This window comes from Pempheris klunzingeri, chromosome 4 (genome assembly GCF_042242105.1).
Source record: "Pempheris klunzingeri isolate RE-2024b chromosome 4, fPemKlu1.hap1, whole genome shotgun sequence".
Taxonomy (NCBI): Eukaryota; Metazoa; Chordata; class Actinopteri; order Acropomatiformes; family Pempheridae; genus Pempheris; species Pempheris klunzingeri.
Window position 1 is genome coordinate 10,912,984 of NC_092015.1, and position 243,613 is coordinate 11,156,596.

Below are 243,613 nucleotides of genomic sequence, written 5' to 3' on the forward strand. Positions count from 1 at the left end.
CTGATTGTGTTATCCTGACAGCCAACCAATAGATGGCATCAACAGCTCTAATCAGTGTGCTGTATCTGCTCAGTCATTTAAACAACTCAGATAATTAGATAACATTCAGGATTCAAATACAAAAAAAAACCTTTCCTTGTTGAGGAAACAGAAACAGACATAAGCGGTGTCACTCTGTTAAACTTTTAAACAGACTCACAGGTTTAGTTTTACACCAAGTGCTGCAGTGAAATCATTTTACATGACATCATTTAGACCACCTGCTGCGGCCTGTCTGTGTGAACTAAATGTCTTTACAGCACCTAGCAACCTCAGATACCACGATGACATCACAGGAAAAACAGACCATTATGGCTCTTAGTTTACTGGTTGCTACTGAAGTCATGTTTGCTTCTCTAGTTTCTATAGACATTCCCTAAAAAACACTTCTCAAGCATCACATCATTTTATGACATTGCTTTTTATCCCGTGTCCAAAGCAGGCAAGGAAACTGTTTAGATGGCTTTGTTTCAAGAAGCACATACATGTGTTTTCTATGTTTGACCAGGCCCTTGAAACGTCTTAGTAACTAAGACTCAGTTAGTTGTTCCCTGTATATCACTAGGCCTTGAAATGTCTTAGGACTTTTTAGAATTTAAAGGGGATTAGGCCTTACTTTGCACATAAAGAAAGTGTGTTTCGGGTTTCTTCTGTCCTAGTTTCTTCTTCCTTAGTCTGAATGTGACATTGACCTTTTTGCACATGTATTCCCCACCACTGTGGTTAACAGCTGAAGCTGACACTCTCTGCCCTGTCCCTTGGCCTATCTGCTGCCCTCTGTGTGCACACAGGTCTATGCTGTGCACACAGAGACACCCTGTCAAATATGCCTGGTATCCCAGGCTGGCCAGTCTCTCAAAGGGAGCTGTTGTCTTCTTTATTTTTTCCAATTCCTAAACCACAGCTCTGCATCCTGCTTCTTCAGGCGTGGGCTGAGGGATTATCAGACAAACATCAACACTGGATGAGAATTTATTTGAAAGAAGAATGCTACTGCTGACAGGTGCCAGAGGCACTTAAAAAGTGTCGGCAGTACCAAGCTGCCGTGTTACTGCCTCACCTGTGTAGTGGTGCTTTGCGTTGATTTCTTGAAAATGAGTTGTTGTGGTGAGTTTGTTAGCTGACAGTTATCTATCAAACCGACACAGAGAAACGTTATCACTATTAACATTCATTTTGAGTCAAGTCTCTGACCATGTGACAACTTTAAGTCCAATATTCACTCTACTTTGTGCTCTGTTTTGGTCTTCACCAACTCTCTAGGGAAATATTTTTGGCTGCTAAATGCTCCACTATGTTCAACAATTGCTAAGTAATTGCTAATGTTCAGTGGGTTTAATCAAACCTTTTCGGCTGAGAATAACTTTCTGCAATGGCCAAAAATGGAACTGATGACATCAGTGAGAGTAAACCAAAATAGTCAAAGTTATGGGCAGTTAAACCAAGACTATGAGACACTCCCGAGAGGAAGTGCAATATTAGGTGAGTGTTGTGGATTTCATAATACACATAGTCATTTCATCTATAGCTGATATAAAAATACTGGTTCTTCTTTACAAAATTGCAAAAAATGTGTATTAAACTTGGATGCACATACAAGGTAAATAAAATGATCGATAAATCTTGACATAAACTTGTGCTAGTCTAAATGGATGCATTTTCTGAAAAGATCAGTTGTGTAAGCTAGGTTTTGTTTAGTAGGTCATTCACTGATGCAAATGCCAGACTCAAGAGATGAGCAGTGATTTGTAACGATGGCCAAACAAAAACAGTTGCTAGGAGGACGGCTATGTGAGCAACAAACTGGGGTTCAGGATGGAATCAACAACATCATTCACCGGTAGAAACTGAAGCCCAGGAGCCAGTTGGACCCACTGATGTTCTTGTGTGTGTGTGTGTGTGTGTGTGTGTGTCGGTGTGTGTGTAGTTTTGATGCAGACAGTCCACACACCCACACTGGACACATGGGGCTCATGAGAAATGAAGGAATGTTCTTAAGTCAGCAGTTGCCAATGTACAGCCCTCACAAAGCTCATAAGGAAATAATACTAGAAGCTATAGTAGGACAAATAGACCATTTAAAAACATTCTATCATCAGCATGGAATGATACTTCACACCTTAATGGCACATGACAGCAAATGTGGTTTCATCCTCAATAAAAGCTAGAAATACTGTAGCTCACAGTATTCTTTATTTATATCCGTCTCCCCCTTCAGCTCCATATGAGCTGCCGTAGATTAGTCGGTGTGGATAACCATATGGGACGCAGACCCAGTGGAACCTACGCTGAACAGCACTGCAGCAGTAGCTGAAGAAACCTTACACTGTCAAAACAAAGCGTGGCCCACACATTTAAAAAATGCGAGTAGAAGCAAATTTGAAAGCCTGCCAACGGAAATGTATACACATAAACATGCATACATAAAGACAAAGACAGTCACAAACAAACCACAAGCAAGGACCACCCTGAATGTTTTTCTCTCTGTCTCTCTCTCACTCTATGTGGCAGGAAGGTCCCTCCTTACGTCTTTCTGCTTGTCACAATGACAAGATGATCAACCGTTTCGTTTGTAAGGGTCAGGGACCACAGTTCAGACCACAGCTGTTACAGCTCAGTGTCTGTTATTAGCTCGACGTTTGCCCTCAAACACCAGAGTTTCTTTCCATTACCTTTTCCCTAACCTCATACTCACTGTTGGGATGAAAGACTCTCCAAAGATTACGTAAAGACGTGCTACCTTTGCTCAAAGAAGGGCTGCCAAAGCCAATCCTCCCCCCAGAGGAAATTAAGTTTTTCTCCCTCCTTTCTCCGGCTTCATTATCGCCACAGGGTGGAAAAAAGTGCAAGACGGTAGCTGTGTTAAAGTGGGATTGTGGTCTGGAATTGGTATAAAGTGAAAGTGATGAGTAGTGACTTAAAGGTCAAAGGCTGACATGAGAGGTGAGGAAAACGGAGGGAAACGCGTGTGTGTTTGTGTGTGTCTAAAGTGGGGGGGGTGTCGAGGAGACTCAGAGGGGTTTAAATGGAAAGTCAGTCAAGTTTTGTGTTACGTTCTTTTTATTTCCTCTCCTCATTCCCTTCTTCCTGTCTGTCTGAGAAGGAGCTGACAAGGATTACAGTGTGTGTGAATATAGAGCTGCTGTGCCTGTTTCAGCATGCACGTCTATGACTGTTCGTTCGGACATTATTTGATTATGCCTTTGTGTAGATGATTCATGCAAATGTAAAGCATCAACACAAGAGTTCAGATTACACAGTGACCCGGAGAACTCAAGTGATTTTAGAGCTTGATCACCAAAAGAAACACAAAAAAGTGATCGACATTTGACCCACTTGTTAGGTGAAGCCCAAGACATTCAAAAAAGAATAGAGGTTAAAGAAAGGAAGCAAAGTAAAAACATTGAAGCAGAAAAACACACAGACAGACTAGTGTTCAAATGAGAAGCAGCAAGTGTAGTGGTTGAGTCCTCTCCAGGAGAATGAATGCTTGATGCAGTTCTGATCAGACCCAGATGTGCAAGAGATCACAGCTGCGAGAAATTTGACTGCATGTAAATATGGAGGGTTGGGAAACTGACCTCACGCACAGTATGTATGACTAAATTTAGGTCGAGCTTTATGTGTGTGTGGCAACAACCACAAGAGCAACACAGAGAGACCTTTAGATAAGCATTTGCTGAGGAAGTGAATGCTGCTGACTATATCCCAATCTTGCCCCAGACACAGGAAGTTGCAGCATTGCCATGCTAGCTGCTGGCACTCAACAAAATAAGGAGGAGAATGTGATAATGGCAGAAGTAGATACCGATGTGCATAAATTGGTCTAAATTATTCTGAAATAATAACAATAAAAGCTTGTGTGACACCTCTAAGTATGAAGTAAAACAAAACCAGAGTCAAATCTTTACTACCACCATGTAGTATAATGTCACACATGTGACATTTTAATGGTTAAGAGTCATTTATTAATTGTGTTGTAATTGCTGTCATCATTAAAGCAGATAGAGACTGTAGATATGTAGTTGCTGTTTTGACACCAGTGAAACAAAAGAGTCTGGAGAATGCTACTTGCATAGTTCTGCACTTTTCAGTGCCTTATTCATAATCAGTTAATTAGCTTTTGAAAACATCATAAAAATGAGAAATTACATTTATATTTAAGTGATGATAGAAAAAAAAAGGTTATAGAACCATAAATTGATGTACAAATGAATAATTCTATCCCGTGACACACTCATAGAGTATCATCAGTCCTCCATTCTGCAGTAGTACTGCCAGATGATTCTTTTGTGAGGTTTTGTTGCACCGCGCCTGCATTAGTGCACGGAACTGCCGTCAGGAAATGACCAAAATTGAAGCATTACAAAATTAAACAGAGTGACAAGCTTACTCGAGTACCGTGGAACAAAGTTTAGCTTGCTTTAAACAGTGGCTTAAATTTCACAGGTTGTCTGCTTTAGTGTATGCATCCAACAGCTTAATATTTTAATGGGATAATTAAACATTTACCTGCACATTATGACCACATATCCTGTATTCTTGTGGCCTGAATGATCAATTCACAATTTTTTTTTCTCGCAATTTTCATAATTTTCAAGGCTCAAAGCTGATCCGATACAACAAAACACTCAAACTTCCTAGCAACTATAAAAAATATTAAAGCCAAACATTTTTGTGAGGAAAATTAATTAGTCTTATGTGTCTTAACAAACTAGATCATACAGTAAATTGCGGATGACTTTACATCAGACCCTGAAAATGACTACTGCATTTGCTCTGTCTTTAAGTTGGGTTTTTGTGGAGGACTTTTGGGCAGGACTGTGTCTGCTATATGTTACAGCAGACAACAATTTGGGGAAGTTTCTTCATGCTGAGTGGGATGTTGGGGGGTGAAACAAAAGTCTCTTTCACAACATGGACTATGTCTGGACAGGGACTAGAAAACATATGACCTAGTAAGGTAGTGAGTTATGAATCTGAATGGGACTGCGAGCAATTGGAGTGGAGCATCTGCCAAAATTCAGCTTCATATTTTTTCCTCCTTGGAACAGAGGGTTTCACTGCCATATGCTTCCAAGCTGTTTGTTTTTAAAGGACTTATATTGTATCAAAGACGTCGCTATGCTATAAATAGTTGTCACAATACAGAAATGTGTGCTTAAGTGCTGAATGCTTAACTGTGCTGGTCACTTGAGACTTTGTAGAGTGGGCTCTTGCTTTTTGCAAAGTGCATGCTGGGACAGGCTGAAGTTCCCCCACCCGGCAGAGAAACATGCTGGCACTGAAAATGTGAGAAAAGGATGTGTTTAGTGACTCATGATGTGACAAAATCAGTTTTGCCTTACATAACCCTGACTGTTGGTAGTTCTCCTGTTTTTGAATATTTAGGCTCAGCACACCACTGTACAATTAAGCAGATTTAAAGTGATTGGTGATTATTATTGGTTAGTATGACGTGTATAGTGTGCTGTAGAGTATTGGAATACATATTGTAAGTCATACATATTTAGCCACAATATAAAATAAAGCGGAAGCAGTGGAGATTACTCAAGAATGGTTGCCATGAGTAAAAGAAGTAGACAAGAGGACACACATGAATCATATTTCTAAAGGACAATGAGGAGTCACATATTTATAGTATCTTAACACTTTAGTCCAAAACAATTAAATATTAGAGAATCCAGCAAAGCAACATGTCTGCAGCATAAGCTCAGAGGATGATGATGATCTGTAAATGATTTATCAGCTGAACACTGTGGTTTTGTGTCTTTTTATCGTGCATTTCTGCTATACTTCTTTTTATTACGTGTTTATCTGCTGCAAATCAGTTCCCCTTCAGGGCCACACACTGGACTCTTCAGTGTCCGTTTCATCGTGTCTGTTCAAAGAGATCTAGAAATGTTGACTACACCCTGTCCTCATGACAGGAAGGAGAAAGGAGAAGGAAAAGAGAAAGTAACTTTTGTATCACCAAACTACTCTCTCTCTCACAAACACACACAGTTGACAGATGGACAGTGTCAGATCACATTGGTACAGATTACAGGACAGAGGGACCAGAAACCGCGATAAGAACTTCACTGAGAACTCTGTGGGACTCCACTGACACATATCAGGAACATTACCAGGTCAGTTACGAAACATTGCATTGTCATTATTACTCTAAATCAGGGTACATGAGCAGATTGTGCAGATGTTGAAATTTACTTTGACTTTAAGCCTCCTGCAGATTTCATTGAAGGCAGTTTACACATGGAAAATAATCATATTCTGTTTTTATACTATGACACATCTCTGCAGCAACAATATGTCTGCAAAATTGTTTGGCTCTTATACTGGACTACTTTACATTGCACAGGCTTTTATATTATTTTGCTGACCTTCAGTAAATGTAGTAGGCTCACTTTTTCATGAAAAAGTAATTCTAGGAGAGCCTCAAACTTAGCTTCAAAGTTCAAGGTTTTTTGCTTGTTCGTCATTTGTTTTTTGAGCAAATTTAGGAATATATTCAAAGCAAATTTCTCTTGTTTTTTTTTTATTTTTTAGATAACACTCATGGAGCGATACACAACTTTCCCCCCGTTCCCCGGCAATCACAGCCACACCAACAGCACTTGTTCCCGCGACAACGTTTTGAAGACAGTGGTTTTTCCTGTTCTCTACTCCATTCTCTTCCTGGTGGGGCTGTCGCTCAATGCCGTGGCTGTGTTAGTGTTTTTTCGCATCCCCTCAAAGTCCCACTTCATTATATACCTGAAGAATATTGTGGTTGCAGATGTCATCATGACCTTCACGTTCCCTTTCAAGGTTTGGCTTAACATTTTGTCGCCATTTACTTCTAAGATACACTTTATAAAAAGTTGTATTTGTAACTAATGGCTTTATTTATGTTTATGAAGGCTTTTCTATTGGTTTTTATTATAGGTCATTCATAAGAACGGCATTTGGTTTGCCAGATTATGAAAACTCTCTCTTGCTGGTGAATTCAATTTCATGATTTTCTCGCTGTCTATCACATCATCACATATGCAGTTATAAATAATAATAAGTTATGAGTAATGGTTATTATAGCATCATTTTTATGTTACTTACAATTTAGACACTCTTTATGAAGAGAGGCGAATTAGATGAGAGGAACCATTAACTTTCTACTACACTGTATTTTAGTGTTTAACAGTAAAATGCAACACTGAACTGAACACTGTCTTTCTGCAGGTGTTATCAGACTCCAACATGGCTTCCACTGGGCTGCGTATATTTGTGTGTCGAGTTTCCTCGGTGCTCTTTTACCTCACCATGTACATCAGCATCCTGTTCTTCGGCCTCATCAGCATCGATCGCTGCAGAAAGACCCTCAAGCCATTCAGGGGGACGAATGCTGCCCGTCTGGCCCGTCGCAAAGTCCTTTCAGGAGCCATCTGGATCTTTCTGCTGGTTCTCTGTCTGCCCAATGTGATCCTGACACGTAAAACCCCGACTTCTAAATATTTCAAGTGCAGTGACCTGAAGACAAAGGCTGGACTGCACTGGCATGAGGTGGTAAATCATGTCTGTCAAGTTATTTTCTGGGGCAACCTGGTGACTGTGATAGTATGCTACACTCTAATCACCAGAGAGCTCTACAGATCCTACTCCCGCACTAAGTCCCGCAGCACATTAGGGACTATGTGTCAAGCATCAAGTGGGGCAACAACTCGGAAGCCCAACCAGGCCAAGAGAAAAATGAACGCAAATGTGTTCCTGGTTCTGGCAGTGTTCTTTGTGTGCTTTGTGCCGTTTCACTTTGCCCGTGTGCCCTACACTATGAGCCAGACCAGAGGGGTTCTCTTTGACTGTAAACTCAAACTCTTCTTTTTTCAGCTGAAGGAAAGTACACTCTTCCTCTCGTCCTTGAACTCTCTTCTGGACCCTCTCATCTACTTCTTCCTCTGTAAGTCCTTCAGGACCACTCTGTTCAAGACCCTGCAGCTGCCTCCTGGTACCTGTAGTTGGCTAATAGGAAGGGGGTCAGACACGGATACAGGTAGCACCCCTCTCAGGGACTCTGGCACTACATAAAACCACTGGACATGATAAAGACTTTCGAAATGTGGAATCTGAATGTGCTTCTCCTGTTGCAAGATTAGGTAGTATCTAATTCTAAATACAGTAGGCGACAGACACAGTGATTTATTTTGTGTTGTTTGCTGTAATCAACAGGTTGACTAGGACCTCTGTCTGTTCTAGAGATAGAATTTAAGTGTGTATGCCACATATTTGTATTCATGATCACCACAAAATTATTATGATTCCTTTAAAAATCTGCAGGTTCAAAACTGCAACTTAATGTAATCAATTTTGTATTTTTGCGTTGTCTGTGTCAAACAGACAATGACATTATTGTCTATAAGAACGTATGCAATAATAATGTCATCACACATGTCGCTGATGTTTACTTACTTGGGTCAGACCTGAAAAACCAACACTGGCATGTTTTCTTTGTTTTACTCTCTGTTCTCTATTCAACAACAAAATACAATAAGTTCCTCCGCCATGTTGTCATACCCACTAATCCTGAGAAAAGAGGCCACATGCATTCACTTAAAAACTGAAAATAAATTGTAAATAGCGTGCTTGTATGATAAGCCTCAAGTGTTGTCAATATTCTGTAATGTTTCATTGTTTCAAGTGCATGGAGGTATTGCTGTTAAGTTTGGTTTCACTGATTGATACTCCAGGATAATTAAACTATATAATGGGTAAATGTGTCAAAATATTCCATCTTTATACATTTGTGCTTCCTTTTCAGTTTTGCTGCTAACAATCCTCATCAATCTAAGTAAGCGATAGTAAAGTACTCAGGACAGAATATAGGGGACTTTCCAATAGACTGGGTTGTGTTTACTGTTACTGCCTTCTGTTAAAACCGCATAGCCAAAGAATTTTGGCCTCCCTGTTTTACAGAAATGAACAACGAAAGAACAATAAGGGAAGTAATGACAACTCAAGGCCCTGTGTTTCATGCCCTGTTATGAAATTGGCAATTTTCACATTGCCAAATATTGAACCCCATATGGCTCTCTAAGTTGTATGTACTTCTTCTAAGAATGTACTTGGAGAAAGAATTACACTTTATTAGCCCTAATCATTGGTATAATTAGTCACAATAATAATAATTATAATAAAAACAATAATGTTTTTTCTCTTAGATTTAAAGGAAAAAAAGAAAATGAACAATTATTTCATATCTTTCGATGCTTAAGACAAGAGAAGCAGACGGAGATTACTCATCCCTTCAGTGTGGCCTGAAAACACATGGCTTTGCATAATGTATGTTATTTGAATAGCTCGCCGACCCCAACACCCAACAAACGATGGATTTGCATCTTTCTGGCTGAATAAGTGGACACGCTTTGGCCATACATCTTGTGAAGGTGTTAATCTCTGTGCACACTCACACACTGTGGAGTTAAGAAGATAACAGCTGTTGGTAAGTGATTTAACATTATGTTTTGTTTCATAATGTTGTGGGGAATTTTTTTTTCCTTTCAGTTCAAATTAAAGGTTCAAGAGAGGTGGCCCTAACCCTAAATTATATATTGGTTAGACTTTGTGATTTGAGAACATCATTACATCTCTTAAAAATAGTGTAGTTATCTGATTTACATCAGCCCATGGCTGAGAAACTATACTTGGGCTGGTCAGAAAAATCTCTTAAAATGAAATGGCACGAGTAAACTGAACTTTGTGAGAGGGGTGAGAAATATCTTAAAATTAATCAATTTTGTTTTTTAACATGTTAAGAAGAAACACAGTCACACATTTCATTGCGCTCAAATTCAGTTCAAATTCAGAAGCTTTAATTTGGCCTTCCTGCTCAGATTCATTAAAATCGAACAACTTTTCTCTTACTGCTGTTATAGCTGGTAGTTATTGCTATCATTGCCAGCTCTCCATACAGTAAATTCACTCCTTATCAATTAAAGTTTAACTGTATGAATGAACACACTGAATACACTGATTAGGTGAATCCTGGTAGAACACTAAAACTGTGACTCTAAATGCTGTGTAGTGTCTTAAGCAAGTCCCTATGTGATAGAAAATAATATTATCCACTCTTTTGTTTGTGTATGTAGTGTGCTGAAAACAAATCCAACAGCTGCATAACTTCAGTGCTTCATTGTCAAAAGGGGAAGCATCAGGTTCCACATCCAGGAAACATTCAAATGCTCTGGTTCGACATTCAAAACCAAATCATAGTAAAAAATGTTTCAAACTAATGATAAATGCAAATCAGGTCCAAATGGGAAGCAAACAAGAGACATTTAAAGCAGTTGTTGTTCTCGGCCTCAAGCAAATCCAATTCCAGTACAATTCAATTCTCATTCTAGTAACTATTTTCATTTATTTCTATTTTTGCCATGGTGTCTTTCTAAATCCTTTTTAAACCAACTCAAATGCAATGTTTTACTGTTTAAAAAAAAAAAAAAAGTTAAATACTTAAAATAAACAGATAAATGAATAAATTCAGCCCCCTGGATTTGACCTCAGCTCAGTCATCTACTTTAAAAACCCTGTGCCTTAAAGCTGGATATTATCAATCTTCCTCCAGTGCAGATTCATGCCAATGCCTCTGATCAAATCTGCTCGCTTCCCTTCCAGATTTGTTGAAACACAGTTCAAAAAATATGACTCGAAAGCAAAAGCTCTGGATGTAAATCAGTGCAGGATTAGAAGGGTTCTGCTGATAATCAACAGATTAAAAAGCTCGTTGGGTTTTTCTTTAATAACTGTTTGTTTGCTTTGTTTTTTCAGATTTTATAATGGTGTCCAACAACACAGAACTCTTCTCCCCCGATTGTGCTTTTTTCAGCCTTGCGACCGTAAATGTGGCTGCCTCGTGCCTCTACTTCTTCTCGTTCCCCATTGCGTTACTGCTGAATGGGGTGGCAGCGTGGGTGTCTTTGCACCTTCCTTCCACCTCTACCTTCATAGTGTATCTGAAGAACATGATGGCCGCTGACCTGCTCCTCACACTGACATTGCCGGCAATAGCGGCTAGCATGCTACCTGGAGCAACAGTTGAGTTAAAAGTGTTCAACTGCCGTTACGCTTCTGTAATTTTCTACAGCTGTTTGTACACAAGTATCGCCTTGATGGGTCTTATCAGCCTTGACCGCTTCTTCAAAATTGTTAGGCCACGGGGAAAGCTGTTGGGACAAAACGTGGTCTTCAGTCATGTCATGTCCACCCTGGTTTGGGTGGTGTTATTCGGCAGTACAGTTATCCCAACCATCATTCTAACCGACCAGGCTCCTGTTGACATAACAAGTGATTTCTGTATGTCCCTGAAGGGTCCAGCTGGCCTGGCTCTTCACAAGTACGTGGTTCTTTCTATGGAGATTCTTTTCTGGCTTGTCAGCATACTGATCGTGTTTTGTTACGTCTGCATCACCCTAAAAGTCCTGCAGTCCTTCAAAAACTCTGGGAGTAACAACAGCCATGGAAAAAACAAGACCAAGCTACGAGTCTTCCTCATCCTCCTTGTGTTTTTTGTGTGTTTTGTGCCTCTTCACCTGATGCGTATTCCATTCACAATACATGAAGTCTTTAACGCTAATGACTGCGCTCAAATGTGGATGGTAATAGTCCATCAATTAGTCCTGTGGGTCACGACCACTAATGCCTGCCTGGACCCTCTTCTCTACATCTACCTGTGTAGGGAGTTCAGAGATAAACTGGTTGCCATGATGAAAGCTAGAGGGGTCTGTGTCAAGTTATATTCAGGTGAAAAAGAGGAGACTTGACAGTAGTAAGAAGTCATTTATTATGATTATGATTATTATGATTATTATTATTATTATTATAGAGACAAGTAAGATGTCTGCAGTTACAAATTAGGCTGCTTTTTTATTTCATAGAACATGACTAATGTGGGAAGCAAGAGAGGATTACTAGTCTTACAGTAACTTTTTATTTTATGTTGCACTGCCCTCTAGTTGCGCAATGAGGATTGGCATCTATTTAGACTAAAGGGCCCCTAAGAGAAACAAGGTAGAAACACGACAGACTACTGACGTGCTTTTAATTGCTTGTTTGTAAGTCCGATAAGGGTCCCCTCCAAAATGTGACTCAGGTTCAGTCGTTGAAACACTAACTCCATGTTTAATTTCAGAAGTCATGTCTCAGAGCTATGTGTCTTTGTACTGTTTGTGTGTGTGTGTATATATATATATATATATATACACACACACACATATATATACACACACACACACACACATATATATATGTGTGTGTGTGTGTGTGTGAGTGCATCCTGTCTTAAGTTTTCATAACTCAACACTATGTTGTAATCCAATATCGAGGTGTTATTGTGAGACCTACATCATTAGATTTGAGTTAGAAGTGGTCTTTTGTATTGTTTTTGTGTGATGGGTTCACCACAGATACAGTCTTACTATTAACCATTTGTCTGACCAATAGTGTAACTAAATCTTGTCTCCAATGGGCTTTTAAGGGAGTATGTTCAGTATCATAAACAATATAATAGGAAGGTTTTTGTGAACTTCCCCCTCATCTTGATTACTTCTGTTGCCTGCGACATTACAAAAGAGTGGAAATGGATACTTCTTATTTTTCTGCTACACAAAAGACCTCAAATCCTCATAAATCCTGTATCCAGTGTAATAACTTCCCTGCAAAGGAGCCTTTTTTTTATTTTATTTGAATGAATTTGTTTTATTCAGCTTTTAATGGCCTCATTGATTTCATTATCTTTAATTACTCTCTAAGTAATAAACTATGTCTATATGCAATGAGGTCTGCAGTGCCAAGCAGTGAAATTACAAATGAAAATGCAATACAGATCACTACAATACACTGCAGCAATAATTGTGCTCAGTAATAGACACTGACATAGATGCCAAGTATTCAAATGCGACTGAAACCCCGTATATAGTAGATTTTCTTTTTGCATTTCCTTTGTTTGATGAGACAATAAGCTCCAGTGTAGCCTGCAGGACTTTTTGGTTGGCTTTACTGTTTCTCTCAGTAGATTTGGCTTATTATTTGAAGCTCTGTTAACATTCTCAAAACTCGAGGTGCATTTGTCAAAACAGTTTATGTGGTAACAGCACGGCACCAAAACACACCTGCAAAATGTCACAACTCATCCAACACTGACACTGAATGTTTACTGTACATAATGTTATTTTTGTCTACCTAACTGAATGCTATTGTGTATCACACTGTGTCTACATCACACATTGCATTCGCAATTTCATGGAATTTGTCGCTGTATTTTTACTTATGTAAAGTAACTGTCTTACACCACAGTAAACAGCACGGTGTAATACAAAAATATACCAAAACAAAACAGGAAAATAACGTATAGCCTGAGACTGTAACACATTAAAGGCTGGAGAGCCATATTGAAGACCCGTCTCACTGGATATCCTGTCGTCCCCGTCTGTCTGGCCACAGATTTTCATCAACATCACACTTGATATGTTTCCCCTTGTGATGTTATGGGGGAAAATTCTGCTTGCCTGCCTAAACCAAGCTGTGTTCAGCTGTGATGCCATCACACGCAGCATCCATTGCAGCAAACAGAGACATTTTGTCTCATCATATACCTTCCACCTCCACGGAGAAAATAATTCCTCACTTGGATTCAGGAATGGAGAATATGGTGGAAGGAACACCACCAATTATTTTACATTATCTCACATAATTACAAAATTTGGCAAGTCATGTCTTACAAAACCTCTGTTATTCTCAGTGATGTCTGTAGGGGGTGCCCAAGAATGTCTGGAGTTTTCTCAGACATTATTGGAAATATGAATACTCACACACTTTTCCCAGATATTGCAGCACACATAGTGATGTTGGCCTGGCACATCCACTGTGGTTTGTGGCCTATAGTGTTTCAGCCATCGGCCAAATTGAAAAAAATTCATCTACAAACAGGGCGTTATGGGATTTCACTTCTTTCCAGCTCCATTATTCTCTATAATACAATATGCAAACTATCAAATCAGTTTTTTTCTGTAGAATCATACAGTTACAGGGCAGTAAGTTTTCTTCTCCTCAACTTCAATATGTAGATACAGGCTTACTGTAAATATATACAAGCTACAGTGACACCAACTTCACCTCTACATACTGGTGCTGCTGCTCCTTCACACAGTCACAGTTTGGCTCAAATGGTTTCAGCAGTTTCAAGGCCATCTGATGTCAGTCTATCCATTGTAGAGATGATGACAGAGTTGACATTTTGAAAGATGCCATCGACTAAGGTTGCACCCTTGATTTCTCTCAGTTTAATGGCATTATTTATCATCTATTTATTTTCTACTTTGGAAAAGTAGTAGGTTTGCGCTCCTTAAAAATATTCTGTATCATGTGAGAATTGTGCTGAGGCCACCCTCTGGTCAGATGATGCCACTGCACCAGTTGCTGCAGAAGTAAAGTAGCTCTTCAGTTCTTGCAGTCAATCAATCAATCAATAAGCAGAGAAAATGACTCATTTATTTTATGTATTTTTTTATGCCAGCAGTCAACAAGTCAATGATGATGAGTAGGGAAAAAATGATGTGTATTTACCATTCCAAATGGTGCACAGCACTAAAGGCACATCAGCATGAGGAATGTCTGCTTCTGACTCAGAGGATGAACACCAGCATCAAACATGCAGGAGAGTTCTGGTCAAGGGTTTCTGTCTGTAAACAACCACAAATGCTTACTTTGATCAGCTCCAACTTCAAGATGAGACAGAAATGGTGATGGCTGGGGTTCTCGCGTAGAGGATCTGGCCAACATCCAGTCTCTGCTCTTAGGGATGTTTACATAATGGGCTGAGTGTATGACATCTGTTTTGCTTTTGGAGAAGAACCAATACGTTTTTCCTATCTTTGCATAGGCCCAGACAAATTATCACAGATGAAATGTTGATTTGTTTGCTAGGAAAATCAACAGTGTTTCTCACCTATTGTGTCAGTGCTTTGTCACACAGGTCCATCTCGCAGCTTTGAGAAGAGGGAGGCAAGTCATCAAATGTAAGTTGTCATCAGCATTTATCTTATTTACATTTATTTTACTTCACTTCAAAACGTAGTATCTGTATCTTAATATGCAATGACAAAGTTCAAGTTCATCTGCTGTTCAAGAAGGGTCTTAAAATACCTACACACACATACACACACGCAGGATACAGGAAACGTGTTCACACAGTGTTGCAAAAACAACAAATGTTGTAGTTAAAATGGTCACAACTGAGAGAGAAAAAGCATGCTGCAAAAAAAACTACATCCATCTGTAAAGTCTTAATAGATAATTATCTATTAGTATGGATTTTTGTTTTAATTGAAACTAAGTCACAGCTGTTTAAATAGCTAACAATGACTGTAAGTTAATGGCTTTGATTTGAGTTTCTGTGAAGTTTGTGAACTCTGTGCTCTACAAATCTAAGTAGTGGAATGAGATTGTGCTATAAGAAATTAGTTGTTCTTCTATAAAAAAAAATAATATCAGTCTTTGACCTAATGGCCAATATATGGTTTTTAAAGTTTAAAGTATCACAAAAAAAGAAGAAATCTATAAACTCCACTTACTTAATTCTGAATGTATTTATTCACACAATTTACTTAATTACTATTTGGTCAGGATTAGAAAATTAGAGGCACAGGAGTATATATATGAGACTGAATAAAAGAGTTGGAAGATTGCACATACATATTATATATGATATATAATCAAAAGATTGCTTAAAAAACAAATTTATTCCGACAGCTATGTAGTAAACAACACGCTGCTCCCTTTGCTTTGTGCTTCCATCCCTGACTCAGATAATGGATGGATCTTTTCCTTCACATTAACCAGCAAAGTGAAGGGAAAACGCCCTGATCTCATTTAAGTTAAAAGAAAACAAATTAACAAGTTAACCAGACAAATTATCTGCTGTTGACTGATTGCTCCCTGACAATGGGGCACTATTAGAAACCTCAGTCCAAATCAAATATCAACACAAATTCTTAACGACAATTTGTTTAAAATACACGATTTATAACCTTAAATAATGATGATGGATGTTTCTTAACAAGATGTATTGTGGGTTCTAAAATGTATTCTAATTTTCCTCAGGTCCAGCGATGCCACTGAATCAAACATCTAACAATGATTCCAAGTGTGACGGTTTCATTTACGACCCATATTTTGTCTCAGCTCTCTACTTTCTGATGTTCCCCTTTGCTTTGCTGCTGAATGGTGTGGCAGCCTGGGTCTCTCTGCATCTCAAGTCCACCTCCACCTTCGTGGTGTACTTGAAAAACCTTGTTGCCGCTGATACAATCATGACCTTGATCGTCCCGCTCAAAGCTGCAAGCGACTTGCCGGAGGCGTCGAACATCGTGTTCATAATTTCCTGTTATTTCAGCTCCATTTTCTACAGCACACAGTACACTTGTATCACTCTGCTGGGCATAATAAGTCTGGACCGTTTCTTCAAGATCATGACACCTCGCAGCAAGTTCTTTGCTCAGAATCTGACCTTAAGCAAACTGATATCAGGCTTTGTCTGGGTGGTACTGCTTGGAAGCACAGCCTTACCGAATATCATTTTGAACAACAAATCAGTAGCCAATATGACAGAGATTAGTTCTTGTATGAAGCTGAAAGGAACGGTTGGACTTGATTTCCACAAGAAGACAGTGATTTACTTGAATGTTTTCTTCTGGCTCGTCAGTGTGGTCATTGCGGTTTGCTATATTTGCATCACAAACAAGGTTATTCAGTCTTTTAGAAACTCTGGCAGCAATAACAACCAAGGGAAACAGAGGATCAAGCTACGTGTTTTTCTAGTTGTCATTGTGTTTTTTGTGTCGTTCGGGCCGTACCACATCGTCAGGATCCCATACACTTTTCAACAAGTCAGCCATTCTTCCTTTACCAGCTGCTCTTACTTAGAGGGCAGGTTTGCCAAGGAGCTCAGCCTCTGGTTTGCCACAACAAACATCTGCATGAACCCACTTCTCTACATCTTTCTGTGTCGGGAGTTCAAGGAGAAACTGATGTCCATGCTGGAAAATGTGTTCGCCTCATTCCAAGTAGCCTCAGCGGGCAAAGCAGAAGATGCTTCATCCACGGAGTAAATTCTGACTGAATTCTAAGTCATGAACATGTTATGCCATGGACTGAGCTCAGATGTTGCTGAAGACTTTGTAGACTAAATGTCAGATCATTGTCTCACATTTATGTTAACATTTGACCATTTCTTGAATTTACTTTTTACACTCATGTTGAAGTTGTGCTGTGCTGTTTTTCTCTTGTGCAACTGTCGCTTTAAATAGCTTGAAAACCATTAACAGGAAGTACAATACAAATGGAAGAGATATGTATACAGTATGAGACAAGGGGGTGATATTATCATGCTGTTTTAATGTCAAGAAAACACTGTTTTATGCCAGCTCTGGAAATTCAAAACTGGAAAGCAAAGAGTTGTCGGGGTGAGAATGTAAATTAGGCTACCATGCAAAGCAAGTTAAGTTAAAGCTAGTTGACATTTGCATCTTACACTGAAGATGTGTATTGTTTGTTTTTTGATCATGCCTTTGATAAGGTTCTGCGCATACGTCTGCACTGCACAGCATCTAAAAAGGGGGTTACAGTGAAGAAGAAGGATGTGGGCGAACAGGACCAAGTCAGTTGCCTCTATCAAGAATGTACTAAGTTGTAAAACTTGTAAAATGTACTGTTACTCTTCATATTGATGTACAATCCAGAAAAACTGAGGCAATACTCTGCTCAGTGTTGTGTAAGTTTCAAAAGTACTTTTACTTTAAGGATATTGGATATTCCAGCTCAGCTGAGCAAACTCAGCTATTTTTAATCACTGAACAATCTCTGAAGGATTTGTTAACTTTGGGGTTCCACAACAGAAAATGTATCCCCCTCTCTGTGTCATTTGCAATAAAACAGATTCTGTCTCAATAACAGCAAGTTATTGTCACATAAGTTTAAAGTTCACTTAGGGGGTAGTAGTGATCATGTGCATGTCACTTCTCAGCAACTTTTTCCCCATATGTCACAATTCCTGGCACAGATCCGAGCAAAATCACACAGGAAATCATGTTGTAATGTTCCTAGTATGTACTATTTTTATCAAGACAGCACAAACATGGAATTAAACTCTAGGAAAACTTAACTTAAATTAATCAGATATGAGTGTAAGGGAATGTTCAACCACTATAGTACTTGTAGAGTGCTGCCCCTCACAGCACATGCTATGTAAAACATACACTCACAGAGTGGGCCTGTATGTGGTCTAACAATACAAAACTACATTTTGCACAAACTGCTTTGTTAAGTAACTTGCCTCCTCTTCTTCTTTCATAACATAGCTTGTATTTATGGTGAAGGAGTTGAGGGGAACCACAAAAACATTTATGATGAGAAGTCAGTGGACCTGTTGACGTGCACTTCTCGCCTTCTAAAACCACAGCTTGTGCTTCTCTGTGTATGGTGCAGCTAAGATTGAGCCACATGATGAGAGACAGATAGAGGTGGAGTAAATAAGCTGCAGGATGGAGGGAGGGGCGGTGGGGAGGGAGATCTGTAGATGTAGGTCGAGAAATGAGTCCATGGCTTTGGTGTTCGCCTGTCAACGGCTACTGAGACTGACGCAAGCTAGCGGAGGCAGGGGGACTGGCACGGAGCAGAACAAGCCTCTCGGTAGACAATTGGAACAGGAAGCAAGGAAGGAAAGGGTCTTTCACCCGGAGGAAGACTGGCAAACTCATTGGGATTGTGACAAGACAGCCACACAGTAGCTCCAGAGACCACCCATTGTAAGAGCATCAAACACACACACACACACACACACACACACACACACACACACACATTTAAAGAGAGAGAGAGGGAGAGAGAAATACTGAGAAAGACAGAGAGGCTGGAACCTCTCTGTGTCAGAAGTAGTAGCCTATGTCTTGATTGTGTAAAGAACGATAGTGACACTAAGGGCTTTTCAATTTTTGCTTTTCACTTGTTTCATTCACTTCCTGTAGGTAGGAAGGGGAAAGAGGAATTAGATATTTCACTTCTTCCTTTTTTTGGAAATACTGTAGTTTTACATTGCTTTACTCATTTTTCTTCTCCTGCCCGGCAGTAACACACGACAAGGATACAATAAGAAGGTAAGAGTCAATTCTTTACCTCACAAGTAAAAAATATAAAAAGTAAAATAAGCTGGATAAAAATAAGTCTAAACTGGACGCAAAGAAAAGAATGTGTGTAATAATGGTTGTAACAGACAACTAATTAACATTAGTTTGCACACTAAAACAAAAAGTATTGTACATCTAGGTTGCCATAGCACCTGCTCCTGGCTTCAGTGTTATTCTTTCTATGCTGTTGAGGTTTTCACTGTAAAGACAGCACACCAGGCAGATATACTGTCAGACAGAAGGAGAATTCAGCGCCAACAAAGGCAAGAGCTGATTGTTGGATACTTTCATCAGCGTATAGTAAATGTACATCTGCATTAAATGGAGGTTATATCAATATAAACCGACTGTTAGAACAGTTACTTTAACCAAGTGACTCCTTTTCTAAAAGCGGTGAAATAGAGGGGTTACACTGTCTTTACTGTTTGTATAAAAATAGGATTTTTAGATTCCTGAAAGTGGCAGAGCACTTCCTGACTTGACTTTTTTGACAAAATGATATAATCTTTGCATATGTACGGGCTCTGAAAACTTTACATTACAGTTTTCCCTCTTTACATGATCTCGTTATATCTTTGTGTGACTTGACTTTCTATTTTCCCTACATCTGCTTTATCTATTCATCAGTCTCACTCTCATCTTGTCATCTCCCCTCTCTCTCACCCGTCTGAAGGGCCGCCGAAGATCAGAAGATGAACATCACTCTGTCAAACACTTCCATCAAGTGTGTTCGGGACACCAGTGTGACAGCTGTGGTTTTCCCCTTTCTGTACAGCATCCTCTTCATATTCGCCATCATACTGAATTCCCTAGCTGCATGGATCTTCTTCAACATCCCCAGCACCTCAACGTTTGTGGTCTTTCTAAAAAATGTGGTAAGACCTGATGGCTTTTGCTTTATACAATTTTGTTGTAAGAGCAGAACAAAAACTATATAATAATTATATATAATTCATTATTATCATTAAAAACAGGTGGTGGCTGACTTGCTGATGACCCTGACCATCCCTCTGAGAGTTTTAAGTGATGCAGGAGTGGGTTCCTGGCAACTACGTGCCTTCCACTGCCGATACTCTGCGGTTCTTTTCTACATCACCATGTACATCAGCATCCTCTTGCTCGGCCTCATCAGCCTCGACCGCTACCTGAAGATTGTCCGGCCCTTTGGGAAGGTTGCCCCACAGCGGGTTCGTGCTGGTCAGTTGCTGAGTGCAGGTGTCTGGGTGGTGATGCTATCTTTAGCATTGCCCAACGTTATTCTCAGTGACCAGCCACCGCGGCTCTCCGGAGGCAGAGTGAAGTGCACCTCCATGAAGAGCAAAGCTGGCCTCCTCTGGCATGAAGGATTCAACTACTTCTGTCAGGTAACTATTAGACAATAAATAGATAAATAAGTTAATACAATTGTTTACTTTCTTTCCAAGAGTTAAGAGGGAGATAGAGAGGGAGAAAGAGATCACTGCTATCCTGTATGTACAATTCATGAAGTTAGAGCCATTAGCTGTGCTAGGGTTAAAATAAAGACTGAAAACAGGCTTTGATCTGCCACAAGGTAACAAAATCAGCCTACCAGCACTTGTAAAGCTCACTAATAAACACGTTGCATGAGGTTTGTTTGATTCATAAAAAACACATCAGTTGGTTTTTTACGTATGTGTCACACTATATCTTGGCCATGAGCTGTGAAAAAAGCCATAACATGTTGTTTTACACTTCGACTTTTGCACAGGTTAAATAAGATACCTTAACATGTTAACTTAACAATAACATGTTAATTGGTGAACGCTAGAGGTGCTGCTATCTGGATTTAAATTGACAGAACCAGATCACCTGTTTCCCCGCTGTTTCCCGTCTTTATGTGAACCTAAGCGAGCAGTTGCTTCATATTTACTGTACTGACATGTGAGTGGGATCGATCTTCTCATCTAACTCCTCATCTAACAGGAAAGCAAATAAGCGTATTTCACAAAATGCAAAACAATTTTTTTAATATTTCTGCAAATATCAGCAAATAGACATGCAGCTCACTATTCACGACATAATTCATGTTGATAGAACAACTTTCATTTGATTTACTCAGTTACAACAGATTTAAATTATTTGTTAGAATTTCTTTAGAGGTCACTGCTTGCGCTTAATGTTTTGTTGATGTGTACTTCCAGGTGGTTTTCTGGGGCACGCTGGCCTTGATGGTGGTTTGCTACACGTTCATCAGCAAGAAGGTTTATGAGTCATACAAAGCCTCAAAGAGCAGATCTCAAGCAGCCAGTCGTAGAACCAAGGCAAAAGTGTTTGTCGTGGTGGGGGTGTTTTTCATCTGCTTTGCCCCCTTTCACTTCGCCCGCGTTCCCTACACTCTGACCCAAACCCGCAGCACATTAAGTCATTGCAAGGCACAGAACGCACTCTATATTGCCAAGGAAACCACCCTGTGGCTGTCGGCCACTAATGTTTGTCTCGACCCGCTTATCTACGTGTTCCTGTGTAAGGTGTTCAGGAAAAGACTGACAGCCACACTTTGCCGTAAGCCGCTTCACAAAGGAGCCATGGAGTCTCCCACAGCAACATCAACTCAGCTGGAGATGTCACAGATACCCCAAAGTACCTCTGTCATATAATGGGATGCTGCAGTAACACACTGGACAATGTGCAGTGGGACACAATTAATAACTGTGGCAGTCCAGGCGGGATGAGACACTGCCAGAAAGAATGTCTTATTTTATTCTAAATAGCATTTTACCACGATGAAAGGTTGTAAAAATTCAAAACTTAATGCAATATGATCAAAATGTGTTGCCTGCACAAAACTCTGTAAAGAAAAACTGTCAAATACGTCTGGAAGTTAAAGCTAGTTGACTGCTAGTTGACGTCTGAAGTTTCATACCAATGATGACGACTGTTTTAGATACAGTCCTGACCAAGCATGTTTGCTAAATGCAACTCATTTCCTTAATTGTGCTTTCTGTCATTTTCTACTTCCTTCATTCTAATCTCGCTCAAACTGCACTTTCCTTTCATAAAACTAAAGGGCAAACATCTTGACAGCACATATTCTCCAGTGATTACACCACTCACAATGTAACCAGGGACTAAATGATAACAAAATGAGTTACTGCAATAGACATTGCTTACAGCTATAACTTCTGTGTAAATATAAATAACAATGATCATTATAATAAAGTTCATATTTTTAATACTACAATTGCATGGTTCAACCTTTATGCTGGCTTTCACTAAGAGTTCGCATAAGTCACCAAAAAAGCAAGCCTCAGTCTGCACTAAAAAGGCAGCCAATAGGCATGAGGGGTGTAACCACCTAAATCAAGCCACCACAGTACTGGAGACTCAGATTGTCATTATATGATTCCCAGTTCACAATATGCTCAAGCTAATGTAACCATCACAGAGGAAATGACAAGATAGTTAATAGATTTTTGTTTAAAATGTGAGCTATTTGTGGTGGCCTCCTTTTATGGTAAAGACTGATTAGAGATTAGAGAGATTATGTTAAATCTTCTTAATTGCCGCTTGTGGTGATCAGTATCTGGAGCACTTGTGATAATTATTGAGCAACTGAGCAGCATGAACCGCAGACTCATATTGCTCTGCTGGAGATTAGTGTTTGATACCAGTGAGTGTAAACTAAATCTAACAACACCCAGCAAGGCTGCAAGCATTTGCAAGTAGGGCATCTAGGCTAGTCTTTCTTAATAGTGCAGTAGTGTCATTAAGATTTAAATTGAAACCGTGGAGAAAAAATATAGAACACAAATTGGCTTTTTCCAACACTGCAACACCCCGAAGACAGGTTACAGGACATCCACAAACTGGTTCTGCAAGATTAATGTTACCTCCCACCTGATTTACAATCAAGTCTGCATGTGGGTCTGATTAATGTAATAATGAAATATGATCTTCCTCCATCCCATCCTCTGTTGGCTACGACAGAAGCTGATATTTGGGCAGGAAATTAATGAGTTACAGAGCGGTCGGAGCGGCGACTGCAGCCGGGGGAAGGACCGTTCGTCACCCTCAGATTAAATCCTCTGACAGATGACCCCGCAGTAGTGAATTATGAGAAATTCTAAATGACATTCATGGAAATTAAATAAACCCTGGAGATAGAGTTGCCTAGCAGTATGCACAGACACAAGTTGGGGACAGAAAAGAGCCAGATAAATAGGGGGCAGGTAGAGGTGGGGGCTGACAGTTTCAAATAACCGGTGGAGGACCTAATGAAACAAGGTGGTACAGCTTGCATGTCAGAGAAACCTGTCAAGTCCGTCTGCTAGTGGTGCCAATCAGCAGAGGTTTATAAACAGTTTCATGTCAAGACGCCCCAGAGGGCTTATGAGCACCTTATCAGAGCTTAAACTTAAGCTTTAGGTCAGAAAAGTTATTCTGGCACATTGTTCATCTGTTCAAATTTACAGTGGGTGAAAAAAAAAATCATTTCAACAGGCTTACCTCACTTTTCTTGGGGATTTGTGGATGTACATTTTAGGTTATCACAGATACACACATTTACATTAACTCAACTCACAAACTGAACCACAGCACCCTGTGATCACCTTTCAACAGGAAAGGTTGAGACAGAAATGCATTTCCTCCCACAATCTAAAACATTTAATGACATAAGGAACATTTACTTTAACACATTCAGCTCTCTAATTGCAGTTTTCAAAGATCTTAATTAGCTCTTCAAATTAAAAATATTCCGAGGTGAAAGAGACTATAGAGGCTATATCTTGCTGCTATGTTCCAACATGCCCCAACCTCAGGGAGAGCGAAGAACCTAGACACACACGCACACGCGCACACACACACACACACACACACACACACACACACACACACACATACACAGTCACGTTTTGCAGTCAATGTGAGTAAATCCACTAGGTCATGTGTTGGTTTTTGCTGGCAAAAACTGCACAATTTCTGTGCTGTGTTTGCATGAGCTAGCATGAGCCACATAGCAACGGATCATTAGCCTACTGAAGGGCTACAGGAGGTCACAAAGTAGGACTAAATCTAAATGGAGCATTTTCACAAACATGGATGATCCTTGTAGTTTGAGGGTATTTGTATTTATGAATTTAAAAAAAAACATGAATAAGCATAATAAAAATAAAACTGCATAATATGTCCAATTTAATATGTAATTTACCTCTAGGCCATTGAGCTTCATTGTCATGAAGAAAAACCCATTAATTAGCCTAGACACAAGGTCGTCCTGTCCTTAGGCATTTATCATCTATTTTACTCTAAATGGGACCGTAATTTACTAAATGTACATCATGCTGTATTGAGGAAGACTCAAAACTAGTGACTGACACCATGAACTCATTAGGAAAGTGTTTAATGAGGTCACAAATCAAGTGAGAATTAGGGTAATTTTCTCATAGACTTCCGGACTACTTTTTTATGCAGAGTCGCCCCCTGCTGGCCATTAGGAGATGTGCAGGTTAAAGGCACTTTCGCATTGGCCTCAGTTTTCAGACCTGGGAGCTGTGTCCACTTCTTTAATACAGTCTGAGCGTGCAGTTTTATTTCCTCTCTCCTTAACCTCCACATAAGCTCAGCCCTCTCCTGAGCCCAGTCGCTGCTGCGAAGGGGAGCCACATTAGATGTTCAACAGGCAACTTGCCAAATAAGATAGATAGATAGATAGATAGATAGATAGATAGATAGATAGATAGATAGATAGATAGATAGACAGATAGACAGATAGATAGATAGATAGATAGATAGATAGATAGATAGATGTTATTGCTTTGGGCAGGAATGACTTCCTGTATCTGTCCTTGTGACAGCGGAGCTGCTCCAGTCTGTTGGAGAAGGTGCTCCGCTGTCTGTCCAGCTGGTGGTACAGAGGGTGGTCAGGGTTGTCCATGATGGTTCACAGTTTGTTCAGAGTCCTCCTCTCTGCAACCTCAGTAAATTAGTCCAGTAGTTCAGCAGTCCAGGGCAAAAGTTCCAGCTTCCACGTCTGAAATCGGATCACACAGACAGCTTGCATCCTTGAGTTCCGTTCACAGCCTTATTAAGAGAGCAGCAGCATGAAATGTGTTACACACACACATACACACACACACACACACACATACAAACACACATAAACGTATACAAACAGTGTGTTTGGTGAAAAAATTTAATTAGACAATATAGATATAGGATATGCATCATATACAGTATATAGGAATAAACTATTTCAATGTCATACTAATGTTCATATTGTACTGTATACTATCCAAACTATTGAACAAAGTGCATTAATTTATTTACTTAGATTTACTTATTCACACACACACACACACACACACACACACACACACACACAGAGAGACACATTTACATACTTGACATTTCTTTCATGCCAATAAAGGTAACTGAACTAAACTGAGAAGGGAACAAAGGCGGCCTGAACTTTGACAGTCACTAAGTAAATAGAAAAGCCATCAAGCCAAACTCAGTTTATTTGATAATCAGTAAAGGATGTCCCCCTAAACGCTGGCAGACACACGGACACAGTGACACACTGACACTGGGCGCGCCGACATGTTCAAAGAATGACGACAAGGCTACAAGCTACGAGGCTAACGTCACGTGACACGTCTGCCGGGTCATGTGATCGATCCGCCGTCTTCCTCGCTGCCGTCAACTTTTCCCCCAGCAAATCCCAAACAAACGAACATGGCGGACTACGAGGAGCGGCGGAGCCTGCTGGGAGACGAAGACGAGGGGTCTGTCCCGGGCAGACCCATGCCGGCCATCTGCGACCCCAGCCACCTCCTGCACCGCGTGGTTATCCTGTTCTTCATGTGTTTCCTGGGATTCGGTGAGCAGCTATAAGACCTCATAACTCCCCTCAGCATCTCGAGTGGCTACTGTGGAGATCTGGGACTAAGTTCGACAAGTTGCATTTTAAATATTGTTGTAGTTTTTGCTGCTGGACGTCATGTAACGTTAAAGAAAAGCAGCATCAGGATACATGTGGTCTGTTAATGAAGTTAATTTGTTCCAGGGAGCTACTTCTGTTATGACAACCCTGCTGCGCTCCAGACTCAAGTCATCCAGGTAATTCTGATGCCACTTGCACCCGAGTATTGCACCACAAATACAACAATTCATCTCAGGCAGAGACGCAGTCCCCCGTTAGTGAAGGGTTTTTACAGATCAGGCTTCTGCATCCAGGGACAAGAGTGAAATCTGCACAACACCCCGACCAGAACAGTCAAATGAACCTGCTCTTCATTGCCACAATTACATGGTTTTATTCCACACAGTCCACACACTATATCCTTCAATGTGTGTAAATGTGATGTGCTTTCTCCCTGATCACACCAGAGTATGAACCTGAACACTGCACAGTTCATGCAGCTCTATGCCTGGTACTCTTGGCCCAATGTGATCCTCTGCTTCTTTGGAGGATTTCTGCTCGACAGGGTTTTTGGCATCAGGTAAAAGGACCAATAAGTCACATCAGTTTTGAGTTCGTTGTGTATTCATGTATAGTCCCTAAAGTAAAGTGAAAGTGAAGCTTTTGTGCTTGTCATCTTCAGTGAGTGTTATCTTTTGGTGTTTTTTTTTTTCTTTTTTAAAGGCTGGGAACCATTATCTTTTCCCTCTTTGTCTGCATCGGACAGGTAGGTTTCTAAACGTGAATCGATGGCCACTGGATCATTTTTATTTGCTGTATTTTAACGTTTCCACACTGTTTCCACACTGCACAGGTAGTATTTGCCACTGGAGCTTTGGTGAATCGTTTCTGGCTGATGGAGGTTGGACGTTTCATATTTGGGTGAGAAAATAATTCTGCCATTTTGTTAAAACCTAATTATTTTACAAACATCTATCTGTCCATACATTGTCTATACCCGCTTTAGGATCACTGGGAGGCTATTGGAATAAAACCATCCCATCGTAGCACTTAGCTTAACTTAACACTTAACTCAGGTTAATTTGACTGGTTGCCCATCAATCACAGGGCCAACACATAGACACAGACAACCGTTCACTCTCACATTCACACCTGCAGGCAGTTTAGAGTCACCAGTTAACCTTACATGCGTGTCTTTGGCGTGTGGGAGGAAGCTGGGGTATGCGGAGAGAAGCGCTGAATCACCGTGCTGCCCTATTTTTACAAACACTGCCTAACAAATTCACATAGCAGCGGCCATTTTTCTGCATTCTTACATATGCATGATATCACCACACACCCTGTCTGCGAAACATTCACCCCAGAAAATGTATAATACACCTGATGTGTCACAGGCCTTCTGCTGTGAAAAGGAAATCTTGAGCTTGGGTTAGTCTTGTACTATCACAAAGCTTACACGCTCCCCCTCCCTGTTTTTCTTTTCACTGAGTAGCATTGGAGGAGAGTCCTTGGCTGTGGCCCAGAACACCTATGCGGTCAACTGGTTCAAAGGAAAGGAGCTCAATCTGGTGTTTGGCCTTCAGCTGAGCATGGCTCGACTGGTATGGACACTGCCAACAGAACACACAGTTCCCAAGTAAAGAGCCTGCTATGCAAAGCACTTGTCAAGGATTCCTTAAGTCCATTCACTCTCCTCTCCATTCGTCTCAAGGGCAGCACAGTGAACATGAACATCATGGGCTGGGTGTACAGCAAAGTGGCGAAACTTGTTGGCTCCACTGGACACACCACACTGGGCGCATCACTCATGATCGGTAAATAGTATACGCTTTTGCTTTATCTGGGGGTCTGTGCTTCACTCAAGAAGAGAGCTTGACATTGGCAAGTGTTAAACATTAAGACTCAGGTTACACGTGCTTTATCTCAGTCTCTGCTAGAGATACTAGATCCTGTTTTCTGTAGCTAATGGTCTCAGATAACACAGCCAGCAGAGACAGAGAGAAGTGGTATGGAGAACTAAAAGTGCAGCTGGCTGCTTCAGATGAGTCACATGTGTTAGAAGATGTGTCAGCTTTTCTAATTTTTCTACTGTTACTCCGTAGTCGTGCTTACTGCTCTGCAGTTGTTTCCCAGCCGCCGCTCAACTTAAATCTGACCATTTTAGATAAATTCACATAATCAATAGAATCAATCAGCAGGCGTCAGGCACCCTGATTTGAACTCTCTGACTCCTTGATAATCTTATCACCAAAGTTTAACTGGAACTTAAATTTCCTCACCCTCTTTTTTTTTTTGTCTCCTCTGTTTGTATTTATGTCTTTAATTTCTTTTTTTTTGTGCCTTAGCTGGTGTAACCTGCCTGCTGTCATTAATCTGTGCCTTGGTGTTGGGGTTCCTTGACAAAAGAGCTGAGAAGATCCTCCACAAGGAAGAAGGCAAAATAGGTACTGATTCTAAGTCTTTTTTTATCTTTTGGCTTCAGCTGTCAATAAGCCCTAGAATGCTTTTCACGGCCGGTGTGAACCATGACAGGGTCATGTTTTGCATTTGGTGTCAACCTAAAATTGACTCTGTGGCTTGACAGGCCTCATTGTCTTCAGCACGTCCTCTGTTTAGTTGTGGCTTCTTTGTAACGGCGGGAACAGTTCATGTTCAATGTGTCTTATAAGTTTTACTTTAGTGCTAATTGTCTGTTTTGTCAGACAAGCTGAAGTTCTTATTTTACAGCTGTTGAAAGCAAATAATGCTCTCAAGCTGATCTGCGTGTATGTTAATCTTGCTTATCAGGTGAGGTGATAAAGCTGACAGACGTGAAAGACTTCCCCTTCCCCCTGTGGCTCATCTTCATCATATGTGTGTGCTACTATGTCGCCATTTTCCCCTTTATTGGACTGGGACAGTGAGTATTTGCACCAAGCACCGAGATTCTTGGTCAAAGTTGACCAAAAATTTTGTTCAATTATTCCTCCTAAGAAGGCGCGTAGATTTGAAACATTTGAATATCTGTTTTTGCCCATTGGAAAACCAATACAAGAAGAGACACAACTACTTGTTTAGGTATATTTATTTCAACATAAACGTGTCTTTTAAAAGCTCTACCTACCTTCACGTTACAAGATAGATAAAGTAAGTATGTCACAGTGTATAGAATGGATATTCAGCGCTCCGAGCCAGCTGTTCTGTGATAAGCATGGAACAGCATTTATCTTTTCCTTGACATGAAAAAGGGAAATGATAATCAAACCATTGGTCAATTACAGTGCATGAAGCTCCTGTCTGTAGCCTATTCATTATATGATACCTACTCAGTCAATACAGTATCTCGGGGCTCCATCGTTTTGCTGTCTGCTCACCAAATTCGATGTATTTCCAAACAAGGCTTTTTAGATTTCTCTGAGTGCAAATCACTCTCTCTGCGAGTTGGGTTGTGAACTCCCTAAAACACCTCTCAATATAATGTAGTCAAGTGACACCACCTTAAACTATAACCTCAATAATAAACATATAATATAATAAATAGCATCACATATAATCGAATTTACTCATTACAACATTATGAGCTATGTAAAGAAGACGAATGCTATGGCAGGACTGTTGTGTTGGATTACATAAGCCTCTGCAGGTGTACCTAATAAACTGGCAACTAAGTGTTTAGTTTTTATAATGTCAACATTATCATACAATAAAACATTAACCACCAATTGTTTTATGAATTCCACACATTGTCTCTACATAATTTCATTAGTAAAAGGCTAAAACAGCTTGGCCCTGTAGTTTACAGCAAACACAGCTTAGAGAGGAGTAAACACTGTGGAGTACTACACATGTCGTGCTCTAGTGAGTATACTACGTGTGGTAGCAGGACAGCCTATGTAGGAGTGACTCAAAACACAACAGTGCCCACGTTGATTGTAATGATGGAAAATGTCACCCAGTGTAATGATTCACTGTTGTGTTTTTATATTTTTGGTCTGGCAAAGGCTAATATGAACCTTTGGATATGCAGACAATGCTTGTTAATAAGATCAATTAACTGATCAAACAGAGAAAAATGAGAAATGCTGTAATTATGTACCAATTTTGAAAATAGAATTGTTATGAAATTTAATGATGGGGCAGCATAAATTGGTTTTGCGCTCGACAAAAATATCTTGGTCATTACTCGTCCTTGAGTAAAGAAAAATGGAATTCGCTTTACAAACAAAATTATATGATGGTAAAATTGCGTGGCATGAATTAAACAGAGGACCAACATTAAATAGGTACAATGCCCGCGTGTGAGAAAAGACTGAACAGTGCAACCTCACAATGCTGTGTTGTCACAGAACCACAAAGGGAGGGCGAGGGACTCAAAAATAGAAAGCAGTTTGACAAATGGGTTTGCAGAGAAAGAAACCAATTGAAGCTATCACAACCTGCATTTCCTTCACTGAAAGGCACTCAGAAATCACTTAGCAACTGACATGGTTTTTCCACAGAGGGCCAGTGCTTACAGAGCATATAGCTGTTATGCAAATGGTCAGGAAAACCATGTATGGAAGTCTGGGAGCTACCTGCTGCAGGAATCCGCTCCATTTCTCCTCCTCCTCTTGCAGCCACATCAATGTAAAGGCTGAGCAGCACTCTATACTGTGAGCCCACAACCTTCTGTTTTATTTACAGGGTGTTCTTCATTGAAAAATTCAACTTCTCCCCTGCTGAAGCCAGAGCTGTCAACAGGTAACTGAGATCAGGTGTAATCCACCTTAGGGCTCTAACACCATTATAGTCTGCTGTTGCTGCTGTTTCTTGCAGTACCTTTGTGGGATACATGTCTCTTATTCTGTTATTACATCTGGTAAACTGGTAAAATTACTTTTCCAGCGTGGATACAGCAGAGTTTGAGCTGAGAGTTGTATAGTATGGGGAGTTAATGGTGGAATTTTCCTTTTCAAATATTTATGCTCAGTACATATGTCTTCAGCGTTCACCTCTCATGCCATTCTCTATTTTCCCCAGTATTGTGTACGTCATCTCGGCCCCTGCATCTCCGGTTCTGGGTTTTATGGTTGATAAGACGGGGAGGAATGTGGTTTGGGTAATAATTGCCGTCATCACCACACTCGCTGCTCACATGATGCTGGCCTTCACCTTCTGGAACCCATGGATCGCCATGGTAATGCCCCTGGCAACCTTTTTTATTTTGTACATCCATAAACAGCTGAAGGATGAACTGAATGAAGGACTTACACTACTAGTAAATGTGAACGTATTCACTGGGACTGAAGGTTAATGATGTCCCAGCTCGATGCCAGGCCTGCCGGTTATAGAGGGTGTAGATACAAGTTCCTCAACACACAAACTGACTTTAAATTCATTATTATTGTCTTACAGTTGTAAATTTAGTGATATGCTATGTAGACGCATAATTTGTTTAAATGTGAAGTACACTTCCAGCCTTAGTTAGATGGGATAATAGAAGTTTGATTATAACGTGAAAGTTTCTGTTTAGTGCAAACAGCAGGAAAGCAGTTTACTTTACAATATTTAACTACAGCACCTCCTCAGTGTCCACAATAAAGCGTTCAGTGCCTATTCTCACACCATTTTATCGTAAAATATACAAGCAGTTTTGGCATCATACCCTGGAATTCTGTGCACAGCTGTGCAATATATAACATAATGATACTTGTGTGTTCTGGCTTGTTTCCCAGTCCGTGCTGGGTGTGTCCTACTCCTTACTGGCCTGTGCACTGTGGCCCATGGTGGCCTTTGTGGTACCTGAGCACCAGCTGGGGACGGCCTATGGCTTGTACGTACCTTACTGATCTCATAAAATGAACACAGTTGTGACTTGATGCTCATTACTTTATTTTTTTTTTTCACCGACGCTGATGTTGATCTTTCGGCCTTCGTCCACCAGCATGCAGTCGATCCAGAACTTGGGACTTGCTCTCATTGCCATGGCAGCAGGAGCCATCCTAGACAACAGAGGATACCTGGTTTTGGAAGTGTTTTTCTGCACATGCATCTGTGGTCAGTATTTTCTGTCCGTCTGTGTGTATGTTTATGAGATTATAGTCTTTCAAGCTCCCGTTAGACACTTTTGAGTGACACTGTTTGTGATTTTCCACGTTGTTTCCCCCCCTTTCTTTCTCGCAGTTGCGTTGATGGCAGTTGTGATGCTGTATTTTGTGGATTATCTCAGAGGTAAGAGACGACTGGAGCCTTGAACTCACCCACTGCTTTACTTTTCTCTTGCTCCTCTCTGCTTTCCCCCCAACTCACTCCTTCCACTTCTTCCTTTTTCTCAGGTGACATGTCTTCACTTTACTCTGCCAGCACGCCCCTCTCCTTACCACCGGACTCACTCACTTCTTAATCTCTCTGTCTCTCTCTCTCTCTCTCCAGGAGGAGGTTTAAACCAATCGGCTGCAGCCAGAGCCAAACTCCAGAAAGAAGCCACTTCAGATGCAGAGTGAGTAGCTTTGACCCTTCACCCTTATCATTGCTTTTCCACACACTTACCCAACAAATAGACAAGCATCTCGGAAACATAATGAACAACCCACTCATATAATCAAGTGGCACCGGGATGTTTTGGATAGGAGCACTTGTAAGAGCTCCTGTACTAATCTACTACAGATGTGTCCTTAGCTCAACTCACTGCAGTATCACTATCTCACTATACTGAAATCAGTATATTTTCTATTCCATCCTAGTGTGAGTGTCCAGTGAGATACAGTTAAAAGATTTAACAGATTGAGCACAATTTTCAATATGATAGTTACAGTCAGTAAAAATGTTCTCCTCCATAAGTGACTCTCAAGTGATGAGTGTATGGATTTGCTCTTTGATCCCATGTTCTGCACTCCAGCCACATGATTCGCATGCAGAGTTGCAGAATCGTGCATCATGTTATTGTACGTCTGTGTAAGCTCCTAGTTTTATTACTTCACAAGGTTCAGGGGTTTAAAGAGGTGAGTGGTTGTTACAGCAAAACTGCTATAGTGTGTCACTTATCACTGTCAATTTGAATTTACTTCCAAGTATTCAAATTTAGTCGAAACTGCAGGTGTGAACACAGCCGGTATTTGAAATAGATATTAGAATTTAAATAATAAATTCATTGTTGCGCTTTTGTTCTGGACATTTTATAGTTTTCCCTGTCTTAGAGGTTATCAGTGCTACATGTACAGTATACAAAAGTAATAAAAATGGAAAAAGTTTAATGCTGTGACTGAAAGTTAGCCGCACCGGCACTGTGCCTTTCTTAAAGACTTCACTTGTCTTCCTAGTTGGTGGCAAAGAGCTCATGCAAAAGAGACTAACGAGACCACATCTGCCATAGATATGACAGAAAGACAGGAAAATGAAGAGTTAATGAAAAAAGAGATCCTTTACCACAACAGGATGGAGGAGACGGTTGCTGTATCAGCACACCAAATGGTACATTCACTTGGGGTTTGGTTTTCGAAATTGGAATATTTTGACCGTCACATGTCAGTAACACACCAACTGTGGTTGGTTTCTATTGTGTTTGAAACAAAAAATTCTCTTGGTGAGTCAGACTTCCTGCTCTTATTCTTGGCTCGACAACGGTCACAGTGAGCAGCATTGAGATTACACCTGTTTGTTTCTCTCTCTCTCTCTCTCTCTCTCTCTCTCTCTCTCTCTCTATCATCATATGTCCTATATTATCTATAGCTCTTGTTGTGTGGAAATACAGACTAATGCTTTTTTGGTCCGTGCTGTAACTGATTTTCCAGATGATGATGATGATGATGGGAAGACGCATAGTCCTGGGCTTCAGAGCCAGCAGGCTGTACTGTCCACCCCAGAGCTGTCAATCAACTGCCATGGGGTGGGACTGAGCTACTGACTCCGCCATCTGTGGCTCTTCCCACCAGAACTGACTGTCTGGCCCTGGCCATTACATAACCAAGCCTGCATTAATAGCTTATTATGTCCTTATCAGGACACTGACAAATGACACGTCTCAGTTTGGACTCCACAGTTACTCTCTGGCTTGTCGTACTGACTTCATCTCCACCAATATTCACTCTCCACTGAATTGTGTGTGTGTGTGTGTGAGTGTTTCTGTGTGTGTGTGTGTGTGTGTGTGTGTCAGCATGAAGTTACATAACTTACTGAAGAAAGTTAAGATACTTGGAGAGTGTTTTAACCATTTTAAATGTTCAGCAAAAGATGAGACTCATACCCTGTGGAAAAGGTGCCTATATCCTTGATAACTAGTGTTTGATTTTATTATGTGCTAATGCAAATCACAATATAGGATATCTATAATAATTCTTTTGTTTTATATGTATATAGGGGTATCTCTGTTTTATCTTTTTACAATGTGTTTTTTATGTTTCTTTTTACAAACTGTTCTCAGCAGGACTGTTGTACTTGCCCAACTCAGCAGTTTATTCACACACATATCATTTGTCAGCATTCACAATATATGCCAACCAAAATCTTCCTTACTGGACTCTCTGAAGGCAGAGTAAGCTCAGATTCAATTCTAATCATATGCATCATCGACCTTTTTATGGTGGATAATGTGAAAAAGAGCTTAGCCATTTACTGTTTATATCTTCACTACTCAATTCTTTTATTTCTTAATTCATTTATCTGCTCTTCACTGGTTTCGGGGGATCATAAAAGTTTATTTTCCGTTATATCATCAAATGGTAGATTACTATAATGGTAGGAAAGATGAGAAAAAGAGCTTTTGAATGCCTTTATCCGTCTCATGATATTGACAAATTCAACTTTTTTACAAACTGTTTTATGAGTGTGGCCGTTTTAAAGAATCACTTTTCAAGCTCAGGTAATTAACTTCTCATAGGTACTGCCCCAAAATGTTGCTAGCTTCATCTGATCGGTGAGACAGAATATTCATGCGCTCTGTTTGACTCTCACCATTCCAGTAATGTAAGATTTGTCTCCCTGTGTTGTTATGGGGTTGAAAGCTGTGGATGATAAACTTTCACTACCTCAGTTGGGCAAATAAGTAATCAAAATATTCAAAGTAACTTGATGCCTCCTGACAATCTTGTTTCCGCCGGCCTCACACGGTTTAACTTCCCGCTTGGCTGCAGTGATGTAGAAGTGTACTCTAGGGTGCGTCGGTACGCCGTGACATCACTGATGTGCTCACAGGTGCAGACGAGCACACCTCTGTGCACACATCAGTGAAGCAGACTAAACTTTCAGCCAGAGAGGGCAGTGAAACACTTCTCAGTCTGGTGTTAAGTTACTCTGGAAGGAAAAAGCCCAACGCGTGTAAGACGGCAGTTGGTACTATTTAAGTTCAAATGTTGTGATTGCACATTAAAATGACCAGTGTCACTCAGCCAGAAACATGCTGCTCTCCTCACCTGCCGCTCATTTGCACTATTGTGTTGTGACAGCAGTGCAGTCTTAACTCAAATTATTTGTGTTAAACAGTGTCAAGTGTTTTAGTGTCATTGAGCTGTGTACAAGAAAAGATATGAGTGAGTCATGACAGAAGATCCCTTGTAAATGCAAAGACTGAGATTGGAAGGAAAGTCACTCAAAAAATCTCGTTCTGTAGAACCAAGTTACATTCGATGCCAGATTGTTCATGCAACAATGACATTTAATTAAACCATTTTTGAAACCATTTGAGTTCTTTTCTTTCTGCAGTCACCCCCCTCCCCCAGCACCTATGGTAATGGATTATTTTCTCAGCCTTTACCAACAGACTATGGATGATTAATCCTTCCTGTTGGTAGTATTAATGTAATTGTGCTCATGTTAGTGTTTGCTGTAGAGATGATAAAGATGGCGACATTATTCCTGCAGGAATAAAAGGCGACCCAGTAAATTGACAGAGCGTGAGCTTGCTAGACTAGCACCCATGTCTGCTTTTGGCTTACGCAACCGATACCTCTCCAGGCTGGGCGCACAGGTATGCGCACACACACACACACACACACACACACACCACTAATGATTAGACACAAATCAAACAGAAATCCATTTATTGATTCATTCAGCCTCTAATTCTGACACTGGAAATACATTCTTTTTTTTTATAGATTCAGGAGGGTTGGTTTTTACATCTCCATTGTATGATTTCACACAAGCAGCTCTTCCAGTTCAACTGTGGTCTTTTTTTCCCCTTTTATCTTCATTCCTGTTTGCTCTCAGCTCCCAGACCACTGCTCTACCCATCTGTCATCACTTGCCTACAGGAGTGTTCTGAAATGATGCCCTTCATTCATCTGTCTGCAACTCCAACACTGTAGCTCTGTGGCTCCAGACAAGTATGCACTAAAACAAAGGGGATGCTTAGAAAGAGTTCCTTTTTGAACAAGATACTGTAGCACTTTTTTTTTTTTTTTTTTACCTTAGAGATATTTTTAACCCTCACATGACTGACTGTTCTGGGTGTTTGTTGTTGGGTGTCTGTTTTCTATCACCATAGACGTTATTTTTGGACCTATTTTCTATTTGCCATGCACTTGAGGTGTTTCACCTTCTTATAGAGACCACACAATATTTTTTGTATCATAAAACTGAACGGATGCTTTATGGTGCCCCGATGCTGCTTTAAAGACTCAACCTTCTGCAAACGACAGAGGGCACCAATTCCCTCAGATGTTAAATCTCACCTGTGACTTACAGCTCCATTGCTTTTTAATAACCGCCTTTAGCAGGCTCAGTGTTTGCACAATCAGTTCCTTCTTTTTGCTGATCATTTAATGTTTTATAGATTGCAATCAGTCAGAAGAAGTCAGCGTACAGAAGGCATACCTCACAAGTCAGCATACAGCCTTCTGTGACCTGTTGAATGTTGGCGAATACATTTATAATAATAAAAAAAGTGTTATTAAACAGCTTGGAGACGGTGTTGGTACAGTCCCAGTGTTATTGCTGCCCACTAGCTCACCATTAAAGTCACTTAATGAGAAATCTGATGGATGCTGTCTACCCTCCGGACCTGTTCGTGCTGCCTCCATCCACCAGACACGCGCTGGGCTGCACTCTCTTCCTCCTCCACAGCCAGGCCCGGAGCTTCTGGCGGTGCCGACCGGAGCCCCAGAAATAGAGGAGAGGGTTTGCGCAGCAGTTGAAGCTGACCACGGGCTTCCAGACCTTGAAGGAGATCACGACCACGTTGAGGAGATCACAGTCCCAGGGGATGTAGACCCTCACGACCAAGTAGACGGTCCGAGCGATGTGATAAGGCACAAAACACACCACGAACATGAGGCACACAACTAAGAGGGTGTACAGGGACTTGCTGCGCACACGAGCTGCCCTGGCGTTGGAGATTCTGTCCGCGGCCCTACAGTAAAGCACCTTCATCATGGAGCAGTAACAGGTGATAACGACGAGGAATGGGATCAGAAAACCCACTATGGCTAAAAACAGCCCATAGGGGAAGTAAACCCTAAACTGCCCCGGGTTTGTCATTTCAAAGCATACTGTCATGTTGTTGATCACACCCGTGTGCGCAAAGAACAGTGTTGGTAAGATCTCTGCGGTGGCCAGGACCCAAACCGAGCCCGACGCAAAGAGGGCGCGTTTTCTGGTCCTGAGGCGCACGGCGGCGATGGGGAAGCACACTCCGAGGAAACGGTGCACGCTGACGCAGGTGAGGAACATCATGCTGCAGTGGAGGTTGACAAAAAAGAAAAATCTGACGCTTTTGCAGATGACGTTGCCGAAGGGCCACAGGCCTCCCATGGCATTGCTGATGATCAGGGGGGGCAAGGCCAGCACGTAGAGCAGGTCCGCCACGGCCAGGTTGGTCAGGTAGATGACCGTGCTGCTCCAGCGGCGCGTCCGACAGCTCACACACCACAACAGGGCACCGTTCAGACTCAAGCCCAGCAGGAACACAACGCTGTAGGACACTGGTAGAAGGATCCTTTTGTAGTAGTTGGTTAATGGACAGATTTTGAAATCCTCCATTCATAAGATCAGCTGGTGGGATTTCTAATTTGCAGGCTTGGTTACTTTAAACCTTCATTGATATATGGAGTCCTGCTTAGAGCTCACCTAACTAACCTGCTGTGTAAGGGTGACGTGTGCCATATTGCAGGTGTTTGTTCAACTTGTGCGTCCCTCCTGTTCTCAGCAAACACCCGTGTGATGTAAACCATTATAACACCATATCTGGGGAATGAGCAAATAGATTGGCACACCGTGAGACCATTCAAAAGCCTGGCAAAATAGATACTGTAGTATGCGATTACCCCTCCCCAGAGAGAAGGCGCGCAGAATGATTAATGCTGTGATTAAAGCCGATTGCCAAGTTAAATGACACAGTGGGCACACACACACACACACACACACACACACACGCACACACACACGCGCGCCCGCGGTGTGCGCCGTATAAAAACGCGCGCACGCTCAGCGTCCCATTGGCTGCGAGATTTCTCCAAGTCTGGTTTCTCTCCGGCTGCTCCCGACTCAAAGTGTCCACTTCATCTCTGTCTGATCGCAGAGAGAGAGAGAGAGGGAGAGAGCTCGTCATGCTGAGGAACGGCACGTACAGGTTAGTGGCACATCCACCGACTGATCCTGGCCAGAAATGTGTTCAAACACTGTTTATATAGGATAAACGAGAAGCTCCTGTCACACGCTGCTTCGACATGCATTGAGGAGTGATAAAATCCTGCATAACGGCACTCTGCAGCTGGACAGGGATGAGTACAGGCTGTTCACATACTGAGGGCTTGTAGTATATTTCATATTTTGGAGAGTTATTTTTTTTTTTTTTGCGTCTTAACTTGAGCGGTGTCTTTCCAGAAGCATGTACCAGGGAGAGGAGGCGAGGCTGCGCAGCGGGAGTCTGGCCGTGGCTCGGGAGAGGAAACACCTTGCTCTGTGCATTAATAACCAGGTAAGAGGCATTCAGAGGAGGATCGCAGTGGGCAGTCAGTGAGAGTATGTATGACATAACTGTAAAATGGATTTCATGTATGTCTCTGCCTGTCTGGGGAAAATCTTGCCATTGGAGGATGGTACCTTCTTTTTCAGCGAGGGAACACCTCAGCCATGATGTAATTCACTTTCTGGTCTTTTTTTAGGAGCAGTAAGTTGATGCTTATACTGCTCAGAAGCTTTGGTAGTAGTAGTAGTAGTAGTCTCTCCTGAGGGAAATAAGCCCATATACTGAACAAACTATGAATATGACAATACTTTGGCTACTATTCCCCGGTGGTTTAGCAGCTGGAGAGATAACAGAGACTTATAAGCACCATGGACAGTGAAACCTACTGTATTACCATTTGCAAAACTAAACCTGCCTTCCCACCCCTCCAAATAGTTACCCTAACTGCTTTGTATTTTGCTTTCCTTATTTACCCATTCAACAGGCATAGTTGGCTGAATTTGATACAGTTTGGGAAATTGCTTTTTCATTTTGGCTTGAGGCCATTTAAAGATTTTTGTCATGGCAGCAGCTGAAAAGGTCTCATTAATACTACATATTGTTCCTCCCACTTTATATGACTTCATTATCAGCAGAACTCAGCTGCCCGAGGTAGCATGCCCTCCTCCTCGAGTTGGGACCAGAGCTCACGTATAGGGATAATGTATGTTTTTGAAACTCAGACAGTTAGTTTGAAGACTGTAATTGACTTCATAATGTAAATTAGTTTAGCCAGAATGATCTTTAACAGAAGTGTATGATTTATATTGATTTATATTTATTTTCCTTTCATATGCTTTGGGTGAGAGAAGGTGCACAAGTTCACCTGGTTGTACTGAGCTTCTGAATATTTAATGCCAGTGATGTAGTGTGGCGCATTATCGGCGGCTGCGGATACTGAGCGTGTGAGCTCTGAAAACACTGTTCCATCACAGCTTTGACTTTGCAATATATTATGATGGTGCAACACACACACACACACACACACACACGCACTCACACACCCTTGTTCATGGCATGTTCCCCCAAACTTTCTCATTTTGACTCCAGATTTGTTCCATTCCGTTTTCCATTGCACTACCTGATGGTTGAATTTCATTATTTCTCTCCAAAAATGACATTCCCAAATTGATCCAGCTTAACTCTGTGAGACGCCATGTCAGTGGAGCTTCATCTAAGACTGCCGAGGAGGACACGAAGAAGCTTAGTGAAGGACTAACCAGTAATTGGCGTGTGAAATATGTGCGAGGATAGAAATGCAGGTTATTGGATATGGAGGCTTTTCCACTTGCTGTGTCTGTGTGAGTGATTCAGATTCATTGTCGAGGCGTGAACCCCCTGAGAAACACATTAATCTATCCCGCTATTACCCCATAATCAATGGGACAGCTGAATTTTACGGCCACGGGCCCATGTTGTTAACCATTTTACACAGAGCTTATTTAAACAGCATACCACATTTTAATGGAGCACATTTAATGGGGTTAAGCATGAAATATACACCACAGGTGACTTTGTTGACACAGCACTTGGCTTGAATCTTGATATCATTCATCAACATCATGCACAAAGCCCCTTGTTGCTCCCAATTCAGTGAACTTGCAGAAAAAATGTCCCAGTACCCCACCTTTTAAATGACCTCATGTTGGAGCTCAACTGGAGCAGAATTCCCGCATGCACAGGTGTCATGCAGATCATAGGATGAGGCAGCATCGATTCACCAACACAAACCGTGGGAGTCTGACATAGATTCTACACGCTGTAATATGTAGCAGGATGTACATAAAGGGGAGTGTGGTGCCATGGAAGGGTGTCATATTTCAGAAGTGCATTATCGTCTCTGCCCCAGTGGGACTGAGCTGTGCTGAGTGCTGTTTGCGCCGGCTCACTCAAATGCTCCACGATTGAGTCGTAATAACCTGCGGAGGAGCGAGATGAGCCTGCATAGTGACAGATAGGTGTCTCTTGGCCTGCCACGGTCATATGACGAAGAAATATGTACGCCCTCTGTGGGTATGTGTGTGTATGTAAGCTTTGGTTCAGTGCCACAGACAAAAATGAATTACGCTCTCCTTTTTTAAATTGAAATGCACCATAAATCCTCCAAAACATACACAAAGATGCACACATGCACGCCCTCACACATGCTCCTGCCAATTCTGCTGTCATTTCCATCCCAATCCCATTACTATGTCTTGGAAGGCTGGTTTGGTCTAAATGAGTGAGCTTAGTCTTTGATCACTGGAAGAAGCCCCTTCAACGATGATGTGTGTGTGTGTGTGAGAGTGTGTGTGTGTGTGGACATGCTCTCACTCTCTCCCTCACCATATGTTAACCAGAGCAGCTCCCTTTTGGATAATAGTAGCAAGGGGAATAGTCCCAAACGCTCCATTTTGCATTTTGATAGACTGCACGGTCATCTTCTCTCTCTCACACCTCCTTCATTGCTACTAGTCACACCTCACCCACCTCCACACCTGTTGTGTGGAGATGTTTTTCTCTTCTTCTTTTTCTTCTCCTCTCCCAATTTAGAATAAATGCACCTCCTCTTCCTTCTCACTGATAGCCTCTTGCTTCCCTCATTGTACGTCCCATTTCCAACCTGTTCACTACAGTGCCGTTGGGGCATCAAATGTAGGTTTGAAGGCTCATATTGTATGCAGAAAATATTTGAGGCTCTTCTTTGTTTTTGTATCATTGTGGATTGAAATACTTTGCAGTTACGAGCTATTGGACGGATAAAACAAGCAAGTCGCCTCAAACTCTGAGAATGTGCGGTGTCCATTTTTCACATTTGTAAAATTCTCTAGTTGAAACCAATTATGGAAAAAGATCAAAATATTGTGTGTATGCTTTAAATGGATGCTCAAGGGGGGCATTTTTTAAAAATGATTCCAATAAAATCTGTGTGTGGCTTTAAAATAAATGGGTATGTCTGTGTTTGATGAAATCAACCTCACATTTGTGTATGTGCATGACGTGCTCACACAAATGTGTGTTCCTTAGGTCAGTTTACATCTCCTGCTCCAGCCTGGTATTGATGGCTGTTTAGCTGCAGCAGCCTGGGTATTCAATAAATGTAGAGTTTCGTACACGCTGTTATCTGATCAGTGTGAAACTGTTTTCTCGCTGCAGTTCCTTGCCCATAAAAGTTTATCATTTCTATTCTTTGTCAATTTACGCCTCTAAACCTGAGTGTGTTTTTTTTCTTTCTCTCTCCTGATTGTGTTACACTCCCGTCTACTCAAATAGGATTTAAAGGTTTAAGCAGAACAACATAAATGCATCCATTTCCCTCAGTACAAAGTGCTTGTTTTACTCCACAGCCATAACACTAAGAGAAAATAGCATCTCAAATCATGTAATCACACGAACACATCAGTACCACCTACACCTCTCAGTGGGCTCTTTTTGTATTCAGGGACTCAGGCGAAAGAGTAAATGTTGACTTCCATATTACTCCTTGCACGCACTGCGCATGTAAATTGATTTCCGATGTTGCGATTAACGAGCATCTCCACTGGTACAGCTCCTCTCCTGATTGGACATTTCCCCGGGCTGATCGGCAAGTCAAGCTGCAGCTGAACAGCCAATAGTCTGATGCAGATGTTTCAGTGCATCACCACACTGCAATCAAATCCTCTGAGATCAGACTGATGTGTGTGTGTGTGCGTGTGTGTGTTTACATGTGACCGTGTGTGCTGTGTCGGTATGCTTGCGTGCAGGTGTGTTTGTCCTCTTAGTGCACTCGGGTCTGTGTTCATGTGCCTGTATGTGTGTGGGAGTTTATCTCACTGAGAGACCACACTAGTCTGAAGGGCACAAAGAGCTGACCATTTCTCACACACTCAAGGGAGTAAGCTTTTGTCTTTTTGTGTCTGTGTGTTTTAGTGTGGACATTCAGCGGTGCCTGCCATCGATCTCTGTGATAGAACTAGGACTCAGAGAAATTATGATTTCAGTGACTCATAAATTAAAGGGCAGCACACTCTCTGCTATGTTCTGTTGTTTTCTCTCCTTTTCCTTCCTCTTTCTCTTCCTTCTCTCATTTTTCATTGACATAATGCTTATTACTGTCGACCTTAACCTTCTCTAGCCTAGTCTATAGATTGCCCTTATTATATATTGAAAATAATGCGATTAAGCTGTTTACAAGCCCAGCAGAGGAGGGTTCTGTTAATACCCCTGTTTTTATGCAATTATGTATCCAGCTATTGATTGTCATGCATGCTATAAGCTACAAGTAATGCATTTTTTCTGTCATCAGCTGCAGTTGTGTTGCTCCCTTGGCGTTTCTATTGCTCTCATATAACTGTACTGCAGTTTATCTGGTCCAGAGAGCCAAGACATAATGGTTGGCTGTAAACGCACAAAATATAGTAGCTGTAAGCAATGATGGCAGCTGCAAAAATGACCAACAGAAGATATCTCAAGCTGGTTTCGCAATCTTTGAAAACTGACAGGAATAGTTACAATTCATAATGAAACATTTACAGTGATGTTTTAATCATAGTATTTATGCTAATAATATTCAATCAGTAGTGCATGTAGGAAATGATTCATTACAATGCCATTAAGATGTATTACTGTGGCTTTGAATCAGACATCTGTCATTTTAGCACATAAAAATGTTTTCTTTATCAATCTTAATGCATTTATTTATGTTTACTCTGAAATTAAACACCACCGTTGTAATTTGTCACGGTTTGTTATTTTAGCTTGAACGGAGTCTACAGCTGACACAGCATAACACCTGTTGATTTGGTTATATTTCAAACCCTTATTGGACTTTTGGCTGGCATCCTGGACACTTAATCCCTCCTGGCTTTGCTGGGAGAAGAAACAAGAACATTCACAACTGTTGAACTAATGCACCAAGAGTGGACTACATGTACCCAAATTCACATTACATAAGCTTAGATTCACACAAACACATTTACACAGTGGATATAATGATGTGTTGTTGCACAGTACAGTTATAAAACGTACTGTACTTTAAAACAATATGCATAGTGGAGCTAAAAAAAACTTGATTACAGCATTAAGTAATCTGTACTGATTGTGTTTGCATGTGTTACATTTTAGAGGCCACCTTTAGATACTTAATAGCCCTTAAATGCTCTGCTATGGTCCCCAGCTAGTCGCTAACTTGTCTATCTAGTGTTTGGTGCTGGGCAGGCAGCATGCGCTGGGTTCATCAGAGCTTTGCTGGAAATAAGCATGAGAGCAGCGAGACTGATGAAGTTGCAGACTGTAAAACCAAAACAATGAGCTTTAGGACACTAGTCAGGTAATAATTCTCTGTCAGATAATCACGACGAGGGTCACCTTTCTCATTTCACTTACTATCTAGTCAATTGATTCTGTATCATACTGATCTGTTAGTGAATGCATACAAGCACATAAACACGAACAAATACAGCTTGCACCCTGCTGGCTAACAGAGAGATGAGTGAATACCAGAGATTGAGTGGAGCTGCTTTGGGAGTACATCCATCTGTCCAGTCTCATTGAGCTTTATGGCAGCGACCCCAGAGCTGCCTGAGATTGGCCTCGCCCCCTGGCATGCAGCCGGTGTCTGGCTGGTTGGCACCTGCAGGGCACAATCATGTTACTATGCATCAGCCATAGCATACACGCACCAAATTGTTTTTCTTTCCCCACCTGCTCTGTGTGATTATGATGATTTATGCCTATGCTAACAGATCCAGAGAAGCTGCCACTCTTAAGGTTAAGAAACAGATCACGATGAAAAATCATAAAAAGAGGAAAAAAGAGCAGTTTCTCTCTGTTTTGGTTTAGTTATGCATCTATCTTATCGAAGCACTCCTGGGTCACATCTCTGCCATTGAGAATTAAAAAGCTTGTTGACGTTGATGTTTTTGTCCGTGCAGGAAGAAGTGAAGCGGTATCACCGGTACTGCAACCACAGTGGAGGGCAAGCAGTTCCCAAGGTGGAGAGGTAAGACACTATACAATGGCCTTCCTTCTGTTGCACGACAAAATCCACATCTACAATGAGGACGGTATATAGCAATGTAAAGCCCTTTCTCTATAGACCGTTATGCTGCCATAGCAAGGTGTTACTCTTAAACAACAAACTCCACCATGATGTCCTCTTACTCTACCACTTCCAATAACATTTGAAATATAGGCTCCTTAAGTTCTTAGCATATAAATTGAGCTTCCCACAGCATATGTTGTTTTTGGTGTTTCTGACCTTATATGTGCTCACCTGTTTTTTTCTCATTTGTATAGAAGCCGTCCTCGTAGGAGTGAGGAAGAGGATAACAATAGCCCTCATCGTCGTGAGCTACAACAACACCTGGAGATCAAGGCTATTGTGTAAGTATTGTTAATCTTTTTAAAATACTTGTTTCTTGTCTTCATTTTTTATCAGTTTTACACTGAGTGTCGTCCACATTACCTATGACCTTAAAGGTGCACAATGTTTGTTGTGTGGGAGAGATCACTTTATGTGTGGCTTTATTTCAATTCTCCCTCTGATTGGGTTTTCTGAGTTGGGGTCAGAGTGCACTTCTGAGTGCACGAACCGTAGACTGCCATCTAACACAATTTTACTTAAACATGGGCCTGCAGGTTTATAGGTGTAACGGGGAAGGACAGCTCCTGCCTCAGGCTTTCACTTCCTTGAAAGTCGAGGATAGAGGGGAGAAAGCCAATGTTTCTGTGTAGAGTTAACATGATTGGGGTGTAGAAAGGTGAGACAGATAGAAAAAAATAGCAGAGGAACAGGAAGCATGGAAAGAAGGGGTTGGAGAGATAGAAGGAGCAAAGGGACAATAAAAGTGGAGAAAATAGGGATGGAGGAAGAAGGGGGAGAAAGGTATTGGTTTTGGAGCCAGGAGTTATGGCTTAATTCAGTTTGTTCCATTTGGCTCAGCTGTCTCTCTGCTCCACTGGAGGTGAATATGTTTCTCCATTGGGTAATTGATCCTGCACTCCATCCTGGACTCTGGCGTAAGGTTGACTACCGGGATGAAAGAGAGTGGAAAGTGAGAGACGGAGAGAGTGATCTGCGGAGGTTGGGAACAGAGGAGAGATGGGTGGGGAGGGGTCAGAAAAGTGTGTGAGCAAGATTTAAAGGAGCGATTAAATAGGAAAATTGAGAAAAATACTGGGGAAAGAGATGTTTGAGGACTGGGGAAGGCTTGTTTGGAAAGAAAGAAATGTAGGAAAGGAAAGTGAAAAAACTGGGAAGCTGAGAGAGAAATGAGATCATCATTTATTTCCATATGTCCCTATAGTTAGTAGCAATGAGGCCAACGGTTTATTCTACAAAACATTATCACATGTTTTTTTACCACCAATTTCATTTTGGGAATGGGTATACAGTATCTTTCCTGTCACAGTAGGAGGAGCTGTGTTGTTTTTACGCGTCTGTGCCAGTACAGGTGTATCAGGGTGTCCATTCGTACGTCATCTGTCCGTCCATCCCATTCGCAGGGAGCGATATCTTGGGAATACCTGAAGGGATTCGCATCTGGCACAAACTCCCACTTGGACTCAAGGATGAACTGATTAGAATTTGATGGTCAAGGGTCAAGGTCATTGTGACCTTATAAAGCATGTTTTTGGCCATAACTCAAGATTTTAGACAGTAATTTAGACTAAATTTAAGACAAACGTTTATTACAGTAAAACACTTTTTTGGCCATTATCCCATGCCATAACTCAAAGTCAAACCAGTTTTATTTATACATTATATATCAGGAATCATAAATTTGCTTCAAGGGGGTTCAGAATCTTGACAGCAAATGGCAACCTTTATCCTTAGACCCTTGTATCCTGCTTACAGGATATCATATGAGTCTGAACAGACATGGATGTAAACTGCCACTTGACTGGTTGGCTGAGACATACGACCACGAGGCAGTAATTCTAGTTTGCTACTGTAGATAGTCATTTTCAAGCTTTCTTTCAGTGACATCCTCAATGTTCTCCAATATAGAACGCTGATGGCGACTTAATAATTCAACAACACCACCAAATTGAGGACAAAGCGTTGTACCATAGTTGCTAAATTTACCCAAAATTGGACCAAAAGTAAACTGATTTAAACTGCTGAATGTGTTATCAGGGTTCTGACTATTTATCACAATCAACTCACCACCACTCACACCACCCATTAGTGGTGCACACAGCAGAATATTAGCTCAGTGAGTGGACATTGTTGGGAATTGTAAATGACTTTGCTTCACCTAGCAAAGTCTGTGCAGAAAATGTATATGAATTGTAAGTACCCTGAACACCCCAGATTAATCCTCCCACATGGCAACCCCATGCCTTCATTCAGTTCAACTTTGGTTATGAGATGTAGATGTCAGATGTGATGCAATATACATGTTTTGTCCACTTATGTTCCCAGGATCCAACGGGCCTGGCGTGCAAGCACATCCCGCAGAGGGAGCTGGCAAAGACAAGACAAGAACTGCACCAATCATCATTGGGGTGAAGCTGCACCTTCAGAGAACCTCCAGGAATCTGCGATGACCACCAATATTTCTCCGGTAAGACCGCGTGAAGAAAATCAAACAGACTAGCATATGGTGCAACATGTGAACGAGGCAGGTGGCAAGAGATCTAGACATCTTTAAGTTATCTGCTATGTAGTTATGAATGAGGAATGGGTGAGTGGATGGATAGACTAATAAAGAACAGAGCAAAGGAGGGGACGAGGGAGGGGTGTTTACCTCTAGTGTCATCTGGGGGACTGCGGGGGTCGTATTGGTGGAGGTGGATGAGATGCCAGCTGGCACAGTGCCCAGATCTGTAATTAGCCGTTAATTAGGTAAATTTTCAAAGCTGGTTGATTGATTAATGAAGTGCCTCTGCCCTTGTCCTCCCCCGTCTCATCCCCTACCCACCTCCTCACCCCTTCCTTCTCCCCAGGGAGCACAGGGGAGAATTAAACAGTGCTCACAGGGCATGGCAGCCAAACAAAAGCCAGAGAAAAAAATGACTGTATGAACAGCAGATAAACAGTGAGACGAGGAGGAGGGAAAAAGAAACAAAGTCAGGGGGAAAGGCAGAGGCAGAGCTAAGGAGATGAATGCGGAGATGCGAAAAGATGCCTTTAGATCGCCTCAAGTTCTAAGTGACAGACAAGGACACACAGACACAAACAAACACACACAGGCACAGTCTGCTGGTTTCTAAGTCGGTGTGGGCTCTCGCAGTGTAGTAATCACACTGAGACACACGAGCTACCCTCGCACGCCTGCCCACGCTCTTTGCAGAGACTCAGCACAGAAAAATATGATGTCATGTCTGCATACTCACAAGTGTGTGTGGGATGCTAGAGGAAAGCAAGATTCCCCGAGCAAACAGATGGGCTGGTGTGTGTGGCCTATAGTGTGTGAGTGTGTGTGTGTGTGTGTGTGTGTGTGTGTGTGTGCACGCGCTTTGTTTTTAGGTTGTTTGTTCTGCTTGAAAGAGTTTGTTGTTCATTAACACAGCAGCAAATGTCCTCCTAATTAGAAATGTACTGTAACTTAAAGTCCAAGATAACAAAGCATTCCTCCCTCTCCTACTCCATCTTTGCCCTATTTCTTTCTTTTCAACATTATCTTGATTGGTAATATATAATCATGTGTTCTATCTATCACCCATCCAATTCATTCAATGTAGTAATGACCTGGCAGATGGGTACACTGTCACTTCTGCTCCCCCCTCCCACCCCCATCCTTAACAGTCTCTAAATGGCCATGATCAATACTTCTGGTGGGCTCTAATTAAGTCCATTTACTCAACTAATGTTTTCAACTATAAATCTGAAGTGCTTTACTTGGATATTTCCATTTCATGCTTTATAGTAATAGTCCACCACATTCAATAGGGTATTGAATGAACTGAATACTTGTACTTTCACTACACATGCCTAATAGTACATACTTTCTGTTCATTTTCAGTGCAGGACTTTTACTTTTAACAAAGTACTTTCATATTGCCATACAGCAAATTTTACTTAAGTAAAAGGCCCGAAGATCTGATCTGTATGTCTGGTTACTTTGGTTGGTATTTGATAAATCCCTGTGCCCAGACGTGGTATAGTTGCGTATATGTGCCTCTTCTTGTGTGTGTTCGCCTCTCATCCTTCCCTAGCCCCTCTATCCTCAACAATAACAGGTGCATAGATAGAAGCAAAATACATTTGAATTAAACATAAATACAAATAAGAAAAAGTATAAAATTACCTTTAATATTTCCTTTTCTACAGGAATATTTCACCTACAGTTCATACTGCAGCTAATGTGCACAGTAATCCTATGCGGCTGGATGTGGAAAGTCCAGTATTGCCATAAGTCATTCTAATACTTATCAAAAAAGAGCTAAAGTTCTTTTGAGATTGAATAAATTTTTTTTATCTTTCAAACCACCGTACCTTTTACCTTTTTCCAGTTAGAAACTATATTTTTGGGAGTCATGCTGGACATGAACTACTGTTTTTCCCTCCACCTCCTTTACACTCTTCACTTCCTTATATCACTCCTCTTCACAACACACTCTCCTACCTCTCAGTTTTTTTTTCCTTACATTGCTTTTTCTCTTGCTCTCTTCGTCTATCCTCAGTCACACTGTATCACTCTCCTGTGGCTGTGCTCTCTGAAGGACAGACATTCATCAGTGTAAGGCCAGGGTGCCACATTATATCTGTGTGTGTGCGTGCGTGCATGCATGCGTGTGTGTGTGTGTGCGTGCGTGCGTCCATGCGTGCGTGTGTGTGTGTGCGTGTGCGTGCGTGCGTGTGTGCAGGCTTGAAGGACCTTGCAACTGGCCTGTAGGGGTGGGGGGGGAAGGTTCAAACATGCTTCATGCATATTTCATGGAACTCCAATATTGAACACAACACACACACACACACACACTGCAGCACATACTGAGGTGTTCCTCCCTTATCTGTTCTAACATTGAAAAGAATCCTTCATAACACCTCCCAGATAACGATGCCTAGTTGTCTCTTATGTCTTTCCTTGCGCATCCTCCATTTATTGCAGTTGTGCAGCAATGGTGGGCTCAGGCCTGCTGTAAGCCTACACCCAAATGCATTATTTATACACAGAGGGGCCAGGCCCAACATGTCCTACTCTGGTCATCGCTGGCCCGTTGATAGTAAATCAATAGGTCTGACTGTCCTGAGCACACTGCTGCTGTATAATGGCTGACCTGTGAGGGTTACTATGTAGATTACGTAAGATGCTGTGCGTAGGGTTGTTCAATAACATAAACCATACGTGAGCATTTGAAAGCCACAACATCTCTGCACCTGGCGTAACGAAATGATCACTAACATTATAAAATCCCCTCAGATATAATGATCATACAAGCATCAAACAGCAAAATTCTTAATTAAAGGGATCTTTTGACATGTTTGGGAAATATGCTTATTGGCTCTCTTGCAGAGAGTTAGATGACAAGAGTGATACCATTTTCTGTCCGTTCATTAAATATAAATCTTGGTCAGGACTGTTAGCTAAGCTTAGCCTAAAAACTGGAAATGGGAATCAGCTAGCTTGACTCCATCTAAAAGCATCAAAATCCCCCGTACTTGCACCTCTCTCTAATAACACTCATTAATTACCACACCGTATGTTTAAACTGTGTCAAAAGTGCAAGAAGTATGGAAATCTGTGGTTGTACAGGGGTTATGTTCAGGACTATTACTTGACCAGGTGCACTGACTTCCAGAGACACACTGTTTATCTGACAACCACACAGTGACAGCAAGAATCCACAGTTTCCCCTTGGCTGTAGCTTCACATTTAGGCTAAAGATATGAGAATCTTACTGGCATTCACAAAAATGCTGCTGTTTAAGACGAAACCCTGAGGCCAGTACTAACAGAAGCACGAGCCATGCTTCTAATTTACCTCTAGGCTAAGCTTAACATGCTGCATGTCCACTTATCCAGGTGAATTTGAAAAAGATACCAAATAACTGATCGGCTGCAGTTTTGAATACAGATGAGGTCTTGGACTAAGCAGAGAGCCTGAACCTGTGAAGTCCAAGAAATGAAGAAGTGGAGCTTTTTATTTGCATAAATGTAGATTACTGTAGGCAGCTTGCACAGTTTGCTCTCTATTTAGCTTCGAAACTATGCTCTTTTGTAGCGGGACGTGAATGTGTGCTTAAGTGTGTCAGCGTGCATTTGCATGTGAGCATCCGTACGAGCTGACTTTGTTGCTTGAGTGGATCCCTATGACACACAACTGAGTGTGACCCTGGGATGGTTTGGTGAGTTTTATTCAGAGACACAAACCGGTGATCAAAGCTTAAGTGTTGAGATGAGAATGAAGATGAAATGCTCCAGTGCTGTGCCTGTCATTACAAAGAAACGAATACTGCTGCTGGGCTGCCTGATCACTAATGATATGATTTCAGTGATGGATTGTTAAGAGAAGAGAGGGACTGTCAGTAGAAGAGAGAGAAAAAGAGCTGAGTGTGAAATATAGATAAAAACACATTACATCATCTGCGCTTGTGCCGTGCGAATACAAGTTTGTGTGTCTGTGGCTGTTTGTTTGCTAACAGTGTTTGTGGACATTGATCTGCTCCTATCTCAGTGACATGTTTGCAGTTTTTTTTCCCCTCTTTTTTTGGGGCCCAGGCGGAGGGAAAGTGTTAGTGTAAGCATTCCTGCAGCCTGCGTGGGAGATCATTCTCTCATCTCTTACCGCCTAGAATCTCACAAAGCGAAGTGACGGCTTCATCCATGCCTCCACCTCTACTCCCCTTAATCCCTTTCCCCCACCCTCACTCTGTGTCATCCCTCGCTTTCCCTCCCACTGCCTCTTGATGCGCACATGCACATGCACACATCCACGTTCACAAACGCACACCAGCCCCCCGTTTCTGCAGACAGATGCTAACAGATTACTTGTTTTATTGGTGTCAGTTGGTGTCTCATTTGAAATGAATTTATATACCTCTGCCCCGGAGTTGACATCGATCGGGCTTAACTTATTTAATAGCCATGACATTTGCCTATTAGCTTATTTACTGTCAAAACAGGCCCAGGCTGAGCCGGCTTCCGGAGAGACAGTAACTCTTGCATTTGTATCCGTTAAGGAAGAAAATGTGATCGCTTGTGCTTGTGCAACTCCAGAGGAATGTTCAATTCAAATGTGCACACACTCAAACATACTAAAGTTAAGACTGTCCATGTAAAAACACACATTAATTGTATATCATACATTTCCAAATAGCAGTCAGGGTCCTGATTTAACTCAGCTGCACAAGCTTGCATTAGACACAGGCCTTTACTCCCAGTTGTCCCTATTTTTCTAAGTGTGTTTTTGTCACATTTCAGGAAGATGTCTCGCAGTTTTCTAATCTGGTCCTGTTTTAATTTGCTGTTATTTGACGCTGGTGCAAACTTTCAACATTCATTTTCTCAGCACTGTTTTCATCAGTACAACCAGAGTCCTACTCTCCAAACTCACAGTTCTGTTGCTCTGAGTTTGTCTTCTTTAATCTCTATACCACTTTCATTCACCTACCGTTTGCCAAACCCTTCCCCTGAACAGCAATTGTGCAATCATAGCTTAGCGAATGTAATGTGAAAGAAATGTTGAGTTCTGCTGTAGCTGAATGAGCAAAACAACTGCAAAGTAGAAGTGGTTAGAATTCAGTAATGACTGATTTCTCTGTAGATCGGTGGGTATGACATTACTGTTGTACTGGAGGCACTAGTGCTGTGGAAATCTATTGTGCATGTGAGCCATTACAGCCTGGGTTATTATACCCCTATCAATATTTTTACCCTGCCTTTAGTTGCACTATTTGATACTGAAATTATTTTATGAACACCTCTTTGTCTGAGAATTTTCATGTGAGAATCACGTATCTAGCATGCACACAATCTTATACCTACAAAGTTTTGCTTTGAAATAGCCATTGATTTTGTAAAAGCCCATTGGGAAGATATCTTGGAGATTTATCATGGCTACGTGGTAGAGAGGGAAAACGAGGAGAGGAGAGAGAGCTGATGTCTCCAGGAGGCAGGAGGAGAACGATGAATGGCTTGAAAGCTAAAAGGAGAAGGTGAGAGAACGTGGGGAAGAAATGGTGGATTTTGGAGTGATTATGAGGATAATAACTCTGCGTTAGAGCCTCCATGAGCATGCGTTTGTGTGGGTGTGAGATCGAGTGTGTGTGCAGATGCAGGTATGTCTGTCAAAGTGTCTCGTTTCTTCTTCACCGCCGCCTCTGTCTAAACTGGGCTAAAGATGAATGTAGGCCATTATATCCTTGGACCTGCAATGATACACACCACTGACATGCTCACATCAGCTCATGTACGCAAATATAAACAAACAGTCCTCAGTGGCACGTTAAGACCACCTTATGACCCCGCCAAAAAAAATCAATGAAGCTGTTACACAAATGGAGAAGAGCTGACAGGTGAAAAAGAGCTGAGAGCAAGATAGATCTTGATAAAGGCACTGGGGGAAGATAGGAAGAATGTGGACTGAAAAAGGGAGTGAGCATTTCAGCTCATTTTAGCCTTCTCACTGTATGGCATTTAATGTTTTTGTGAGCACAGGATCCTGAATCACTTGATTGGATATTTAGAGCAGGCAGTGCATGGCATTTCAATGAGAGCCATAGTTTATAGCTGGTGTATGGGGATTTGATTGGATGCTGTAGCTCACTGCAAACTTCCCCTGAGCTTCTAATTGGTTATTTATCCAGAAAACATGCCATTTAGCCGACATTACTTAAGCTAAACAAGCATATAGCAACATGCATGAGCACGTATGGCATGGATACAGACATGGATGTGACACATACACACACACACGCAGACTATAACAAAACATAAATCTGCTGGAAGCGTCTCCTAACCATCTGCAGCAGTAATAACAATCTGGTACCCAAGGCTATATGCTCTACTGTTCTATTACAGCACACTTCTCTCTGCACACACACTTTCCCTCCATTCATCTCCTCTACTCTACTCCTCTACTCTGTTTTTCTGCAGCCTCTAGTTTTTCTCCCCTCATACCTTCTCCCCCTCTCTTTAAGTCTCTTGCTTTCTCGCCCCCTCTTACTCCCTTGCTCTAACACATAGGGCCAGTCCCCCTCTTTAGCCCATCTCATACGCAGATAGGCTGGGTCCTCATGGCCAGTGAGTCTTCCATAATGAGATCCCTGGAGGAGAGAGGAGTAGTTTGAGCAGCAGATGGGGGCAGCACAAAGGAGAAGAGTAGTTGAGGGTTGATCGCCTCTCTGACCTGCTCAGATAGGAAACCTCTGAAACAGTTCACCCCCCATATAACTCTACCTCTCACTCTCACTATAACCCTTCCTTCTGTCTCCCTCCCTCCATCATTTCATCCTGCCTCTCCTCTCTTCATCGGCCAACTACCATTACTGCCCATTAACCAGATCAGAGGCGTTATAAGCCTCTTGTGACAGCATTCCTGCTGTGTGCACAGTACACTTGGTGGTGAGAAAGAGGGGGTGGGGTCAGGGTGAAGCGGAGACAGAAATTGGTAGCAATCCTCCGAGAGGAAAGAGTATCTGTAGCGTAGTGTAGAATCGAAAGTGTGAATATGCAAGAGGAGGCTGGGGACAGCAATGGAGGGTCGAGGAGAAAGAGAAAATAAAATCCAGGCTGAGAGTTACGGGTTTTATCTCCTATATGGTGTGCAGCAGGTCCGTGAGGTATTCCCTTCTCCTCCTCTGATCTGATCATCGCCACCTTGCTTGTCACATAAACACAGTCCTTAGGGAGAAAAAGAGAAGGCTAATGAGATGATTCCATAAAACACACACTCTCTCATACACCTGTGCTGTGGGCTGCAGAGCTCATGCATGTGCTCTTTCTATAATAATCCTTTTTCTGTTATTTAGCTTCAGTTAAGATCATCAGAGGGCAAGCTTCTTATCACTGCTCCAACTGTGTACCAACAGCTTTAAGCAGGAGTTCAATAAAGTACATGCGTCATTTTATATCTACAATGCTGAGGTTATAAAACCTACAACAGTTGACAGGAGATTTGTCAGGCAGGCTTGCAGCTGGAGGACTCAGTCAAATCTCAGTTGGTCTTTTCCACACTAATATCTCATGCTAAAAACTGACCCTGTGAGATACAGGCCAACCACTGCGAGGCTAACTTTTAACCACTCAGCCATGTTGAATGTGTGTTTGTGTGTCTGTCTGTGTTTGCGTATGTATTTGTGTATTTATGACACTGGATAAGTGTGTTAAGTATGCCAGTGGAGGCTCTGGATGTCCTGTGGGTCTATTTCTCACAGGCACATTTGATCTCTGTCTGCCCTTTCTCATGTCTTTTTGATCTACGAGTCAGGGATGAAGGGAGGAGCTTTTGTCCTCTAGTTTGATGCACATAATGAGTATCTGTTCTTTACTGCACCACAAAAGAAAATAGCACATTAAAGGAGTCGAAAGATAGATTGGAGATTGCTGTGGGCTCCATGCCAGGCTTCCCTCTAATGCAATCCGTGTGCACATGTTAGCGTGCAAAAAAGCCGTGTTGTCGGATGTGAGTGTGGCTCAGTGTGCTGGAGAATCTTCTCAGCCAAGAGCCTTTGCTTTGAAGTTGTGCCTTTTGTCTGTAATAGATTGTTGTTTGAAGCCACTGTGAAAGCACTTGTATTTGCATATGCATTTACACCAACTGTAAAGGTACTGTACAGGCATGTGTGTGTGCAGAAAGTACATGTGTGTTCAAGTGTATGTGCACCCACGCACAGAGCACCTGTCTAGTTGCCCCTCTAGCAGTTTAAATATTGGCCCAATGTGTCCTCATAATCTTCTACCATCACCATGGTAACAGTGAACTTGCTCGGGATGTCCTTATTTGCTTATGCAAATGACGTCCTGCAGCTCCTCAACCTGTCAATCACAATCCGAAGCATATTGTAAAAATTCTGCAAAAAAGGTGAGAACTGTCACTCTGCACTCCAAGTTATGTAATCTTCACTGAGTATCAGTTTGTCCAAAGCACAATATGTATGTGCCAAGAGCTCTCTGTGGAAATCAGTGCCTCTAAAAGTTTTTGAGGCTGTTGCAAATCTCACATTACCTCATGGCCATGTTGGTGAGTTTTAAATTAGAATTTGTTTTCTCTCATTCATGTATTTATAATCCTATAATCCATGCTTTTCTTTGTTATGATACTGTTCCTGCAACAGTTTTTTGAAACTGCTGTAGTGTTAAATACCCATGCAAGCTTCAAGCGGACTCAGCAGCATTTTAACCTTCATTTATCTGCCTATTTATTTTTTGTTTGGTTACACAATACAAATGGTAGAAATGTTCAAAAGGCGTCTTGGAGGCAGCTGAAGTTTGCAGTTTTGCTTAACTTACTTTTTTTTTGTCTTTTTCAATACGAAGCCTGTGATACTGTCCATAGTTACTGTAAAAACTTAACAGTGTTGATACTGAATTTGAGATTGATGTTTTTAAGTGACTTTTTGAGGCTTGAAATAAACTTAATAATCATGTGTGCAATTTTCTTGCAAAATTTTTTGTATTTGGCGTAATTGTTTTCATCATTGATTATTTCTTCTTCTTATTATTATTTATATAATTATTGACTTTTTTATCAATCCTTTAGTCTGTAAAATGTCAAAAAAATGTGAAAATTCCCATCACCGTTTCACATAGCCCAAAGGGATGTCTTGTTAACTGCAGAAAAAAGCCAGCTTATATTTAGCCTTTTTACCTGATAAATGCCTCAGAAAAGTTGCCTATTTTTCTGTTGAGAAACTAATAAATCAACTGATTTTCTCTTTCAGCAACCCTCTAATTGTACCTCATCTCGTCATCAACACCCTGATTGTGCACTTTTCCTCTAAGCTCTAAGACACTGAGCTCTGGTGCAAAAGTATCTTATAAAGTACACAGGGGTATACGGGCATAACTGGGCAAGCCAAAGAGAGAAACAGATAGAGCATAACACAGGGTTACCACTTTTTTGGAGTTATTATTTAAGCACAATAAATGAACACAATACATCATTATATGTATTCAACGAGAAGTTGGCTCAGAGTCATAAGAGACTAAGTTGGCAGGAGGATGAGGAGATAAAGAGCTTAGGTGAAGAATGGGGGTATGAATCTTTAAAACTGTAATATGCAGCTTTCAGGAAGAAAAATGACTCATAAAATAATTTCGCTTTTTTCAATTTATGGCCACATGGAACCCTTTAAAGTGAGGCTGCAATGAGAGTGCGTTACCCTTATTAAATCCTGTAGCAGGGTTGGACCATTACAGCATAGCAGCTAATTACTAACCCCAGATGGCATTCTGGGGATCCAATTTTTCCTCTGGTGGAGTTTTATTTACTAAGCACTAAAGGCAGTTAGTTGACTTATAGAAGTTAAAAAATTTTCCTCATAAATTTTCCTCCTTTAATTGGTGCAGTGGTTAATCATCTCTTCTGGTGGTGAAAGTGTGGAAAGTTCATTTCAAGTCTAACAAAGAGTGAGGAAGAATTACTGGGCTTATGAGCTCAGTTTTAATTACCTCTCATCTTATGATCTCTGTATCTTTTTACATCTTTTCCGTTCTTGTTCTGTCACACTCTCAGTGTGTTGACTGTTAATTGGCCTGTCTGTCACCCCAAAATACTTCTCTCCTTGGTGTGTGAGGCGTATAAATATCCATTTTCTTTTAGCCTCACTCTCTTTTTTTTTTTAAGTCCTGTTCGACCATAAAATCGCTGAAAGTATAAAGCAGTTTTGTGCAGAGGGAGATATTGTTTGACAAGTGACATCTGCACTTAAAAATGGCATTTCTTAAAGAAATAGTAACCTAGAATAACTTCAGACTTGACAAAATGAGTAGACATTTCAAAAATATTACATGACAAAATTGAGACTTCTTTTTTTTTTTTTTGGTGTAGACCTACCAGTTTCCACCTCTGTTTCATATTCTGCTTTTCATTCCTTCTGTGTCTTTGTCTGTTTGCCTCTCTCCTCTATCCTTTATCATCTCATTATTCTTTTACTCTCTACACTTCAACCAAAAAAGTACGAGACCTTATTAAACCATTTATGTTGTCTTGTGCTCTTTTCAAAGTGGGACTGCTGGACAAAGTCAGAATCTATATGGAGCACACACACATTTACACAGCTAAAATATTTTTGCAGGGCAGAGCTCAGAAAGTATAAAGTGCAGATCTATGATTTCATGTGTTGAAATGGAGTCTGAATTTCAAGTGCTGCCATGTACACACCAACAAAAGCAACGATTACCCTCCCATTTACTGGTGACGAGGTGTGTGTGTGTGTGTGTGTACGTGTGTGGCCTCCTAAACTTTTAAGTTTCTATCTCTTAGACCCCTTTAATGTCACCTCTGTTCTTGCCACTGTCTTTGAAACAAATAGGACAACTTCACACACACCAAAACGCGTGCCACACAGTGTCATACCACCTTAAATGAAACTGATGGTTCTAAAAGTGTATTTCTAGAGACTTGGAGGATACAGAGGCAAGGAGCTTAAAATGAACTAATTATCTGTTGTTTTAGATGTAGTTTCCTTCTGCAGCACTTGTTTCACTGCATCTCACAGTTAGTCCTTAAAGGAATAGCTCAACATTTTTGGAAAATATGCGTATTCACTCTCTTGTCGAGTTAGCTGAGAAGATCAATACCACTCTTCATCCTCTTTTGAGCCTCGCTTAGCGAGACTGTAAACATGGGCAAACATATATCAGCCAACCAGCACCTCTAAAGGTCATTAATTGCAACGTTATATCATGTTTGTTTAATCTGTAAAAAAATAAAAATAAAATCTTTTGCACATGCTAATCTAAGGCTGCTGGCAGTAGCATCAGACATACTTTACAAATATGAGGGTGGTATCAAACTTCTAATTTAGCAAATAAGGGTATTTACCAAAATGTCAAACTTTTCCTTTAACGTCCATGCTTCAGCTTTGCTCATTTACGATAATGGACAGTAAGGATTAAAGTAAATACCCACCACTTATATTAATGGATGACATCCAGCATGACTGAAGTTCAGAATATATAAAAAAAAAAAAAAAAGGCTGTAATTTTCCCATCTCAGCTTGCCCATGTAGCCAAACACACTAAATTAGCTAAATCAAGATAGTTTAGCGGCCTGTTGGAAGGAACTTGGGTGTATCAGTGACAGCAGTGACGGCTGTAGTAGCATGTGTAGAGGCTCTGTAATGGTTATATTTAGCTCTTTTTCTCCCAGATGGCTCTGTAAGCATGCAGTCGCCTGGCACAGCAGCCTACTCGGGTGAGAACTGTAGAGCAGAGGGAACAGTTAATGCCATTGTGGGCCAGACTATAGCCTCAATGTTAATCTATCGTGTCTTGTCCCTAAGGCAATATTCACATGAAAGCGTTTGTATGATTTCTTACAAAAAGTTATGCACGATTGTTCATACCAAGTCCTACAAATGTACAGCAACATAAGCGATCCATGCGCCTGCGCAAGCCCCTGCAGTGAAAACCTCAAACATAATGATGGACATTCCTTCTATTCTCAGTGGAAAATGTACCTTTTTGAAGATAGTACCGGCAGTAAAATGTGTTTTGATGTGCACAAATCTCCTTTCAGTCAATGGATATTATCTTTAGTTTTTAGTTGTTATGAACGTTATGCAGTGTTTTCTATCATTAGTGGGTGGTTGCTATTGATGCTGCTATTGCTGAAACCACATCGCTGGCACGTTGTTTAAATGATATCTTTGACATTTCTGAGCACAACACATTAAAGTGTCCCTGACGACTCAACAGTACGATCGTTTAATGGTAGGACAATCAGTTTTTATAATTTCTGCTTCAGTTCTGACAATAGAGTTTTTTTGTTGCCTTTTTTTGACAGCAGATTGCTGCCAAAGGATATTGTGGGTGTTGTGGATGGACACATTAAACTCCCTGTCATGGGACTAATAAATGAATATCTTATTTTATCTTATCTGCATTTCATTGCCTTGTACTGTACAGGTGTAACGACCATAAAGTTGAATCTAATCTAATCTAATCTAATCTTACAACCTTTGATTGCAACCCAAAGCCCCATTTATATGATCCTAGCTACCAGCATCTGTGTTTTTTCTTAGCATGGATCATCTTGATGCAGTGTTGCTGCTAGTTTGGCTATACTGGATAATTGATATATTTAATGATATATATTTTTAACAACCCTATTTACAACCCTACTTTGCAAACCAAAGGAACTACAACCTTGTTTCTGATTTGTATGAAGCTGTGTGGAGTGGCTGTTGCGAATCGTAGTTTTTAAAATAGTATTAATGTTGCAGATATTTCTGAATGGAGAATACACACAGGAGTTTGAGTTGATGGTAAACACATCTGTGTAATCAGATTTAAAATATCTAAATATCAAATGGGTAAAAATTCAATACAATATTTTACCAATATTTGACTTTGGCCCCCAGGAGGTGTGGAAAGTGAAGCTGATATAACTGCCATAAACCTTCATTCAGTCTAATGGCCAGCAGAGGACTTGACTGGCTCCAAAAAGAAGTTTGATTGCATGGAGGTATGTAAAATTACCCTAGTAGAAAATTACCCTGCTTCCCACTTGATTTATTACCTCAGTAAACAACAACGAGTTTATGGTCGCTAGTTTCATATCTTCTTCAATACAGCATGATGTTAATTTAGTATATTATGGTCCCATTTAGAGTGAAGTAGATGATAAAGCAAGGTATGCTTGAGAGGGGGACTACCTTGTCACTAAGCCTAATCAGTCAGAGGCAGGGGGAAAAACTGTCAATGTCACATCTGTTTCCAAAATCAAGATGCTGACAGCCGAAAAAACAAAGTTAAACTCAGTCCACAAACCAATGGGTGACATCACAGTGGCTACATTCACTTCTTATATACAGTCTATGCTGTTGATCATGTGATAGCTGAGGTCATGAGCTCTCTATAACGGTTGGTCCCATGTCTGTAGCTGCTTTTGTTACTGAATTATAAGCCTTCAAACATGGTTTAGCTCTATTGTAGAGTTTAAATTTTCTCATTTCAATACAAGCCATCACAGGCCTGAGAGCACTTTAAAGGCCCATTTTACAAAATAAAGCCCTTTATTTATTGGTTTTTTTACAATAGTGTCCAAAATGAGTCACCTTAAGAGATAAGAATACTGCTGGAAAAAAACAAACTAAAAAAAGAATTAAAAAATGATAACTTTTTAATCTGTTTACAAAATCCAATATCAGTAGTTTTGAAAAGGGTGATGAAGCATAAATTAAATGTGACATGTGTGAAAAAATAATGAGATTATGTAACAGTGGAGATTGTATGCAGTGCACAATCTGCAGTCCAATTTGATGAAATATATGAAAGTGACAAGTGCAGTGATTAAATGAGAGGTGTGAAATGCAAAGTTCAGTTAGTTAACCTCGTCTTCATCCAGCTTAAATGGCCTTGGTACAAGATTTGATGCACACAGGCGCGTTCGATCGCTTTATTGGGTGATGAGGCTCAATATTAATTGAGAGAGACTCTATGTTTTAGGAATGATGATTTGATATCAAATATCCTCAGCCACATATCCTTGGGAATATAAAATTAAATGAGCAACTTCACATTTTGCAATCACAGGCTATAAAATGCTCTTTTTTATCGTAGATAGAATCATTTGATTTCTTTTAGATATGAATTAAAGTGCATTACTTTTTGTAGATGAAAGTATCGACAGTGAGTGAAAGTAACTTGCCTAAGTGTATAATGATAGTCTTCTTTTTGCCATAGTCGTCAGTTTTATTTTACCCCGGCCTCACTTGTAGCCTAAGAAAATACAGATTTCTCTCTCACTTTTCACTTTTTTCAATCCCTCTGTGTTTTCTTCTCACCTGTATTGCTTCTTTACCTTCGTTCATTCCCTCCCAGAGCTCGTTTCCCTCAGTAATCTGCTGGCAGAATGAGAGTTGGAAAGAGGGTTTGTGTTTTTTGCGACAGTGTGTGATGTTCCTTCTGATCCCTCTGAGTGTTTGAAGCTGCATTACATCAGACTCTCTATTCTGCCTCCAAAGCCCCTCTGTCATAGTGTATCTGTGTGTGTGAGGAGGAAGAGGGGTGAGCTGAGGCATCGATTTTCCCATACAAACTGTATAAACATGAGAGACACACACCTACACACAACTATGTTTACTTGCATATACTCACAGGATCGCCCATAGCCGCAAAACACGTGCATGCATGCGTGCTGAACACTTTAACACTTACAGGTATGTGCACAGATGACATCAGTATATTCTGCTGCAGAAACACTGGGATTTTCTCTTCTGCATTATAGATGAAGAAGCTGTGAACAGCTTGTTTGCTTTCTGAATTAAGTTTTTCTCCCCTCTCTCTCTCTTTGCCCTTCTCTCTCTGAGAGTTGCTGCATGAGCCAAAGCTTGAGTACATCAGTGTGCATTTGTGTTTTTCTTTACGTTTGCACACATGTGTCCACAAGCGTAAGGAGGCTTTCTGCTGGTATTTGGTGTGAGTTGGTCTCATCTTTAATGCATGCTGCCCTGTGTGCATGGAAGTAACACCCTCCAAGCTAGAAGCTTTCCTGCTGGTTAGCCTCTAGCAGAATGCGGATAGCTACTAAACACACATGCACACACAACTCCTTCAAAGTACAAGCCTGGGACACCTGTGATCTTTCTCTGACATTGAGATTCCCAGTCAGCTTAACATAAACAGCAACTACCATAGCTGAACAATGACGAAGTGCTTTAAGATGCCCTAGATTATGATTCCAAAAACACTCACACTGTACTGAAATTCAGGCCTCAGAATCCCTACAGAAACCCAAATGTGACATTATATCCACTTCTATGATTATCTTCCACTATCCTTCCAGTGTTAACTGTCTCTCTCTCTCTGTCTGACACTTTCTGCCGATCAAAGGATGTCAGACAAAGATAAAGAAAACAAGGATAGGAAAGTGGGTTAAGATGAGTGTAGGATTTTTTTTGTCAGAAACAATGATCAGTGACATTGTGCATTTCCCTTTTTGTGCTCCTGATTTGGTTTGTTTCAGAATCACAGAATACTGTTTTCTAAACAAAGTCAGATGTACAACAAAGTGCAGAGCCTTTTCAGTGACATTTATTAACAAGAAATCAAATGGAATATACTGTTCCACTGCAAAATCTATGTTACTTCAAGTAATAGTTCTGTGAAGTTGTATTTTTTTCCTGCACTCCCATTATCAAGCAAACATGCTGAGTGGTTAGATTATCTCATTTTAGCCTGGTTACTGGATGTTGATTGGATCAAGTAATGGCCCCACTCTGGAGTAGTTGAATTCCCTAAATGATATCCAGACTTTACAAGCACAGTTAGAGACATCCTACACTTATACTGTGGGACTGCAAGCAGGAACACACTGTTAATAATGGAATATTGAATTAGCTATCTTATCTAATTTCTTATATAGACTGTAGTATATACAACAGGATGTAAACTCAGACCGACATAGAGTGTCTTACATTATACTAAAAGAGATATTAGTGTGGGTTGATCGGTGTGCTCTTTCTAACTATCAGCCTTTCTGTCTATCGACTATCATCTGTGTTTGTTTGTGTTACTCTTGCCAAGATAACGCAAAATACACAGACACGGCACAACACGTCTACCACAGTGTGTCTGCAGCAGAGTGCATCAATTATAGACAACAGAAGCTGCTACACTGACCATGGAAGCTTTGCGCAACCAGATGGGCATCGCACTGCTGATTTCTGTTTTTGACCTAGTCAATCGTAGTACCTAGTTTTTTTCTGTACGCACAACTATGTGGCCTTCCAACAGGTGAAAACTAAATAGGACTGTGTGAGTAAAATGAGTAAAATTTGTTTCAAAAATATTAGAATAACTACTTCATTGTACCAGAGGCAATGTGAAGCATCAGAGCAAACCTGTGGGTGTTTTTACATTGCACATTAAAGTAATTCATTCAAATCAATGTGTATCCATGACCTTGAGGTTACAACAATCTAGTTAATTAATTCAGTGCCAGTTTCCATTCAGTTATTCAGTAACATAACCCACTTTAAATATCCTCAGAAAACACGGTTGGCATGCAATCACATGATACAAAGACGGAGTTTGTGTAGTAGGTAAAAAGCCCTGCACCACCTGCCTATGTGGCATGTCGCATCCATGGCCCATGTATTTCAGGCGTTAGCCAGGCGAGACATTGCTGTCCTTTCTGTTCCTCTCTCGTTTAATATTCGCTGCTCAGACGTTGACGTCCTCCCACCACCTTCCTCTTTGTCTGTCTGTCAATCAATGGCCTCCGAACCAGCTCTGTCAGAGTTGCTTCACAGTTTGCTTGTGCAAATCACACTCACACGTAAATATCCACTTTTCAAAAAAAGGCTTGTTGACCTGCTACACCACATGCATGTACGGCACATACAAACAAACACATATGAGAGCATTGCTTCTCTGCCTGTATGAATGGCAGTGATTGTCCTGTGAATGCCTCCAGGCTTGACTTTATCTTGTGCTAAGGTCTGATCTCTAACCTTGAATGCTCACATGCTTACCCTATGGAGACACACACAGAGACACACACACACATAATACATGGTCTATGGGATCCACGGAACATTATTATGGTGTGTGATGTCTCTGTATTGGAGGACTCCCTCCTGTCCTGCACAGCCCATTCCCACATCAGGCACACTGACTACCCTGAATGTCAAGGAGAAATGACTTATCAGTCCCCCATCCATCTCTTTGTCTCCCTCCCTCAATCTGATTCCCGTGTTCATGGCGTCTACCAGTGTGGCCCCCAGGGGGGTGGCTAGCCAGAGGTCAGACCTCCATCCTCTTCTTTTCTGTTCCTCTCCAACTTTCTGTCCTCTATGTCCAGTGGGACAGAGGGTCACTGACTGACATTTAACTCCACGGATATAGAGTATGCTTCCAGACTGGGAAATGGCTTTTTGTCCACTTATTTGTGTGAGAGAGTGTGTGTGTGTGTGTGTGTGTATGTGTGTGTGCACATCCATTTTTCTATGCTTATTGGGACCATTTCCGGTATAAACATGATGTTGTTGGACAAGCAATCATCATGCGGGAAAAAGCCCTGTCCGAAAAAAGCAAAATATCATTTCTGAGGTCCTGGTAAGGGTTAGTGTAAGGTGTGAATTAGCTATGGTTAGGATTAGGGCTTGGCTGGTCAAAATGAATGGAAGTCAATATAATGTCCTGTGCAAACGTGTGTGTGTTGATTAAGATGTGCCCTTTGAGGGTAAAAAGGATATTTTTTTACAGCTTGTCCACTAATGGTAAAATCTGCAGTTTGCGTACAATTTTACACCCTAAACTGCTTCTTAAATGTTCTCGGGGAAAGTATCATAAGGCGAAGGTCCATTAATTCCATTAACAAATGTCAGAGTCATACATTTAGTGCTTTCATAATTAGAGTTCTTGACCAATCGTGGTTTTAAAGGGTCTGTGACTTTGAAGAGGCACAAATCTCAAAGGTGCATGTTTCAACATCTGTGCAAATAAAAGGAAAAGCTTTCTGCAAGGCCAGATATCAACATAGGCAGGTAAGAAAAGGAGAGAAGTTTTTTTTTTTTTTTTTTGTACGTCTGACAAAATAATTTCAACTCATAGTCCACTTACTAGCTTTTTCGGAGCATACAACTGGATCCTATGGTCTTCATCGTTTACCAGATATGACCACTTGTTATCACGTTGCCATCTTTGCACTCCGGTCATGCGATGACATTTGAACCAGTTCTATTTACTAATGAGGATCATGAGATGTGGTTGTGAGCTCTGAAAAAGCTAGTAAGTAGAGTATTAGATTATTTTGTCAGACACACACACATCTCAAGGTCAAGAATGACTCTTACGGCTGGATTGTTTTCTGCAATTTGAGCGAGCTGACGTCTTTATAGTCTCCTCGGCAGGAACAAAGATAATTCTGTTCCTGTAATTTGTTCAGTTGTTTGTAATAAATTGTATTGTGGAGCCTAAAACTCACATGACAGGATGCAAATAATCACTGTCACACATTATTTAGCTTTAAGGAGTTAGAGCAAAAGTCGGTTTATGCCCAAAGAGACATATTCTGGGAGATTTGAGGTTAGCAAAAAAAAAACTGCTATGATTTAATTCGTAGCAATGTAAGGTCTCGTCATCCTTGTTGGCTTAAAGATTAATCATAAAAGTTCATTCTTGACCTTGGAAATAGTAATTTGACGAAAAGTGTTTCATTTCACCCACTATTTTTTCTGTAACTTTCAAGCATATCAGATGGTCAGAGTTTGAGAAGAGAGAAAAAAATGTACCTACACCTTCCTTATTTCACTTTATGTGCTGCTGAATTCTGAAAAAAACTATTGTTTACAGTGACAACATCTTCAAAGCGTCTCAAATCTAGCATATTTGATACCGAGGAGAGCCTGTCCAGGTCCACTCATCTATTCATTTACACTCATTAGCAGTGGGTAAGAACACGCTGTGATAACACAGTGATTGTTCACCCGCTCAAAGGTTACCAACAGTGCCGCTCTCATAGCAGCAGATGGTAAAGCCGCCCATCTTCTGCAGATATCGCATTTAACTGCTACAACACACGCAAATACACCGCAGTCACTGCCCTTTTTCTCTGGGGTTGTATTATGGGCTGATTGAGATTCTGTACCAAGCTCTGCTCTGCGCTTATTGCTTTTATCAGTGGACTTTTATCTCCCGATCCTCACAACCCCCATCCTCCCACCTCGAACCAGCAGTCAGACATCACAGCCTGCCCCTGAGCCCTGCAAGCTGCTTGGGGTGGCCAGCAGCTTGCTCTGGCTCCCCCACACCACCACCACTATTAGCATCAAATGAAGCATTTCACCATTGGGGCTGAGTTATGTGGACAACAGTATGGGACACTGGCGACAGTATGCTTTGATGTTCTTTCTTGTCCTTGTGTGCAGGCAGGTGTGAACATACAAATGAGTTAAGAGGGAGAATGAGTGTGATATTGTTAAGGCTTTGTTTACAATAGAGATAGAGTCAGGATGGGTTTATCAGTGAGTAGTTCTGCAGGCAGCTCATGTCTGAGGGGCATTTAATTAGATCTGGCCAATTTTTTTCACTTGCCCTCCACCCCCTGCATTTTCTTTCCTTTTGCAGCTCTTGATCTCTTATCTCTCTCACATTCATTCATGATAGGATGTGCGCGCACACCATTTTTACCTGTTAGGGATCACCCTATGGCTTGTTGCGAGCGCGTTTTAAGCAGCGTGAGTATGTGCGCACACACATTCATATGCCTGTAATGTGTAAATATGGCAGCTGCATAAAGGTGGGCGATTTAAAGGCTGTCGGTTGGCTGAAGAGACTGATATGTAAAACAGGTCACATCGACAAGGACGTGTGCATGTCAGTGCATGCATGGTTGTGTGTGTGTGTGTGTTTGAATATCTGCTGACATAGGCTGTGTGCCCTCCAGCAGTTCTCTTTGCTTACCCAACTCTTATTAAAGCAGTAAATATGGCCGGGACATAAATTTGACGTCATGATTTAATTCCACTCTCTCCCTCACTCTCTCTCTTTCTCTCTATGTCTCTCTCTCTCTTCTCTATTCGTGTGTGTGTGTGTGTGTGCTGATGCTCATTAATATGGCATTAATGTTGCCTTCTAATTACAAGAAGCCAAGAATTGCTGGGGGGCAAAGTTTGATGCATTCTGTTTCAGGGTTGCTTCTTGCTCTTTTGAAATATGGCCACCTTTCTATTCCTCATCAATCCAGTTTAAAGATGGTGATATATTGTAGCTGTGTGAGTTTTTATGAGTGTGTGTAATTGGAGTTTTATGTAGATGTTCTTGGGCTGTTAAAGAGCCAAACACGCTCCAGGTGTTGCTATGCTCCCTGCTCCTATCGTAAAGGCACTTTGAAAGGCTGCAGCACAAAGCGGTACAGCAGGATACACAGTGTACCAAGGAATGCACTGCATAATCAACTGCACTCGATTTGCTGGCTCCTCTGCAAAAGATGAGACCACAGCCCATAAAAAACTGGCAGATTTGTTGTTAAGATAATTAATTCCCTCTTTAATTTGGAGTTTGGCACCTTTAACTCAGATGAAATTGAACAGCTTCGAGTAAAACACACATCACATGATTACCTTCCTTGTGACATGTTTATGACTGAAGGAAAACTTTTGATTTATGTCATCACTAAGTGCATTTCCATTTCTGTGTCCTGCAAACATCAAACATTCAGCACATCTCAAATGGGATTATGAAAAACTGCTGCATATTGAACATAAAAAAAAAACAGTAAAACATTTTGAAAGGAAATACATCAATTACAACTTTATACATTTATATGCACCATATCACTGTAGAAAGAAAGAAAAAGCCATTTTTTCATGATAAAGGTTTTTTTTTTCTCATTTCTTCATCACATCTTAAAGGGCCACTCCCACAATTTAACACATTCAACAGTTCTACATCATCATCCGTGATGCTTAAGGAAGCTTTCCAAGTCTTAAAAAAAATGAACCTGGTAATGTAATCAAGGTCCTGTTATAGCCTTGGGGGTTACAGATTTCTAAGAGTGGGTGGAGGGTGTAATTTGGAAGGCATGGGCCAGTTTATGTGAGTTTAGTAGGCAGGTAGTGTAATGAAAGATGCTATCAAAATGCATTATTGGAAATGGAGAACCCATACTAGTGAGTAAACGTCAGGATATCTCAATCTCTTCTGCACAAACGTTCAAATCTGTCTTCAACACATTACTGAAGTACCCTTTTAAATCTTTCATGTGAATAGCCAGCTATGTATGTAGATAAATAACAGTAGTATTTTTTCTATATTCTAAATTATTTACTGCTTTTAATTTGTTTGCTAGATATTGTGTCTTGCCTGTTTGATTTTGCTGTGATTTTTACGTTTTGTTAGGTTTCATGTTCTATTTTCAGTGGATACTGCTGGACCGGGAACAACAGTTAAAGTTAACCATTTGATTCAGACTTGTACATTTACATTGATGTTATCAATATCCACTTTAGAAATGAAATAAAAAGCCTCTGTATATAACTCTTTAAATATACTGTCTATTGTTTGCAACTTTATTCCTAATTCCAAAGTGAGCTGCAGCTTCTTACAAACTCATGAAACTGGCATTTTGATATACAGATATATAAACTGAATGAGGTGAGGGATGTAGCACTGAATGACATTAATGAATCAGTTTTAAGGTTGTCCACACAAACTTCTGTGAAATAAATCCTCTCTTAATGAATTATTTGGACTCTGTGAGAGACCACTTTGTTCCTCACAAGTATTTACTCCAGCACTTATGAGTCCATTAAAATCATGGAACCGTCATGAACGACGGCATTCTCTTAATTTACCTGACATTATGGCAATTTTTATTAGCAGTAATGGTGCAAAGCATGGAAGAAGATGGGCCTGTGAAGGGGAGGTGGCATGGAGGTGGATGACAGACACAAGGGTTTTTATTGAGACTGGAAGGAGGGTTGGAACAGACTTTAATGTTATTACTCATCTGACAATATAATCATCATAATGCATAAAACACCAGTTACCACTTGTAATTGTGGTGAATTTTTTTATGTGGAACCTGAACACATCCTCCTTCTCTGTATCATAAATATCAGTAGCAAAGCAGAACAGGGCATTGCCCCCCCTTCACCCCAAAAAAGAAAAGATCAATGAAAAATACAGGACATCTCGGGCAATTTTACGGCAACAGAATTTTACTGCTCCATCTTTGTTGTTGTGTCGTTCTAGTTTAGCAAACACACATGCTCTCTCTATTGGACGTCATGGAGGCAGTCATTTCAAAACAAATATTCAGCCAATGTGTGAAAACAAAATGTAAGCAGTTCAATGAGATGCAATGCTGCAGCAAAACCATCAATAAAAATTCTGTTCCAGTTTCAGTCACCAGTGACTTGAAGACAAAATAACCTGGTCGTGAAGCTCATCACTGGTTTTCAGATCCAGGAGAACTTGATTTTCAAAGGCTAATGCAGAGTCACATGTGTTTTTAACCATCTGAGGACAGAAAACGTCATTTCTATAGATGCAGTGGTGACAGGGATTGTAAAACTAAACTTGTTAGTCCATGTAGCTACTGCATGCTGTCACACAGCCCTTTACTTTGGAGAGAAGAGGAGGTCAGATGGGTTCTTTCACTGAAAATCTGCCATAATACATCACAGAGTTCTGTTCTCAGCTGTGGCAAGTCAAAACGTGGCCCGTGGCTGTCTGTCTGGCTTGAGAAGGCAGTTTCAGGGAATGCAGTCTTAAAGCTGATGAACTGTTGGGGGTCCAGAAGGGAAAGGACTGAAAGTTTTTTTGTGATCTTTGAACCAATTTTGCACTTGATTTAAAATATTGTCAAGAATGTCATCTGCTGCTTCTTGTGATGTGAGTTTGCTCTCTTTCCAGTTGGCACACCAGAGTTCAGCGCAGTCATATATTGGATCAAAGCATTAACTCTGCCCCCAATGCAAATACAAAACTCATCCACCCCTGCCTTTCAAGACCGCATGTCCAATGACTTGTTCTGTAAAATGTCAAAGGCCACATCTGCATATGCAAACATTTTGCTAACAGTTGAAAGTAAAAAGCAAAAGTCAAACTTGCCCAGGTTTGATATTTAGCCATTTGCACAGTGTATGGCAGCATCTTCAGATTCACCATTGTAGTCAGCTATGTACCCAAACAGATCCTTAAGAACTTCCCTTTCAAATACTTGATCCACCTGGTTGGTGGCACATTTCATCAAGCTACTGCATTCATTTTGGTTATTTAGAAAAGAATGCAGCCAGAAAGGTGAAAGAAGAAAGTTTTGCTGTCTTTTATTTTTGCTACACCTTGAGATGAAACCCAATTAAGGGAATGTGTATAACAGTGTATGAAAAGCGCCTGTAGGATTTTTTCCCTTCACCCTGGCTTAGACTCTGTTCAGCCGCAAGGCCATAACGGCAAGACAGTCATAGCGCTGGACTACAAGTTTGCCCATGCGTCCATATTCCTTCAAGACCCAAAGGACCATGGCTGCTCTGTTCTCTGCCTTTTTTTTGCCTGTCACATCCTCAAACTTGACAAACTTGATAAACTGCTCTTTTACACCACTGTCTGTTACAAAACTAAGAACAAGCAATAGCTTTGGATGTTGTTTGCAACTGTTCATCCAGAATTAAAGCTACTTTCCTCTTTTTTCCTTTGGTTGTCTCACCCATCACATTGATTTAAATTGAGGCTCCAATAAACACTTGAGAATTGGACAGATGGTAGTGGAAGTCTCATCATATTCTGCTAACGATGAAAGTAGCTCCAGGTAATTACCACGATTCGCTGATTCTCTGCACTTCTGACTTGTCAAGGCCCCTGACAGGTAATTCCTGTTTCAGAATTTCAGAATTTTTTCACCTTATTGTTGTGCGTTGTCGTTTCCCTCTATCTCTGTTCATCCATCTGTAAAACAAGCCTTGTGTCTCCAAAAGTTTTCATGGTAATCTTAAAACCTTAAGATTACTTTGGTGTTTTTGTTCAGCTTTAGTTAAATTCCCAAGATTCTTTTAGCTTTTTCAATTCCACACACCCTTGTCAGTCCCAATCAGTAAACACTTCCAGCTGTAGAGCCTTTTGTGTTGAACTGAGCCTGTAAGCCAAATGTATTGTTCCTATTCGCTAGCCTGAAATTGGTGAACATAGCCTGCTTTTGCAGGTTGATTGAGCTACAGATGTGCAGGCATAGGGCAGCCTTCTTTAACAATGTCCATCTTTTCATTGAACGGTCATCTTGAAAAGGGCAATAATAATAAATCTGTGATAATATCATCACCATCTGCGACATTATCTCCACCTGCAACAGCTGCGTCAATATCATCTCCACTTATAGCCGCTTTTGATGTAGGCTATGAACCACTAGTTAGCATAAAGCTCATTCATAGACTTTATCAGTTCCAAGGCCTTGTTCAGATACCTTGAAGCCCCGGAAAGGTCGCCATCAAGGCTTTCGCCGGAATAATTTTGGATTGTATTTACATTCAGAATGTTTCCTCATGATTAAATGGTGCAGCCATGAAATTTGCCATGGGTTATGGGTGACGAGTCATGGATTTGAATATTTTATCAGTGTAAAGAGTTTGAAGAAGCCAAGACAAACTGTGTGTGATATACTGTCACATGTGTCACATTGTTTCCACACTCAAAGTTACTTAAGGGGAAGAAAACAACATGTTAAGGTAGTGATGTACTCACTCTGCACTCACAGGTCAACCAGCCCATTGGTAAATTTGGTATTGCTAGAATACCTCCCGGACCCCTTTCCAGCTGAGCTAAACAAAAAATGCTGCAGCAGTTGGGCTCTTACACTCTACTTGTCACGCAGAAATGTGACATTTAGAGACAATAAAATACAACATTTGGCCAATTGTTACAAAAGATAGAATAAACAAACACACTGACGATTGAGTCACAGTAAGAACAGTAGAATTTGTGCACGGAAAAATACTAATACCATGTCCTACTATTCTATTTTTATATCAATCCAAAAGGTTAATTAAATTTGTCTCACTCTCTCACCAGCGAAGAAAAAGTAGTCAGAAACAGTCAGATCAGGTAACCGCAGGACGAGGATGGAGGAGAGGTAAGAACAGAGGAGGAGGGGCAATGGCGGCTCCTGAGCATTGGTAGAAAAGAAGACAGATAAGAAGAAAAGGCAATATTCAAAATGAGCAACTCAATAGGAGATGTTCAACAATACAAAGGAAACTGATATAGTTTAAGATAATTCTACAAAGCAGCCTTGATCAAAAGTCACTCTAACCTCATGTCTCTTGTAGGAAGTTGGGACATTCTCATTTCTGCAGTATAGGATCATATTGAACAGAACTATTCAAGGCAGTCTGTTCTTTCTATCAGCTGGGTGATGAAAAACATTATCACATCTAAAGTCTTGAGGTGTTCCGCTTTTATCCTCTCATCCACTCACACTCTCACTAATGTTCTCTTTCACTGTCTCCTTCCATCTGACTAAAGGTGTGAGGAGGGGTGGGGGGGGGGTATGAGTGAAGGAAAAGTGTTCTCTCCTTTGTGCTACTCCATCCCATTTCTTTTCTGCACAGCACCAAATGGATCCTTCACAAGTCAGAGAAACCTCCTTCACAGCTATTCACCAAGGAAACTAGTTCTTTGTGTGTATATGGGTGTCTCTCTGTTTTTTCTGTGTTGCTTGTGTGTTTGCCTGCGGACGTGCAAGGTCATATTTATCAGTAGCAACCCACCAGGGCCTTCGAGGTATTCATAGAAGGCCCTGGAATCCTCAGAAGAAAAAAAAACATATCTGATTAATTCTATTAATTAGACAAAAATTATGCCCTCTTGTTTCTGTTGTTTTCTGTACATGCACTGCGCAGTGGTTTTGTTTTATTGTCTATGGATGGAGTCTCTGGGGAGAATATTCTCTCATCCTCCTCCTCCCAGCCAGTGTATTCTATTTCCTTGATACAATGGCCTGACTGTTAAATGCAATGAAAGCATATGTTTGGATTGACAATTTCATTAGACAACCATATTTGGATTTGTAACCAAGAGTGATTCTTTCAGATTTCCCGAGGGTTCAAGGGTATTTTGGTTCTAAAAAGCGTCTAAACACATGGCACCTGAAAATAAGCAGTTGCACTTTCCCCAGTTTGTATTGTTTAAGCATCACGGCATCAACATGTCAAACAAAACTTTGGTGAACAAAGCATGTCTTTATTTTTGTGTTTTTGATCTCATTCTTAGAGTGAAAGCCAGAGTTTAAGATGGTGTTTGGTGACTCTGGCAGACCTGTGGATAGAGATTGTAAATTAACAAACTGGCGTAACTTTCCATTAAAATTATACAACATTCTGCAGTTTAATCCTCGTGAGTCTCGGCAGATCTTAAAACAATCAAACAGTCATTTAGCTCTTCCGTTAGAGTCTTTCTTGAGTTTTGGCAGGGCCTGTTTCTGTGACCCCAAAGATCATGAGAAGCCATCTTCAGTGAAGGTTTCAGTCCTACGTGAAAGATACTCATTCTTTATCATCCCTTGGCTTATCACACGACAAGAAACTTTACAACTTCCAAGTGACTTTGCTGCTTGGCCAGCAGTAGACCTGAAAACTTCAAATAGCACAGCTGGCTTTCTGTAGCGGCAGAGCCCAGACTTCAAACAAAATGTCCACACTTTGCAGTGCTTCTTACTGAGTCATTCACAGCAGTAAGGAAGGAGGTTAATTTAAGACCAGCAGATACTTGCATAAACGAACACATTTAGAGTGCATTTAAAGTAGAGTCACAGTAACTGCCATCAAACACCTGTAAGCAATTAAACCACAAAAAGCACTCTGTTTACTGCTCCTTTCGCTCTATTTTAATTTTGTACACAATCTCATGCTTGATTACTAATTCACTGCCATTTAGTGCACACTGTTGTATGGTGGAATATTATTTAACTTTTCTCAACAAATAGTTGCCCTGTGATGCAGGTTTAGCCAGACCCTCCTCTTTGCTCACATGCTGCTCAGTGTGTCTGCGTTTGTGTGTTTACCTGACAGGGCCACAGTGTGTGTAGCTGAGCCCTGTCACCCACTCCCACAGTGAGGTGAAATGCTTTTCACTGCTCACTGCCTTTCTTTTCCATGCTCCTCAGGCTGCATGAGCATCCAGGTGGGACAGCAGGCAAAGAATATTGAAACCCCAAAGCCGTGGTGTGTGTGTGGTTTGTGCGTGTACGCGCACTTTTCCAGCATATGTGTGTGCGTGTAGTGTGTGTAGCCGCATGATTTTCTACCAGCCGAGTGTATCCAAAAGCTGAGACATCGCTGTAGGCAAGCCTTTTTCTATCCAGCACTCCCGTCACAAGGCTTTCTCCCTCCTGCTGCTGCTTTTACAGGATTAGAGATGCCACCATCGCCTTTTCTCTGTGTTTGTGTGGCTGTCTGCTTCACAGTGAGAATGGCAGAGTGATTGAACAAAAAAGAAGAGAGCAAGATTCATTTTAGTAAAGCCACAGTGAACTTTTTTTTTTTTTTTTCAAATTGAAGTAATGCCAGCGATAGTTTTGCGCGCAACACCTTACCCAATCTTCAATTTACTGAGCATGCTTTTGTGCTGGCTGTCCTATCGCCCACCGTTGGACTGTCCCAGCCACTGCCTCATTAACTCCAGCATCAAGCTGCATGACTAATAGACTAATATTACACTGATAACAATCCTGTTTGTGGTGATAATTGTGTGAGGCAATTTCCATCCATATTAGCTCATCTGTCCTGAACCGATAAGGAGCAGGGAAACCTTCCTATTAACCGGCTAGAATTAGTCATTAGATCAACAAATACCAGGTCTCATGGTTGTCACTCCTACTGGATGTCAGAAATATGTTCGGTGCAGATGGTTCGTGTCTGGCAGCTGTCACTAGGAAACTTATTTGATATCTCAGTGTCATTTTTTTTGCAATAGTGGAAATTGAAGCAGTATAAGTCTCATAAAATCATTAAACTCTTAGCTAACCACTGACTGGTGGAGAAATATTAATCAAACTTCATTAATTATTTATTGTTTGTGTATAACTCTTTACAGTGGCTCATTTGCAACTTTAGAGGGCAGAAAAAGTGACCTCTTTCATATTTACACAAAGTCAGTCAAAGTCAGTTGATTCATTGATAATATGAGAATACTGATTAGAGTACCTTCAAGGTTGGAGTATAGATCTAAAGGGAATCATTGTGCTATAAGTCAAAAACAAGCTTGTGTGTGTGTCTTAAGAGAGTACAGTGGATTGGAAGTCTGCCTGTTTATTTAAGAAGCATATTTTGTCATACACACACACACACACACACGCATACACACAGACACACACACACAAACACGCGCACACACGCACATACACACACAGACACACCTCCCATGGGATGGAAACATGTCCACTTGGATGGTAAATATTGAATTCCAATTGTGCTTTCACAAAATTGCTGTTGTGTATTTATAAATGTAAAGTATGTATAATATAAAGTGGCTGCAGATCCCTCGCTAACTCACACACACACACACACACACACACACACACACACAATCGTACATGCAGCTCAATCATTTATTGAGATAAGCAGTGGAGCTTATCAGTGAGGAGCACAGGCTGTGACACGGCAGCCAAGTAACCTGCCTGCTCCCGAAGAGGAGACAATAATGACATTCACCGAGCACACATGAACACACAGATGTGCATGCCCTTCACTGTCAACACAATGAGGCAGATACTGTTTAATCAGACATGTCCACTGCAGTAGAATAATGATCCCATTGACAGACGCGCAGCCAGAGATAGATCTCCAATCCAAATTCATATCCCTGTAAAAGATTTATCCAAATTAGGGCAGCACATGTTCCAAGAATTGCCTTTATTGGCTTTAGCCCTCCTCTATAACAGAATGTTGCAATCCTGATTCACCGCTGTAGCAATTAGACCAGAGATTATATTCCCTGCTGAGCTGCAGCAGAGTATGAGCCACTTACACATTGCATGTGGCGTCGGCAAAGTGCCCGTAATCATAATGACGAGATGTTGTGAAAGTTAGATGGGTTGCGCTGAGTTCACAATTAAAGGGCCATTGCAAGCTGTTGCATAAAGTCACTCCTTTACACTCCCAAGCCTGTTTTAGTACTGAGCAATAATTCTAGAAATTCCATGAGTGCTTCTACTCATAAGTCAGCATAAATCTTAACGATACAGGCAGCACTTCTAAATATTGAAGGGATCATTTTGAGGCTCCTGTGTTGAACTTGTATCACTTACTGTGTAATGCTCTGGCTGTTATTTGCAAAAGCAGGTTTTCAGACGTGCAACGTGTGCTGCATGAATAATCATGCATCATGACCTCGTGCTGAAACAGCAGACGCATATAACTCTAATTTCGGATCATAAAACAGGTGTAATACAGCATAGCATATAAAGTCCACCTGACTCCTGACCAGTCCAGAGGGTGTTTTCATTCTGTACAAACGACACACTCAAGTCATGCTTTTATCTTCTCGCATTTTGTATCTGTAGCAAAATATATGGAATATAACTTTCATTTAGTTGAGAGGAAAGAGCGGATTTATGCTGGCTCTGAATCGCCCTTTTATAGCCTTTTTAATTTAATTAGTCTCTCTGAAGGTTGTCTCTGAGCTTTTGCGTCTGTGTACAATGACGTTAATTTCATACACACAAACCATGTGGCCAAGCTCTTTATTAAACCACCAAGTACACGCACAGACTATAAACTATAAACACTAACTACTAAATATACAAATACATAGATGAATAAATACACAAACAGATGATCATTTCTGGCACACAAGCAATGAATAAAGTTCAAAATGAATGAATTAACAGATGGATAAATGCAAAGGAACAGAGATGAACAATCAGTTATGAAGGATGGTTGAATGAATGAAGTTATAAATGTAGCAATCTATGAATTTAGTAAGGAGGACCACATACCAAATGAAGCTTGATGTTTTAAACAGATTTAATCATTACATGATTACCTGAAGAAATTTGAATATCAAGTATTTTGACCCAATGCTTCTAGAAGAGGCCTGTTCTTTATTCTTATAGCATCAAACCCCCTAAAAAAAAGTACCGTTCATCTGACGTTTAAATGACAGGAGGGGAATTTACTCTGGAGGGAAGCAAAGTGCCTTGTTGCTTTCTTGTGCGGCCTTGTGAGCCCCCAACATCCCCGAACCTTTTGCACATGGGACGAACACCCTCTGCGACACAGCTTGTGTCGTTTCTCTCCAACTGCAGCAGCAGCCATCTTCACACACCCTAATGTCTGGTGTGCAGGATTCAGAGTTCTCCGGCCCTAAGTGTTGCAGCTTCTTTCAGCATGTCTGGCACATCTTTTGGTACAACTGAGTCCAGTTCGTCAACTGTCCACCCTCCGAGGGGAAGGTATGAACTGTGCCAGGAAATACGTTTGAGTTCTGGAGACCAGTTGAGCATATAAGAAAGAGAGTGTTCGCAAGATGGCCTGAGAATTTGTAGCTTTCTGGAGGAGGGGCTGTGACTTCAGGGGTGCAGCAGCGTGACTTGCCTCCTCCCATCTTAAACTTTGTCTTAATCTTTTTTTTAATTCTAATTTCTTCTTAACTAATCAATAAAGCATTGTGGACACTGGGGAAACACGTAAAAAAAATGACAAATCCAAATTTATACTATAGAAAGGATAAAAATTGTAAACAGAACCGATTATTATGAATCAACTAACGTTATTTATAACCTCACACTTTATTTATATTATTTATAACACTGCTTTTAATTTTGTGATTTACTTTACCGACTTTACTTTAAAATGGCACAATTTAAGTATAAAATAAACCATTAAATTGCAAAGGGATGGCGTTCAGAGGCTCTTTCAAATCAAAGTGAGTCAGTATATGACTAAAAGAAAGTTGTATGTCTACGACGCAAAATTTTGTTTAACAGAAATGTTGATAAACTTGGCATGGCTTTGGAGGGGAATGAAAATGTGTAATCCCCTGGACAGATTTAAAAAGAAATATTAAAATATAAGATGATTAGCTAATGCTAGGCTTGAGCACTAGTGTGTATTTGAATTTTTGAATAAACTAAACTAAAGGAATCACAGAATGTGGAGGAGGGATTAACAAACACGCCGGCACCTCTGACATGCAGGGTTGGAAAGAGGAGGAGAACAGATGCCTTGGCCTTTTCCACTTAATTTATTTTTCATGAGTTATGATCAAGTTATTGATTTCATACATGTATGTTTATATTTGTTTTTTTCTACTAGCCCTGTCACGATACACATCATCAAACTGGCCTTGAAACAGATGCTTTGATTCAGCATCCGCAGTCATATTGAACTCATAATCCCTGTAATGCATGTCAGACAAAGCAACAGTGGAACATTTATTATTCATTCACAGCAACTAAACAGTAATTGGATATGAGAACGTGCAGTTGTGCACATGCCTCCCCCAGTGTTGTCAGCTAACACACAGACACGCTCAGTTATTCTCTATCACACTGAGCTCTTTTGGCTGGTGTGGTCTCATAGAGGGTGAGATCTCAGTTCAGCTACATCAGACACATGCAGGAAGACTAGCACTGAGACATAACATAGGCTCCACTGGAGCTCTGTCAGTGCAAGTATGTGTGTGCATGCATGTGTAAGTATAAGTGTGTATCCCCTCCACCTGTGAGTTTTTGAGTGGTAAGATGTCATGCTGGGAGTGAGATGCGCTGTGGCCCATTGAACATCCCCTCTCCGCCCCGCCAGCTCGTTCCTTCTCTCTCCATCTATCCTTTTTTGTTTCCACTTTCTCCATTTACCCTCCCTCCCCGTAACCACCCTCCATATTTTCTCTCTAAACCCTTGCAGCCTACTCTGTGTCCATTCTTCCTCCATTTTTATCTTTTTTCATCCTTTCACAATCCTTCCCAGTACCCCTCCATAAAGCTATACCTATATTTGTTTACTTTTTTCCTCCTTCTGATAATGCCCTTCAATTATATTCTCTTCTCTTCCGGCCTCGCTGCACTCCTCCCTTTCTAACATTTTATGATTTCTTTCTTTGTGCTGCCCACTTGTTTCTTCTGGTGAATTCCACCTCTCTCTCATTTTCCTACTCTTTCTGGTTTGTCCCCCTTTTACCCCCTTACCTCCATATTTTCATGCACTTGCTTTTGTACCGTTTCTTGTCTCCACACAAACCGTGACCAGGGTCTGAAATTACTCCTCAAATGCAGAGAAATTGTTGGCGGTGGCAGGTAAAATCATAAGACCATCAGCCACTTTGGCAGACAGAGAAAAAACACAACAGAAAGACACTCAGTACGGTTGGCGTTTGGTTGGACAGAGCTACATGAAAGTTGCTCACAATTGCTGCATAAAAGCAACACTACTGGCAGTAGAAAATGTATTCATTTTGACTGACGGAGGTTCACCAATTTTTTATTAAAAAAAATAGACATGCACACACACGTACAAGTCCACTCGTAATTACTATACCTAAGATATCAATTTCATCTGACAGCTTAATTGATTAGCTAACTGCACATACATAACATAACTTCACTTCTTGAAGTTTCTTAGTTATATCAACTGAAACCACAATATTTTTTTTCCAGACTTAACTAAGCAGTGTTGATGCCTAAACCTAACCAAACTGCAATCATATCCCAACGTTAACCATGTGTTTATTGTTTGTCAGAATGCGCTTTTTAAAGATTTTTTTTTTGCCAGTGTTTCTAGAGAAGCTGATGTGTGTTGTTCAGTTTAAAAAATACATTCAAAGACCAATGACAGGCCAGGGACTTTTTCATTGCCAAACGACAAAAGCTTTTCAGCCTTTTTTGTCCCTTGGGTTTCACTTTAGGGCTGTATGTGTGGAAGCAAACAATGACCATAGAAATTTGAATGTTATAAGCAAGCAGCCTGAGAGAAATGCCTGCAGACAGTACTGTGGACTGAAAATGTCAATTTTCAGGTAAAATTTGTATTTACAGTTAATATTCTCCTGAATAAACTGAAAATTTCACTTAACACACCCTCCTACTATGATTTGCTCTTTTCCCACATTCTCCACTTCCCTCTCCGGCTTTGTTTTATCTGCCACCCCTCCTAGCTGTCTCTCTCGCTGTGTGTTGTCTAAGTTGGCCTCTTGGCTCTGCTTTAATCTCCTTCTGCCCTGAACATCAGTCAATCACCTGCAACCCAACCTGCCACGTGTCTCCATTTGCCTTGCTGTACTACCTTCAGCTGGCCCTCCATCTCTTTTCCCTGTCTCTCCCCACATCCTCCCAATCTCTGTCTGATTCTCCTGTCCTATTTCCCAATTCTTAATTTCTTCCTCACATTCATTTTAAGTGTACTGGAAGGGCAAAATAAATCCTTATATTTATGCCAGTCGTGTGTGTGTATGAGAGGTTTCTGGTAATTTGTTTGACCTTTACATAGCTCTGCCCTCCAACCTATCTAATTTGTGTTAAAGGATCAACACTGAGGATAGGGTATTTGCTGACTGCTTCATCCATATTAAATTATTAATAGTTTGAATTAGCTGCAGGATTGGAAAATTATCTATTTCATATGAACTTCACCTTGAAAATGAGGCTAATGAGATGTGAAGAGTAAGGAGGGAGCAGATATCAAAAAAGCTATCAATCACGTGGGGAAGGAGGGAAACAGGAGCAGAGTTGTTTTGGGTGAAAAGAATGATGGGTGAAGATGTGAAGAAAGAGAAATGAGGGAGGGAGGACAGGCAGACAGGTGGGAAGACAGAGAGGTCTGGCTATGGGCAGAGGGCAATGTGCAGGAAGAAACAGAGAGAGACGGAGGAGACAAAGGGAGAAGGATGAGGAGGGGAGAAAGAGATTGCTGTTTTAAGGAGATTAGCTTTCAGATAGAGTAAATGAGACAGAGAGCATGAGAGAGGGAGTGATGATGGGAAAGCCATGGCTGTAAGGGCAGGAAGGGAGGAAATGTGAGTGTGTGTGAAGAGACCGTAAATGCTTACAGGGTTTGTTTTAGCCCCGTCTGATTGACGAGGCTGTTTGGTGGTTGTAATGTCCACAGTGCAGAATCTAGAAAGTACTGATCAATTCAATGTCACCCTGGGAGAGAAAACATAGCATGCTCCATAAAATCACGACTTATTAGTGGCTCCACATTCTCTCTTTACACATACACCTGACACACCATCGAAATCCTGCTAATCATAACAAATCGAAAGACTGTACTTTCTAACAAAAGGACATTTCTTGATTTATCAAATTGTTCCCCCTTTAATTATGGTGTATGTGCAAGGGTGCAAGTATGTTGGAGTTCTGGTTGAGCGAAACCTGACCTGTTTACGAGGCACCATAACACAGGATTTATATTAAGGGATAAATGATAAGCCAGCAGGAATGAGGACGGGGTGGGTGCACGGAGATGGATGGAGAGATGAAGCGGTAGAAAGAGAGAGTCAGTAATCACACAGCAGTGCACTTTCAAACATTACCAAAACTCAATATTTACTGTGTACTGACCGCCTGACATCAATACAGCTGAGTATAAACAAATGTAGATTTCAATCTGCGGCAGTTTTGATACACTTATTCTTAGAGAAATAAATATACCAGCAGAGAAATCAATTTAACTACCACTCCCCTCGCAGCTTATTGCTATGAGTGTTGTTTTAACTTTACTTGGCAAAGCAGCAAAGTGCGGCACATGTCTGCGTGCAAGGTTATTGGCCACATTTCAGCCAAGAAATGAAGCAAAGAGAAAATATGCATTTGGTTAACATTACAGTACTCTTTATGCAAAATCCTCAAGTGCCATCCTTTGGCCGTTTATCTGTTGTTTTTGCCCTTTCTTTCAGTAAACCTGTTAACAGCAACCTATTAAGAATAAACTTGGCCTCGCTAAGCCAGACTGGATACCTTCTCACTCTTTTCTATCCATCACCTTGCCTTAGACTTTTCTCCAGCTTTGTTTTTAGTCCCTCTTCTCCCCATGTCCCCTTCTTCATCCTGTATATCTCTCATCACCATTCACTTATCTTGGTCTGCTTTTGAGTGTTGCTATAGTTACTGATCCAAGAGAAAAGGGCTGCTGGTGTGAAGCAGCAGGGGACCGTGAGACTGAGAGATTTAAATGAAAGTCAGGTTAGGACCTGCTGGAGTGCCACATGTGGTACCCGAGCTTAATGCGCACATTGATGCACGCAAACATTTTGCAAACACACTTATGCATACTCAGAAAAACCAAAAGAAGGTTGATGTGTAGAGGACATTGACCGGCACTGCATTAAAAATAAAAGCTTTGGGAGGCAAGGAGAAAGAATCATTGAGAGTCCAAAGAAGTTTTCTGCTGGTGAGGGATAAAAAAAACAAACATCACCAGTATGTCCATGGTGTGCAAATACGGTATGTGCATATTTGTCTATGTGTGGGCGGATATGGAGAGGAAAAGCTTTATTCTGCTGATTCCCTTGTTTTTGCAATTGAATTATTCATTTGGGCAGCAAAACTCTTTCATCTCCTCTCTGTCTCCCCTGCCCTTTCAGTTTGACTTAACACAACACTTTTTCACTTGTCCCTCCCGTCCATCTCCTTACCTCACTCTGCCCTGTCTTCACCCTCTCTTCTTCATAAATTCTTTTTTATCCCATCCAAGTCCATTTCTGCTTCCTCTATCTGACTCTTTCCCTTTCAGTTCCATATTTTTTTTCCTCTTTCTCTGGTCCACTGCTCCCTATATTTTTCCTCTCTCTTTCTTTAATTTAGATTTTCATCGTACTTTGTTCCGTCTGTCTCGGTCAGACTCCCTTTCATTTTATTTCTTTTGATGACAATCTCTCATTTTCACTTCCCTTTTGTCTCACCCTGTCTCTCTCTGCACTGCTTCTGTCTCTCTCTGCTTTCCTGACTCACTCACTCCTGTTTCTCCTCTATTAGTATTCCCCCAGGGTGGCTAGACTCCACAATGTGTCGTGTGTCACCTCACCAAAAGGCAAACAATGAAAAACGAAATGTCTAAAGAAACCCAGAGGCGTTGCTGCATGTGAGAGGAGGTGGAGGAGGAATAAGGAGAGGAAGAGCAGGAGAAAAAAGGCAGAGACCCACACAAAGAGACTGCTTTGTATTGAAGGAGCACAGACAAGTTTGGTCATCCATATGTATGGATGGTACAGAGAGACAGACAAGACCGACTGACTTGGAGCGTGCTGAGTGCATGTGTAGAGTGAATAACTGCTCATTTCCTCTGCTCCCCATAAAAAACAACCTGCTGAGGTGTGCTCTGATTGTATGCGTCAGAGTGTTCCCGCACACCTGTGTTGATGCGTTAGTCTGTGTAGGGAGGTGTGTTTTTTTTAAACCCTGTGTGTGTGTGTGTGTGTGTGTGTGTGTGTGTGTGTGTGTGTGTGTGTGTGTCGTCTCGTATTCCTGTAAGGAAATAACAAAGGTTAAGCCTTATTTTCTTGTTTTATTACTTCACAATGACAGCTTGGCTTTAGTATTAAAGGATCACTTTGTATTTTCATTTAGGTTACAACGATGTAATCAAAGAGTTTGACTTACAAAATACACTGACATAAACCAATGGCATCAGAAAATAGCAATATAAAATTTTTTGATCATTAATTGTGCTTTTAAGATCAGAAATACTTTGGCTTACATCAGGGTAAGGGTCAGGGTTAGGCATGTAGCAGACAGTGTTGGACAAGTTACTGTAAAAATATATATATATTCATGGTCTCTTTCATTTAATAAGTTACTTTCAATTGTTACTGTCTGTATAGAGTAATACGTGACGGATACTTTTGTGGTACTTCACCAAATGAAAACAGCACCCAGTCCTCATCTGATCAGCAGATGGATGCATGGAAGACCACTTACTCGTCAGTCAGAGACCTTAGTCCTCTTGATCAACAATTTAAGGTCTGAGGCAGGTAACACCCCCCCATCACTTCCATGGTCCGATCTTCTCAGAGTCCGGTTGTTTGGAAAAGCAGCCAAATTGGTTGATGAAGTCCCTCTAATGTTAAACACCAGCATGAGACTGAGCGGCTTAAGGGAAAGTTGAAAAGATCTTTGAGCAGAAAATTGTGTGTGATTATAATACTTTATTAATGCTAAAAGTAATATATTACTGTTTTGTCACATGTAACAAACGTAATGTACTTAATATAACAAAACCACCCCCAACGCAGCAACAACCCGTGTTTTAATGGCAGCCTTAAGTTGTAGTGCAATATCTGTACATGTGTATTATCACATGCTTACATTCGTTCAGCTGGGCCCCACTAGCTGCCTGTGTATATGCCTGTGCGCAGTGTACTGTCAGACCTAGTTTTTTCATTACAGCGGCTCTGACAGCACAGAATGAGCAGGTGTACTAATGGTGAGCGTTTTCCTCTGTGTTCCCTTTCTTCGCTGCTGTTAGCTAAACAATAGCTGGCAGTTATAACCCTGAACAGTCCTGTCATTTTGCAAGGTATTCATGAAATGCACAAGCAGCTGTGAATATGAAATGCATGTATTATTCACTGTGACTGTGATCTAGTCCAGCATCTGATGTGAACCTCATGCCTGTCTCTCTACAGTAAAGCACCAGTGGCAGGCCCACTCCTTTTTCATTTGCTGGAGAAATATAGTCTGAGTGCCACTGGAGGGAGGTTCTAACTCTTTCTTTCCCCCACTGCTTTGCTTGTAGGCACCTGCACGTATACATTCTACAAATGCACACCTACACAGTCAGTGCACGCAGTACTGAGCAGTCATCCCTCGCTCTCGTCCATCTTTAAACGCTCAAAATCAAGCATGCACTCAAGGTCTTTCTTTTTTTCTTACACACACACCTCACCCCACATAGGGGGAGGTAAATCAGAGTGTGATATAGAGGGGGTCTCAGTGTGTGTGTCATGTGACGTAATTTAGGAGCGAGGTTAGAGACAGAACGGGGAGGAGGCTGAAGGAGGGTGATGAAAGGGTGAGACAGATAGGATATAAAAAAAGAGTATGGTCACACACCTCCTCTCCTGGAGCCAAAAGATCACCACAATTTCCTCTGACGCACTTCAGAGACCAACATCACGATGACCCAGCACAGGGCTGTACTACAAAGCCAGATTTGTGCGTTAGTGAGGTAAACTGAGTTTAAAGCCAGGGGCTTCAGTGTCACAAAGGTGACTGTCTGTCCTGGGTAGATCTCCATGGTAACTTTTACTTTACTTTTACATTAGCTTCCAAGTCTGTTTAACACACTGGTGTTGCTTCTAATAGAACAGGTTAGAAAATGTATTAGTCTATGATATTTATCACAGATTATATTAAATCAATAAACTTAATTTCACTTTGATTTGGCCAAAAAGTAAAGTGATTTCCATATATCCTTCATTTGGGGAGACTGTCAGACCTAAGTGCACTTCTTGCACTTCCATGCTGTATTAAATAAGAGCTCTGAATGTGCAGCTGCCAAATTAGAAATAAACAGGAGGCACTGAGAGTCTACTGAGTGGTAAACTAAATATATTCCCTCATTCTTCCAGCATTCCTCTCTTGCCTTATTTACAGCAACAGTTTTTATATTCTTCATAGCTCTCCAGTACAACGACCCATTCCTCTTGATCCTTGACTGAAGTAAGCAGCACGCAATTTATTAATTTTTTTTTCAGTTTTTATTTATGTCAGTCTTTATTGAGAAAATATTCAGTAAATTTGTGTGGAAGAAGAGTCAAATGGCATGTCAAATACCCCCATTTTTAGGAACGTTCACAGATACCCATACATTTATACCCATTCTCTCTCTAGCTCCAAGTTTGGGGTTAGCTCATGCAAAAAAATCTCTTTTTTGGCTTTTGAACTTGCTTTGTAGTACACCCCTCTGGTCTCTCACAGATGCCTGCATACACACACACACACACACAATCAAAAATACACAATCAAGTGCAAATCATCAGTGTGTCTGTTGCATTAGCCAAGCTTTCTATAAGGCTTTAAAACTCTAAAATTGTATGTTAGATGATGTCATGTATTGTAATGTGATGTACCTGACCACTTGCAGCAGGAGAGCTAAACCTAGCAGGGAGTTAACAAGACTGGAAAAGAGAAGAAAAAACATGAGACAGTGATAGCGTGTGGCTGTGGGTGTTTGTGTCCTGCGATAAGGTGCCCCCCCCTACACATGTTAGCACTCACTCACACACACACACACACACACACACTGACCTTCAGTGGGTACCTTGGTAGACAGGTGGTGATGCCATTGCCTGTTGCTAAGCAATTACCAAGTCCATTACCCCTGCAACATGCCCGTAATGTGTGTGTGTGTGTGTGTGTGGTTTTTTTTTCCCTTTGTGTGTGTTTGTGTGCGGACTTGGTTACAATTGTGTATGTGTGAGAGAGAGAGATCTTTTGTTGAAGCAGGTACAAGAGAATAAAACACAATCTCTGACACACAAGCTTTCAGTGTTTTCTTATTAAAAGCCACTGCCTCCTGCTGGCCGACCCTCTTTGGCCTTAGTACACGTTTTTCTGCAATGTTTTAACAAAAAGTTCAATTATATACAACCCAATTTACACTTGGTCACTTCATGCCACATCATGGCAGATCTGATAACTACAAAGCAAAGAATGTACTTAAAAAGCATTTGAGATGGATTCAAATCAGATTGTTGAAACCACCTTGAGAGGTAGGAGGAGTTTTTGGCAATTTCCAAACAGCTTCATGTGCATTAAGCCTCCCTCTGGACTGGACCAAGGCTTACAATTATGTGTATATAGCCAGCTAAGCCAACCGATCTGGCCAACAGAGACCAATATTTGTGGCTAAGTGTAAACAAAAGTGGAGTGTACATGCAAAGTCAGGTGCAGGAAGTATGATAAAAGTGCTGCAAATACATTTAAAGGAGCACTAATTGATTTTTTGCCCCCTTGTGAGCAGCAGAACAACCTGTAAGCACCTCATTGACATAATTTTACTACCTTATAAATGTATGTGGCAAATGAGTTGGCAGGCACATCCTGCAGACACAGTGCAACATTAGCATTCATTTGGAGTCATGGTGTGTAAATCTGGTGAGTGTAAGTCAGAATTTGACTCTCATTTCAGCTCTGCTTGGGTCTATCCACCCCTGAGGGCTAAATGCTCCACTGTGTTTACCAGCTAGTTGCTGACTTTGTTTGTCTGTCTTTGGTGCTGGGTCAGTAATGCACATTCATTTTATAACAGAATTGTTTTGCTGAAAACAGCCCTTTGCTGCATCAGAAAAGAATGTTGATGACTGCATTGAAAGAGAATCAACACAACGAAGTTGCAGGCTAGGAAACCAAAATATAATAAACTAATGATAAGAAGATGATTAAATTGTTCCATGGAGGTGGATGGAATTGCAGAGTCGCATGGTAAATCTCTTTGGGTTTGTCACTATTATTTACTTTTCACATTACACAGTCATTTAACCCACTGTTAATAAATATCAAAAGCAATGATTAGGTGCAGCTTTAAGAGATGTGAGCTGGTTCTTGTACGCTTTGTCCACAGTGGTTTCCTCAAATACATTTCTTTGATGTCAGTAAGAGCAGGATAATTAAGGTGTGAGTTCTAATGTTATGTACCATAACCATATCCATATCCAGAGCATTACTTCATCGTGTGTTTGTGTGGTGTGTGTGGTCATGTGCCCATTCCTGACACACACAGCCTGATATACGAGTGGGTAAATGCAGCAGTGTGTGTTGCCGTAAATAACTGGCAAGCTATTCGAAAAGGTTGGACAACTGATGCTGGTGAAATCCACTGCAGACTCGGGCACGTGGACATACACAAGAACCACCTTGATCCCATGCATTCACACTCACAGGTACATAGCCAGATGGTCTGATGGACAAGCACAAGCTGTTAAACACCCCCACCCCTCCTCTTTCACCAAGCCAGGAGAAGAGTTGATGTGGTTTGATAGCCACTTGGAGTCAGATACCCTCCCCTAACAGTCAGCCTATAGCGGGAACCCACTTTTGCCCCTTAATGCAGAAATGATTGGTACTCTGATGTGATTACCTCTCCCCAGTATTCTATTAAAATCACTCCTCTCTAAAAAGTAAGAAAAAATAGCTGAGAAAAGGCAGCATTTATCCTGTCTGACTGCTGCCTCCTCCCCACCCACCTTGCACCTCATTCTGCTTTCACGTTCATTTCAGCTCATTCTGTAAAGAGAAGGGTAATTAAAGTTGACCTTCACCTGTGTAAACTCACACATAGCCGTGATGTTTATGTGCACAAATTATGGCACACATGCACACATCAAAAACAATCAAGTGAAAGACTGATATTTACAAACCACACAAATCATTTCAAGTAATTGTGACTTTATTGCGCAAAAATTACACCCCATGTTTGGGTGGTAAAGCGTTATGATAATGTTATTTTTCACAGTAATTAACAAAATAATGAACTGTACCTGTTCAAACCAATGATTTCAATGATGAATCATTGTTCCTTCATTTCACACAAGCAAATAGAATTACTTTCAAGAAAAACTGTAGGAAAGTGGACTTTTTTAGATTGCTGCTTATGCCATCAAAAAGGTTGATGTGACTTCTAGATAATTATTTTGTTTGGTCTCTGTGATCATTCACAGGAGATCTAAGTTATCTTGATTTTTAGATGCAGATGAATACAAACAGTTAGCTGTGTGTACTTAGTAGCACTTTTACTTAAGTCTCCTTAACCACAGTTGCCCCTAATGACAGTTTTGGAATTGCAATGTGAAAATCACTGCTGCTGAGAAGCAATAAATTCCAAGTGAGTTTTGTTCACTCTGCATGCAACTGCTGACTAAGAAACTCTCTTAGACTTTTAGTCAATCATATAAACCACAGTATTAGATGCCACAATAATACAAACTCAAGCAAATGTAATATTACACCTAGATCATAGCTACTGCTTACAAGGATGTGGTTTGTGGTAATGGGTTAGCTAACTAAATGACAGACTGTCGCAATACATCAATTTGAGAGCTACGGCTCTCTGTCACTCTTTGGGCTGGTGGGTGTTTGCTTCATGCTGGGTAAATCACGAGAATGACTCAAGTTTTGGTCGCACGACACTGCCATTCTCATGCGACTAAATCGCTAGCTTTAGCCTTGTTGAATACTCCCGTCATTCACAATGGGTGCACCTGCAGTGTGTGCACAGGTAGGCAGGTATGTAGACAGGCAGGTTGGCCACCCAGTCAAATGACTGGATAGGTGTGTGTGTGTGTATGAGTACATGTATGTACTTTTTATTGGCAACCAGCATATGGCTTACTAGATTTGACTGAAGCTTTCTTCTTTCTCTGCATCTGATTCTTGTCACACTGGATTCAAACATTTCTGTCTTTCATATCTTTCAAAACTTCACTGCTCCTCTTTATTATCACCTGCTTCTCTTTCTCCTTCTTTCTCATACACTTTCCCATTCTCTCTGGCTGGGGGCCCACAGGTAGTGGAAAGGTGATTTATGTTGTATGGCTGTTGGCTCTAAATGGGATGTTTTATTCAGTGGTGGGAGGAAGTGGCTGCCTTTTCTACCGCTCTCCAGAGCCTTGCATTAAAACGCATAACACAAGCGCGCACACACACACACAATCTAAAAGGATGATTTACAGACCAACACTGACGTTTCCTTTTACATTTAGAAACAGCATTAGACAAGGAGAGACAGACAGATTGACGGAGATGGATAGAATGACAGGCACGTATGCGACTGACAAAGAGTCAAACGCAAAAGGAAGAATAATGGCAACTTCTGTCGTAACTTCCCCACTATGTGTGTGTGTGTGTGTGTGTGCCTGTGTGTGTGCCTGTGTGTGTGTTTTAAAGTCAAGGTCACCCTTTGGGCTGCATTTCTCTCCATGTTGTCAGCTCACATGCTGACAGCTATGCATACAGTTGTGAGCAGCAGAAATGGAAATTCGACTGTCTTTCTGACTTTCTCGGAGTCTGTCTTTCTTTTATTCGTATTTGCTTGAGTATCCAAATATGTCAGTTCTAGCAAGTTAAAATGCAAGCTTGCGTGTTTCTGCATGCACAAAATGAACAGTGTGTGTGCGTGCGTGCGTGCGTGCGTGTGTGTGTGCGCGCATGAGTTCATGCCAATGTGAATAATGCAGTGAGAATAACTGTGAATATTCATTAGTTGTGTACCAGTGACAGTTACCCATGTACCTGCCACTCAGCGTCTCAGGTGGGTACAGTTTGGTGAATACTACACACACACACACACACACACACATCCTTGAAAAGATGCTGTGCTGTTTACTGTGAACCCTCTGCATTGGGATATTTGTACCTTTTTTGTTGTTATTCACACTATGCATTCATGTTTATGCAAGCATGTTTCAGTTTATATGAATGCGGTGCGTTTGCTTGAGGATGGGGGTGTGCTGATTTATTTATTGCGTCTGTCCCTAAGAGTCATCATGTAAGCAGGATAGACTCCAGCTTGCCTCCTCTGTGTGTTTATGACCTCCAGTTGATGCTTTCATGGCAGAGCTCCCAAACTCTCTGCTCTAATTCTAGCACAAGTCTTGTTGGAGAGACAGGTGTGCTAAACATGACTTATCCCTCATGTCCCCTACGATTGGAAACTAATTGAACCTGTGTGTATGTTTGTGTGCGTGCTCCTCTGTGAGTGTGTCTGTGCACAGGAAATGCATGCACATATATCCTCAGAACTAATTTCAACTTCATTCTCCCTCTGCGATCCAGAGAGCAAAGACAAGTCATGCGATAGCTCAGCGTGGAACCGTAAGCACGGCAGGTAAATGGGGCTCGGAGAGTACACAGCTCTCCCTGAGCTCCCCAAGAATATTCAAATAGTTTTCATTTTCCACAAGATTGGTTCTGGGTGATGGCCACTCGCGAGAAAATGAGACAGGGAGACAGGAACATATAAAATTAAGGGACCCGTACTGGGGAGGGAATATGTGTTTGTGTTAGGCATTACCATTATTCAGTCCTCCATTGAGCTTGAGAATAAGCAGATGGTATACAAGAGGAATGACAATATGTTTTCATCTGCCATCTTGCACGGGGGATGTTACCTGTTGTTGCATTGCTCTCATCTAATTAGTCTGTTAGTACATTACATGATAATGTATTTACTCCATTACATGTGTCCTCGTAGACCCTGACAGGCTCAATAACACTGTGTGAGATATGCCTGAAAGAACTGGAGAAAGTCAGGATTAAAGAAGAATTTCATGGTTTCCTGAAATAATCGGGAGAGGGTCATGAAGATACTCGTAAGGAAACTGGACAAAAAGAGTGGTTTTCTAAAGGAAAGCTGAGGATATGGAGAAAGGATAATTGGATGTTAGGAAAGTAGAGCTATTGGTTCTTCGGCTTTTTCTCTAAACTCCAGAGTTGACCTTTGGTGGCGGAAAAATATTTTTACAGTTTGGAGGTCAAATATCCTTCAACGCCTTTGTAGGTTTCCCTGTCTGTTTTCCATATGTCCTCTATTATTCACTTCTCCCTTCCCTGGATGCATGACAGCAAAGGCATCCTCTAAATGTGTGTGTGTATGTACATGCATGTGTTTGCATGCATGATCATTAGTTTTTGTGTACGCCTTCTCCAGCATTGTTACGGCTTCTCCTGTAGTGATGAATCTAGTAACAGTGTAGCCGAAGGGTCTGATAGCAGAGAGACAATCCCTCTATTAAAGCTACTAGCAGCCTACTATTCTTAGCTCAGGCAATCACAGCACTCTCATTATTACTCAATAGGGTGGAGGAATGCAACTCATGATCTCTCATCATCTGTTCTGCCTCCGGCAATAAATGCACACAAGATTTTACACTTGCACTTACATACCCACACACTCAGTTGCTTATTACCCCACATTTTATCTGGTATGCTTATTGTTATAAAAGGGAGAGGAGAGGAGAGGAGAGGAGAGGAGAGGAGAGGAGAGGAGAGGAGAGGAGAGGCTGATCAGAACTGACTGTAACAGTCGTATCAATGCTGATAAAGTTTCTTCTGGGATAATAAACATCTGCTGTGAATGAAAATGCCCAGAGATTACTATATTTTTATTTAAACAATTCAGATATAAGACCCAAGGAAAAAATGAAGTAAGCAGCTGCTCAGGAACCTATGGGCAGCAGGGGTTGTTAATTTTTGCTTTAAAGATTTTTTTAAATACATTTGCATTTAATATAGGCTTAAACCTGAATATGTCCCAAGGTAGACACGAATTAGTGAAACACCTGGCACTGAGACGTTACAGATATAGTATTTTTCAGTGGAGTTGTGTTAGTAGTAATAGTTGTCAGGACTATTTTGAAAATGATATAATGAATCTTAAATCCTTAATCCCATTATCAGAACAATGCTCTTTAATATTATTGTATTATGGTGCACACCCATGTATGAGGACAGGAATCAAAGCAAAGAAACATATGCTAGAGACAGACGAATGAACCAAAACAGTGCACAAACCTGTGAGAACAGAAAACCATCTGGGCTGGGCTGCTGTATCTACACCCAGTCTGCTGATCTGAAGTGAGTTTGATGTGGGACTTTTTACAAACCTTCTGTCTGGAGCTATCTAATTTAGCACTGTAGGATTTAGATAGCAACACTTTTTAGATTAAAAAACCATAAGATCTTTGGATTTATCTGAGTAGTTCAGAGAACCAGAATCAGACAGAGGGAGATAATAAGAAAGAGAGCCGGGAGGAACAAGAGGCACAGCTCTCCTCCTCCCTGCTCCCACTGTCATGCCTGTGTGTTCGCTGGTGTGTTGGACAGGCTGAATGGCTTGTTTATGAGCAGATTAATTGCTTTTATGGCCTTGTTTCTCCTCGTGAATGGTGCTGGGTGTTTTAATGAACACCCACGCTGCCTGCCTGCCTGCCTGCCTCGCCAGCCTGCCGTGCCATTCATGCTGCTGCTTTTTAGAGCATAGCCAAGCTTTAGCTAGAGCCTGCCACAGCTAATGCCTAACGCTCACTGCATGGTCCTGCACAGGTGGCTGATTTCATTGGTGTGTGTGTGTCTGTATGTGGCTGTGCACTTAGCCTTCCTAAGAGGCCCAGCACAGGTGGGTGGTTCCACTCAAGGCCCACAGGGCTGAGGGCGACCAGCAGTTAACTGGACCGTGACTTTAATCATTTCCTGCTGAGCTGAGGAGAGGTAAGCCAGGCTTTCCACAGTGTTACGCTACGGTCATAGACACAAAGATTCTTCAAAAGACTTTCAGAGAAGGAGTGATAGAGTGATAGCTTTGAGAGGAGATGAGAGGGTCCATTTAGAAAAGAGGTTGAAGGAATTAAGGCTACGTAAGCGCTTTTCACATAGCAGCTTTACACGGATCTATAAAAAATCAAGCCCAATCTCCCCATCTCTGGTTCAGCGTGTGGTTCTGTGCCCTTCGATTCTTAGCTCACCTCTATGCATGCATTACTTCTTTCTCTCTCTCTCTCTTTCTTTGTCCCTGTTCCTCTCTTCTTTTCTCACTCTTCTTTTCTCTCTCTGTCATTAATCAGGTCTGCAGGCTTTGTCTTTCTTCTGGCTTTCTACTTCATTAAGCCTGAAACAGCAGTGGACCACACTGCTAATGGACAGTCCCGGCTCTAACTCACAACTCAAGCATGGCTGTAATTGTTGATGTGTGCGCGTATGTGTGTAGGTTTTTTGTGAGCTCTGTATGTGAACTTGTGCACGTATAGTTTTATCACAAACATTTAAAAAAAAAAATAAAAGAGAGAGACGGGTTTTATGAGTTTGTGTAATTGGCAATTTGTTCACCGTTATGGAGTCACAGTAAAACAACAAACATGCATGGAAGCAGCCATCAAATCATGATTATCTTCACTCTACTTATTACACCTTTAAAGGTTCATTCCACAAATTGCTCATGTTAAAATCGATTTGATAGTCACACAGGATACCACACATCCTGTGTAAACAAATGTAAAAGTGTTCTTTGAGGAGCTTTGTCACATCTTGGAAAATGACACAAGTGGTATCGCCTGAGCTTGGGCTGAGCTAGCATCTAGCAAAAGATACTATCAAATTGGATTATGACAAGGATTCTGTGCTTTTGGAACTTGACCCATATAAAGGACTGAAAATCATAATGACTTGGCCTGCATCAATTTGACCATTCCTTTGCTTTGTCTCTTGCAAGTTCCCCAACTTTAATTTAAGTGCAATCCTAAATCACTTGGGGACTTTTTTAAGGCCAAATGGAGCTTTTAAGTGTTCTTTGGTTTGTAGGAGCAATTAAAACTCTTATTCTAAGAGGGGTTGGGTCTGAGTCCTTCCACTGAGAGTTGTGAAAGCTAATTTGCAAGCAATGGGCAAGGCACAAATAAAGTTGAATACACTTAAGAGGTCTGTAACAAAACTTGTTCAGATGCAAAATAAAGTTCCAAATAGGATCATATCACCTTAAATAAAAAGCCCCCAGGGAGCTCGTATTCCTTAGTCTGCATCTATTTTACTACTCTCCCCACAGCTGCCTTTACAATCTTATTAAGCAACAATACCGATCCCTCCGTTTGACCATAATGCCCAATAAAAGAGACTTTACTGTTGCATACATTTACCTTCAGATCTCTGCATATATATTGCTCTCCGCTCAGCAGTGCAGTCGTTAGTACAGTGGTGTTCTGCTCGGCTGCCGTGGAGGACAGGTAGTATTGAGTGGTGTTGTAAAAAGAGCTGCTTTACTGTGTGTTTGTTCTGGCATGTTAACGGCTGGCTTTACAGCTCTGATTAAGGCCCACCAGGGGAGATGGGAGTGCTAACTACACAGGGATAATACTGCAGGCAATAAGGACAGGAGGAAGTGGTAATGGACATTACTAAGGATGTGCATGCCCTTACAGTGACAGATCCTCTTATGAGGTGCATTGTTCTCTCCTGATTTCTTGTACTAAGGGAAGGTTTTGACTTGCAACGTTCTCACTTCTATCTTGATGTCAGTATGTGAGAAGACATAACTTTAAAATATGAATCAACTGCATTGTATGTTGCATGAAGATTTTTTTATAGTTATTTGTAGCGATTAGCTCTTTTGGCCACACTGCCTTCTTCCCTACAAAGTTCTGTTGCCTTGTGTTGCTTTACATTTGTGCATCTACATAACCAATACAATTTACTGTTACATGATTGTACATAACAAATACATTGATGGTTATTCTGGTTCTACAAACAATATATGACTTGAGACGAGCATGACTGACAGATATTTTACTTGCGCATCACTCAATAATTCATTCACCAGGAAACTAAGACACACAAACACGCACACAACATACTGTGTACACAGAATTATGTTTTTCCATGGCGGACCAGTTTCTGCTCCAGCCTGACACCGCACAGATGCTCATTCTGTTGCCTGGACAACCAGGAACCTGAAGTAAGTGTGTGTGTGTTTGTGTGTTAACCCCCGTCAACTCCCCTCATCTCGCACAGCTGGCAGTGCTAACACACTGTCCGGTCTCTACTAAGCTTAGCCCCTCCTCTGAATACATTCTGCCATAGTGCTTTTGTTAAGCACTGGAAAATCAGAAAAAAACCCAAAAAGAAACACACTGGGTCTGTATGAGCTAATCATTACCTTTCACATCTCTTGTCCTATCTTTCACCTGCTCACCCTTCTTGTCAATTTTCTTGTCATTTGTAATTGTTTGTATTATACAGCAGTGATGTGAGTGTTACTGTGCCTTTTCTCCATGGCTCTCTACTAGCTTGTTTGACTCTTTAGGTTTTCTCTTATTAGCAATAGCAAAGGAGAGTGCCAGCCAACTCTGATTGCGGGGTCACTTAGGGACGACATTGCCTGTGTGTGGACATTGAATCCCAATGGACACTAGCAAAACTATATACACACACACACACACTCACACAAGGGTGCCAGAAGACACAGTGTCTGGCCAGGAGTGGCTACAGATAACAGTACCTGTCCTCGGTTGCTATCACTCCCACACACACACACACACACACACACACACACACACACACACGTACTGACAGGTTCTGTGTCCCCGTGGCAGAGGAGAGCGATGAGGATGTGAGTATGATGGCAGAGATGGTGCTGGCTGGTAGGCTGGGCCAAAGGGCCCCAGGGAGGCTTGACTGATAGAGGCTGCCTCCAAGCCCTCTGGATCGTTAGTGTGTGTGTGTGTGTGTGTGTGTGTGTGTGTGTGTATGAGAAGGGATCTCTGTAGTTATGGCAGATGGTATGATGGTGTGTAAACCACGTTTGGTTACCATCAGTGGAGGACCAGGTCATGGCTGGAAAGTGACTGAAGTAACTCCTAGTCTCAAGGTTATATCATTTTTGGATTAAAAGTACCTGGTTATTGTCCAAACAGAGCTGGCAAGAAATAATTCATGCAGGTGATCTTTGTTTGCTTGATGGCTGACATATTGATGTTAGTTCCAGACACTGAACCAAGTGGGCAGTGGTGAAATGTAACTAAACACATTTAGTGAAGAACTGTACTTTAGTACACATATTAGCAACTAGCACTGTACCATACTTTATTATTTCCATTTTATTCTTCAGCATTTGCTTTCCATTCTTTATACTTATACTATCTTTCTATCTTATCCTACTTACTATAATATACCATATGCTTATCCAACAGTTAGGTGGCCTATTTTTTTGCAGGGACTACTTAATTTTAATTTAATAATACTTACATGTAGGTAAAACAGATTATTATCCATGGTTACATTGGATAAATGTGTTTACTGCATCTCTATGTGCAAATTTGCAGCACTTATAGTGTGTGTACACTATAAATAGATTATGTGAGAGTGTGACTGTTTTCTTGTGGTCGTGTGTGATCTATATACATGTGATCACCATTCATAAAATACACTGTAAACTGAACTGAACCTGCATTGTCTGGTCTCTCTTGTTGATTTTAAGCCACTGAAGAAGGGACATTGGACACTCTTAATTCAGAGCTGCCTTTGTTTCTTAAGGAGCAAAGAGTTTGTTGCTTGTTTCTTATTGGTCTATCTGATTTCAGTCTATAAGTGTGTTTGTGTTCCATATAAATGTCTATGGGTGCGTGTGCGCAGCTTTCTGTAGACTGTGTACCAGAGTTAATTGAGTTCATCAGGAAAACAAACACAGCTGGCCACTGTTCTGCAGTGCTGGAAGACGATAAAGTGACGACCCGGAATCTGTTGCCAGCATCTCACAACAGGAAGCTCATCAAGTATTGAAGAGGAAAACCATCTTAGACTGAGAGACTGTGGAGGGAATACAAGACAACCATGAAGAGATGAGAGCAAGAAGTAGTAGAAGTGGAAAAATATGAGAATGTTTCATGTTTGTTATGTTGCAGGCAGGGAAAGAGGAGTATGTGACCTTAAAGAGCATCAGGGTTTAAAATATATTGCAACAATAGAGGACATAGATTATGACATTTTATAGACTGTATTGATGTGTGTTTTTGTGTCCTCTCTTTGTCTGTCTCTCCTAAACTGAGTTAAGGGGGTATTTAGAAGGACAGGAGACCTATTTAAATCACGTGTGTGCATGTTAGTATGTGTGTCAGGATCAATTGGAGGTACAAGGGACAGATTTACACCCCATGTACAGGAGAGTTGAAGGCCATTTCCCAGGCAGGCTGTTTCTCTCTTTTCTGTGTTTCTCAGCCTGGCTGGCGTTGGTCCAGTTTAATTTCTTCGGAGCCCACAGGCTTGTTCTTTTACCTCTATATCCCTTCTTTTCGCCGCCAACGAAGAACCTACTTTCATATTCTCTTCCTCTTTAACTCCCTGGTTGACTCTCAACCAAATCACTTTCTGTCTCTCTGCAAAGTGCTGCATCTTTATCTTTCCCCTGCCCTTTGTCCCCTGCAGCTGAGGTATCTAACTTCTCAAAGCATCAATCACTTAGCCTTCCCTCTACTGCTCTTGTGTTGTCTCTCCGCTATAACACAGTTTTTCTTCTTCCTTCCATCACAAGCTAAATAAGTCTCACAAGTTAATCACCCTGTGAGAAACACTGCCACCTGGCACGACCGCTATGACGAACCCAACTGCTGATTTCAGCAGGAAAAAGACCACAAACATATTCTCTAAAAAAATATTCCTTTCAGTAAAGTCATTTTTGTCTTTTGTCAAGACACCTTAAGCCATTTTTGATAGTTCACTTATAGAAAATGTGATCTGCCACCATGTTTGAAAACATTATTTTAACAAGATAATAAGACAACAGTGACACCACACACAACTGTGAGACAATAAAAAAAAGATGAAAAAAACTGAGACAGTAAAGACAACAGCACTGTAAAAACAATAAGTGGTATAGATCAGAAGTGAGATAGTGTTAAGTGCAAATAAAAGACAGAGAGGGCAGCTCTTAATGTGCATGAGCTATTCCATGTTCAGTGTATCAATAGCTATACAATACAGCCTCCTAGCAGGGGATCTACAGCACAGAGAGCGGTCGAGACAGTTTAAGATGGTTTTCACCTTCCTAAAGACCTGTCTGTTTTAAATATTCTTGAAATGAGCTTGACTCAACCCCTGTCCTGCTTGGCACATCAACAAGCTTTTCCAACCTATTCTCTATAGTCATGTGTCTAAGGCCATCACTATGAAAGAATGAAACAATTCCTATCAAATGTCTAAAGACCAGAGGCATCAGAGGAGCACAGATATTAAAAGAGTCCGTTTTCAAGAAGAAGAGGAAAAGACATATTTTCAGAGGTATATTAAGTTGTAGAAATTTTTTTTTTTTTTACCCAAGAATTTAAATCTGTGCACCTTGCGCCTCTAGCTGCTCAGCCCCAGGCTCCCTCTGCTTCTACTGTCCCGTTACCTTCTGCATCACCTCTGACATGGCCGCTGGCTGCCACTGGCCCCGGCGGCATCCAAATTGTAAAAATCATTTCCAACCAATGAAATAATAGTCAAGATGTACATCCTCTTGCCTGCCTAGTCTTCCGTTGTTTATCTCATTGGCAGCATTTGTTGCCATCTGAGATGCTGGTGCTCTCGTGCGACTCCTAGCGCTAATCTGAAATGACTGAAGTTATTTAGTATATTCGGTTATCTAAAATTTTGCAATATGGACTGAATTTAGACTAAATTTGGACCAAAGCAGACAGGCAGACTTGTGTTTGACTAATGTTTAACCAAGTGTTACTTGTTCCTGTCCCTTTTGCTCCAGCAATATTGCTACTATTGATTTGCCACTGGACTGTTGGGCTTGTATATCGTAAATGGTTATAGAAACCTTTTCCATGGATTTCCATGGATTGCTATTTATGGAGTTGCATGAGGATGAAGGGAGCGGCAAGAGTCTGATTCTCTCTTCCAAACTCTGCAGGCCCTCTAAACCTGCTCCAGACCTACTACTGTGTCTGTCCCACAGATAATAAGGAACCTCCCAAACAACTGTAATTCCACTGCACTTTATTATATCTGTCCGTATTTCTGTCATCCTCTCCAAGAGGAAGACCAGTGCTTTCCTCACACTGTGATCGTGTCATCATCTCACACTCTCACTCCTCACACTTGTCTTATTTTGTTTTCATTTAATATTTGGAAAGTGGAGTTAAGATTGATGAAAGAGGAGAGACGTGGAGATACAGATAACATTCAGAAAGCGGGCTCATAGTCTTATTTGGCTGTTAGAAACTCTATTTCCTCTGTTGTAGTATAGTGCACTGCGGGTTCAAGGTCTCTTTTCCATCCGCAGCTCTCTCTCTTCCTCCTTGCCTCATTCTCTCTCTGCTCTGCCTGACTCTACCATAAATCCACCAACACACATATTTGCAGACACACACACACAATCACACACACCAATCAATACAGGCCTGCTTGGCACTGCCAAAGCCCAAAATGACTATAGATTTTCTGTCAACTCTGCCACTAAATTATGCAAACCTCTGGTTTATGTTCTGGTACTTTTTTGGCATTCCTACTCCAGACACAAATGGGGTTTTCCACTGAAGCAGGGATGGAAGGATACAGGTGTGGACAGCTAAAGAAGAGACTTTTAGACAGGACCAAATACATTATTTCTGACAACACATACAGTCTTTGGTTTGGTACAAAATAATCACAAAATGTATATAGCTATACAATTTGAAATCAATTATCAAGACCATTGTAAATGTTTCGCTGAAGTCAGGGTTTTGTTTAAGTGGTGAATAATGCACACTGTATATCAGTGGAATTGCAAGCACACACACAAACATATATATATCACACAAACATAATCAATAATAAAAAGAAAAATACAAAGGTGAGATTCAGGGTTGAGTAAATTCTTAAATGTAGCCTGCTGCAGATTATTGTAAACTTTAATTTTGGATCCATAAGAATGTTTGTTAATGTAATGTCAATGTGAAATCATGTAAAATCATGTACTGAGGTTTACTATAGGCTAAATCTGACTGAAAAAGATGCATGATTACAACACAAATTAATCAGGCAGTGATGAAAGTATAAGAAGCTGTTCTGTCACTATCAGCAGCAGTATTGCTATTATGAACTTGTTTCTGTTAAATTTACTTTATTGTTGTTGTGATAATCAGATTTACCACAATCTCTGTTTGATGTTGTCAGTTTGTACTACTGAAATGTTTTGAGAGTATACTGAATAAGGAGAGTATGGAGAAGGTGGTACTTGTGGTTGAACTGTTGGTTGAGAGGCCATGGAGATACTCTGAGTGCAGGTTGTGCAGGTGCTGTAGGCTTTAAATCACTTATATGTTTGTCCATGTGCAAATTTGTATTCTTTTTGTGTGTGTGCCTGCTTGAATGTGTGCGTGTGTGTGTGTGTGTGTGTGTGTGTGTGCATGTGTTTTGCTTGTTGGTGAGATGGGCCAATAGTTTGCCTGGACAGGCCCATCCCATCAGAAACTGTTAGGGGAAATTGAAATGATCGCCTCATTCAGTCCCCCAGCAACTCCATTACCCAGAACCTAACAATCATACACACACACACACATACTCACACACATCTCCCCTCCTCATTTATACTTGGTTCATCTTTCCATCATTGCCACTTGCTCGTTTCTCTGTCTGTAGTCTCTCTCACAACCCAAATCTTTAGTCTGCATCTCACTGACTTTAAGTTATTTTTGTGTCCTTTAAGTTTATTCTTCTGTCTTTGGGCTATTTCTCTTTCTTTTGCTCTGTCCTTTCATCCTCTCTGCCTTGCCCTGTCTGTCTCAAAATCCCAAATGACACTTTTTAAAGTCTGTTTAAAAGTGTCTGACTGGCTGTGTATGTGCGAGGGTGGTGGTATATATATGAGAGAGACCGCTTTCTTTCCTGGATAGCATTAGAGCGGATTTGGACAGACTGAGGTGACATTGACTCTCAAAGCAGCAGAAAGTTCACAGTCTGTATAAAATCCACATCGGAGCTACAGTTATGCTTTCACTGATCCACTTTTAAATAGGGAGAAGTTCAGAGGGTAAGACAAATGGACAGAAAGAGATGAAAAACAGCTCCTTGAAGCAATCATTGATCACCAGTCAGAGTCCTTGATTCTGTCTAATGAGCTGCTTGTTTCCTCTGGGAGAGAGAGAGAAATGAGAAAAACAACACTGCCCACAACAGTGAGAGTGGACAAACAGCCAAACAAGATAAACCTTCTTATCAAAAGCAACATATGTTGTTGGAGTGTTTCGACAGCAACTTTGTGTTCAGCTGTGTTTCATTTAGATACATACATATGTGCTGATTTACATTTCAGAAGGATATTCTGAGACCCTTTCATAGTTATTAAGGGGGAAGCATATATATATATATATATATATATATGTATATGCTTGGTAATGAATATTAAACACCTAGGACCAAGTAACTACCGCAGTGAAGCCATTTTTCTTAGTGTGGTAATGCATCTAATAGATGTAATATATTTCTGAATCGGTGTCGCTTTATAGGCCAATCTGCTGTATAGATGCAATATATTCTTTCATGCATACTTCATTATGTGGTAATGGAGCAATCAAACAAACAGTCAAATAAAAGGGGAGGATTTTGCAGGTTTTACTGTAAATACACACACAAAAACACTTTGAAGTAGCTGGTAGCAGCTCAGTGCCCTGATGTGACCCTCCTGGCTCATCAGGAAGAACTGCTCCACTTAAACTTTGTTGCTCCCTTGTAATTGAATTAGTCTGCTCAATTATGTAGAGGCAGGCCTGTCCTCATTACACAGCACTATTAAAGCTCGAGAATGAAGCAGAGGGGAGGAGAGCAGCAGGCGAGAGAAGAGGAGCTAAGAGTAATTTCAGTGAAAATGTGAAAGTTTCATCGTTCTAATCTCCAACCTGCCTGCCACATCTGCACAACAACTGTGTCATAGTTCATGAATTGTGTCCTGCTGTATCTTCTCTGGCGTACCTGTCTCTCTCTCTGTTCAGCTCTCCTCTTTGACTTTCACTTTGCTTCTGGGCCAGATGCCTGGAAAATGCTGAAGCAGCGATTCAGCCGAGTACTTCCAAAGCTTACTTAACTAACTTCACAAGAAAACATCTAACTGAGCCAAAATGCTGCCAGACCACTTGCTGCAGGGGTCCCTGAGCTCAGCACAATGCTCACACATCTGCCAAAAATTGGCTCATATTTGCACACACATTCACTGTAGGGATCTTCTCTTGCTGCAAAGTCTTCTTCCCGTGTCTGCAACAAAGCCACATATCTGAGATGACAACTTCTTATTTCTCTCTCTTTGTCTCTCTATTTGTCCCTTATGCTGTCTCTCCACACAGGAGCAGCTGAAGAGCCTCCAGAGTGGCCTCAAGCATGTTAATGATGGAGCTTTCCAGCTGCAGAGGTGAGTCTATACACACACACCTACACACTCACTAAACTCAACACAAAGACTGAGCAGCCTGCTCTTGTGTTTCGTAAAAAAGCCCATTCCCTGCAGATGGGACCAATGCTTAATTATTGATAACCCAGGCTGAGATTGGACTTGTGTGTGTCCTCTGAATGTCCCCTACACCCCCTCCCATTCTCTCCTGCCTCAGTAATCATCTGACCATGGACCTAGACAACAACATCAATATCAACGTGCCGCCTATTGAGACCAAGGTGTTGATGTGAGTATATATTTTGTCTACACCTGAAAAGGAGCAATTGTGGACTTCTATTCTGATTACACACAGTATTTCTAATAAAATAGAAAACTTCCTTCCTGGGTCCTAGATGTGCATATCTCTAACCCTCCCTGTATGTCAGTGATTCCATAACCTGAGATTTAAGACCCCTCCAGGTCAAAGACAATGAAAAAGAACATACCGCTCAGTTTTTGGTGACTTTTCTTTTAAATTCACATTTCACTTGTGAAATACTGCACAGTTTTGCCTCGTCCAAGCATGATGCACATAACGTAATGACATATGTGACTTGTCATGAGGTTACTTCATTTTGCGGGGTCACAAGCCAAAAACGTTGTGAACTGCTAGTCCAGTTAGGATTACAATAGGAATCAGTTGGGACTGGGATCGTTTGGAAAGTATAATGTATGAACTTTGATTCGGGGAAAAAAAATACAATAATATAAGGTGGATAAAATAGTATAATAATATACTATAATATAAGGTCATGCATTATATCTAAAAGCTTGAATGATCATCCATTCTTATGTGATGTCCCTTCATCACTACATGTAGTATCCAGAGGGCCTGGCGTGACTTCCTCCAGAGACAGGAAGTGGAGAAGAGGAGCCCCTCCCCACCCTCCCTGTCCTCCTCTGACAAGATGAGCATGTCGATCAGCATGGCGACCCTGTCAGATGGCAGCACCCCAGTAAGTCAAACATATTCTTCTTGCAAACTCAGGACAATGCTGTGACAGTGTTTCAGAAGGATGTGCTTCTTTGTTCGGACAGTTGAATAGAAAGGAGTCCTAATGGTCATATGTTGGCTGTGATTTTTAAATGCATGCACAGGCATGTATTATGAGTATGTGACATGTATTAAAATGTTACATGTGTGTTTAGAGTTTTGATCTGAGACAGTGCATATACTCCCATTTGTGTCCAGAAGGGGGCAATATCTCTTAACTAATTTCTTCAGTATGCAGACTCACAACCAGCCTCCTCTCTGGGAACAGAGAGTAAATATACAAGGGGTTGGTCTGGCATATACACACTCTCCCACACAGCAGCAGCACACTGAGAATTGAAATCCCTGGAAGAGCCATTCTCATTCAGCACATCCTCCCTTCATTTAACCAGACCACAATAAATCCCCAGGATTTTCTCTACTGCGTCTGTTCTGGTCATTATAATTCTATACTGACGTTGACTTCAGCCTTCTGGCTGAATAGCAAGTGTGTGTGTACACTTCTCTACTAATCTCTGAGCCTGAAGTCAACAGGCAGGTTAAATCTCAGAGACGGCTGGGAGAGTTGTGTGTATGAGCACACTTAGGTGGTACTTGTCCACTCAGTTGCTACAGAGAAAAAGCTTTTACACAGAAGAAGACTGTTTGATTTGGATTCTTGTAGATAAAAGGGGCGTCAGATGGGGTTTGAGTGAAGAGAATTCAGAGTGGTGAGAAACTGGAATAAATGTGTGCTCCCTACAGAGCTGTTAGATTTACAGTAACGTGTGATGTGAGCAGCTGACAGTCAGCATTCAGACCAAGAAGGTTGTGGGGTAAAGTCACTCTGTAAGGTTACACACACACACACACACACACACACACACACAGTAAATATTGGTTGTGTTTGAGATCCTCCTTTGGGATGGCCAGGAAATGCTTAGCTCAGTGACTCAGACCTTCTGACAAAGGCGGATGATCATCACTGAGAGAGAGTGTGTGTGTGTGTGTGTGTATGTGTGTGTGTGTGTGTGTGCGTGCGTGCTTGCGTGCATGAGTGTGTGTGCGCATTAGCTCCCTAAGGTCAAGTGAAACAGAGGAGAGGGGTAGAGAGGAAAGGAAGATGAAAAACAGATGTTGGTTCACCGGTTGAATGTGCTGATGCTGTAGATCTGCTCTCCTCTGTGGGAAGGCTCGTCCTCTCCTCTCATATGAGCCCCTTTTTTTTGATCGATTGATCCCAGCACATTATATCTGCTATATTATCTTAACTCTGTTTCGCTTCGTGCACTTTCTCCCTTTTCTCTTTAGTTTATTTGATTATCTTTTCTTTAAAGTAATGCATTTGGCGGACGTGACAGCTCCACCTTGTTTGAATTTCTAACAGTTTCGTTTCTGTCGACCCAGCGATATATTTTCAATCCACATCAGGGTCTATACATTTACAGATGCACGCACGCAAGGATGGAGACACAGTGATGTGGCAGCCATCTCTAAAGTGATTGAATTTGTAACCTTTGTGCCTATAACATCAGTCTTTGACAAAACCTTGCTGCATGACACTGCAGCATATATGTGAGTACATTTGTTTTAGGGTGTGTGTGTGTGTGTTTGTGTGTGTGTTTGTGTGTGTGTGTGTGTGTGTGTGTGACCTTTCTTGTGTGCATTCGTCATGCTAGGTCTTTTTGTGTTTCTATACGCAAGCTATTTTTTCATCTTTTTCAAGAGGAATGAGTGTAATCTTCTCAGCCGTGTATGACTGACATATATTGACATGCGACTTTTTACTGCGTAAATGATCTTTAACACTGTAACTTAGCTCACTTATTGCCATGGCAATCCTGCAAAATAGAGCAGCCCTGGATATCTCTCTTTATGATCGATCCCTCTGCTCCATAGCAACACCATAGAGGGGAGGCAGGAATTATGGGTTTCATTAAAAAGGAACCTAACAAAACTCTGGCTTTTATGCCCAGATATGAATCAGCTGTCTAAATTTTATTGTTTCATAATACAGTACCGCATCAACACACAGCCCCCCACCCCGACCACCTACGAGAATATACACATGCACACACACCAGGGAGAGTGAGCACCCAGGGACAGGGGCGCATGGACACACAGACCACTACTGCTTTAATTTCAGACTGTCTAGATGATAGATGTATTTTTATAGCCAGACATCAATCAATACTGTTTGGGGACTGGCCGAATGTTTTTCTAGCAGGATTGCCACTAAATTATTTGAGAAATGAGGACAAAAACAAAGATCCAGACAAAATCTAAACCAACTCGAGCAGTTTGGTTCTTTTTAATTCTTTAAACTTTGAGGTGTTTTAATCGTGGACTTCAGAATAAAATCCAGTCTCCTGTATTGCTTCTAAGCTCTCGTGCGGTTTGCATTTTGGGTATGGGAGCTGTCCATTGCCATGGTGCTGAACTGAGATCTCTCATGTAGTAACTGAGTGTTGACACTAGAGGGAGATCCAGTATCATAGTGTTTTTTTTTTTACTTTTTTGGGGACTGATTGGAGCAGTTGTACCTCACAGACATTTTTTTGAAAAGCAACAACCTCTCAACCATCTCAAAAGTTATATAACTCTAGTCATGTGTTACCTACCGTGTGCATCTGAATATGTAGCTTGGTTGTACTCGTCAGGAATTTCTTCACCTTTAGGCGTATCTGGGCCACATAATTCTACAAATATGCAACAATAGTGCCTAAAACTAGTTAAATCTTATTGCCATATCAGTTCAGCAAGGCAATTATGAAGGCGCAGAATTTTGTTGACTTGCACACATTCCTCTGTGTGTATATGTGCATGTGTGCATGCATCCATGCATGTTGGCTGGTGAAGGGCACACAGTGGCAGGTTAGCCCATCTGGCCTGCTAAGGTGCAGTGAGACTGGGCCAAACAGAGCAGTACCGCCTTCCCTGTCTGCCAGCTGTCACGCTTCTCCATCTCTGTCCTCTGCATCAATGCTCTCTGAATGTTCCCTTCCTCCTCCTCTTTTCTGTTATGTCATTGTTTGTTTTTTGCTTTGTCTCAATAATCAGTTCCTTTTGCCCGTATGTAATGTCTTACTCTTTTTCCTCATTTCTTTCTTCATGCTTCAATCGAGCCTCTCTCGTCCTGGCTCTTTTTTTTTTTTTATCACTTGCTCACCCACCTACTGTTCTCCTGGCTTTATCGGGTCATGCAGCTGCAGCAACAGCTCTGGACGACTGGCAGGAGAGATAAAAGAGGTTAGACAAAGTTTGGGGAAATTGGGTGAAGTTACTGTATGTACAGCACCGGTACATACAGTAAAGCAGTAGTCGACTCCACAGGGATAAGAGACATTGAGCAGTGTTGCACTACCTATTCAGGTCTACAGGTTGACTCCTAGGTCTGCTAAGACTAGTCCTTAAATAACCGTCTGACTTTTTTGTAGCTGACTCAAATTCATTATTACACAAAGCATCGGAACTTCTGCAGATTACTGAGCCAGCAGCCTGCACAGACTGTACCCTGTGTCAAAGCATTTAGCCCCTCACATTCATTTTCACCCATCTAATCCAATGCAGGGAACAAATCGTTGCCCTGTCACTGAGCTCGCATAATTTTAATCCTTGCAGTCTTTTTCTATTCTGTACAAGTCAATCTTTCATTACTATAGGTTGAAGAAAGCAGGGAAGGTCACATATCGCAGCACCCCAGTATAATGGCTAGTATACTAAGATGTTAGCATTGTTATTGTATGAATGACTCCCCCTCAGGTTCACCGTGTCCCTATTCTGTTGTATTTACTATACATTAACCTCATCCTGTACTATTCACTGATAGATGGACAAAGGCAGCTCAGCAATCTTCAGTCACACACTGGAAAGGAAAGTGCTTCAGTGCCACTTTGAACTTACTTCAAGGTAAAAGTCACAATGTATATGAAATGATGATGATGATGATGATGATGATGATGATGATGAGCATCATTATTATCATTATTATTATTATTTAGCAGTGAATGTATATGAAATCAAAGTCCCACCTTCAGACATGAACAAAACATGACATAACAGAAGCCACAGATAATGAAGAGCATAGATAAAATATGACTATAAACCTTCAGTTTCCTAGAGACTAGGACATGTCACCAAAAGATTATTCTTTATCATTACAAAGTCCGCTATCAAGTCACTGGTCTACTGCACATTGTCATCCTTCCAAGCTGTGCCATTTCCCAATACACTTTCCCACTTCTCTTCTACTGTGGACCAGAACATCCCTGTGATGATTTATGGTAATTATGCAAATGCAACATAAGGCTTTGGAAATTAATGCTAACCCCCACCAGTCTCTTCATCACTGGAGGATGGGTGTAACTGGAGCCAATGCTTTTACAATCCTGTTACTGTAATACCGGGCACAATGCAAAAAGCCTAGGTCAGGCGATTAAGGATTCGCTTGAATTAGTTTGGGTTTATTGAAGCCTCATGGAGGCAATTCGCATGTTTAATCATTTTTCTTCATTCATTAGGTGCAAATTGATTGAGGAGGCAGAGTACAGATAGGTTTATACTCTTTCTTATTTCTCAGGAGTGATGCTGGGTGTGTAGGCTGCCGATTTAATTGACATAATCCCTCTTGTCATAATGTCTTACCTAGATAAGATGTACTGTATGGTAGCGCTGTAGGTGTGGGTGTGCTGGGTCCCCACTGTGTCTGAGGTGGGCCGGGCACAGTGACAGGCCTGGCAGGATGCAAGAAGACTGCTGTGACACACCAGCCAAGGTATTGATTGACAGAATCATTAGTGACCTCTCACTACTCCATCTCCGCCTTATGTGGAGAAAGTCTCGCCCTAGATCTAGAAGCTACAGAATAAACATGCTCTTGTGACTTAAAATAATGTCTTTTCTGTCCGAGAACTCCAACTCTTGGTTTCTTGGTAAATGCTTTAACCCCCTCAGACATGTGAAGGGGATTCATATGGCTCTTGTAATTATGTATTAGGAAAGAGCCTTCAGTGCAATAATGTCTGATGGGGGGCAGCGAAGCCTGACTCTCTGCTAATCACCTGCCAACAGCAAGTCAGGAACATTGGCCCTTTCACACCAGGGACATGTCATGTCATTCGCTCTCTGACGTGCATAATACATATTATGTCCATGTGACATGCTGGACGTGTGTGTGTGTGTGTGTGTGTGTGTGTGTGTGTGTGTGTGAAGGAGCATGTATACAGGAGGATGGGGGTGGACGTAAATGCACTATGAATCTTAATTAGTCACCCTGGAGCATGTTCTTTCTTCCATTAAGTGCTTAGAAGTCAGTTAAAGCTAATACAGCGTCGGTTCAAAAAATGATTTGCATTGAAATCTGCATTGTACAGATGTAGATGTTTGCGGGGCAGTTGTTTAGCTCTTGCTTCCGAGTGACGTCATGTTGTATTTGTATTATCTAGTAGAATCCACAGGGGGTCACTATTCTACTTTTATGGGACAGATGGCCAAATAGCTGGGAGTAGCCCAGACCCGGTAAAACCATAGGTCAAAATGAATCCAAGCTCAACTCTGGGGGTTATTCTTCTGCTTCTATACTGGACATCAATAGAGTATCAATCTGGATTTAAAAGCATGATGTATGCAGATTTAGAAAATCTGTTCCAAATTGTTGCAACTGCTTTTGATGTTATTGTGGAGAGGACACTCTCAGTCAGCAGTCTTTTTTCCTTTGATAATGCTAGTGAAGAGCCTCTTCTTTTAAAGATAATAACTCATTATCAGCATATTTGTAATTAAAGAGAGGTGAGCTGCTGTTTTGTATTTCAGTGACTTATCTAGGACCCCCCCCCCCCCCCCTCTCTCTCTCTCGCAGTGTTTCTCTTCTATCTTCCGTCCTCTGCCTCTTCTCTGTGAGCCTTTTAATTTCACGATACTTCAATTAAATATTAAAGTGTTTCAGGTTTACATCAGACTTGTGAACAAGCTGCTGGGTTTTTCCAGCCTGCCTTGCATATATAAATAAATATCCCTTACCTTTTTTTCCTTTTCAATTAAGCATCAGCTTTACTGACATGATATATAGATATATCTATGTTGCCAAAATCACCAATCGTGATGAATAAGGAAATGTGGTAATTGTAAACAATGCTGGTTTGGGGCCGTAAGCAATATGTGACTCCCAGCATTGGGATGAAAATGTTATTATATAAATACTTGCATTTGAAAAACCAAAGTAGTGTATTGTTTTACTGTATATAGAATTAGGCATCAAAATGAAGGTCATTTGTATGCTTTCTACTTTCTTTTGTTTTTATGCCAGAGGCATGTTTGCTGGTAGTCTGTCTGTGCGTCTGTCCATACGTCCCATACTTGTGAGTGTGATGTCTCAGAAATAGCATGAGGGAATTTCTTCAAATTTCTCTCAAGACTTCATCCCACGCAAATATCTTATAAGATAAAATTATGAAGTAATGACATTTTATATCCAAAATGAAAAGGTCAACTTCTGTGTGATCTCATTATGATCTGCAAAAGCACTTTTCTGACCATTATTCAACGTTATAACTCAGACACAGATGGGCAGATTGTGACCATATTTCACCACATTTGGTCAGATACTGACTTTGTGAATGGTGGTTAATCTTGGGTGCCCACCTTGAAGCTGCTGTGACTGTGCCCGGTTCAAGATGTTTGTGAACCATTCACATTTTAGAAATTGTAGCTTCTTTGCAGCTGACCTCCACACCTTGATGCCACCACCCCTGCACACTCTGCAAGGAACAGAGCACAGGCTCCTACATAATGATGCAAGATCTGCAGAGGCCTGTTGCTCAAAATGAAGGATCTCAAGTGTTCTCAAGAAAAACAGTCTGCTCTGTATCTTCCTGAACAGAGCTTCAGTCTTGTGAGTCCATTCTAGTGTTTTATTGATTTGGACCCGAAGGTATTTGTATTTCAGTCCACCCTCTTCACTTTCTTCTCCCTAGATGACAACCAAGACAGGTGGCCTCCTATTCCTCTGGTAATCCATCACAAGCTGATTGGTTTTGCTGATATTTAGCCTCTGGTGATTGTCATTGCACCTTATGACGAAGCTCTCTATCAATCCTCTGTACTCTTTCTAAAAATAGTCTTTAAGTGAAGACATTCTCTCTGCGCATTATTCACTGGAATCATGAATGTCAATATAGTGATAAATACCTTTTTATTAACTTCATTCAAAGTCGTCTCTACAGGAATAATATGAGTCTAGATAGACATGGATGGTCTCTCTCTCTCTCTCTCTCTCTCTCTCTCTCTCTCTCTCTCACTAAGAGTGCCTTCACAACTCTCTGATCCCTAAACCACCACCACATTCTCTCATTGATCTCCACTTGCCCAGCTACACAGCCATAACTGATCATTAATGTCCGATTGGGGACAGTGGTGATATGAAGAGCAGCAGCCTGATACAATTACGAATCATTTTAGCTCTGGAATCTATTGATTGGGGCTTTGCAAAGGTAATCAAGGCCACATTAGCCACATACAGACAATCCATGAATCCAAGACGATTCCATTTAAGATTTCTGTAAGAACTATAAATGGACCATTCAGCTGACGGATAAAGGACACAATTCACTGATGAATGCTGATAAGCATGAACTACACCTCAGGTCTGTCCTCATTCATAGTGTACAGTAGAACTTCATGAATGTAACGTAAGAAATAGAGGATTGTTTAATTTTTATTCAGCATTAAGGGCAGGTAAGATAGCGAAAGTTCAGTCAGCTTCACCAAATTATTTTTCTTTACCTTTATTTAGCTCTCCATCAGTTCATTTGTAAAAGCATGCATCACTTGGGGTGGATATCACACATTGCAACATGTGGAAATGTATCTTCATTACCAAAAAAACCATTCGTCATCAGTCATTTTGTATGTAAAAGACGTTGGTATTATTTATCCACAGTCCATCAATCCAGTTCAATATCTGCTATCTAATAGTGGAAATCCCATTTTGGAATGAAACATAATATTTATTATATCAGACACTACCTGATTCCAAAATGTAACAACATAAACTCTGCTGTAGCTCATTAACTTTGCCAGTGCACATGAACGCACATAGGGAGAAAAGAGGAAAGGGGAAGTGTATTGCCATGTCGTATATGTCAAAAGCTGTGAAATGTGTGTGCGTGTGTGTGTGCGAGACACTTTGTGTAAAGGAACAGCCTGCAGCACTGTGCATATCCAGCCTCATTTACCAGATTCCACTCCTCCATTATCAGCCAGATCATTATCCTCTCTCCTTTCTGCCCTCTCACTTCTACTGGGACTTAAGGTGGTACATCAAAATATCAACACACACATCTCACTCACCCTCTCTCACCCAGAATGCCTATTATTCTGCACTGTAATTACATGTGAACCACAAAAGCAACCAGCCAGGTGTGCATAAGCATGTATGGGTGCAAAGTGTTGCTATTTTTCAGTCTTCCTGTGGCAGTTGAATGAAAAAATAAGGTTAGTTCGGCTGTTTGTGTGGGCATGTGTCTTCAGTCCTGACACCAATGGTTTGCAGGTCAGAGCTGATGTTGTGTGTGCATCAGTTTAGAAGGGTACGGGTATGGAGATGCAGAGATGTGATTAACTCTGCCACCAGTGGAATACTGCTCACTCATTGTCTTCTTTCATGCATACGTACAGTATATCGCACTGCTGAGGATAATAGAATGTAGTTTATGTTGCCCATCAAGGTCACATAGGATGGATTTGCTCATGAAAGGACGCATTTGTCCATATACGCAAGCATAGATAGGAAATGGAAAATTAACCATTCCCTGGCTTAGGAAAGATTAGTGAAGGGAGTTAAAGTAACCCAAATGATTTCAATAGTGATTTTGAGTTTTTCCCCCAAGTGTTTCTGTCTGATTGTGTATGCTGCTGCATTTTTCCTTTTTCTTTTCAAAATGACAGCCTTCTTCTTCTCCGTTTCTGTGCTTTTTACTGCCTCGGACCAGGCAGTGAGTCTTATTTCTGAGAAGTTCGCTATTCAACTTGAACAATCCCACTGCTTATTCAGCCCTGTGAGATCCCACTAATAGTCACAGTAGCTGCTGAGGCGTGGAACAGTAGGTTACACCAAACCGACTCTGGAAATATATTAGACAGCGCGGCTCCATGCAACGTCGATTGTTGTGTATGTGTATGTGTCTGCTTTCTGTGATGTGACCATCTAAGCTGTGATTTTTATTAAAATACTGAACATGCAGGCTATTTGAGAAGGAGAGAGGGAGAAAGGGAATTTTGTTTCTCGGTTTATTGGTTTGGCATTTAGAGACTGGAGAAATCCCGGGAAGAAAAAAGGAGGGAAATGTATTGAACAGAAGGGAGATAAAAAGAGGGAAGAAAGAGCCTATTCTCCTTCCCACTGAGTGGTCTGGTCTCCAGAGAGAAATATACTGATTTGTGATTAATGAAAAGATGGAGAAGAGGCTTCCTTTCTCTCCTTTTCTCCCTCATTTTCTTTAACCCCCCCCTCCCTTTCTCTTTCTAGCCTAACTTTCTCACCCAGAAAATCCATCTCGGTAATGATGTCTGTGTGTTGGGAGTGATTATGGAGGAGATAAAGAGAGAAATCAGCCAATAAAAGGAACACAAAAACATTCTACAGTATTATCATCACACAACCACTCTACAAGCAAATGGAGATAAGGTGTTATCATGAAGGAAACACCTGACCTCTTGCAAAACACAAAGTCATAACCTTCTTCCTGTGTAACTTTCTCTCCACTTTCAAAACAAGTTTGCATAATATGCGTCACCAATCTAGCAAAGCCGTAACAAATCAGTAAGCAAGAAATTGAGACCAACTTCCACAGCCTCTGTGTTTAAATGATTCAAGTAGGCGCTGATGCAGTAGACACAGTATGTTTAGATGCACAGAGGGAGTTTTAAAGGAGATATACAGATGGAGGGAATGAGGGAAATCCTGAGTTGTGGTGAGTTCCTTCATGCCTCATTAGCCCTGTAAACTGATATCAGATGTGCTGTCCTTATCATCACCTCCACCACCGCCTGTCACACAGCGCACATCCATGAGCTCCGCTGATATCACATGGCATTTCTTCCTTATTTAGCCAGTGACAAACAGAGCAGGGAGAGCGAACGATGCGGCTGACAGAGAGGGAAGTTTGTCTTTAAACTGAGCTCACGCGAAACAGGTAGGCAGGGGAAAAAAAGTTGAAAGCAAGCGAAATACGAGAGTTGTACGATGTGTAGAGATGGAATAGGGGTGAGCAAGAGTATCATCATGAGATCCACCTGGAAGATCAGAAGCCGCGGTGCTACGCTGCACACGCCTGTCACAAGGGAGACCTCACCCGCCATTCACAGAACATTATTCATGGAGAGCAAACTGTTTTAGTATCTGGAACATAGAGGCATAGCGGGAAAAATGGTAATTATAAAGAGAAATGGCATTTCTCCTGAAATGCAGAGCGTTGTCATGACAAGGTCTGAATTTATGCAGTGACAGAGTTTTAAGGTGAAAGGAATTGCCATGTAGGGTTGAGGCAGTAGCAGAAGGGTCACGTAAGAGTCAGGGAAAAGAACAAGTTTGAGAAATGTGATTGTGATGTGATGTTAATCAGCAGGACCATCCTTAGCTGGTGCTTAAATTCAAAGACCTTACTGGAGTTTTAAGCTTTTCACTCTGTAGCATCACAAGTTAGTTAGAGAGACCTTATTCTGTTCCTGTTCCAGATGTTTCTTTCAGTAAACCCAGAGTTGATGGCTATCTATTGGTGAAGACAGGAACAAGCATTTAACCTGTAAAACAAGCTTGTCTTTGTGTTTAAACTTCCTCTGCTCCACTACAGTCTGATATGTCTGTTCACATTACTGCAGCTGATGTATCTAACCAGAGATCACTTAGTTCGCAATCAATCCTATCTTCTCTCCTGGGCAACACTCCGAGATATCCGAATCCTTCCACTTGGGACAAATGCTGCCTCCTCACATATTCAGTCTTTCCTCATCGATAGAAATGGTAAACTACATCCTCCAAAATGACTACTAAGTTGGATGAACAGCTCTCCAACAGTTTCAGCAAACAAACAGCATAAGAACCATCAGGTAGCATTTACTGTTGTATTTTACTGCACATTTTCAGGCTTTTTATTCAAGTATTCAGGTTGTGTTTGTTTGCGTACTCAACAATATAGCACTGGTTGCCTCAAACACAGATGACAATGTACCCTTGTTGTATACAGAATGACAGCAGACGTACTGTACCAGACTACAGCGTCTGCATATTCACATCAACTGTCTAAGAAACGATGCATGCAGGATTCATAGAGCAAACAGAGAATGCCTGACAGCTTTGATATGACAACACTTCTCTCACGTAGAGCTCTGCGGTCTGAAAATCAGTCACTCGCTGAGTTCATGAACTCTGGGAAATCTTGAAGAGAGGGCGAGAGAATAAAGCAACGGCAGAAAGATGTGGTATGTGGGGGATAGAGTACGAGAGAGAACACGGCAAATGTGAGGGAAGAAGAGACGTCTTTCCAAGAACTCTTTCAATCCTGAACAACTCTTCAGTGGCTTCTCACTCCTGTGGGGAGAACAGAGGTTTTGCTGAGAAAGGAGATCACTTCACTATTAAGACGAAGACATTTCAACTGCTTTGTAGTAAGCAGATCTCACCAGGGACTAGCAGAGGTAGAAAGTTCAGCAGGTACAAGCAAGGAGAACCTTACTAGTTTAGAGACGGGGAAGTTTGCCAGTTCCAGTTATGTTTTATTAATTGCAGTTCTGGAAATGAGTATCTTGCCAAACGTCATTGCTATACTGCTATATAGGGTCCTTTCTGTCCAATATTTGTGTTAAACAAATTTATTATCACTTACTCTGTGCACACCAGCTGTTTTGCTCATCAATGCACATAAATATTTCATTGAATAGTTTCCATTCTCCAGTCAAGCTGTCTCCCCACCATAAAGGCTAGTGTATGGAAATGACCGGAGTCTCTCTGGCATAGTAAATATATTCAAATCACACAACATCAATCACAATATTTATCTAATACATGACTATACCAACATCCCGTATTTGCATGTGTTTCAGAGTTTTTTTACAAATTCAATATTGTGCTTTTACAAGTACCATTTTGAATGGAGGAGCCCTCTCTGCATGTATAATTCAGCACAAAAATCCTCATTCAACACAGCTGTGTCGGGTTTCCAGTATAAATCTATCTTGTTCAGTGAATGAGGGCAGAATAGTATGCACAGCCACCATATTTCAGTCAACAGCCGTAATTAAATGACAAATGACTAAGCAGACACTAATTTGTTGAACAGGACTTGATTTGATATATCACTGCAGTCAAGGGCATAAGAGGAGTTTGATGTTACCACCATGTGCAGAAGGAGTGTCTGCTGGGGGACATAAATACTGGAATTTGATGAAATCCCATCATTAGGGATATCCTGTTTTTGTCAAGTGCATTCAAATTAAGACTGATTTTGGTTAACCTCAGATGCATTTTTCTTAACAAGATAAGACGTCTCAGTGTTGCCAGAACACTTGAATTATATCATGTAACCTGAATGCAGTTTAAAATAAGCAAAGAGTTACTATCATTACATTAATACAAGGTGTAGATCAATGAAATACTCCATCATATATTACTACATAAAACATGATCTTCTAATGTGAAAGTGAAACTGATTTTAAGAGGCACTGCTGGTGTTTATCTCTTAGTCTAACTGGTGTGAATGAAGTGGACAAAATAGCAGTCTAATACAATACAGTTCAACAGCACCACACAATGCAGCCTCCAAAATAGCCATTGTTTAAATAAAAACCTCCATGAAGCTAGGATATATTGCAGTACTGGTGCATTACACTGTGTCAATTTTAGCTAGGTGTACTTAATAAACTGACAACTGTCCAAGGCTTGAGAAACTACAGACAAATACAGACTCAGAAGGAGATTAAAAGAGTTTGACAGAGAGCAAACTTTATCGTTTCAAGGCGAGCAGACACATATTTCATCAAGTCCTGTGTGAGCGCACACAGACTGGTGTTAGCTTGTGTGATTGCTGGTATGCCTGCATTTGCTATTAAGTAGAACTCACCGGACCGTGCTTCCATATGGCTGGGCTCTACGCAGCCAGTGTCATGCCAGTTATGCACTGAGATTAGCTAATTCACTTTTCGTTAAGGAAGATTGCTCTGCCCATAGCTTACTTTGTTCTGTCCAGCACTCATTTCTCTCTCTGTAATGATGGAAAGTCTGTCTATCCTGCTGTATTCACTACAAACAACCCTATGAATGCAGAACGTGTTGGCAGGGGACAAGATTTTTGGTATCAGAAGCATTTAGATTTTTCTTTGTTGTCCAATTACTATTGACCAGAGGCTAAAGGATGGTGTTGGTGCAATTATCCAAACAGCCGTTTACTAAACTGGCATTTGCTGTGATGAAGTACTCAATTTATCATAGTCTTCATAAAGACTCAATTCTGTCAACTTACTTGCCAAGGACGTCCACTCCTCTATCACGCTGATGAGACCAAATCATCATCAGACGATAGCCAATAAGTTCCGATATTGACATTGCTATGGTTCAGATTTGTGCATGTCCTGAAGTCAGAAAGGTCCATATGTGGTGGGAAAAAAGTGAAAGTATGGCTAATTTTATGATGCTTAAATAGGAGAGGATTCTAATTCGCAATATATTAATGTGCAAAACACACTACATAATAATAATAATAATGATAATAAAACTACACACCTTTCCCTTAAAGACCTCTCACCACTAAGCACTGTATAGCATTAGTAATCAACAGCATGTGTGATTTTGCAATAATGATCTGCCTTAAACACAGTAAACACAAACAGGTGTCCCTAACAGTTTGAAACTGTACCTGCGAGGGATTTTCCATCCAACTGTCATATCAGTGAACCGGCATTCATCTCTGCACAGCTAATTATTCTGTAGCAGAGAATGCATAGCATGGCTGTTTGGATCCATTTCAACAAGCAGACCGCATGTGCTTAACCATCCGCCACGTGCAGTGGAGAAGTGGAAACCTTTCACTACAAATTGCACCACAACACCAATGCTTTTGTTTTAAAGTTGTTTTTATCACAGGTTGCTAAGATCATCTCACTTGTGATGCATGTGATGGCGTGTGGGTGTGTTCTGTATGTTTGTGCATCTCAGGGCCCTCACACTTTGGTCCCAGCCTAACACATGTCCCTTTGATCAGCTCCGATGTTTAATTATACTAAACAAGATAAGACCGTGTCCTCCATCTGAACTGTTTCAGCTTTGTCTCCTACTCATCTATCTCTAATAGAAAACAGCTGGTCTTATCATGGGAAGGAATGCAGTGTCTTATCCCAAAAGACTTGCTATCATAGCTCCTTGTGCTCTTTTTATGCTCCTTTGCAGGGGCTGATTTACAATCAGTGCCCAGCTATGGTACTTATATATGGTTTTGTGCCGTCCGTCAACTGTGTTATGTGAGGTAACAGTGTCTCTGAATGCTTTATTAACACAGATGTTCACCTGACAGACAGAATGTCAGGCAGATAAAAGGAGAAAGACAAAGAGTCTGCAACAGATTCCTATACAGTGTATGGAACTGTAGACTGTTGTCTTGAGTTAAAAAAAAGATTTACGGTATAAAACCTAGCAGTTGACAGAGATGAAAACAAATGGGAAAAGAGGGCCACAACACATCCTGCATGCTTTAACCAACCCAAGAGCATGCTGAATGGTAGATATAGTAGAAATGAGACGGGCGGAGAGAAAATATGAGTTATGGAATCTGTAATGAATAGTCTCAATGACACCAGTAGCTGCCAGATCACATAGTTTAGCTCAATCCATCACTAAAGGAACATTTTTAACTCTTCCCCCTGCTGCTGAAATATGAAAATCACAGCTACTCTGTCCGATTTTAATACTGAAGCCATCGATTCACTGGCTGCTATCTCACCACCGCCTTAATTACATGATATCTCACGTGCTATCTGCCCTCCCGTCTAAGCCTGGTCATCATTCAGTATAAGATGAGTGAGATGAGCCCATTCTAATTAAATAAGAGTGAGAGACGAAGAGAGATTACAATACCAGTGTGTGCGATGAGACCTAGGAGGGAATAATGTCTATATTTGGCTGTCACAGGGTTTATGAACTGCCTAGATGTGGAGTCACACCACAGTTATATAAGATGGCTGGCAAAAGATATGAAACCAGCCTCAATAGAGACGTCTGCGCCAAACAAGTGTTGTTTATTTAACCATAAAAAAACTGAAATACTGCAATATTTCATACTGCAAAGCGATATAATAAAGGGCACCCAGAGAAATAACTAATTTTTACCTCATTCAGTAAACAGGAACACACATGCATGAACACAGCAAAGGCTTTTGTGTTAGTAATTAGGATTCAGAAGAGGGGAATTATGGCATATTTTAGTAGTTAAAACTTATCTCACTGTAATTCCGTAATACTTTCTCTGCATGGTATGTGGTTGTAGAAATGAGCAGCTCAACAAAATCTTCCTCGCCAGCCTATAATAACAAGGTGACTCATAATTGCTGAAATTGATCAAATACAATGAATTCCCTAATGTAGTGCTGTGCTGAGCAGATGAGTTTCAGACTAAAACTGCACATGCACAGTACAGCTGAAGAAGCTGAATTTACAAGATTGGACATTTACACCAACTGTCTCTCTTTTGCCAGCAGTGGCAGAAGGCAGGAGGCACCTGCAGAGAAAGGAACAGCTCTGTTTTTTTGTGTGTGACAGCATGGGTGCTGCTGGAAAAACAGCTCACTCATGGTTCTGAAATAGTAAATATCTATAATCCCTGGCATGTTCCAGAGTCCCTGTCCAGCTGTACCCCCTTGAATCAATCAGTTTTCCTCCATTTGACATCCGTGTGCGTTTGAGTGTGCGCGGTCGTGTGGGTGGCCCCTGCGTGAAGGCATAGGTCTCAATCCTTGGGAGTGTTATCTCTTTAACGGAGCATGGAGCATCCTGTAGAGCTGATCAGCTGGGCAGCCATCTCTCTCACAGTGGGGCACACACGCACACACCAGTCAGAAACCCTCACTGCTTTGCTCCCGAAGCAAATTGAAGAGCTGCAGGTATCCTTGAGAGGAAAACATGGGGAAAGGAGGGATTAGAGTGAAGAAAAGTGCTGGAGTGCAGTTTTACTGAATACCAGGATGTTGTTTCGTGTTTTTAATTAATTTCACTGATGCTCATTCCTCTTGGTATGTCCCATCCCGTCCAATGTGTTATCCTGCATGTACCCCCAACTAAGGTGAAAAACACTATAAAGGCAAGTGTGATCAAACCTGACCGCAGTTTGTACCCGGTTCACACAATATGTCACATGGCTGAGGCTTCACTTCCAGGGAGTCCTTTGAACTCAGGCCACCACCAAACTCCCCTTCATTGATTTAAAAGTGCCTTCTTTGGATGTCCTTGGAAGAAATAACAGAGAAGAAAGTTCCTCTTCTTTCCAGGTAATATGGTTTTAAATTCAGTGAGATACAAGGGTAAAGCTCCTCAGAATCCAGTATGGTATCATTTAAGGTCAAAACCTTTTATTTAGGGTTGCTTCAGTCTCTTTTTATTTGAACTCACAGCACATGGCCTCATGTGCTCCTCTGACTGCCCTACTGCCTGCCCTGCTCCTTTGGGCTTTGTTCCCTGATCTGAAGACACAGGCGACCATCACGGCTCTGCCTTAGACAGTTTCGCAGCAAACAGTGGCTTGTGACTTCACACTGTTGAAATCAACTCGGATAAGAGGATTATGGGACTGAGGACGACTGAACAGGACGTTTAGTGTCGGCGCCCAGAAATAGCCCGATCAGCAGCTAAGGGTTATTAGGCAGCTCCCAGACTTAAAGACTGGCTCTGTCTCTCATTTATTGTGCTTCATCGACTTCTCCCATCCTCCTTTTTTGCCTCTCATTCCTGCCACTTTTCCGATTCCTCTTGACTTTCTGGGCAGTCTTATCTCCTTGCTTTATCACCACTAATTTATTTACCTCGTCCCTGTTATTACTTCTGTATTTTAGCGCCTTTTCTGTTTAACTTAGTCCCATCCTCCTCTTCTGTTATTCTTATTCTTTTTATTCTTATTTCATTCATCAATGCGCCAACATGGGCATAATATCGCAGCTTGAATTTATCAAAAACTTGTCTAAACTACTGTCTGGTTAGAGGTAATACTGTGTGCGTTCGTGTGTTCACAAGGACGGGGGCTATTTTTCTTCCTCTTTTTAGTGCCGTTGATTTAAAGCCAAGAAAATATATGTTCAGCTCTCCTGCCTTAATGTGTGCGGAATGGCTGAGTGCTATAAAAAAGAACCTTAATTGCACCGCATCTGAAAGGAGCGGGCAAAGTGACGATCCCCCAAGGACCCCCCAATACAAGAGGAGATAATTACTCAGGGAGCGACAGAGAGACACAGTCACCACCTTGCTCTCCTTATGGAGCATCAGTCATGCAGCCTGGATAGATTATGTTGTAAAACTATGATATCAAAAGAAAGAGGAGAAGAGTTCGTGACTGTTCAAACTTTCACTTTAGGTCTGTCTCTGTTTGCCATATGAGGTGTAATGTCTGATAATCCACAGTTCACTTGATGGTGCTGCTCTCTATTTGCAGTCACAGAATGACTTTTAGCGCCAGTTGGTCTTAATGTCAGAGAGAAACCAGCATGATGTTTTGCCCTCAGGGACTGAGGAGACTTAAGTGCCTGGCTCGCTGCTTCTTTATTTCACTTTTTATTTGTTTAAGCATTTCAAAATGATTACTGCAGTGCATGGTTGTAATGCAGTCACAATGGAAATATTTGATTACAGATCTACTAAGATGACCTTTTGCTTATTGAGAGAAGACTCAGCATGAATGCAGTATCAGCAGTGCCCTGCCTCAGATACACAGTACAGCACAGATCAACACAGACAGCTTGTAGTAAGGGATAGTTATTGAATCTCATTGCTTTTTCACTTTAATGTGTACCTAATACAATGTAATGTGGAGCATCACCTATTGAAAACCATCACTTACCAGAAATTACCATCTAATGTTCTTGCTGGTGTTATTTTTTGATCTGATATTCTATTTTATTATCACAAATGTTGTCATTAGACAACACGTCTGCACTCAAGAGGTAATGAAGTAATGAAACAAAAACAGGGACAAAAATGTATAGCAATAACTTGCCTTGCTCGTGGTTTGATCACAAACTGCTCATGTCTGCCTTTTAGGAGATTAACTGTTACAGACGGCAGTGGTGGAAAACTGATTAGATTATTAAAAGTAACAATCCCTTCATACAAAAAATACCAGTGAAGGTCTGTACTGAAGTATTATCAGCAAAATGTACTCGAAGTCTTTGAAGTAAAAATACTCATTGTTCAACAGAATAGCTTATGTCGTGTTATACGTTTTCAAGTATTTGATAATTGTCACTGCTACACAGCACTATTTTAATGTTGTAGTTAGTCCAGGTAAAGCTAATATTATATATATTTATATATATATAAATATTTTAGATGGTGGTTTAATGGATCTACAAGGTAACTTCTTACTATAGCTGTCAAATAAATGTAATGGAATAAAAGAGTACAATGTTTCTCTCTGAAATATATTGACATACAGGTATAAAGTAGAATAAAACAGAAATTCTCAAGTGATAATAGTACTTACATTCAGTACTTGAGTAAATGTACTTGGTTACTTTCCACTGCTGACACTGCTGGTGTTGAGCACTTGTACAGACGGGGGAACATTTATCATTCATACTCCTTGCCCTGCTTTTCACAACTGATTTGAATTCGTAACTTTCCAAACATACAATCACTATCCTCTTGAGTGTCTCGCCTTTAGGCAGCTGCTTATCCAATGCACTGTATTGTGCTTTGGCATATGGATGGTATTGGTGCAAATGTCGAAACAGCCTTTTACTAAACTGACATTTGCTTGTGATGAAGTGCTTCATTTAGTTTAGTACTCAGTCTTCATAGGGACTCTGGAAAACACAGCTCTGTCAACTTACTTGCCAAGCCAAGGACCTCCACTCCTCTGTCATGCTGATGATGACAACGCTTTAACTTAAATCCATTAAAACTAAAACAAATGTAAGAACAGAGCAAGGGTAATCAATCAGACAGTGACTGGAGTGAGTGTGTTTATTTGTTAAGGCGAAAAAGAAAGATGGATAATAGATTCCAGCCAATTATGGCTGAACTTATGTACAGAGGAGATAAGGAGAAATGGAGTCAAGTTTATCGATAGATGAGAGAATGTTTGCTCCGAACTTTCATATTAAATGTTAACCATGGAGATTGATTCCCTGTTCATAGATAAATTGCTTTATTTTGCACACACACATCAATCTCAGAATACACTGGCTATCGTCTGACGACTATTTAGCCTCTGAGGACAAGAGCCAATGTTTATGGGCTTCCATTGTAGCCAGCTGATATCCGGGTAACGGCCAGGCGACATTTCAGCTGATCTCTATGAACAGATATCTGCATATGAATGCGGATACATTTTTAAAAAGCTAATGAAAAGCTATAGCTGATGGGTTCTTAGATTGCTTTTCTAACAGTGTGTTCTGCCTTTTTCTCTTCATACGGACTGTTGCCCAAATGTGATTAGTCAGTTTTCTTGGACTACAAATAGACTATAAACAGAAACCAGAATGCTGTTTACAGAGAGAAATACATCATTCAGTAAGCATTTTAAAATCAATGCTTAAATCTGTTGCCTGTGATGTTTTTACAGTGCGACATTGCCTTATATGTGTACGCACGCAGACATGATGCATCTTTAAGCAAAGCTGTAAGCATCAAAACGTTGTGCTGTCTTGTGTGTGATGTTCTTTGCATGTACAAAAGCTCTAGTAACTTTTAAGCTCTGCTATGCACTCAGTCAAACCCACAGAAGCCATTTATTCGCTCAGCAGGGGGGAGAAGGTATTCATTCCGTATTCCAATGCCATTCGTTGCTGCAATCATCTTTCACTTGTGTCGTTTTTGTGTAATTTAGACAAGAAATAACTTATTTAGAGTGGATTTCTTTTAGTCCATCAAACAGTAAAACCACCACTGTCACCTCTGGCCTTTAACTCTGCAGTGGTCTGTCCAGGTGTCAAAGCTTTACAGCTGCCATGTTAAGCGCACTGATGTGGACTGTGCTGTTGAAATTTCATCACAGCTGTTCTTAGCCTTCACTGAGCATCACTGAGAGTGTCTCATGTTGACCTGCTTTGTTGGAAGGCCCTCTGCCCTCAACGTGTTAGTCTTGTTGACAATCACATACTGTAGCCACAGCCTTCCTTTAATCTCCCTTCCCTTTATGTGAAATGATATTCCCTGGAAAATAAAAACTAAAGAGCTTTTCTAAACTGAAAAATGTCATCAAGGGGCGGAAAATTATTTTCTGATTTTTCTATCTCCTCAGCCAAAGAAAACCAATTTCATTTTTATTGTCATATTTCCAGCAAATGGGTTGAGGTTTTTTTTTTCTATAGTGGTGAAAGTTCTAATCCTTATTGCTACAGGCAGAAAAATAATTGAGTCAGAGAGAGGTCAACACACACGCTCGCACAAATATAAAGGCACGCACACACAAGCTAGCCTCGTGACACATGTATGTACATACACAGACAGACATGACAGCACGAAAACACATAACTTTCAACACATAAATATACACATACTCGTTCAGATACAAATTAATAATGGCGTTATTTGTATAGCACCTTTAAAAGCAGTAAAAGCAAAAGTAATTTGACAGACAAAGCAAAGCAGCATACTCAGCGAGCAATATAACAACAGAAAGCCAAAGAGTGAGGCCAAACAAAAGCAAGGCAAAATGAAGGAAACGTTAAGATAAATTTGAAGCAAGAAGACAAAAGTATGAGGAAAGTTTATAATTGATAGTTTATCAAAATTGTTGATTCAATCTTCTGTGAGTAAATTAATACATATACATATACACATATCTCTCTCATATCTGCAAACTATAAGATGAAATTAGAAAATGCTATTAATGAAGTATTGTGGGATACATGGTGTAAAAGACACACCATGCTTTATGAGTACAGAGAGTACCAGGGCCCCAACATGCTCTCTGGAGCAGACATAAACATTGCCATGGTCTTACTTAGAAATATTAGTGTGCAGTAGTGAATAATCATACCGTAGCGACCCCCGTCTGACTGTAGTGCCCGGGGAAATCAAGCTGAACGGCACCCGGCAGGTATCCTTCCATTCCATTAGCTAAAGTACAGGTAGATCAGCCCTGCATTCCCACTGTCCACAGAGCCAAACATGTGTTAGTCTGTGTTCGCATTCAGGTGTGTGTCTGTGTGTGTGCGCCATTGTTTGATGCCTGTGTCGAGTGAACACTGGGACAGCTATAGTCACGCTATGCTGCCAGCATACACCTACCTGATATGCAGCCATTAATCATTGAGCAAGCCCTATAAATACCTCCTAAGGATTTCTCTTGTGTGAGAGTGCGCGGCTGCAATCAAGCAAAAGAAGTAGCCCTTTGGTCTTCTCTCTCTGTCTTTTCCTCTTCCTCTTTCTTCCTTTGTTGTAGAGGAGAAATGAATGTTATTGAAGCTTTCACCCGTATGTGTCCTTGCCGCATCTCTCTGATGAACATTCCCTCAGACCTGAAGAAAAATGCATTGATTGAAGGTGACAGCTGCCAATAGTTATGGATTTACCCCCTTTGTATGTGTACATATGCATGCATTTTGTGTTTGTGTCTGTGTGTTTGCATGCATGTCTGCCTGTGCTCATCCATATGCTTGAATGCGGTTGGTTCGTCTGTCAGCCAGGTTTTAGTCATTAGGATCATATCCAAATCACACCAAGCTGAACCTCTCATCTCTCATTTAGCCTGATGGACACCCACAAGGGGAACCACATAAGGGAGACACGTCCCGCTCTGTCTGTCCTTCTCACTCACTCTGTCTGTTTGCTTGAGCGTGCATGACTATACGTGCCTGTTCCTGAACGTCTGAAGGGCACTGAGTGTAGAACCGTATTTTCCTGTTCATTAAAACGAATCCAATATTTCAATATCTACTCTCAGTGTAACAGCGGAGGCCATGAATATCAAAACCAAACAGATAACAAGTTATTCCAGTTGAGCCTGATTGGTACCATCCGGTGTCATTGATGCCTGGTTTTCCAATGTTCCATGACTGTGTGGCACAATATTCAACGAGATCTGTAATTATCCAGAGATGATTAGAGACAGAATAGGTCAGCTGAATGGCGACAATAAAGCAGCGTAGGGACGTACCAGCATTGAACCACATATAAGATATTCCTGGTTTTAAGCCAGACATTTCACAGATATAACTGTATATTAGAAAGGGGTCATTTTAATTTCCAGCATAAAGTTGGTTCTCAAAATGAAGTGGGAATCTTTTTTTTTTTTTAGAATCTGTCTTCATCCTGTAAATTGTCTTTTCTGGCAAAGTTTCTGCAAGCTTAAAAAACATTAAACTTAAAGGAATAGTTTGATGTTCTAGCATTATACGCCTGCTCACTTTCTTGATGAGAGTTACTGTAGATGAGAGGACGTTAACACTCTTTTATCTCTTCTTTACATATGTAAAGCTCCGCCCAAGACATTATTAGCTTAACATAGCATAAAGAATAGAAAATGGAGGAGACCGCTAGCCTGGGCCTTGTTTTTTTTCTTAAACAAACGAGATATAAAGCATCAGTGCTAAGCTGTACCAACCATCTGCCGGCCCCAACATCACATATAATGGACAGACATGAGAGTGGCGTTGATCTTTTCATCGAACTCTTGAAGGGTCACATTTCCCAAAATGTCAAACTATTCTTTTAAGATACTTTTGGGAAACAGCATCCAGATTCATTCCATTTTACTCAGTAGAGAGACTACCCGGTAAGAACACATGCTATGTGCTTACTGTCATCTGTCCTAGATTGGTAGAATCCCCTTCAGTCCATTCGCAGCCACCTCGGTGTATCATCCCGCCCATATCAGAGACAGCACAAAGCAAAACAATAGCTGCAGGCTGATCTGACATCAGCATAATTCATAATGCTCTGCAGGCATATCAGTGTCAGGCATATGCCAATGCTGTTTAATTAGAAAACAGAGATAATCCACAGGTAATTACTCCTTTTTATTAATTTCCATTTTTAATGTCCCCATATCCATTCATTTACTTTGTCACAACTGCCAAGGGGCTGTGGTGGAAGGCATTATGAATTTTGGGTGGAATCATTTCAAATTTAGCGGTTTCCCATGGCATGGAGAGGAGCCATTAGACTGATGTAAATATTATGGTAATTTAGCACCTCAGGCTCCAATATATTCTATATACAGCTGCAATACTGTTGGCTCTGTGCCTCGAGCAATTATGCATCAACACTACATACAGCCAAGTCTTAGCTTCAAATAATAAGCACCATAGTGTATTCCTCTACTTCTTTTTTTCCTTTACCCTCTAATGCGAGTCCGTCTGTGTTTATGTTTGATGTAATTTGTTCAGTTGTGTTGGTCAAGTGCACTACCAGTCTGAAGTGAGCTTTCCCATTCATTAGCAGGTGTCCGTTACTATATACATATTTTCTTTTAGATGAAGGAATCCTGTATGGGCTAAGATGGTGTTGAGTGAAAACTGAAAAAAGTTAAAGAACATGAAGAGAACAAAGCAATGTAAGAGAGTAAAGCTTGTGGAGAAGAGCGGGGGGGGCAGGATCATTATGTTTCACCACAGACTACCTTCCTCGGACATCATTCTCCATGTTCCAATTAAGCCCTCCAAAAACAGATCTCTGCAAACGGGAGGGAGGCACTCAGCTAAGACCCTGAATGTCTCCCACTGGTCCAGTTTCCCTGGATAAGCAGTGGATCAGTGCAACTGCAGCGCTGATGTGTCTGAAAGACTGGGGCCTGTTTTGTCAAGTTTAGGAAGCTCCAGCTGTTCTGTTGCTATACAGAACTGAGGATGCATCCTTTTCCAGAATGAAATGAGCTCGCCTGGTGCGAACAAGAGTTTGTGGATTTATAGCGGACACTTTCAGCACAGGCCAAATGGTTTTCTGATGTAATCAGGTCTCACATCACAAGAGACACAGCTCTTCTATGCCGTTTGTCTGCCACATACAACACACATAAAAATATCCACATGGACCTGTTTGCCTCAGGTGGACATATAAACACACAAACTGTAGGCATAAGCATAAACCACTCAGTTTGTCTCCTCGATCCTCTCCCTCCAACTAAGCATATACACTTCTCCTTTACATACACAACATGTGTGACCACAAAATATAAAACTATACAATTCAAACTTCACCAACACACACCAGCCATGTATTTTTATTCCAATAAAATATGTCCCTGTCTTGCATTATAATAAAGTATCTCAAGGTGTGCGGGAAACTCGACTGTGAGTTTGCTCTTTGTTGATGACTCATCCTAATCATCCCCACTGCCCAACCAATTTTTTTTCATCCCCAAGCTGTTCTCATAAATCAGTTGGTCTGCATTTACGTAATGTCCTAATCATTGGCTCTCAGCAGCATATTCGAAACTTTCTTACATTGTCCTGAAACCTCAAAATGAATTCTAATGCCGTTGGATTTGATCAGCAGAGATGCAGTTGATTTGAGTTTCCTCAATGTGCTGGGCTGAGGAATGGGAGTGTACTGTGTGTGTGTGTGTGTGTGTGCATTTGTGCGTGCGTGCGTGCGTGCGTGCGTGTGAGTGTGTGAAAGAGAGAGAGAGACAAGGTGCTCACATCAAGCAACTGCAATGTGTGTGGAGACAGTAAGATTGTTGCTAGGATGCACATCTCTCCGGAGGAAATGAAATCTGGATGACGGCACAGCAGCAATCAATTAATCCTTCATGAAGTCAGGATAGAGTCGTACACACTCACAGGCACGCATGTGTTGCAGCACACACACAACAGCTATATAGTAGCAGTAATGTAACACTATTTTAGTCTGTCGATTGTGCTGTAAGGTAACTAAGAGTTGATGCAAGGGTTTAACAGTTTCTATTTATACCTGACCTTTACTACAGAAAGCTTATGCTGATGCATGTGTCCAGCATGTGTGTGTGTTCATTCATATACAAGAGAGTCATCAAGCTAGAAAAACTGCATATATCAAACCATAGGACTGCAAGAGCGAACACCCACACAGTAACACAATTAGCACTGAGTTTATGCAGTAAGTTATTGGTCTTATTGAACCACAAAACAGAACGATTCCAAAAGCCAGACAGCTCTAGTGGCTTATGAATAATGATTTCTCAGCTAGGTCATTGGATTTATCATTGCATTCTTTAGCTAGAGTCTACTTTTTCTTCATTGGTGAATTGATTCCCAAGGTTGAGAGACAGCGGGATGATAGTACTCTGGGCTTTGTTTGAACTTTTTTCTTTATTTACCACTGTATAAGTGGGAGAGATTGAAAGAGGCAGAGACAGAAAGAGCCACTACGAAAGAACCTGCCATAAACATTAGATAGGATGCATCAATATCACAGCAACACTAATTATTTTCATAGCAAGTGATGTGATGGCACAGTGCTTTATCTCCTTTACTCCTCCGTCCCTCTCAGCTTCATCCCATTTAATACCTTGCCCCAGTGTATTATGGTATCTTTGCAGCCATTCCTCTCCATCAGTAGATCGACTCTTCATGCTGATTGCCCACATGAAACAGCAGTCTGGCCAGTGATCCAACACAGAGACAGAAAAGAGGAAGTAAGTAGATGGAAGCAGAAGTAGTTTTAGTGGCTTTGTGTTGAACCACTGGTTGCAGCTTTTGGGGGTCTATGACAGCCAGGGAAGCCTTGTCAGAGAAATAGGATGCTGTAATTCTTCTGACAAGCACAGACAGATACAATACAACCAAAACACAAGGGCTTTGTATCCATAAGCAACAGGGAACAGAAGCCTGCACAGTGTATTTTGGGACTGATTCTACGGAGGTGTATGTATACATTGACAGAGAGCATAAGATAAACAGTGAATATACGAAGAGCTTGTTCACCAGCGTATCCTCCCAAGAGTATGGTTCTCTTTATACATGACAGAAATATCAAAGGCCTGTTTGATCTTACCGCTGGCTTTTCACCCTCCGAAACAAATCGACACGGTTCAGGGCTTCTTTTTTTTTTTTTTTTTTGAATAGCTGCTTGTTGGAGTTTTGATGATGAAATGTTGCAGTCTGTTCAATCCCTCATGCTCTGAATTTCTCAGCTCCTCCCCTTGATGTTCCTTCTGTTGCCAGTTCTCTCTCCCAAGTCTGGTTCACTTTTTCATGGTTCACGATCTCACCTCGTGTGGTTATACGGATATATGAGAGAGGAGGAAAGAAGAGGGAAGAGCACAGACGAAACCGATAAAAGTAATGATACAGTGAAATGGAGAGCAATATGCCAGATTAGTTAGTGTTTAATGCTTGCCATCACACCCCCGTCCAATCTTATTGCCACACACTCCCACTGTTACAGGCTCTTAACCGTTCTGTCTGGTCCAAGTTGCTCTCAGTGTGCTTAATGTCCACCAATTAGGCCCAGGCTCATTTTGGACTGAGCATGTCTGATTATTTGTCATTTGTCCCATCAGAGCTGTGTTGCTGGATTCATAACTGCTACTTAATTGGCTGGGAGACAGAATACTGGGTCTATATTGGTGCTTAGGCTGGCTACTGACTGATGATGATGGCTAGTGTGGGACTGAGAAAGCCTATCTGTGGGGTAATGGAGACTGAATGGATGGTGCCCTGCAGATGTCTTATGTTTTCTATTTAGCCCACATAAGCCCTCACGTCTAGACTAGAGATGCCTATTAGAAGTGTGGCGAGTACATGGTGGTGTCTGCGCTCCATGATTAAACTTAAACATGGCAGCCATTGTGCGCACTGCATGAAAGTGGAGAGTCAGTACATTTTTGGACAGGACAGAAACGGAGCTACTTGCCAGACAGATAAATGAACATAAACTTTCTGTAAACAATGCAGCAGAAGAGTAAAGACCAGAGAAGTGGGCATGTAGCCATTTGAATTCCTAGTGGACCAAACTGAGTGAGGAAACACTCCTTTCCACAGCAAACAAAGGTGCCCTTTTAGCAAGGCACTTAAAGCTACCCTTTGGAGTTCTCTTGTAAACAAATCTGTTTCTCTGCATGTTTGTCTACTAGGTCTAGGCGATCCAATGGACACAATTCCAAACCTTTTTTTGCCTAACAACCATTTCAAACCTAAAATGTGTATTAAAGAATAGGGCTCAGGTTTAAAAATGCCTGAGTCATTACTTAGACTCCCAGTGGACCTGCTCCTTTGCCAGCACTAGACGGTCGTGGTTGCCTGGGGTATGAATATATGTGACTGCATGAATGTGATGCCCAATGCTGGAAAAGGAGATAAGTGCCCAGCCAACTTTCCCAGGGTAAATAATGGTTTAAAATAAACAGAGAGCCAGTGTTTTGTCGATTGGGACAGATGGACAACACCTCAGCAGATAAGACAGCAAAATGCAAACAGATAAACAGTCGGGCTGATAAGACCCACTGGATCAAACTGTGAATAACCAGATTTGGCTCAGTGAACAAGTGGAAGGAGAAGAGGCAGTGCAAAGAAGAGCTGATATAGTGTGGAAATAAACGACAACAGAGGGGGGCTTGGCTGTTTCCAGAAATAGAAAAGTGGCCAATATGTCCCTGACTGCACATTGGAAGATGTCGGGATGAGAGTGTGAGAAAAGAGGAAGGCAATGGTGGAGAACAAGGGGTCATAACTGCTACAGCTTGTATGAAGTCAGAGTGAATCTGTTAATTTCACGCCTCGCTTCCATGTCCACTCTCTCCTCTTCGTTTTTTTCATCTTAAACGTCTTATTAGCAAGGGGAGTGATCATTGTATTCCATCTCACACTTGTGTACTGTTTGTACTCTGTTTGACTAGAGAGTCCAGCTCCCATGTTTCTGCTCCTTGTTTCTACGTAAACTAAGAGATGTGGAAATGGTCTCCTCTGATACACGCAGTGTTGCTTCAACTGCCCTGAAAGAGCTCCATCAGACAGGTGTAATGTACAGAGATTCTCTTATTGTGGCCAAACAATAGGAGTCAATAGTGCAGCAACAATAAATGAAAACATACCAGAGTGAAGGGATGGCAAGCATTATGCCCCCTGGGATCCATCTTTACCATGGACGTATTAAGGCAGCGGGATATGACTTGCTCAGTCAGCCTTGCTTTTTAACCACAGACCACCATTATAAAAGAGACATGTTTATCTCTTGACAGGTCACCTCCAACTGCCAACAAAATTTCTTTATTGTTCTTTGGAATCTAAATTGGATTTGATTTTATTAGAATTTATCAGTGTCTGAGACGTCCTCAACTTTGGCCTTTGGTCATTCATTTTGGCATTATCTCTTGATATCAAAAGGGATATTGAGTTTTTATTTGTACCCACAAAAACATAGAAATGACCTAATGTGAGTAAAACTGAGAGAGAAACAAACTACAGTTTCCATAGACAATATTGTTGTCTGTTTGTGTCAGATCAGATATATGAGATATGATATACGTACGATACACGTGTTAACTCAGTGACCATGACCCAGCCCAAACTGTAGGAACTCTTTGAAAACTCTTTAGCTTTGTGTGTGTGTGTGTGTGTGTGTCTGTGTGTGTGTGTGTGTGTGTGTGTGTGTGTGTGTGTGTGTGTGTGTCATCGCTCGAGCCATTGTTGTATTCATCCACTGCCATGGCACCAAAGGAGGCAAAGAATGGAGGAAAGGGAGAGAGTAGAATTCAGAAAGAAGAAAAGAGAAATGGAAATAGATAAGAGGCATAAGCAACATAAGAAAAGACACAGAGAGGCAGACATGGCGTAAGGGAAAGCTGTCTGAGTAATACCAAAGCCACTCTTATGGAACTAAAAAGCAAAAAAGGTCAGCTTGTCTGTTTGAGAGAAGCATTCCTCAGGGCTCCACAGCTTGATCTTCTACTCACCTTGTTTTCTGCTCCTGTTTTTAACCACCTGCATTTTCCCTCTGTTTTCCATCCCACCCACACAGCAAGGGGCAGCTGGTTCAGGATGAGACACCTCTACTGTCCTCAAGATAACCTCAAAGGGGGCAATAAATAACAATAGGAGGAGGATTTTAGAGTGTAAAGGTGATTTCTCTGTGGATGTACATAATGCAATGCGGTTAAACCTTTAATGTATACATGACCAGTAGCATGTCTTTTTCCTCTTTTGGCTTTGAACTTTCTTCTCTCCTCTCCTCAGGGAGAGTAACCTCTGCCAGACAGACACCAGACTGAATGCTACATATCTTTTTTATTTCTCCTCGCATTCCCTTGCTCTCTCCCTCTTTCTCTCTGTGCCTCTCTGTGCACTGGTGATGTCATTGATGCAGAGATAAATATGTTGCTTTAAAGACCGGCTCACTGCTGAGGGACAGTCCGCAGTGCAGAGAGGTAGAGGGGGGAGACAGAGAGAGAGGGGGCTTAGCAGAATAAAATAGTATGAGATAGAAAGACGGACAGTGCAACTTAGTTTTAACCAAGCTCCGCTCTAATGGCGCATACTTGCTGTGATGCATGACAGACAAGCAGAGAGTGAGTGAGAGAGTAGGATTGGGGAAATAGCGTTCAGTCAGTTCATGTTTTAAATATGCCTCACTGCTCAGTCACAAATCAGTGGGCTAAACCTTAGTGAAATCAACAGAAGGGATCCTGTGGTAGAGATTTAAATAATGATCTACACCATATCCACACACACACACACACACACTCAGAAACATGCATAACCACACCCCTCCATGTGCACACGGGCATTCATAAACTTCAGCAAACACACAAAGAAAAAGCAGGCTGGGTTTTGGCACGTGCAGATGTCTCGCAGTAGAGGTGATTTATAGCGTGCCAGCTCATCCCTAGATGAATTCTCCCATGAATCATTGCACCTGCAATAGTGATGGCAGACAGGGCTGTGTCACTAGCTTCTCCTTTTGTTTGGCCCCATATGACTTTGTTTTGTAGGATTGTTTTTTTCTGCTCTTATGATATTTTTCATCTCTCTTAAGTAAATTCTATATATACTACTTGCCATGTCGTTTAGGTTAAGGTTAGGCTAATAGAGTATGTAAGGAACAATGTACAGACAGCCAGTCATCCTGTTGGGGCTCATTCTGCAATAATGACGTTGCTCGCTGTACATTATGTGGCTTTCTACTAAAGACACCAATGATTTCACACAAAATATTGATTTTGAAATGATTTCATTGCTTCTGCTATCAGAACTACAGCCATAACAACTGTCTGTGATACATAGCAACAGTCTGCCATACAGAAATAGCAGACCATAGAATGCTGTAATTGACCAATCAGATTTGAGTATTCAACAAAGCTGTGTAATAAATACTGTATCTATAATATCACTCGACTGTCCTCTCTTCCTCCTCTTCTCTCCGTCCTCTTGGCAACTGCCCTCTGATATGCTCGTATTATAGAAAACCCACGTTCTTGAGGGTTGTTGACCAATATGACAACCTGTGATGATACACTGATGGCCTTGCCCTGACAAGCTACAGCCTTAAAATGCTGCTTACATTTCAAGTCCAAATTATTTCCATATTATACTTTCCACATCTGCATGGTCATGTTCTGTCCATGTCCATGAGGGTCTGTAGGGACTGTCCATGGAGATCAAAATGACTGCACAGACCACATATGTGATCACATCCATGCTGACACCCAATGTAGTATAAACAGATTTGGATGTGTGGATGATGTGTAACTTTTATAAAGTGGTATTGCTACTTTTATGAAAGTAAAGGATTGGAGTACTTCTATCACCTCTGTGTATAGCGGTCATATATGTGCACAGATATAGGGGCGCACACATGTTTCTGGCTGTTCATATGCTCGTACATTGAAATGTGTATAGTGAGGGTGTGAACCGTATTTGTGCTCTTGTTTTGCAGCACAGCCTTCTCTGCCCCCTATTTGCTGTGTCGTCAGCTGCTGTGTCCTCATCCTCGCTGTGTAAGTGCTGAGTTGCGTTAGTTTAAGCCCAGATAGACCACAAGCCTGCACACATATTTGTTTAGAAAAACGCAGACGCAGCTCAACTTGGACGCTCTTGTCAGAGTTCGTAGGGAGTGGGAGGCTGAGGAATTTGCTGAAGGATTTTCTGCCTCTCTGTCTTTAATCACGATGCTAATTAAAGTTTACTGGCTAATTGTGGCTGAGATAGTGTTTCTGTATGCTGCCTACTTCTCTATGCTAGTGCCTGGCTAATTACAGAGCTAATGGTCTATTGGTCTGCTCTGCTGTGGACACAACTCTAATGCATGAACAGTAAAGTGATGGATTACAGTCTGTGTTCATCAGTCGTGGTCCCGCCGGAGCTTCCCAGGAGGTTCAGGCTTTTGCTCCTGCCCAGCGATGAAACTGGGGCACTAAAATTCATCTTGTCAGTCTGTCACAGCAGTCAATAGTTGTCATTTCATGCCAGCTCATGAGACTTCTTATCAGCCTGTAGTCTTATACACTTAATCCAGCACACTCACATGTGCTTGCACATGACAATAGACTCCCTTCATGCATGAGCTGTCCTCTCCAGCCAGGTTATAACAATAGGTGTAGTACTGCTGGAGCACACAGGAACGACACTCTACAACTTTTCTAGTCCATGTGAGGAAATATAATTTTCACAGTTTGCATAATCCAGTTGACATCAATGACGTCAACTCGTAAATTTTCTTCCCAGTAAATATATATGCACATACACATCCACATACACACATACACATAGAAGTGCTCTGATACTTAAGCAAATAGTATTACACCTTTGGTTATAACACTGACAGCTGGCACTGATATCCTGAGGCTGGCGCTAGATGTGTGTAATGTTTGTGCATTCATTAGCCATAACAATGATTAACAGGGTTAATTGGGCACAGTGAGGCTCTGATTATGCAGCTGGATGACAAGGATCTGCTGGAAAGCTGTCAGAGGCCTGTCGGAGCTTCGCGCTCTACCTAGACCTCATGCCTGACTTCTGTCCTTGTAAATCTCTGCAGATGAAGTCAGAGCAACATACGGCTCTACAAATGAAAATTGGTTCTGTGTGTCTTTAGTTTAACAATTGGTTTGTATCACCTTGTCCATGGTAAGGACATACAACTACATAGTGTTAAAATGCAAGTGGCCTGGCTGCACCCCATGAGAAACAATGTAAATTACACACCAGTGTCATATTGATCCCACATCCCTGATTATCTCTTCTTTGTTATCATAATGCATGCTGGAATTCAGAGAGGTAACAAGGTTTTCACCTGTTATTCCTGTGAAACGAAAGCACAAAATTTCCTCTGAAATCCTCTCATTCAATACATAGGGGGTCTGGTATTATAAAGAACTGATCCAGCCTGTGTCTTGGATGTGGAATTCATGCAAAAGTACGAGGTTATTCAGTTTGTTCCACACAAAAGCATGAGGACAGCATTCTCAGAAGGCAAGCCTATTATAAATACTGCTTTCTTTGAATGCTCCTCTGTGTATGCGTGTGTTTGCGCTTGTGTGTGTCAGCGTGCTCGTGTCCTTTGCCTTTGTAATCGGATCTCTGTGATGTCTTGACTGTTTGTCAGACGAACCAAAGCCCTCTGTAGGCAACAAATGATAAACACAAGGGTAAAGAGAAAGAAAGAGAGAGAGAGACCTATTTGAATTAAGGATTCCTCTTTCTTCACTGCATGCTTTGAAGCTTGGGAGAAGCCTGGTGATCGGATCAAGGATGCTGTAAGAAATGGGATAAAGGATGGGAGGGGAGGGGAGTGGCAAGATTTTCCTCTCTCTGGGAATATGGGGATGTTCTGAGATTCCCACACTTGTGCTCACTGACAGCGACACTAAGCTTCTCATCATGATACTACTACATGTGTGCCCACATTTGTGTGTGTGTGTTCAGAGCTGATACTTGTATCACACACTGTCAGGGCTCTCCTGATATTAGTGAATGTTAGACAGACCCGCACACACACGCTGAGCCATGCACTTTTCTAATGGCAAATCATGTTTGAGTCCTCATCCACCGTATCAGATCCTTGATTGAATTAGATCAGCATGTTTTGGCTTTAAGAGGATTTCTCCACATGCATTTTGTATGAGACTGTAATCGGCACTGTTACTATCACTGCTGCTATTCAGGGAAGAAGATTATTAGTGCAGATTACAGGCAACTATTTACAAGATTCTTCAAAAAAAAAACATCATATACCACCCTCAGTGTGAGCATACATTGCTGCCAGAGGGAAAGAAATGTTAAAACAGCAAGAAAAAGTAGAGAAGAAAGTATTGTGTTTGGTGTTTTTGCATTTTTCCCCTCTCTGATATATAATGGCTTTGGTAAAAGGTCTGAAATTTATCTTGTAATTTTAGCCCAGTTACCCTCTTTTTGCTGACCCCGATCCCTTTCTCTATGTGTCTCCACTTTAACGTCCACTGTTAACTACGTGTCTGTGCCCTTACTGCAGTGCCCTGCCTCGCCCCTCTGTCTGACGTATCGATCAAGACAGCCTCGAGCTCTCTGCATTGTAGTTCCCTGGAGCCCAGACGCTCTATACAGCTCTGTGCACGGGCAAGAAGTGTGTGTGGAATTGAATAATTTGTTACAGCCTTGAGTATTAAATAAAAAGCCGTATACATACATGCTTCTGATGGGATAACTGCACTTACCATTGGAAGTTAGCTCGCACAAATCATCTTTTATTCAAACCTTACTCAATGTGTTTTTTTCTTTCTTTTTTCTTCTTTTGGTTTGGCTTTTATCTTTTATCCGGGTGTCTGTCTTTAATTCCCTGGTTAGACTACAAGAGCAGAAGCGAGTTTATCTCCCTCTCCTGCTCCCTCTCTCTCTGTCTGATCCCTGTGGTGAGTGTGTACCTGCCTCCTGTCTCTCTGTGTGCCTTGAACTGTGCTTTGGAGTAATTACCTGGAGAGGCACAGAAATGAGAGGGAACACCTGACCTTTAAGTCTTTATCAGCCCGCAGGCCTGGAGGAGATGACACAAACAAACACACACACACACACACACACACTAATACACATACACGGTGTGACATCATCCACAAATTCAATTCAGATCAGTCTGGCGTGCAACTGAGATAAACACACACTTGCACAAATAGTGCCAAAAAACAATAATGAGACACACAAATAGTATTCTGTCTCAAATGCACTCACACATGCACACACAATAAGTTTCTCTTGGAAACAAATGGCGGTGTGTACAGTGGTGACAGGCCATCTCTGTGAGAGATTTGGTCGCAGCAGCCAGGCGCATATGGCAGGCCTTAATTACACTTGCCCACAGACGCACATAATTGATCATGTAATCAATTAATTAATGTGCCCACCCCCTCTCCCACCTCCACCCCTCCGTTAGTGGCCAATGAAACCCATTTGCTTTTACAGATCATTAAAATGATGAAGGGCTAGAAGCAAGGTTATAAAAGAGTATGCTCATGGATAAGTAATGGCAACAATAAGGAAGGAAAATAAGGAAGGTGGGAGGAGGGTGTGTGTACAGTAAGAGAGTGTCTGTGGTTGAAAATGCCTGGAGATGATTATCTATTCCTTCCATTACACTCACAGAGATCCCCAAATACACAAAGCGCACACATGCACAAAAAGAAAAAACTGCAGATACACACAAACACCACACACAAGAACAATCACGTCGACTCTCTCTGCACAGCTGTCTGCACCTTTAAGGAGTAATTGTCTACTGCACATGGTCTATTTCTTCCTTTGTCCCACTTGTTTTTTCTCCCCCCTCCCTCTCACCCTTTTGCATTTTCTTACTCAGTAACTAGCTCTTATTCATACGGCACCCATCTGTGTACACAGGCACATGCACACTGAAACACACACACACACCAATCAGAGAGAGGCAGGTGTGTGAGTGTGTTGACAAATGGAAATTAATGAGGAAAGTTCTCTTTTTTTGCAATGGAAAAAAAAATCTATCTGATTATTCAAATCAGACTTGGCTTTGTAGCAGCGAAATGAGCTTGGCAGTCATTCAGGAGGATGAAGCAGTGGAGAAAGACAGAGAGAGATGTAAGAAACTCACTTTTTTCTTTTTACAAGGACTTCACCAAACCATCCCATGTGTCAGACAGTTTCCCTGAGGGGGATGGAGCAGGGGGTGGGAGGGTGGGGGTGGGGGGGTTAATTCCTTTTAGCTGAGGAGAAGAAGGGAATTGTCTACCCATACCTGTCTGTCTAGTTTTCAGGTTACTGGCTGCAGAGAGCAGAGAAGAGTGAAGCAGTGATTTAACACATGACTGCTGTCTCACTTCATCAGCATCCTGTCATCTCCCTCACCACACCACTCCACCCCATATATCCACAATCCCAACTCCTACTGCTTCATCATCCACTCAAAAACCCTGACTGGTAGAAATAGTTTTACAGTATATTTCTATCTAGATCCCTCGCCTTTAAAAGCTAAAACCCAAAAACATGATTTTACATTTCACTATTTTTCCATAGCAAAGTTGATATACAAAAACACTTTAATTAATACTATTTGATGTTGTTATCAAGTGCCATTTTTTGAAGTGGGTCCATTTATAAGCAAATGATTAATAATGGGATTAAGGAACCTTTGTTTGTCTGCCCCATAGTCCTTTTTGATATTACCGCTGGGGGCGCCAAAGTGGGGAATTTTCAACTTCTACTCATTGTTTTGACTGAAAGTTCGTTTTTGACTTCAGAAACAGAATTTTGTTTACCACATTTGGCAAACCCTGGTGCTGAGGAAGATTGTGTGATGCAATCAAATGTTACAGGACCTCAATGCACCCGGTAGTGGGATTGTTTTGTCAGCTTTGAGAGTAACAAAATACTGTTGTATCTTGACCCTCCTCAATAATTTGAAAGTTAACCTAAGTGGGGTGAGTGGAGTGAGATGCCAGGGTCTGTCGTAGGCTGGGTCACCCATTTAGTCTGCTAACAGTATGGAGAGGGGCACAGACAAAGAACCCACCTCCCACCAATAGGGGGCGTAAGCTTTTTTTGAACTCTTACATAGGTAATCCGCCGTCAGACAGCTTCAGCTTTGCAACAGCTGTTGAATTTCTAAACTATTACTTTACTCTATACTTTAATATTAACTATACAATCTGGTTGTAGTAACCAAAGAAGAATTACGAAGTAAGAATTCTTTGAAGCTAAGCAGTGAGATAGTACTGAATGACAAAGACATTGTATCATTATTCAATTTGTTCTATTGTCCAGAATCTTATACATTTCACAGTCTCTGATGCTGCAGTGACCCAGTTTCTCCAGAGGGATCATTAAACTTTCATCTTATCTTAACTTCTCCTGGAGCAAAACCTCAAGGCTCTCCTGAGCTCACTGCAAAGCACACCAGCGCACTGCAGCTGCATTCAGCCACAATGGCTGAATAGCACTTCTGTAGTGTGCTACATTAACATCCCTGTCAGTGGAGACAGATGACCGCCAAGACTGGGAAAGAAAACGGAAGGGGAGCAAAAGAGAGAGAGAGAGGTCATTATAACTAGCAACAGTGCTGAATGACTAATGGCCTATCAGCTCAACGTGACTAAGTCAAGCAGGGAGGAAGTTCGGGTTAACAGCTACATCCAGGGTTATTTGCACATTTGAGTGCATGAGCCAATAATAAACACAAAGGCAGAGAGAGCCATAGAATGATTCTGCATGGCTGTTGTCACTTTGATTAATGGTTGTCTGTCCCACTTACATACAGTCGATTTGTAATAACATTCACTGCAGGCTAAAGAAATATGTCATCCACCATTTGTATGAGAGCACAGACTAGTTAATGTGAGTGCGTGTGTGTTTGTTTTGCACACCTGAAAGACAAAGTTAATTGCTGCACAGAGACCTCAGGGCTTTTGGAAAAGCTGAAATGTGTAAGACACTGTGAGCAGAAGAAAGAGCAAGAAAGACTCACTTACAAGAGGTGAATCCTGGCAGGTGTGTGTAATGGACAAGACTGTGTGCCAACTAAAGGTCACATGACCGGAGGAGAGGAGAGGAGAGGAGAGGAGAGGAGAGGAGAGGAGAGGAGAGGAGAGGAGAGGAGAGGAGAGGAGAGAAACAAAACAGAGAATTTTGAACATGAGACAGTGTCTTGCATATTAAGAGAAAGTGCCTGGAGAAAGAAAAAAAGAGAACAAGAGAATAGACAGACAATAAGAGCCTGACTTTGAGAAGATGTGAACTGTGTAGCGCTGAGAGAAGAAAGATGGTCGATATGAAACAAAAAACAGTGACGATATTAAAGCCTGAACAAACCAAATGTTACCATTGAGATCAATGATTCCATTAAATAATCCAGCCGATGCTCCTTGTTAAGCAGAGGCTGGCCAGCACTGTATATGACAGGTATTGATCAGCAATACAGCTCCAATATACCATATTGGATATTATGACATATTATGTAAGTACGAAATGATCATGACATATAGTGTTTTTATGAGTAGAGGCCTATCAAATGCACATGCAGAAGTAAATGAGGTGAGAGATTATGAGTGTAATCAATCAGCGTGTCTTTTCCTCTTTATGAGCGTGTGTGTTTGTGTGTTTGCGTGTTCGTGTGTGTGTGTGTGTGAGAGAGAGAGAGAGAGTGTGTGCTGTGATGACAGAGGTGTTACTGCTGCCCTCTGACATTTGGACTCAGATAGAAGGTAAACGCTGAGATAATTTCCCCCTCCAGTGCTAAAAACAGTAAAAAACTAATAATGTCGTCGCTCTGTGTCTACGTAGTTTCATGCACCAACGTTCCTGAAAGCAGCAAGAGGGCAGTGGTCTGTGTAAGAACAGAGGGGTGAGGGGGAAATGGATTAGGAGGGTGAGAGAACGGGCTGATGGGATCCGTGCTGTAATTCTTGCAAACATTTGTCACCCCTCCACACCTGATCCTCCCAGCATCCTTCACAGTGTTTTCTCATTTCAGAGCCCAGTGGACTCAGTTGTTGCTCATTTTAACAGGTATCAATAATACTTGTTACTGCCTGGGACCAGCCATTTTAGTTTCCAATTTTATGATGACTGTCACGCCAGATGTATTTGCACCTTTTGGGATTTTTGTCTTTGCATTTAAACTCATTATACTGTGTGATATGATTTGTTTAGCCATTATTTTTATTATTCTGCAGTGCATTTCTTTATTTCTGTGATGACTTCATTATGTGATGAAATATTCTGGTATATTATCTCCATAGAGAACCAGCTTTTATCCGTTTTTAATATCTCGGCCCTGATGGAAAAGGTTGGTGTTTCAGCCAATTAATATGCTCAACGTATAATGACTTTTATTATGCAATACCTTTTCTCTTTGCTCCACCTACAAAAGACTTAAGAGCCTGTAATTTTTTTGACCAGTGTTTTCATTTTAAGAGCACCTCAAGGTTCCTTGAATTTACCGCATGTTAAACTGATTACGCATTTAGCCTCTGCATGTCTTTGGGTGTTTGAGCTTGTCATTTCGCTGAAGTGGGTACTTAAGTAGGGTGACGTCTGTGTTATCTGCACTGGAACGATTTTACAGTTGAGAATAGTGTTATTGTTATCCTCATAAAATCATGGTACCTTGAATATTTCCACCTGGAGAAAAGAAACAGAGGGCTCATTCTTATGAACAGCAAATAGCACGACATTTACCTCATTTCAATTAAAAACTACTTAACAACTAATTAAAATAACAATGCCTTGGAGACTGTAAGTTGATTATTTGTTTTTGTTAAACCTCAAGATGATATTCAGAGGGGTTAATAATGTAGCGACTTTACACTTGCATCTGTTGTCATTGGGAAATTTGTTTCTCTAACACATTATAACTCTGTCATGGTAAATAGATAAACATGCTGTCATCCTATCCTTTTTCACACACTTGTGTGCCTAACACCAGCGTGCACATCCAGCCTCCCATCTACACACACACACACACACACACACACACACATATACACAGTATGGCTATGTTGAATGACAGACACACCCCTCTCTGTCCACCCTTGACCAAATGACAGTGGCAGAGCTATCATCCATGAGAGGGGTCTCTCTCTCTCTCTTGCAGAGTTTGGTTCTATAAATCACTCTAGTCCCGCTGACACAAACATATCTGACAATCAATTCATCAAGATAGAGTCTGGATATGGTGTGGGGGGGCATCACCAAACTTATGCTTGTTGAATGACCCCACCCTCCATGTAAACAGATGTGAATTACAGCTGTTTCTCTCCACTGTACATGTAAAGCTGTGAACAGGTGTAACAGTGTCATTTTACATGGCTTCACACTTTATCTGCTGGCTGCCTGTCAGTCATCACTGTGAGTGATCTGGATCATGGATCATTGCATAACAGGCATCGCTGGCAATTATAAACATGTTGGCAGTTTGCGGGGGATGAGGAGGGTGCCATCACCCTTGTCAGCAAAAAATGACCAAAATGCATTACCCTTGTTAACCTGCCACCCCCTCTCCATTCCCTGGTAGCAGAGAGAGTGTATGGGCAAGGGGTGGGGGGGAGGGTTGATTAGTGAAATATGCTAGGCTAGTCTGCCTGACTCATTTATCCTTTATCTGACTGAGGTTTGTGCAAATTAAAATCTATGGCCCCCACCATGACTCTGAAATATGAGTAGCCAAATAGGTTGTTCAGATATTCAAATTCATTATTTTCAGTGCAGTGGAGGCGCACAGTAAGCACACTCAAAACCAAAAGTGATACCATTGAGGCACTCCTGTTTTTTAGGTTGCATCTGAGATAGATAAATTCAACTTTTTCAAATACAGAAAGAGCTCTGCACGTCACATAGTTATTTAACTCAGTACTGGAAAGATGTATATTTGTTAATATAAACCATGTAAAATTTGACTTACATGAGTAAATCATTGCTGGAACATGTTTAAGTCCACAGTGTTGAAAATCCCTGTGATCCCACTAAATGATATTAAGGGCAGTTAGAGAAGGCTCTCTAGGGCTTGGGAAATACATAAAACAAACTTTGATTAAGAATATATGACATATTCAAGTGTTTGAAACATTTTAGAGACTTTTTGGACTTTTTTGTGGATGATTAAAGTTTTCTGAGGAAGGGTTTTGAGGTGGGGTTTTAGCCGGCTTTGGTGGATTTGATTTATGGCCTTTCTAAAATCCTGGCTACAGCCCTGCGGGTCATTGTACACATCAAGGGATACCCCGAGCTGTACAACCTGTCAAGGTCTTACTATTTGACAGTAACAGAATTGCCTGGAGAACTTGAGATAACTGGTGAACATGAACTGGTTTGGCTGATTACAATTGGTTGTGAGGGCAGGTGCAACAGTAGGGGAACCTCCCAAGCACCTTGGGTAAAAGAATCAAATTGGCACAGCCGTCGTTTTCCAGCATTTTTAAGCACAGCATCTTAATGGGCCCTTACTCTTAATTGTGCCGTGTAGTGATAAATCCAAGGTGCTTTTTGTGGTGCTAAAGTAGCAGACGGATGTGCTATTACACCCTTTTCTCTAAGTCCAGCTCTTCTGGCAATTTCGTCTTGGATCTATAATATTATTTTATACCACATAATAACCTTTTTACTTTATAGAGTAGTTGTCACTCTCATGATCAACGTGACAAGAAACACTGCTGCCTGTAGTATTCCTTTAATATCCATATAATTCCACATTAAAAATTAAAAATCACCTGTAAAACCATCTACTTACAAAGCAAGGACATTCAGAGAGGAATGTAAAGAGGCTGTGCTCCTCTGCCTGAGGGTCAAAGTTCATGAAAATATGCAGGACAGCATCTGACGCTCATGTTCTGAGATCCATAATGTCAATGTTGAACGGTCATCACATTAGCAGGCTCGTGTATACATGAGCTGTTAGTGCTAGCATATCAAACACACATGAGCACACACACAATCCAACATAACACTTGTCTGCTAATAGGCAGAACCGTTGTAGGCCTTGAATGGCCTTGGGGGCCTAGTTAAAGGCTGTGGGGAAAGGTTTGTATGTAAATGGATCTATTTGCAGCAAGGGCAGGGTCAGAGGGACCTCGTGCTATTTAACATTACCAGCAGCACCTACCATGCGTCAAGATGTCAATGCTCCACCACCCTCTAATCACCTGTAGGGAGACCATTAAAAGTCTGGTTTATGTGTATGTATGTGTGGTTGAAGAGGGATACTTTTCTGTTTAATTTATGATGTGCCTTTTCCTCTATATCTCTGTGTGCATTAGTGCTGCCTTGATTTATCCACATATCTATACATTTGGTTGATTTTGCTTGTTTGTTGGTTTCCTTTTCCTTGGCTGTCCTTTTCCCCATCTATTTCTATCTTTGTGAGTGTGGACGTGTAAGGCTTTATATTTATGTCTTCTCTGTACTATATGTGCCCACATGCATGTTAGTGTGTCCTTGTGTTGGTTATCATCTTCAGAGTGCGGCATTTAATGAGGGAGATGGAAGGAAAATAAATATAGGACCTTTGAAAATTATTTCATCTCATGCTTTTATTGCCTCTCATTTTCATCCATTTATTGTGTGGGAGAGAGTGTGTAGACGCACAGAGAGAAAATTTGAATCATTACACCCCAGTGTCAACATTAGTTTGTCTTCCTATATGCCTCTGTTTGGCTTTATTCATCCCTGTCACCACAGCTGTGCACTGTGAGCTCTGTTTTTACAGTAGGACAACTGCAGTGATGCAGTTCATGGAAAAATGTGTCCTTTCTGATGAAAAGCGAATTGAGTAAATCGCAAAGTGCTCCCAAATGTTATGCATATACTGTACACTCCTACAGAAAAGGTAATGTTTACAGCACATCTCCTGCCTCTTTGTCTACCCTCTCTAAAGCAACAATTTCCCTTTCCTCCTGTCATACTGTTAATTAGTTTGACATTTCCTGCCTCTGACCTAAAGAGACACTGTCATTAGATGAGCCGACCAATAAAAGTTGTGGAATGTGATGTGCGTGTGTGTGTAGGAGTGTTTGATTGTCAGTCAGAGAGGTCACAAGCTTTTCCACATGCCATATTGTTCTAATTTCCTCTCTCGTTTTCACTTCCAGTAGATAGCACGGTGAGGCTCAGTGCGCTTTGCTGTATTGCGGCCTTTTGATAATAATGTAGTGTTTGATGCAGTTGGCCGGATCAGAGGTTAGCTGTTGGAGTTCCCTGCAATTGTCTGCACAGGTCTTGTACAAAATAATATCTCTGATAAATATGCTGGTCAACAAATAAACCATCCTGATCATCAGTTTGGAGAAATAAGAAGTTACTGGAGTTACTGTACTGTATATCAATTACAGTTATAACATAAAATTCTGATTGATTGGAGCAGTGTGGATTGGTTTTTAGTAACCAGACACAATCAGCAGACATTTATGCTGGCTGTTCTAAATGAGCACATCAGTATTAGACTCTAGTTAAATAAGCAACAGAGAGGCTTTTAGCCAGATTTATTTGTGTAAATATAAATTTCATTTGGAATGTATTTGTGTGAAACCAGAAGTCCATACCAACCAACAATAGGAGGAGGAGGGAAAGAGGACTTTTAAAATGAGCCATGATGAAGCTGGTAGCCTGTAGGTCTTAGGGACAGCTGGAAGGGGAAGAAAGAGAAGACATGTGACCAAAACTGCAAAGAAAAAAGGAAATGAGGAAGTCCCAAGTAAGAGTGTCAGACAGAGAGAGGCAGTGATATAATGAACAAATTGTTGGGTGTCTCTCATGTAATTCTTTAATTCTTCAGTGGTGAATCTTCTTCAGCCTACTTCAAAGTAAAGAAGCCTCAGATCATCCTGTGAAATCCTTATCATCTAAGTGTAAGAAAACAAATCTCAACAGCTGATTATATGTTGAGCCAAGCTTGCACAATTTATTTTCATCAAGCTTTTCATGCCAGGGATATTTAGATTTTTATGATTTTTATATATATATATATATATATATATATATATATATATGTAGCTATGAGGTGGCTGGTGGGCTGCCGGATTCATTCTCTTAATTAAAGCTGTTCTGTGTGTGAGGTCAGAGCCTACAGCATTAGGACCATTACCCCAAGGAGCTGGGAATCAATGCAGAGGGAGAGGAGGGTTCTTCTTTTTTCTTTAACTCTATTGATTCTCATTTACCTCCAACCATCCACCCACCATGCACTGCCACTGTCCAGTCTGACAAGGACAAGCATGCACAGAGCGACTGGCAGGGAATTCACGCACTTTGCAGGCGCTTATGTCTGCGTGTGGGTGGATGGGTGTTTATTACCGAAACTGTATTTGAGGTTTATTTTGATAATCCTTGGATTTCTGTCTCTTAGTCAGCCTCTATCACCTCATTTTTGCACACCACCTGCCCTTGTTCACTGCCTGTTTCCTCACACTGAACCCGCTCTCTGGCTGCCGCACAGCTGGAAGTGAGGAAACGGTATGTGAGAGTATGTACCGTGTTTCGCCTCAAGCCCTTCTCTTGATCTATCCTGCTCTCCATGTTCACTCTTCCCCCAACTCCTCTACCAAGCTGTGCCGTATGTCTACAGTATTTCTGAATTCTGCTATGCAATGAAAAAACGAGAATAAAAAGATTCTTTTCTACCTTTTTTCATTCATCAAACACATATCACACATTGTCAGAAATGACACATTTTTCATTACCTCCATCTCCCTCTCCCTTAGTCTCCCTAGCTATTTTGTAGGTGTTGCTATAACATACTGTGAGGTGCAGCGATTAAGAGAGTGGACAGGAGCCGGGGCCTTTAACTTGTCTCTTGGTATATTATATGTGACATATTTTACAGCCTTCTGCTTTGTTCAAGAGCACTTCAATCTTTCTCAGAACAAAGACACTGTAAAACTGCTGAACCCAGCCAGTCTGCGTGAAGGTTAAGGAAGTGTACATGTTTCTTTTACTGTGCATTAATCTAACTGTAGTGGCCCTCTGTAGCAGCATAATTGCAAAAATAAACTGATGTCATTTTTCAATCTCCTGACAAATAAGTCCCTAAATCGTGGCACAAATGTTCAAATAAAAGCTAGTGAACTAGAACACCTGCCACAATCTCTGTTTATGCAGAGGGAGGAGTAAGGTTGATGATTCACTTCATGCAATTCATCTGTTTGTATTTTTTTTCTTCTTGATCATATGATTGATGGTCACACAACATCAGCATGATATTATGAGAATCATCACTCATGCAGGCAAACTGACAGTAAAAAGGGCTGCTGGGGCTTGTATCCAGAACAGGATAATGTAGTAATATTAGCAATATTCTCCACACACACGCACGCTGTTTGTCTGTTTGTGTTGGTGCATTTGTGTTTGCACCTACAAGGTTATATGGGAGAGTAGTGTATACATATATTAGCCCTGGATCTGATCATGCATTCCACAACACCCCTGCACAGAGTCAGAGGACTTTTTATAGCTTATTTTTCTTTGAGTTGGAGAATAATGGGCCCTGTTCAGGGCACGATTATCAAATCTGACTTTTAAATTGTATACAAACACACATCACACATTCAGTGACATTCCTTCCTTTCCTCTTGCATGCCCTCAAATGTTTCCCGTTCTATTTTCTCTGTGTGCTGTCTCTCCAGGGAGGACTCGTATGAAAGGTCCACAGCCCAGGGACATGCTCTGTTAATAGCCCCCCTAAATGAAGTCATCCATAATGTTACAGCCCTTCCATACACACACAGGTACACTCACACGTGCACACCCATTCTCCTCTATTTGCCCCAGGACATATTGAAAGCTGGGTCTGTTGGGATGGGGGGTGTAGGAAGGTAAATTTGACTGGCTAAGAGAGGAAATGATTGAATGAATGACCTTCAGTCGTGGAATGGTAAGAGAGGCAGGAAACAGACAGGTTGAGTTTGATTAAAGGGTGGAGGGGGTGAAAGACAAGCTTGGGTTTAGCAGGGAGAGTGACGGGGGATAGGCAGGAGTAATGGTAGAAGTCTTTCAAGGGGAGGAAGAGACTGAGGGAGCGATGTTGTGAAGGAAGGGTGATGGAGGTAAAGTCTGACCACTGAGTCACAGAGGTACTTTTGTACTTCTACTTCTAGAGGAACAAACCTATTTTTAAGGTTCACACGCCTATGCATATTCATTTAGATTCTTTGTTTGAAACCATCTTTAAATCAAGATGCAAAATTTGCATCACCAACACATCAAACAGTCTAATGAGATGTAGCAAATTCGATATTTTTAGAATGAGTTTCTCAGGAAACTTGCTCTGTAAGTCTAAATTTGTCTCATTGTTCCATAACTTTGGAAATAAATATCAAAGCTGGCCACACAAACAAGGTTTTAAGCGGAGCTGCGTTCTGTGGGCGTTGTTCCAGCATTGCAGTTACGTTACGTCATCGAAAGACGGTGTTTCTGTTCCTGGTCCTTCTCTGAATATTTCACACTGTCGTTTGCTCCTGGGCTCTCTCCGAGAGAAAGGGAACCATAATAAATTGTGCTCTGCCACATCGCCCTACTTCCCTCTACCCTTTCTCTCTTCCTCCCTCCATTACTTATATCTCTCTCTATCCCTGCCTCTCTATTCTCACCCACACAGTTTCATTTTTTTCAACCTCTGGCTCTCACTGTCCGTCCCTCGATTCCCTACCTCTGCTACAACCCTTTCCCTTCTTCCCAGTCAGAGTGGTAAAGGGTCTGAAAGATGTATGTGATGTAATCCAAACAGACTGCAGTTCTGTGTCAGGGATGCCGCTCCCTCCGCTCCTGCCTGCTGGCCCCCCATCCACCTCCACCCACCTTCATCCTGCAGTCTCTGTTCAGACACAAGGAGGCATCTCCTCTGTGCCGCTGTGTCTCTCTGGCTTTAATAGAAGATGTCGGTTGAATCTGCCAGTCTTTCGCAGGCCTGGACCCACCTAGCTATTGCTACCTATCTAGCATTTACTGAATGAAAGTTCAAAATACTGAATATATATATATATCTCCATGAGCGGTGTGAGGTCAACTACCAGAAAATATAGATATTCATAATAAGTAATTTAAACGATGATATCGGCCCTGTTTTACAATGACGTCTACAGTCTTTTGGCTGTTACTCCTATTGAAAATAAGGGCAAAAGGTGACTCTCTACATTTATGATGGGCTTTGTTAGTGAATAGCAGTCACTCTGTTTCAAACCTTACAGTTCTAATATTTCAAATGTAGTAGAAATGAGTGGCAGATCGTTGCATGGCTGACCTTGTGAACTGCTGTGGCCTTCGGGGCTGCAGACAGTTTCTCAACTGATCAAAGGCTGCACGAACGCAGTGAACTTTTGTACCTGCATATATCAGCCTCCTCCTCTTTCCGTCACTCACTTACTAACTTTTTCTCCCTCTCAGAGGAGGAAGCAGCCGAGCGTGTCTTGTCAAAGAGCGACAGCACTTTTATCTGTTCAAATAAAGACAGGCAAAAGAGTGGGTGGGTGGGTGGGGGGGGGGGTTGATGTGGAAACAAAAATGTGTTTATGCAGAAACCAGGAGGATAACTAAATAGAAAAGGAGAAACCAATAGAGAGAGACCAGTGGAGAAGGAATGTGTGAATGTGTGTGAAAGAATAGTCTCCTCCAACTTAGATTCCTCCTGTGTGAATGATGTGTGAATGAGGATGTAATGTAAAAGCGCTTTGAGTAGCTGAAATGACTAGAAAGGCACTATACAAATACAGACCATTTACCATGTTCATTAATCATTCAGAACACAAAAACACATTTATATTTAGATTATGTAACGTTTAATATGTCAGTATTGGTGGGCAAACTAAATCAAACTCACATCATTCTTTTATTTTTGCTATTCAGTATAAAAGGGAAAATTTCACCAACTTTTTTTTCCCAGCCCCTCAGTGCTTCGCTTCTTCAGCCTTATACTTTGGCTTAAATAAATGCAGATGAATATCTGAGTCAGCCAATACTCTAAGAAATGTATCCCCCTCCCTAACGTCCTCTGCACTCATATTTTTGGAAGCCATTTTCACTGTTGGAAATGTAGCTGGTTTGAAATACAAGCGAGCACAACAAGGAAGTTTTGTTTTTGAGTGGCATCTAGAGCACACCCCTTGGCTACCCAGAAATCCAAATAATAGCCTGTAGTTTTTTCTTGCCCCCCAACTATGTCACAGTACACATCAAATAATGGCACCTGAGCTGGAAGAACAACAAATTTAGCAACTGCACCTCAAAGACACAGAGAACATTTGCAACAACTGCAGAATTTTTTTTTTACACTACATGTGTAACTTGGATAAATAGAGATTAATTTAAAAATTGTCAAAATGGAAACTTAACTCCTCATTTTGGTGTCTTACAAGTGTTTGCCTCAGCTGTTAGCAGTATGACTTGAAATATAACCTGTCTAGCTATAACCAAATACCTAGGTATTTCGACTGTGCTCTATTAGTGTGGGGCAATGATGTCCATTGTTCTAAATCTGTTACTGGCCATGAAACCATAATTATGCTTCTAGGGGCTCATTGACATTGTGCAATGAATAACAGGGAACGCATATGAGCTTATTCATTAGCACCTTGGCACATACAGACTGAAATAACCCTAGTGCTTTTACACACACATGCATAAATCATTTCCTTTACTCAAAAGAGGCACACACGACAAAGATACACATTTGTGCCAAAAAACAAAACCCTCCACGAGAGCTTTGTGGCAGCACAACTGCAGCACTGCACAGATTTGGGTCAAGTGCTGGATTGTGGCCGCACGGCTCTGGAGTTGAGTTGTGGCTTTTTAACTGATTGGATTTACCCTCTCATCTGTTCATGGACGGGCACTTACTGTAGCTCACATAATGCTCTGAGTGAGTGGATTGAGCAGAGCGGAGCATGAGAGGAAGAGAGCTGGACTACACCTTTCAGGGAAGTCTCTCAGTAGTTGCAGACACACACACACAAGCTTTTGGCTGACAAAAAATAACATCACAGTGTGTCACATTAAGATTATTTGTTCTTGTGCACTAATACACTTTACTTTTTTTTTTGACTATTTAGAATAATCAACCATTGCAATTTTACTAATAAGAAAATGCTGTAAAATAAATTCAATTAAATATATGGATTCTTTCCTGCCAAATTGATGATGTGCATTTGCATGATAGTGTTTCATGTCACTCTGTAATATGTTACTTGTATCCAATTAGAGCTGTTTCTGATCTGGAGATGCAACAAACTGGTAAACTGGTAAAACTGAAACGTTTTTCCAGAACAGAACTTAAATGCACATTTTGTAGTTGCTCCTGTTTATCCAGGTTTATTTTTACTTCCACCCTGTGATAAAGTGTTTACTTCTAATTTTTCCAGGTTTGGCTGTATCACTGCTGGTATTGTCTTGTGGGTTACTGTGTGAAGCTGACAGGTAATCGTTTAACAGTTTCACTCGTTTTAACATGTCAAAAGGAGTGAATCAATGTGACAGCAGCACTCTGATTCACCTTGGCAGGCTCCATGACAAGGGCAAGTGATACAGCCGTTTTTATTTAACATAGGACAAGTGGTTGTCAACAGGAGCAACAAGATCACATGAAAACAGTCTCTTGGCAACAGCTACTAAAGCTACGCCTTTTCTTGTTTCTTTTACCCTTGTTCTTTCTTTCCATTTCTCCAAAAAATATGCCAGTACACATAGGACCTACCATGCATTTTCAGATTAGGTAAAACTCACTTTTTATTACACAACATCAGTAAGAAAAAGTATTCATATGCACATAGAACTTCTGTAATGTAATGTCTAAATTTCTCTTCAGATGCATTTTCTTTCCTTGACACCTTTAATCCATACAAGAGCATTTTGTCCTGACCTGTCAATCATTGGCTAATATTTACTATGTATCATTCACATTAGTGTGGGTTAACTGATTAGAAAAAAAATATTGTCGTTATTATTAGAAGTAGTAGTAATATTACAATTGTTTTCATTTTATTTCAGGGTTTGCTGTCTGTTTGCTGACAAATTTTAGGTTTACTTTCATTTCATTTAAGTAATTACAGTAATTTGCATCCATGCAGTCGCATTAACACAGGAACACCATATCCGGACTAATCTGACCTTTAAACTTGCTACAGGCAGGAAGTCCCATTTAACCTGTCCGATGCAATTTAGTTAAAGGAAATGTTCATCTTCAGAACGCCTTCACACACACACACACACACACACACACACACACGGTCCAACAGTCACACCTCGACCTATAGGATTAATGAAATATATGCAACCCCCAAAACACACACACACGCCTACTGTATACACTCTCACGAACGCACCAATCGTCTCCCTAACTTCTTCCTGGCAGGACATCAAGTCTGCGTGATAAACACTAATGCTATCTCCTCTCAGTAATAGATAAATCAATGTCGCACTCTGCCAATCAGAATGCTGCTTCAGCCCAAACTGATACAGCAAGCGCTCATCACTGCAGTAACGATCAGCCCGCCTTTGCACTGACAGAATTGATATAATGTTGTTATAATGTTGACGCTGGGTTTATTGATTTCCTGTGTAATGCAGACAGGAGAGAAGTAGGCGAGGAGAGGAAAAGGAGGGAGAAAGAAGGGGGAGCAAAGAGGAAACCAGAAGGAGAGAAGAGGTAAATGTCTGTTCTTGATGTCAGAGAGCACTTGATAATCAATCTTCCCCTTCTAAATCCTTGACTTCACAGGATTAAGAATACAGAATAAGTGAGAAAATAAAAGAATATGGAGAGTGTCATTTTAATTCTCTGACTAATACGATCAGCTGCTACATTTCACCTCAAGGTTCCTTTATGTAAATTTAATTTTGTATCATCTGATTCTTCCCCACCTCTGTGACATTGCAATAATGAGCTGCACTCATGCCAGAGTTCAAATCAAGTCTTCAGGCTGTTTGGTGGGTGGTGGAAACACACGGAGTGAGAGAAGAGCTCAGTCACAACAGTGTGGCAGCGTTACGAAACCAAGAAAAACATTTCCATTCTTGGCTCCTGTTTTGGCAGAGCATGCAGCTTGACTTCACACTCAGATAAAGATGCAGCAGGAGGATACTTATAAAGAAAACAAATCTTTTTGAACCTTAAAGAGGCTTTTAGGTTTGATTTAGAACTTTCCAAGGAGCTGCAGCATCTGTAACATGAGAGAACACTGACAAGAGGAGCTAGATTTTGAAAGTATCCAACCAAACAAAATCCCCACCCCCCCACCCCCCTTCAGGCTTCCACCCACAGCCACTCCCTCAAAAAACTTGAGCACGTCTGCGATAGTGATGAAAAGGCCGGTCGCTGTGGCTCTGCGGTCGAGTCTCTCATGTGTTTGCTGACTGACAACATCTCATAAAAGGCACAAATATATAAAAACAGGATAAATAGCCATCACTAATGTGATGTTACCTTTAGCTCATAGTTAGTACAAAGTTACTTGGCTCAGACGAGTGCTGTCATTTGTGCTGTTAGCTAACTAAACGATAGTCTGTGATGGTGGACAAATTTGGGAGAAGCAGCTCTCTCGTTCTTTGACTCGGTGGGTGAGTGCTTCGTACTGGGTAACTCACAATAGTCTATTGCTGAGCCATTCTTGTGTGACTAGCTAGCTAGCTCTGGCAATGGATATTACACAGATACTACACAGATGTAGTCTTTTAACTATAAAACACTCAAGTGTTTCAATCTCGTTGATTTGTGTTTCTAAGACACCTTGAGCTGATTGGCAGGCTTTTTAGTCACTACAAGGGAAAATATGAAGGTTATGTTTCAGTGCCATATTATGTTACTTTGTTGCAATATTTCAGCACCATTTAAGCGGGTCAAATATTCTCTCTACCTTGTGTGCGTATTGAATTACTTGGAAAGTACTCTGCTCACTGACATTCGTAGTGGCTACAAGCTCGAATACAGTTTCCAAGGAAACCACTCCTCTTTTTCTAAATGATATTGAAACTAGCTTATACAATGCTGTTACATCTCTGTTCTCTCACACTCTCTGTGCCCTCTCTGTCTTCGTTAAAAAACAAAACAGGAATTTGATCTGACAAGAAAACTTTTCAGGCACCACCAGTCATTGTTTGCTCCTATGAACAAATGTACCATATGGGACTATTGTAAACATTCTGTTGGCATATCAAAACAAAATCTTGAAAGTTCACTATCCTCCTTGAGACTTTGCAGCTTCATTTTTCAGGCATATGCCAGTTGTGTACATTTTATTCACAGACACAGAGAGTGTGGATTATTTTCACTTAGCCTGCAGTGTAAATATGTTTATTGTGGTAGGATGTCCTCAGAATCTGTTGTCTTGATTGTCTTTTCTTTTTCATGCTTTTTCACAGTTTATCGTAGTTAAATCTAACTCGCCCACCCCAGCTGGTTAGCCTGCTTAATTCTGTCCTAATTCTAGCCTGCCTAATGGCTTGCCAAAACTAATCAGCAACAAGTACACAGTCATACTCTGTAACCGTTTGGATGCTCTGATGGTGCTAGCACATGTGATTGCCTGCAAAAAAAAAGAAAAAAAAACCTGAGGGTGAGGGCTAAGTAGGGTGACCTATTTTTCTTTTCTTTTCTCTTCTCTTCTCTTCTCTTCTTTCTTTCTTTTTTTTTTCTCTGTCCATGAGTTTGCAGTTAGTGGCACACAGTGTCATCATGCACCTCTTGCTGGAAATGTAGAGCAACAGCTTAATGTGTACACGTACACCTACTAAGATTACGCTTTTTTTTGGAGATTATTCAAACATGTTTCAATGCATGTCTTTAAAAACACACATGCATGAACTCTCTTGTCACATGGGTAACAATGATTGGTATGGGAATAATAGTCAATTTTGTTTGAGTTTCAGAAGTTTGGATGAAAAAAGTGAATTTATTTTATGTTTTTTGGGGGGAATTTTTCATCATTCTGTAGAGGAGCTATGAATAGTAGAGCTTTTTACTCTGCCTGTTTCTCCTCTATTCCAAGCTGAATCTGCATTGACAGAGACAAACTTTGCTATTGACCTGCTGAACACGGTCCCTCCCCTTATATCCCACAGGAAAATTAAAGCAGGATAAAAAAAACAACTAATTTTTCCTCTTCCTTCCTGTTTCTCTGCTTTGCCCTCTCTGCACTGCTGCCCCAGACAGCCCTGCAGTAATTCAGATTTTCTGACACATGTACTGTCTTTATGCGATTGCCTTCCTCTCTGTGTGTTTGTGAGTGGTAGCAGCTCTAATGTGCGGGGCGTGAGTCTTTTACAACATGTTCAATATCACACCACAGGGCCTGGCAACCCAGACAACACCTCTAACGACACAATGGTAGGAAAGAGAGATGGAAAGATGTGAGGATAGATGACACTGAACTATCAGCGCAGAGCAAACCCATTTGTCTTCCTCGCCTATTCGCAATACCACCTACAGCCTATAAAACATATCACACACTAACATACCCACGCACAGTAACAAAGAAACATTATATCTTCGAAATTCCACCATATACATTCCACAGAAGCTGAACCGCTCGGATTTCTAGACACATACACCATTTTCTTCAAGCTATGCTTCAATTACCAAACCAACAGGGCTAGAAAGTGGAGACAGATATACAATATTTGAACCATCTGTGTTACCGCACATATTTGTAATCTTGAAAGATCTGTGTATGCAATGTGGTGGTAACTCCTCTGCATGAATCATGGCTCCAACAAAACCATGTAATGTTACACTCAGATAGGCCCAAACAATGGGGTTGAAATCAATATCATGATATTAATATAAATACTTTTCCAATAGCAATATACTGTATATCACAAAGTTGGAATAGGAGCTAAATGAAAATGAAATAGAAAAGTACCTGCGCATTGGAGCCAGAGCTGCCTCAAGCTTTTATTTTCTCCCAAAGCAGATCTTCCCCAGGCAGAAAAATACACGTTGAAATGTCTCTAATATAGCAGCCTTAAAAGAATAATCAGCATTTTTGGGAAAAAGGCTTTTTTCGCTTTCTTGCTTAGAATTAGAAAAGACAACTGATACCATTCTCATATCTGTTTGGTAAATGTGACATATAGTTTAGCATAAAGCTAAAGCTCACTTATCAACACATTCACATTTCCCTTTTTTTTTTTTTGTCTGGGAGCAGCAACGTCCTTTAATCTCGTTGTCACTGCGAGGTTGCCAGGAATCACATGACCCACAGTGAAACCTCAAATTGACTCGCTGATAGTCGGATAAAATGTTCCTGTGTTATCTTCGGATAGAGCCAAGCAATTGCAGTCCTTATGCTAAGCTAAGACACCTAGCTGTTAGTTGTATTCTCATATTTATAGTACAGATAAGAGAGGGTTAATCTTCTAATCTATCGAGACAGAGTAGAAGATATAGAGAGATAGACGAGAGAAATCACTAAGCACATCTTTATTTTGTAGGCCAATGTATGAAAAATACCATGTAAATGAATCAAATTGATGTTTAGCTCAATGAACTGTGTTGTTTTCTGATTTTGCTTGGAAACGGCAACATTTTGTGAAACAGTAGCACAATATAATCATAACACATGAGGACTTCACTGATTTATTATATTACTATATACTATATTTGGCCCATCAACACAAAGGGATAATAAATTCAAACTAAGACTATCTTCAATCACAGTTATTGTCCTATATAAAAATAATAAAATAATATATTATTTACAGCTCTTGTAGGATTTCAGCTTTAAGAGGCTGTCAGGGCTAACCGGCTTGACGCTCTGTGGACATGGACATAGCGCAGTTCCTGAGCAGATTAAAGTTCCCAATAGAGACAGACCCAGTGGTAGTTTGACAGGCAGGCAGATGAGGGGAAATGTGTGCTAATATTTGCCCAGTTATCCATTGATCCATGTGGATGAGTGCTGAGGCTTTGTAGATTAGGTGGCCTGCCTCAGGGCTCTGTGGAAAATCAGCAGGATACACTCTCACATCAGACCGTCTTAACTGGTCTCCACTTAGAGGGGGATTTAATTTCACTGTCGCAAACCTGAGTCATAAAGATTTTAAAACAATGGAAAGTTGTTAGAGTGACTGAAAGCTTAACAGTGGCTCCCAGATGGTGCTGGGTAACCAATCCACCCAATATTCAATTAGCAGTTACTGATATGCGGGTATAAGATGTTTAGCTGTGTTTCAAGGCTCAGCTGTGTTGTGCAGTGGTGTGATTTAGCTAACTGACTGATGTCTCCAGTGGTTTTTGTGTAAATGCTCATAAACACTGATCATTTTACAAGTCGGGATGATTACTGTTCATTTAATAGTGCTAAAACTGCCCATGGGGTAAATTATCATGGGAGGGAATATGATTATTGTGTTTCCCTCTTAGTGATATGACTTTCACCAAAGGGGGTTTCTAGTATTGATGCTGTGTCAACAAACATTATCTTGTTTTGGGGTTTTTTGACACAGGATTGCTTGCCTCACAATAAATACGTGCACTATCTCACTTTCCATTTCAGGCTCAATTAGGAACACATTGACTGGGCAATGGTCAAGTGAGCACAGGCAAACATGGCCTACAGTGATGGCTATACACTGATAATTCATAAAATGGCAGCCTGATGTGGGAGTGTTGTGAAAAATCAGAATGGACACCGCTGAGGGGCTTGGTCTCCTTTTTTTTCCCTCTGAAATGACTGGTATTCTTTAAATAGTGAATGAGTGTGTGTGTGTGTGTGTGTGTCTGTGTGTGTGTGTGTGTGTGTGTGTGTGTGTGTGTGTGTGTGTGTGTGTGTGTGTGTGTGTAGGATGTAAAAGCAGGACAGATGCTGAGTACCTCTCAGCTCTCCTCATTCTCATGTTCTCCCCAGAGATGCATATAGGCTTGTTTTAGAGTGCAGAAAAAGAAGCAAGAGGAAGAGAGGAAGCTGAACAAAGCGAGGCATTTTTTTAACCCTTCAGTGTGAGACAACTTTTATGAGTCGAAAAATTGGGCCTCGTATATTTTCAGTCACTCGAGCCGACTGATTTTCCACCTGCCCTCCATTTCTTCCTTCCTTCCTTCTCTCTCTCTCTCTCTCCGCCGCCCACCATCTTTTCCTCACTTCGTCTTCTGCTCTACCTGCCTGCCAAGTTTTCTTCTCTCGCCCACCTGAGCCCAACACCTGTGTGAGCAGTGAGTTCCAGGAAAGGGGGCCAGGATGCCGTTGCAAGCAGCCTGTCACGAGTTCTCTCCCGCTGGGTAGATACCTCACGCAGTCTGCCTGCCTGCCTGCCTCCCCTCTGGAGAACCAGAGCTACCCCAGAGATTGTTTTTCTGGAGGGGGCTTTTGCTGCACGCTCTCTGTCACTACTGTAGGAGGCTAGGGAAATCCTTATCTCTCCTCTACTGTAGTTACACACACATTCAAACACAGCTGGGTGCACACAGCTGTGTTTGACACAGCAACACATTGTATTCTCAGCAAACCCGTTCACAAGTGTGGGCTGCTCAGTGGTAGTGAGTCGTGATAACCCTCTCACAGCCACCAGATGGCCTGCTCTCACTCATCAGTTTAATGATCTAGCAGCCAATCACCAGCTATGTAATATTCATGAATGAAAACAAAGGATGGATGGTTGAGTGAAGTGTTTGGTAGGGGGGGGAGACATTATAGCATTGTTCCCACATTTTATGTTGTTTGGTGTGTTGATGTCACCCCAACATCAACTCAGCCCACGCTGATGGAGTGCTCATCGGTTTGTTAAGTGTAAACACAAGCTTTGATCCAGAATGAAATATAACAGCAACTACTGGATGAATTGTCCCACAGTTTTTGTACTGCTTTATAATGATCTGAGGATGAAACCCAATGACTTTAGTGATGTTCTACTGTGTTTTGTGTTTAATGGTACTAAGCAAATGTTAGCACGCTAACACTTGAAATTAATCTGCGACACATCAGCTTGTTAACATTGTCATTGGGAGCATGTTGGCATGCTGATGTTAGCATGTAGCTCACTGCTGTGCCTAAGTGCTGTACAGCCTCACAGAGCTGCTAGCATGACCGTAGTCTGTTGTTGAACTCATTTGTTAACTAACTGATTAATTGTGTTGTCTTTAAGATGTTCAACAACAGCTCAAAATGCCATCAGTGAATCACAATTTGCGCTTTGATATGGGCTCAGGCTAATTCCTTCAAAATCCTCGATTAGTCCAACCAATTGTCCATCACCCAAAAATATTCAAATGTTCTATTATTTACAATTGAATAAAACAGAGAATGAGGCAAATCCTTCCATTTCAGAAACTAGAACCAGCTCATAGCAATTAATTTTCCGTCGACTGACTAATCAATGAATCAACTAATCATCTCAGCACTAAGCATGCAGCCAAATGATGTTGTATGTACTCTCGTCGTGGTGATTTATTTTTATTTTCTTAAATTTCATCTCAAACATGCTCAAACCCAGCAGAGAGCAGGGCAATGGAACATGACAGTGCTTTGTTATCTGTGGCAGCCAATTAACTTCATACATTCCCCCCATACAGTCACACAAATATGCATAAATACACAAGCATACCCACACAAAGACACACATTAACAACATAAAGCTGTAGTGTTATCTGTGATGTGCAATTAGGGGAATATTTACTATTGTGCTGATGGAAGCAGTAATGACTGGAGTATTAATATATCAGTATGCACAGGCTGTCTGTGATTTGCTCTGGAACACTACCTTGCATTGTTAAACCAAGAGAGAATAAAGTGTCTGCCGCAGTTATTTTCTCTGCTTTTTTGTTCCTCTCTCTCCTTTCTCTGCCCAAATAAAATCTCCTAGCTTTTTTTTTCATCACATTTCTTTTTTTCACATTTTCAATTTCTGTCCTCCATTCATTCCCTTTCTAATTCCCCCTTCCTCTCTGCTTCTCTTGCCTTGCTCATATATTTTCATTCCCAGATACTGTGTATATAACCATTCTTTAAAGAAATGTTAATTATGCAGTGTTGCTAAAAACACATATTTGTGTTTTTGACTATCAATGTCTTTTTATATAAATAAAAGGCCAAGTCAGTCATTAAAAATAGTCACAAGCTTTTCTTTCATGTCAGCAATCACTTTGGGAGAGTGGAATATTTTGTTTTGGAGTGAACCTTTTTACAACTCTTCTTCCTGCCCTCTTTCTCCCTTTGCTCCCTCGCTCTCCCTGGTGTAATGACTCATCTAATGTGTTGAAGTCAAGCTTTCAACCATGCTACTGGCCTCGCAATCACACTCAAAGCCAGACAAGCTCGGACCTAATCTTGTATACCACGGCCAGTCATCTGTGGTGCCACAGATGGAGACAGCGAGAGCAAGAGGTGAAGAAGACGAGCCGATCAGTGGCGAGGAGGCACAGCACGAGAAAAAATATAGAAAACCATGAGAAACAACAGAGGGAGGGAGAGCTTCTAAGAGAGAGAGCGAGAGCTTATGCAGAAGAAAAGACGTGGAGTTCAGGCTCTATAGAAAGTGTACATACACGTGGTAACTGTTCCCACTATTCGACATGGTCATCAGCTTGAACATGCTGTTAACTTCAAACTGTACTGTGAAAGAAAGAAAAAGAGCTTGAGAAATTGTCCCTGCTGGCTTTCTGCTGAAGAACATCATAGGATTGCAGGGATCACTGCGATGTCTTTTTCTGTCCCACTCTCTCACACAAACACACTGACACACAAATTCGCTCTCTCTCTGTCTCTCTCTCCCCCTTCAGTGAGTCATCGGTGATGTGTCAGAGCCAGATCGATATTCGGTGTCTCTCCCACTGATAGAATAGCAGGCCAAGAAACCCTTTGGAAAGAGGGAGAAAGTTAAGCTATGGAAACATCTTCTATCTTGACTGCTAATATTACCATTGACTCATTCCTCTGGGGGACTATCCTTAGATCACAAACACGACTCACAGGTGGGAATCTGAATATTGGCACTTTGCTGTGAAAACCCTGTATATGGAAAATGTCAACCTTTCAGAGCTAAGAAAAACAGTTCTGTTTTAAGTCTGTTCTAAGTAACAACACATTTTTGACATAATTCAGTGGAAAGAGAGGTTTTTGAGTCCAGGAAGGTAACATTTTCTCAAGTAATTCTTTAAGTAACAAGTTCTTCTACCAAAATGACAAAATAGGTTGTTTGTCAGTGACTTCCCAATAGACCCATCAGAGAGTTTTCTGGTGCCCCTGAATAAATGTCTTCCAAAATGACTCATATGACCATTACCAAAAGAAGAAGTTCAAGTAACAGAAAATACTTGGTTTTCATCCACCCAGACCTCCCACCAAAGGGATTCTGCAGCATCCCAACAACATTATACGACTTCCACCTTTCACACAACCACAGCAGATGCTGACAATCTGCCCAACGAACTACGGCGTATTGCATCAGCATCCTCTTTTAAATCATTTTTTCAAGATTTATTTCTATTGCAAAGATTTCCTATAATTTTCTTTTATTTTCATGTATATTTTAATCTGAACTATATATAGTTATACTGCACCTTATTCCTGACATATTATTTATTATCATTATTTATTTATCTATTCATAAATTGTATTTTCATGTTGTCTGCTTTATTGTCATAAAGCACTTTGTAAAGCCTTTGTTAAATAAGTTCTATACAAACAAACTTTATTCTTATTATTCATACTGTGTCCAGCACAGCGCAGAGCAACATCAGCATTCATTTGCAGTCATAATTCTGGACACTCATAGTGTTATGTTGACTCAAATACTGTGTCTATTGACTTGTTTGAACAGGACTGATATCTTGTAGGTTCGGTCTTACAGCAGAATAGGGAATAGCCAACAGGTTGCATCTTACTTGCATCCACTCAGTCTATTTAATCGCGCTCATTTGCTCCTTCTCAGTAGCCTGTTAACACCGTTGTCTCACTTCTTCTCATACACTTCACACCTGGTTGACTGCACTGGAAGAAAACATCCAAGGAAAGATCAATACAACATTTATTTAGTCAGTCCATCCCTCTGCCATCTAATGCACCTCTGTGGCTGACTTGTCAACCTGTTGGTACATCTCTTACTGGAAGAAATGACGTTCACTGGTTCATCGCTAGTTCACAGCTTCCGCTGACTGACCAGGAGCTTCACCAGCTGCACACGCGCCTTCACTTCCCCAGTGTGTCTGTGTGAGAGTGCATGTGTATACCCATGACATGTGTCCTCTGCAGTGTATTTTCTAGTACTAAAGGGTGGACTGTCATTCACTCCGGTGGATGATTTCAGTCAGTTGCAGGATGCTTGGAACCATTTTTGCACACAACAGTACCTTCCTCGGCTCTCTGATTAGCCTGTGCTTCCTCTCACCTGCATTTCCTCACCCTAATATGGTCTATTCGCTTCATCATATCTATGGGGTATGGATATTAGAATCCCCTTTTGGAATTCTTGTCCAAGGATGAGTTTTTAATGTAATTCAGTATCCCTACTTCAGGGTCATTTTAGTGGATCCATGAAATATTTGTCTTGCATATTGATAAGGGTCTTTGATTTCAGTTTTTATATATTTATATCGTATTATCCTTAATGTTTTGGGGGGGGAAAATCCTGCAAACTGTCAATCATTTATGTTTTTCAGAACGCTTTAGTCTTCAGACATCAAGAGCAGTTCTTGTGAATTTCTAAATTGTGATAAAGTTTATATATGTAAATATATTCATAAATTCATATTCTAACATCCCAGATTTGATCATTCACACCTATCAATAGCATTGTGCATGACCTTTGTCATGCTTGTTAATGAAAAATGTTTTAAAAAGAAGAAACAGGTTTAAACCAATTTTCACTCTGGTTTCATGTCCCCGCACAAGCAACAGGAAGCACAAGGCTTAAAAACGTTCCAGGTTTAGAAAGTGATTAAAACACAAAAGAGCTGCTGTTTTTTTGCGTGCCTGTATTGCAAATGACATTTTCAAAATCCAACTGTATCAGAGATTTTTTTAATCCTTATTTTCATCTACTATTTATTAATATTCAAAATACGCACCATTAAAGTGGATTAAAGAAAAGAAAAATAATGAGAAAATGCATATTAGGAAGTAAATGCTCCAAAAAGAATGAAAAACATTTATTTTAACTTTTATCCCACAGCTAAGAAATCACAGAAAGCCTTGCAGAAGATATCTGGGTCAAAGTTCTTATCTTGTTAGGCTCTTACCAACACTTTCTACTGCTGTAGGCTGTATCCCAATCAGTTTTCTCACCCAGAAAACACCTGAGTAATAGAAGCTTCCGTCCATCACCCACAGTAACCCGTGGGAGGTTAGTTTTCACATTCAGGCCTTAGCACATGACAGCTCAACAGAAAAGCCTGAACTGGATGAACTGCAGAAAATATACTTCTAAATGTCTGAATCAGAAAGTTTAAAGGAACTCGTGGTGTCACACTTCCTGTTTGGTTCAAGGAGAGAAAGAAAAGCAGCCCTATTGGAAATCTGATCAGTTCAAATGATACTGGACTTAGTAGTCACCCCTGTTTCTCTATTCTACTGGTGTCCAGAGCATCTATCTCCAGCAGTGCTGCAGCACCACAGCCGTCTAAACCGCATTACAGTATAGTATTTGATGGGAGAGGCCGAGGGACAAAGAGCTTTATCCACAGAGTGTGAGAAAGGGCGTGAAAGTGTGCTGGAGGTTTAGTGTGAGGAAAGACAGAACGAGGACAGGGCAGGGTGCATGAAAAAGAATGAAAAATGGATACACGTGGTTTTCCTCACATGCTTCGGATGTGACAGTAGATCTTTTCAGAATTAAATGATAATCTGCATCATCATCATGGCGACAATCATCAGTTTGTCACATGCTGCAGCTCCATGTAGCTGGAAAGGCAGAGCACATCATCTGATATGGAGGTGATATCACACTGTAATCTAATTTATTTAGCCCTCTCTTTCCACTTGCTTTCCCATTCAGCTGCTTTCTATCTTCTACTTACTCTCTACCTCTACACACACACACACACACACACATCTTCACCTTCCACACCGCTCGTGTCTGCAGTGCTGGCTGGGCCAAACCGCATGCCATTGATCTGTTCTAGTGATTGATTGCAGTAGCTGAAGGGTTTCAGTCACTTTTTTTCACCTTCAATTGAGCACTCATTTGCACATCACTATACTTTTGTGTTCGCCTATAGACACAAACACACGCACACTATGTTTTACTGTGCATTTTATTGCAATTTACCATGCATAGACAAGCTGTTGGGTGGTAAAACAGCTTTCTGCAGTTCCAGTAATTTGCATAGACTTTATTTGTACTATGAGTGTACAAATAATAATTCACTTATAGTGAATTATGTGGGCTGTGGAGTACAGACAGTGGGAACTAGTATAAGTATATGAATTCAGACAAAATGCAGCTTTTTTTTTCACCAATTGTTGCTTCATGTACCAGTGAAGGCTTTAAGCTATAGGCCAGAGGACACGGCTTCAGCAGGATGCATTCATGTGACAAACTTATCACAACCAGAGAAAGATAAAATGCATTTTGTTCCTGTTTATGGGAAAACAGAGGGCGGGGGAAGTTGGATGTAGGACAAGCACGAATGTTGATGCAAACATGTTGAAGATTGTTGATGACTTGATAATGCTGCAGCCACAACAATGTGAGATAGTTCTGTTAAGGGATTAAGGGTGAAGTTTGGGGGCTGTGTTAAGGTTCTGCATTAGTATAGACTTTAGGTTAGTGATATATATTCATTTGTTTGGTTTTTTTTTTAAAAAGAGAGAAAAACAGAGATCTTACTAAAGGTTAGAAAACAAATCAATTTAAAGCTTTTGTTAAAGATTTGAGACGAAGAGTGCTGCATCATGGACATGCAAAACTGGTATCGTCCATCTATAAAGTGCAGGTGTCAATCAATATTGACCTTTCAGCCTTTTCCACAACAGTTAATCCCTGCCTCCAGGCCACCCAGGGCCTGACTCATATGAACTCATCAAACAACTCTCTGTCGCTTTATCTTTCTCTCCCTCTGTCTTTTTTTCCGTTTCATGTCTCCACTATCCTTTCATCTCCGTGACTGATGTTCGACTCGAGCCCCACTTTCCTCTATGACTCTCACCACCCTGTCTCTTACCTGCTCTCTCCTTCTCTTTTTCGGTATGCGCCCTTATTTTAACAGCAAAATAGTCTTTTTATGTCTCCTCATGTGTTTCATCTGCCTGTCTCCATCTGGCTGCTACCAAGTTCAAATTTTGTTTATTAGGGCTTTCTCTGATATCAAATGCTAAAACAAATTAAAATGAATGTTATTTGTGAACTCCAGGGTCAAATTGTGTGATAATTCATTCATTCAGATGCCATCTGTGTTTACATTTGTAATGGCCAGTAGTGCCTTAACTACCGTCTTTCTGTTCTGACTTAATGTCTTTCCTTCCCTATTTATCCATTACTGTACATCTTCAGTATCAATGTTGAATTAAAAAGTGGCTTATGTATATGTGGACTGTCCGTAATGTCAAAAGTAGAGTCCACCTGATGCATCTTTTGTTTTGTTTCTAGTGCTTTATTATTGTTTTTACACTGTTCAAATTTCAATGACACTTGCTGTTCAAAATTGACTTTAGTTCTTACTCTGAAGGTTCAAAATAAACATTTAACACTTTATATGTAAAATAGTTTTCAACAGAAATATCTTTATCACAAAAGGTGTTTACAATAGTTTCCCCTGGAAAAGCCAGTAGGTGGACCTTGAGTTAAGTTTGCTGTTTGTTTGCTTTTGTTTGTTTTGTTTTGTGTTTTGGTCAAACTACTGTTTCCAAGCTCAAGAATGAACTCATGTTTACACTATATCTAAAGAAGAATATTATCAGATATCTTGTTATAAATCGTTTTATTATGTATAAATATCAAGTAAGCTTTACTCAGAACCTTTCGATTATGACCTTTTCTTTTCTGATTAGCTTTACTATGTTCTTTGCCCTTCATCTCATTGTGGCTAATGCACTCAGGCTTCCCTATCATGAACTGTCATGTGCCGAGGTCTTTGGCTTTGTCATCTGCCCTCCTTCCCTCCACCTTCTCCCCTTCATCAGGGCTAATAATAATGACATCCAATTAGCACTTTGTAATTACCTCTTCACCCAGAGAGGCCTGATGCTGATTGGCTCATCAAAAATGTGCATGCGTGTGATGAGAATGTGAAATCTCACACGGATTCGGATTCTCTTAACACTTCTCTTTCTTTCCCAGTAGCATCCCTTTCACTCCTTACAGTACATTTACTCTTGTGTTTAGTGTTTCTGTATTTTGTATAATACAGGAGAGGGGCACACTTCAACCTCAAATGGGACCACCCAAAACCTTTATGGAGTCCAAACAGGATTAGACAAAGCTATTCTGCCTCCACAGGCACTGCTGTTTACTTACGTACACACTCATGCATACACACTCACATATGTGTTTGCCAGTTTATCATTACCAACTGTTCTTCCCATCAGGCCTTGGCAAAGTGGCCATCTCTATCAGATGTAGTGAGGATGGCATTTCCACTTTAGTATCACAAACACACACACATACACACGCAACAAATGTGGTCAAGGTGTTGATTGAGCACTTTTGTGTGTGTGTGTGTGTGTGTGTGTGTGTGTGTGTGTGAGTGTGTTAGCATGTGCACACAGTCTCTCAGTCTGCATGCTCTCACCTCCTCCCTGCATCAATCATTGTCCACCCTCTAATGAGGACGAAAGAACAGACTCATTAAAGCACCTCATTCTCCCACAACCAGAGCCGAGTGAAGGAATGGGTGCTAGAGGGAGAGAGAAAAACTCTGAGATGGTGATAATGAAATAGGGAGAAATAGAGAAACAGATTAACATATGGAGTGGGGAAAAGGTGTGACAGTGGCACTGCTGGCGAGAGACGCATCCGAGACACACAGAGCAAGAGGTGAAGAGGATAGACGGAGGCATAAAGAGCTGGGGCGACAGACAGACAGACAGACAGACAGACAGAGGGAGGGAGGGAGGATTCCTGGAAGGCGATGGAGAGCGGGGCTGGTGGGGGTGCACGTGGATGATAGTTTCATTTGTGCAGGCCTCCTCCGTGGCAAATGGAGAAATCGCCCAGATTTCCTCTTTTCATGTGCTGTGTTTCTGATGCGGAGCCAATCTGTCTGCCTGGCCAAAACTCAAAAGACCCATATTTACTCTGTTCACTGTTCCTCTCTCTCTCTCTCTCTCTCTCTCTCTCTCTCTCTCTCTCTCTCTGTCTCGTTCTCTCGCTCTCAACAGTTTTCTGTTCTCCCCTACTCTTTCTCCCTGACTCAGAGGCTTGTCAAAAGCTACTTTAAACCCCTCGTGCTCAATGTAGGCATGAGGTTTTCATTTGGTTTCCTTACAATCCCATCAACCATATCTTGTGTCACATAGTTGTACCCTATATTCCCATTTGTAGCCACTCTGTGTCATCAAATCTGCCCCCAAACCAACATGAATGTTCAGATTGGATTCCTTATTCATATGCCAAAGAACAGACTTCATTTTCTTGCCTTTGTAACCGTTATTACTGTAATATTTTTTGTCTTTGACCTCTGATTGTCTCGGATTTGGAGTGGTGTTATGGTGTTTGTGACAGGGCTGTAGTGTGTGTATGTGTGTATGGAAGAGGAGTGGATGGGAGGTGAATACACACTGATCTGGATGGATGGCACTGGGCCCAATGCCCTGTGGAAGACAGAAACACTGTGCTAGAGGATTAACCGCTGTTTAAGCCCTTATGTCTGGGGCTGCTACCATCCATGCTCTTTGTGTGTGGGTGTGTGTGTGTGTGTGTATATATGTGATTTTGTGTGTATGTGTCTGGATTCTTGTGTGTGGACTTGCATATGTGTGCTTGCACGCCGATGTGTCAGTGCAGTAATGTCTGCTGCTAGCAGATTAGCACGGAGAATGAAAACAATGGCCTTTGAGACAAGAGAAGCAAAACAAAGCACGAGAGGGGAGCAAAATTGAGAAATGATGAAGAAGAGAGGAGAAATATTGACTGATATTGGGAAATGACTAGATGAATAGCAGAAGGGAGGTATTAAATAAGAATTAAAAAAGGACGTACCTCTCAGCACAGGGTAAATGAGGTTAGGAAAGGTTTGATGAGATTTGAAAAGGGGATGAGGAAACTCAAGAAGCAAATTATATTTATGGAGAATGCAGGTTGGGCTTTAGATATAAGTTTAGACCAGTGTGTATATGTATCTATATTTGAGTATTATTGGATCTAAGTGCAGCATTTGACACTATGGATCATGATATTTTAACATGGAGGCTTAAGAGGCGGGCTGACCTGTTTGTTTTTTATGTTACCTTAAAGGATGTATTTCACCAGAAGTCAATTTAGGCCTCAATATTTAGTTTCTACTTGTTGCCTGTGGGCCAGTTCATCAAAAAATACAATCTCTGTTACCATAATTATGCAGATGACACACAACTATATATCTCCCTGATCTGAGCCTTGTTGACACACATACATCAGAATGTATCAAGGATATTGATAACTGGATGGCTAGTAATTTCTTCAGTTTAACAGTGTCAAGATGGACGTCCTGGTAGTTGGGGCAAAGTGTAACTGTCACAACTGTCTCTGGAAAGCGTCACACAGGTCAGTAACTTTGGCATCATCCTGGAAACTGACCTCATGTCTAGAGCCACATTAACAGCATATTTAACCAGAGTAACAAGTTTTTTATCCCAGGTGGACCCAGGTTTTCATTTTCAGTTGGCTAGACTACTATAACCTGCTGTTCACAAGATTACCTAAAAAGCATTGTAAAGTTTTAACAGGAAAAAGGAACACTGAGGTTGGTACCATGGCTTCCTCTAAAAGTTGATTTTAAAATTTTGATGTTAATCTTTAAGGCCCTACATGGTCTTGCACCGCAATAAATCTGCGACATGCTTGTGACCCATGAACCAGCTAGACTCCCCAGGTCATCTGAACCAGGCCTTCTGGATATTCCCTGGACCTCCAGGAAAAAGTGCTCCAACACTATTGTCCTTTAAAACTAAACTGAAAACATTCCCTTCAAGTGCAGTCTGGGTTGCCAGTCTTAATTATTATTTCATTTTATCCTTACTTCTTTCATTGGTTTTAACTCACATGTTTTACTATTTTTTACTGATCAGCTATTGGTCTTAATTATTATTCTATCTAAATCAATCTTGTTCTCATTAATGTCATTTTAATGCATAGTTGACATTGTTTGGGATTTGTTTTGACAATTTGACATCAACCAAGACAACATAACCTCTAAAAAGCATGCCATGGCAGGCCTAATTATCCAAACTAATGTGATGTTATCACATAAAACTAAATAAACTGTAATATGTGGTTGTTTTGACATTGGGTGTCAATTTGGATTTGTCATAAAAACGTCATTGAATGTTATTACACTATCAAATGATTTTAACAGTGAATGTCTAACCATATATGGGAATGGCTTTCAAGACCTCACCAGGAACTCCCAAAGCCGCAGCTGTCTGTTTTCTCTCTGCTGTTGTTTCTTTCCCATAGACACCAACACTACTTAGCTTAACTATCGGTCAGTCTTCTTAGCATTGGAGCTCTCCCGAGCTTCCAGCACCGAACACCTACAGCAATGACTTCCTAGACTGCATATATGTAAAGTCTTTTCCTCTGTGCAGTTGTTTTTTCACATAGAACCAGGATGGTTTAAAGCTAACTTTTAACTGAACGCACCTAGGTTCAGGGTCTCCAGGAAATTAATGTAAGTCAATGTAATGTCCTCTGGAGTGATGGAAACATGACTGTGTGTGTGTATGTGAGAGAGAGAGAGATGAGGAGGGGCAGAGTGTGCGTGTGCGTGTGCATGCGTGTGTGTGTGTTTGGGGGAGGGGGGTGTTGGATGGACAGATGAAAGCATAAAAGGCTGCAGATTTAGGCTCACTTATCTGTGAGGCAGCAGTTAAAGTGCCTGGGGCTTCCCTCTCGCTTCTCTCTCCCTCTCTCTCTCTTTTTCAGTCACATACCAAAGGAGCCTGTTAATTCTTTGGGATCCACATCCTCATCGCTGTTATGCATGCATTCACACACAGATGTCTGCTTAAACATTCATAAATTCACAGTGGGAAGCTGTACATGTGTGATAGATTTGTCTTTACACAAATACCACACACAAACACAAACAAACACACACACACACCTAGTTGCCACCATCCATCAGGGCCGTCCCCAGCGTGTCCTGTTCTTGCCCATGGCCAGCAGGTGTCACATCGAGAGGAAACTTGGCTCATACTGGGCTGCTGGCAGTGAACCAGGCTGTCCCCATGTCAAACACACACACACACACACACACACACAACAGCACAGCACATACTAAGCTTGCACACAAATATACACTCACTGCACACACAGCTGCTGGCATGCCTCAGTTTTGTGACAGGCTGACAGAGGGCTGCTGGCTTTACACCCACACAACTGTGCAACCCACTGGCCTTCAACTCCATCAATCTCTGTAACATAAAACATAAGCACGCACATAAGCCCACTGGCAAACAAGAGGAGAAGGGAAGAGAAGAGGAACAAATAGTTATCCTAGTGGTGAATATTGATTAATATATTTTAAGTTTTATATTATTTATATTATATATAATATATGTAATTTTTAAGTTTTGTATTTATTACATTACGTGGCACTAAGTTACCAGCATGTCCTGCTCTGACGCTGTGTAACAACTCTCATACAATGTAATACTTCAGGTGAGGTTCATGCTATCAATTACAGGTCAGATAGATTGAGCATATTTTTGTGTAATGTTCTGGGCTAAATCTCCATCCGCATCTCAAATTTTGTTGAGTTTTTCAACTGTCAGAAGAGATATGGTGCGTGGATGAAATCAGCACAGTTATCAAGGCTGTTGTAGACTGAAGCACTGGAATAACAGCTTTTAAATGAGAGCAACGCTGCACATTGAATTTGTTCCTTCAAAAGAATTATTTTTTTGGTGTTTTCCCTGGTTTTGGGAAAAGGTTTAATTCATCATTTGGTCCCTCTGGTACTTGAGGAAATGGGTTGCAAGGTTTCAGTGCTAGTCGTTTTTCCCTTGATCACCTTGATGGAGGATTAAGTGAAAAAAGCAAGTGAAAGAGTCTCTGTTCAATGGCAGCATGATTTTGCGTGCACTGCAGAAATTAACTAGTAAATGTGAAATAGCTTGCTCAACATGTTACAAATTATATGAGACTTTGATCAGTTTGATAAAGAGCAAGTTAACTGCCTCTATTCAGAACTTAAAATGACATAAGGTAGTCAGATGCCGCAGTCACTGATATCATTTAGAGCAAAATAACAACTGCATCAGAAATTTGCTAACGAGAAGCCAATGTCAGAGTGATAACAAAATAGCAATACAGTCTGAATATCAGGCCATTAGCAGCACAGAAAGACCTGCAGTTATTTGTTTGATTTGTTTAGTCAGGTCATTAGCGTCAAGTCTTAAGTGTTAACAAGGAGTGCGCGATAGCTGAATTTTATCTCTGAGGCCAGAGGTCCAGCGTTGAGCCAGCTACAGTATAAACATGCTGTAGATAAACATTACAGATGTTTCTGGCACCCTCTGGCCATAATATGTTTCCTCTTTTTACTGCACTTGTAAGCTGAAACAGTTTCACACTGCTAAAAAAAACCCTGAAAACACCCGTAGTCTTGCTCAGTGTATAATTAAACTTAGAAAAAATGTGATAATGAGAATCTTCTTACATACATGAGTTCTTACACAATGCAACATGATGTTAATCCTACACTTAATTGGCTGTAATCAGAGAAGTAAAATTCCCTTTATCCTCCCTGGCGTGTGCATGCTGTGTTGTATGTGCATGTATGTGTGTATGCTGCAGTATGCACTGTGTGACTAAGGAGCAAGACATTTTGTGTCTCATACAGACCCACGCACATACATTTACACACATAAATGACAGGTGTCCCAACATGGCTGCTCCCCATGTCAGTTAGAAACAGGTTAGTGGCTCTCTCATTATGTGCCATTACTGTTTGGCTGTTTAGAGGGGAATCTGGCAGTGAAACATAGCAGGAAAATCCAGGAAGTGGCAGCCGTCAGAAGTCAGCCAGGAGACCATGAAAAGGAAATCCTGCTTCATTTAGTGGAGAATATGTGATGGCCAGGCTCTTTCTGCTCATTGTTGTGGTCAGTGCTCTCTGTTTATTCTGGAGCTTTGTTGTTGATGTTGTTTTCTGTCAAACTCTTGGCTGGAGAACAGTCGGTAACCCTCTCCATACCGTTATATTTGATGCCCTGACTGAGAGCAGCTGGGCAGGACGATAGAGCAGAAGGAGAGGGCTGCAACTGACTGTTTAACTGAAATGAAAGATAATTGTATCCTGCTTTGAAATACATGAAATATACCAGTTATACATTTAAACGCCTGCATCCTCAATGAATTTTTGTTGTTTCTGGTAATCAGCATAATTTAATGGGCGATATAAAAAATTCTTTTTTTTGCTCAGTTACATGGTGTTTTGTAAAGCAAGGCAGAGGACAAAGAGGTGGAGAAGTGGGGGTAAGATGGCGGTACTGAGGAAGTGTTATTGTTTCAAAAAGTGACAGGAGTTGAAGGTGTGTTTAGTCGAGCCGGGGCTCAAATTAGAGTGCTCTGTAAAAGGGAAATGGAGGATGAAAGACAACTGTGGCAAAAACCATGACAACTTAAATTGTTCATGTAATTGCTAGACTGAACGTAGTCTAGATAGCATCCCGGTACTTTGAAGGAAGTGGGAGAGAGAGAGAAAGAGAGACCGTCGGGGCAGACAAACAGAGGATTCATTCACTAGAATGTGACTCTTCACCCAATGACATCATGTGATTGTTATATATAATACAAAAAAATCTTGTGAAGAGTCAAGTGATATTAGAGATTTCAAAAAAGCAACAGTGCCACAAGATAGTTCTTGTGCTTGGCTGAGCTGTGGGTCAGGTGAGATTAATTATGTCATTTGGTCACATAATATAATTTATGAATTCAAAATTAAATTTGTTAATACATTTGTCACATAATATTGAATTCATTCTCATAAAGCTAGCTGAGAAATTACATATTGATTCACATTTTACTTCAAAGTATTAGGAGCTCACTTACAACTTGTGCAGCATTTTAATGGAAATGTATAATACCTAAATGACAAATAATTGCAGTACGCACCAAGAAGCCAATATGATAGACATCTGTTAAGCTGGTATTATTCTCCCTCTGGGGTTTCTTTCCAGAACTATAGATTTTCTCACATGCATTCACCACTTCTTTTTTTTTTTCCAGATCTATCTCTGTAAGTCAATAATTAGAGCAAGGTGTGGTTATAAATAGCTGAGCAGAAATAAAACTGTTGTGTGTGTGTGTGTGTCTGTGGCCTATCAATGCAGAGACATGAGGAGGATAGAGGAGGGTGTGTGATGCAGTGATCGAAAACTGACAAGACAGAATGAAGTGATCGACAGAGGAGGAGTATGAGTGAGGGAGAGGGAGAGATTCCCTCTGCAGTGTTAAAGGTGAATACCAATGCTCTGTGGTCCAGATCAAAGCGCTGGCCTCCTCTCATCCTTTTGCTCCCTTCCTCCCTGTTTTTCATTCCCTCCCTCACTCGCCCTGTCCTCCCCACCTACTTTCTTCCTGAGATTTTCTCTTATCCAGCCTTCTGTCTCATCTGTTTCTCTGCTCCAACACTTTTTCACCTCCCTGCATTCATCACCACTCACTCTCCTCTCCTCCTCAATTCCCCGTCTCCTTCTGGTCACTTCTCCCTTTTCTGCCTTCCCACCCCTGAATTCCCTCTGTTTTCTCTTTTTACTCTCACGGGCTGTGTGAGGAATGACCCACGCCTGAGCTATCTCCGCCCTATACCTCTAGCCTTTCTCTCTCTCTCAGCTGCCTGTGAGGGATTGTGTACATTCAGTGGCCCAGCTATCTCCGAATAGCCCATAAATCATTGAGGCCTGGCATGGCGGGGAGAGACGGCCAGCCAGGGCAGTACTATTAACACAGCTGAACCACACTCATCATTGTCCCCCTCTCTTTCTCTCCTCCTCTGTCCCTCACCTATCCCCACTGTGTCCCTCCCCCATCTTTGTTGACATGTCCTTTGAATCACATAACTACTTGTATATGAGCACGGTCTTTCATAGTGATGAATACACAGACAGTTATCACCACACTCTGCAGTTTTAGAGCAAAGATGCTCATTGTTTTGGTTGTCCAGTGCTCAGTCTTACTGTTTAGTTTGACTCTGACTGCTTTCATAGTTTCATTCGCAAACCGCAGCAGGCCGCTGTTTTCAGCAAATACAGCTCCAAGTACTGAGTCTACGCTTCGTGTCCAGCACCAAACAGACATAAATAGACATACGACTAGCGAGTAGCTGGTGACCATAGTGGAGCATCTAGCAGCCTAAAGGTACAATTCAACCAAAAGTCTTATCTGTAGTACCATTTATCCATCTAGAGATGCCTACCTTCTCTATGATATAGTAGACCTGGATGGCAATCAGCCTGTGGAGCTCAGAGCACCAAATAAGTATATTTGAAAAACTCAGCAGCAATGTCTCTTTCCAGAATCCATGACCCGGTTACTTAAGATAATCCACAGATCTTGTCGTGAGCAGTTTCTTTGCTGAACTACACCTGCCAGCTGTCTCTCCGCACATCTATTCATGGACAAGAGGCTCCTGCTCTTGACTGCTTGCTAACATTAAAGCTCAGCTGAGGAGGACGCCATTACTGCTTACAGTGCTGTGTTCACAGCTTGTTTCCTCTGCATCCAAGTGCTAAAAAAAACAGTTATAGTGGGTTAAAAAAAAACCTAAATGAGGCTTTTCAAATATGCAGAGGAGGAGCACAACCACTGATTTTAACAGTATTAAGTTGTCTATATTTGTATTTTTTTTTATTATTATTTTGTAGGTGAAATAATGTGACAAACCTTATTTTATCTTTATAGTTAGCACAACATGGCTGCTAGTATCCATACCATCACCAGCGGCACCTTAGCTGCCTCACTTTCAGTTCATCATTTCAAGATAAAAACAACCTTCATGTTATTTGATAAGCAGAAAATAATTAGCTTACATTTTAAGACCCAAAATTATATTTTGAGGTCCTAGGTGTTAAGTAAGAGGTCTGAGACTCCATATTAGTTACACACTGATTTTGCAGTTTGAAAACATTTAACTTACTATAAATAAGTTTTAATTGATAATTGATAAATTGATAATGAAAATGATAGTTAGTTAGTCTTATTAGAAAGTTAAAAATAGCATGGATATGTTTCACTGCTGTTCACACTTGCAGTACAAAACCCTTCAAATTCCACAATTTCCTTTTTTACTGCGAACCTAAAATTGGTCCTCTTCTCCAAGCCACTCAGTAAGTAATGTCTCACTGTGAGGAAGCTAACATGTTGAGCTCCAGCTGAGCTCCAGTCAGCCAACAGATGGATTATACTCCGTCACTGTGATGCATGGTTTTCATTTACCAGTTTGCTGAATGTGTTCTGTAGTCACTCATTGGCATTCATTGCCACTAAATTCCTCTCTATATGATGGCCATTTTATTAGGCTACAATGCCAACATGGGCTTCTTCCCGCATAGCTAATCCCTGTGTGGGGGACGGGGAGCCATAATACCAGTCTGCTATTGAGCTGTAATCCCTCACACTATCCCTCCTTTCGTTTTTACAGATACAAATAAATTAATTAGGCCACTCGCTTGTATGGAAAAGTTAAGTTAAACAGTCGCGCCTGAAAATCAGATATAGCATCTTGCTCTTTCAGTCAGCGTTATTCATCTGTTTTATTTCTCGGTAAGTACCTCTCCAGAAACCTTCAAGCAATAAACCTGCTACTGTGGCCCAGAATCCTACAACTCCCCACTGTTCGAATAGTTCAAGTTTGTGATCCATGAAAGAAATGAGAGAGAAACTGAGGGAAGAACACTTGGAGCAGTTGCGATTCTTTTTCATCTTTTCAGCTTTTCAGACAGATGCTCTGCTTGTCAGCTCGGGACAGACACACCAGTACATTGGTCTGGATGTGTCAGTGGTATGTAAATTCATATTCATTTAAATATGCACTTCTCATCGTCAAATCATGATGAGCACCCCCTGACGCTGCAGCCAGCCCATCTGCTAGTACAATACATATTCATATATGTTCAGAGAGTAGGCATGCATCCTCCGATTCTTTCTGTCTATTCATCTCTCTTTTTTTCCCTTTCCCTATTTTTCACAATCATATTAAACTCTTACACAGAGTCATGGGAGTATGATTGGGAACAGGAAGAGAGATTACTGATATTGTTTAATTTCCCTCGGGTGCATTGTCTTAGAAGGGCCCAGAAGCATATGGCCGTCTGCCTGTTGTATTTCATTTGCGCTTATGTAGACCAATTTTCACTTGTGTGCTTTTATATGTGCGTTTGAGCGTATTTCCTAAAATCTAGATAGATAACTGTCAGACTTTTGGCCAAGCTGTCCCCATTTCCTGTGTCTTTGGAGACTCTGTCCATCAGTTTGTATGTTTCAGCTGCTGATCAAGTATTCAGCTTTACATTTGCTGTTCAACAGAGAGGTGATGCAGTTTTTGGTGACCTCTCTGTGTGCACTGAACCTGCCAGCCCATGTCTCTCAGCCACCTGTGTCTCCCTGTAAAGCTTGCGTCCCATAGGACTCAGGCGATTTATATGTCAGGCAGTTTGCTCGCCACCTCTCGGGTCCTTACGCTGCTCAGGTCTCATCCCTGTGGTCCCCGGGATGACTGATTTGTCAAGCAAGTCCTTTATCTGGCATTTCTTTTTCAACGCACTGGGCCTCTTGTGACCAGTTGAACAGACGTTCTGCAGAGCTGTATGACAACTCTCACAATATGGATGATAAATGCTATATATTCTTTCTCTTCTTCTATCTTTGGCTGCTTTTTTTTATTGTCTTGATGTCTCTCCTCTCTTCTTCCTCTCTCCCTCGCCATCCCAGTCTCTGAATCTCTTATTAGTTTTTTGACTGAAGGAGCTGGCATGTAGCATTATGCTTTGTCTCAGACATAGATACTAGTTCAAAAAAACATATCCAGACACATTAACACACTTTCATATTTTATCAGTGTTAGTCTGAGAGAAATGCATCATGTTCTTGCTTGTACGGTCTGCTGTATGTCAGTCTGGGCACATACATGTGCACACATTTCAGCACGTATGTGCACAAACACTCGTGCACGTGTAATTAGATGTAAATGAGGAAGAGTTGGGCAGAATGTGTTTTGTCTAACAGCTTTGGTATCACCGGCATACCACTCTGATAGCATCGTAGCCAGCAAGACTGGCAGATCTGTCCATCATTTCCCAGTTACAGACCTATGGAGAGGGGCACTTCAGGAGGCAGTTTATGAAAGCACAAAAGTAAAGTACTGTAGATAAAGTGTTAGGGTTCAAGGAAAAAAGCAGGGATGAGCAGGAACATTGGGAGCTGATGCTTGTTCTCCTCTTGCTGAAAACCTAGCCACAGACTCTATATTTGATTCTGAAGATGCTGTGCAGGTAGAGAAAACTTTCTGGGTCATAGTTAAGTAGTAAACTGGTGGTAGGTTAGCGAGAGTAACTCTCCCTTTCATCTTCAGAGTTAAAATGAGCCTTAAGAAAGGAGGAAGAAAGCCGAGATGGACCTGCTCGTTAAACATGACACAGACACACTCTGTTGCCCTGCTCCCCACTTCTCCCTTCCACCCTTCATTTTGTCCACTAATGTATTGCCACAGATTGGCAACATCAGTTTTCACACAGTTGCCTTCTACTGCTCGCAGTGCAACACAGAGGAAATACTGCTCACAATTCTGCTGTCGATCAGGTAGTTATGCTGTGGAGGAGAGTCCGTCTGGAATAACACTAGACTGATAATGGAGCCTTGTTGGCAGAGAGGGCAGCGATTTAGAGCACACACTCACATATAGTCACACATTCCCCATCTGAACATGAACTATTTGCATCCTATGCTGTTCTGGAAGCGCTCGCCAAGAAATGGTAAATCCTTATAATTATTTTGTAGCCTTGCCTGGCATATACACATACTTATTCACTTACGGGGAGACTGAGAACCAACCCTCCATCATTAACTTTATATGTTCCTAAATAAGCCCAGGCTGAACGTAAAATATGTGTGTTTTTGTGTGCGTATATTTTCATGTTGCATTGCTCAGGCTCAATTTTACTAGCAGCTCCCCAGTCCATGTCAATCTGCTCTCTTTACACACCTCTGACAAGTGAGGCAGATCTTCCAAAAACCACACACACACACACAGACACCAGCTCAAGCAAAGACCAACATACACACTACTTTTTCTAAAGCATCCTCCAGACAGTGGGTGTTAGCCAGCAGCACTTTGCGAGAAATTATTGAGTTTTTATAATGAATGCATCACCATAGTGTGTGCTGTTGTTTATAGGCTACATAAACATGCATGCATGCACACAGACATGGACACACACATCCCACAGGGAAGACTAGATTAACACACAGAGATGGGGACTGCTCAATCACTATGGTTACACAGATGGGCCCCTGAGAGAGGCTGGCCAGCATCGAGGCTGGAGGCAAATGACATACACACACTCACTTAACACAGATAAACTGACACACACTGTATATTGTCACATACTTGCTGGAATGTGTCTCTGTTCCACTTTCTCCTCTTTCAGTATAATATTTTCATACTGCTGTCATTCTCTGTTTTGGGTCTACCTGTTACCAGTAATTTCAAGTAGGATTTGACAGCTGTGATCTTTTACCATCTTTTTGTTGTTTTAAACTACATTTTGAGATTTATGAAATACAAAATTATTGAATTTAACTATGAAATTCATATCATAATGATAAGATTGTAATTCTCTTATTTTATTTTGCTGATGCCTTTGTCTTTTATTCATATCAGCGCAGTCCTTTGTCAGAGCAAGTGCCCATTCAGAACAGGCTCATTTCTTGGCTCCCAGCAGTCCTGCTTGCAGCAATGTCTACCACTCAACTGATCAACTTCACACTCAACAGTGCGCTTCCTTGGGTCCTCAGCAATATACCAGCCAAGTGTGAAGTCGATTGGATGAACAGTTGTCGAGAAAGTCAAAGGACAGACACAGATACAGACACTAACACCTTCCACTTTAGTTATATTCTGACTATAGCTTTTCTCTGAAGTTTACCACTGTGTTTCCCCGTTCTGTCTCTGTGTATTTAACTGAGCCTTTAGGCCCTATAGAATATGGCCTATGACAGCTAGGCAGACAGAAACTCTTTTCTCTTCACACTATAAAGTTTCATTGTCCCTTTTCTCATCAGGGAATTGTAGTAGAGATAGTATTAAAGTGAACGATATCGCTTGTATGTGCTCCATATCCGCTGGGACAGGCGGAGAATATATCACTTTGAGGAACAGGAAATTGGGACCCAGGAAGATGGTTTAGGACTTTCCTCTTCTCTCTTCACTCACATACTGTATTACCTTGTGGGGTTAAATCACATCACAGACCATAACTCCTCTCGCCTCTGCGCTCTCTTGCCTCTCTTCTACTCCGTCCCTCCATTCTGCTCCCCTATCTCTCCTTCTGTCCCTGGCCGATCCCCGAGGGGACATACGTTGTCATCCCTCCCATCTCTGAGGGCTCTGCAGCCTGACAACCCAGCAGCCTGTTGTCCCCTGGGGGGACGAGGGTGCTGCAGGAGCAAGAGAAGAGATACATGTAGGCCTGAGGAGTGAAATGAGAGATGGAAAGAGATCTTGCTGTGGTTGTGCCCAAAATAGAGTTCAAGATGAGGTATGTGGTGTGAATGCGCACGTGTATCTGCGTGTGAAGAGCATGCATATAAACAGAAATGCTGTTTACACATCAGTATGGCAGTGAGATCCTGCTGTGTGTGAGCTGAGGTCATCCAGCATGTGTGAGCTGAAAGGCTCTCGCAGTGAGTCGCTGCTTTAGACGCATGGCTGACTATTCTTAGCATGGAGGCAAGACACTGAAATACTAGCTATTCTGTTTATTAGGATACAGCTACACCTGTCTGCACAGGGACATAGGCAGACATACACACAAAGAGAGGGAGGGGGAAAAAATTGCATAGTTTTTAGGCCATATGGTTCATTGTAATTCTTCTCCCTGGCCTCTATTGTGCTCATCTATTTTCATCGACTTCCTCTCTGTAGCTATCAGCCCCCCTATTCTTCCCTAATTCAGCACATTCCCATATTTATCTCTCCATACATCCATGCATCTTTCATTTCTGAAATCATTCATCATCATTGTTCCTCATCTTAGAGCTGTGAAATAAATCAATATAGTATTGATACTGTGATATAACATTCGTGGTATCACTACACATAAGTCTCTGAACTTTACTGGAGGGAACAATTCTTCCAAAAGGCACTTCCTGCTAAAACTCCCTACATCCCTAAAACTGTGTGAAAGTATCTATAAGTGGTGTGCTTCCATTCATTTGTTCAGATGTTTTCCTCAATTTACGACTTCTTCTACGTCTGTATATTTTAAATGTTGCCTTTTCATTTTCTGGGTTTGCTCAAAATGTATGCAGTTCATGTGACGTGTCACTGTACTGTACTCCCAAGGCAAAAGTGTTCATAGCTTTTCCAAACAGCCTAACTGGATGTGATGAAAATGGGGCACGATTTCAGGCTATCTTTCTTTAAAGACATTTATAGTGTTGCGCTGGTTTGTGCTTATGAAAAGTAGAGTAGAGCCTTTTCGCAGCACTTCTGAATGGTCAAAGCAGGAAAAGCAGAGGTGAAATTAATAGCATGAATTAATTACATTCCATTCAAAGCTCTGGTACTGTGCATGCTCACTCAGTGACATGACTTACTGTGACAAATGGAGGGGATGGAAGCATTGTTAATGTGATTATTAACACCTTTGGGTTTTCTGCTTTGTTGTTAGGATAAGATTACATATACTGTTATTATAACACTATATCTATATTGTCAAATCCTCCCGTAAATCTGCCTGTCCCTACATTTTTCTTCTCGTCACGCATCTATCCTTACATCCTCCTTTTCATTCATCATTGCATTCTCCCTTACAAATAACCTTCTCTACATCCCTTACAACTTCACAGTGCCTTTGTGCCATCTTTGTTATCCTCCATGATCCATCTATGCATTGCTGTATCTCCAGTTTGCTGTGAGCAAGGGGCAGGATGGCAGGTAGAGATCCTGCAGCAGACCAAATGAGTCTGTCTAGCTGCGGTCAGACCTGGGGAAGTGGTGGCCTCGTCGTCAACGTGTGACATGGGGACCGGCTGGAGCTGCCAGACAAAACCAGTCAAGTGCAAAACTAATCTACCTATCCATTTGTCTGAGAGCAGCAGAGGCAGACGGAGGTGGTATAATTGTGCTCTGAGTTATAAGTATTTCCACCGCTTTTTGTTTCCCTGTTATGGAGGCCAGATTTCACAGTATATTTCTACAGCACTCTGTGTGTCTCTAAGCTGTTTTAGATTGCACGGACATGCTAATAATATAATGTGGGGTTTAAAGCCTGGCAACATTGTATGAGCAACAAGCTGCTGTTTGTGAACCTCTGTGGATGCATAGATAGTGCATGTCTTAGTCAGCAGACGGGTAGCCTGCCTGTATATTATACAACTGTGCTCAGGATAATTGACTGAAAGCAGGCAAGACATGAGAATAAAAGTGAGAGATAAAGCTGTGTCAGTAATAATGTATACATCGATGCCACCATCAAAATCTTGTGCATTATAGCTTTGAGAATTTGACTTTACACTTTAACACATTCTGCGCGATGAAAATGTATCACGAGTAAAACATATAACTGTACAATATCTATGCATTATATTAGCATCTCTCTCCTTTGCTTTGCCCTTCTGACCAAAGCACCCAGGTAGTCAAAATGTTAATGAGTTGGATCAGTTTAATAATGTCACCAGAGAGAGGCTCATCAATCATGGCTTCATATGGAATACCATAATGCTGACGTGAATACAGACTCAATGCAAATCAAGAGTCATTATGCCCCTAGCTTTAAAGACACCATGGCTTTTTCTCATGTTCATAAATGGCTGTGTGTGCAGTATGTAACATTCTTCCTGTTTACTTCCTTTTATACTTTCCTTTCAAAAACTATCATTCTTTCAACCTCTTGTGCTGCTTCTCTGCCTTACTCTTTTGAATGTGCTCCTTTTCTCCAGGCATTTTCTTCTCAGCTTTGCGTACCAACTTGCTGTCGTTTTTTTCTTCTTCTTTCTGACGAGGACACACACATCACAGTACACACAAACATGCACACATACAAACACACGTACTGGCAGTGGTGTTGCACTAAAACAATGCTGTCACTCCCATCTAGATTTTAGTTTAGATGGGTTGAACCAAGATGGCAGAGCATACTACATCTCTCTGGTCCTCTTTACTCCTGATTTGAGTCACTTAGAGAGAGAGAGAGAGAGAGAGAGAGAGAGAGAGAGAGAGAGAGAGAGAGAGAGAGAGTGAGAGAGTGTGCGTGTATGTATTTGTGTTTGTGTGTGTATATAATTACTGTAATTAGGGGTTGGCAATATACTGCATAACAGAAGACAATATCCAATTCATACCTATGCAGCAATGCAGTAATACCTTTTATAAATCAATCAGGCTGTATCAGAACATTGCTGCCAATGATGAAAATTATTCAGATGTATTACATTATGGGAAAGCAGCATGGTGGTGCTGTGGTTAGCACTGTTGCCTCACAGCAAGAAGGTCCGTGGGTTCAAATCCCAGTTTGAACCCAGGGTCTTTCTGCGTGGAGTTTGCATGTTCTCCCCATGCTAGCGTGGGTTCTCTCCGGGTACTCCGGCTTCCTCCCACAATCCAAAGACATGCACATTAGGTTAATTGGTAACTCTAAATTGTCCGTAGGTGTGAGTGTGAGTGTGAATGGTTGTCTGTCTCTATATGTGGCCCTGCGATAGGCTGGCGACCAGTCCAGGGTGTACCCCGCCTCTCGCCCAATGTCAGCTGGGATAGGCTCCAGCTCCCCCGCGACCCTGACGGATAAGCAGTATAGAAAATAGATGAGATGAGATTACATTATGGGAACATAATGTAGACCTCTGCATCAGTGTAATGAAATACCCTGATTTTACCTTGAAGTATTAAATTCCCTGGATTAATTAAAAAACTGACATCCCCATGTTGTTATTTATCCAGACATAGCTCTGAATTGAATTTCCAGAAAATGTATTATATGACAATCATATATAGTGTATATCAATATCATGATATAGTATCACATATACAATTGTGAAATAGGATGAGCTATTTAGAGGACCACTGGGTCTAGTAGTAAAAGTCCTATTCATTCTTTCCACAGACAACTCAAAGTCGGTTTACTTCTACAACTTTGATTGACATGAAACCCCGCTGGTTGGTTACAAAAGATGAACAGCCGCTTCAGAAAATGTCTGGTTCTTTGAAGGTACAAGCCCGTGGATGTAAAATCCTAAGTTGAGAAGTTAAGTCTGACTCCCAAGGTGCATTTCAGTAAGAAATGTCCAACCACAGAACGTCAAATTCTGAAACTACAATGAACCATTTTGAACTCAGCACAGCTCTGAAACCCACCTCTGAACGATCTCTTCTACACTGGAGTCTACGGCCAGCTGACATGCCAAAGTAATGTAAATAATTTAAAAACATAAAGTAAAAAAATTAAATGGTGGCAGAAACACAAACCTATAGGATAATTTAATTAATTATGCAGGAGACTCTCATGTTTCTGTGTCTAAGACCATTGAGGATATCAACACACTCTGAAATGGGAGAAGCAGCACGTCCACCCACTGCTACAGAAGTTTTTAATTATATGGTCAACTGCTGCTTTACATACAGTAAATGCACTCATGTAAGTGCATACAAGGGCACTTCCTCTGTTGTCCCTGGAAACACTACGTACATACAAAAAAACATACATAATCATTTAATTTATGGTAGTTACAGTTTCCATTAAGCATGCCTAAAGCTGAGGTCAGCAGTTCACGCTCTCAGTCTAATCACTGTCTGATGAAAATCCATAATCTGGCTTTCTCACTGCTGTAAATTAGTTAGTTACACACTAATCTTTCCCAGGAGCCCCACTGATCCAAATAAAATGCTGTGATGTTCTTCCTCACTGTCTTTCATCTTTTAGTTTCTGTGTCATGTCAGATGGTTCATCTTTTTCCTTCAGCCCCATTTCCCTTCCTTTTCAGCCTCAATTCAGGTTGAGATAACTCACCTGACCCATCCCAGTAGAGTGTCTGTAAGCCAAACACCTCAGTCACATGAATGTGTAAGCGTGCATGTGTGTTTAAAAGCGATTTATTTAATTCTCTTGTGTATGTGCGTGCAGTTATGTCCATGTTTGTCTCTCCCTTGTATCCTATACAGCATACTGCAGGCCTCATTCATTCCTAATTAGTGTGTGATCGATAGCTGGTTGTTGTGATGCTGTGCGTGAGGAGCCGTGTCAGAGCAGGGGAACAGTGACATTTCAGCGGACAGGGATTACTCTGTTGACCTTATTGTTGTGATTAGAATTCAGCCCCAGCTCCCCCAGAGATGACCTCACCTTGTTCACACTGCGCCGGGATGCTAGAGGTTGTTCAACTCGTTCCTCTCTTCCAACCCCGCACTTCCAAGGCATATTTCTTTTCAAATGTTTTTTTTTTTTTTTCTACTTTCTATCTTCAACAAACATGACTGCATGTTGCTTTTAACTTATTGCTACATTCATCTTTTCATGTTTACTCAATCTTCTATATTTCCCACTATTGCTACACTGTCATCTCAAGATTACATATCACAACAATTGCAACTTACATTTGTGTTTGTGCAGAAGTGCATGTTTGTGTGTGCACACACGTGAATGAGGTCACAAAATATTTGAAAGAACAAGAACAATGTGTGTTTTTTTTTTTCTTAGATTCGATTTCAAAACTAGAAAAAAAGCCAATATACTCTGTTATTTTCTTACTGACCTTTTTAGTTAACTCTGATGGATTCTACATCAGTTATACATGCAGCGACAGACATATGTGTCTGTGCAAGTGTTTGGAGAGTATACCACTTTTTTTAATATGTTTTTCAGTGTCCCATATGAACTGCAAATAAAGAAGTGTGAGAGGAAAAAGATATGGTCAAAATAGAAAGAGGCATGGAAGAGAGGGACAAATAATTCCTACTTTTAGAGAAAGTGCTGCATATTTTGTTGTCCATTTACTCTACTCTCCTGTTTTTCGCTGTTGCTTCCTTTTTCTTTAAGAGTGGTGATTACAGACCATTTAGACTATGATATCTTCTAGGAAAAGTAAAAGAAAGTGGTATTGTATTTTGGCAAAGACGAAGGCATAGTGTTGGATTGCATCAGCTGGTATAAGTTATCTGTGGATAATTCAGTATATGTGTATTGGAAAGACACATCGCTGTTGAGTTTTTCTAATGTAATTTTTTATGCTTTTAGCACCACAAACCAAATACTGATTACCGTCATTGTATTGAGTAGCAGCAGAATTTTCAGAGGTGGATATCTGAAAAGCTGCACAGATATAACTACAGCTATCTGCAGGGATCGACACAGACATAGATGTAAGACCAAGAAAATGTGTTTTGCAAATCAAACCAAAATGGGAGGTAAGGCAATCTGAACTGAGCTAAAGATTAATGGGTGATTCTTACGAGTATGTGTCTTTTACAGCTGTGTTTAAACCCACACATAGTCATCTGAGGGCAGCATGACAGGCACTATATGTGTGTTCTCTCTGCACCTTCTGATTTAAGCAACACACTGCTGCAAAATAACTACTCTTCTGTGCCTCGTGTTATTACCAGCCGTGACAGCGCGTGGTCGGTGTTGTTTTCATTTTGCGAGTCTGTGGAAAAATGTGGTCCTGGAGACAATTCTAGTTGTCTGTCTGTTTCTCGTCTGTCGGTCTGTCTGTGGACAGATTTTGTCAAAGCAATAGCGTCGTGGCCATGCAAGATGTTGTCACAAAAATGCGCAGGTGTGAAGTTGAGATCACAATGGCAGCCAAGTTCGGAGATGGGTGCGATCCGAGCAAGGGTACGAGAAGTAACTGAATAGTTACTTCTCATGCCCCCCTACCCCCCCCCCCAACCTGTTTCACCAAACTCACTTCTTTAACACATTTGTCATGTGCACCAATGCACCTTTGACACCAAATTTGCATCACAGCTAGTATGATTCCATTGCAAGATAGTCTTTACTTTTTTGCTTTACTTTTTTAAACTTTTATTTCTTTTATTCTATTCAGCAACTGAACATTTGGTAAATTCAACAATAAGACTCAAATAATTTGCCTTTTTTGCTGCATAATTGTTTTGCCACCTGTTTGTTCCTCACCTCTCTGAACCTGCAGAAAACAAAACAAAACGTTTAGTGTTTTAAGAAAGAAGAGGAAAAGAAACAAATACATATATTATCATTATTATTATTGTTGTTGTTGTATTGGATTTTATCCTTTTATTTTTGATATTATAAATAATATAAATACTTATTTCTTTAAACCATTTGTGTTTATTGAGTTGACTATATATGAACAAACATAACAAGCGCTTGGACACAACCTATCAGGACAGGCCAGAAATTGCTACCAACATGCACTGTGTCAGACTCTCTGTGTATTTGTGCATGCACAACAGCTGGTTTGCTTATGCTCATCCAATCATATTTCTGATGACATGTCCTCTCATATGAAGTTGTGGATACCTGGCCGCGTGGCATTGCTGTTGAATGGCAGTGCAGGACTGTCATCATTGTCACTGCAGAATCAATGGGTGACTGGCACGCATCTGGAATGTGGCTCAGCGAGGCTGCATAATGGAGTGCCAGCAGCAGGTGAGGTTGCAGGATTGTGGATTTAGTCGCAGCGTTTTGGTTCCACTAGAGGGGGATTGAGTCAGTTGGTGGTAGGAGAAATGCAAACCTGTCACACCTGTTTGAAGTCCACTCTGCTTATCAGAGAGTTTTTCCAGCTCACAGAACACAGCCAGCCTGTCACTATGCAGGACAGAGGAGAGGAGAGGAGAGGAGAGGAGAGGAGAGGAGAGGAGAGGAGAGGAGAGGAGAGGAGAGGAGAGGAAATCATTAGTTATGGCACACACACACATTGGTTGCAGGGAAGGGATAATGGTATAATGGTTACAGTAGTGAGAGAGGAGGACAGCTGTGGAGCGATGGCAGTAAAAATGGAGATGGAGAGGTGGAGGTTTGGATGGCACCAAGGGAGCGTTTCGGGCATAAGAATTCCTCTGTAGCCTCCCACTGCTGCCAGCTTAGTGATAACATGCATGAGTAGACCTTAGGTGAAAGAAGATGGGCAGATGAGGAGAGGGGGGTTGGGAGAAGCAGGGCAAAATTGATAGATTCAAAAGAGCAAAGTGGTCTGAAAGCCTCCCACATCCTCCCTCTCCGCCATCCCCCCATTCCTCACAGGGGGGCCTGCTAAGGACGTTAGTGTCCATTAAAATTGCAGCATGTTTTCATAAAACTAACACAGGCTTGTGCTGTCCTCCTACCTCGTCTCACCCTCCTACATAGCACAAATACACACTATAGTTCAGTTTATTTACTGATGAACGAGCGACACTCTCAAATGTAAATTAATAGTTTAAAACATCTTGTCCTCTATCCAAGTGACATTGCACAGAATGTCCTCACATAAACCCCAAGTGACCTGCATTTTCTGTGAATTAGAACCATCAGAAACCATCTAAGTGCTTCAAGTGGGAAACTCTTTTACATTACTTGCAGTCATTTTCTCGATCTGGCTAGCATTGAGTTAAATGAAGCACAAAGTTGCAAAGTCATGCACACACATACAAACACACGTTCATGCACACTATTCGCCTATCAGCTACTATATTGATGTGCTACCCTGTTGTTTAGGTTTTGAATGAATCAACACACTTTATTGCAAGGTCCATTTGCTGTCTGCGCCTTTGTGTCAGGGTGGTTTTCTCAATATTCTGCTGATGATCCCTACCCCCATCTCTGCCAGGGAGCTGTGGGCTTGATGCCCTCATGCCTATTTACCCTCTCAGCCTCTTCAACAGCATCTCTGATGCAGCATAAAGCATCAGAGATGGCACATAGAGCCTGGAGGAGAGAGATGAAGAGAGACTGCGAATGTAGAATACAAAAGAGTAGAAATAGAGAAGAATGGGGCCAGTGAAGTTGAAAAAAAGACACACAAGTGTTTCATTGAGAAGCTCTGATGAGGGAGGAATGTGACAAATGAAAGGGAGCATGCAAGTAGTTATGAGAGGGGTGTGCTTATCATGATGGAGGTGATAAGGCCCCCTCCAGGTGTATTCTGTGCCAAAATGGTCATGGTGACATCCTCCTTCTTCAGTTCGAGGGGCTTTAGGCGCTGCCTTTGACAGGGTATGCATCTCCGCAGAAGTGGCTGGTTACCATTATGGCTCTCTCAATGGTTCAGGCTGGATTGCGTTTTGTACATTATGGCTTTTCAGTAGAGAAAATGTTCAAACCTCTACACTGAGTTTGCAGGTGCCTTTGGATGAATTTGTCTTTCTTTAAAACAGCAAAATCTGCACACCACTCTGGCTCAGCATCATTTTAATCACAAACATTTCATTTCTGCTGGATCTTATTCAAAGCATCTCTCTGATTATCTGGCTTGCCAATCCACCTGCCCGTTAATATAACGGAGCTGTAATGACCAAGCCAGTGCTGGTGGGTCCGATATTTATCCCAGTCTCCACAGAATGGTTTCATTAACAAATGACAGATGTAATTACAGAAACCAAACCATCGTTTCATACAAACTTGCAATCTATTCACTGATTCTTCCATTATCCATGCTCTGTGGTCATGGATTAGCTCTAATCATCACTGTTGTATTATGTAATCCACTTGAAAAAGAAGGCTATTATGACTTAAACTGCAGTAATCTGATCTCATTTCCTCCACTGTCTCCTCAATTACTTCATCATTTAGTTAATCTCTGACTGTGTCTTTCATCTGCATCGATATGGGCAGTGTGGATATGCAGTAGTAAAGTTGTACTGATCAGCTAGGTTTTCATGAATTACAGCAATATTTCAAACTAAGACTATGAAAATGCACATGGACGATTCAATCAAAGAGAGTCCTGCGAGCAAGGAACTTTATCCTATCATATATAAGAGACATAATTTGAAAGAAGCAAAACACTTAATGTCTAGAGAAGAGGGAACTGATAAATGCTGTGTAGTAGATATGCAATTGTGATAGGGGCCATTGACTGCGTAATGGTATCTTTTTGAATGCCTGCGACCCCCTGTAGGAAAGGGGTTGTTAAAATGCTAAAATCTGAACGCCTGGTGATAACTACTGTTGCAATGATAATACTTTATCCAGTATAGCACTGACACAACACCAAAAATAATGAGAAGGTCGGCAAATATAATTGGACATTTCTACATTTAAAGTCATGCAGTACAGTGAGACAGAATCAAGGGTGGACGAATACCTGGTGATATTGTCAGTGCATAAAAAGTAGCTGAAACTTCCACTTCAGGAGGACTGCACTTTTGGGAAACAAAATAACTTACCGTTAAAGGAGGAAGATTTTCAATATATTATAGGAAAATCTGGTCTTGTAATCCTGTGAGGCAGTAAAGTCAGTAGTTAGAGGGTAAATTACTTTATATTTAATGCTCTATTTGGGGGGAAATAGCATGGTGGACAGTAAATGAGTCAGTGCACACTATTAGGCTGGGGGTAATTACTTTGATTTGCATGCTTTTAGGAACTAAGAAAACAATTAGACAGGCCATTAGCTAAAAGAGTAGAAACAGTATAGATACTCTCCAAACAAAAATACTGTTATATCAGAGAAAAAGCCATACAATTCCCAGAAATTGAGAAGATAAGAAAAAAATATTTGTGCATTAGATATACACCACTTACAAGATGATAATAAATCCAGGCAGGAATAATTTTAATAATTTCAGGAGTTACATCATATGAATGACAATTTACTCCTACAAAATAGAAGTTGAAAAACACCTTTAGGAGCTCAAGTTATTAATTTAAAAAAGCAAAAAAGAGAATAAGGAAGCCAAGATGCCCATGCAATACTGAAATCACATGTGAAATCCATATGGAGGAGCTAGTACCGGCTGGTAAATGAACATTCAACTGGCGGGGTCAGTGGGAAACACATGGCACTTACTTACTTACTAAATCCTCTTCATTACTGATGGGACATAAGGCCAAAACAATGAAACACATGGTGATTCACTGTAATCACTGCGATAAACAAAGAGGGCAAAGATTGCAGATTGCATGCTGTACAGTCCAATAATCTGATTGAATATAAGAATTTGCTTGGTGGCTGATCCTGACTGGTCCTGATAATACCAAATATATCTGATGCTAACCAAATACATAGCAGATAAGAGAACTCTTCATTTAGTTTAATAGACTGTACACAGGAGATTCACACTCACAAAATAACAATAATAAAAATAAATAAGTAAATATCACATCCTTTCATTGTGTCTTTAAGTTGTGCAATTAAGGGGTAACATCAAGGACTACTTACTTTGATTACCACAAAGAATGGTGAAATGTGTTCCTGTATATTGTTATACATTATAGATGTATGTAAAGGTATATAAATGTGTAAATGTGTGCATGAAAAAACTGCATGCATTGCCTATAGTTTGTAGCATATATAGATTATGAATGCCCAAAAGCATGTATTGTAGTTGTATCCATAGAAATCATGTTCATATTAGATAGCTGTCCAATGCACAATTTCCCACTGCTACACCAGCAGCCAGTGCCAATGCAGGAAGTAATGTGCCCTTTATGTAGTGAGGCAGAAACTAAGGGTGTGGAGGTCAGGATGATGGCCAACTGTGCAAATGTAACCGCAGTCTTTCCGTAACTTTGACTAATTGTCACCTTACCTTAACCATACTATTGGTGCCCTTGCAAAAGCTTTTAAAAAGACTGAGATGCTGAACGCAATCCAGGGTTTTGAAGAATCATCTTATAACAACAATCTGTCTGGTGATAGGGTTGCCATTTACTCCGGCCACGACAGACAGCTGCTCTCCCACCTCATGACACACAACAACAAGATTACAACTGGAGTGAAGGCACGGTTATTCTGTTGCTGTTGGTCCTTCTCTCTTGCCGTTTCTGCGAATTATGAAGCCACGTCTGAGTGTGATGCAGTAGTATGTCACACCTGGCAGTCCAAGGAGGGATCAATAATTGATCTAGACAGTGTGCCACCACCTGCCGGGGTCCCTCAGGGCTCGCATACACACATGTTTTACCAGAAAACACAGCCGCACACATTTCTATTTCTCCGATTACTGTAGTGATCTACACACAAACAACTCTGGTATGAAATGGAGTTGTCACTCAGTCCCATCACTGATGATCTGATGTCAGATTGTGTTTAACCTTGACAACGCTCAGGTGACCTGGCAGACTACATGGCTGCGTCTGAGGTCCAACTGTGCAAGCATCAGTGACTGTGTTGATGCTGGGCTGGTCCTGAAGCCTGCAGACAACTCTGTGATTTCCATTCCCTGTTTTCTAGTAACTGAACAAGTACAATCCTTTCATAGATGTGTGCACATAGGAAAAGGACTTGCTGCAAAAGTAGAGAACGACCTCCTCTTTTCATATCAACCAGCGACGCTTTTCTGTTTCTAACTCAGCCCTTCCTGGTTTAATTTGCTCCTTAAATCAACTCCTGCTGCCTGCCTTCTCTCTTTCCCCCAATCTCTGGATGTTTAGTCGTTTATGAGAGAAAGTGGAAAACAGCAGGTGTGATGCCTGCACAAAACACCAGAGAAGTGATCCAATTTGGTGTGGGCAGTAAATTGTGTGGACATCTGCGCTCTGCAAGGTTTGGAGCTGAGTATAGGGCAGAGTGGATGCATATCTCTGCCTGGCTGTACTGCTGACAGGGCACAGGAACAGCCGTGGAGGGATGCCAAGCAGGCAGCAGAGAGAGAGGCTGGGGATTGGGACCTGACACACTCTCAGAGTCTCCGTCTCTATATCTAACTCTTTAACCACCATGGATGTTTTCTGCCGCGTTGCAGAAAGAGCAAGAGAGGAAGGTAATAGGGAGTAGGGAAATGCGAGGAAGAGAAAAAAAAAAGTCCGACCTAAAATTCATCCAGTTTGTGAGAGATGTGGTAAGTTTGAAAATTAATGTAAAATTTGTTACAAATGTCCCCCACGACCATAATATACACCTTCAGGTCTGTCCCAGTGGATTCATGAAAATGGTCTTCAGATAGCTGCACATACAACTCTGACTTTAACACAACAACAACCACCTTAACAGCAGACTGCCGCAAGCTGCTGGGCATAAAGCAGCTACTCCAGTAAGTGTGGCTCACACACAGCAGTAACAGCACCCGGTCCCAGGCCTGAATCTGTCCTCAGCCCCACAGGACGCCTCTCCAGGCTGGGCTAATTGAACAGATTACAAACCTCCCCTTCTTTCCCTCTAATTAGTATTAGTGCACCATAGACTAAATGGGTCTGGAGTAGTTCTCGGCCCTCCACTCTTGGAGGTGATTAAGATCTCCTTCCACAACAGTGACTCTGGTCATAACTTCATTAACGACTTGGCTGACTTTTTCCAACTCTTCTAGTTCCAGTGTCCCCACAGAGATCGGGTCTGAATTTAGCTTCCCCACAAGCGTGAAGATCTTTGATTGGATTTAACTTTTTTTTTGGGAGATTTCACAGCTCCTAAAATGTTACAGAAAGTGCTTTTGCTTTTTCATTTTGTCAGCTATGTGTTTTCAGATATATTCAGACCGTATTGGTTTTTGACTAATCATGCTCGTCATCATGATCACCCTACTCATTGTAGTCTTACAAACTATCATTTTCATCAGCACAAGCACGGCCATAATCATTCAGATTTCTCTAGTGATTGTAAACATTATCATTAGCAACATTTTCATCTTCCTCAACTTCCTCATCACTGGAATGCTCGTCCTCCTCCCCCCCAGTAATACTATTGCCTTCCCCTTCATCACATTTATCGCTGTTTGTTTTCCGCCCTCACTTTCTTTGTGGTAATGGCCATATGTACATATTCGGGTCTCTTCTGTAATTGCTAGTTTGGATTTGAAGCTTCATGATGAATGCTTAGCCGTGTGAAATGTTGTCTACCACCGAACGATCCATGCAGCCTATAAACTAGATTAAATAAGTTTTGTAAGTCTGAGTGTGTCTTCATTGGGCGACAAGCTATACACTGCAGACACTGTACTGTGGACCAGAACCCGACGTGCTTCCCATTTAAATGAATCTAATAGCTGTGAGTGCTTGTATATACATTGGACAAGATGTTGCTCTCACAATTCATTTCACACTTCGTTAGCAGCTGAAATTGTCGGCTGGATATACAGTATGGAAGGGAAGATCAATATATTACAGCCAGGTATTAGTGGTGCAATCCAATACAACCAGTGGGGTTCGACTGATTGTGTAAACACAATTACTAAACCATGATACAAAGGTGCATGGCTATGCATCATGGCACAGGAACACATATCAGACCCGAATGTACATACACGTGCCGGTGTTTGCTCACACACAAGCATATAGTTGCCCTGGAAATGAAGAACACCCAGAGAGTCACACACACACTCCTGTTTGTTCCACTCCTCCTCACTCACACAATGATTTGAATGGAGTAAATCATCATTGTGTTTAGGAAGGAGATTGATGGTCATTCTCAATGGTTTGGCCACCCTTTCTATTTAGAGTGACAGGTCAGTCGGCCAGTTAAGGAGCCGACCTGTATTGTGGCCGTCTGACATCTCTATTCATCATTGTGCAGCCTGCATCCTGCTGCTGCTGCTGCTGCTGTCTGAAGGCACAGACTGCTTTGTGTGGCATTTTGAGTCCATGTTGCAGCAAGTGTAGGAAAAAGGTGTTTGTCCGCATAGGGTTGGCAATATGTTATAAATGCACACCAATATGAATTGATCAAATATCAGAGATTTAGCAATGCCTTTTATACTGTGATTTATCTCCTTTTATTACAATTCTTCCGGAAGCATTAGGTGATCGTGGGAAATGTTGCAGGGCTGCTTTTTTATAGGATTTTTCTTTTATACATCAGGAATTTTACCCTTATGTTCTCTTTGGGGTCCTGTATAACTGTCCTGGCTCTCTTTCACAGCTAGAAAACATATTAAATATTGTTTTATCACCTTGATAAAAATGAACTGAGGACATGTTTTAGAAGTCCGCTACAGTCACTGACACATTACCTCTGTTTGGAGTCTCAGAGACCCCAGCTTGTATTTAACCTTGTTTCATACAAGAGTATATACAGAGTTTCTTTTTTACATGTATTTGTGATTGGTGTTGAAAGTACTTTTTGCCCAGCATTGTCCCTCCTAAATAAATATATTTCTGCTCTTCTCGAAGTGATGGAAAACATTAGTTACTTCATTATATATGAATATTATCTTTTAAAGATCTTTTTTTTGCCTTTCGTTAAACAGTGACAGTGACGGGCCTGACATGAAGACCTTTGGGCAAAAAAAAAAAAAGAATATAATATATTAATTCATGAATAACCCATATAACATTTAAAACATAAAGTATTACCTTATTTGCAAAAACAACAAGGCTTTATGGTCATTTCTATGTTGTGTCACCTTCATCAAATGCACAAACCCAGTTTGTGACAGTTTACCACTTCAGTGCTTCTCTTCAGATTGTGTTTTAATGAGGTCAGAAGAATAGAAAACAATGACTAAAAATTGGTTGATTTTGGTTGATTATGACCATTATTTTGCACACAGGAACTGTGAGACCCCAAACAATATGCAAGCAAAGCCGGTGTCAACAAAACACAAAGGTTAATTTCGCTGGATAGAAGCTTAAAACAGACAATCCTGTCTGGTTATTTTCTCTATGAACTGTTTCTCAATATGTTTTCCAGAAAATACATTCTATCACAATATCATACATTTTCTGGAAAATATAGATATCACATTATAACATCACATATACTGTGTTTTATCCATATTACCCATGTGCACACAGCAAGGTCAGAAATGTTGTATTTCTCAAGGTAACTCAAACTTGTATTATACTTAACATACGGAAAAATTAGAAAATGTGGCCAAAAGATTTCAAGCTTTAAACTGACTTACTGCATAGACGGGAATAGATACTGTGATTTATTCATGTAAGAATACAACATGGTCAGGAAAGCTTAACCAGGTTTTCTATTCTTTCATAGAAATCCTCTACATACAAGACTGAACAAGAGAGACATGCAGTTCTTTCTTTCTTTCTTTCTTTCTTTCTTTCTTTCTTTCTTATCATACGGTGAAAGATTACAGGTATTAAAATGTGTGACATTTAAACTGGCTAAGTTAAGAGTTAGCAGGTTCCTGTTCTGCAGCACAGAAAAGACAGAAACACATTTCAGTACAAAGTAAAGACAGACACAAACCACAGAAACAGGACAACAACAGCTCCACAGACACTACGGTGTTTCAGTGACTATGTGGCTGCCTCTGAGGTCAGCTGTTTAAGGGTTTGCAGTGAGGAATAAATATTTCTTTCATGACAGCCAGGATTGGGTTCTCTTTATCTGAATAAGACATGACATGGTGAGAGACCTGGGTGTTGAGTCTAGCGTCTGGCCCCTCGTGGCCCCCGTGTCTCTCATAACCACTCAGGACATTTCCCATCTGCAGGTCTGGCCTTGTACCACAGCCATGTTTCTGACGCTTCATTTTCTGTCGTCTGCTTGGGCAAGAGTCTTATTTCAAGGTAAGCTCTTCCCCTCAGTCCCTGAAAAAGAGAGAAGGAGAGAGAAAAAGTGAGAAGGAGAATCCTCCAAGGTCACTTTCGGTGTCTCTCCGTTAGAGTTGGTGTGCTCCTGACAAGCCAGAGACAGTTTCAATTTCTCACTGACTGTCAGGAGCTCCCTGTTTTTTAAACGCCTGTGAGACAGATATAAGCAAAGGAAGATGTTCCCTGACTTTTCAGTATTATCTGAGGGGCATTCTTTTCTCCGGCCTTATCTCTCTGTCAGAAATGGGCCTTCAATGATTCCTGCCAGATAGCTGCTGTGGATGGACTGTTAGGCAGGCAGATAGAGCAAAGCTTTCCCAGATACTGTAGATCCAGACCTGGCTGTTTTTCCACATGTTTCTGCCCCTCAGTGATTGGTAAATCCCACTGAAGGGCAGTTTGACAGCCCCCGCACCTCTGCTTCTTAGCAGAGTTGGGGGAAAGAACACTAAAAGGGAGGAGTACTTCTTCTGAGATGTCTGAAGTATTGCACAGTGAACTTTCTTTGACCACCTCCTCAATCAAAAGTACAGTAAAAGTCATCCTCTTCTTCCAGGAGTGATGACAACATGGATCAGAGAGCTTTGATATGACATATCACGGACATCTTCATCTGGCCCCACTGACTTCGAGCTTGTTGTTGCTTTTATTGTTTTGTGAAACAATTCACTGAGGGGAAGGATGCCGTGTCAACTGTTTTTAGAGGCTTCTACGCTAAAGGGGAGCAGAGACTTCAAAGGAGGCAAACTGTGCGCGCCTGTTTGTGTGGAAGAGTGACCGAAACAATATTGGCCTCCTGTTGACAAGTTAATGATAAGTTAATTGCCTGGTGAGCATATGAACTTATAGTCCTCGTATTCTCTCCCAGATAAAACTCCCAAAAGTAGCTTATCCGCCTTAAAGGCATTCAGTTAACTCTACAACTCTTCACTTTACTTCACTATGACCGATTAATGTTTGGGGAATTGGGGAGGAAAGGCAGAGGGGAGGAATGGAGGGACTGATAAGAGAGTTGAAAGCAGCGGCAGGGAATGGCGTGGCAGCAATAGACTGGGCTCCTGCTGTCTCCTCTTTAGGGAGATTCCCACTAGTGCTGTCCCAACTGTAGCGTAAGGAGAGGCTCAGCCAGGGGTCTTTGAAGTGCTGCTCTGTTAATGCATGGATGAACTCATTTGTGCTGCTATTATACAATCAGCGCACCATGTCTGAAGACAGCTCCCATCCTTCAAACAACTACAAATCTGGGCCGTGCACAGCGGAGAAAGTTGTGACTCACTGAGAGAGATTCCCAACATCGTCACTGGAGTACGACGCAGCACTTTTGTATTTTTCAAATGTTTGGCTTACCACTCAAGAGACGCAGATCCAGTTCCTAATAATGATAACTCTTGTTATACAAATTCTTTGGAGTGTGTTTTATTCCTGCAGTGGATAAGATTGTTTTATCAGTCACATTTCACTCAATCTCAATTTCAAAATATGTAAATTACCAGCTGCTGCAAAGTGAAACAGGATGCAACATGAAGATATCATGCCATGTTGGTGTTAACCCCTCTACAGCCCGTGTGTGCGTGTGTGTGTGTGTGTGTGCGTGCGTGTGTGTGCATGTGTGTGTGTGTCACCTGGTTAACTCGAACAGTGTTTTCATCCAGCAAATGTACACTAATACAGAATATCAAAGAAGACTAGCATATATTTACATTATATTAGCAATAAATGTGCTTTAATGTGTTTTAATTGTTTTTTGTCTAAAACCCAAAGATATTCAATTTACAATCATTCATGAAAAACAAAAGCAGCAAATCCTCACATCTGCAAAGCTGGAGTCAGCAGTTTTTGGGCATTTTTGCTTGAAAAATCGCTGGAACTACCAAATCAATTACACAAATATTAACCGATTAATTTTCTGCAGACAGGCAAATCAATGAATAAACTAAGGTTTTAGCTTTACTGCAATTCAATGATATTCTACTGTATTTACTCTGCTTTTGTGAGGCTTATGGTATTCAGGTTTTGTTGATTAAGTGTGTTGAGATGTGTTGATAATGATGATTTTTCAATGCTGTAGTTAGTGGCGTTGTTGCACTGGGATGCAGGTCTAATATTCTGCCACCCTCACATATATAAGGTGTATCGTGGATGTCTCCATGTATTATATGATATTTGATGTGCAGGCATTTTAATGATCAACTTGCACATATTTTTTTTTCCTTACTGTTAGTTGCGTTTGTAGCCTGCTGTGGGGGCTGCACAGCTTCTTTTTTTTTTTTTGGATGTGTGCTGAATCTCAACCAAATCTGAACATTATAAACTTCATAAAGGCTGGATCTGTTGCAGGGCTGTAGCACTGGTTTGCATTAGATTGTACAGGTGTACCACTAAACTAAAAATGAAAAGTCCAGTAGATATAATAGGGTCCTTGGGATTTTTCATATGTGATAGAAAACAGGTCTGGACATATTCTAAATTCAGAACACCAGAAGTATGTTTAATAATTCACCTAGATAGTTTCCTCACTCCATCCCTCTCCCTCTCCCTCTCCCTCTCCCTGCCGTTTGCAAGGTCAGTGGGTGCAGAAGGTTGGGCTTTAGTTTTGTTCTGTCGTCGTCACTTTCTCCTCAGAGCTGCAGGCTGCGACAGAGAGCCGGCTCATGTAGAGAGAGCCGCCACCAACACACACACACACACAGAGCCTGTGCCAGCCGGGGAGCAGCAGCGTGCTTGTTTTGCGCTTAGTTTTAAATCCTGTTTCTGGGTAATAACTGAGAGGTAAAGGCCGGCTGGTTGTGTGGAAGCTCTGAAACGTTCCTGTAATACAAAAGGACGCACTTTACTCAGAGCCTATTTATTTTCCAGCTGACGTGGGAGACGCGAGAGAGCGCGCAGGCTGAACTGTTTGGTTGGGCATCTGTCAGTGTGCCGGGGAGGAGAGGAGAGAAGCGGCGTTGACCTGCTGGGATTTCATGACATTACGTTATTCAAGACTCCTTTTGGCTCATCTGAGGACAGACTACACACTCAGAGCGATGACTGTACTGAATTATCCACCGGCTCTCTGTAATTTCTCCAGCGAAGCCAGCCCCACCACCACCCGCCCTTAGAATAAAGCTGCTGTGAAACTAGTCGGCACCATCACCGGTGTCTAACAGCTGGGATTTACACTTTACAATGTCTTGAGACGCGACGGGGAAGCTACAAAGATGATGACAGTGAGTATCTGCTCGTTTAAATGGCACTGATGCCGCGTCCGTGCTACTTTTAGCTCGTCTCCAGGGGTAGGTTTCGTGAACAGAGGCGGTGACTTTAATTTTGCCCGATGATAGTGAACCGAGTGGGGGTCAGTGTGGTCACAGCTGTACTGGGTGTCATCCTCCGTGTGATAGTGTGATATTGGGCGTTTCTGTCACCGCTGTTGCCGGGGGGATATCAGGTTCCTCCTGGGACTTTTTGGGAACATTACATCATATGAGTAGCCTATGACAAATTGAAGAAACGCACGCCTGTTATCCAAATATCCATACCCTGAATGACGTGTCTTTTTCAATCAGACGCACCCCCATCTTTAAACAGACTATATCCTACATGTTGCCAGATGTAATCATGCAACTGTCATGCGTGCAGAAATGCCAGTTGGAGTGCGCTCGATGCACGCAAAGACTGGGCGTATGCGATGATGCCCCCCTGAAAACCACCAAGGGAACGACGGGGCAGAGTTGTGAGGGGTAGTCTTTGACATAAATTAAACGCCCCCCCACTCCCCATCCCAAACACCCGCCAGGCTGCGGGGTGGGGAACGGTGCAGCTGTCAATTTGCATGTATTTTGTGGCCAAATCCAGCCTGCATGGTCTGCCTGCGCTTCGGTTAATCCCACAGCGGATCAGCTTTGCCGCTCCAGCCTGCCGTCTTGCAGCGCCTCCCTTCCTCTCTCTCTCTCTCTCTCTCTCTCTCTCTCGCTCTCTCCCTCATACACAGTCACTTTAAATGATTGCATTATTTTAATCGTGTGACCACCATGTAGCCTGCTGACGCGATCGTATCTGGACACCGAGCGCCGTTTTGCAGGCTACACAGATCCGGATAACGCTTCCAGAAAAAGGATCTCCGGCCGAGATTTGAGACGCGATCGCGGCTCGGATACTCTGCTCCTACTTAGCCGCGTTTCTACTTTTGGAAGAGGGAAAACCCACCCGGTCTCCCGAATCCGGGTTATTGTAGCACTGTGAGGGGCGACAAAGCCAAGATGACAGGCTGGTCCACACACCACTGGGATTGGTGACCGAGCAGTGATCCTGCGCCTTTGATGAGCACGTCGGTAAGGTTGCTCTCCGCTGATACATTGATTTATTGTACGATAAGAAATACTGATACATTTTCAAACCTTTATATCTTCTTTTACAAATTCGCATGATCGTGATCGGGGTCGTTTTGCGCTAAAATACCGGGTGTAAGCGATGGGAGAGTATTAGGCCGGCCATAAGTAGGCTGGTAATGTTGTTTTCCCTTAAGTCCTCCCCCTTCAGTTGTAAACCCACAGGGGCTGGTGGTGTACTCCATGTCAAGAACCCACAGATTGGTTAAAATAAGTGGTTGATGATAAGTTATTACTGTCTAGACATTAGTCATACATTCTGGCACTGGTTTAGTTCATGAGTAAATGAAATAATACTGAACACCTTGGAGGTCCCAACACCCCAGAGGTTCTTTTTTTAATTTTTTTTTTATCCACTATCCACTTGCCACCATGTCATGGCAAAATGTGGCATTCGTGGCCCATTTTGTGCAGCTACCTTCATCCCTGCAGCAGCTTCTCCCCTATTCTCTTTGACCTGTTAGTATTTCTTTGAGAAATGCAAGTTTCTCAGCATAAGGTGGTTTATGTCTCCACAGTGCATCAGCAATTTGTGTCTAGTCCCCAAGATGCTGAGTCACATTGCTTTGCCCAACATAGACATTTTCTGCATCGTCCTTTGACGTCAACAGCCGGCGTCTGCACAGGTGTGGTCCAGTGGCTATAACTCAAGAAAGCTTGTTATCATTGGGAGAGCACTGGGTGGATTGCCGTTTCTTCCTCTTGAGTCATGTGCAAGGGGCAAAATCACTGCAAGTCCTCATGGTCTAAACCAGTAATCAGCAATCTTCATAATTAATTTCTATTCCAGAGCAACTCATAATGTGGATCACGTAGGAATGTGTCGTTAATTTCTCTCTGCCCTGAGAGAAATTTTGCTGCTCCCTGCTTTTCATTAACTTTTAAAAGTGGTGTGAGATACTATGATAATGTGCTCCTGTGGAGAAAAGACTGATAACTCCGCAAGAGAAGGCTCAGGTCAGGTGGAGATTTGTGGAGGGTTGTAAACAATGCAGACATTTTCATTAGCTGTGAACTAATCAGCCAGGCGGCGATCGGGGCTCTGCGGGAGCAACATAGTCAAGGTTAGACAACAAACTCTGGACTCATCTGTCCGTGTCACACTGTGGCGTGTTGTGTATTGACATGTCAGTGTCACTCACTCTCGCCCCTCATAACACCCTGTTTTGTCCCTGTGGTGCTGTGCAGATGTAGCAGTGGGTGGTGGGATATTATTCTGACACATCCAGCCACACGGACTCCGCCTTCGCTGTGTGTGTCAAGTGTTGCACAAGCCCACACACACACACACACACACGTACACGTTCAGCAATACAGAGGAATGTATAATCAGTTAGCACAGTTTAGTAAGACTGGGAAGCTTTGGAGCGGTACAGTTGTGTAGCAGAAGGCTTGACAAGTCCAAGAGAGACAGTGGCTGCGTAATTCTGTGCAGAAAGGAAGTTCCTCTGGGACAGGAAGTGCTTTGTGGTTGCCAGTCTCAAACCACAACACTGGTGTGACTAATCTGAGTCTACACACTTCCCTAAATTCTCTTTGCATTTTCCTCTTCTTCTCCCTCCTTTCCTCCCTTTTCTGTCTCCCTGTCCAACTCTTTTACGCTCTTGGTCAGTTCTACATACATGTTCCTCAATTTCACTCTTCTTCTCTTTGTTGTTGCAGGATTACCGGGAGGATGGCATGGACCTGGGGAGCGATGCATCCAGTCGCTCCAGCTCAGAGTCCAACTCCAACAAGGTTACACCTTGCTCCCCTTCTCTTGATCTGGCCACACTGGAGGACTACAAATCCTCCCCCTCTCTGGACTTGGTCACCTTAGAGGACTATGAGGAGGACGAGGACTACCAAGAGTATAAAAAGAAGGTGATAGAGGAGTGGGAGAGTGAGTACGGAGAGGACTACACCTCTCCACAGCCTCCGGGTCAGGAGGAAGGCGGAGGAAGTGTTGTGGGGGTTGACGGCCTTGACGAAGGCTGCAGGAAGACAGTGAACAGTCGCAGCCTCGCCGAAGAATTCCAGGATGTGAAGACCGTTCCGCCCCTCCCGGCCCCCAGCGGACACACTGCCACATCAGTCGCAGCCGTCCCAGAGGAACTGAAACAGAACGGCAATCTGATTTTGCCCAGGAACAACCAGCTCCACTCCCCCGGTACACCACAGGGGGGCACAGGGACTCCCAAGACCAGACGCCGCAGCTCCAGTCAGGGCAGGGGGAGCCGCAGCACTGGCACGGGTGGTGGTGGAGAAGGAGGAGGAGGAGGGACTGGGGGGCGGATGGGGGGATACAAAGAGGAGGGTGTAGAGGAGGAGCCTCTGCCCACCATGGACTGGGCAGCCCTGGAGAGACACCTGGCTGGGCTGCAGTGCAGAGAGCAGGAGAACCAGAACCTCAACCATAACCAGAACCACAACATGGGCAAGACCAACTACACCTCTGTAAGTGTCTACAAGTGTTACTGTATGTTCTTCTGGTTTATTCTGTTATTGTGTGCCAAAGGTTATCCCAAACATTTTTTCTTAGTTTTCCCATGCTCTGGTGGGCATCTGTAATCCAGCAGTCATTCATGTCAGATGGACCCTGGAAAAATTAGGTTAGGTTAGCTGCAGTAAAGAGGAGGGATTAATCGGTTAATGTAGCGCTAAGCTATGTGGCCCAGCTACTGACCTGGACATCATGAAAGTCTGGGAAACACTGTTTCAGAGAATGTCTGCAAGTCCAGCAGTGCTAGCAAACTAGACTTAGTCACTCACAGAAATGCAGGAGTGTCATATTTGTATTAGTTAACAGTATCTCAGCAAATAGCTGTTATTATTTGATGATTCTAGACAAATAACTTCTACAACAGAGATTTGATGTTGATCTCACAGTCCTTTACGTGTTAAACCTTATTTGAAAAATCCTTGTTTTCTTTTGTTGTGGCCATGTGGTGTTGCTACCAGAAGAGGTCAGTGTTGCATTGACATACTGCAGAAAGCTGCTGCAGGTCTGTCAGACCAGCAGCTCCAGCACTAAAGGCTGTACCGATTCACTTCAATCTCATGTCATCACTGAGTTTAAATCACAGTTCCAGACAGAGTTTATGGTGTATTATTAGTCTGTGAGTCCAAAAGGGTGTAGCTTTTAAAATGTTTAGGGTGGAGCAGGAGAAAATTGTTTACAGCAGCCACAGTTTCAGCTTTTATGTCACTGAGAAAAGCTAAGCGAGGGCAAATGTGTGTTTGAGAAAAGGGCGATTGGTGTCCTCTTTTGGTATGCAAGTACCAAGACCTTTTCCTCAGTGCACACGGACAATGGCTGCAGCCAGTGCCATTGTGAGTGTTTTGTGTGTGTTGTGTGTCTCTATTTGTCTGTCCTGGAGGCCCCCTCTGTCTCCCTGAGGCATGTCAGGAATGCAGCGGGAGAAGTGGGGGATGAGAGGAAGGAAAGGGGGAGGAAAGGACAGGAAGATGGTATCTTTAGGACCGGGCAAGTCAGGCCACATGGCTGTGTGTTTGTGTCAACGTTCATTACCTGCTGTCCATCTTAAACGAGAAGGTCACCTCCTGGCTTGCTTTCGTCTGGGGAATGTCTGCTCTCTCTCCCCAGGCAGTGGGCTGTGATATAATTGACCTGGGTGGAGGAAAATCTCTTGAAAGAGAGCTTCTGTCTCCACATGCAGCCAATATCTTCTGCACACACAAACACACACACATCCACATGCATTTTCTTCACCATAGACTCATTCTTGGGCTCTGCTGGTGTCTTACATGTGTGTACGTGAAGGTACTGTAGACTAGGCCTGGCGTGGCAGATAGAGATAGTCTGGTCCTGATGGTGATAAAATACCACTTCCAACTGTCTCTCGTATTACAAGGAAAAACCAACCTTCAGAAAAAGCAGGCCTCAGATTTGATGTCCTGTGCAGATAAGAAACAGGAGTTAACCATGTAATCTCACCTGAGCAGGGAGCAGAAGAGACAGGAGACACAATCCCACTCTTAAAATCATTTCCCTCTGTAGAGGAACACCCATCACATGGATCATATCAGTACAATCCGTGATGTAACTTCTGATGCGTAATTTGACCTTTTGATTTTTCTTCAGTCCTGTCTCTGAACTCTATTGGCCTTCTGCTAACCTGCTAAGGAGAGCACAAAAGCAGTCAAGTGTCAATTTAGGAAGTGAGACATTCCCACAAGAGCTTCCCGGTGTCTTTCTATGTCATGGGGCATCTGAGTTTCTTAATTCTTAAATTTGCAGGACTTAGCAGACACCCTGGAGGGGCTGGTGCTTTTAAAATGTTGTTAAATATTTAGTCATCCACTCAGGCGGGACCCGCCGGCGAGATGATGCGTGTGTTGATGTATGGAGGGGTCTGTCTGTCTGGGATGTTGCTGGGGTCCAGGGGGACGGAGATATTCATGCCTCAGTAGAGCTTCAAAAGCATCTGTGCTTTTAGACAGACGGGACACAGTGAAGCTCAAAGTTAATAATCTGTAGTGGTCGCTAAGTGCCTGGAGGCTGGTTTAGCCGGTCTCTAGTCAAATGCAGTAGCTGCAGTACACCACATGCACACATTTGCTTGTATTGTATATAAGAAAGTTTTTGAATATGGATCCGTTGAAACTTTGCTGTAAACCAGACGCACGGTGCAACAGACAGGATGCACATACAGCCACTAGCATTGAGACCTCTTCCTGCATGCTGGATGTCTCGTCCATATCTCCATGGCAACAGTCCCTTTTGCACAGTCTGGTCGAAGACATGGTTGAATCAAAGGAGAGTCTGCGGGTCTTTGAAAAGTTACATTAGTTACATTTAAAGGAATAGTTTGACATCTTCCAGCTCCTCTGAAGCTCCCTAATTAACACTATTTATCATGTTTGTTTAATCCACACAATGTAAACACTACAAGTTCCGGTGTTACAGGCCTATTTCCTGTGTATTTTTTACAATTAAGCCTTGTCCCATAAGATTTAAACACACTTAGTAGAATGTTGGGGATTTTTGAGCCAGTTATATTGGAGCAGGTGTGTTTAGTTAGGGTGTGGTTTTCCAGCTGCTGTAATCTCAGCGTCTGCCTCCAGGCTGTGGACGTGGGGTCATGAGGATTCATGAGGGTGAGGGGCATGCTGACCTGTTCGTAATTTGTTTCTAATGAAGTCTGGAGTCGCGTGGCAGAGAGGGGCCCACAGGGACCTCAAGTACACCAGGGCTAACTCTAACCCTAACCCTCCATTTAGCTCCCCTCAAAGGTAAACAATAATATTATTCTTCGAGCCAGTCTTGAGATAGCGATAGGGCGGGTCTACATAGAAGGCTATCTGTATTCAGAAATTTACCTGTGTGTTTTTAAGGTGCATACTGGAAAAGTATCAGATCTTTGCCTAGAGGCTACTTCTTTTTCAATCTCAAAGTACACACGCCCACACTTACTCACACAATTTAAAGATACCCCATGGGCAAACTCTGGTTACACAGACAGGGCCTATGCTCAGACCTGCAGCACCACTCCTAGTGTAAAACTACAGAGAAGAGCTCTTTCTCTCTCTCACCCTCTCTCTCTCTGACAAACACACCAGATGAACATCTCCTAATCATGCCAGAGCATTTACTGCACATCAGTGCATAGTTTCATACAGTATCAAGCACTGAGCAAACGCGTTAAGTAGCAAACAGATGACAGAAGTCATGCAGTCAAGCTGATTAGGCACTGGTTCACATACTGACTCACTCATGCTTCATGACATCTGTGAAATCCATAATACACAGTTCACACAGTCCAGTACAAAGACTAAGCACATTGGCCCTGAATACCATACACATGCTTACATGTTGTATTTTAGCACCGCTGCCACTGTATTAAAGGTGAACTATTGGTATGCCTTTTGTAGCTATGGAGGAGCTTTAAGTAAGAATTTTAACTGTTAAAAAATGGACACATGGAGTTTGGAAAGGTCTAATGGAAAATCTGCATCAATTTGTATTATGGGAAGTGTAGGATCCTTTCTCTTTGGGTCTTGACTTATAGGAAATAAAAGTCAGGATATGCCGGCCTGTGATGCAGCCAGTTTTTCACCATCTTTTATTTCTGCTTCTGGTGAGTTTCCCAACTTTCTATAAATGCTATGCAAAATTATGTAATAAATGTAATTACAAATGGCTCATAGTTTATGAAAGGTTTGCCACGTGGACAGTGAAAGTTGGACAACTTCAAAATGTAAAATCTCTGTGCTGTTAGGATGGATGTGACAGTTTACCTTTGTCTGTTTCCAGTTGTCAGAGCAAGTAACAGGTCAATGAACATCTACTTAATTGGAAAGTGCTGTTCAAGCACACCACAGAAACAGTAAAAAGGCCAAGAGCTGAACTGAATTGTAGAAGTGTGGGGCGTTCTGCCCCAGAAAAGCACTCAAGGGCTTTAGAAAAGAAGAGGAAGCAGAGAGAGGTTAGAGAAAAGAGCAAAAGCAGAGAGAGGTTTCTCTGTTTTGCTCTCTCGCCACTCAGTGCTCTGTGATTATGTCCAAGTTCAGCAGTTGAACTGTGCTCGCCTCCCTCCACTAACAACCTAACTACTACCTTCACCCAGTACTTCACCAGTACTTCACCACAGAGGGAAAGCGGGCGAGAGCAGGAGAGGGAAGAAATTGTGGGGTTTGAGAAGTCTTGTGTGCAGTTATAGTAGGTATAAATAGGCACAAACAATGCGTGTATAGTAGTCACACTAGGTCCTGTACGAGGAAACAAAGCAGGTAAATCTGAAGGAGAGTAGCAAAGCTCTGGAGGGAAAGACTGATAGGAGGGATCAAAAAGAACCTGTGGAGGATGACGGAGGTTTGTGGGGTCAGAGATGTGGTTTGAGTGAGCCCAAAAAAAAGGGTGGAAAGTTGGAGGAGGAGATAGTCGACGTATATATATGGGTAGGAAGTGGGAGGAGGTTTCAGAGATTGGGGGGGGGGGGGGGCTGTTGCCAGGTGTGCAGAGCGCCCTCTGAGGCTCCGGTGTCTGGTCCAGCCTCCTAGGCTTAACCACCGTTCCTCATGTGAGTGTGTGCGTGTATGTGCCGGTACCAGCTGAAACACGCCCGGCCCTTTGCTCACACACTCTCCTTACACACACTGACTACGCTGCCTCTGCTTCAGAGTCAAAGATTTTTCTGTCTCCAGTTAGTCCACACACACACACGCACACACGCGCACACATGCTCACACTCACCTCACTAAATCAAAGGATATCTTTTTCTTCTCGTGGTATCCTGACAGTCTGCCAGTGGTGGTAGATGTTTTTGTTCTTTTTCTTTTTCTTTTTTCATCAGTGGAGTATTTTTCATCTTAGCTTAACCTTGGATTCCTCACAGCAAGTCGGGCACTTAACCCAGGTAAAGCTCAGTGGTACCTCTTTTAAAATTTGTATGAATGTGCTTTCTGTCCATTTTGTCAGATCCTTTTCTACAATACATGTGCATGTGATGTGGCTGTAGTCAAACCAGGACAGAACTTCAAAAGGTTCAGACTCAAAGTAAGATGAATTGTTTGGCAAAGGCCTCCCAGTGTAATTATAGCCTAGGGCACTACATTCCTCTCCTGTGACATTTTGTCTTTTCAGTTTGTCTGTAACTGAATAGTTAAATATAAGCAGAATGGAACATATAGAAGAGCCCACTGCTTTTCTGTCCATGCATCTCAGTTTCCTCAGAACTATGCTCTGTGTGACCCTTTAACAAAGAGTAGGTTCACGCTGGCAGGACTCTGACCATATGTGGGTTGCTACTTGGTAGCCCTCTATTTTCTTCCTTTCTGGCATTGAAAGAATATCAAGAAATATGCAGTGCACATGTATTTGAATCTTGCTTTGAATAAGCAAAGCCGTGTGCTACACACCTGTTTTGAATGTTCCTCTACCTTGAGGTTCAGAAAAAAAAAATTATGTGACACACCAAGCTGAGCTCAAAGAACCGGCAGCAACAAAAACCCAACTGATCAAAATGTTTGTGTTGCCTCTGGATACCTCACGTCACCTCGGGTCCTCTGTTAAAATTCACCTTGCACACGCCTAGACTACAAGTGAGTGGCAAGTGCATGCACATGCATTCTGCATGGAGGAGGAAATCCAAAAAACACTTCAGAGATACAAACAAAGCAAACCTGTAGCAAACTGCTGTAGAGGCTCTTGTTGCATACATTTGGAATACAAATTGAGAGCAATCCAGAAAGGGCATCAGCAAAACATTCGAACAAACTGCCTTAAATGGGTAAAATAAAAAAATCTTCTGTTTAGATTGATCTGCTCGGTATTGTCAAAAAGTTCTACTTGCTTACTCTACATACAAACTGCAACCAGGTGAAATACATACGTCCAAGAAGTACCATGGGTTCAAGTCTCAGAGGCAGCCCAGACGGGAGTGCCTAGACTGCTCTTATCTGGTGTCAAAGTACAGTTTAATCAGCTGCCTGATAATCTCTTCTGATCTGTGCAGGTAAACAAACACAAAAACACACAAACCTTTTTGTATCGATGAGTAATAATGTTGCCATAGGTGACTGACAAATCTTCCTGTTTGGTCACTTAGTGGAAGGTTACTGAGGATTTCACCTTTGCTAGTGTGTTTAACGATCCAGAGTCATGTCACCAAGAGATAGAGATAAGATGCTGCAGTGATTGGCGATGAAATGACTTATGTGGAAAGGCGTAGCCTACAGCTACACACTCCACTCCTGTTTGTCTGCTTGATCATCTTGATTGATACACGAAAACTCACACCAACACACCCTTCCTCTGATTCATTCAACCGTGATTCATCCAAGTCTGTGAGTCAAACCCCTCTTCAACATGTGTTATATCCTATCTGGCATGGAAGTCAGCTTATACCAAGTCTCACAGTCATTTTGGCACACATTCGCAAAAATCCACCTTCCTCTTCTCTTTTCTTCTTCCTTTCTTCCAGACACCCCCTGTCCTTCGCTACCATTCCCACTCCTGTTCCCAGCTAATTGTCTTCTTCCTCAAGCTGTCAGGAAGCATTATAGCCTAATGTTCTCACACAGCCAAAATACAGCAGGAGACCATTTTCCCCCCTCCGCCTGGCTCCCCTTCTCCACCCTATGAAAACTATCAAAGACGGGCGCAGGCTGTGAGTGGCAGAGCATGCTGTGGAGGAAATGGGGATTTATGTAGCAGTGAGGAGACGGCCTCTAATGTTATAAGTTTGTGTCAGTCCTCATACTGCACAGTCACTGCGGTCAGTACGGAGCACAGTCAGATACACACATGCAAACATACACTCACACACAGACCGTCTTCATAAGTAAGAGCAGGGCCAAAGGAGGTCGAAAAAAACCAAACGAGAATTGGAGCTGGAAACTGAGACGGAGAGCAAAAGAGTTTACGTTTTCCAAGCAGTGAAGGATTTTAAACTCCTATCCATCACCTCTCCTGTGTCTTGTTGGCAGAATAAAGGGTGGAGTCAGACAAACACACACAGTGGCCTGCTGTGTTTGTGTCTGTGCTTGCACGGACATGTGTGGTCATTTGGGTGGAGCTGAAACATGAAACACTCGTCTTCTCTGCTCTTAATTATAGAGTGTGGGTGTGTGTGTGAGAGAGAGAGGGAGAGAGAGAGAGAGAGAGAGAGAGAGAGAGAGAGAGAGAGAGGGAGAGAAAGAGGTAGAGAAGTAGGTTGTGAACTTGGTCTGTTTATATCAGGCTAAAAATACAAGGCATGTCTACACACCCACACAGACCCCAACAAACCAAGGGTATTTTTGTCTCCATGCTTCTGACTCTGTGTTATCTAAGCTGTTAGTCTGTTCATGTGACTCTGTGTGTGTGTGTGTGTGTGTGTGTGAGAGAGAGAGAGAGAGACAGAGACTTTATGCCAGGTCATGCAGAGAGCTTCATCTGTTGCAGAGAGAACAGAACGCTTTTACCTCCTCACATACCCGCAACACAAGAATTTAATCATTCCATCGGACTAAAGTACAGCTGCATCTAATTGTCCTCTTAATCAGTTAAACGTGAAATGTCAGAAAATACTGAAAAAGTGCATGTCAGGCTCAATTTCCTTGAGCCTGACATGACATCCTCATATTACTCGTTTTGTCCAACCAACTGTCCCAATACCTCAAAACATTCAGTTCACACAAGACAAACAAAGGCAGAAAATAATCACATTTGAGAAGCTGGAACAAGGGAAAGTTTAGCATTTTTGAAAAATTATTGTTCTGGTGATACACTACATTATTGGCATCGGGCTGCTTCTGTTATTTTGCTTATTAATGAATCTGCCAGTTGCAGTATTTTCTTGATTAATCAAGATGCTTGAAAATAGAAATCAAATATTTTCACAATATTTAATTTTATGCAATCCGCAGTTCAAAGCCCCAAAATATTCAGTCCACAATCATGTATAAATCTTCATATTTGAGAATGGAAATCAGAGAATTTTTGCCATTTTTGTTTTTAGAAAAATAATTACTTTTCTGTTAATCAACTAATTGAATAACGGCCTGATCATTTAAACTGTGAAGTAATCAGCTAATCTTTTTAGCAATAGACTGAAGTCCATTCCTTTCTACATTTCATGATTTTCTTTTTCCCCATTTTCTTATTCTGTCGTCAAGACAACAAGAAGCATACGAAAAAAATGTATTCTGTCTCAGCTGCTCATTATTCAGTGTGGCTCACAACTCCCGCTTCATAATAGACTTTGTCATTGCACGTGTAATTGTGTAATTGGTGGTCAGCTGGTCAGTTACTCAGTTGTTATGCAAATCTTTTGATGCATTTGAAAATGTGAAACAAATATTGTATCAGCCTGGTGCTCACAGCATGCTCAGTCCTTCCACCACCAACTATAGACAGTCCTCATTAGCACAACCTCTGGTGGCTGATCATAAGACTGAGCACACACACACGCACACACACACACACATACACACACATATATACACTCTCCGGCCTTCCACATCAGTTCCTCCCTGTCAGAGCGAGCTCATTACCGCCAGAATCTGGCCCTCACACTGAGCCAACCTGCTTTGCTATGCAGTGTTTTTACACTGGCACAAAATGTCAGCCCGCTAAAAGCATCTGTGCTCCTCTCTTCCTGCTGAGAAGCAGAGAGAGGCAGAAAAAGAGGTAGAGCAGGAAGGAGGAGGAAGATGAAAAAAAAAAAGTGGTGAAAAGAAGACAAATGTAGCTACACCGAAAGGCCGGAGAGAGAGGACGGAGGGGTGGATGGCAAGGAGGCTAAAAAAGAGGGTGGGTAAGCTGTTTGTCAGAGAAAGGGAGTAGGCGTCACAGCGTGACCCAGAGCCCTGTTTTTTCCATGAGCTGTGCAGAGTGTTACGAGGCATTATTCACCACTTACTGTATCATTTCCTCTCTTTGCATCCGACTAGTAGAGTACAGTAGAGTGAACCATGTTATTCACTCAGTTATCAGTGACTTATGATTAGGTATTCATTATTTCTCTGTGCATCTATAAATATGCCCACATCGCAGAGTTAAATACACAGAGTCCCACATGAGTGTTGTTTTGATGTGCGGGATGAGAGGAGGAAAACGAGGATGAGACGAGCTGCTCTAGTGCTCAGTGTGTATTACAACACGCCCTCACAGCAAGAGTGACACACATAACAGCAATATCTCCTGCTCTGTGCAGGAATAAATTACGTACTTCTGTCAAAGTTTGGCATTAGAATCAGCATAAGCTGTATTTTAGCATAAAGGCACTTGTCTTTTAGCTCTTAGAGTTTCATCACCCAGACAAACATCTCATACTGTAGCCAGTGTGTGGGAGGCCAAACTGTTGCCTGCCTGCCTGTTGTCTCCCCCTGTCTCCAGTTAATGATCTCTGTTCTGAATCTTCTTTGTGCTGATTTAGGCCACTTACGTAATCTTAGTTTTTGGATTTTTTTCCCGTGTGTTTTTTCATTTTTTGCTATTACTCATAATTTGAGAATCAGGGGCTACACACTCTACAGTCTGGGTATTGTACGTTTCCTTCTCTGGGGTGGATAAAGAGGTGCCTCTCGGTCTCCACCTGTATTGTGACTCAGATTGTAACCTTGACAACCGTGTGAAGGTCAGTGGGGGGTGTCTTTGGACTGACTGCTGCCATGGTGATAGAGGAGAGAAAGGGGGGTGCTGTGGCGTCTTGTATCAAAGCATGGCTCACAGATGTTGAACATCAAAGTTTCTTGCTCCCGTGTATGTGTGTGTGAGTGCACTTGCCTTAGTGTGCATGTGCATCAGAGAGAGAAATCAGTCCTGTGCATTTGTATTCCAAAGGGAACAGCATCAGGCTTTAATATGTCTGAAGCTGCAAAGATCTTAATGCCGGATCCACTGCATGACATTGTGGACTCCTCACTACAGGGAATTGGCTTCCATCTTGATGTCCACTACTTAAGCTCACGTACAAAGAGCCATGTGAGCACATATAAAAGGCAAGAGGTTTCAGAAGCTGTCGAAGGAAGCACTTAACAAACACCTTAAGAGCACAGGTTGAGTCATATACTTGGCACCATATTTCTAAGTATCCACACTAAGTTGCTGTTCAGCCAAAGTCCACTACAAGTCACCAGTTATTATCCTGTGATTGTGCATCTCTAGAAGGCAGTAAGTACCCAAGCAAATTCATAGCTACAACCCCTTTTATACTAAATATTCATCATGCTGTGTTGGCTAATGTGTCAGACAGGTGAATCCAGCAGAAACACATATGTGTGTAGAATAAGAAGAGATCACATAATCCTTTATTGATCCCCATGGGGGGAACTCAGGTGTTGCAACAGCCAAGACAGGATATATGAAAACAAAAATTAAGATCGCAATAGAAAAAAGAAATAAATACACACATTAAAATGAATACACACATTTACACAAGTGATAGTGCACCCACTCCCATGTGCCTGAGCTTGGCGTGCACCATTATCTCATGTAACAAAGCGACAATTTATGCCAGTGACGTCATATGTATTGTTTGTTTGAAGTATTGTTTGTTGTCTGGTTAAATATTTGAATTGTTTTTTGTTGTTCCTTGTGTGAAACAGTGAAACCCTTGGGTTGCATAACAAATTTCAGATGAGAATTCTGATGTTAAAGTGAGATCAAATCAAAATGTATTGAAAATATAGACACTGAATTGGAGGAAAGATTCAATCCTGTAGACATGCTATATGTTTGACTTTCTCCACCAGCCACTTTTTAATCCCTCTAGTGTCTACCCCCCTTCTGGCTGTATGCCCATAAACTCATCATAAGCTTAAGAGTGCTTTGACGAGGCCCAGTTGGTAGCTTTCAGTGTAAGAAAACCTGACCTGTTCCTCACAGGTCAAGGTCATGCACAGATAATTATATCCAAGGTTAGTGTAACAAGATGGGCGCTGTTCCAGTCTGCCCCAGCTGGGCACCGCACAGAAGGCCAAAACCAAGCCAGTGATGTGCAGGGTTGAGCAGAGAGATCAGAGCAGGGAGCTCATCGATCCACTTCCAGGTCATTAAACCCAAGAGTGGTCTTATCGGGAAAAGCAGCGTCACCCAACGTTGATCAATATCGGATAGAGAGATCTGGCCTGAGGGGAGGGATGAGATAACAGGGTGTGTGTTCCTAGCTAGTTTGCCAAAAAAGACAAAAATGAAAGCTGAAACAGATGTATGATTTAATTGCATCAGGACGCCACATTCCCCACATTCTGGTGCAAAGCTGTTCCACTGCTTTAATGGGAGTGTTGACAGTGGAGGAAAATTAAGGCAGCGCCTACAGTTCTGGATAAATGGAGGATTTGCGCTGAAATATTTGGTCTTGCAACTGGTCAAACAACAGAAATGTTTGAAGTGAATGTTTAATCAGTGAGTGATTAATAGTTCAAATGCGTGTTCCAGAAACGAAGCTTTGGTTTTAATTTGATATAATTTTGATTCAGGCTGTTGATAGATCAAAACAAGGAACTCATTTTACAGACTTAGTTATTATACTAGTGTATTTATGTTTCTCCGTTTGTGGGTTTGTGTCTTTTTCCCTTGTTATATTTATTTCATTATCAAATCTAAGTATAGATTTAAGGCTATATAAAATTGACTTAATTTAATCAATCTAAATAATCTGTAAATAATGTGATGATGCCCCAATACAAACATTTCAACAGGCATCACGCATGATGTTTACGTCTCAGTGAAATCACATGATGGATGAGACATAGAACAAAGAGATGGATTTATAACGGTAATGGGTAGAAGTCAGGATAGAGGAATGGATAGAGTGATGGAGAAGGGAGAGATTATCCGAGTTGGCCGGCCTGCATTTGGATTATCGACAGGCCATCTGCCACTATGGGATTATAATCCTACAAAGAGACAAACAGAGAATGAGGGGAAGATGTACATGCCATTCAATGCCTAAAGTGTACTTTTACACAGTGAGGCAAACATGACACAAGCACACATCAGTGAGTGACACATCTTTGCCTGGATAAATCTGCTGAAACTGTCTAGATTTCGTTTTTAAATGAGGATCTGTCTGATAAATTCAGAAGTGGTTGACCAGATGTTCAATGCCAGCTTTTGGTACTTGACATTGTTGGATAGTTGATGCTAAAAACACATTTGCACACTGCAAACACACTGTTTTAGTTTGAGTTTTAAAGTACTGTGGCATCCCGCCTTTGTTGGCTATTCATGCAGCATAAATAGAGATCAAGATGAAGGTTAATTGAGAAAGTGACTCCTCTGCCCTTCTCTTCCTCTCTCTCTCTCTCTCTCTCTCTCTGTCTCTGTCTGACATGCCTCCATATGAAACAGCAGAGTGACATTCCGACCCTGACCCACACCAACCTCACCCTCCCTCCCTTTTCCACCATCGCCTCTCCCTACTGGCCAACTCTGCATACACTCAGCCCAACAGCTCCTCCCTCTTTTCAGTCCGAACCAGACAGCTGAAAGGCGACCGGCAGTGTACTCTGCTTTTCACCGCTCCCCTCCCTCCCTCTTTTTTCTCTCTCTCCCGTTCTTACACTCCTCCTCCAGTCTCTCACTCCCCTCCCTCTTTTGGCTTTGGGGAAGCAGCGCTCAGACCCTGCCCTTCTCTTCTAACAAACAGACAGACCAGAAAACAATCAGAAAACAGAGATAGAAGGCTGAGGGTGAAGAGTTAACTGACTGGCAAGCAGGAGAATTGATTTTTTTAGTTTGGATCAAGGACGGGGTGGGATCCCTCCTCTCTTCTCCTCTCCGCTCCACTGGAATACCACTGCAGGGCTGGGAATCTTATCCCAGTCCCGCTCCTGTTCCCAGAGCTCAGCCAGCTCCTCTCTAGGATGCTGTGAAGGATGGTCCACCAGGAAAACTGTTCTTACCAGGTAGTTCTCAGAGCTAAATGACACATTGCACTTATCTAATTTAACTAACAATTTCTTTTCCCATTTTAACAGACACAAGCTGATTTTTTGTTGTTAGCTTCACTGACTGGATTACATGTTTGTCTCCTCACTTCAATGTGTCATAAGTGCTTGAATGTCATGTTGAAACCAAGATATTGTTGCACATGTGTAGGACTGGTGTGTCATTGCGGAGACTCAGACCTGTGTGGGATTATTTCTCTGTCGTTTGTGGTTACGTGATTGTGTTGTGAATCTGATGGCTGGCTGGTTGCTAAGCGAGCACTTGACTCAGGCGAATAATGTCCTACCTCCCCTCCACCTCCTCCTCATCAGCCTCATCTATCCATGTCAAGGAGGCATGATGCGTGTATGTAACTGCAAGTTTATAGTGCCATGACTGCACTGTGTGTGTGAGTGAATGTATTCTGTGCTGTGAGGTTCGTGTAGAGGATGCCTGTAATTCAGTGCATGGTGCAGACAACATAGTGATAAAGAGAATTTAAATGTGAATGGTTGCTCGGAGTGCTGTGTGTATGTGTGCGTACATGTTTATGAGTGTTTGTGATTCTGGTGGGACATGTGACAGCAGTGTCCCACTTTATCTAACGAGGAATTGGGAGGAATGAAGCAGACATGATTAAAGGAAAGCTAGTGCATCACAGCTGTACATTCGCTTTTCCATAACCAGCTCTGCGAGGGAAGAAAGTCTGCAATGCAGTGGAGGTGGAGAGTGGGAACAAGCTGAGAGGTAGATGAAAGGAGAAAGAGATGAGCTGAATATGCCAGGGGAGGCATTGAGGGGTAAAGATGGAGCTTCTTTGATGGGAAGTTGCAAGTGTGGAAGCAGGGAGCGATTCACAAAATGCTGCAGGGGAAGTGATGAGAGGGAAACATGAGGGTCCTGGAGAGATGAATGGGCCTTGTTAATGTGTTTAAAGTGTTTCATCAACATGAAACTTGAGAGTCCAAATTCTGTCCTCCAACATTTCCTTTTGGTTTGAATGGACTAGCATTTTGGTATATACACTGGAAACACATGATTGTTGTAGTGTGCGCCGCTGTTTTTCATGTAGTCTTGTGGTTTTAACTTAGTTAAAGGGCTTCAAGCTGGGTGCTAACAATCGTAAGTCCTCACCTCTCTGGTATAATCAAAATTCATAAAAGCTGATCCCCTGTCAGTTCTGTGCACATCCTCTTAATTCCTGAGATTATGTTTGGGAATTCATTAAGTGCCATGAGGATTTTTGCTATTAGAAAACATCAAAAAGCTCAAATCATTTAACAACAGAATTTATTAATCTTGGTGCAAGTTCTGCATATTTGTATTTGCACGCCAGGAGGGTGGATCTGTGCTTGTGTGGGTGAGGGACTAGTTGTATAAGGGGATAAGGATTTCCTGTCATGTTTCATGGTAGATAAAAGCTAGATGGAGCGACACAAAGACGGCAGGATGGAAGGAGAAAGCAGATAACCAGAGAAAAGTGATGCCAAAGGGCTAGTGGAGACAACAGATGAAAGGCAGAGATGAAACGGTAGCAGGAGAAGTATTGACAACACAGGCTGAGGTTGCGAAATGAGAATGACGTACTTTCTGAGGCAACTGAGATAATATGTGATAGCGAGACTGGAAAAATAACTGACATCAGATGAATGTAAGGAATCAAAATGTAGGGAGGTGTTGAAAAAAAAGTTTACTGACAGTGTGAGGAAGTGAAGGAAGTTGAGATGGCTTTAGTGCAAGGGATGTACTAAAAAATAGAGATGGATGGAGTACGAGAAAGAATGAGCGCGGTAAGCGGAACAGAGGGTTCAGGCTCTGATAACAGCGAATCTCTAGAGGCCCCTCAATTAGACTGGTAACCTGGCAACCAGCAGGCAGACAGCGCCCCTCACACACATACAACACACACACACAGCGAGGGATGTGGGAAAGAACAGAGGAGGTGAGGGAACGAGTGAGGGGTTTAATGAGGAAATAACATGGACAAGGAGTAAAGAGATAAAGTGGAAAAAGATGGAGGTAGGCAGGGTGAGTGTTGTCCCTGTATTTCTGCTTGTCCCCTGGGACAGTCTATGTCTTGAGGTGATCTCTGTTTTGGTTATCAGTGTTGTTGTTTTCTTCTTCTTTAAATAAGGTGTGGCCCTCGTGTTTCTGTCTTTGGCTGTTGGTTGTTTACGGCAAAAACGAGAGAAAAGACAGGAGCGGAAGGGAAAGAAATGTGGAAAGCATCTGTCCTTCTCCGTTTGCTCACCCTCATAATGTTTGAGCCAAGCTCCCACAAAAACCATTAGCCAATTAAGTCACAGGCTGACCCAAGAAGAACCAATAAAGCAACCGTTTGACCCACAGTCAACCGAAACCGTCTGTCGATTTAAGCTGTGTCAATTTTGCAAATAAACCACGAGGCCAAAAAGAGGAGAAAAAAAACATCCCTTTCATCTTGATGCTGCGCTTCATTTTGTTAAGTGCTTAAGTGAGCTAAAAGCACGCTGTTCCTCGGTGTGTTTACTAGGGGCTGAGGTGTCGTGTCACATGTCTTCCTGTTTTCAGATTCTCTTGTAAATCTATAAATCTTGCTGTGCCATATTGCTCAGTGCTGCAGTAGCAGCAGGTTGAGGGACGATGGTGAGATTTATCAGCACGGTCACTGTGTGTCATCCTGGGCCGTAGGAAAACTGTCAGCTTGCCAAGGCCCTAGAAACTCTGATTGAATTTTGAGTCCTGTCACACACAGTATTGGTGTGGGAGGATTTATGTGTATTTATGCTATGCATATGTGTCTACAAGCTCATGCAGTTTTTCATGCGTGACTGGAGAGGAGTGAAGGCCAGCTCCCGTGTCAGTGTAACAGTATATGAGGTGTGGCCTGATGAATTATAAATGAGGACTAGCAGCGCAGTAGATACCATTGATGGATTATGCTAGAATGTAAGAATTAATCAATAAGGCTCGACAATAAATCAAATATGAAATTAGTGACATAATAAATGAGTCTAGTTTGCCGAGAAACATTTACATACATGAACATGAAACATGTAAACTGTCATTTTTACATTTCTATTTATCTCCAAATTAAACAAATATAATGCACCACAGTGAAGGCGTATTTTCAAGCTCATTATGCTAAGCTATGCTAAACATGTCCAGCAGTGTTGACTTTAGGTCATATTGCCCTGCCCTATTAAACTACTGCGTTCAGAACATTGGATAGGAAAATATGTACATTTCCTGGCCGAGTATAAAGAAAGAAACAAGTGACGTTTCTGTATTAATTATGATTTTTGTGTTGTAGGACTGTGTTTGTATCTTGATTTTGACTTTTTTTCACTGCACGTTGATGAATATGGGACCTGTGAGCACAGGAGGGTTATATCACACCTTTGCTGTGCAGAAAGCCTCTTTTCACTCAAGACAAGCATATACTTCATGCTAAAATTATACAATTTGTCAAAACTCCAGCTCCCTCAAACACTGGCCTCTGTGTGAGTTAGCAGACTTCCCGATGGGCCGCCCCGTGCTCCTTTCGCAGCCCAATTTGTTTGGAACACAGAGCATCGCCATGGAGAAATTCTCGCCACGTTGCTATGGTAGCAGCCCCCGTTCTTTTCCTCCTGCTTTCCAAAATAAGATCAGATCAGAGTCTGTAGCAGTCCTCTCATGTGTGTCAGTAAATGTGATCTGGTGTTCTAATGTGGCACAAGCGCACGCATAGACATTAAGGAGCAGCGCGCCAGTTTGCAGACACAGAAACGTATAAACCAACATGGAATGAGGCTGATAGAAAGGGAGAGTGCATCACAAGTGTAGGTTCACTCGCATCAAACATATGCATGCTCACACACACACACACACACACACACACACACACAGAGCACCATTGGCCTTGGATCGCAGGCTTACAGGAGGTGCCAGGAACCCTCTCTCCCACAGTCGCCCTCTGTTCACTTGGAACAATACACCATTCTGTGTGTGTATGTCTGTCTCTCTCTCTTTCTATTTCTCTTTCGCTGTCTCTCTCTCTCTCTCTCTCTCTCTCTCTCTCTCTCTCTCGTTTGCTGGCTCTCTCAGCTGACCCGACAGTCTAGCATCAGAGGAATTAACTTGTGTGAACATATTAAATATGCAGCTGAAAGTAACCTCAGTCTTTGCCCTTGAACCGTGATGGAGGCGACACTCGCAAGTTTGTGAGCATACGTGTGTTTGTTGTTTGTGGATTCCCATTGCCGACTTCCAGTGCGTACATATCCCAGGTAGCCCCCTCCCTTCTAGACCTCCTGTCCCCTTTGAATCAGCGCTGACTTCACCTTCACTATGAAGTCAGCCTCAGTAATGAAGCAGAGAATCAGCAGGGCAGACTCTGCCCCACCCTTCAGCCCCAAACAGGCCGCTCTCACTCACAACTAACACCGGTTTTATTGGTGTGTCTGTATGTGTGTGTGTGTGTGTGTCTGTGTGTGTGTGCTGTCTGTATTGTCCCCAGCAGCATGCAATCCAGTGTGGGTGGATTCAGGAGACAGCCAGACAATTCTCTGTACTCTACCCATAATCCTAAGGGATCAACACTGAACCAAACCTACTTCCTATTTTTTCATTTAACCCCTGCGTGTGTGATGCGCTGTGCATGTGTGCCTATGTGTTTGTGTGTTCAAATGGTCTTTGATGCTATCATGCAAATGCATTATTCCCCAACTGTCTTCATCTCTGATTCGTTTTTCTCCTGTTACTCTTCGCTCGCTCTCTCTCAGCAGCCTGACGGATGAATGTGACTCATGTTCATCAGTATCAGCTGCCGTTCTCCTCCCTCTCGTCTTTCTCGTCTTTCTCCTCTCATCTGCTTTGTCCTTGGCTGGCTATTTTATTTCTTATCTGATATCCCTGTCTTCCCCTTAGATCTCTGGCTATTTTATATGATTCATCCCCTGAATCACTCTGCAGGTGGTGGATTGATGCTTCAAAGAAAAAGTACACAACTTTTAAAAAGCTTTCGCTCTGCTCAAGGTCAGGGCTAAAATTATGTGTATTTCTCCAAGGCTTATAAGAACGCCATTGTTTCAGTTTAGTTCAGTTTTATTTCCAATTACTTGACTGATATACTATGTTTTTTCATTCCAACCTTGCAGCAAGCCATATGTGAGCCTTTAACTGATAACCAGGGATGATTATACAATGCAATTTATTTGAAATTTCTCAATACCATGCCAATATAATAACTGAGCTTCTCATTTTGTATCAACACAAGCTTGCTACATAAGAACCACCTCAATAAAATAAAGTGTTAAATGAGCAAAGTGTTAGTCAGGTGAAACAAGCAATTTGAAGATGTCACAATTAAACAGTAAAGCAAAAGAAATCAAAAGATTAATAATTATTTTGTTGCAACCCTGCACTAATATGCATTCCATTTAATCATGACTCCATAAAAATGTATGCGATCCCCTGTGTTGGTGCATATGAATTATGGGTTTATATGAAATTGAACATGGTAGCAGTATTCCAATGCCCCGTCATGCCTGTCATTTTTCTCTGTAGCCAGTTGATGTTTTGTGTGCATGTGTGAAATCATGTTCCTCAGCAGTGTGATTCTGCGACCGTATGTGGACATAATTTTCTGTCTGGGCGGCTATGACAAATATATGAGTCACGGGTCGATAACGTCTCGCTAAGATGAGATCATTACACACCGCAGAGAGCTCAGATTGAAAATGTAAGCCACTGATACAACGCACAAGCAATCTCTGTGTGTGTGAGTGAGTGAGGGACTTTGTACGTACGTACGAGAGTGTGTGTGTGTGTGTGTGTGTTTGTGTGCCAGAGTAATGGTCCATTGTGCTCTGTCAGGGTTTATTTAGCTGGCCAGGGCGGTGGGGCTGCTGGCTTTGGAGTCCAGACAGGGCACTATTTTTACCTTAGCAGGAAGGCAGCACACTACCTCCTCTGTTACATAAACACACACACTCTCACATTCATTTCTCATCAAATATGTGGGCTAATCTCCTTTTTTTAAGTTAATCTCTCTGTCACAAACATACACAGAATTGTAAGCTAAGAGGGTTAGGAAGCTTAAAAGTAAAAAAATTCAGAAAGCAGACATTGGTGTGATAGAAGAAGAATAAATATAGACAGTGAGAGATGGTGTCCAGGAGAGGCTCCAGACACACCAGGAGCCATCTAAACACACACACAGACACGCACAACACAAGTATATTGCCATAAACACACACCGTGGCTATCCCATGCCTGAGGTGTCTCTTTCCAAAGTGGTTGCGAGCAGCTGCTGTCCTCGCGTCAGGGCGTGAAAATGGAAAAAACAGCAGTGTGAGTTTCTCCCTCTCTTTTGCTCTCTCTGGCTGTGAGAGGCCGCCCTGACCAGGGGGTAGAAGGTAGGGAGGGTCTAAAGGGGCCTTACCTCTGACCATTGTGCTCTCACAGTCCTGCGGGAGAGGCAGAACGACAGAGGAATCCTATAGGAAAGAGTGGAGTAGTCAGAAAGTGGATGGAAGTGAAAGCCTAACAGTGTCAAACCATGTAGGAGAAAGACAAGGAGAAGCTACCAGTAGAGGAGTAGATCTTTTTTTTATGTCAGCCCATGGCAGGGGTGAGTTTGCTGACAATATGATGCATACTGACTTGACCCAACCTCAGGAGTCGGTCTGGACTAACCTACTGACTGGGGAGTAGAGAGGAAAAGACAGGAAGACAAGGAGAGAGGGAAGGATGAGGGAGGCGCTGGATAATATGGAGGGAGTGGATGATGTCGATGTCATCAGGCAGACATCCAGCCTCTACCTCAACGATGACTACAAAGAGGTAAAGGACCATGTCACGTTTGCGGGTGCCTTGTTAAGTCCATTTTTAATCAGTAATTAACTGAAACTAATGGCTACTGGAAAACTGTGTGGTTAATAGTGGTTGAATATTTTAGGTGATGCATGTTTACTGTGATAGTTTGCTCTTCTCTGTGTCTGTTTCTGTATGTGAACACACACACAGACATACCGCCACTTTTGTTGTTGTTAAAGGAATAGTTCTACATTCTAGAAAACATTTTTTTTTTGTTTTGCGGAGAGTCAGATGAGAAGATCGATGCCGCTCTCTGTCTGTCACCTCAGTATGACGCTACATATTGACTTGACAGCAGCTGATTAGTGTAGCTTAGCTCAAGACTCAAAGCCGGGGGAAAACAGGTAGCTTGGCTTTTTCCAGAGATGACAAAATTTGTCTACAAGCGCCTCTAAAGCTCACTGATTAACATGTTATATGTAGTTTGTTCAATCAATACTAAGGTGCAAAAATAACAGTTGCTCAACTATTTCCTGGCCTGGAGCAGTGACCAGCAGCCGCTTGGTAACAAGCCTTCAGCCAAGAAATATTCCATCTCATTATCCACACCACTTGACACTTCGGGTTTTGCACAGATTTAACAAACATAATATAACATGTTGATTAGTGAACTAAAAGATCTGGTAGACAGAATTTTTTTGTTGTTTCTCCCTGTTCCCAGTTTTTATGCAAAGCTAAGCTAACTGCCTCCTGGCTCCATCTGCATGTTGAACAGCAGGTATTAGGGTGGTATCGATCTTTCTCAATATTCCTTTAAAAGGGTTTCGTGTGTTGTGTGCAGCTACAGTATGTGATACAACCCAAAGACTGAGGCTGACGTAATGCTTGAAGCTTGGGCATTAAAGTGCTTAGATATTTGGGGAAAGGCTATGACATAATGGTGTGAGTAACCACTCTTTTATCCTTAAATCTGCTTCATTCTTTGGCAGAAAATACAGATTCCTCCACTGAATCTTTTCCCACAAATCCATAGCCTGGCTGTTCATGCAGAGAGAAAGCTCAAATGTCACTTGGAGACCTATTGTCCTGTCTAAACCCAGTTCATGCTCCCTATCTCTCCTCCCTCTCTTTGTTACCCCCCCCCTTTTTCTTTTTTTTTTCCTTTATCCCACCATAACCCTCCCCCACTTGTTTTGCCACCATTCAAACACTCATGGACAGCTCACTACCACTTGCTGAGTTGTTCTCTTCCAATCTGAGTGACAAGAGCAGCCTTGCACTGACCTGAGGCTGAACTGTATGAGGGGTCAGAGGTCAGGTCCCTTATCTGGGATGGAATGTTGCACCGCCGAGACAGACAGGACTCAGATAGCACGAGAGACGATCACACACACACACACACACACACACACACACTCACATATTTTTAGCCTCCAAAGATGGATGTAGACTTAAGCCATGTATGCTTTAAGGACTAGTTGGATAATTTTTTGAAATATGCTTATTCGCATTCCGGCAGAGATCGATGATGACTGACAGCATGATGATTGACAACAGTCTCATGTCTGTATGGTAAATATGAAGTTACCACTAGCCGCAGGTTGGCTTAGCTTTGTGTGCAGACTGGAAGCTGGAGGGAAACAACTAGCTCACTGCCACTTTCCTGGAGTCTTGTCAGCGAGCAGCTTGCTGAAGTCACCTCCAGAAAATCACTGCATCCAGCCAAGCTACAGTTCTGCACACAACCCCACAGAAAGCCAAAAATTGTTGTTTTTACACTTCGTTTTTATGGATTTAACAATCAAGTTATCATTTGTTCATTAGTGAGCTTTAGAGGTGCTGCTATGTGGATTTGTTACCATTGGACAGAGTCAGGATATAATGTCATTATAACTATTCCTTTAAATGGAATATACATGGACATGTGTTCAGAAATATTTACAAGTGGATGCAGTTTTTGGCAAATCAAAACCTGCAAGACCATCTGTTTGAACTATGAAGCTACACAGCCCAGTCAAAACACACTAGTAGACACACTGACCTTGTATCTGTTTGTAAAGCTGTGAGCTCACTGTCGGGCCTGGAGTAAGTATCGGAGTGAAACTGTTCCAATTTTTCCAAATACACATCCTCAACTCACTGTCGCTTCTCTTAAATAGACATGTAGCTTGTACTCCAGTTTTTGCATATATGGTATTTGTGTGTGTGCTTGTGTGTGAACAGTGGGTTCTTGTCTCCAACCAGGCAGTGAGGTATCAGCTGGTGAAAAGCCTCCATTGTGCAGAAAAAGGGAGGGTAGTTAGTGAGGAATGGAGAGAAAGAGAAGTAAGGGGAAATAGCTTTTATTAAATGAATAAGTGGCACATTTTAAAGGTCTTTTTCTCCAAATTTAGATACAGTAGGGAGGTTAAAAGGGAGACTGCAATTAGGGTAAAGAAATCTAGAGAAGAAAATGAGAGTACAGAAATCTGTAGCAGTGCAGAGATAAACACAGACGCACATCCATATTTATACACATCTCAGATCTTAACCACTAAACAATTTCTGGACACAAGAGCCAGCAATTTGGGGGAGGGAGAAGGAGGAAGCTCTTTGTTAGCGCAGATAATTAAATTCATCTCCCTCCTCTAATATAGATTTTCAGGGACGATTTGAGGGCTCAAAACAAGCACCCTGTCATCCATAAGCAAGGCTAAATCACTGTCTGGGTCTGCTGATGAATGGGTGTAGAGCAGAGTGGAGGAGAAAACGTCTTTGTCAATGAGGGTTCTTCAGGAGAGGAAATTGCTTGGTGAATTTGAGGAAAAACACAAATTAACCCAATTGTGTTTCTCCCAATCTAATTTAGACAGTGACAAGTCTAATGCTCAAGGCCAGGAAAAGAGGGAGGTGGTTAGGACTGTCACTCTTTCTTTCTTTCTATCTATCTCTTTCTCTCTCTCTCTTTCTTTTTCTTCCTCTGCCTCTCTAGTCCCTTTCCCACATGCATCTTAAAATGTTAATGTAATGGATCCGGCAATTTTCCATGTCATCATGTGGAAACTGGCCTTCGGATAATTCGCCATCCCAGGATTTTATAAGGAGCTCCAGTGGGAAATTACCCAGTAAAACACACAAAGGTTACAATAATGTCGTATTGATGACGTTTTGCATGAATGAGCCATCAAATGAGCAGAGAATTTGTGTGTTTCCGGCCTTTGACGTGCAAGGTTTGCATGTCAAAGACTCACACCTGGAAGCAGAGCAATAAACAAACATGGAAACTGTGAACATGGCAGGATTTGATTGCTTCCCACATTAAAGAGGCTCTGAAAATGAATATACTTTACTTCCAATGAAGGGAGTGTGGTTTGAGATTGATGTGATTGCACATGAAATTTAAATAGACAAGAAGATAAGACAGGAGATGAGCTATTGGTGGATGGATCATTAAAAAACGGTGCAGAAAAGGAAGGAGAGGCAGTAGTGTGTAATTACTACCCATTTCGCACCTCCATCTCTCAGTGCCGTTTTCTACACCTTTATAAATGGTTTATGGGGCCTCCATGATAACCAAACACAGCCCACCCAGGCACACACACACACACACACACACACACACACACAAACGTGCTGTATAACAGATGATGTTTATACAAAGACAGGAAGTTGTTTTGTCAGGCAGGTGCGAGTTGCAGAGATCCTACATGACCTTAATGCTGAACCAGCTGCAGACCAGTGCTAACTTTTGGCTAGTTGTGCTTTGAAAGTTTCTTTTCCCCCACTCATTATGAGTGTTTAATGTGCCGAAGTTAATTTCTCATCCCGTCAGTTCCAGTTGCTAAGTTTGTAAGTGTGTAATTTAGAGCTGAAATGTTTATCGATTAGTTTATTTAATAGTAGTTTCAGTCATCTTTCAAGCAAAAATGCCAAACATGCTGGTTTAGAGCTCCTTCAATGAGAGGAGATTCAAGATTGAAGATGTTTATTGTCACTCTGGTTACACCAGTTAACTCTTGTGAAATTCTTTGGCTGAGAGCTCCATAACAGAAAGATGCATATAAAGAAAAAGATATGAATAAAAATGAAATAAAGATAAAGATCTAAATATTGAACATATAAAAATCAAAAAGGGAAGGAGAATTAGATGCTTTTCTGTTTCATGTAATTGCAAACTAAATATTTTTGGGTTTTGGATGTTGGTCGGATAAAACAAGATGATTGAAGACGTCACCCTGGGAAGATAAACTGGTAAAAGTAATTAATCAGTCGATTAAGTGAATAATCCGCATTAACTGATAATAAAAGTCATCATGTATGATTAACTATTACCAATCTAATCGATGATAGAAGCGATGCGTTTCATCCTGACTTTCTCACAGTTCACATTATGTAGAGGATTATAACAAGCATTGCCTTTGTGACAGTCATTTTGTGTAAATGTTTATATAAAACACAAATATTATCCAAAGATAGTTAGTTTGTTCTTGAGAACTGAGCAGTATGTTTTCTTAATCACTGCAGTAGCATATGCTCTGCGTTCTGCCTCATAGATTTCAGCCCTGCACATAAAATGTAAAGTGCAAGAACAAAAGTCTTTTATTTTTAACTGATTTTGTGATGGAAGTTGAAAGGCATTTCTTAATTTTGATTGCTTTTGATTAATTGGGATCCAGTGAGACTGATGACCTGTTCAGATTAACAGTTAATCAACAGGCTATGATTAATGGCTGAAGATGAAGAGTTTAATCCACGTCTAAGTCAAGTCACCAGAGATTCAGATCCAGCGCGGGAATTGTCTTTTTGTATACGGAGGGATTATACATCTTTACATCAGCACACCACCCTCTAGCAGAGAGTGTGTGTGTGTGTGTGTGTGTGTGTGTGTGTGTGTGTCATGCATTTGCAAACTGTATTGAAATTTAGCTCTAAAGTTGAAGTGATGCTGTTTGTTAACTCAGTATTCTGATCCCGAATGTGTCACACCTCTGTTCCACCTGGACCTCAGCACAGCCCCCATTTTGTTTTTCGTCAGCCTTCACCTCATGAGGGGAGCAAACAGTTAACTGTGCTCAGTGAACCCTGCTGCTTCTGGTTTTCGCCTTTGCTTGGAGCAGCTGTTCTGTGGAGTAACTTGACTGACAGTGTGTCAGCCGTGTTGTATTCAGGCTTGTATGAGTGATGTGCGAGTACATAAATGTGTGCCTGTGCTGCACCACACACGCTGCTGTTGCACCTTTGAAGCAATGAATTGAAACTCTCGAGTGTGTTCATCTCGACTCCCCAGGCTATCTTTCAAACATGCACACACACACACACACACACACACACACAAAGGAGCGGTGCCAGGTCCAGTCCTCTACATGCCAGTGTGTGTGCTGGCAGTGCCAAGTGCGTCTTGCAGGCTCTTGTGTGGAGTGGGATTATGTTAATTTGTCCTTGGTGAAGGCACTCTCACCAACGCCTGCACACAATTGTCAGGAGAGACAGACAGAGAGAGAGGAAAGGAGGGAGCGAAGGAGTAGAGAAAATGAGTGGGAGAGAGGTGAAGCTGTGATAAGCAATTTGGAGAGGAAAGAACAGAGTGAACAGCAGAGAGATAGCTGGCTGGAAGAGTAGGAGAGGCCCGAGGCTGATGGAGAGAAATGGAGATGGAAGGAGATGAGTAGAATTGGGGATAATGAGGAAGAGGGAGCATGACAAACGACTGGTGAGGTGGAGTGAGGTGGGTAAAGAAAGCATGAGAATGTGAGGAACAAAGATTGATGGGAAAGGTAGAAGATGGGTAGAGGAGTAAGTGGAAAAGGGCAATAATGGGGCAAAAAGGACTCTTCAGGCCAACAACACTGACATCTTTTTCTTACTCACCACCTTCTTACCTTGATTCTGTCTTTTCTCATTTTGCCTTAATAGTGAGAGGAGAGTAATATGAGTATAAAATAGCAGGGGTGGGGGGAGAGACAGACAGAGGCTGGAACCAGGAATGTTACACTTACATGGTTTATGTCTTAACCATTAAACCATCAGATACCCATTATAAGCTTTTTAAACCCCTGCTCACTTTGCTTTGCTATAAAGATTTCCAAGACAGGAAGATTGATAACCCGAGATTTAAACCCTCAAACTTTCTTATTTCTTACTTTCCATTTGTCTGTCAGGCTGCCTGAAATCCTTTGTTGAGAGAAAGGCAGGAGCACTGTAGTGTGTAGGCTGATTTCTGTGTGTATGATGGACTGAAAACATCTCAGAGAGTGTTGTAAGGTCCATGGAAAGTCACAGTGCCAAGATAAAATCTGGGCTCCATTGAAAGTGCTACAGAGAATTGAACTCTTCCCATTTGATTAGAAACAGTCTGAGTGGCTCATTAGTGCTTTGCACCTCTGTTGGATGTGTTTACCTGCTATCAGCACAGACGAGACGTCCTATGGGGACTGGTGTGTGAGCGTGTGTGAAGTGCTGCCAAAGCTGGAGCTGTGCTGAGTTCAGGATTAAGAATTGGGAAGAGGCCAAGTGAGAGTGACTCTGAAATTGTGTAATGTTGGGATTCTTGCAGATTTAAGCATGTGTGAAATGGCCATTGCTGTTCTTCCTTTAGAGTTTACCGTACATGAACATAATCCTGTATAAGTCCTGCAGTTTGTGTGTGTGTGGGTACTGGTGTGCTCAGCAGCTGTTCTATAAGACAACAGCACCACCTGCTTGTGAATACTGGTTATGTCAGCTTGAGATGATCCCTGATTTTTATGCTTTTACGCTTTTTTCCAGTACTTTAGCTGACTTCACACTTTGTATCAGAGCTTGTTAGGATGACGCTGAACCTCACACTGCAAATTAAGAGGAAGCTGCTGCTATTAATAGACTTGCATGTGTGATTTGGGTAGAAATGGCTCAGGGTAACAGCCCTTCTATTTGTGTATACTGCTAGTCATGTGGGGAAAAGGGTGATCTAGCATGCAAGAAAATGATATAGTTATAGTATACTATAGTATTTGGACCTCAATTAGTATTTTGAGGTGCTCAGACAACAAGCATTGCCCCTGCTGAAGAGTCTTTGATGCAGACACATAATCCTGACCTTGCCTGACCCTGACTTCCCACCTCATTTAGAAACTACAAAATAAATAATCAAAAAGATCATCAAAAGGTAACCTTATTGTGTTAATGTCCTATTGCAGGCCCAAAAGAATGAGAGGGAGTCGATCAGGCAGAAGTTGGCCCTGGGCAGTTTCTTTGACGATGGGCCGGGCATCTATACCAGCTGCAGTAAGAGCGGCAAACCCAGCCTGTCTTCACGGTAAGACCTCTGTCAAATACTTCATTCTTAACCAATAAACATGTCACTGTTACTTGGAAAACCACATTCTTGGGGGTGTATAATTCTCTGAAGAAAGATGTACTGTACTTGTGAATTTCCCCCTATGGGGGATCAATAAAGAAAAGTCTACTGAAAGTGGATTCTGGACAAAGATGAGAACAGAGGTTTCATGTCAAAAATAGTATGAACTTCAGCTGTATACAATGGTTAAAGTAAACAGAAGGATATGAATCTGAAAGTGTAGATTTACTGTCATGGGTACCAACACAAAAAGTACAAATATGGAGGAAGAGAATGAGGAAGGAGAGAGGATTTGTGCAGCGTGAATGAGCCATACACTGTCAGCCCTTGTGGTTCTCACTTCCAAAAAGACACCTACATGTGCGCACGCACACACACACACACACACACACACACACACACACACACACACACACACTACTACCACCTCCTACACTGTACCTTACTGGAACTGGATGTTCCACTCCAGTGCTCTTTGTATTCCTGTGATTCGAATCACTCAGATTTCTCAATATTGGTTAGGTTAGTGACTGGTTGTGATGCTCAATGCCTCATTACAGGGAAATAGTAAAATGACAGGACAGTGTGAAAATATGATGTCTGGGCTGGCAAAAGCACAGACACACTATATTAGAGCCCAACTGATAATAGATTTTTGAGTCTGAAGAATCAGATAACACTACATTAGCCAACTTTTTATTTTTAAATTTTTTTAAACTTGATGCTTTTTATAAAAATCTCTTAAATTACTTTTTTAAAGAACCATGGAAGTAATGTCTCAACACAAGCCAAAAATGCAACGTCTGATCTTCATAACTTCATAACACACACACACACACCAATAGGTTGCGTGTAATTTCTCTCTTGGGGCTAGTCTGACTTCTGAAATAGTTTCACACCTATGTGATGTGTGTATTCATCATTCTTCAGTTTCAAAGAATTGTGATCACAATATGTAGTGAGTGGGTAATTTTAGATAAACTTGTCAGTGTTAACACATTACAAACTATCGGATAGTGACCTCAAATGTATCTTTGGGATTTCTGCTCTGCAGTTTTTTGCCACCTATCACGTTTCATATTTGTCAATAATAATGCTAATACACAAGCAATAAGCTCAGATACATTCAGATTTTACACTGTAGAGACATTACACTGGTCTTCTGAAAACTTAGTAAACACTCGCGCAATCTATTAAATTCAAGTTACAGGGAGGTTTCTGACACTGCTTCCTGAAAAAAAAAAAAAAAAAAAAAACAATCGACCTCTTAGGTCCTATTTTAATTGGGACTGATTGGATCTATGCTGTGTAATCAATCAGCTCTGTTTGTAATTACTGAATAAGCAGATTATTGATCCACAGTGGGCTGGATCTACACCTAGTGACAACCCCACCTCCCAAACACAAGCCCTCCTTAATTCTGTCCTCAGCTGCTAATGTCTGTTCGGATTTTATTTCCATTTTTATTAATTTCTTGCACTTTTTCTTCTTTTTAAACACATGAATAGTGCACACAGTACAGTGTGTTTTACTGAGACGAGGCACTCATCATAGGTCATTAGTATTAGTATTAGCAGCAGCTGTTGACATTGCTGTCTGTTTTGGCCCTGGTCCGAGTCAGTTACTGCAGAAAGAGCCAACATTGAACTGACTTGACTCTTATCTGCATTTATGCTAATATTAACATGTTGTTTCTGTCTCTCCCTGCAGGCTGCAGAGTGGGATGAACCTACAGATCTGTTTTGTCAATGACAGCGGCAGCGACAAGGACAGTGATGCAGATGACAGCAAGACAGAGACCAGTCTGGACACACCTCTGTCCCCCATGGTACATACTGACGCCCAGAGCTATGCTAGCATTTCTCCAGAATTCAACAATAAAAGAAAATTAGTTGAATCTTGAAATCACTCTAAAATGTGTAGTATGATATACAGGATTGACTGTGTGAAAGTATACACAGATCTTTACACAGCCAAGATCTGTGTAAAAGCAAGATTAAGACAGAACGAGAATGAAAGCAGTGAAACAGAGGAGGTATTCATTATGAATCAGAGATAGCTGGCGGTTTGGTTGCTCTATGAATGTCTTTTTTTTTTTTCGTTTTCTGGCCTGTTAACCAATTCATGGGCAGCAAACGAGAGGTGAATTGGAATACGCTCGCCACGGCCATGGATGGCTGGCCACATTAACCTCCTGTCAGCCTGAGACGCATTTAATGGAAAGAGAGGGTGAAGGAGAGAATTATCATCTCTTTACATGTTCATCCTCGATCTCCTCATATCCCATTAAATGTACAATGGCGTTCCTGTCAGTGCACAAAATCTACGTACCAAAATGCCATGAAACATGAGCATTAATCCTCTGACCTGGTCCTTCTTATCCTTTTCCCCTCTTTCCTTCCTCCATTATTATCACCTTTCTCTTACCTTTACATTCTTCTTCTCCCCCTTTTCTTTCACTTCTCACTTCCTCCTTCATATTTTATTCCATTGTCTTTTCTCCCCCCTCCTCCCTCCACCACATCCCCCCTGCAGTCCAAGCAGAGTTCGTCCTATTCAGACAGGGACACCACAGAGGATGACTCTGAGTCTCTGGAGGACATGGACTTCCTGAGTCGACAGAAGAAGCTGCAGGCGGAGGCGAAGCTGGCCCTGGCTATGGCCAAGCCCATGGCCAAGATGCAGGTGGAGGTGGAGAAACAGAATCGCAAGAAATCACCAGTGGCCGACTTGGTAAGCACCAGAAATATAGAGTAATGATCCCATCTGGCCAGGAAGTTTCACACCAGTAAGGACAACTTGTCACCTGGTTGATTGTCTGTATGACTCCAATAATCTTTGGCATTACAAAAGTCATGTAAATGTGATGTTTATACAGATAAAGTTAGTGTGTAAATACAACACAACTGCAATCAAGAGATCCACTGATTTATAGAAAAAATAACAGCAGTTACACCAAAAAAAGACAAAAGCATGTTTACTGTTTCAAGCTTTTGCTTTTGCTTTTATATTAACAGTGAATCATATGACCACTAGTATGTGAAAGATGTTTCTTGTAGTGATGAACTCACAGAGAATAATTCCCCGACTGCTGTTCCCCCGTAGTTCTGCAGAGCTTCATAGCGTCTTTTAGCTCATTGGTTAGCTCCCCAGCTCTGTTTTGGTCCTCATCAGTGCAGGTCTGGCAGACAAGCAGTGATTTTCAGCATAAACACTCAAAAAATATTGCTGTTAACTACCTGCCCAGCACCAAACAACAAAGACACACAAAGTTAGTGACTAGCTGGTGAGTAAAGTGGAACATTTAACACTTATAGAGCCAGATATCTTTTTAAAAGAAGTTTGTGGAGAGGAGTGTGATTGTTGGACTTACATTGGCCTTGTGGCCAGAAACAAATGAGTGCTAATGTTGCTCTGTAACTGCTGGATGTGTAAATCAGCAAGTGGTTGCTAACAAGTTCACCATATTAACAGCAGGTTTTACAGCTTGTTTCACCTGCCCCCAAGTGGCCAAAAATCAGACACTGCAGGTTTAAAACCGTCATCCTCAACGATATGTCAGATGATGTCACAGGCCACAGTTTTAAGATAAACTGTTAATATTTCTTGTAAACAGCTTCTGTGTGGCAAAAGCTTCGTTAGTCTGATCAATTATTTCATTTTTCATATTTTTATTTCCTTTTACATGGATTTTAGACCAGTGACATCATCAGTGGAGGTACATCAGGCACACTTGGTGTTTAACAACTGTTCTCCCCCACCTGCATCTTATGAGGATCTAAAAACAAGACTGAAAGCTTATTACAAGAAGTATGCCTCCTTTTGTTCTCGCAACTCTGCACTTACGGACACACAGAAGGTTATGAGTGAAATAACCTTCTATCAGAGGCACAGCATGACACTGCCCTGTAAAGGAAACAAATCATAAGGTCACGTCTTCACCACGAAGATGAGAGCAGAGAGCCACCAGATATAATGTTTTTTATAATGTAATGTTTTTTGTAAATAATGAATTTTTGTTTTAAGAGCCAAATGTCAGACATGTTATGGTCATGTGACATTAAATGTGTGGTCCATTAGTCAAAGTTTGTGAGAATAGACGGGTGGGTTGTGTTTCAGTAACATGTGAGTGGTAATCGGCCGCTGAATGGGTCATACAGCATTCATGTTGTGATGATGTCACAGGAAGCCTCCCCCACCTCTCCTCTGCCCCCATTTAGAGGAAGGGAGGTGATGACGACCCTGCTCATCATTATTTCATCCATTTTTATCTGCCTCACTGCTTCTTTAGGAACACACACACCAACACGCCCACACACCCACACTGTCAGACTTACACACATTATATTTCCACCCGGACTTGCAGGCAGAACCACGTTACTTATTCAGAGAAGAGAAGGGCAGCTTGGCCTGGTCCATCTATAATTCATGTGCCAGAAAGCATTGGCTTCAGTGTTTGGGGATGTAGAAGTGCTCAGCAGTCAGAAGACATCACTGTCATATCCAGCCCAAACACATAGTGAATATTAAGATGTATTAAGGCTACAGCCACCTACCGTGTCCACAACACCAGAGGTCTGTTAAGCTGCAGAAGTTACATGTGCTAAATTCTTCCCCAGAACAGAGGTTCCTAACCAGGGGCACTTCTGCAGTTGTCTGGGGTGCATGGAAGGATTGAGGAGTAGCTCAGCTAATTTGGAAAAAACAGAAATTATGATTTGATTGAAAAAATATATATATAGGACTACACATTTTTGTGATCCCACCAACCTGAGTCAGTTGTAAGACCTTAAAGCCACGAGTTGCCTGAAAAGTGATTGGTGAGAAGTCAAAATGGTTTGCTAAATGTAATGGATAAATGGTGTGTATAATAATAATCAGCTAATTAGCTACAATTAATGGAGATAATAACTAAAATTAAAGGTTTAACAGGTTAAACAAATAAATGGTTGACATAATTAGCTAAAACTAACAGATCAACAGTTAAAATAAACAGATAAAAACAGTACATGAACTGTTAATATATAAATAATTAGTTATTAGTAATGGATAAAGTAGACATAATTAGCTGATAAATAATAAACAGTGTATAGAATTTGTTGTATGTGATGATAAATGGTTGAAATATTGAGCTTCTGCTCCTCATAATGAACACTGACAGTTTAATTATATAGAAAAAAATGTTTGTAACAATCCACTTTATGTAGCATTTCTTAACATCCACATTAAAGTCAATGAAAACGAAGACGTTTGGAACATGATGGGTGGCGTCTTGAGCAAATCTGATAAAAAGGTGGGGGTTTCATCGAACAAAGAAGACTGTGGAAGAACCGCTCTGCTGTTATACTGCTGCCTGTTTTGTTCAGTTCTAAGTAAACTCGGTTGTCCTACCCCACTTGTCAAAGGCAAAGAATGGGAATTTGTCCAAAACAGTGAGCTTGCATCCAAAAGTCTGTCTGTGTACTGGGAGTGTGGGTTTTTCCTAAATCTGTACAAACAGAATCAGTGAGAGAAAGCAAGAAAGTCATCAAGAGAAAAGGGGGGAGAGATTTAGATTCCACTGTAAAACCTAATTTCTCTCTCAACTCAACTTCATTTAATCTGTGTACTTCCTCAATCTGATATTGAGTCATTGCTGGAGGTTCGTTTCAAACAGTCCTTTGCCACAGAAACTCACTAATCTACAGACCTTTCCCATCACCCTCTCACCTGCCTTTAACATCACATTTCTCTCTATGTCACTCTTAAGTCACCGCCTCGTGCGTGTCCAGTCACTCGAAACTGAAACTGACACATGGCAGCCTGAAGTACAGTTGCATCAGTGCCAATGTGAAAGTGAAAGAGGGGTGAGAAACAAGAAGAGTCAGCCAGACACCAACGCATGCAAATGCTTCAAGTGTGGCGTATATTCTCACCTTACTGTTTGTCAAGGCTGGAGATGAAGTGGGAGGGAAAGAGAAAATGGGTGACGAAGGGAAAGAGGGAATGTAGACCGGTTGGATGGGAGTGTTGACAGAGGGAGAGCCTGGTAAACAAAACACAAATCATCTGCCCGTTTGTGCCTGAGAAAGCACACGATGCGATGCTTTGTGATTGTGTTGCATGTTGTGGCTACACTCAGAGGTTGTCAGCGGGACTCATTAACATGTACACAGAACCAGCGGAAGCATTGGAGAAATGATCATTCAGTAAAGTACTGGTTTGAGCCATAGCTGCTCAATAACTGGCACAGATGCAACTCCAAAACTTCCAGGATCCGTCATTGTATGGAAGCTTTTGATTTTCACTCATAGGAAAATGATGTCAGTCATTCCTCACCCTTTTATTGTCACTCCACATTTATCTGTGATGACATAATAGATATTTTCACTACAGATGAATGGGATTTTATGTGAACTGATAAAGCATAGGGAATTTTAAAAGTTCCCATGAAAAGAGAAATCCTATTGTAAATGTGTGGTGACATAAGAAGTAAAAAGTGAGACAGATCTGTCATGTGGGGTCAAAGCACTCAGCGGGCTCTCAGGAAAAGCAGCGTCACTGCTGGCCTCTGCTGGAGAGTTCAAACTGCATATGGTCACTGAGTTCACCTGCTGTTTATTTGTAGAAAACAGTCTCAACCTGTTTGTGACCAAACGGCAGTGTCTGGCTGGAATCCCCCGTCTCTCCTCGCAGAATGGTGACTACCGCCTAGAAAAAATGATGTTCCCTTTTGTTTCATTATCAGAAGAGGCCAAGACACTGAAAATAAGTTGTTTTTCACAGAGAGAGCAACAAATGAAAATGTCACCAATCGACTAAGTTCAGGTAGCAGAATAAAGCTGCACTCGCTGTCAGTCACTCATTAGACTCAGTTTGACTGCTTTTCTTTTCCCCTGATGATTCATGCTGTTGTGGCTTTCAAATAAAGAAAACAGCATATTTAGAAATACAATTAGCAATTAATATTAATATTGATTACCAAATAACTTGCTGTTTTTTTCTCATTGCATTGATTAATTGTTCAGTATGAAATGTCTGAAAATTACCAATTACCATTTCTCAGAAACCCCTCTCATTTGAGACTCTTGCACCAGTAAATGTTTGGCAGTTTTGCTTGATAAAAGATGTAAAAGGCTGATTAAAAAATGTTGTTGACTAATTTTCTGTCAATTGACTGTTTAGTCAATAGAACTGACTTATTGTTTCAGATGATAAGAGGTCTCCTCTGAGGTCTTTCACAACATTATCCAGTGAGCTGCAAGAATTAAATCATTTGACACAAATGGTTTTAAGTGAATTTCATAAATATCTGAATAACTAGTCACAGAGCAGATTCTTGCTGAATTTGTCTTGAATGAATTTCTCAAGGTTTCAACCTCCTGACAGAGAAAGCGTAATGTCTAAAATATGTCTTTTCATGAATCCGTGTTTCTGTTTGTGTGTTTCTTTAGCTTCCACACATGCCTCACATCAGTGAGTGTCTTATGAAAAGAAGCCTGAAACCTACCGACTTGAGAGATATGACGCTGGGACAGCTCCAGGTCATTGTCAATGACCTGCACTCCCAGATTGAGAGTGAGTTCACCACACACACACACACACACACACACACATATAGAGTATGTACACACTAATACAGAGTCACTGACCTCTACTTTCAATTGCAGAAATGAGCAAGAGAGCAAATGGGGAAAAACATGCACATGCATACTGACCCCTACACTTTTCAGTGGATGTGAAAGTACCTTTATGTATGTTAGTCAGTTTAAAGAACTGTACCACTTAACAGCTTCCCCTGAGCATTTACTGTTACCACACTGTAGAGATCATTGATCCTGGTACTGGAGGATGAATAATCTCTCATGTAGCATAAAACAGCTCCAAAAATCCCCTTGAGTCCTAAATCATGAGCTAGTTTTTACTTACAAAACAGACTTTCCCACCAAAATCTCTTCTGTCAGTCCCTCTGGCAAAGCTGAAGGAACAATAGCCGAAACATGTGATGTGGTAACAAACACAACCACTGATGTGCGGTCAGACTGTCAGCGCTCACATTGTTTTTCGATGGCATTGTGAGGTCATTATGAACTCATTGGGGGAAGTCAAGTGAAGTCGAAGGAACTGATTGGCGACTTCAGGAGGTGTAAACCGGACATTCAGCCCATCACCTTAAACGGGAACAGGGTGGAGATGGTGCCAGACTTCAGGTTCCTGGGCACCTACATCAGTGAAGACCTGACCTGGACTGCAAACTCCACAGCAATCCTGAAGAAGGCACAGCAGAGTCTCTACTTCCTGAGGATTCTTAGGAAGAACAACTTAAGAACTGAGCTCTTGGTGTCCTTCTACCGCTGCTCGGTGGAGTCGGTGCTGAGCCACGGCATCTCGCTGTGCTTCTCCAGCTGCACTGCGGCAGAGAGGAAGCAGCTCCAGAGGGTCATCAACACCGCCCAGAGACTGACTGACTGGCTGCCCTCTTCCATCTCTGGAGGAGAACTACAGCACCCGCTGCCTCAGGAGAGCCTGCAGCATCATCAGGGACTCCTCACACCCCGGACACTACCTCTTTGAATCCTTCCCTTAGGCAGACGTTTCAGGGCAATAAAGTCTAACACCAACAGACTAAAGAACAGTTTCTACCCAAGAGCTGTCATTGCCCTGAACATTAACAACACAGCCACACCCTGAACAGTACATCAACACAAAAAATACAACCAAAACTGTGACATTGGATTTACATTGGTTTACTTTTACTTTCACCTATATTTATATATATATTTTTTTTATTCCTCCAATGTAAATACCCCTACCCCCCGTGAACTGTACAGTCTATTTAATTTCTTTTTGCACTATTTCATCTTTGCACATTCTGTCTTTTTGCACCTTTTTGTTGTTTTTGCACTGCCCATGAGAGCTGCTGTTTTTATTTCAATTTCGTTGTGCTTCATGCACAATGACAATAAAAGAATTCTGATTTTAGGTGGTCAAGTACGGAACTGTATAGTTAATTCAATGTTCATCGGTTGATGAGGGTCAGAAAAGAATATGTGCTACACTCAACCGTGACCGTTATATATAACTGTATGGACAAAAATATGCTTTTATATCATTTCTCATATAATCTACCTCTGCAGGTCTGAATGAGGAGCTTGTACAGTTGCTGCTGATTCGGGATGAACTACACATGGAGCAAGATGCCATGCTGGTTGACATAGAGGACCTCACCAGGTGATGAGGCATTTCATGAGGAACTTGTTCTCTGCTTTTACCATGAGTTACTTTTACTCCATACTCCACTTTTACTTTTACTGCCATATATTAGAGAAAAGAAATCATTAATTTGAAAAATAAGATTGGAAAGAGAGAGTTTATATTTTGTTATTGTCAAGAAATCTCATGAAAAAGACTCAAACCAACAAGGCTTTAGTCCATGATTCTCAGCCTCAAGCCTAATTGTTCCTACCGAAAATGTAGAAATTTAAAAGCAAATTTTAAAAAAGGCTAAGTGATTTCCTAGAAACAGCAGGGAACTGTAGTTCCTGCTGTTGTTATAGTTTTTAAATACTCCACCGATGTAGCATTGCACTCCTATAACATTGTCAGTATGAAAAATTGATTCAGCAGAAACTGAAATATTGTATTTTTTTATTACACACATTTTTCTACCTTCTAAACCACCTACATTACCCAAAATGTACCAAAAAAACCAACAGTTTGGAGATTTGGGTGTGTGACTAATGCAGTGGCTAATGCAGCCTCAAATCACTGACTGGTTTCCATTGATTTGATGTGATTTAATTTCAATATTCTTCTGAAATCTTGCGTTTCACATAAATAACAAAATACAACCGAACACAATACAAACATTTAACCAGACTACAAACAATGCTGCACACATATACAGCATCAGACACTGCAGATTGCAGTTTCATCGCTCCCTTTAACATTCAGTGCTTTTTGCCGACCTGCAAGCAGATTCTGTTGTGTAAAACTGGCGGCGTTCCCTTTTAACAAACGCTGCTCAAACAGGAGTAAATAGTGCATTTGTTAGGGACTATTTTCAGCCGCAGATTTAACGCACCAGTGAGCAGCAGGACAGTGTATTTGGGAAGGCACGGTGCCCGTGTTCATGGTGCTAAAGGAATATGTCACCTAATAGCCTACAACAGTGTGGCTCACTCATGTGTTTTACTTTTATAGTTTAATGTGAAATAGTTTTTGGGCAACAATGGAGGAATAAGGCACGCCAAGCGTCAGCTACACATCCAGTATTTGTTAGTACAATCAATTCATTGTTGGTTTTGGGTCTTTTCTGGGGATTTATTGACAATAAGAAAAATATATATCACAAGACTTCTTGTCTAATTGACTATGTGTTCCCTTTCTCTTTTCCAGGCATGCTGAGAGCCAGCAGAAACATTTGGCCGAGAGGACCCTATCCAAATGAGACGCCCGTCCCTGCTCCACCCTGCTCCCCTCTGCCACGCTAAGCTCCTGCTCCAAACCAGACTTTTCCCTCTGGCCATTCCACCTCTTCCCCGTGTCGATCCAAATCCTGCCCGCTTGTCCCAAGTATTTTGCTCCTCGCTGCTTCCCCCGTCTCCCCATGTCCACCTTCCTGTCCCACCCGCTGACTCCAGTGGTAGCAGCAACACAGAAGAAGGCCCCCCCCCCTCTTTCATTTGCTTCTGTGGTTTTCTCCCAGCGCTACGGACAGAGGAGCACTTCCTGCTTCCTGGGAGAAGAGGAAACTGATTGTGTGTTGTCATGGATTCTGTCCCCAGCTTCCTGTGCAGTGATCGGCCTTGCTTTGCGATTGTTTCTTTTTAACTTTCTACATTCGCCACTAAATTATAACTGTCAAATGCAAAAATTGTGGGAAAAAAATAAAATAATAGTGAAAAATTTAGTAGAAAGTCAGTCATGAGAAAAAAGAAACAACACTGTATAAAAAAAAAAAAGCTGAACTAACTTCTTCAGACCATTTTAAGTTGGACAGTAATTTTAAAGTATTTCAAAGTCGACCTGTTTTTATTCTGCACAAATGGTAGTTTTCAACTGAGAAATGTTTATTTGAAGGTGCTAAAAGAGTGTAAAGGAAACATGCCTGCCTTGTAGTGGAGTCGTAGCTTTTGGTAATACGTTCACTCTAATTGCTCTTCAACATTTTGTGAATGTTGATTTTCTGACACGAGTCATTTTAAATGAATAAGTGTGTTAATATCGTTTTCATCCTATTGTAATCAGAAACTTTATTTGAGGGAAGAAATGTTTATGTACAGATATGTAAAATAAAGAATAAACTTTGTTTCATATATGCTGGTTTGGCTGTGCGGTCTGTCGTCATACAGCTGCGTCCCGCTGCGTGTCAGCTGGGTCGAGAAGAGTTTCCTCTTTCAAATGAACACAGGAAGTTTAATCCCTGATCATAACTGCAGTGAGAATACAAAATATCACCACATTACACACAGCATGACTCAGCTCCCTGTTTCGGTCTGTTGCCTCATCATGACACTGTTTGTCTCTCTCTCTCTCATCAGGGGGTTGGTTTACTGCTCCTGAAGGGACTCAATATTAGACTGGACAACCCCTTTAAAGTCACAACTAGGACTTTTTCTTTAAGTGAAAAATGGCAGCTCGTGGATTTAAAATGTATGTTGATCATTTGTGGGTCAAGGTAAACATGCACAGAAATGGCTCTATATGACTTAGTTTATATAGAGCTAGTATATAGAGTTAGTTTAGTTATGAATACATTGATATTTTTTGTGTAAGATGTGATATTTGTCTCTCTGAGGAAGTCCCCCCTCTCTCCTGGTGGGTCATCTGTCTGATCTGGTCCTGAGGTCCTGCCAAAGAAAGGCCAGGAAACTTCTGTCAACCACACATTGACGACTGAGGTTTCAGCCAGAGCATTTCCTTTCAAAATGGTGGTAAACACACGTGGTTCAAAGGTCCTAAAAACAGGACCTTGAGGGTTAAAGGGGAGGATGAAGTCGTGCTTTCTGTACAGAGGAGAATTTAATCTATTCAATTTTTCAATTTCATTTTGAGCCGTGTACACTTCTCAGATTAACAAACTTTTGACATGCCATCTGTGAAAAACAAAGAACCTGTACTTTAGCTCATTCTTGATCATTCAGAACAATCTAACCACATGGCCCATTAGTAGAAGTTCTAGAGCTTTCAAGCATATTGCACTGCCTTCCTCTGCAAATGAACCTGCCCTATTGTCATGGAAGTATAGATGGTTGAATTTCTAAGCATTTTAAGGTTTTTTTGTTGTCTTAAAAGCTGATCTTGAAAATTGATTAAGATTCATGTATTTAACCACATTTTTTGTATTAACAAGCATGAAGTAAAAAAAATTATTCATTTATTTTATAGAGTTAGAAATGTATCAAATTATGTGGTGTAAAAGCACCACTGCTGGAAAAAGTATTCAGATCCTTCCTGCAATG

General features: G+C 41.5%; 7 protein-coding genes across 9 annotated transcripts; 6 read left to right on the forward strand and 1 right to left on the reverse strand.

Moving 5' to 3' along the window:
• The first annotated feature begins 6,105 nt into the window (after positions 1-6,105).
• Positions 6,106-8,470, forward strand: p2ry12 (purinergic receptor P2Y12). The gene is made up of 3 exons (XM_070829453.1): positions 6,106-6,170; positions 6,589-6,849; positions 7,258-8,470. Exons 2-3 carry the CDS (start codon positions 6,598-6,600, stop codon positions 8,098-8,100), a joined length of 1,095 nt encoding a protein of 364 aa, XP_070685554.1. The 5' UTR covers positions 6,106-6,170; positions 6,589-6,597; the 3' UTR covers positions 8,101-8,470.
• Positions 8,471-10,844: 2,374 nt separating this feature from the next.
• Positions 10,845-11,828, forward strand: LOC139200624 (P2Y purinoceptor 13-like). The gene has a single exon (XM_070829964.1). It carries the CDS (start codon positions 10,845-10,847, stop codon positions 11,826-11,828), a length of 984 nt encoding a protein of 327 aa, XP_070686065.1.
• Positions 11,829-16,172: 4,344 nt separating this feature from the next.
• LOC139200016 (P2Y purinoceptor 13-like) lies at positions 16,173-17,171 on the forward strand. The gene has a single exon (XM_070829244.1). The coding sequence runs from the start codon at positions 16,173-16,175 to the stop codon at positions 17,169-17,171; it is 999 nt and encodes a 332-aa protein (XP_070685345.1).
• A 1,680-nt stretch (positions 17,172-18,851) lies between these two features.
• Positions 18,852-22,402, forward strand: LOC139200566 (P2Y purinoceptor 13-like). Its single transcript, XM_070829894.1, has 5 exons — positions 18,852-18,866; positions 19,187-19,214; positions 19,918-20,119; positions 20,219-20,608; positions 21,407-22,402. The coding sequence occupies exons 3-5, from the start codon at positions 19,937-19,939 to the stop codon at positions 21,860-21,862; spliced, it is 1,029 nt and encodes a 342-aa protein (XP_070685995.1). The 5' UTR covers positions 18,852-18,866; positions 19,187-19,214; positions 19,918-19,936; the 3' UTR covers positions 21,863-22,402.
• Positions 22,403-25,934: 3,532 nt separating this feature from the next.
• On the forward strand, positions 25,935-36,881 carry mfsd1 (major facilitator superfamily domain containing 1). 3 transcript variants are annotated; one of them, XM_070829893.1, is made up of 17 exons: positions 25,935-26,085; positions 26,272-26,324; positions 26,595-26,707; positions 26,851-26,893; positions 26,981-27,048; positions 27,620-27,728; positions 27,839-27,941; positions 28,473-28,571; positions 28,915-29,026; positions 30,790-30,846; positions 31,126-31,282; positions 31,821-31,918; positions 32,030-32,142; positions 32,269-32,316; positions 32,518-32,584; positions 35,941-36,046; positions 36,289-36,881. In XM_070829893.1, the coding sequence occupies exons 1-17, from the start codon at positions 25,941-25,943 to the stop codon at positions 36,346-36,348; spliced, it is 1,551 nt and encodes a 516-aa protein (XP_070685994.1). In that variant the 5' UTR covers positions 25,935-25,940; the 3' UTR covers positions 36,349-36,881. The 3 variants fall into 3 exon arrangements, with proteins under 3 accessions (XP_070685994.1, XP_070685991.1, XP_070685992.1); XM_070829890.1 differs by lacking the exons at positions 35,941-36,046; positions 36,289-36,881 and adding an exon at positions 33,876-34,913; XM_070829891.1 differs by lacking the exons at positions 32,269-32,316; positions 32,518-32,584; positions 35,941-36,046; positions 36,289-36,881 and adding an exon at positions 32,197-32,235 and having other exon boundaries at positions 32,030-32,165.
• Positions 36,882-37,048: 167 nt separating this feature from the next.
• LOC139200556 (P2Y purinoceptor 3-like) lies at positions 37,049-38,058 on the reverse strand. The gene has a single exon (XM_070829876.1). It carries the CDS (start codon positions 38,056-38,058, stop codon positions 37,069-37,071), a length of 990 nt encoding a protein of 329 aa, XP_070685977.1. The 3' UTR covers positions 37,049-37,068.
• Positions 38,059-38,624: 566 nt separating this feature from the next.
• schip1 (schwannomin interacting protein 1) lies at positions 38,625-242,429 on the forward strand. Its single transcript, XM_070829888.1, has 15 exons — positions 38,625-38,647; positions 38,902-38,995; positions 44,920-44,987; positions 45,284-45,370; positions 47,415-47,556; positions 103,317-103,381; positions 103,578-103,649; positions 104,223-104,358; positions 203,380-204,153; positions 231,010-231,128; positions 232,881-232,998; positions 233,706-233,903; positions 238,604-238,727; positions 240,287-240,380; positions 241,548-242,429. The coding sequence occupies exons 1-15, from the start codon at positions 38,625-38,627 to the stop codon at positions 241,597-241,599; spliced, it is 2,166 nt and encodes a 721-aa protein (XP_070685989.1). The 3' UTR covers positions 241,600-242,429.
• Positions 242,430-243,613: the final 1,184 nt, after the last annotated feature.

Bases quoted from the DNA above. Each gene is read 5' to 3' on its own strand.
- p2ry12 (XM_070829453.1), top strand. From the start codon at position 6,598: ATGGAGCGATACACAACTTTCCCCCCGTTCCCCGGCAATCACAGCCAC. The intron at 6,850-7,257 runs GTTTGGCTTAAC...GTCTTTCTGCAG, and splicing joins CCTTCACGTTCCCTTTCAAG to GTGTTATCAGACTCCAACAT.
- LOC139200624 (XM_070829964.1), top strand. From the start codon at position 10,845: ATGGTGTCCAACAACACAGAACTCTTCTCCCCCGATTGTGCTTTTTTC.
- LOC139200016 (XM_070829244.1), top strand. From the start codon at position 16,173: ATGCCACTGAATCAAACATCTAACAATGATTCCAAGTGTGACGGTTTC.
- LOC139200566 (XM_070829894.1), top strand. From the start codon at position 19,937: ATGAACATCACTCTGTCAAACACTTCCATCAAGTGTGTTCGGGACACC. The intron at 20,120-20,218 runs GTAAGACCTGAT...CATTAAAAACAG, and splicing joins TGGTCTTTCTAAAAAATGTG to GTGGTGGCTGACTTGCTGAT. The intron at 20,609-21,406 runs GTAACTATTAGA...GTGTACTTCCAG, and splicing joins GATTCAACTACTTCTGTCAG to GTGGTTTTCTGGGGCACGCT.
- mfsd1 (XM_070829893.1), top strand. From the start codon at position 25,941: ATGGCGGACTACGAGGAGCGGCGGAGCCTGCTGGGAGACGAAGACGAG. The intron at 27,942-28,472 runs GTAAATAGTATA...TTTGTGCCTTAG, and splicing joins GGGCGCATCACTCATGATCG to CTGGTGTAACCTGCCTGCTG. The intron at 31,919-32,029 runs GTACGTACCTTA...TTCGTCCACCAG, and splicing joins CTGGGGACGGCCTATGGCTT to CATGCAGTCGATCCAGAACT.
- LOC139200556 (XM_070829876.1), bottom strand. From the start codon at position 38,058: ATGGAGGATTTCAAAATCTGTCCATTAACCAACTACTACAAAAGGATC.
- schip1 (XM_070829888.1), top strand. From the start codon at position 38,625: ATGCTGAGGAACGGCACGTACAG. The intron at 103,382-103,577 runs GTGAGTCTATAC...CTCCTGCCTCAG, and splicing joins GGAGCTTTCCAGCTGCAGAG to TAATCATCTGACCATGGACC. The intron at 204,154-231,009 runs GTAAGTGTCTAC...GTCCTATTGCAG, and splicing joins GCAAGACCAACTACACCTCT to GCCCAAAAGAATGAGAGGGA.